This window comes from Hypanus sabinus, unplaced genomic scaffold (genome assembly GCF_030144855.1).
Source record: "Hypanus sabinus isolate sHypSab1 unplaced genomic scaffold, sHypSab1.hap1 scaffold_670, whole genome shotgun sequence".
Taxonomy (NCBI): Eukaryota; Metazoa; Chordata; class Chondrichthyes; order Myliobatiformes; family Dasyatidae; genus Hypanus; species Hypanus sabinus.
This window is the reverse complement of record NW_026781524.1, coordinates 1-272,822: the sequence shown is the minus strand read 5'-3', so window position 1 is coordinate 272,822 and position 272,822 is coordinate 1. Positions and strand designations below refer to the sequence as shown.

The 272,822-nt window shown below is 50.2% G+C and overlaps 4 protein-coding genes and 2 long non-coding RNA genes across 8 annotated transcripts; 3 read left to right on the top strand and 3 right to left on the bottom strand.

Annotated features, from left to right (window-relative positions):
- Positions 1-7,140: 7,140 nt before the first annotated feature.
- On the top strand, positions 7,141-11,315 carry LOC132389826 (cytochrome P450 2K1-like). Its single transcript, XM_059962389.1, has 4 exons — positions 7,141-7,510; positions 7,959-8,146; positions 9,140-9,281; positions 10,982-11,315. The coding sequence occupies exons 1-4, from the start codon at positions 7,156-7,158 to the stop codon at positions 11,155-11,157; spliced, it is 861 nt and encodes a 286-aa protein (XP_059818372.1). The 5' UTR covers positions 7,141-7,155; the 3' UTR covers positions 11,158-11,315.
- A 12,068-nt stretch (positions 11,316-23,383) lies between these two features.
- Positions 23,384-25,391, bottom strand: LOC132389827 (uncharacterized). Its single transcript, XR_009510701.1, has 3 exons — positions 25,306-25,391; positions 24,270-25,090; positions 23,384-24,051 (listed from the first exon to the last, which is right to left on the bottom strand). It is a non-coding gene; the product is annotated as an uncharacterized LOC132389827 (long non-coding RNA).
- Positions 25,392-25,879: 488 nt separating this feature from the next.
- LOC132389828 (uncharacterized) lies at positions 25,880-33,499 on the top strand. Its single transcript, XR_009510702.1, has 3 exons — positions 25,880-25,933; positions 27,144-27,186; positions 27,359-33,499. It is a non-coding gene; the product is annotated as an uncharacterized LOC132389828 (long non-coding RNA).
- A 24,353-nt stretch (positions 33,500-57,852) lies between these two features.
- LOC132389825 (uncharacterized) lies at positions 57,853-151,682 on the bottom strand. 2 transcript variants are annotated; one of them, XM_059962387.1, is made up of 21 exons: positions 151,547-151,661; positions 130,163-130,311; positions 123,067-123,135; positions 121,965-122,010; positions 118,637-118,757; positions 114,014-114,135; positions 112,843-112,991; positions 78,371-78,436; positions 77,896-77,937; positions 76,955-76,987; positions 75,593-75,658; positions 75,118-75,159; positions 74,158-74,190; positions 72,796-72,861; positions 72,319-72,360; positions 71,530-71,562; positions 70,168-70,233; positions 69,691-69,732; positions 68,911-68,943; positions 65,709-65,744; positions 57,853-58,991 (listed from the first exon to the last, which is right to left on the bottom strand). In XM_059962387.1, the coding sequence occupies exons 3-21, from the start codon at positions 123,126-123,128 to the stop codon at positions 58,940-58,942; spliced, it is 1,152 nt and encodes a 383-aa protein (XP_059818370.1). In that variant the 5' UTR covers positions 123,129-123,135; positions 130,163-130,311; positions 151,547-151,661; the 3' UTR covers positions 57,853-58,939. The 2 variants fall into 2 exon arrangements, with proteins under 2 accessions (XP_059818370.1, XP_059818371.1); XM_059962388.1 differs by lacking the exon at positions 68,911-68,943 and having other exon boundaries at positions 130,163-130,237; positions 151,547-151,682.
- On the top strand, positions 151,576-225,405 carry wdr46 (WD repeat domain 46). Of its 2 annotated transcripts, none has more exons than XM_059962385.1 (16): positions 151,576-152,223; positions 159,968-160,213; positions 160,929-161,009; positions 170,330-170,442; positions 171,581-171,668; positions 179,119-179,180; positions 183,462-183,566; positions 190,766-190,916; positions 196,369-196,504; positions 199,383-199,482; positions 200,039-200,192; positions 202,391-202,538; positions 216,031-216,125; positions 216,574-216,669; positions 222,761-222,874; positions 225,101-225,405. In XM_059962385.1, exons 1-16 carry the CDS (start codon positions 152,122-152,124, stop codon positions 225,209-225,211), a joined length of 1,902 nt encoding a protein of 633 aa, XP_059818368.1. In that variant the 5' UTR covers positions 151,576-152,121; the 3' UTR covers positions 225,212-225,405. The 2 variants fall into 2 exon arrangements, with proteins under 2 accessions (XP_059818368.1, XP_059818366.1); XM_059962383.1 differs by having other exon boundaries at positions 151,579-152,223; positions 159,965-160,213.
- A 1,986-nt stretch (positions 225,406-227,391) lies between these two features.
- On the bottom strand, positions 227,392-237,750 carry LOC132389824 (calmodulin-regulated spectrin-associated protein 3-like). Its single transcript, XM_059962386.1, has 5 exons — positions 236,228-237,750; positions 230,794-230,903; positions 230,395-230,480; positions 229,413-229,531; positions 227,392-228,258 (listed from the first exon to the last, which is right to left on the bottom strand). The coding sequence occupies exons 1-5, from the start codon at positions 237,296-237,298 to the stop codon at positions 227,962-227,964; spliced, it is 1,683 nt and encodes a 560-aa protein (XP_059818369.1). The 5' UTR covers positions 237,299-237,750; the 3' UTR covers positions 227,392-227,961.
- Positions 237,751-272,822: the final 35,072 nt, after the last annotated feature.

The window sequence follows — 272,822 nt, the reverse complement described above, 5'->3', positions numbered from 1 at the left end:
CTCTCCCCCCCTCTCTCTCCCCCCCCTCTCTCTCCCCTCTCTCTCTCCCCCTCTCTCTCTCCCCCCTCTCTCTCCCCCCTCTCTCTCCCCCCTCTCCCCCCCTCTCTCTCCCCCCCCTCTCTCTCCCCCCCCTCTCTCTCCCCCCCTCTCACTCCCCCCCTCTCTCTCCCCCCCTCTCTCTCCCCCCTCTCTCTCCCCCCTCTCTCTCCCCCCTCTCTCTCCCCCCTCTCTCTCCCCCCCTCTCTCCCCCCCTCTCTCCCCCGCTCTCTCTCCCCCCTCTCTCTCTCCCCCCCTCTCTCTCTCCCCCTCTCTCTCTCCCCCTCTCTCTCTCCCCCTCTCTCTCTCCCCCTCTCTCTCTCCCCCCTCTCTCTCTCCCCCCTCTCTCTCTCCCCCCCTCTGTCTCTCCCCCCCCTCTCTCTCTCCCCTCCCCTCTCTCTCTCTCCCATTTATTTATTTTTATTTTATCTGAGCGATACACGCGGAGTTGCCCTTCCATCCCTCGAGGCACGTGGTGGCCATTACGGAGACTTGGATGGCTCACGGACAGGAATAGTTACTTCAAGTGCTGGGCTTTAGATGTTTCAGAAAGGACGGGGGCGGGGGGAGACAAAGGAGGTGGGGGCGTGGCACTGTTGATCAGAGTTAGTGTCATGGCTGCAGAAAAAGTGGACGCCAAGAAGGAGTTGTCTACAGAGTCTCTGTGGGTGGAGATTAGGAACAAGAAGGGGTCAATAACTTTACTGGGTGTTTTTATAGGCCGCCCAATAGTAACAGGGATATCGAGGAGCAGATAGGGAAACAGATCCTGGAAATGTGTAATAATAACAGATTTGCGATGGGAGATTTTAATTTCCCAAATATCGATTGGCATTTCCCTAGAGAGAGGGGTTTAGATATTTTGTATTGGGAAATGAACCTGGTCAGGTGTCAGATCCCTCAGCGGGAGATCATTTTGGAGACAGTGATCAAAATTCTATCTCCTTTACAATAGCTTTGGAGAGAGATGGAAACAGACAAGTTAGAAAAGCGTTTAATTGGAGCAAGGGGAATTAAGAGGCTGTCCGGCAGGAACTTGGAAGCTTAAAATGGGAACAGTTGTTCTCTGAGAAAAGTACGGAAGAAATGTGGCAAATGTTCAGGGGATATTTGTGTGGCGTTCTGCATAGGTGCATTCCAATGAGACAGGGAAGTTATGGTAGGGTACAGGAACCGTGGTGTACAATGGTTATAAGAAATCCAGTCAAGAAGAAAAGAAAAGCTTACAAAAGGTTCAGGGAGCTAGGTAATGTTAGTGATCTAGAAGATTATAAGGAAGGAGCTTAAGAAGGAAATTAGGAGAGCCAGAAAGGGCCATGAGAAGGCATTGGCAAGCAGGATTAAAGAAAACCCCAAGGCATTCTACGTGAAAGCAAGAGGATAAGACGTGAAAGAATAGAATATATCAAGAGTGACAGTAGGAAAGTGTGTATGGAACCGGAATAATATGATTAGGAATAGTCAGCATGGCTTTGTCAAGGGCAGGCTGTGCCTTACGAGCCTGGTTGAACTTTTTGAGGATGTGACTAAACACATTGATGAAAGAAGAGCAGCAGATGTAGTGTATATGAATTTCATCAAGGCATTTGATAAGATACCCCATGCAAGGCTTATTGAGAAAGTAAGGAGGCATGGAATCCAAGGGGACATTGCTTTGTGGATCCAGAACTGGCTTGCCCACAGGAGGCAAAGTGTGGTTGTTGGCAGGTCGTATTCTGCATGGAGGTCCTCCACTAGTTGAGTGCCTTGGGTATCTGTTCTGGGACCCCTACTCTTCGTGATTTTTATAGATGGCCTGGATGAATAAGTGGAGGGATGGGTTAGTAACTTTTATATCCATCAGAGTGGATATAGGAGAGCTAGTAATGAGGCTGGGGAAATAATAACGGGAGACAATGAGATAGCAGATGAATTAACTGAGTATTTTACATCAGTCTACATTGTGGAAGACACTAGCCATGTGCCAGATACTGAAGGGTGTGAGGGAAGAGAACTGAGCGCAGTTACTATTACAAGGGAGGAAAAGCTCAAAAATCTGAAAGACCAAAGGGTACTTAAATCACCCGGACCAGATGAACTGCACCCTAAGGTTCTGAAAGAGGTAGTGGTAATGATTGTGGAGGCCTTAGTGATAATCATTCTAAAATCATTGGACTCTGGTATGGTGCTAACTTACTGGAAAATTTAAAATGGCACTCCAGTCTTTAAGGAAAAGGCAGTGGAAAGAAGATTGTAGACCAGTTAGCCTGACCTCAGTGGTTGGGAGGATGTTGAACTCAATTGTTAAAGAAGAGGTGATGGAGTACTTGGTGACACAGGACAAGATAGTACAAAGTCAGCAAGGTTTCCATAGAACCAAAGAACGTTACAGCACAGAAACAGGCCTTTTGGCTCTTCTTGGCTGTGCCAAACCATTTTTCTGCCTAGTCCCACTGACCTGCAGCTGGGCCATGTCCCTCCAAACCTCTCTCATCCATATATCTGTCCAAGCTTTTCCTTAAGTGTCAAAAGTGAGCCCGCATTCACCACTTCACCTGGCAACTCATTCCACACTCCCACCACGCTCTGTGCGTGAAGGGGCCACCCATATGTTCCCTTTAAACTTTTCTCCCTTCACCCTTAACCCATGACCTCTGGTTTTTTTCTCCCCTAGCCTCAGTGGAAAAAGCCTGCTTGCATTCACTCTATCTATACCCATCATAATTTTACACACCTCTATCAAATCACCCCTCATTCTTCTACGCTCCAGGGAATAAAGTCCTAACCTATTCAACCTTTCTCTGTAACTCAGTTTCTCAAGTCCCAGCAACATCCTTGTAAATCTTCTCTGCACTTTCAACCTTATTTATATCCTTCCTGTAATTAGGTGACCAAAACTGCACACAATACTCCAAATTCGGTCTCACCAATGTCTCATACAACCTCACCATTTCATTCCAACTCTTATACTCAATACTTTGATTTATAAAGGCCAATATCCCAAAAGCTCTCTTTACAACCCTATCTACCAGTCATGCCACTTTTAGGGAATTATGTATCTGTACTCCCAGATCCCTCTGTTCTACTACACTCCTGTGTCCTACCATTTACCTTGTATGTTCTACCTAGGTTTGACCTTCCAAAGTGCAATACCGCACACTTGTCCGCAATAATCTCCATCTGCCATTTTTCAGCCCATTGCTCCAACTGGTCCAAATCCCTCTGCAAGCTTTGAAAACCTTCCCCACTGTCCACTACACCTCCAATCTTTGTATCATCAGCAAATTTGATCATCCAATTTGTCACATTATCATCCAGATCATTGATATAGATGACAAATAACAATGGACCCAGCACTGATCCCTGCGACACACCACTAGACACAGGCCTCCACTCAGAGTAGCAATCCTCCACTACCACTCTCTGGCTTCTTGCATTGAGCCAATGTCTAATCCAATTTACTACCTCTCCATGTAAACCTAGCAACTGAATCTTCCTAACTAACCTCCCATGCGGGACCTTGTCAAAGGCCTTACTGAAGTCCATGTAGACAACATCCACTGTCTTCCCTTCATCCACTTTCCTGGTAGCTTCCTCAAAAAACTCTAATAGATTGGTTAAACATGATCCACCACGTACAAAGCCATGCTGACTTTTTCTAATAACTCCCTGTCTATCCAAATACTTGTAGATCCTATCTCTTAGTATTCCTTTCAATAATTTACCTACTACTGATGTCAAACTTACTGGCCTATAATTTCCTGGCTTACTTTTTGAGCCTGTTTTAAACAACAGAACTACATGAGCTATCCTCCAGTCCTCCGGCACCTGACCCGTGGATATCGACATTTTAAATATTTCTGCCAGGGCCCCTGCAATTTTAAAACTAGTCTCCTTCAAAGTCCAAGGGAATATGCTGTCAAGTCCTGGGGATTTATCTACTCTGATTTGCCTCAATACAGCAAGTACCTCCTCCGCTTTAATCTGTATAAGTTCCATGACCTTCCTACTTGTTTGTCTTGTTTCCATAGACTCCATTCCAGTTTCCTTAGTAAACACAAATGCAAAAAACCCATTTAATATCTCTCCCATTTCTTTTGGTTCCATGCATAGTTCCACTCTGATCTTCAAGAGGACCAATTTTGTCCCTTACTATCCTTTTGCTCTTAACATACCTGCAGAAGCTCTTAGGATTGTCCTTCACCCTGACTGCCAAACCAACTTCATGTCTTCTTTTAGCCCTCCTGATTTCTTTCTTAAGTATTTTCTTACTCTTTTTATACTCCTCAAGCATCGTATTTCCTTCTTGTTGCCTATACATGTTATACATCTCCAATATCCCTAGAGAACCAAGGTTCCTTATTCTTATTCATTTTGCCTTTAATCTTGACAGGAACATACAAACTCTGCACTCTCAAAATTTCTCCTTTGAAGGCCTCCCACTTACCAATCACATCCTTGCCAGAGAACAACCTGTCCCAATCTATGCTTTTTAGATCCTTTCTCATTTCTTCAAATTTGGCCTTTTTCCAGTTTAGAAATTCAACACAAGGACCAGATCTATCTTTATCCATGATCAAGTTGAAACTAATGACGTTATGATCACTGGAACCAAAGTGTTCCCCTACACACATTTTGTTACCTGCCCTAACTCATTTCCTAAGAGGAGATCTAATATTGCATCCTCCCTAGTTGGTCCATCTATATATTGATTTAGAAAACTTTCCTGAACACACTTCACAAACTCTAACCCGTCTAGACCTTTAACAGTATGGGAGTCCGAATCAATGTGTGGAAAATTAAAATCCCCTACAATCACAACTTTCTGTCTCCTGCAGTTGTCTGTTATCTCTCTGCAGATTTGCTCCTCCAATTCTCGTGACTATTGGGTGGTCTATAATACAACCCTATTAATGTGGTAAAACCTTTCCTGTTTCTCAGCTCCACCCAGATGGCCTCAGTAGACAAGCCCTCTAATCTGTCCTGCAGAAGCACTGCTGTAATATTTTCCCAGACTAGCAAAGCCACCCCCACCCCCACCCTTCATTCCTCTCCCTCTATCACGTCTGAAACATCAGAACCCTGGAACATTAAGCTGCCAGTCCTGCCCCTCCTGTAGCCAAGTTTCAGTAATGGCTACAATGTCATAATGCCACGTGTCAATCCAGGCCCTCAGCTCGTCAGCCTTTCCCACAACACTCCTCGCATTGAAATATACTCACCTCAGAAGATTATTACCACCACACACCACCTTACTATTTGTGACTTTGCATGAACTGCTAACATCATTTATTTTTACCCCCATTCCACTATCTACTCTGGCACTCTGGTTCCCATCCCCCTGCAAATCTAGTTTAACCCCTCCCTAATAACACTAGCAAACCTCCCTGCAAGTATATTGGTCCCCCTGTAGTTCAGGGTGTAACCCGTCTCTCTTGTACAGGTCCCACCTGCCCCAGAGGAGTTCCCAATGATCTGGAAATCTGAAACCCTGCCCCCCACACCAGTTCCTCAGCCACGTGTTCATCCTCCAGAGCATCCTACTCTTACCCTCACTGGCACGTGGCACAGGTAGCAATCCTGAGATTACCACCCTCGAGGTCCTGTTTTTCAACTTCCTACCAAGCTCTCTGTACTCACTCTTCAGGACCTCCTGACTCTTTCTACCTATGTCATTGGTACCGATGTGTACCACGACATCTGGCTGATCACCCTCCCACCTCAGAATGCTGTGCACATGATCAGAGACATCCCTGACCCTCGCACCTGGGAGGCAACAAACCATCCGGGAGTTTCTGTCACGACCATAGAATCTCCTGTCTGTACCCCTGACTATGGAGTCCCCTATCACTACCAATTTCCTCTTCTTTCTCCCTCCCTTCTGCACTGCAGACCAGACTCAGTGCCAGAGATCCAGCTGCCGCAGCTTGTCCCAGGTAAGCCATTCCCTCCCCAACAGCATCCAAATCGGTATACCTGTTTTGGAGGGGAATGACCACAGAGGAACCCTGCACTACCTGCCCTTTCCTCTCCCCTCACCTGACGGTAACCCAATTACCTGTGCCCTGTTCCTTAGGTGTAACTACCTCCCGGAAGCTACTATCTATAAACTGCTCAGTCTCCCGAATGATCCGGAGGTCATCCAGCTCCTGCTGCAGTTCCCTAACGCGGTCTGTTAGGAGCTGCAGCTGGATGCACTTCTTGCAGGTGTCGTTGTCAGGGACACCGGAGGTCTCCCTGACTTCCCACATCCTGGCATACCCTCTAGTCTGAGCAAAAAAAAAAGGATTCCTTCAGAGAAAATCCTGCCTGACAATTTGTTGGAATTCTTTGAGGAGGTTACAAGTAGGAGAGATAAAGGGGATGTAGTGGATGTTGTATATTTGGATTTTCGGAAGCCCTTTGACAAGGTGCCACATATGAGGCTGCTTATCAAGTTATGAGCCCATGGTATTCCAGGAAAGTTACTGGCATGATTAGAACATTGGCTGATTGGTAGGAGACAGTGCGTGGGGAAAAAATGATCCTTTTCTGGTCGGCTGCCAGTGACTAGTGGTGTTCCACAGGTGTTAGTGTTGGGATCGCTTCTTTTTATGCTGTATATAAATGATTTAGATGAAGAAGTAGACGGCTTTGTTGCTAAGCTTGCACATGATACGAAGATTGATATACCATGCTGAAAAAACGTAAGGTTTTGCAGCTTGCTAGTGGAAATAAAGGTGCAGAATATTTTCTAAACGGGGAGAAAATCAGGAATCTGAGATGCAAAAAAACTTAGCAGTCCTGATGCGGAACACCCCAAAGGTTAACCTGCAGGTAGAGTCGGTGGTGAGGAAGGCAAATGCAATGTTTGCATTCATTTCAAGTCTAGAATGCAAGAGCAGGGATGTGATGCTGAGGCTTTATAAGGCACTTGTGAACAATATTAGACTCCTCATCTTAGAAAAATGTCCTGGCTTTGGAGAGGGCCCAGAGGAGGTTCACAAAGGTGATACCAGAAATGAAAGGGTATCATAATATGAACGTTTGATGGAGCTGGGTCTGCACTCGCTGGAATTTAGAAGGATGAGGGAGGATCTCACTGAAATCTTTCGGATGTGGAAAGGTTGAGACGGAGTAGATGTGGAAAGGCTATTTCCCATGGCGGGAGAGTCTAGGACAAGAGGGCACAGCCTCAGGATAGAGGGGCGTCCATTTAAAACGGAGAAGCGGAGAAATTTCTTTAGCCAGAGCGCAGTGAACTTGTGGAATTCATTACCGCAGACAACTGTGGAGGCCGGGCTGTTGGGTATACTTGAGAAGCGGAGAAATTTCTTTAGCCAGAGCGCAGTGAACTTGTGGAATTCATTACCGCAGACAACTGTGGAGGCCGGGCTGTTGGGTATACTTGAGAAGCGGAGAAATTTCTTTAGCCAGAGCGCAGTGAACTTGTGGAATTCATTACCGCAGACAACTGTGGAGGCCGGGCTGTTGGGTATACTTGAGGCCGGACTTGGTAGGTTCGTGATGGGACACGGCATCAGAGGTTCCGGGGAAAAGTCAGGGGAGTAGGGCTGAGGAGGGAAAAAAGGGTCAGCCAAGATTGAATAGCGAATCAGACCTCATGGGCCAGCTTTCCTAATTCTGCTCCGATGTGTTGGGGCTTTATGGTCTTGTGGTTTGAGCTGAGAACTTTCCTTTTCCAAAACGAGTTGCCAACCACAGCAGACGAGCCACGCCTGCACGAACCGACTGGTTTAAAGCGCCAGTAACCGACCTTTGCCCCTTCTCCAGCTGCAGAAAGGGTTTCGCCGGGTAAGACACACGTGAGGGATAGGAGCTGTACCTGATTGCCAGAGGTTATTTTAAACGCAGATCGTTGAGAGCATTGAATAGGTTGTAAGTGCTTGCACCCTGCAATCCAAGCTCGGACTGAAACCCACTTCTCCTCCCTCGCCCTCCAGAGAAAGTCCAGGAGGAACTGGACACAGTGATCGGTAGGGAGCGGCCGCCGCGGCTGGACGATCGCCGGCAACTGCCCTACACGGACGCCGTGATCCACGAGACGCAGAGATTCGCCAACATCGTCCCTCTTAACCTTCCTCACCGGACCACTACCGACGTCAATTTCCGAGGGTACTTCATCCCCAAGGTGTGAGCGAGCAGCAGTGGCCCTGGCGGCTTGGGTCACAGTGGGTGGGGTGGGCAGGACGGGGGTTGGGGGAGCTCGCCGCAGATGGAGTATCTAAAACAGGGGAGGGGTGGGCAGGGTAACGGGAGAAAAGCCGAGAGAGATTTAAAAGCAATCACGGCCTCACTATGGAGGGAAGAACAGAGGAGAGGAGGAATTTATTTAGCCGAGACTGGTCAATCTGTGCAATACATTGCCACAGAGCCCAAGTTATTGATTTATTGAAAACGGCGTATGATAGGTTTATGATTAAACGGAGTATCAAAGGTTACTGAGAGAAGGCAGAGTAATGGGGCTTAGAGGGACATTAAATCAGCCAGCAGCAGACTCGATGGGCCAAAGAACCGAATTCTGCTCCTGTGTCTTATGGTCTGACCCGGAGTCTGCTGCGGGTGGAGGTGGGGCTGGATTTCCTCGGGGTGGGAGACCAGTTTTGGAAGGGGAAACGGACAGTGTGGGGGGATAGAGGGAAGTGGACCAAGACCCGGGTCAGAGTGGGCCCGATCACACTGAGAGGTCAGTAAGAGGGGCAATGTGGCCTGGGGCCCTATTTCAGTAAGCGTAGGGCCTGTATTGCGCTGTAGGTTTCCTATGTTTCTGTGTTTGAGGGTTCAGAAGTATGAGGGTGAAGCTGATTGAAACCTATCAAATTTATTGAGTCACGAGGTGGTGAATATGTGGAAAACATTGCCACAGATTAAAATTCGAGTTTGATAGGTTCATGATTAGTCAGAGCGTCAAAGGTTACTGAGGGAAGACCAGTTAATGGGGTTCAGATACAGAATAGATCAGTAATACCGGAGCAGACTCGTTGGGCCAAGGGTCCTAATTCTGGTCTGAACAGGAGCCCACTGTGGGTGGAAGTCGGCATGGATTCCGACACCGAGTGAGAGGTCAGTCAGAGGGGCAATGCGGCACGGGGCCCTGTTTCAGGAAACGTCTTGGCCCTTCCAGGGGACGCACATCATCCCGTCGCTGACGTCGGTGCTGCGGGATCAGTCGCAGTGGGAGAGACCGGAAGAGTTCCACCCGGCCCACTTCCTGGACGGAAAGGGCAAGTTTGTCAAGAGGGACGCCTTCATCCCTTTCTCTGCAGGTGAGGCCTGGGATGGGAAGGTGTTTGACGATCAACACTCCCTGGTGGACAGAGGACTGGACGTTGGGTTCAGACCCGGGGATGGCGCGGTGAACTTCCCCGGGGTTCGGACCTAAGGATGGTGGGGGAGGCGTCAACATGGGTCGGAACAGGTCAGTGGTGAGGGGTCGAACTCAAGAATTGTGGGGAGAGAAGGTACAGACTGGACTCATACCTAAACTGTTATAAACTTAAATATTTACTGATTTGACTTTTATTTAGAGGTACCGAGAGGAACAGGCCCTTCCGCCCCAATCTCTTGCAACCCATCTCCTTACCCTTAGCCTAATCACGGGAGAAATTCACAATGACTAGTTCACCTCGGAGGAACCAGAGCACCTGGAGGAAACCGACGGGGAGGGTGTGCAAACTTCCTTATTGAGGTCGGCAGAATTGAACACTCGACTCTGCTACCTCGAGTTCTAATAACACCCCGCTAACCGCTCCAGTCCAGTGGCTTAGAACCATCAATGGCGGAGTTATACAGTCAGATTCCTTTCCCCCGCGGTAGAACTGTCAAACAACAGAGGAAATCCCTTTGAAGTCGGGGGGCGGCGGAGTTTGGAGCTTCGGGACGATTTGAGAGACAGGCTTCACACACAGAGAGTGATAGGCCCCTGCAAGGGTTACCAGGAGTGGGAGCCGCCAGCTTAGCGGGGTCCCAGAGGATTTTAGATAGACACGTAAATAGGAAGGAAATGGAGGGACATGGATGTACGCAGAATGAGAGATTTTAGTGTAAATTGGCTTTGAAATGGGCTCGACCGCGTGGGCCGAATAGCCTGCAGCGCTGTAGTGCGCATGGTCTGTGTTTACACCTGTGGGTGGGGTGGGTGCTTTATTTCCCCCGTTGGAGCACCCGGATTCCATCACCACTTCTGACCTGTCTCCGTCACTTCTCACGGTGACTCTGGGTTTCCCATGGGTGCTCCAATTCTCTCCCACATCCCGAGGCAAGGGGATCGGGGATGAATAGGTCACTGTGAATTGACTCCCCTGTGGGTAGGTGAAGGATAGTTGGTGGGGAGAATGAATGGGATCAGTGTAGGATTGGTGTGGGTGGGTGGGCACGGACCCACTGGGCCGAAAGTCCTCCTACTTAGCATCTCTCTCTCTCTCTCTCTCTCTCTCTCTATCTTCATCTCTCTGTATCCGAATCAAGCTGTCTTCATCCCCCTCTCTCTCTCCCACTCTGTCACCTGCTCCGTCTCCCCTTCTCTCCCCCTCAATCTCCAATTCTCTCTCTAACTCCCCATAATGTTCTCCATCTGCCTCTCCGTTACCCGGACATCTCTCCTCTCACTTTTCCTCCCTTTCCCTCTCCTTCCCTCTCTCTCTCTCTCTCTCTCTCTCTCTCTTTCATTCGGCTCCCTCTGTCCTTCCTTCTCTCATTCTCTCTTCGTACATTGTTCTCTCTCTCTCTCGCTCCCCCTTTCTCCTTCTCCTACTTTCTCTCTCTTTCTATCTCTCTTCCCTCCCTCTCTCTCTTTCGCTCTCGTACAATTTCTCTCTTTCCTCTCACTCTCTCACCCCCTCTTTCGTTCCTCTAGCCCTCTCTCCCCTCCTCCCTCTCCCTCTCTTTGACTTTTTTTTCACTCTCCCTTTCGCTATCCGCCTGTAAGATTGCCTCAGTGTCTGACCACCCCATGTCTCTCCAACAGGTCGCAGATCCTGCGCGGGGGAGAGTCTGGCCAAGGCGGAGTTGTTCCTCTTCTTCTGCGCCCTCCTGCAGTCCTTCTCCTTCCGAGTGCCGGCGGGTGCGGCTCCGGACCTCACCGCCCGCGTGGGTATCACCCTCAGCCCACAACCCCACACGCTCTGCGCCGTCCTCCGCTAACCCACCATTCCGGGTGGGGGCAGGCGGTAAAGAGCAGCAGGCAACTCGAACTATAGCTTGTATATGGGTGGGGTGGCGTGGGTCTTGCTGGGGGAGTGAGAGGAGATCGGGGAGCGCGCGGAGATGGGGGACTGCAGTTGGGGGTGGATGAGGGGTCGGGGTTAGGAAGGATGTGGGGTGGAGTGGGAGCAGAGGGCGGGGTGGTGGTGCGGGGAAGTGGGCGGTTCTGGAGGCAAGGGGAGAGGACGAGGGGTGGTAGATATGGTAGAGGTGGGATGTTTGCGGGAAGAGTTGGGGAGTGAACGGAGACAGAATGGGGGCAGTGGCGATCGGGGAGAAAGGATGGGGAGCATAAAGGGTGGTGGTGAGGGTGTGAAAGGGGCGAGAGAGGGTGGGGAGCGGGCAAGACAGTGTGGGAGATGATCGGGTGAGTGGGGATAAACGGTGGGGAAGAGGGTGGGAAGAGCGAGAGGCGGATGGGAGCAGTGGGTCAGGGCGGGTGGTGTGGTGTGGTGACGGAGCGGCGTGCAGAGGATTAACAGTCCGGCTGAGTGTGACTGGGTGCGGAAAAAGCTAGAAATTTGGGGACTGGGGGCAAGGGTGAGGGCGGGTAAGGGTGGTGGGGACGTTTCCTTCTATTGATAACCCTCGATCACACATCAAATCCAAATAAAACAGAACAATGTAAAAAAAAACAGCGAGTCGAGAGGCGTCTGTGAGGAAAGAACCCGACAGGGGCGTGCCGCGTCACACACCGTGCGAGGGTATTAGTCTGAAGGAGAGGGGGAGGGAATACCTCCGATAGGGTGGGGCCAGGTTGCCATGGTGATGCTCGACTGAGGGGTTGGGTGGAGTTTGCCGACGGTTTAATGAGCGCAGGGTGAGGGGAGGCTCCCGGTTGTTCCAGCCGGGTGAGGTAGTGAGGAAAAGCTCCTATTAAATGCTCCCAATGACGTGCATCTCAAAAAGCCTCTGTCAGCCGTCGCCTTCACGGGTGCGTTGCTCCTAAACCCGGGGAATCGTTACTGCTGACAGGAGAAGGGGCCAAGGTGGGTTACCGGTGCCTAAAAACTAGTCCCTTTGGTCAAATGGGGCTCGTCTGGCGTTGTTGGCAACTCACCTCGGAGAAGGAGACCTCTGATCTCAAGCCTCCGCTGCCCTGCGTCTGTACCGACTCCAGGGGATCAGTGGGATCGGGGTAGGGGAGGTAATGATCGAAGTGAGTACCTAGCTGGGATCCGGTAGGGGAGGTAATGATCGGAGTGAGTACCTAGCTGGGATCGGGGTAGGGGAGGTAATGATCGGAGTGAGTACCTAGCTGGGATCGGGGAGGGGAGGTAATGATCGGAGTGAGTACCTAGCAGGGATCGGGGAGGGGAGGTAATGATCAGAGTGAGTACCTAGCTGGGATCGGGGTAGGGGAGGTAATGATCGGAGTGAGTACCTAGCAGGGATCGGGGAGGGGAGGTAATGATCAGAGTGAGTACCTAGCTGGGATCAGGGAGGGGAGGTAATGATCGGAGTGAGTACCTAGCTGGGATCGGGGAGGGGAGGTAATGATCGGAGTGAGTACCTAGCTGGGATCGGGGAGGGGAGGTAATGATTGGAGTGAGTACCTAGCTGGGATCGGGGAGGGGAGGTAATGATCGGAGTGACTACCTAGCTGGGATCGGGGTAGGGGAGGTAATGATCGGAGTGAGTACCTAGCTGGGATCGGGGAGGGAGGTAATGATCGGAGTGAGTACCTAGCAGGGATCGGGGAGGGGAGGTAATGATCGGAGTGAGTACCTAGCTGGGATCGGGTAGGGGAGGTAATGATCGGAGTGAGTACCTAGCTGGGATCGGGGAGGGAGGTAATGATCGGAGTGAGTACCTAGCTGGGATCGGGGTAGGGGAGGTAATGATCGGAGTGAGTACCTAGCTGGGATCGGGGTAGGGGAGGTAATGATCGGAGTGAGTACCTAGCTGGGATCGGGGAGGGGAGGTAATGATCGGAGTGAGTACCTAGCTGGGATCGGGGAGGGGAGGTAATGATCGGAGTGAGTACCTAGCTGGGAACGGGGTAGGGGAGGTAATGATCGGAGTGAGTACCTAGCTGGGATCGGGGTAGGGGAGGTAATGATCGGAGTGAGTACCTAGCTGGGATCGGGGTAGGGGAGGTAATGATCGGAGTGAGTACCTAGCTGGGATCGGGGTAGGGGAGGTAATGATCGGAGTGAGTACCTAGCAGAGATCGGGGAGGGGAGGTAATGATCGGAGTGAGTACCTAGCTGGGATCGGGGTAGGGGAGGTAATGATCGGAGTGAGTACCTAGCCGGGATCGGGGAGGGGAGGTAATGATCGGAGTGAGTACCTAGCTGGGATCTGGGTGGGACGGTAATGATCGGAATGAGTACCTAGCTGGGATCGGGGATGGGAGGTAATGATCGGAGTGAGTACCTAGCTGGGATCGGGGAGGGGTGGTAATGATCGGAGTGAGTACCTAGCTGGGATCGGGGTAGTGGAGGTAATGATCGGAGTGAGTACCTAGCTGGGATCGGGGAGGGGAGGTAATGATCGGAGTGAGTACCTAGCTGGGATCGGGGTAGGGGAGGTAATGATCGGAGTGAGTACCTAGCTGGGATCGGGGTAGGGGAGGTAATGATCGGAGTGAGTACCTAGCTGGGATCGGGGTAGGGGAGGTAATGATCGGAGTGAGTACCTAGCTGGGATCGGGGAGGGGAGGTAATGATCGGAGTGAGTACCTAGCTGGGATCGGGGTAGTGGAGGTAATGATCAGAGTGAGTACCTAGCTGGGATCGGGGTAGTGGAGGTAATGATCGGAGTGAGTACCTAGCAGGGATCGGGTAGGGGAGGTAATGATCGGAGTGAGTACCTAGCTGGGATCGGGGTAGTGGAGGTAATGATCAGAGTGAGTACCTAGCTGGGATCGGGGTAGGGGAGGTAATGATCGGAGTGAGTACCTAGCTGGGATAGGGGTAGTGGAGGTAACGATTGGAGTGAGTACCTAGCTGGGATCGGGGTAGGGGAGGTAATGATCGGAGTGAGTACCTAGCTGGGATCGGGGAGGGGAGGTAATGATCGGAGTGAGTACCTAGCTGGGATCGGGGTAGGGGAGGTAATGATCGGAGTGAGTACCTAGCTGGGATCGGGGAGGGGCGGTAATGATCGGAGTGAGTACCTAGCTGGGATCGGGGAGGGGAGGTAATGATCGGAGTGAGTACCTAGCTGGGATCGGGGAGGGAGGTAATGATCGGAGTGAGTACCTAGCTGGGATCGGGGAGGGGAGGTAATGATCGGAGTGAGTACCAAGCTGGGATCGGGGAGGGGAGGTAATAATCGGAGTGAGTACCTAGCTGGGATCGGGGAGGGGCGGTAATGATCGGAGTGAGTACCTAGCTGGGATCGGGGTAGGGGAGGTAATGATCGGAGTGAGTACCTAGCTGGGATCGGGGAGGGAGGTAATGATCGGAGTGAGTACCTAGCTGGGATCAGGGAGGGGAGGTAATGATCAGAGTGAGTACCTAGCTGGGATCGGGGTAGGGGAGGTAATGATCGGAGTGAGTACCTAGCTGGGATCAGGGTAGGGGAGGTAATGATTGGAGTGAGTACCTAGCTGGGATCGGGGTAGGGGAGGTAATGATCGGAGTGAGTACCTAGCTGGGATCGGGGAGGGGAGGTAATGATCGACGTGAGTACCTAGCTGGGATCGGGGTAGGGGAGGTAATGATCGGAGTGAGTACCTAGCTGGGATCGGGGTAGGGGAGGTAATGATCGGAGTGAGTACCTAGCTGGGATCGGGGTAGGGGAGGTAATGATCGGAGTGAGTACCTAGCTGGGATCGGGGAGGGGAGGTAATGATCGGAGTGAGTACCTAGCTGGGATCGGGGAGGGGAGGTAATGATCGGAGTGAGTACCTAGCTGGGATCGGGGTAGGGGAGGTAATGATCGGAGTGAGTACCTAGCTGGGATCGGGGTAGGGGAGGTAATGATCGGAGTGAGTACCTAGCTGGGATCGGGGTAGGGGAGGTAATGATCGGAGTGAGTACCTAGCTGGGATCGGGGTAGGGGAGGTAATGATCGGAGTGAGTACCTAGCAGGGATCGGGGAGGGGAGGTAATGATCGGAGTGAGTACCTAGCTGGGATCGGGGTAGGGGAGGTAATGATCGGAGTGAGTACCTAGCCGGGATCGGGGAGGGGAGGTAATGATCGGAGTGAGTACCTAGCTGGGATCTGGGTGGGACGGTAATGATCGGAGTGAGTACCTAGCTGGGATCGGGGATGGGAGGTAATGATCGGAGTGAGTACCTAGCTGGGATCGGGGAGGGGTGGTAATGATCGGAGTGAGTACCTAGCTGGGATCGGGGTAGTGGAGGTAATGATCCGAGTGAGTACCTAGCTGGGATTGGGGTAGTGGAGGTAATGATCAGAGTGAGTACCTAGCTGGGATCGGGGTAGTGGAGGTAATGATCGGAGTGAGTACCTAGCAGGGATCGGGTAGGGGAGGTAATGATCGGAGTGAGTACCTAGCTGGGATCGGGGTAGTGGAGGTAATGATCAGAGTGAGTACCTAGCTGGGATCGGGGTAGGGGAGGTAATGATCGGAGTGAGTACCTAGCTGGGATCGGGGTAGGGGAGGTAATGATCGGAGTGAGTACCTAGCTGGGATCGGGGAGGGGAGGTAATGATCGGAGTGAGTACCTAGCTGGGATCGGGGAGGGGAGGTAATGATCGGAGTGAGTACCTTGCTGGGATCGGGGTAGGGGAGGTAATGATCGGAGTGAGTACCTAGCTGAGATCGGGGTAGGGGAGGTAATGATCGGAGTGAGTTCCTAGCTGGGATCGGGTAGGGGAGGTAATGATCGGAGTGAGTACCTAGCTGGGATCAGGGTAGGGGAGGTAATGATTGGAGTGAGTACCTAGCTGGGATCGGGGTAGGGGAGGTAATGATCGGAGTGAGTACCTAGCTGGGATCGGGGAGGGGAGGTAATGATCGACGTGAGTACCTAGCTGGGATCGGGGTAGGGGAGGTAATGATCGGAGTGAGTACCTAGCTGGGATCGGGGTAGGGGAGGTAATGATCGGAGTGAGTACCTAGCTGGGATCGGGGTAGGGGAGGTAATGATCGGAGTGAGTACCTAGCTGGGATCGGGGAGGGGAGGTAATGATCGGAGTGAGTACCTAGCTGGGATCGGGGAGGGGAGGTAATGATCGGAGTGAGTACCTAGCTGGGATCGGGGTAGGGGAGGTAATGATCGGAGTGAGTACCTAGCTGGGATCGGGGTAGGGGAGGTAATGATCGGAGTGAGTACCTAGCTGGGATCGGGGTAGGGGAGGTAATGATCGGAGTGAGTACCTAGCTGGGATCGGGGTAGGGGAGGTAATGATCGGAGTGAGTACCTAGCAGGGATCGGGGAGGGGAGGTAATGATCGGAGTGAGTACCTAGCTGGGATCGGGGTAGGGGAGGTAATGATCGGAGTGAGTACCTAGCCGGGATCGGGGAGGGGAGGTAATGATCGGAGTGAGTACCTAGCTGGGATCTGGGTGGGACGGTAATGATCGGAGTGAGTACCTAGCTGGGATCGGGGATGGGAGGTAATGATCGGAGTGAGTACCTAGCTGGGATCGGGGAGGGGTGGTAATGATCGGAGTGAGTACCTAGCTGGGATCGGGGTAGTGGAGGTAATGATCGGAGTGAGTACCTAGCTGGGATCGGGGTAGTGGAGGTAATGATCCGAGTGAGTACCTAGCTGGGATCGGGGTAGTGGAGGTAATGATCGGAGTGAGTACCTAGCTGGGATCGGGGTAGGGGAGGTAATGATCCGAGTGAGTACCTAGCTGGGATCGGGGTAGGGGAGGTAATGATCGGAGTGAGTACCTAGCTGGGATCGGGGTAGGGGAGGTAATGATCGGAGTGAGTACCTAGCTGGGATCGGGGTAGGGGAGGTAATGATCAGAGTGAGTACCTAGCTGGGATCGGGGAGGGGAGGTAATGATCGGAGTGAGTACCTAGCTGGGATCAGGGTAGGGGAGGTAATGATCGGAGTGAGTACCTAGCTGGGATCGGGGAGGGGAGGTAATGATCGGAGTGAGTACCTAGCTGGGATCAGGGTAGGGGAGGTAATGATCGGAGTGAGTACCTAGCTGGGATCGGGGTAGTGGAGGTAATGATCGGAGTGAGTACCTAGCAGGGATCGGGTAGGGGAGGTAATGATCGGAGTGAGTACCTAGCTGGGATCGGGGTAGTGGAGGTAATGATCAGAGTGAGTACCTAGCTGGGATCGGGGTAGGGGAGGTAATGATCGGAGTGAGTACCTAGCTGGGATCGGGGTAGGGGAGGTAATGATCGGAGTGAGTACCTTGCTGGGATCGGGGTAGGGGAGGTAATGATCGGAATGAGTACCTAGCTGAGATCGGGGTAGGGGAGGTAATGATCGGAGTGAGTTCCTAGCTGGGATCGGGTAGGGGAGGTAATGATCGGAGTGAGTACCTAGCTGGGATCGGGGTAGGGGAGGTAATGATCGGAGTGAGTTCCTAGCTGGGATCGGGTAGGGGAGGTAATGATCAGAGTGAGTACCTAGCTGGGATCGGGGAGGGGAGGTAATGATCGGAGTGAGTTCCTAGCTGGGATCGGGGAGGGGAGGTAATGATCGGAGTGAGTACCTAGCTGGGATCGGGGAGGGGCGGTAATGATCGGAGTGAGTACCTAGCTGGGATCGGGGAGGGGAGGTAATGATCGGAGTGAGTACCTAGCTGGGAAAGGGGAGGGCAGGTAATGATCGGAGTGAGTACCTAGCTGGGATCGGGGAGAGGCGGTAATGATCGGAGTGAGTACCTAGCTGGGATCGGGGAGGGGAGGTAATGATCGAAGTGAGTACCTAGCTGGGATCGGGGAGGGGAGGTAATGATCGGAGTGAGTACCTAGCTGGGATCGGGTAGGGGAGGTAATGATCGGAGTGAGTACCTAGCTGGGATCGGGTAGGGGAGGTAATGATCGGAGTGAGTACCTAGCTGGGATCGGGGAGGGAGGTAATGATCGGAGTGAGTACCTAGCTGGGATCGGGGAGGGGAGGTAATGATCGGAGTGAGTACCTAGCTGGGATCGGGGTAGGGGAGGTAATGATCGACGTGAGTACCTAGCTGGGATCGGGGAGGGGAGGTAATGATCGACGTGAGTACCTAGCTGGGATCGGGGAGGGGAGGTAATGATCGGAGTGAGTGCCTAGCTGGGATCGGGGAGGGGAGGTAATGATCGACGTGAGTACCTAGCTGGGATCGGGGAGGGGAGGTAATGATCGACGTGAGTACCTAGCTGGGATCGGGGAGGGGAGGTAATGATCGGAGTGAGTACCTAGCTGGGATCGGGGTAGGGGAGGTAATGATCGGAGTGAGTACCTAGCTGGGATCGGGGTAGGGGAGGTAATGATCGGAGTGAGTACCTTGCTGGGATCGGGGTAGGGGAGGTAATGATCGGAGTGAGTACCTAGCTGGGATCGGGGAGGGGAGGTAATGATCGACGTGAGTACCTAGCTGGGATCGGGGTAGGGGAGGTAATGATCGGAGTGAGTACCTAGCTGGGATCGGGGAGGGGAGGTAATAATCGGAGTGAGTACCTAGCTGGGATCGGGGAGGGGAGGTAATGATCGGAGTGAGTACCTAGCTGGGATCGGGGAGGGGAGGTAATAATCGGATTGAGTACCTAGCTGGGATCGGGGAGGGGCGGTAATGATCGGAGTGAGTACCTTGCTGGGATCGGGGTAGGGGAGGTAATGATCGGAGTGAGTACCTAGCTGGGATCGGGGTAGGGGAGGTAATGATCGGAGTGAGTACCTAGCTGGGATCGGGGAGGGGAGGTAATGATCGGAGTGAGTACCTAGCTGGGATCGGGGAGGGGAGGTAATGATCGGAGTGAGTACCTAGCTGGGATCGGGGTAGGGGAGGTAATGATCGGAGTGAGTACCTAGCTGGGATCGGGGTAGGGGAGGTAATGATCGGAGTGAGTACCTAGCTGGGATCGGGGAGGGGAGGTAATGATCGGAGTGAGTACCTAGCTGGGATCGGGGAGGGGAGGTAATGATCGGAGTGAGTACCTAGCTGGGATCGGGGTAGGGGAGGTAATGATCGGAGTGAGTACCTAGCTGGGATCGGGGAGGGGAGGTAATGATCGGAGTGAGTACCTAGCTGGGATCGGGGAGGGGAGGTAATGATCGGAGTGAGTACCTAGCTGGGATCGGGGTAGGGGAGGTAATGATCGGAGTGAGTACCTAGCTGGGATCGGGGAGGGACGGTAATGATCGGAGTGAGTACCTAGCTGGGATCGGGGTAGGGGAGGTAATGATCGGAGTGAGTACCTAGCTGGGATCGGGGAGGGGAGGTAATGATCGACGTGAGTACCTAGCTGGGATCAGGGAGGGGAGGTAATGATCGGAGTGAGTACCTAGCTGGGATCCGGTAGGGGCGGTAATGATCGGAGTGTGTACCTAGCTGGGATCGGGGAGGGAGGTAATGATCGGAGTGAGTACCTAGCTGGGATCGGGGAGGGGAGGTAATGATCGGAGTGAGTACCTAGCTGGGATCGGGTAGGGGAGGTAATGATCGGAGTGAGTACCTAGCTGGGATCGGGGAGGGGAGGTAATGATCGGAGTGAGTACCTAGCTGGGATCGGGGAGGGGAGGTAATGATCGGAGTGAGTACCTAGCTGGGATCGGGGAGGGGAGGTAATGATCGACGTGAGTACCTAGCTGGGATCGGGGTAGGGGAGGTAATGATCGGAGTGAGTACCTAGCTGGGATCGGGGTAGGGGAGGTAATGATCGGAGTGAGTACCTAGCTGGGATCAGGGAGGGGAGGTAATGATCGGAGTGAGTACCTAGCTGGGATCGGGGAGGGGAGGTAATGATCGGAGTGAGTACCTAGCTGGGATCGGGTAGGGGAGGTAATGATCGGAGTGAGTACCTAGCTGGGATCGGGGTAGGGGAGGTAATGATCGGAGTGAGTACCTAGCTGGGATCGGGGAGGGGAGGTAATGATCGGAGTGAGTACCTAGCTGGGATCGGGGAGGGGTGGTAATGATCGGAGTGAGTACCTAGCTGGGATCGGGGTAGTGGAGGTAATGATCGGAGTGAGTACCTAGCTGGGATCGGGGTAGGGGAGGTAATGATCGGAGTGAGTACCTAGCTGGGATCGGGGAGGGGAGGTAATGATCGGAGTGAGTACCTAGCAGGGATCGGGGAGGGGAGGTAATGATCGGAGTGAGTACCTAGCTGGGATCGGGGTAGTGGAGGTAATGATCAGAGTGAGTACCTAGCTGGGATCGGGGTAGGGGAGGTAATGATCGGAGTGAGTACCTAGCTGGGATCGGGGTAGGGGAGGTAATGATCGGAGTGAGTACCTAGCTGGGATCGGGGAGGGGAGGTAATGATCGGAGTGAGTACCTAGCTGGGATTGGGGAGGGGAGGTAATGATCGGAGTGAGTACCTAGCTGGGATCGGGTAGGGGAGGTAATGATCGGAGTGAGTACCTAGCTGGGATTGGGGAGGGGAGGTAATGATCGGAGTGAGTACCTAGCTGGGATCGGGTAGGGGAGGTAATGATCGGAGTGAGTACCTAGCTGGGATCGGGGAGGGGAGGTAATGATCGACGTGAGTACCTAGCTGGGATCGGGGTAGGGGAGGTAATGATCGGAGTGAGTACCTAGCTGGGATCAGGGAGGGGAGGTAATGATCGGAGTGAGTACCTAGCTGGGATCGGGGAGGGGAGGTAATAATCGGAGTGAGTACCTAGCTGGGATCGGGGAGGGGCGGTAATGATCGACGTGAGTACCTAGCTGGGATCGGGGTAGGGGAGGTAATGATCGGAGTGAGTACCTAGCTGGGATCAGGGAGGGGAGGTAATGATCGGAGTGAGTACCTAGCTGGGATCGGGGAGGGGAGGTAATAATCGGAGTGAGTACCTAGCTGGGATCGGGGAGGGGCGGTAATGATCGGAGTGAGTACCTAGCTGGGATCGGGGAGGGGAGGTAATGATCGGAGTGAGTACCTAGCTGGGATCGGGGAGGGGCGGTAATGATCGGAGTGAGTACCTAGCTGGGATCGGGGAGGGGCGGTAATGATCGGAGTGAGTACCTAGCTGGGATCGGGGAGGCGAGGTAATGATCGGAGTGAGTACCTAGCTGGGATCGGGGAGGGGAGGTAATGATCGGAGTGAGTACCTAGCTGGGATCGGGGAGGGAGGTAATGATCGGAGTGAGTACCTAGCTGGGATCGGGGAGGGGAGGTAATGATCGGAGTGAGTACCTAGCTGGGATCGGGGAGGGGAGGTAATGATCGGAGTGAGTACCTAGATGGGATCGGGGTAGGGGAGGTAATGATCGGAGTGAGTACCTAGCTGGGATCGGGGAGGGGAGGTAATGATCGGAGTGAGTACCTAGCTGAGATCGGGGTAGGGGAGGTAATGATCGGAGTGAGTTCCTAGCTGGGATCGGGGAGGGGAGGTAATGATCGACGTGAGTACCTAGCTGGGATCGGGGAGGGGAGGTAATGATCGGAGTGAGTACCTAGCTGGGATCGGGTAGGGGAGGTAATGATCGGAGTGAGTACCTAGCTGGGATCGGGGTAGGGGAGGTAATGATCGGAGTGAGTACCTAGCTGGGATCGGGGAGGGGAGGTAATGATCGGAGTGAGTACCTAGCTGGGATCGGGGAGGGGATGTAATGATCGACGTGAGTACCTAGCTGGGATCGGGGTAGGGGAGGTAATGATCGGAGTGAGTACCTAGCTGGGATCGGGGAGGGGAGGTAATGATCGGAGTGAGTACCTAGCTGGGATCGGGTAGGGGAGGTAATGATCGGAGTGAGTACCTAGCTGGGATCGGGGAGGGGAGGTAATGATCGGAGTGAGTACCTAGCTGGGATTGGGGAGGGGAGGTAATGATCGGAGTGAGTACCTAGCTGGGATCGGGGAGGGGAGGTAATGATCGACGTGAGTACCTAGCTGGGATCGGGGTAGGGGAGGTAATGATCGGAGTGAGTACCTAGCTGGGATCGGGGTAGGGGAGGTAATGATCGGAGTGAGTACCTAGCTGGGATCAGGGAGGGGAGGTAATGATCGGAGTGAGTACCTAGCTGGGATCGGGGAGGGGAGGTAATAATCGGATTGAGTACCTAGCTGGGATCGGGGAGGGGCTGTAATGATCGGAGTGAGTACCTAGCTGGGATCGGGGAGGGGAGGTAATGATCGGAGTGAGTACCTAGCTGGGATCGGGGAGGGGAGGTAATGATCGGAGTGAGTACCTAGCTGGGATCGGGGAGGGGAGGTAATGATCGGAGTGAGTACCTAGCTGGGATCGGGGAGGGGAGGTAATGATTGGAGTGAGTACCTAGCTGGGATCGGGGTAGGGGAGGTAATGATCGGAGTGAGTACCTAGCTGGGATCGGGGAGGGGAGCTAATGATCGGAGTGAGTACCTAGCTGGGATCGGGGAGGGAGGTAATGATCGGAGTGAGTACCTAGCTGGGATCGGGGAGGGGAGGTAATGATCGGAGTGAGTACCTAGCTGGGATCGGGGAGGGGAGGTAATGATCGGAGTGAGTACCTAGCTGGGATCGGGGAGGGGAGGTAATGATTGGAGTGAGTACCTAGCTGGGATCGGGGTAGGGGAGGTAATGATCGGAGTGAGTTCCTAGCTGGGATCGGGGAGGGGAGCTAATGATCGGAGTGAGTACCTAGCTGGGATCGGGGAGGGAGGTAATGATCGGAGTGAGTACCTAGCTGGGATCGGGGAGGGGAGGTAATGATCGGAGTGAGTACCTAGCTGGGATCGGGGTAGTGGAGGTAATGATCAGAGTGAGTACCTAGCTGGGATCGGGGTAGTGGAGGTAATCATCGGAGTGAGTACCTAGCTGGGATCGGGGAGGGGAGGTAATGATCGGAGTGAGTACCTAGCTGGGATCGGGGAGGGGAGGTAATGATCGGAGTGAGTACCTAGCTGGGATTGGGGTAGTGGAGGTAATGATCGGAGTGAGTACCTAGCTGGGATCGGGGTAGTGGAGGTAATGATCAGAGTGAGTACCTAGCTGGGATCGGGGTAGTGGCGGTAATGATCGGAGTGAGTACCTAGCTGGGATCGGGGAGGGGAGGTAATGATCGGAGTGAGTACCTAGCTGGGATCGGGGAGGGAGGTAATGATCGGAGTGAGTACCTAGCTGGGATCGGGGAGGGAGGTAATGATCGGAGTGAGTACCTAGCTGGGATCGGGGAGGGGAGGTAATGATCGGAGTGAGTACCTAGCTGGGATCGGGGTAGTGGAGGTAATGATCGGAGTGAGTACCTAGCTGGGATCGGGGTAGTGGAGGTAATGATCGGAGTGAGTACCTAGCTGGGATCGGGGTAGTGGAGGTAATGATCGGAGTGAGTACCTAGCTGGGATCGGGGTAGGGGAGGTAATGATCGGAGTGAGTACCTAGCTGGGATCGGGGTAGGGGAGGTAATGATCGGAGTGAGTACCTAGCTGGGATCGGGGAGGGGAGGTAATGATCGGAGTGAGTACCTAGCTGGGATCGGGGAGGGGAGGTAATGATCGGAGTGAGTACCTAGCTGGGATCGGGGTAGGGGAGGTAATGATCGGAGTGAGTACCTAGCTGGGATCGGGGTAGGGGAGGTAATGATCGGAGTGAGTACCTTGCTGGGATCGGGGTAGGGGAGGTAATGATCGGAGTGTGTACCTAGCTGGGATCGGGGAGGGGAGGTAATGATCGACGTGAGTACCTAGCTGGGATCGGGGTAGGGGAGGTAATGATCGGAGTGAGTACCTAGCTGGGATCGGGGAGGGGAGGTAATAATCGGAGTGAGTACCTAGCTGGGATCGGGGAGGGGCGGTAATGATCGGAGTGAGTACCTAGCTGGGATCGGGGTAGGGGAGGTAATGATCGGAGTGAGTACCTAGCTGGGATCGGGGAGGGGAGGTAATGATCGGAGTGAGTACCTTGCTGGGATCGGGGTAGGGGAGGTAATGATCGGAGTGAGTACCTAGCTGAGATCGGGGTAGGGGAGGTAATGATCGGAGTGAGTTCCTAGCTGGGATCCGGTAGGGGAGGTAATGATCGGAGTGAGTACCTAGCTGGGATCGGGGAGGGAGGTAATGATCGGAGTGAGTACCTAGCTGGGATCGGGGAGGGGAGGTAATGATCGGAGTGAGTACCTAGCTGAGATCGGGGTAGGGGAGGTAATGATCGGAGTGAGTTCCTAGCTGGGATCGGGGAGGGGAGGTAATGATCGACGTGAGTACCTAGCTGGGATCGGGGAGGGGAGGTAATGATCGGAGTGAGTACCTAGCTGGGATCGGGTAGGGGAGGTAATGATCGGAGTGAGTACCTAGCTGGGATCGGGGTAGGGGAGGTAATGATCGGAGTGAGTACCTAGCTGGGATCGGGGAGGGGTTGTAATGATCGGAGTGAGTACCTAGCTGGGATCGGGGAGGGGAGGTAATGATCGGAGTGAGTACCTAGCTGGGATCGGGTAGGGGAGGTAATGATCGGAGTGAGTACCTAGCTGGGATCGGGGAGGGGAGGTAATGATCGGAGTGAGTACCTAGCTGGGATTGGGGAGGGGAGGTAATGATCGGAGTGAGTACCTAGCTGGGATCGGGGAGGGGAGGTAATGATCGACGTGAGTACCTAGCTGGGATCGGGGTAGGGGAGGTAATGATCGGAGTGAGTACCTAGCTGGGATCGGGGTAGGGGAGGTAATGATCGGAGTGAGTACCTAGCTGGGATCAGGGAGGGGAGGTAATAATCGGAGTGAGTACCTAGCTGGGATCGGGGTAGGGGAGGTAATGATCGGAGTGAGTACCTAGCTGGGATCGGGGAGGGGAGGTAATAATCGGAGTGAGTACCTAGCTGGGATCGGGGAGGGGCGGTAATGATCGGAGTGAGTACCTAGCTGGGATCGGGGAGGGGAGGTAATGATCGGAGTGAGTACCTAGCTGGGATCGGGGAGGGGCGGTAATGATCGGAGTGAGTACCTAGCTGGGATCGGGGAGGGGCGGTAATGATCGGAGTGAGTACCTAGCTGGGATCGGGGAGGCGAGGTAATGATCGGAGTGAGTACCTAGCTGGGATCGGGGAGGGGAGGTAATGATCGGAGTGAGTACCTAGCTGGGATCGGGGAGGGAGGTAATGATCGGAGTGAGTACCTAGCTGGGATCGGGGAGGGGAGGTAATGATCGGAGTGAGTACCTAGCTGGGATCGGGGTAGGGGAGGTAATGATCGGAGTGAGTACCTAGCTGGGATCGGGGAGGGGAGGTAATGATCGGAGTGAGTACCTAGCTGGGATCGGGGAGGGAGGTAATGATCGGAGTGAGTACCTAGCTGGGATCGGGGTAGGGGAGGTAATGATCGGACTGAGTACCTAGCTGGGATCGGGGTAGGGGAGGTAATGATCGGAGTGAGTACCTTGCTGGGATCAGGGTAGGGGAGGTAATGATCGGAGTGTGTACCTAGCTGGGATCGGGGAGGGGAGGTAATGATCGACGTGAGTACCTAGCTGGGATCGGGGTAGGGGAGGTAATGATCGGAGTGAGTACCTAGCTGGGATCGGGGAGGGGAGGTAATAATCGGAGTGAGTACCTAGCTGGGATCGGGGAGGGGCGGTAATGATCGGAGTGAGTACCTAGCTGGGATCGGGGAGGGAGGTAATGATCGGAGTGAGTACCTAGCTGGGATCGGGGAGGGGAGGTAATGATCGGAGTGAGTACCTAGCTGAGATCGGGGTAGGGGAGGTAATGATCGGAGTGAGTTCCTAGCTGGGATCGGGGAGGGGAGGTAATGATCGACGTGAGTACCTAGCTGGGATCGGGGAGGGGAGGTAATGATCGGAGTGAGTACCTAGCTGGGATCGGGTAGGGGAGGTAATGATCGGAGTGAGTACCTAGCTGGGATCGGGGTAGGGGAGGTAATGATCGGAGTGAGTACCTAGCTGGGATCGGGGAGGGGAGGTAATGATCGGAGTGAGTACCTAGCTGGGATCGGGGAGGGGATGTAATGATCGACGTGATTTCCTAGCTGGGATCGGGGTAGGGGAGGTAATGATCGGAGTGAGTACCTAGCTGGGATCGGGGAGGGGAGGTAATGATCGGAGTGAGTACCTAGCTGGGATCGGGTAGGGGAGGTAATGATCGGAGTGAGTACCTAGCTGGGATCGGGGAGGGGAGGTAATGATCGGAGTGAGTACCTAGCTGGGATTGGGGAGGGGAGGTAATGATCGGAGTGAGTACCTAGCTGGGATCGGGGAGGGGAGGTAATGATCGACGTGAGTACCTAGCTGGGATCGGGGTAGGGGAGGTAATGATCGGAGTGAGTACCTAGCTGGGATCGGGGTAGGGGAGGTAATGATCGGAGTGAGTACCTAGCTGGGATCAGGGAGGGGAGGTAATGATCGGAGTGAGTACCTAGCTGGGATCGGGGAGGGGAGGTAATAATCGGATTGAGTACCTAGCTGGGATCGGGGAGGGGCTGTAATGATCGGAGTGAGTACCTAGCTGGGATCGGGGAGGGGAGGTAATGATCGGAGTGAGTACCTAGCTGGGATCGGGGAGGGAGGTAATGATCGGAGTGAGTACCTAGCTGGGATCGGGGTAGGGGAGGTAATGATCGGAGTGAGTACTTAGCTGGGATCGGGGAGGGGAGGTAATGATCGGAGTGAGTACCTAGCTGGGATCGGGGTAGGGGAGGTAATGATTGTAGTGAGTACCTAGCTGGGATCGGGGTAGGGGAGGTAATGATCGGAGTGAGTACCTAGCTGGGATCGGGGAGGGGAGGTAATGATCGGAGTGAGTACCTAGCTGGGATCGGGGAGGGGAGGTAATGATCGGAGTGAGTTCCTAGCTGGGATCGGGGAGGGGAGGTAATGATCGGAGTGAGTACCTAGCTGGGATCGGGGAGGGGAGGTAATGATCGGAGTGAGTACCTAGCTGGGATCAGGGAGGGGAGGTAATGATCGGAGTGAGTTCCTAGCTGGGATCCGGTAGGGGAGGTAATGATCGGAGTGAGTACCTAGCTGGGATCGGGGAGGGGAGGTAATGATCGGAGTGAGTACCTAGCTGGGATCAGGGAGGGGAGGTAATGATCGGAGTGAGTACCTAGCTGGGATCGGGGAGGGGAGGTAATGATCGGAGTGAGTACCTAGCTGGGATCGGGGAGGGGAGGTAATGATCGGAGTGAGTTCCTAGCTGGGATCCGGTAGGGGAGGTAATGATCGGAGTGAGTACCTAGCTGGGATCGGGGTAGGGGAGGTAATAATCGGATTGAGTACCTAGCTGGGATCGGGGAGGGGAGGTAATGATCGGAGTGAGTACCTAGCTGGGATCGGGGAGGGGAGGTAATGATCGGAGGGAGTACCTAGCTGGGATCGGGGAGGGGAGGTAATGATCGGAGTGAGTACCTTGCTGGGATCGGGGTAGGGGAGGTAATGATCGGAGTGAGTACCTAGCTGAGATCGGGGTAGGGGAGGTAATGATCGGGGTGAGTTCCTAGCTGGGATCCGGTAGGGGAGGTAATGATCGGAGTGAGTACCTAGCTGGGATCGGGGTAGGGGAGGTAATGATCGGAGTGAGTACCTAGCTGGGATCGGGGTAGGGGAGGTAATGATCAGAGTGAGTACCTAGCTGGGATCGGGGTAGGGGAGGTAATGATCGGAGTGAGTACCTAGCTGGGATCGGGGAGGGGAGGTAATGATCGGAGTGAGTACCTAGCTGGGATCGGGGAGGGGAGGTAATGATCGGAGTGAGTACCTAGCTGGGATCGGGGTAGGGGAGGTAATGATCGGAGTGAGTACCTAGCTGGGATCGGGGTAGGGGAGGTAATGATCGGAGTGAGTACCTCGCTGGGATCAGGGTAGGGGAGGTAATGATTGGAGTGAGTACCTAGCTGGGATCGGGGATGAGAGGTAATGATCGGAGTGAGTACCTAGCTGGGATCGGGGTAGGGGAGGTAATGATCGGAGTGAGTACCTAGCTGGGATCGGGGATGAGAGGTAATGATCGGAGTGAGTACCTAGCTGGGATCGGGGTAGGGGAGGTAATGATCGGAGTGAGTACCTCACTGGGATCAGGGTAGGGGAGGTAACGATTGGAGTGAGTACCTAGCTGGGATCGGGGATGAGAGGTAATGATCGGAGTGAGTACCTAGCTGGGATCGGGGTAGGGGAGGTAATGATCGGAGTGAGTACCTAGCTGGGATCGGGGAGGGGTGGTAATGATCGGAGTGAGTACCTAGCTGGGATCGGGGTAGGGGAGGTAATGATCAGAGTGAGTACCTAGCTGGGATCGGGGTAGGGGAGGTAATGATCGGAGTGAGTACCTCGCTGGGATCAGGGTAGTCGGAGGTAATGATTGGAGTGAGTACCTAGCTGGGATCGGGGAGGGGAGGTAATGATCGGAGTGAGTACCTAGCTGGGATCGGGGAGGGGAGGTAATGATAGGAGTGAGTACCTAGCTGGGATCGGGGAGGGGAGGTAATGATCGGAGTGAGTACCTAGCTGGGATCGGGGAGGGGAGGTAATGATCGGAGTGAGTAGCTAGCTGGGATCGGGGAGGGGAGCTGGAGGTGTCAGGGCATTGGAGATGTGGTTACCGCGGCTTAGGAGGGGCGGAGTGCGATTTTGTCGAGATTTGGGCTCAGGACGGTCGGTAGGGAGTGTACCGAGCGAGGGTTCAGGATCGATCGGAGAGGGGGAGGGTTCGGTGCAGGGTCACTAGCGATTGTGGAGTGGGAGGGGCCGATAGAGGGACCTAGGAGGTATCGGGGATGGCTGGGAATCTGTGTTTGGCCTGGGAGCGACCTGGGGCGGGGGCTATAGTGATGGGGGGGGGGAGAATCCAGGAAGGATCAGGGAGGGTGAGGAATCAATGAAGTGACTCAAGGGGTGTCGGAGCAGGGAACCCAGGCGATCCGTGGTGCGGAAGGGAAAGAGTGAGAAGGCGGGAGCGGTAGTGCCTGGGGACTGAACAGTCATGGCAATAGACAGGAGTTTGTCTGGACACCCGAATGGTATGTTGGCTCCGTGGTGCCAGGGTCAGGGACCGTCCACCGTATTTTGGAGAGGTGCGTAGAGCCGCCAAATGTCTTGGTACAATATTGGTACCAATGACATACGAAGGAAAAGCAAAAGACGATCGGAATAGAGAATTTAGAGAGCAAGGCAGGAAGCTGAGAAGCAGGACGTCCCGGGTAGTGATTTCTGAATCGCTGCCTGGGCCACACACCTGTGAGAATAGAAGCAGGATGATTTCAAAGGTTTCAGAGGCACATTGAACGTCAGAGGAGTTTATACAATATACATCCTGAAATTCTTTTTCTTCACAACCATCCACGAACGGACCGTGAGACAATAGGGTATAGAAGCAGAAGTATGCCATTCGGCCCATCGAGTCTGCTTCGCCATTCAATCGTGGACTGATCCAATTCTTCCAGTCATCTCCACTCCTCTGATTTCACCCCTACCCTTTGATGCCCCGGCTAATCAAGAACCTATCCATCTCTGCCTTAAATACACCCAATGACTTGACCTCCACAGCTGCTCGTGACAACAAATTCCACAGATTTACCACCCTCTGACCAAAGTAATTTCTCCACATCTCAGTTCTAAATAGACGTCCTTGAAGTCGTGCCCTCTTGTCCTAGAATTCCCTACCATGGGAAATAATTGAGATCCCCCCTCATTCTCCTGAACTCCAGGGAACACAGCCCAAGAGCTGCCAGATGTTCCTCATACAGTAACCCTTTCATTTCTGCAGCCCTTCTCATGAATCTTCTCTGAACCCTCTCCAAAAACAGAGGGGCGCTCGAAGAATGAATGGCAGCTAAATGCTAGTACGCCTCCCTCCCGTGCATAAGCGGCAGTGACCACAATTCCCCCCTCCTCCCACCGACAAAAAAAAGCATCGACACCCATCACCAAGCACTCGAGAATGCAGCAAAGACACAGACTTGCAGGACTGCAAAGGCTTCTTTGTTCACCAAGCATTCGCCACACCGCCGGCTCTCTCTCCCTAATCAGAGAGCATAGAAAATCTACAGCCCTTTGGCCCACTATACTGTTCTGTCCTTACTTTAGAAATTACCGGTACATTGGGTTACCCATGGCCGTCTATCTTCCCAAGCTCCATGTACCTATCCAGGTGTCTCTCAAAAGACCCTATCGTATCGTCCTCCACAACTGTTGCCGGCAGCCCATTCCACACACTCACCACTCTCTGTGTAAAAAACTTACCCCTGATATCTCCTCAGTACCTTCTCCCCAGCACCTTCAACCTGTGTCCTCTTGTGGCAACCATTTCAGCCCTGGGAAAAAGCCTCTGACTATCCACATGATCAATGCCTCTCATCATCTTATACACCTCTATCAGGTCATCTCTCATCCTCTATCACTCCAAGGAGAAAAGCTGAGTTCACTCAAATTATTCTTGTAAAGCATGCTCCTCAATCCAGGCAACATAATTGTAAATCTCCTCTGCACCCTTTCTATGGTTTCCACATCCTTCCTGGATGAGGCGACCAGAACTGAGCACAGTACTTCAAGTGGGGTCTGACCAGGATCCTATATAGTTGCAACTTTACCTCTTGGCTCTCGAAATCAAACCCGCAGTTGATGAAGGCCAATGTACAGTATGACTTCTTAACCACAGAGTCAACCTGCACAGCAGCTTTGAGCGTCCTATAGACTCCCTCTGATCCCTCTGATCCTCCACACTGCTGGGAGTCTTACCATTAATACTATATTCTGCCATCATATTTGACCTATCAAAATGAACCACCGCTCACTTACCTGGGTTGAACTCCATCTGCCACTTCTCAGCCCAGTTTTGCGTCCTATCGATGTCCTGCTGTAATCTCTGACAGCCCTCCACACTATCCACAACACCCCCAACCTTTGTGTCATTAGCAGATTTACTAACCCATCCCTCCACTTGCATTTCTAAAAATTACAAATAGTAGGGGTCACAGAACAGATCCCTGAGGCACACCACTGGTCACCGACCTCCATGCAGAATATGACTCGTCTACAACCACTCTTTGCCTTCAGTGGGCAAGCCAATTCTGGAGCCACAAATTAAGATCCCCTTGGATCCCATGCCTCCTTACTTTCTCAATAAGCCTTGCATGGGGTACCTCATCAAATTCCTTGCTGAAATCCATATACACTACATCAATGGCTCTGCCTTCATCAATGTGTTTAGTCACATCCTCAAAAAAAAAACAGCCTCTTCTAGCTGCAGTTCCAGTTCCTTAATACGTTCTCTCAGGAGCTGCAACTCAGTGCTTCTGGTATAGATGTGTTTATATGGGGGACCGGGTACATCCCAGATGTCCCACATCCCACGCAAAGTATACAACACTGGCCCTGGAGCCATTCTCACTAATTTACAAGGCACTAACTGATGAGGAATGAACAAATATGGACAGAGAGGGAGTAACGTACGGACAAGGTACCTGACCCAAACCTGATCTCACACTCGAAATGAACGAATGCTGCAGCTGCAGATGCGCTGTTTTTATCGACCCTTTCTGATAAATCCCCCTGGCTGCTTGCTGCTTCCTGAATTCAGAAAAACTGCCACAAAACTGCCCTCAACATCACTGTCGCTGCTCTGATTAGAAGGTATCTCTTTTCATGCACACCAGGTGTGGTTTGTCCAACTCAGAGAAATCAGGCTGAAACATCAAACACGAATAAAAGGTGATATCCACGGATTTGCTGATCCAGTTAACCAGGTAGCTGGTAGGATTTGGAGGCATTAGCAATGGATCTCTAAAGAAATAGTAAAGAATCTCTTATTAAAGAGGGAGGTGGAAAAGGGGGATTATAGGCCGTAAGCCTAATCTCAGAGGTTGGGATGATGTTGGAGATGATTGTCCTTTATCTGGTTTTGGGGTATTTGGAGGCAGATGACAAAGTAGTCCAAATTGAACATAATTTTCTTAAGGAAGACAAATCTGACAAATCTGTTAAGAGTTCTTTGAAACAATAAGAAGAATAAACAAAGGAGATGTTCAAAGTGGATGTTGCGTACATGGATTTTCTGGCCTTTGACAATATGCCAGACGAGAGTGCTGAACTAGTTAAAAGCCCATGGAATTATAGGTATAGAGCTGTGGCTGATTGGCTTGAGGAAAGGATTGGGAATAAAAGAAACCTTTTCGGATTGGCTGCCAGCGAACAGTGGTGTTCCACAGGGATCTGTGTTGGGAATGCATCTTTCTAATGTTATACATCGACGATTTAGATGATGGAATCGATAGATCCTTGCATGGGGTATCTTATCAAATGCTGTGCAAGGTAGATGAATATGTGAATTCTCTGCTGTGGAAGTCAGGTCGCAGTGGTGTGCATTTAAGTTGGAGGTTGATAGGTTCTTGATCAATGAGGGTGTGAAAGGTTATGAGGAGAAGGTAGGGGAATGGGGTTGTAAAGGAAATGGATCATCCATGATATAATGGCAGAGCACACTTGATGGGCTGAATTGCCCAATTTTGCACCTATGTCTTGTGGTTATTCTGTTGTTACTGGTATGGGGGAAGACGAGCATATTTTATGTCAATAGTTATGAACGTTCTCACTGCCAGTACGTTTTCAGTTGATAACCATTTTCAACGCCAATTCTGGTATTTGGATGTCTTTAGTTGTGTGAGTGTGTTCTTTTTTCTCACAGATCCAGCTTGCTTCGTGATTGTGTGACACCCTGTTTGACCAGATATTAGACCATAAGTTCATTATCTCTGTACATGTTGTTAACTGTGTGCCGGGGAAGAGGGTGGGGTGGATGTCCATTTTGCTGAGTCGAATTTAGTTTCAATGTCCTGTATAAAACTTTCTCTTTGTTTCTGAACTGATAATTCTGTGCGTTGGTCAGGCACAGTTCATGCATCTATCCGGTTTTGCTTTGTGTGTGTAACATACTGTAGGTTTCACTGCTAATATAATGGCTTCTCTGTAGCAGCAATGTTAGGGTTCTGACTAGAGATAACTGGGGCTATGGAATGTGTGCCATCCAATGAGAGACCTGTTGTTTCTTTCTTGTGAGTCTGAGAGGAGGTATTCGTGGTCTTTTGTCGATGAGAGATGAAGAGAGATTTGAATGGAGAGACCGCCAGATGGAGTGGACTTGGAGTGAGGGTCCGAGTGTCGGTGATGCTTGGAGGAGGTCAACGGGGAATGATTGGACTAAACCGTGAGCTCCAACGTGTGTATTAGACTGTTTCATGAGAATGGGCCCTTTTCATTTTTGTGTTTCTTTACTAACCACATCGTCAAATTAAGAATTAAAGAGCTCAGTCATTTGATCGCATATCGTGTACTGTTTGTTATTTCATGGTACTAATTTAACCAAGCTAGATTTCTAAAATTTGGCCGGGCCAGGGGCAGTCTTCCACTAGATAAGACGCTAGCCGAACCTGGGGTTAAAATTGTGGGGGTCATCCGTGATTAATTTTTTTAATGCTGTTGATTTATACTTCGAAGTATACAGTATTACCTTGAGCATTGAACCAGTGGGGTAGATACTCATACTCCGGGGAATTATTAATTCACCCGTTAAGTACTGTTAAAGTTGCGATTACGTGGCAGAGGTTTAATAAAATGGTGGGCACAACTCTCAATAGACAATAGGTGCAGGAGTAGGTCATTCAGCCCTTCGAGCCAGCACCACCATTCAATGTGATCATGGCTGATCATACACAATCAGTACCCCGTTCCTGCCCTCTCTCCATATCCCTTTACTCCACTATCCTTAAGAGCTCTATCTAACTCTTTCTTGAAGGCATCCAGAGAATTGGCCTCCAGAGCCTTCTGAGACATAGATCCACAACTCACTGGGTGAAAAAGTTTTTCCTGAACTCCGTTCTAAATGGCCTACCCCTTATTTTTAAACTGTGGCCTCTAGTTCTGGACCCCCCCAACACCGGGAAGATGTTTCCTGCCTCTAGCGTGTCCAATCCCTTAATAATCTTATATGTTTCAATCAGATCCCCTCTCATCCTTCTAAATTCTAGTGTATACAAGCCCAGTAGCTCCAATCTTTCAACATATGACAGTTCCACCATTCCCGGGAATCAACCTCGTGAACCTACGCTGCACTCCCTCAATAGCAAAAATGTCCTTCCTCAGATTTGGAGACCAAAACTGAACACAATACTCCAGGTGTGGTCTCACCAGGGCCCTGTACAACTGCAGAAGGACCTCTTTGCTCCTATACTCAACTCCCCTTGTTATGAAGGCCAACATGCCATTAGCTTTCTTCACTGTCTGCTGTACCTGCATGTTTACTTTCAGCGACTGATGAACAAGGACCCCTAAATCTCGTTGTACTTCCCCTTTTCCTAACTTGACTAGCTTGTCTCCTTTTAATGCAGACCAGCGCTGAGGTAGCGGCAGCGGAGCGGGCCCCATCACAAGCTGAATTTTCTGGAGCTGGGGGTGGAGATTTCAAAGGGTTCTATCGTTTCTGAGGAGTGAGGGGAAGGAATGGTCAGATTTAGAATATCAGGAGAGAGTGAGAATTGTGAGTTAGTATCCACTCGTACCTCTCTAGAGAATAAATCGAAAAATACCCCGGTTCAAAGTCCCAGCTATGGTAGGCTCCACCCATTCTCAGGAATTACGCCCACCCCTAAAGGGGAAGAGGAGTTTGAGGCTCTGTTGTTCAATGAGTGACAGTGCTCTGATGACGTAAAGCGACAGAGACTGGTTGAGAGTTTGAGTGGGCGGGTTGTGAGAGCTGTCAGGCTGCGGTATCCCGTAGCGACAGCTGTCGATTACATGAAAGCAGCAGAAAGTACCTTTGGCCCGACAGGAAACCCAATGGAGCTTATGGCGGGGTTTCAGAACATGCGTCAGGAGAAGGGGGAGAAGTTTTCTGTTTACATTTTATTGTTACGTATTCAGGCAACAATAAATATATGAGATCGGCAAGGGTTTCTTATAACAAACAACACGTTTATTAAGCACAGAAAACAAACCCCCCAAAAGTAAACAAACACTACCGTAACCGGAAACAGCTGCTGAGCGGCAGCCCAAACAGTTCTTAAAGTGATATTCCAAAACAGTTCTTTAAAGTGGTATTGCCGGAAGTTCGATATGCTCACAGTCCATTTAAAAGGAGAGACTTTACAGGACGATTTAGGTTCTCTTTCACGTCGCTTGCTTCGATCCCCGACGTCGAACTTCCCACGAAGAATTCACGAAACAGAACGGCTTAAAGGCACTGACCTTTCCTTCTCCACTACCTTCAATCCTTTCTAGGTAAACCTAGGGATTAACATGAAGATAGTCAACGAAATCCTTCCAAATAAGGATCAAACAAAGGTCGCCCCCGTTTCAATGTAGAAAGCGATTCTCCTCGATCTTTAACTTCCAACTTCCAATCTTCACTCTCCTCTAATTTCCTCGAACTAACAGAATCATAAAGAACCTGCTGGCAATGACCTTTTAAACTTTAGGCATAAAATAAAAACTTCATCCTTCAACTAAACTGCGTCATCACTTCAAACACGCAGTGGCATGAAGTCAACTTGGCAAATCCAGCCACGAACTGCCCCCCCTCACAGGGTGGGGGTCTACCTTTTATAACCTGAAAAAAAAACCCGTCACATGATCTCTACTGGCGGGAAAATGACGTCACTCCACCGTCACAAGACCATTACCTCAAGTCCAGTACAGCTTCAACCCCAGTCACATGACAAGGGCTCCACTGTCATGTGTCACGAGTACGTAACACCTCCCTCCAAAAAAACATTTTTGGTCTGACAAGAACAAAAGTTTTTAGCAATTGCTTACAAGAAAAACAAAGGTATAAATTTTATAACATATACAATACACAACACCATCATATAACAGCTTATAACTCACAATACGGTAGGAGTGTTACAATTGAAAAAAAAACCACTCCATAAAAAAAATTACAGTGTACATTCAACATCGAGATAGACAATCAGCAACCACATTATCTTTACCTTTAGTATGAGTTATCACAATATTGTACTCTTGTAACATCAAACTCCAATTTAATAATCTTCTGTTTTTGTTTTTCATCTTACTCAGAAAAACTATCAGATTATGATCAGTGTAAACAATAAGTGGTTTTTGAGTTGTACCAACATATACCTCAAAATATTCCAAAGCTAAAACAAGAGATAACAATTCTTTCTCTATTGTCGAATAATTTCTTTGATGCTCATTAAATTTCTTAGAAAAGTAAGCTACTGGATGATCAACCTCATCACCCTCATTCCTTTGCATTAATACTGCTCCTGCAGCCTCATCACTAGCATCCACAGCCAATGAAAAAGGTTTTCCAAAGTCAGGTGCTTTAAGCACAGGTTGTTGACATATCATTGTTTTCAATTTTTCAAATGCTTCTTGACAAGGCACCGTCCATACAAACTTCTCATTCTTCCGCAGAAGGTTAGTTAATGGAAGGGCAACATTAGCAAAATTCTTACAAAATTTCCGATAATATCCTACCATTCCCAAAAACCTTCTGAGAGTTTTTTTCCCCGTTGGAGTGGGAATCTCTAAAATTGCCTGAACTTTTGCCTGAACAGGAGCTACCTTACCTTGACCCACAACATAACCAAGGTAAGTCACAGTGGCATGTCCAAATTCACTCTAAGCTAAATTAATAGTTAAGTTAGCTTTTGAAAGCCTTTCAAACAATTTCTCCATCGCAATAATGTGTGCTTCCCAAGTATCATTTCCTGTCACTAAATCATCAATATAAGCATCAGTATCTTTCAATCCCTGAATCACAGAGTTAATCATCCTCTGGAAAGTACCTGGGGCATTCTTCATCCCAAATGGAAGAACATTATACTCATATAACCCAGATGGAGTTACAAATGCAGAAATCTCTCTACCTCTGTCCGTTAATGGAACACACCAATACCCTTTCAATAAATCAATCTTTGTAAGGAACTTTGCCTTTCCAACTTTATCTACACAATCATCTACTCTAGGAATTGGATATGCATCTGTTTTCGTTACAGCATTCACCTTCCTATAATCTGTACAAAACCTAATACTACCATCTGGCTTTGGCACCATAACACATGGCGAACTCCAATTCGAGTTAGAATGTCTAATGATATTATTCTCTAACATATATTCAATTTCTTTCTCAGCAAGTTCACATTTTTCCATGTTCATCCTATATGGATGTTGTTTAATAGGTTTGGCATCCCCAACATCTACATCATGTGAAGCTATAGTAGTCCTTCTCGGAACATCTGGAAACAACTCCCTATATTTAAAAATCAACTCCTTCATCTGTTGTCTCTGCTCTAACTGTAAATGTGCTAATTTTTCATCAATATTTTCCAGAATGGTTGAATTTGGTAACCTAACAGAAACAATGTTGGACTTAGAATGAAAGTCAGATGAATCATCTATCATGTTCCTAGTTAAATCAAACTCACTCTCACTAACCACAACAGTCACAGTATCAGATTGTTTCTCAAAATATGGTTTCAACATATTTATATGGCAAAGTTGTGTTGACCTTCTACGATCTGGAGTTTTTACCACGTAATCCACATCATTGATTTTAGACACAATTTCATAAGGACCATGAAATCTAGCTTGTAAAGGATTTGTCTGCACTGGGAAAAGAACCAACACCTTATCTCCAGGCTTAAACATCCTCATCCTAGCGTCTTTATCATACCAAGTCTTCATTTTCTCCTGAGCCAACTTTAAATTTTCCTTAGCTAAGCTACAAGCTTTATGTAACCTGTCCTTAAATTTCAACACATAGTCCAACAAATTAGTGTGTACTTCCTTATTAATCCACTGTTCATTCAACAAAGCTAAAGGTCCTCTAACTCTATGCCCAAACACAAGTTCAAATGGACTAAAACCTAAAGATTCCTGTACCGACTCCCTTACTGCAAATAAAAGTAAGCTTATACCCTCATCCCAGACACTTTCATTTTCCACACAAAATGTCCTAATCATATTCTTGAGGGTAGAATGAAACCTCTCCAAGGCACCTTGCGACTCTGGATGGAATGCAGATGAAGTGATTTGCTTAGCTCCCAATTTATAAACTATCTGTTGAAACAATCCAGACATAAAATTACTGCCTTGATCAGTTTGTATCTCCTTAGGTAATCCAAAGTAAGTAAAAAAAATTCATAAGGGCCTTTGTCACAGTCTTAGCTTTTATATTCCTAAGTGGTACTCTGCCTCTGGAAACCTAGACGAAGTACACATGATAGTCAACAAATACTGATAACCAGTTTTTGTCTTTGGTAATGGACCAACACAATCTACAATAACTTTAGAAAATGGTTCACCAAATGCTGGGATAGGTTGTAATGGAGCTACTGGTGTAACCTGATTTGGTTTACCCACAATTTGACAAGTATGGCACGTTTTACAAAACATCGCCACATCTTTTCTTAGACCAGGCCAGTAAAAATGTTTTAAAATCTTGTCCACAGTTTTCCTTACCCCTTGATGTCCACCTAAAGGCACACTATGAGCTAAAGTCAAAATCTCATTTCGATAAGCTTTTGGAACAACTACCTGGTAAACAACATTCCAATCCTCACTTGCAGGAATTGTAGGCGATCTCCACTTCCTCATCAACACTCCTTTTTCCAAGTAATATCCTACTGGCACCTTCTCAATTTCACTACCTAGTAAAACCTGCTCTCTTAATTTTATAATCTCAGAGTCTCTATTCTGCTCTGCTATCATCTCCTTCCTAGACAAAGATAAATCTTTATAGTCAGACTTACTCCCAGAATCTTGTTCAAACAACGAAGATAAGAAAGTCTCTGACACATCCTCAAAACTCGAATCCTGAGTTGAACAGTCCTGAATAACAACCTCATTCTGCGCATCAATCTTTTTAGCCATAGCTCTAGTCACAACACAGGAAGAATCTGTGTTAGAATTCAACTCTGGTTCCTCTGACTCCATTGTCAAATGCACTTCAGGAAAAACTTGTCCACCTGCCAAGTCATTACCTAACAATAAAGAAATACCCTATGCTGTGCTGTAATCCTACTTTAACAAATCCAGTAACTAACCCTGACTTTAAATTTATTTAAATTTACAGGCATAAAATAACTTCCAACACCTCTTATGTAATTTACCTCACCAGTATCAGACTCTTCATCAAACTTCAACACACTGTCTAACATCAATGATTGAGAAGCACCAGTATCCCTAAGGATCTTTATTGGCACCAGAGTAGATCCTTCCTTCAAGGATACAAACCCTTCAGTTACAAAATGATCATATCCCTTTCTAACTTGGTCAGACTCTAACAAAGCCTCATTTGTGTTTATCAAACCCTGTAACTTTACAGGTGCTTCAGTATGTTGTACACAAGCATCTGGAACTGCTTCCTTCTCTTTCTTTTTCAATTTGAAACAGTTAGCTATTACATGGCCAGGCTTCTTACAATAGTTACAAGTAAGACCAAACTGTCTTTCCTTCACAGGCTTTCCTTTCTCATCAACTTTCTCATTAACCTCTGATTTAATTTCAAATTTACCTGGAGTCTCTGTGTTATTTTTCCTCTTAAAAATTCTGCCCTGAGGAAATTTGTTCTTATGGATCAAAACATACTCATCAGCTAATCTAGCACATCCTTCTCATTTATCAGTATCCTTCTCATTTAAGTAAGTCCTTACTTCAACAGGAATGCTTCTTTTAAATTCCTCCATTAAAATCAGCTCTCTCAATGTATCATAGTCCCCATTTACATTTTTAGAAGAAACCCATCTCTCAAAACACATAGCTTTATCATAGGCAAATTCCACATAAGTTTTTTCCACAGACTTTTTCAAACTTCTGAATCTTTCCCTATATGCTTCTGGGACTAACTCATATGCGTTTAAAATATGCCTCTTTACAATATCATAATCAAGTGCTTGCGCAGCTGTTAAAGCTGTGTAAACTTGTTGTGCTTTGCCTTTAATTACACTCTGTAACAACACTGACCATTTATCTTTCGGCCACTCTGACATCCGAGCAATAGTTTCAAAATGTTAAAAATACCTTTCCACTTCTGTTTCACTAAATGGAGGGACCAATTTAATTTCTTGACTAGCAACAAACGTTTTTTTAGAACCAGAAGACTGATTCCCAGACTTTAATTCCTCCATTGCATATGCAAATTCTCTCTGCTTTTGTTCCATCTCCAATTTACACCTCTCCAAATCAGCTTTACTTTGTTCCAATTTCATTTGTTCGATTTGCAACTGCATCTCCAGATTACTTATTTGAAACGACTCTAAAATCGATTCATCAAAAACACCCGAATCCACATAGTGTGACGCGATTTTCCTCTGTATTACAGCCTTAGATGTAGTCTGCAAAATACCTTTAAGTCGCAATCTACTAGCTATCTCAAACACCTCAGTTTTTTTCGCCTTCGCCAACACCTCCGCAGCTGGCGAAGCCAGAAACTCATCAATATTCATTGCTGCCGAATACCACAACAAGCCAAACAAAAGAACCGAGTAATCCCCGTTTCCAAAACACCGATTTAAAAGTTAGCAAGCATGTAAACTCAAAAAATTCAATCCCGGACGAGCCCCCATATTTATTGTTACGTATTCAGGCAACAATAAATATATGAGTTCGGCAAGGGTTTCTTATAACAAACAACACGATTATTAAACACAGAAAACAAACCCCCCAAAAGTAAACAAACACTACCGTAACTGGAAACAGCTGCTGAGCGGCAGCCCAAACAGTTCGTAAAGTGATATTCCAAAACAGTTCTTTAAAGTGGTATTGCCGGAAGTTCGATATGCTCACAGTCCATTTAAAAGGAGAGACTTTACAGGACCATTTAGGTTCTCTTTCAAGTCGCTTGCTTCGATCCCCGATATCGAACTTCCCACGAAGAATTCACGAAACAGAACGGCTTAAAGGCACTGACCTTTCTTTCTCCACTACCTTCAATCCTTTCTGGTTACCCAGGGATTAACACGAAGATAGTCAACGAAATCCTTCCGAATAAGGATCAAACAAAGGTCGGCCCCGTTTCACCGTAGAAAGCGATTCTCCTCGATCTTTAACTTCCAACTTCCAATCTTCACTCTCCTCTAATCTCCTCGAACTAACAGAATCATAAAGAACCTGCTGGCAATAACCTTTTAAACTTTAGGCATTAAATAAAAACTTCATCCTTCAACTAAACTGCGTCATCACTTCAAACACGCAGTGGCATGAAGTCAACTTGGCAAAGCCAGCCACGAACTGCCCCTCCTCACAGGGTGGGGTCTACCTTTTATAACCTGTAAAAAAAAACCTGTCACATGATCTCTACTGGCGGGAAAATGACGTCACCACCATCACAAGACCATCACCTCAAGTCCAGTATAGCTTCAACCCCAGTCACATGACAAGGGCTCCACTGTCATGTGTCACGAGTACATAACATTATGTAGGTACATAAGATGATGAGAGGCATCGATCATGTGGGTAGTCAGAGGCTTTTCTCCAGGGCTGAAATGGCTATCACGAGAGGGCACAGGTTTAAGGTGCTTGGAAGGAGATGTCAGGGGTATGTTTCTTACGCAGAGAGTGGTGAGTGCGTGGAATGGGCCGCCGGCGGTGGTGGTGCAAGCGGATATGACAGGGTCTTTTAAGAGACTCCTGGACAGATATATGGAGCTCAGGAAAATAGAGGGCTATAGGTAATTTCTAAAGTCAGGGCATGTTCGGCACAGCTTTATGGGAGTGCATCAATTAAGAGTGGACAGATAGCCAGGGGCGCCCAGTCCCAGGACCTGATTGCGTGGGGTACCCGACAGTCTCGTAAGACGCACGCCTCCCTCTTTTGTTGATCTGATCAGAGAGGTAGGGGAGGAGCGGATGGGCTCCGTCAGCAGGGTACAGTCCCCGGTTCTGGTCCCCTGCGGTGAAGTGACCACAGATGGCCTACCCCGGGGAGCGGTAGAGGAGATTGGGGCAGAGTCGAGAACAGCGATAGGTCGGCTGCTATCAGGGGGTGTGACCCATTTGATGGAGCTGATGGGGGGCGGATTCCCCAATGGGCCGAACAATGCGGAGGGCTGCTGGCAGCAGGTGTCACGCCAGAAGGGGAGCGAGCCCCCGGGTACCTCAGCAGGGAGAGTCATTGGGAAACCTAGAGACCCAGTGAGGGAAAGGCCTGGTGTCTCTGGGGAAACACGTCCCAGCGATGTACCAAGGAACTCCCAAAAGCAAAAGACCCAACTCCTGAAGGCACAGTGGGACCATGCTCCAGCTTTGAATAGAGGGTATTTATGCTAAAGCCATACTCGACACCAGGTCGCAGGTCACGCTGTTGTACCGTTCGGTTTACAACCAGTATCTGAAGCAGTTACCATTGACACCATTCAGTGTACTGGAGATCTGGGGACTCAGTGCTGGTGATTATCCACACGACAGTTATTTGTCAGTGAAGCTGGAGTTCCCGGAGGCCGATGTGGGAGTGTCTTTGACACATTGGTGCTGGTTTGTCCGGACCCCGTTGAGAAGGGCGGCATTTCCATTCTGGTGGGGACCAACACCCCTCTTGTGAGGAGGCTCATGGGGGCCTGCAAGGAGAAGGCTGGCGAGAGATTTCTGGGAACATTGTCCGGGCACCCGGTGTTTCGAGCTGCTTTTGAGGAAGTGCGTGGCTGCACTGGGTCGGATACCGAATTTAAACAAAGGACTGAGTGGTTCACCCCGTCCATAAGACCATAAGACAAAGGAGCAGAAGTCGACCATTCGGCCCATCGAGTCTGCTCCGCCATTTTATCATGAGCTGATTCATTCTCCCCTTTAGTCCCACTCCCCCGCCTTCTCACCATAACCTTTGATGCCCTGACTACTCAGATACCTATCAATCTCTGCTTTAATTACACCCAATGACTTTGCCTCCACTGCCGCCCGCAGCAAAAAGTTCACAGATTCACCACCCTCTGGTAAAAAAAAAATCTTCGCATCTCTTTTTGGAATGGGTGTCCTGCAATCCTCAAGTCACGCCCTCTCGTACTAGACTCCCCCACCATGGGAAACAACTTTGCCACATCCACTCTGTTCATGCCTTTCAACATTCGAAATGTTTCTATGAGGTCCCCCCCCCCCCATTCTTCTAATCTCCAAGGAGTACAGTCCAAAAGCTGTCAAACGTTCATCATATGTTAACCCTCTCATTCCCGGAGCCAGTGGTTGTTCGGCCCGGGGAAGTAGCGAGAGTGATGGGTTCCACTGAATTTCCCGGAGTACTGGTGAGGCTCTCTCAGCGGATGCTCCGGAAGACCCGTAGCGAGAGTGATGGGTTCCACTGAATTTCCCGGAGTGCCTGGGGTACTGGTGAGGCCCTCTCAGCGGATGCTCCGGAAGACCACGAGGGGGGTCGGGATTTCCTGCTGGGGTACTGGCGAGGCCCTCTCAGCGGATGCTCCGGAAGACCACGAGGGGGGTCGGGATTTCCTGCTGGGGTACTGGTGAGGCCCTCTCAGCGGATGCTCCGGAAGACCACGAGGGGGGTCGGGATTTCCTGCTGGGGTACTGGTGAGGCCCTCTCAGCGGATGCTCCGGAAGACCACGAGGGGGGGTCGGGATTTCCTGCTGGGGTACTGGCGAGGCTCTCTCAGCGGATGCTCCGGAAGACCACGAGGGGGGTCGGGATTTCCTGCTGGGGTACTGGTGAGGCTCTCTCAGCGGATGCTCCGGAAGACCACGAGGGGGGTCGGGATTTCCTGCTGGGGTACTGGCGAGGCTCTCTCAGCGGATGCTCCGGAAGACCACGAGGGGGGTCGGGATTTCCTGCTGGGGTACTGGCGAGGTCCTCTCAGCGGATGCTCCGGAAGACCACGAGGGGGGTCGGGATTTCCTGCTGGGGTACTGGCGAGGCTCTCTCAGCGGATGCTCCGGAAGACCACGAGGGGGGTCGGGATTTCCTGCTGGGGTACTGGCGAGGCCCGAACTGCAGAAGCCCTCGGCTGTACAGGTGAGCAGGATGGCGGTGATTGTCAGGAACACTGCGAAGAGGGGAGTCACGTTCAAGCGGGGGATGCCCCTGGTGCACCTGTTCCCGGTGACGGTAATGTCTACTGCCCCTCTGAGACAAGCCGGGGAGAAACTATCTCAAAAAGGGGGAAAGTTGACCGCTGAGTCATTCAACTCCGGGGTCTCCCCGGTTCCTGCGGGTGGGAAGAGGGAAAATCAGATTGGCAGTCTCACAGTAGTTTTGGGGGAAATCAGATTGCCAGTCTCACAGTAGTCATGGGGAAAATCAGATTTCCAGTCTCACAGTAGTCATGGTGAAAATCAGGTTGCCCGTCTCACAGTAGTCATGGGGAAAATCAGATTGGTAGTCTCACAGTAGTCATGGGGAAAATCAGATTTCCAGTCTCACAGTAGTCATGGGGAAAATCAGATTGCCAGTCTCACAGTAGTCATGGGGAAAATCAGATTGGTAGTCTCACAGTAGTCATGGGGAAAATCAGATTGGCAGTCTCACAGTAGTCATGGGGAAAATCAGATTGCCAGTCTCACAGTAGTCATGGGGAAAATCAGATTGGTAGTCTCACAGTAGTCATGGGGAAAATCAGATTCCAGTCTGACAGTAGTCATGGGGAAAATCAGATTGCCAGTCTCACAGTAGTCATGGGGAAAATCAGATTCCAGTCTGACAGTAGTCATGGGGTAAATCAGATTGCCAGTCTCACAGTAGTCATGGGGAAAATCAGATTGCCAGTCTCACAGTAGTCATGGGGTAAATCAGGTTGGCAGTCTCACAGTAGTCATGGGGAATATCAGGTTGCCAGTCTCACAGTAGTCATGGTGAAAATCAGATTGGTAGTCTCACAGTAGTCATGGGGTAAATCAGATTGGCAGTCTCACAGTAGTCATGGGGTAAATCAGATTGGCAGTCTCACAGTAGTCATGGGGAAAATCAGATTGGTAGTCTCACAGTAGTCATGGGGAAAATCAGATTGGTAGTCTCACAGTAGTCATGGGGAAAATCAGGTTGCCAGTCTCACAGTAGTCATGGGGAAAATCAGATTGGTAGTCTCACAGTAGTCATGGGGAAAATCAGATTGCCAGTCTCACAGTAGTCATGGGGAAAATCAGGTTGCCAGTCTCACAGTAGTCATGGGGAAAATCAGATTGCCAGTCTCACAGTAGTCATGGGGAAAATCAGATTCCAGTCTGACAGTAGTCATGGGGAATATCAGATTGGTAGTCTCACAGTAGTCATGGGGAATATCAGATTGGTAGTCTCACAGTAGTCATGGGGAAAGTCAGATTGCCAGTCTCACAGTAGTCATGGGGAAAATCAGATTGCCAGTCTCACAGTAGTCATGGGGAAAATCAGATTGCCAGTCTCACAGTAGTCATGGGGTAAATCAGATTGCCAGTCTCACAGTAGTCATGGGGAAAATCAGATTGGTAGTCTCACAGTAGTCATGGGGAAAATCAGATTGGTAGTCTCACAGTAGTCATGGGGAAAATCAGATTGGTAGTCTCACAGTAGTCATGGGGAAAATCAGATTGCCAGTCTCACAGTAGTCATGGTGAAAATCAGTTTGCCAGGCTCACAGTAGTCATGGGGAAAATCAGATTGGTAGTCTCACAGTAGTCATGGTGAAAATCAGATTGCCAGTCTCACAGTAGTCATGGTGAAAATCAGATTGCCAGGCTCACAGTAGTCATGGGGAATATCAGATTGGTAGTCTCACAGTAGTCATGGGGAAAATCAGATTGGCAGTCTCACGGTAGTCATGGGCAAAGTCAGGTTGCCAGTCTCACAGTTGTCATGGGGAAAATCAGAAATTCCAAGAGATTTCTAGAATGCCACGAAGGTAGCTGATTCTAGCAGCTTGAAGATGATCCCACTAGGGGATCAGCTATTCTGGTTTGGGTGTTGTGTAAATTAACCAGAATTGATCGGAGAACGTAAGTTAAAAGAACCTTTAGTGTAAAGACTTCATAATATGATCAAACTCACTGTATTTTGAGACAGAGAAGCTAAAGTCAGATGTATCAGTATCACAGTGGATAAAGGGAATTACCGAGACAGGAGAGAGTAGTTGTCCAGAATTGACTGGAAAAGAACACTGGCTGGGATCGCAGCAGAGCTTGAAATTTTGGTAGCAATTTGGAAGTCACAGAATATAAACATTGCAAAGCCGAGGAAGTAGTCTAAAGGAAAGATGATAGAACTGTGTCTAACAAGAGAAGTCAAAGGCAACATAAAGCCAAAGAGAGGGCATATAATAAAGCAAACATTAGTGGAAGTTAGAGGATTGAGAAGCTTTAAAAACCATCAGAATGCAACTAAAAAGTCATTAAGAATGTAAAGCTGGAATTCAGAAGTACGTTAGCCAATAATACTAAAGAGGATACCAAAAGTTTCTTCAGATGCATAAAATGTAAAAGAGAGACAAGAGTGGATATCGGACCGCAGGAAAACAATGCTGGAGAGGTTATAATGGCAGACAACAAAATGGTGGATGAAATGAATAAGAATTTTGCTTCAGTCTTCACGGTGGAAGAAACTAGCAGTGTGGTGGAACTTCCAGGTGTCAGGGGTTATGTAGTGTGTGACATAACTGTTACTAGAGAGAAGGTTCTTGAGAAACTGAAAGGTCTGAAGGTAGATAAGTCACCTGGACAAGATGGTGTACACTCCAGAGTTCACAAAGAGGTGGCTGAGAAATTGAGTAATGATCTTTCAAGAATCTGTAGATCCAGGAAGGTTTCAGAAAACTAGGAAATTGCAAGAAGGGAGAGAGACAGAAGAAAGGAAATTACAGGCCAGTTAGTCTGACCTCTGTGGTTGGGAAGATAAAATAGGCCGTTGCCAGCATGGTCTCCTCAAGGAAAAATCTTGCCTGACAAATCTGTTGGAATTCTTTGAAGAAATAACAAGCAACATAAACAATGGAAACTCAGTTAATGCTGGGTATAGGAATGTCCTTTGACAAGCTGCCACACATGAGGCTGCTTAACAAGCAATAAGCCCATGGCAAGGTTTGCAGATAATATGAAGATGGAGGGGCAGGTCATTTTGCAGAAGTAGAAAGTAATCTAATCACTTAGATTAGAAGAACAGGCAAAGGAGAAGCAGATGGAATACAGTGTTGGGAAGTGTATGGTCATGCACTTTGGTGGAAGAACTGAAAGGGTTGACTATTTTCTAAATGGAGCGGTGCGAAAGGACTTGAGAGTGCTTGTGCAGGATTCCCTAAAGGTTAATTTGCAGGTCAAGACTGTGGTGAGGAAGGCAAATGCAATATTTGCATTCATTTCAAGAAGATTAGAATATAAAAACAAGGAAGTAGTGTTGATACTTTATAAAACACTGGTGAGGGCATACTTGGAGTATTGTGAGCAAGTTTGGGCCTCTCATCTCAGGAAGGATGTGTTGAAACTGGAGAGGATTCAAAGGAGATCAGCAAAAATGATTCCAGGAGTGAACGTTCCTCATATGAAGAGCTTTTGATGTCTCTGGGCTTGTATGCACTGGAATTCAGAAGAATGAGGGATAATCTTATTGAAGCCTATTGAATGCTGAAAAGCCTTGAAAGAGTGAAATTTGAGAGGACGTTTCCTATGGAGGGGGAGTCTAAGACCAGAGGACACAGCCTCAGAATAGACGGGTGGCATTTTAGAACAGAGGTGAGGAGGAATTTCTTCAGCCAGAGAGAGGTGAATCTGTGGAATTATTTGCCACAGGCAGCAGTGGAGGCAAGACTTTATGTATATTTAAGGCAGAGGTTGATGGATTCTTGATTAGTCAGGGAATGAAGGGATGCAGGGAGAAGGCAGGAGATTGGGGCTGAGAGGAAAATCGGATCAGTCATGATGAAATGGTGGAGCAGACTTGATGGGCCAAATGGCCTAATTCTGCTCCTGTATCTTATGGTCTTATGGACTAAAGTTGCTGGTGTAGTGGATAGCGGAGGAAGGCTGTCAAGGCTTGAAGAGAGATCTGGATCAACTGTAAAATATGGGCTGAAAAATGGTGAATGGAGTAAATGCAGACAAGTTCAAAGTGTTGCACTTCAGTATGATCAACCAGGGCAGGTCTTACACAGTGAACGATCAGGCTCTGAGGAGTGTGGTAGAACAAATGGATCTGGGAATTCATTTACAGTCACAGAAAGATGGAATCATTGATGCACCATCAATAACTCACACTGAGACGTAAGGCGAGATATCGGCTTTTATTGACTGGAAGAAGGAACAAGCAGTGAGTGACCACCATACTACATCCTGGAGACTGAGCACAATCATAAAGAAAGTTTCTGGTGCATTGGCCTTCAGAAATCAAAGTATTGAGTGCAGAAGTGGGATATTAATTTGAAGTCAAATAAAACAATAATGATGTCTAATTTGAAGTCTTCTGTGTACTTTTAGTCTCCTACCCACAGGAAAGATGTAAATAAGGTTGAAAGAATTCAGAGAAAATTTGCAGGACCTTATCAGGTCCGGAGGATCTAAGCTAGAAGGAAAGGTTGACTTTATTCCCCGGAATGTATCCAGTTACTTTTTCTTTAATATGTTGTATTCATGCTGTGAAAATGATGATTTTACCTAGATTTTTATATTTTTTCCAACTAAAAAATTTTAACTAAAAAATGTTTCGATCAAATTGACTCTCTTCTTTCTTCTTTTATTTGGAACAATAAGAGATTTAGAATTAATAAGTATCATTTACAAAAATTTAAAAAAGATGGTGGACTTGCACTTCCTAATTTAAGACTGTATTCTTGGGCTGTGAATATTAGACAATTATGTTTTTGGTTGAATTGGCTTGATAAGAGTCAAAAACCATTATGGGTTGATTTAGAATTAAAAGCTGTTAAACAATTTCATTTAAATTGGACTGCGAGGACAGCGAGGCTTGAGAGGAAGTGCGGCGGCGGCCATTTTCAAATTGTCCAATTGCTTCTCAGATCGGAGTTCTGAGAGGCGGGACTGCGCAGGCGCGTGAAGGAGGCCCGGGAAGGAGGGAAGATATAAAAAGAACGCAGCCTTAAGCAGCGGGCAGCTTTGTTTGCGGGCAGTGGAGCGAGCCGGGCGCAGAGTGTAGGGCTTGGGCTCAGAGGGCTTAGGCGGAAGAGGGCACAGTAGGCTTATCTTTTAGTTCTTGTATTTTCAGTTATTTGGGAGGTATGAGTGTGAGGGCAGCTTGTTGTTCTCGGTGTCGGATGTGGGAGATCCTGGAGTCTCCGAGCCTCCCGGACATCCACATCTGCGCCAGGTGCGCCGAACTGCAGCTCCTGAGGGACCGAGTTAGGGAACTGGAGCTGCAGCTCGATTACCTTCGCCTGGTCAGGGAGAGTGAGGAGTTGATAGAGAGGAGTTACAGGCAGGTGGTTACTCCGGGACCACGGGAGGCAGATAGGTGGGTTACAGTCAGGAAGGGGAAGAAGCAGGTACTAGAGAGTACCCCAGTGGCTGTACCCCTTGACAATAAGTACTGTTTGAGTACTGTTGGGGGGGGACAGCCTACCGGCGGGAGTGACAGTGGCCGAGCCTCCGGCACAGAGGACGGCCCTGTAGCTCAGAAGGGTAGGGTTAGAAGAAAGAGGTCCATAGTAATAGGGGACTCAATAGTCAGGGGCTCAGACAGGCGGTTCTGTGGAGGTGACCGGGAGTCCCGGATGGTAATTTGCCTCCCTGGTGCCAGGGTTCGGGACGTTTCTGATCGCGTCCAAGATATCCTGAAGTGGGAGGGTGAGGAGCCAGAGGTCGTGGTACATGTAGGTACCAATGACATAGGAAGGAAAGGGGAAGAGGTCCTGAAACGAGAGTATAGAGAGTTAGGAAGGCAGTTAAGAAGAAGGACCGCAAAGGTAGTAATCTCGGGATTACTGCCTGTGCCACGCGACAGTGAGAGTAGGAATAGAATTAGGTGGAGGATGAATGCGTGGCTGTGGGATTGGAGCAGGGGGCAGGGATTCAAGTTTCTGGATCATTGGGACCTCTTCTGGGGCAGGCGTGACCTGTTCAAGAAGGACGGGTTACACTTGAATCCTGGGGGGACCAATATCCTAGCGGGGAGGTTTGCTAGGGCTACAGGGCGGACTTTAAACTAGTAAGATGGGGGGGCGGGAGACTATTTGAGGAGACTATGGGAGAGGAGGTTAGTTCACCAGTGGAGCAAGTAAATAGACAGTGTTTGAGGGAGGAAAGTCAGGTGATGGAGAAGGAATGCGCTCAGCCCGAAGATGTAGGGGAGAAGAAAGAAAAGGATAATAAATTTGAATGCATTGTTAGGGATGGAAAGAGAGGAGGAGATGTATCTATTTTAATGCTAGGAGCATTGTAAGAAAGGTGGATGAGCTTAAAGCGTGGATTGATACCTGGAATTATGATGTTGTAGCTATTAGTGAAACATGGTTGCAGGAAGGGTGTGGATTTAGTTGCTTCAGGTGTGATAGAGTAGGAGGGGCCAGAGGAGGAGGTGTTGCATTGCTTGTCCGAGAAAATCTTATGGCGGTGCTTTGGAAGGATAGATTAGAGAGCTCCTCTAGGGAGGCCATTTGGGTGGAATTGAAGAATGGGAAAGGTGCAGTAACACTGATAGGAGTGTATTATAGGCCACCTAATGGGGCGCATGTGTTGGAAGAGCAAATGTGTAAGGAGATAGCAGATATTTGTAGTAAACACAAGGTGGTGATTGTGGGAGATTTTAATTTTCCACACGTAGACTGGGAAGCTCATTCTGTAAAAGGGCTGGATGGTTTAGAGTTTGTGAAATATGTGCAGGATAGTTTTTTGCAACAATACATAGAAGTACCGACTAGAGATGGGGCAGTGTTGGATCTCCTGTTAGGGAATGCGATAGGTCAGCTGACAGATGTATGTATTGGGGAGCACTTCGGGTCCAGTGATCACAATAGCATTAGCTTCAATATAATTATGGAGAAGGACAGGACTGGACCTAGAGTTGAGATTTTTGATTGGAGAAAGGCTAACTTTGAGGGGATGCGAAGGGATTTAGAGAGAGTGGATTGGGTCAAGTTGTTTTATGGGAAGGATGTAATAGAGAAATGGAGGTCATTTAAGGGTGAAATTATGAGGGTACAGAATCTTTATGTTCCTGTTAGGGTGAAAGGAAAGGTTAAAGGTTTGAGAGCACCATGGTTTTCAAGGGATATTAGAAATTTGGTTCAGAAAAAGAGGGATGTCTACAATAGATATAGGCAGCATGGAGTAAAGGAATTGCTCGAGGAATATAAAGAATGTAAAAGGAATCTTAAGAAAGAGATTAAAGCTAAAAGAAGATACGAGGTTGGTTTGGCAAATAAGGTGAAAGTAAATCCGAAAGGTTTCTACAGTTATATTAAAAGCAAGAGGATAGTGAGGGATAAAATTGGCCCCTTAGAGAATCAGAATGGTCAGCTATGTGTGGAACCGAAGGAGATGGGAGAGATTTTGAATGATTTCTTCTCTTCGGTATTCACTAAGGACAAGGATATTGAATTGTCTAAGGTGTGGGAAACAAGTAAGGAAGTTATGGAACCTATGACAATTAAAGAGGTGGAGGTACTGGCGCTTTTAAGAAATTTAAAAGTGGATAAATCTCCGAGTCCTGACAGGATATTCCCCAGGACCTTGAGGGAAGTTTGTGTAGAAATAGCAGGAGCTCTGATGGAGATCTTTAATATGTCATTAGAAACGGGGATTGTGCCGGAGGATTGGCGTATTGCTCATGTGGTTCCATTGTTTAAAAAGGGTTCTAGAAGGAAGCCTAGCAATTATAGACCTGTCAGTTTGACATCAGTGGTGGGTAAATTAATGGAAAGTATTCTTAGAGATAGTATTTATAATTATCTGAATAGACGGGATCTGATTAGAAGTAGCCAGCATGGATTTGTGCGTGGAAGGTCATGTTTGACAAACCTTATTGAATTTTTTGAAGAAGTTACGAGGAATGTTGACGAGGGTAAGGCAGTGGATGTAGTCTATATGGACTTCAGCAAAGCCTTTGACAAAGTTCCACATGGAAGGTTAGTTAAGAAGGTTCAGTCGTTAGGTATTAATGCTGGAGTAATAAAATGGATTCAACAGTGGCTAGATGGGAGATGCCAGAGAGTAGTGGTGGATAATTGTTTATTGGGATGGAGGCCGGTGACTAGCGGTGTGTCTCAGGGATCTGTTTTGGGCCCAATGTTGTTTGTAATATACATAAAAGATCTGGATGATGGGGTGGTAAATTGGATTAGTAAGTATGCCGATGATACTAAGGTAGGAGGTGTTGTGGATAATGAGGTGGATTTTCAAAGCTTGCAGGGAGATTTATGCCGGTTAGAAGAATGGGCTGAACGTTGGCAGATGGAGTTTAATGCTGAGAAGTGTGAGGTTCTACATTTTGGCAGGAATAATCCAAATAGAACATACAGAGTAAATGGTAGGGCATTGAGGAATGCAGAGGAACAGAGAGATCTAGGACTAACTGTGCATAGTTCCCTGAAAGTGGAGTCTCATGTAGATAGGGTGGTGAAGAGGGCTTTTGGAACGCTGGCCTTTATAAATCAAAGCATTGAGTACAGAAGTTGGGATGTAATGCTAAAGTTGTACAAGGCATTGGTAAGGCCAAATTTGGAATATTGTGTGCAGTTCTGGTCACCGAATTATAGGAAAGTTATCAATAAATTAGAGAGAGTGCAGAGACGATTTACTAGGATGTTACCTGGGTTTCAGCAATTAAGTTACAGAGAAAGGTTGAACAAGTTAGGTCTCTATTCATTGGAGCGTAGAAGGTTGAGGGGGGATTTGATCGAGGTATTTAAAATTTTGAGAGGGATAGATAGAGTTGACGTGAACAGGCTGTTTCCATTGAGAGTAGGGGAGATTCAAACAAGAGGACATGATTTGAGAGTTAGGGGGCAAAAGTTTAAGGCAAACACGAGGGGGTATTTCTTTACTCAGAGAGTGATAGCTGTGTGGAATGAGCTTCCTGTAGAAGTAGTAGAGGCCAGTTCAGTTGTGTCATTTAAGGTAAAATTGGATAGGTATATGGACAGGAAAGGAGTGGAGGGTTATGGGCTGAGTGCGGGTAGGTGGGACTAGGTGAGATTAAGGGTTCAGCACGGACTAGGAGGGCCAAGATGGCCTGTTTCCGTGCTGTGATTGTTATATGGTTATATGGTTAACTTCAATTTTAGGAGCTCCATTACCTTTACAGCTCTCTAAAATTACAAATTTAAATCTCTATCTGATTATTAAACAATCCCAATGGATTTAGATTCAGTTTCGTAATTCTTTTAATCTTAAACATTTTAAGTTATCTAGGTTTTTATATCGAAATTTTTAATTTAAACCTTCAACAACTGCCCCCATTTTTCTTTTATGGAAAATTAAAGGGATTTATTCTTCTACAGGAATTTATTCTTTATTTTGTGATGGTCGATTGATGACTTTTGAGGAGTTAATTAAATTTTCTCTCACATACGCATTTTTTGCAATATGTTCAGGTTGGACATTTTTTACAACAATATTTACCTAAGTTTACATATTTACAAGCATCTGATTTGTTGGATACCATTTTGAAATTGAATCCCTTAGTGAAAAGTTCCATTAGCAGAATTTATAATTTACTTTTGTTACAAAAAGAGAACCTATCACTAAAGATTAAACAAGATTGGGAGAGAGAACTTAATATAATTTGTTAATGAAGATTGGCTTCGAGTTTTGAAAAACGCAAATTCTTCTTCTATATGTGCCAGCCATTGTTTAGTTCAATTTAAAATTGTACACCGTTATTACTTATCAAAGGAGAGACTATCTAAAATATTTCCTAGTATAGATAACTATTGTGATAGATGTAAAACTGAAGTAGCTACTTTGTCACATATGTTCTGGTCATGTTCTTCGTTAAAATCGTTTTGGAAATCTTTATTTTCTACAATTTCTAAAGCTTTGAAAATTAATTTACAACCTAGTAGACTGACTTCTATTTAGAATAGGTCCACATCATATTCATCTCATCTCATCTTCGGATCAACATGTAATTGCATTTGTTACATTATTGGCAAGAAGGGCTATTTTATTAAAATGGAAAGATATTTCTTCCCCTACATTAATTGAATGGTTTTCTCAAGTGATGTTATGTCTTAGTTTGGAAAAAATCAGAAGTAGAACTTTTGATCCTCGATTCAATTTTGAGAGAAGATGGTTTTTAATGATGGTTGATGACTCTTCTTTTATATATATTTAGATGATGGTCAAACGTATTGCTCCAGGGGGTTGATTCCTAATGGGTTTTTTCTCAGTTAGAAGGGTTTTTTTTTCTCCTTTTTTCTATATATAATTTTTTTTTTCCATTTTTATATTTCAAGATCAGTTTTTTTCTTCTCTTCAGCTTTATTAATTGTATACATATTAACCTGTTAAAGTTTTGTATCATTTTATAGCTGTTGATGATTACGTACCAATAAAACGATTCTAAAAATGAAAATATTCCCTGGAATGTAGAAGATTAAGAGGAGATACAATAGAGGTATACAAGATTATGAAGGGTAAGTGAAGCAAGCATTTTCCACTGAGGTTCAGTTGGACTACAACCAAAGGTCATGGGTTAAGAGTGAAAGGTGAAAAGTTGAAGGGGAACATGAAGGGAAACCTCTTCACTCAGAGAGTTGTGAGAGAGTGTGGGATGAGCTGCCAGCACACGGTGCACGCGAGCTCGATTTCAACAGTTGAGAGAGTCTGGATAGGTACATGGATCGCAGTGGTATGAAGGGTTATGGTCCCAGTGCAGAGCGATGGGAGTTGGCAGTTTAAATGTTTTCAGTACTGACTAGATGGACTGAATTGCCTGTTTATGGGTTGTACTTTTCTATGTCTGAACCTCTGTTTCAAACCCTGGTGACTTCAAACCTTTCAGCTGCCCAAGCACCATTCCCTTGGAATAGCAACTGCACTCACCTCTGCCCCCTGGCACCCTCAGCATGGTACTACAGCCTCACCATGCAGCAATCCAGAGCTCATCCTTCCTCGCACTTCTTGCTACTCTGGTAATTTGGGGAATAGAGTCGGAGGTGCGTGATCTGTGTCCAGCACAGATCCAGGCCTAGGTCGGGAGCCTCCCAACCGGCTGTTTGTCCCTGCCACTGTGCTCCTCAGAGTCTTCGAGTGGGGTCACTCTTCCCGCCTGCTTGGCCATCCAGGAATTCAACGGACTCGGGAAATTATCTAGAGACAATTTTGGTGGCCATCTCTCTCCCAGGACGTCCACGACTTCGTCTCTGCCTGTGCCACTTGCGCCCAGTACAAGACGTCACACCAGCTCCCTGCGGGTTGTGTTTGTTGTCTGTGCCTCTGGTCACTCACTGGTCTGAGGAAAACGCTACCAAGCTGGCCGTTGCTCTCCCTAGGCTCCCGTCTGCTCCTGAGGCTGTCACCCTTATTGTTCAATGTTCCCTCAGTTCCTAGTCTCATCGAGGACCACAGTTCACACCCGTTTCTGAAAGGTTTGTTTTCTGTGGAAGCCACAGAAAACCCTCCGTCTGGTTTTCACCCCGACCTAACGGCCAGACATCAGGACGTGGAGATAGCCCTGCGCTGCCTAGTCTATTCCAGGTCCTGGCGCTCACAGGTGGTTTGGACAGAAATTATCGACAACAACCCCACCGGTGATGTACCCCCTTTGAAAGCCAGATGAGACTCCAGCCACCGCTCTTGCCTGGCCAGGATGGGAAGGGTTTAGATCATACATCGGGAAATGGGACTAGCTTGGAGGATGGTACCTGGTGTTCAGCCACCACCCCCCCCCCCCCACCAGTGGGACTTTGTAGTTGTGAGAATGCCTCAGTTTTGCTGGTGGGAGGTTTCAATTTCCCGGCATCGAAATCAGGAGGGCAGAAAGAGTATGTGAAGAATTTCGTGGCAAAGTTGAAGAGATGGGCAGTTACATTAACAGTAAAAGGGTGCTAAGGGAGAGTAGTTCCTCTTTGAGACCATCAGGGCCGCCTATGTGTGGAGCCACAGGAGATGGTGATAATACAGAGGGAGTTCTTGAATCATAAGAGTATCATAAGCAAGGGGATATTTGCATCATTGAAGGTGGGCAGATGAGCAAGCACAGCCCTGGATCTTATGGAAAGAAATGACCATGGCTCTCGTACAGATTGTTCCTTCGCAGTTATCTACTGGTTCCAGAAGACGAGAAGGCGGTTAATGTCGTTCTGTTGTTCGAAAAGTGTAACAAACTCAGGCCAGGGAACTCCTGCCGGTGAGCTGGATTTAGTTGCCAGAAAGGTCTGAGACACACGACCTGGATAGTCAATACCTGATCAGAAAGAGTCAGTGTGAGGTCCTGTCTGATGTATCTTTCGGTAACTAAAATTAAAGTGGGCAGTGGATGTTGTTACGTACTCGTGACACATGACAGTGGAGCCCTTGTCATGTGACTGGGGTTGAAGCTGTACTGGACTTGAGGTGATGGTCTTGTGACGGTGGAGTGACGTCATTTTCCCGCCAGTAGGGATCATGTGACGGTTTTTTTTTACAGGTTATAAAAGGTAGACCCCACCCTGTGAGGGGGGGCAGTTTGTGGCTGGATTTGCCAAGTTGACTTCATGCGTGTTTGAAGTGATGACGCAGTTTAGTTGAAGGATGAAGTTTTTATTTAATGCCTAAAGTTTAAAAGGTTATTGCCAGCAGGTTCTTTATGATTCTGTTAGTTCGAGGAAATTAGTGGAGAGTGAAGATTGGAAGTTGGAAGTTAAAGATCGAGGAGAATCGCTTTCTACGGTGAAACGGGGGCGACCTTTGTTTGATCCTTATTTGGAAGGATTTCGTTGACTATCTTCGTGTTAATCCCTAGGTTTACCTAGAAAGGATTGAAGGTAGTGGAGAAGGAAAGGTCAGTGCCTTTAAGCCGTTCTGTTTCGTGAATTCTTCGTGGGAAGTTCGATGTCGGGGATCGAAGCAAGCGACGTGAAAGAGAACCTAAATGGTCCTGTAAAGTCTCTCCTTTTAAATGGACTGTGAGCATATCGAACTTTTGGCAATACCACTTTAAAGAACTGTTTTGGAATATCACTTTACGAACTGTTTGGGCTGCCGCACAGCAGCTGTTTCCGGTTACGGTAGTGTTTGTTTACTTTTGGGGGGTTTGTTTTCTGTGTTTAATAAACGTGTTGTTTGTTATAAGAAACCCTTGCCGAACTCATGTATTTATTGTTGCCTGAATACGTAACAATGTTTTGTATGTGAACTTTAGCCCCAGGTGGCAGGCTGCTCGGGAAGGTTCTGCTGCATGGAATTCGGGCGGATTCACAGCTGACTTGTTGGTAGGAAGCAGAGAGGCTTTCTCCGACCGGAGCCTGGGGTGCCCCTGGGGTACCCCAGGGCCTCTGTAATTCATTACATTAAAACGGTCTGGATATGAATGCACGTGACTTGATTAGCAAGTTTACTAATTATGCTTGATAGTAAACCAGATTACAGGGAATTGCAAAGAGATTTTGATCAGATCGGGGGATGAGCTGCGGAATAGCAAATGGATTTCGATGGCGATACGTGTCACGTGATCAGTTTGCCCATTCATACCAGTGCAGGGCGCTGACCAGTGTTGTGGAACAGTGCGACCTGGGAGCACAAGTCCGAGGTTCACTGAAAGTCGTCACACGGGGGGTAGACCAGGCGAGTAACTTGCTTACCTTCATCCGTCAGCGCATCGTCTACATTTCAGTTCTACTTGGGGTACCGTGTAAAGCTGAAGACAGTGAAGGGCATCGATGGGGTGAATGCACTGTCTTTTTCTGGGGGCTGGGAAATCGAGACCTAGAGGGCACAGGTTTCAGGTGAGGGGGTGACGAACCGGACGGGCACCTTTCTACAGACTGGCTGCCACAGGAAGTGTTTGAGGCAGATGCAACAAACATTTTAAAACGCTGTTAGACGGCTGCGGGGTTTGGACCATTAATCGGTAAGTGGACGAGCTTGGTCAACATGGCGCAGCTGCTGTACCTGCTGTGCGACTGTGCTACTATGAGACACCCCGGGTCGGGGGAGGAAACCTGAGCTGAGCTTGGAATGGGACAGGCCCGTTTACGTTTTTCCAAGTCTGTTTACTCCAGTTTTTAAAGAGATACAAGAACAGGAGCTGTCGGACGGAGGGGAACCACGGTTCTGACGTCACTAGATGGAGACCCGGATACTGTAAGGAGAGTTAGCTTTATTGGAAAAGTTGTACAGTTGGATAAAGCGGCGGGACAGCAGTCGGAAAGAGGGTGCGGACAGTACCGAGCCCAGATCGGGAGCCGTGGCCAATGAGAACAGGAACGCCTTCCCATCACCAGAGCCCAGGAGGGGCGCCGATTCCAGCATCCGCTGGTTCTGCCCGGTGTGTGCAGCGCGCCTGGTAAGAACCGGTGTCTTCGGGTACAAGTACAATCCGAGGATCCGCGTCACCGTGGCTGGCCGGTGCTTGCTGACGGGTTTCCCAATCGCACTGCTACACCAGGACGTACAAGGGTCGTGTAGAAGGGCACCGTGTCCAGGAGCCCTAGGCCCACATGCAATGTGTCATCTCAAGATCACTTCTGTCGACAACGCCGTTGGACCACAGTCGGCGGAGATCCCAGGACCCTGTTGTGGCAGTGCGGTCACGATAAGATTCTGGAGGGCCGATGCCAGGTTGGGTGAGCAGGCCGGTGCTGTGATTACTGAGAGCTGGTGACGGGAGGGCAGTAATAGCGGAGAGAGTGCAGAAAGCGATGATTAACGTGAAGCAAGGCGGGGAATCAGCGCGCTTTGGTCGGCCTCACGGGATGGGGCAGCTGAACCCGTCAGTGACAACGAACCAGATCTCCTTCCTGGAAGGTATAACAGAGAAAGATGAGGAAGAGCAGTCCCTGTACTGGAGGGGCCGTTCAGATGAGCAGGGATGCGCCCTGAGGTTCTGCAGTGAAACCGGCTGCGTTTGACCGGGAGAGCGTGGAGATGCGCTGGGTTACGCGTTCCCGGAGTTAGAGAGGACAGGGACATGGACGAGAGGGGTACACAGTACTGCGGTGCAGCTGCAGGTCGAAGGCACTAGGTGGAGTAATATTTCGGCGTGGCCGACCTGGGCGAGGGGCCTGTTTCTGGGCTGTAGTATTCAGTGTCTCTAAGGCACTCCCGTGTGGGTTACTAGGGAAGATCAAGCAACACGCACAAAATGCTGGAGGAACTCAGCAGGCCAGGCAGCATCTATGGGAAAGAGCACAGTCGACGTGTCAGGCCGAGACCCTTCGGCAAGACTGGAGATAAAAAAAGATGAGCTAGAATTAAGAAGGGGAGGGGAGAGAAACACAAGGTGATAGGTGAAACTGGGAGGGGACAAGGTGAAGTGAAGAGCTGGTAAGTTGATTCATGAAATACATACAGGCTTGGAGAATGGGAATCAGGCCGCGAAGAAAGAAAAAAGAGGAGGAGCAGCAGAGGGAGGTGATGGGCAGGTAAGGTGAGAGAGGGAAATGGTGAGGGGGGGCACTTCCGGAAGCTTGAGACGTCAATGTTCAAGCACCAGGATGGAGATCCCCAGACGGAACACAAAGTGTTGCTCCTCCGGCCTGAGAGTGCAGGAGGCCATGGATGGACATAGCGGAATGGGAGTGGGAAGAGACCGTGGATGGACATAGCGGAATGGGAGTGGGTAGAGACCGTGGATGGACATAACGGAATGGGAGTGGGAAGTGACCGTGGATGGACATAGCGGAATGGGAGTGGGAAGAGACCGTGGATGAACATAACGGAATGGGAGTGGGAAGAGACCGTGGATGGACATAACGGAACGGGAGTGGGAAGAGACCGTGGATGGACATAGCGGAATGGGAGTGGGAAGTGACCGTGGATGGACATAGCGGAATGGGAGTGGGTAGAGACCGTGGATGGACATAACGGAATGGGAGTGGGAAGAGACCGTGGATGGACATAACGGAATGGGAGTGGGAAGAGACCGTGGATGGACATAGCGGAATGGGAGTGGTAAGAGATTGTGGATGGACATAGCGGAATGGGAGTGGGAAGAGACCGTGGATGGACATAGCGGAATGGGAGTGGGAAGAGACCGTGGATGGACATAGCGGAATGGGAGTGGTAAGAGATTGTGGATGGACATAGCGGAATGGGAGTGGGAAGAGACCGTGGATGGACATAGCGGAATGGGAGTGGGAAGAGACCGTGGATGGACATAGGGGAATGGGAGTGGGAAGTGACCGTGGATGGACATAACGCAATGGGAGTGGGAAGAGACCGTGGATGGACATAGGGGAATGGGAGTGGGAAGTGACCGTGGATGGACATAACGCAATGGGAGTGGGAAGAGACCGTGGATGGACATAGGGGAATGGGAGTGGGAAGAGACCGTGGATGGACATAACGGAATGGGAGTGGGAAGAGACCGTGGATGGACATAACGCAATGGGAGTGGGAAGAGACCGTGGATGGACATAGGGGAATGGGAGTGGGAAGTGACCGTGGATGGACATAACGCAATGGGAGTGGGAAGAGACCGTGGATGGACATAGGGGAATGGGAGTGGGAAGTGACCGTGGATGGACATAACGGAATGGGAGTGGGTAGTGACCGTGGATGGACATAATGGAATGGGAGTGGGAAGAGACCGTGGATGGACATAACGGAATGGGAGTGCGAAGAGACCGTGGATGGACATAACGGAATGGGAGTGGGTAGTGACCGTGGATGGACATAACGGAATGGGAGTGGGAAGAGACCGTGGATGGACATAGGGGAATGGGAGTGGGAAGTGACCGTGGATGGACATAGCGGAATGGGAGTGTGAAGAGACCGTGGATGGACATAACGGAATGGGAGTGGGAAGAGACCGTGGATGGACATAGCGGAATGGGAGTGGGAAGAGACCGTGGATGGACATAGGGGAATGGGAGTGGGAAGTGACCGTGGATGGACATAACGGAATGGGAGTGGGAAGAGACCGTGGATGGACATAACGGAATGGGAGTGGGAAGAGACCGTGGATGGACATAACGGAATGGGAGTGGGAAGTGACCGTGGATGGACATAACGGAATGGGAGTGGGAAGAGACCGTGGATGGACATAACGGAATGGGAGTGGGAAGAGACCGTGGATGGACATAGCGGAACGGGAGTGGGAAGAGACCATGGATGGACATAGGGGAATGGGAGTGGGAAGTGACCGTGGATGGACATAACGGAATGGGAGTGGGAAGAGACCGTGGATGGACATAGGGGAATGGGAGTGGGAAGAGACCGTGGATGGACATAGCGGAATGGGAGTGAGAAGAGATTGTGGATGGACATAGCGGAATGGGAGTGGGAAGAGACCGTGGATGGACATAACGGAATGGGAGTGGGAAGTGACCGTGGATGGACATAATGGAATGGGAGTGGGAAGAGATTGTGGATGGACATAGCGGAATGGGAGTGGGAAGAGACCGTGGATGGACATAACGGAATGGGAGTGGGAAGTGACCGTGGATGGACATAACGGAATGGGAGTGGGAAGAGACCGTGGATGGACATAACGGAATGGGAGTGGGAAGTGACCGTGGATGGACATAACGGAATGGGAGTGGGTAGTGACCGTGGATGGACATAGCGGAATGGGAGTGGGAAGTGACCGTGGATGGACATAGCGGAATGGGCGTGGTAAGAGACCGTGGATGGACATAACGGAATGGGAGTGGGAAGAGACCGTGGATGGACATAGCGGAATGGGAGTGGTAAGAGATTGTGGATGGACATAGCGGAATGGGAGTGGGAAGAGACCGTGGATGGACATAGCGGAATGGGAGTGGGAAGAGACCGTGGATGGACATAGCGGAATGGGAGTGGTAAGAGATTGTGGATGGACATAGCGGAATGGGAGTGGGAAGAGACCGTGGATGGACATAGGGGAATGGGAGTGGGAAGTGACCGTGGATGGACATAACGCAATGGGAGTGGGAAGAGACCGTGGATGGACATAGGGGAATGGGAGTGGGAAGTGACCGTGGATGGACATAACGCAATGGGAGTGGGAAGAGACCGTGGATGGACATAGGGGAATGGGAGTGGGAAGAGACCGTGGATGGACATAACGGAATGGGAGTGGGAAGAGACCGTGGATGGACATAACGCAATGGGAGTGGGAAGAGACCGTGGATGGACATAGGGGAATGGGAGTGGGAAGTGACCGTGGATGGACATAACGCAATGGGAGTGGGAAGAGACCGTGGATGGACATAGGGGAATGGGAGTGGGAAGTGACCGTGGATGGACATAACGGAATGGGAGTGGGTAGTGACCGTGGATGGACATAATGGAATGGGAGTGGGAAGAGACCGTGGATGGACATAACGGAATGGGAGTGGGAAGAGACCGTGGATGGACATAACGGAATGGGAGTGGGTAGTGACCGTGGATGGACATAACGGAATGGGAGTGGGAAGAGACCGTGGATGGACATAGGGGAATGGGAGTGGGAAGTGACCGTGGATGGACATAGCGGAATGGGAGTGTGAAGAGACCGTGGATGGACATAACGGAATGGGAGTGGGAAGAGACCGTGGATGGACATAGCGGAATGGGAGTGGGAAGAGACCGTGGATGGACATAGGGGAATGGGAGTGGGAAGTGACCGTGGATGGACATAACGGAATGGGAGTGGGAAGAGACCGTGGATGGACATAACGGAATGGGAGTGGGAAGAGACCGTGGATGGACATAACGGAATGGGAGTGGGAAGTGACCGTGGATGGACATAACGGAATGGGAGTGGGAAGAGACCGTGGATGGACATAACGGAATGGGAGTGGGAAGAGACCGTGGATGGACATAGCGGAACGGGAGTGGGAAGAGACCGTGGATGGACATAGGGGAATGGGAGTGGGAAGTGACCGTGGATGGACATAACGGAATGGGAGTGGGAAGAGACCGTGGATGGACATAGGGGAATGGGAGTGGGAAGAGACCGTGGATGGACATAGCGGAATGGGAGTGAGAAGAGATTGTGGATGGACATAGCGGAATGGGAGTGGGAAGAGACCGTGGATGGACATAACGGAATGGGAGTGGGAAGTGACCGTGGATGGACATAATGGAATGGGAGTGGGAAGAGATTGTGGATGGACATAGCGGAATGGGAGTGGGAAGAGACCGTGGATGGACATAACGGAATGGGAGTGGGAAGTGACCGTGGATGGACATAACGGAATGGGAGTGGGAAGAGACCGTGGATGGACATAACGGAATGGGAGTGGGAAGAGACCGTGGATGGACATAATGGAATGGGAGTGAGAAGAGATTGTGGATGGACATAGCGGAATGGGAGTGGGAAAAGCCCGTGAATGGACATAGCGGAATGGGAGTGGGAAGTGGATTATAATGGGTGACTACTGGGAGATCCTGCTTTTTCTCGTGGATGGAGCGTGAATGCTTGGCGAAGTGGTCTCCCAGTCTACATCGGGTCTCATCGATATACACGAGGCCACACAGAGAGCATTGGACACATTGTATGAGCCCAACAGACTCATAGGTAAAGTATTGCAAGGACTGTTTGGGGCCCTGAATGGTATTGAGGGAGGAGGTGTAGGGGCAGGTGTAGCACATGTTCCACTTGCAGGGACATGCCAGGAGGGAAATCAGTGGTGAGGGACGAATGGACGAGGGAGTTGTGAAGAGAGCGATCTCTGTGGAAAGCAGAAAGTGTGTGTGTGGGGGGGGGGGCGGTGGATGTGCTTGGTGGTGGGATCCTGATGGAGTTGGTTGAAGTTATGGAGAATTATGTCCTGACGAAGGGTCTCGGCCCGAAACGTCGGGAGAACTTCTTCCTATAGATGCTGCCTAGCCTGCTGCGTTCCACCAGCATTTTGTGTGTTGTTGTTTGAATTTCCAACATCTGCAGATTTTCTCGTGTTTACGTGGAGAATTGTGTACTGGACGTGGAAGCTGCTGGGGTGGTAGGTGAGGACAAGGTGAGGACAAGGTAGGATGCTGGGAGAATAGGGTGAGGGCAGACTCGTGTGAAATGGAAGAGATGCGGTTGAGGGCAGTGTTGATGGTGGAGGGAAGGAAGTCCCTTTCTTTGAAGGAAGACATCTCCTTAGTCCTGGAATGGAAAGCCTCATCCTGAGAGCAGATGTGGCAGAGACAGAGGAATTAGATGGATGACAAGTAGCAGGGTGGGTCGAGGTATAGTCCAGGTAGCTGTAAGAGTCAATGGGTTTGTGTCGACATTGGTGGATAAGCTGTCCCTGGTGCTAGATATAGTGAGATCGAGAAAGGGGAGAGAGGTATCGGAATTGCCCAGGTAAATTTGAGGGCAGGGTGGAAGTTAGAGGCAAAGTTGGTTAAGTCGAGCTCTGCATGGATGCAGGAAGCAGCAACAATGCAGTTATCGATGAAGTGTAGGAAAAGTGGGGGAGTGACACCAGTGTAGGCTTGGTAAGTAGACTATTCAATGTAGCAAGCATAGCTGGGACGCATGTGAGTGCCCCTGGCTACACCTTTTGTTTGAAGGAAGTGGGAGGACCCTAAGGAGAATTTATTGAGAGCGAGGGCTAGTTCGGCCCAGTGGAGGAGAGTGGTGATGGAAGGGAACTGAGTGGGTCTGGTATACAGAAAGAACCAGCGAGCTTTAAGGCCGTCCTGGATAGAGTTGTATAGGTCCATGGTGAAAATTAGATGATCGGGGCCAGGGAACATGAAATGATTGTAGAGATGAAGAGCGTGTGGTGTAGGAATGGATTGAGCCAGGGATAAAACAGTTGAGGTACGCAGATATGAGTTCAGTGGGGCAGGAACAAGCAGAAACAATGGGTCTTTCTGGACAAGCATGTTTGTGGGTCTTGGGTAGGAGGTAGAAACAGGAGGTGTGGGTGAGGGAATTATGAGATTGGTGGAGAGTGGATGGGGGATCCCCAGAGTTAATTAGGTCAGTGATGGAGTGGGAGACAATGTCCTGGTGTTCCTTAGTGGGATCCTCTTCAAAGGGTAAGTAAGAGGAGGTGTCTGACAGTTGTTCCCTCAGTGAGGTAGTTCACCAGACTACTACAGCAACCTCCTTCTGTGGGAGACCGGACTCTGACAGTCGGTACCTCAGACAGAACCCGTAATGCCCCTGATTTTGTTAGTGAATGGTTCTGCTCTGCATATTCCGATAGTTACTGAGGTAATCAACTCACATAGCAGGGTAATCGATCCCCAGTTGTACCATTGTTCTGGGCAACCACATCTGCCTGCACACTGACCCAAGAAAGCAATGCGGGTCGACGCTAACTCTGTCGCTCTGGCTTGGACACAACAGCATCCCCAGCCTCCAATTCATTTCCCTGTGCTGGGGATTACCTTACTTCAGCAAAAGCACAGGGGTCCACTCCCGTCACACGCAGGAGTAACCTCTTCACTTGTACAACAGAACCTTGTTCCCCACAGAGAAGCAGAGGGGCTTTTGTCCCTCACCGAAGGATCTCTCAATCCTCCATCAACATGAGCACTGAAGCAATACTGCAGATCCTCTGCTTCATACACCGGCCCGCTCACAGATGCAGAGTTCTACAGCCACTTACCAGCCAATTCTGTCCTTTATTCCCTCAAATGGATTCCTGTTGAAAAACGCGGAGAAGGTAAAGAATTAGAGCATCTCTGCTGCAGGGAGGGAGACAGGGTGCAGTGTTGGTGTCGCAATACATGTACATAATGCCCCCTCCCACAGTATCTGTGGGTGAAGTGTTGCCTGGATGGGACGGTGGAGAGTCCACGTTACTCACCAGTGAACTGAGTCTGGGTGGCTGCCGGATGGGAGAGAACAAGAGGGCTCTGAGGAGAGAGTGCAGTGCAGAGGATACAAATAAGTATGTTCCATTGGTCTCCACAGCGTAAGAGACCAGTGATATGAAGAGAGTCAGAGGGCAGATGTGAGTGTCATGTGCTGGGGAAACATAACTGTCGGGAGGTGAATAAATCTCCTGGATCTGAAAGAGGCAGATGAAGACACTATGGAGGCGTTAGAAGTGACCTTCCAAAAGTCACTTGGTTCAGGGTACTTGCACAGGTACAGTCATGGGGAACAGTTCCACAAACCAGCCGAGGTGCATGGGATTTGGGCAGAGAGGAATATTTCACAGGTACAGTCATGGGGAACAGTTCCACAAACCAGCCGAGGTGCATGGGATTTGGGCAGAGAGGAATATTTCACAGGTACAGTCATGGGGAACAGTTCCACAAACCAGCCGAGGTGCATGGGATTTGGGCAGAGAGGAATATTTCACAGGTACAGTCTTGGGGAACAGTTCCACAAACCAGCCGAGGTGCATAGAAATTGGGCAGAGAGGAATATTTCACAGGTACAGTCGTGTGGAACAGTTCCACAAACCAGCCGAGGTGCATAGAAATTGGGCAGAGAGGAATATTTCACAGGTACAGTCGTGTGGAACAGTTCCACAAACCAGCCGAGGTGAATGGGATTTGGGCAGAGAGGAATATTTCACAGGTACAGTCGTGGGGAACAGTTCCACAAACCAGCCGAGGTGCATGGGATTTGGGCAGAGAGGAATATTTCACAGGTACAGTCGTGGGGAACAGTTCCACAAACCAGCCGAGGTGCATGGGATTTGGGCAGAGAGGAATATTTCACAGGTACAGTCGTGTGGAACAGTTCCACAAACCAGCCGAGGTGCATGGGATTTGGGCAGAGAGGAATATTTGCACAGGTACAGTCGTGGAGAACAGTTCCACAAACAAGCCGAGGTGAATGGGATTTGGGCAGAGAGGAATATTTCACAGTTACAGTCGTGGAGAACAGTTCCACAAACAAGCCGAGGTGAATGGGATTTGGGCAGAGAGGAATATTTCACAGGTACAGTCGTGGGGAACAGTTCCACAAAGCAGCCGAGGTGCATGGGATTTGGGCAGAGAGGAATATTTCACAGGTACAGTCGTGGGGAACAGTTCCACAAACCAGCCGAGGTGAATGGGATTTGGGCAGAGAGGAATATTTCACAGGTACAGTCGAGGGGAACAGTTCCACAAACCAGCCCAGGTGCATAGAAATTGGGCAGAGAGGAATATTTCACAGGTACAGTCTTGGGGAACAGTTCCACAAACCAGCTGAGGTGCATAGAAATTGGGCAGAGAGGAATATTTCACAGGTACAGTACTTGGGGAACAGTTCCACAAACCAGCCCAGGTGCATAGAAATTGGGCAGAGAGGAATATTTCACAGGTACAGTACTTGGGGAACAGTTCCACAAACCAGCCCAGGTGCATAGAAATTGGGCAGACGGGAATATTTCACAGGTATAGTACTTGGGGAACAGTTCCACAAACCAGCCCAGGTGCATGGGATTTGGGCAGAGAGGAATATTTCACAGGTACAGTCGTGTGGAACAGTTCCACAAACCAGCCGAGGTGCATGGGATTTGGGCAGAGAGGAATATTTCACAGGTACAGTCTTGGGAACAGTTCCACAAACCAGCCGAGGTGCATGGGATTTGGGCAGAGAGGAATATTTCACAGGTACAGTCGTGGGAAACAGTTCCACAAACCAGCCGAGGTGCATGGGATTTGGGCAGAGATCTCTGATCTGAAACCTCGGCTCTTCCCACTCACGGGGATGGCTTTGGGAGTAAACCCTGAGGAAAACTCCAGAGCTGGAGCGCCTGAGGCAGTTCTACGTTGAGTTCAACGCTGACTGGCAACTCCTGCAAAACTTCTGGTACCGAACCGTATCGGGTTCTACTGTTCCTGTAGGTTCATCGGATGCGTGTGGAGGGGGAGCCTGCACCATGGGCAGCAGCTCGCTCTCCATATCGTACTGCCCAGGCTTGCGTATCTAAAAGCTAGGACACAATATCCATGGTCAATTCTGAATGACGGAGTCCCTCGCCAGATAAGGTAAGTGTAAGGCAGCTTTTCCACTGAAAAGACTACAGTTAGAGGTCACATTTTTGTTTCACACTTCCAGCTCTTCACACTTTCTCCAAACTCGAGGCGTAGCCATGGGCACTCCTGTAGCCTACCTGTTTGTTGGCTATGTGAAGAGCCTGTGTTTGAAGACTACTTTGGTTTCACTCCCTAACTCTTCCTCCACTACACTGATGACTGTATTGCTGCAGCTTCATTCACTCATGCTGAGCTCATCAATTTTATCAGCTTGGCCTCCAATTTCCACCCTGCCCTTAAATTCACTTGGCCCATCTCTTTCCCATTTCTAATTCTCTCTGTTTGCATCTCTGGAGACAAACTGTGCATCAACATAAACCTACCGATTCTCACAGTCATATCGATAAGTCCTCCTCCCACCCTGTCCCCTGTCCCACCCTGTCCCACCTACCAATTCCCAGTCATCTCGATAAGTCCTCCCACCCTGTCCCCAGAGGAAATACAGTCTCTCTCACCTTCATGGCTGTTGAGATTTTACAATTATTGTGCAGGGTGAAATTTCAAACTATTATTCTATTAGTAACAGGATAGGGTGAAATCAGAACAGTTTGTATACGGGGAGACCATGACTGAAAACTCCGTTGGGTTCTCTGAGCAACCCCATGATAGATCCCAGAGCTCCATAATCACACCAGGCTCGGGAATTTACTACAAAAGAAGAGAGCACTCCGTTCCTTCCCCTTGGACGAGCGGTGCGGTGGGGGGCTTGTGTCCCTCACACCCAGAACGTTCCCCACACATCTGTCACAAGAGCACCCAACCGATACCGCAGTGTCTCCGGTTCAGACACCGCCCGTCTCGCTGACACAGAGTTCCACATCTATTTACCCTGGCGACATCCCACTCATATCATCTGAGGCCCTGTTTGGGATTGTGGAGAAAATAAAGAATTAGGGACCCCTCATCCTCCGATGACCCATCACTCTCAGCCCAAACACCACAATCTCACTCCCACCCAACTTCTGAACTCTTCCAGAGCTGCTCACTGGAAACCCAAGGAACACCAGCCCACCTTCCGTCTGGGCACCTTGCAGCCTTACAGACTCAATGCCAAACTCCACACTTCCAGTTTCCATTGTCCCGGGCAGAACTTGACAGTCCATATGTAGAGTTCCCCGAGACACTGACCCGTTTCTCTGTGACCGAAGCTCACTGCCTGACCCGCTCAATATGTCCACATCCCTCAATTTTTGTTGGGTCTCTGGAAACTTTACTCCAGCATTTCACAAACTTTTCATCCACCATTCCTTTTCTAATACTCTCTCTCTACATTTCTCTCAACCTCTGACTCCTCCTCTCCCACTCCCTCCCTATCTCCAACTTCATCTCCCTCTCTCCCTCCATCTCCCTCTATCTCGCCTTGTCCCTCTCCATGCCCCCTTTCTCATCTTCTCTCCCTCTCTCACTCACACTCTCACTTCCTCTCTCTCTCCCACACTCTCAGTTCCTCTCACTCTCTCTCACACTCTCACTCTCCCTCTCACTCTCTCTTTCTCTCTCTGTCTCTAAGTGCCCTCATTAACCATTAACCAGACTCTCCTTCCGCAGGCGATGCCTTTGGTTCATTTTCCGAGCCGGTCACAGACACGTCTTCCCAAAGTCACTTACTCGCTGTCAGAGCGTCTTTCCCTGCCGCCTCCGATTGCGCCCCTATGTCAGAATGTGAAGGGAAAGAATTAGAGTATGTGTGCTGTGGGGGGGGGGGCGGTCAGAGACATGGTCAGTGTAGGTACACACCGCCCCCCCCACAACTCTGAGATTCACCGTGTGTGGGAGTGACGTGCCGTCTTCAGATGGGAACGTCGAGAGACTCCGTATGTGACAGACACTCAGCTCCACACGGAACGATGTGTAAGAACACATGTGTTGTTGGGAGTCAACGTGGCGACAATCAAACCCACTAGACACCCAATGCCCACGGGTTATAGGCAGAGAGGAATATTCACAGGCAGGTCTCGGGGGGACCGGCCGGTGCTGGGATTCACACTGATCTGGGGCGCTCGATCGCACGGTGCTTGACGTAACCCTGCAGGGAAATGGGACGAGGAGGGGACAAGGCACAACACAGTCACATTTCACACTTACCAGTGATCGTTTATCTTCCATTCGGCAGATCGACGGTCTCGGCTACTGTCAGCTGAGCTCGAGTTCCTGTGTGGGACAGAATAGAGAATTAGATCTCCGTCATCAGGGACCTGACACTGCCCTGCTCGTCCACCCTGAGACCAAAAACATCGCCAGCAATGTCAGCCCAACATCGGGGACACCAGCACAGAGACAAAGGGCCCATCAGCACTCCCCACACAAAAGAAAAACCAGTCAGGGAGAGGACATGAAATACAAGGGTGAGCACGCCAATAATATCAATGAAAATTCCAAGAGATTGAACAGTAATTTCGGACTATTACTAAATTAGTTCACACTATGATGACAAGACTCTTCGCAGTGTGGAGGATCACAGAGACATTGGGGTCCATCTCCCCAGGACACTCAAAGCTGCTGTGCAGGTGGAGAGTCCTGTAATGAAGCCGAAAGCTCTGTTGACCTTTATCAACTGTGGGGTTGAGTTCAAGAGCCGTGAGGTAATATTACAGCTACATATGACCCTGACAGACCCCATTTGGAATAACTTGTTCATTTCTGATCACCTCACTACAGGAAGAATATGGATACTTTCAAGAGAGTGCAGAGGACATTTGCAAGCATGTTCCCTGGATTGGGGAACATGCCTTATGAGAATTGAGTGAAATTGGTCTTGTCTCCAGGGAGCAACCGAGGATGAGAGGTGACCTGACAGAAGTGTACAAGATGCTGACAGGCATTGATCATGTGGATAGTCAGAGGCTTTGTCCCAGGCCTGAAGTGGCTTACATGAGGCGGCACAGTTTTCAGCTGCTTGGTACCCGGTACAGGAAGGATGTCAGACGTAAGTTTTCACCCAGAGACTGGTGTGTGTGTGGAATACACTGCCAGTGAGGGGGCTAGTGGTGGATAGAATAGACCTTTTAAGAGCCTCTTAAATAGGTATATGAAACTTAGCAAAATAGGGGGCCACGTGGTAAGGAAATTCTGGGCGTTTTCTAGAGTCCGTTACATGGTTAGCACAACATTGTGTCTGAAGAACCTGTAGTGTGCTGTAGATTTCCATGTTCAATGTTCAGAACAGTTTGTATACGGGGAGACCGTGACTGAAAACTCCGTTGGGATCTCTGAGCAACCCCATGATAGATCCCAGAGCTCCATAATCACACCAGGCTCAGGAATTTACTACAAAAGAAGAGAGCACTCCGTTCCTTCCCCTTGGACGAGCGGTGTGGTGGGGGGCTTGTGTCCCTCACACCCAGAGCATTCCCCACACATCTGTCACAAGAGCACCCAACCGATACTGCAGTGTCTCCGGTTCAGACACCGCCCGTCTCGCTGACACAGAGTTCCACATCTACTTACCCTGGCGACATCCCACTCATATCATCTGAGGCCCTGTTTGGGATTGTGGAGAAAATAAAGAATTAGGGACCCCTCATCCTCTGAGGACCCATCACTCTCAGCCCAAACACCACAATCTCACTCCCACCCAACTTCTGAACTCTTCCAGAGCTGCTCACTGGAAACCCAAGGAACACCAGCCCACCTTCCGTCTGGGCACCTTGCAGCCTTCCAGACTCAATGCCAAACTCCACAATTCCAGTTTCCATTGTCCCGGGCAGAACTTGACAGTCCATATGTAGAGTTCCCCGAGACACTGACCCGTTTCTCTGTGACCGACGCTCACTGCCTGACCCGCTCAATATGTCCACATCCCTCAATTTTTGTTGGGTCTCTGGAAACTTTACTCCAGCATTTCACAAACTTTTCATCCCCCCATTCCTTTTCTAATACTCTCTCTCTACATTTCACTCTCCATCTCGTTCACCCTCTCCCTTTCCTTCTCCCTCACCCTCTGCCACCTCCTCTCCCACTCCCTCCCTATCTCCAACTTCACCTCCCTCTCTCCCTCCATCTCCCTCTATCTCGCCTTGTCCCTCTCCATGCCCCCTTTCTCTTCTTCTCTCCCTCTCTCCCCCTCTCTGCCTCTCTCTCTCTCTCTCAGTTCCTCTCACTCTCACTCTCACTCTCTCTTGCTCTCTCTGTCTCTAAGTGCCCTCAATAACCATTAACCAGACTCTCCTTCCGCAGGCGATGCCTTTGGTTCATTTTCCGAGCCGGTCACAGACACGTCTTCCCAAAGTCACTTACTCGCTGTCAGAGCGTCTTTCCCTGCCGCCTCCGATTGCGCCCCTATGTCAGAATGTGAAGGGAAAGAATTAGAGTATGTGTGCTGTGGGGGGGGGGGCGGTCAGAGACATGGTCAGTGTAGGTACACACCGCCCCCCCCACAACTCTGAGATTCACCGTGTGTGGGAGTGACGTGCCGTCTTCAGATGGGAACGTCGAGAGACTCCGTATGTGACAGACACTCAGCTCCACACGGAACGATGTGTAAGAACACATGTGTTGTTGGGAGTCAACGTGGCGACAATCAAACCCACTAGACACCCAATGCCCACGGGTTATAGGCAGAGAGGAATATTCACAGGCAGGTCTCGGGGGGACCGGCCGGTGCTGGGATTCACACTGATCTGGGGCGCTCGATCGCACGGTGCTTGACGTAACCCTGCAGGGAAATGGGACGAGGAGGGGACAAGGCACAACACAGTCACATTTCACACTTACCAGTGATCGTTTATCTTCCATTCGGCAGATCGACGGTCTCGGCTACTGTCAGCTGAGCTCGAGTTCCTGTGTGGGACAGAATAGAGAATTAGATCTCCGTCATCAGGGACCTGACACTGCCCTGCTCGTCCACCCTGAGACCAAAAACATCACCAGCAATGTCAGCCCAACATCGGGGACACCAGCACAGAGACAAAGGGCCCATCAGCACTCCCCACACAAAAGAAAAACCAGTCAGGGAGGGGTCATGAAATACAAGGGTGAGCACGCCAATAATATCAATGAAAATTCCAAGAGATTGAACAGTAATTTCGGACTATTACTAAATTAGTTCACACTATGATGACAAGACTCTTCACAGTGTGGAGGATCACAGAGACATTGGGGTCCGTCTCCCCAGGACACTCAAAGCTGCTGTGCAGGTGGAGAGTCCTGTAATGAAGCCGAAAGCTCTGTTGACCTTTATCAACTGTGGGGTTGAGTTCAAGAGCCGTGAGGTAATATTACAGCTACATATGACCCTGACAGACCCCATTTGGAATAACGTGTTCATTTCTGATCACCTCACTACAGGAAGAATATAGATACTTTCAAGAGAGTGCAGAGGACATTTGCAAGCATGTTTCCTGGATTGGGGAACATGCCTTATGAGAATTGAGTGAAATTGGTCTTGTCTCCAGGGAGCAACCGAGGATGAGAGGTGACCTGACAGAAGTGTACAAGATGCTGACAGGCATTGATCGTGTGGATAGTCAGAGGCTTTGTCCCAGGCCTGAAGTGGCTTACATGAGGCGGCACAGTTTTCAGCTGCTTGGTACCCGGTACAGGAAGGATGTCAGACGTAAGTTTTCACCCAGAGACTGGTGTGTGTGTGGAATACACTGCCAGTGAAGGGGCTAGTGGTGGATAGAATAGACCTTTTAAGAGCCTCTTAAATAGGTATATGAAACTTAGCAAAATAGGGGGCCACGTGGTAGGGAAATTCCGGGCGTTTTCTAGAGTCCGTTACATGGTTTGCACAACATTGTGTCTGAAGAACCTGTAGTGTGCTGTTGTTTTCCATGTTCAATGTTCAGAACAGTTTGTATACGGGGAGACCGTGACTGAAAACTCCGTTGGGTTCTCTGAGCAACCCCATGATAGATCCCAGAGCTGCATAATCACACCAGGCTCGGGAATTTACTACAAAAGAAGAGAGCACTCCGTTCCTTCCCCTTGGACGAGCGGTGCGGTGGGGGGCTTGTGTCCCTCACACCCAGAACGTTCCCCACACATCTGTCACAAGAGCACCCAACCGATACCGCAGTGTCTCCGGTTCAGACACCGCCCGTCTCGCTGACACAGAGTTCCACATCTACTTACCCTGACGACATCCCACTCATATCATCTGAGGCCCTGTTTGGGATTGTGGAGAAAATAAAGAATTAGGGACCCCTTATTCTCCGATGACCCATCACTCTCAGCCCAAATACCACAATCTCACTCCCACCCAACTTCTGAACTCTTCCAGAGCTGCTCACTGGAAACCCAAGGAACACCAGCCCACCTTCCGTCTGGGCACCTTGCAGCCTTCCAGACTCAATGCCAAACTCCACACTTCCAGTTTCCATTGTCCCGGGCAGAACTTGACAGTCCATATGTTGAGTTCCCCGAGACACTGACCCGTTTCTCTGTGACCGAAGCTCACTGCCTAACCCGCTCAATATGTCCACATCCCTCAATTTTTGTTGGGTCTCTGGAAACTTTACTCCAGCATTTCACAAACTTTTCATCCCCCATTCCTTTTCTAATACTCTCTCTCTACATTTCACTCTCCATCTCGTTCGCCCTCTCCCTTTCCTTCTCCCTCACCCTCTGCCTCCGCCTCTCCCACTCCCTCCCTATCTCCAACTTCATCTCGCTCTCTCCCTCCATCTCCCTCTATCTCGCCTTGTCCCTCTCCATGCCCGCTTTCTCGTCTTCTCTCCCTCTCTCACTCACACTTCCTCTCTCTTCCTCTCTCCCTCTCTCACTCTCACACTCTCTTCCTCTCTCCCTCTCTCACTCTCACTCTCACTTCCTCTCTCTCCCTCTCTCCCTCTCACTCTCACTTCCTTTCACTCTCTCTCACACTCTCACTCTCACTTCCTCTCTCTCCCTCTCTCCCTTTTACTCTCTCTGACACTCTCACTCTCAGTTCCTCTCACTCTCACTCTCACTCTCTCTTGCTCTCTCTGTCTCTAAGTGCCCTCATTAACCATTAACCAGACTCTCCTTCCGCAGGCGATGCCTTTGGTTCATTTTCCGAGCCGGTCACAGACACGTCTTCCCAAAGTCACTTACTCGCTGTCAGAGCGTCTTTCCCTGCCGCCTCCGATTGCGCCCCTATGTCAGAATGTGAAGGGAAAGAATTAGAGTATGTGTGCTGTGGGGGGGGGGCGGTCAGAGACATGGTCAGTGTAGGTACACACCGCCCCCCCCCACAACTCTGAGATTCACCGTGTGTGGGAGTGAAGTGCCGTCTTCAGATGGGAACGTCGAGAGACTCCGTATGTGACAGACACTCAGCTCCACACGGAACGATGTGTAAGAACACGTGTTGTTGGGAGTCAACGTGGCGACAATCAAACCCACTAGACACCCAATGCCCACGGGTTATAGGCAGAGAGGAATATTCACAGGCAGGTCTCGGGGGGACCGGCCGGTGCTGGGATTCACACTGATCTGGGGCGCTCGATCGCACGGTGCTTGACGTAACCCTGCAGGGAAATGGGACGAGGAGGGGACAAGGCACAACACAGTCACATTTCACACTTACCAGTGATCGTTTATCTTCCATTCGGCAGATCGACGGTCTCGGCTACTGTCAGCTGAGCTCGAGTTCCTGTGTGGGACAGAATAGAGAATTAGATCTCCGTCATCAGGGACCTGACACTGCCCTGCTCGTCCACCCTGAGACCAAAAACATCACCAGCAATGTCAGCCCAACATCGGGGACACCAGCACAGAGACAAAGGGCCCATCAGCACTCCCCACACAAAAGAAAAACCAGTCAGGGAGAGGACATGAAATACAAGGGTGAGCACGCCAATAATATCAATGAAAACTCCAAGAGATTGAACAGTAATTTCGGACTATTACTAAATTAGTTCACACTATGATGACAAGACTCTTCGCAGTGTGGAGGATCACAGAGACATTGGGGTCCGTCTCCCCAGGACACTCAAAGCTGCTGTGCAGGTGGAGAGTCCTGTAATGAAGCCGAACGCTCTGTTGACCTTTATCAACTGTGGGATTCAGTTCAAGAGCCGTGAGGTAATATTACAGCTACATATGACCCTGACAGACCCCATTTGGAATAACGTGTTCATTTCTGATCACCTCACTACAGGAAGAATATGGATACTTTCAAGAGAGTGCAGAGGACATTTGCAAGCATGTTTCCTGGATTGGGGAACATGCCTTATGAGAATTGAGTGAAATTGGTCTTGTCTCCAGGGAGCAACCGAGGATGAGAGGTGACCTGACAGAAGTGTACAAGATGCTGACAGGCATTGATCGTGTGGATAGTCAGAGGCTTTGTCCCAGGCCTGAAGTGGCTTACATGAGGCGGCACAGTTTTCAGCTGCTTGGTACCCGGTACAGGAAGGATGTCAGACGTAAGTTTTCACCCAGAGACTGGTGTGTGTGTGGAATACACTGCCAGTGAAGGGGCTAGTGGTGGATAGAATAGACCTTTTAAGAGCCTCTTAAATAGGTATATGAAACTTAGCAAAATAGGGGGCCACGTGGTAGGGAAATTCTGGGCATTTTCTAGAGTCCGTTACATGGTTTGCACAACATTGTGTCTGAAGAACCTGTAGTGTGCTGTAGATTTCCATGTTCAATGTTCAGAACAGTTTGTATACGGGGAGACCCTGACTGAAAACTCCGTTGGGTTCTCTGAGCAACCCCATGATAGATCCCAGAGCTCCATAATCACACCAGGCTCGGGAATTTACTACAAAAGAAGAGAGCACTCCGTTCCTTCCCCTTGGACGAGCGGTGTGGTGGGGGGCTTGTGTCCCTCACACCCAGAACATTCCCCACACATCTGTCACAAGAGCACCCAACCGATACCGCAGTGTCTCCGGTTCAGACACCGCCCGTCTCGCTGACACAGAGTTCCACATCTACTTACCCTGACGACATCCCACTCATATCATCTGAGGCCCTGTTTGGGATTGTGGAGAAAATAAAGAATTAGGGACCCCTCATCCTCCGATGACCCATCACTCTCAGCCCAAACACCACAATCTCACTCCCACCCAACTTCTGAACTCTTCCAGAGCTGCTCACTGGAAACCCAAGGAACACCAGCCCACCTTCCGTCTGGGCACCTTGCAGCCTTCCAGACTCAATGCCAAACTCCACAATTCCAGTTTCCATTGTCCCGGGCAGAACTTGACAGTCCATATGTAGAGTTCCCCGAGACACTGACCCGTTTCTCTGTGACCGACGCTCACTGCCTGACCCGCTCAATATGTCCACATCCCTCAATTTTTGTTGGGTCTCTGGAAACTTTACTCCAGCATTTCACAAACTTTTCATCCCCCCATTCCTTTTCTAATACTCTCTCTCTACATTTCACTCTCCATCTCGTTCACCCTCTCCCTTTCCTTCTCCCTCACCCTCTGCCACCTCCTCTCCCACTCCCTCCCTATCTCCAACTTCATCTCCCTCTCTCCCTCCATCTCCCTCTATCTCGCCTTGTCCCTCTCCATGCCCCCTTTCTCGTCTTCTCTCCCTCTCTCTCTCACACTTCCTCTCTCTTCCTCTCTCCCTCTCTCACTCTCACACTCTCTTCCTCTCTCCCTCTCTCACTCTCACTTCCTTTCACTCTCTCTCACACTCTCACTCTCACTTCCTCTCTCTCCCTCTCTCCCTCTTACTCTCTCTGACACTCTCACTCTCAGTTCCTCTCACTCTCTCTCACACTCTCACTCTCACCCTCTCACTCTCTCTTTCTCTCTCTGTCTCTAAGTGCCCTCATTAACCATTAACCAGACTCTCCTTCCGCAGGCGATGCCTTTGGTTCATTTTCCGAGCCGGTCACAGACACGTCTTCCCAAAGTCACTTACTCGCTGTCAGACCGTCTTTCCCTGCCGCCTCCGATTGCGCCCCTATGTCAGAATGTGAAGGGAAAGAATTAGAGTATGTGTGCTGTGGGGGGGGGGCGGTCAGAGACATGGTCAGTGTAGGTACACACCGCCCCCCCACAACTCTGAGATTCACCGTGTGTGGGAGTGAAGTGCCGTCTTCAGATGGGAACGTCGAGAGACTCCGTATGTGACAGACACTCAGCTCCACACGGAACGATGTGTAAGAACACATGTGTTGTTGGGAGTCAACGTGGCGACAATCAAACCCACTAGACACCCAATGCCCACGGGTTATAGGCAGAGAGGAATATTCACAGGCAGGTCTCGGGGGGACCGGCCGGTGCTGGGATTCACACTGATCTGGGGCGCTCGATCGCACGGTGCTTGACGTAACCCTGCAGGGAAATGGGACGAGGAGGGGACAAGGCACAACACAGTCACATTTCACACTTACCAGTGATCGTTTATCTTCCATTCGGCAGATCGACGGTCTCGGCTACTGTCAGCTGAGCTAGAGTTCCTGTGTGGGACAGAATAGAGAATTAGATCTCCGTCATCAGGGACCTGACACTGCCCTGCTCGTCCACCCTGAGACCAAAAACATCGCCAGCAATGTCAGCCCAACATCGGGGACACCAGCACAGAGACAAGGGGCCCATCAGCACTCCCCACACAAAAGAAAAACCAGTCAGGGAGGGGACATGAAATACAAGGGTGAGCACGCCAATAATATCAATGAAAATTCCAACAGACTTTAGGATACAGATGGATAAGAGAGAGGCCGGAGAGGACATTGGAGCATGATGCTGGAGATGTAATAATAGAGAATGGGGAAATGGTTCAATACACTACATTCCCTGCAATTTAGTGAAATCAGGAGATATTTAATCTGCATTATGAAGCATATAGCAAGATTAAATAGAGCTTTGGCCAGCTGCCAATCCATACACCAGAAGGCTGAGAGGAGTGCAGTTCACTCAGGTCCATTGTCCAAGCAGAAAAAAGACTGCAGCAGATCACAGCAGTGTAACTGATCTGTGATCCACATTCAGGATTGATTAGCAAGAGCAAGCTGAAGGAAGGCTGGGGCAAATGTAGTGGCCATCATCAGAGTGAACAGTGGCCATCCTCAGAGAGGGCAGAGTCTGAATGGACAGAGTGTGATTGGCCATCGTCAGAGTGGGCAGATTCTGAATGGACAGTGTGATTGGCCATCGTCAGAGTGGACAGAGACTGATTGGCCATGTGTCAGAGTGGACAGAGTCTGACTGGCCATGTGTCAGAGTGGACAGAGTGTGATTGGCCATCGTCAGAATGGACAGAGTCTGACTGGCCATGTGTCAGAGTGGGCAGAGTCTGACTGGCCATTGTCAGAGTGGGCAGGGTCTGAATGGACAGATTGTGATTGGCCATCGTCAGAGTGGACAGAGTCTGACTGGCCATGTGTCAGAGTGAGCAGAGTCTGATTGGCCATCGTCAGAGTGGACAGAGTGTGATTGGCCATCGTCAGAGTGGACAGAGTCTGACTGGCCATGTGTCAGAGTGAGCAGAGTCTGATTGGCCATCGTCAGAGTGGACAGAGTCTGACTGGCCATGTGTCAGAGTGGGCAGAGTCTGACTGGCCATTGTCAGAGTGGGCAGGGTCTGAATGGACAGATTGTGATTGGCCATCGTCAGAGTGGACAGAGACTGATTGGCCATGTGTCAGAGTGGACAGAGTCTGACTGGCCATGTGTCAGAGTGGACAGAGTGTGATTGGCCATCGTCAGAATGGACAGAGTCTGACTGGCCATGTGTCAGAGTGGGCAGAGTCTGACTGGCCATTGTCAGAGTGGGCAGGGTCTGAATGGACAGATTGTGATTGGCCATCGTCAGAGTGGACAGAGTCTGACTGGCCATGTGTCAGAGTGAGCAGAGTCTGATTGGCCATCGTCAGAGTGGACAGAGTGTGATTGGCCATCGTCAGAGTGGACAGAGTCTGACTGGCCATGTGTCAGAGTGAGCAGAGTCTGATTGGCCATCGTCAGAGTGGACAGAGTCTGACTGGCCATGTGTCAGAGTGGGCAGAGTCTGACTGGCCATTGTCAGAGTGGGCAGGGTCTGAATGGACAGATTGTGATTGGCCATCGTCAGAGTGGCAGGGTCTGAATGGACAGAGTGTGATTGGCCATCGTCAGAGTGGACAGAGTCTGACTGGCCATGTGTCAGAGTGGGCAGAGTCTGATTGGCCATGTGTCAGAGTGGACAGAGTCTGACTGGCCATGTGTCAGAGTGAGCAGAGTCTGATTGGCCATCGTCAGAGTGGACAGAGTCTGACTGGCCATGTGTCAGAGTGGGCAGAGTCTGATTGGCCATGTGTCAGAGTGAGCAGAGTCTGATTGGCCATCGTCAGAGTGGACAGAGTGTGATTGGCCATCGTCAGAGTGGACAGAGTCTGACTGGCCATGTGTCAGAGTGAGCAGAGTCTGATTGGCCATCGTCAGAGTGGACAGAGTCTGACTGGCCATGTGTCAGAGTGGGCAGAGTCTGACTGGCCATTGTCAGAGTGGGCAGGGTCTGAATGGACAGATTGTGATTGGCCATCGTCAGAGTGGACAGAGTCTGACTGGCCATGTGTCAGAGTGGGCAGAGTCTGATTGGCCATGTGTCAGAGTGGACAGAGTCTGACTGGCCATGTGTCAGAGTGGGCAGAGTCTGATTGGCCATGTGTCAGAGTGGGCAGAGTCTGATTGGCCATCGTCAGAGTGGGCAGGGTCTGAATGGACAGATTGTGATTGGCCATCATCAGAGTGGACAGAGTCTGACTGGCCATGTGTCAGAGTGGACAGAGTCTGACTGGCCATGTGTCAGAGTGGACAGAGTCTGATTGGCCATGTGTCAGAGTGGACAGAGTCTGACTGGCCATGTGTCAGTGGGCAGAGTCTGATTGGCCATGTGTCAGAGTGGGCAGAGTCTGATTGGCCATGTGTCAGAGTGGGCAGAGTCTGATTGGCCATCGTCAGAGTGGGCAGGGTCTGAATGGACAGATTGTGATTGGCCATCATCAGAGTGGACAGAGTCTGACTGGCCATGTGTCAGAGTGGACAGAGTCTGATTGGCCATGTGTCAGAGTGGACAGAGTCTAAGTGGCCATGTGTCAGAGTGGACAGAGTCTGACTGGCCATGTGTCAGTGGGCAGAGTCTGATTGGCCATGTGTCAGAGTGGACAGAGTCTAAGTGGCCATGTGTCAGAGTGGGCAGAGTCTGACTGGCCATGTGTCAGTGGGCAGAGTCTGATTGGCCATGTGTCAGAGTGGACAGAGTCTAAGTGGCCATGTGTCAGAGTGGGCAGAGTCTGATTGGCCATGTGTCAGAGTGCTGATCTTGAGGCTTTAATTCTTTGAGGCTTCAGTCAAGGAATGCAATGAAAAGAAAAGCAGCAGGTCAGTTTTTTCCTTCCCTTCTTTATATCTGCCCAGAGATACCAGACAGGAGAGCTGGATGCGCCTCTAGTGGGATGTGGGAAGGTAAGGAGACCTCCAGCGTCTCTGATGAAATCAACTGTGAGACGTACATCCAGCTGAAACTTCTAACAATCTGCGTTAAGGAAATGGAGCTGGAATGGCTGAACTCCGGATCATTTGGGAGGCTGAGGGGGTGATAGAGAGGTGGTTACACCCAATGGGCAGGACACAGGAAACTAGGTGACAGTAGGGAAGGGGAATGGGGTTAAGGGGCCAGTGTGGGGTGTGGCCCTCCCCCTCAACAACACGTATATCACTGAGGGACTCTTCGGGGGAGAGGGCGTTGACCTAACAGAGGAAAGCCACAGTGGTCGGGTTTCTGGCACTGAGTCTGTCTCTGAGACTCTGAAAGGAAGGGAGGAAGAAGAAGCACACTGTGCTAATAAGGGATTCATCAGTGAGGGGACAGACTGGACATTCTGATAAGGGATAGGGGATTCATTAGTTAGGGGACAGACTGGACATTTTGATAGGTGATAGGGGATTCATTAGTGAGGGGACAGACTGGACATTCTGATAAGGGATAGGGGATTCATTAGTTAGGGGACAGACTGGACATTTTGATCAGGGATAGGGGATTCATTACTCAGGGGACAGACTGGACATTTTGATTGGGGATAGGGGATTCATTAGTTAGGGGACAGATTGGACATTTTGATAGGGGATATTGGATTCATTAGTGAGGGGACAGACTGGACATTTTGATAGGGGATAGGGGATTCATTAGTGAGGGGACAGACTGGACATTCTGATAAAGGATAGGGGATTCATTAGTTAGGGGACAGAATGGACATTTTGATAAGGGATAGGGGATTCATTAGTCAGGGGACAGACTGGACATTTTGATCAGGGATAAAGGAATTCATTAGTTAGGGGACAGAATGGACATTTTGATAGGCGATAGGGGATTCATTAGTTAGGGGACAGACTGGACATTTTGATAAGGGATAGGGGATTCATTAGTCAGGGGACAGACTGGACATTTTGATCAGGGATAAAGGAATTCATTAGTTAGGGGACAGAATGGACATTTTGATAGTGGATAGGGGATTCATTAGTTAGGGGACAGACTGGACATTTTGATAAGGGATAGGGGATTCATTAGTTACGGGACAGACTGGACATTTTGATAAGGGATAGGGGATTCATTAGTTAGGGGACAGACTGGACATTTTGATAAGGGATAGGGGATTCATTAGTGAGGGGACAGACTGGACATTTTGATCAGGGATAAAGGAATTCATTAGTTAGGGGACAGAATGGACATTTTGATAAGGGATAGGGGATTCATTAGTTAGGGGACAGACTGGACATTTTGATAAGGGATAGGGGATTCATTAGTGAGGGGACAGACTGGACATTTTGATAAGGGATAGGGGATTCATTAGTTAGGGGACAGACTGGACATTTTGATAAGGGATAGGGGATTCATTAGTAAGGGGACAGACTGGATATTTTGATAGGGGATAGGGTATTCATCAGTTCGGGGACAGACTGGACATTTTGATAAGGGATAGTGGATTTATCAGTAAGGGGACAGACTGGACATTTTGATAGGGGATAGGGGATTCATTAGTTAGGGGACAGACTGAACATTTTGATAGGGGATAGGGTATTCATCAGTTCAGGGACAGACTGGACATTTTGATAAGGGATAGTGGATTTATCAGTAAGGGGACAGACTGGACATTTTGATAGTGGATAGGGGATTCATTAGTTTGGGGACAGACTGGACATTTTGATAGGCGATAGGGGATTCATTAGTAAGGGGACAGACTGGACATTTTGATAGGCGATAGGGGATTCATTAGTTAGTGGACAGACTGGACATTTTGATAGGCGATAGGGGATTCATTAGTTAGGGGACAGACTGGACATTTTGATAAGGGATAGGGGATTCATTAGTCAGGGGACAGACTGGACATTTTGATCAGGGATAAAGGAATTCATTAGTTAGGGGACAGAATGGACATTTTGATAGGGGATAGGGGATTCATTAGTTAGGGGACAGACTGGACATTTTGATAAGGGATAGGGGATTCATTAGTTAGGGGACAGACAGGACATTTTGATAGGCGATAGGGGATTCATTAGTAAGGGGACAGACTGGACATTTTGATAGGGGATAGGGGATTCATTAGTGAGGGGACAGACTGGATATTTTGATAAGGGATAGGGGATTCATTAGTTAGGGGACAGACAGGACATTTTGATAGGCGATAGGGGATTCATTAGTAAGGGGACAGACTGGACATTTTGATAGGGGATAGGGGATTCATCAGTTCGGGGACAGACTGGTCATTTTGATAAGGGATAGTGGATTTATCAGTAAGGGGACAGACTGGACATTTTGATAGGGGATAGGGGATTCATTAGTTAGGGGACAGACTGAACATTTTGATAGGGGATAGGGTATTCATCAGTTCGGGGACAGACTGGACATTTTGATAAGGGATAGTGGATTTATCAGTAAGGGGACAGACTGGACATTTTGATAGGGGATAGGGGATTCATTAGTTCGGGGACAGACTGGACATTTTGATAAGGGATAGTGGATTTATCAGTAAGGGGACAGACTGGACATTTTGATAGTGGATAGGGGATTCATTAGTTAGGGGACAGACTGGACATTTTGATAGGCGATAGGGGATTCATTAGTAAGGGGACAGACTGGACATTTCGATAGGGGATAGGGGATTCATTAGTGAGGGGACAGACTGGATATTTTGATAAGGGATAGGGGATTCATTAGTTAGGGGACAGACTGGACATTTTGATAGGGGATAGGGGATTCATTAGTTAGGGGACAGAATGGACATTTTGATAGGGGATAGGGGATTCATTAGTTAGGGGACAGAATGGACATTTTGATAGGGGATAGGGGATTCATTAGTTAGGGGACAGACGGGACATTTTGATAGGGGATAGGGGATTCATTAGTTAGGGGACAGACTGGACATTTTGACAGGGGATAGGGGATTCATTAGTTCGGGGACAGACTGGACATTTTGACAGGGGATAGGGGATTCATTAGTTCGGGGACAGACTGGACATTTTGATAGTTGATTCATTAGTGAGGGGACAGACTGGACATTCTGATAAGGGATAGGGGATTCATTAGTTAGTGGACAGACTGGACATTTTGATAGGGGATAGGGGATTCATTAGTGAGGGGACAGACTGGACATTTTGATAAGGGATAGGGGATTCATTAGTTAGTGGACAGACTGGAAATTTTGATAAGGGATAGGGGATTCATTAGTTAGTGGACAGACTGGACATTTTGATAGGGGATAGGGGATTCATTAGTGAGGGGACAGACTGGATATTTTGATAAGGGATAGGGGATTCATTAGTGAGGGGACAGACTGGACATTCTGATAAGGGATAGGGGATTCATTAGTTAGGGGACAGACTGGACATTTTGATAGGGGATAGGGGATTCATTAGTTAGGGGACAGACTGGACATTTTGATAAGGGATAGGGGATTCATTAGTTAGGGGACAGACTGGATATTTTGATAAGGGATAGGGGATTCATTAGTGAGGGGACAGACTGGACATTCTGATAAGGGATAGGGGATTCATTAGTTAGTGGACAGACTGGACATTTTGATAGGGGATAGGGTATTCATCAGTTCGGGGACAGACTGGACATTTTGATAAGGGATAGTGGATTTATCAGTAAGGGGACAGACTGGACATTTTGATAGGGGATAGGGGATTCATTAGTTAGGGGACAGACTGAACATTTTGATAGGCGATAGGGGATTCATTAGTAAGGGGACAGACTGGACATTTTGATAGGGGATAGGGGATTCATTAGTCAGGGGACAGACTGGACATTTTGATCAGGGATAAAGGAATTCATTAGTTAGGGGACAGAATGGACATTTTGATAGGGGATAGGGGATTCATTAGTAAGCGGACAGACTGGACATTTCGATAGGGGATAGGGGATTCATTAGTGAGGGGACAGACTGGATATTTTCAAAAGAGATAGGGGATTCATTAGTTAGGGGACAGAATGGACATTTTGATAGTTGATAGGGGATTCATTAGTGAGGGGACAGGCTGGACATTCTGATAAGGGATAGTGGATTTATCAGTAAGGGGACAGACTGGACATTTTGATAGGGGATAGGGGATTCATTAGTTAGGGGACAGACAGGACATTTTGATAGGGGATAGGGGATTCATTAGTTAGGGGACAGAATGGACATTTTGATACGGGATAGGGGATTCATTAGTTAGGGGACAGACTGGACATTTTGATAGGGGATAGGGGATTCATTAGTCAGGGGACAGACTGGACATTTTGATCAGGGATAAAGGAATTCATTAGTTAGGGGACAGAATGGACATTTTGATAGGGGATAGGGGATTCATTAGTAAGCGGACAGACTGGACATTTCGATAGGGGATAGGGGATTCATTAGTGAGGGGACAGACTGGATATTTTCAAAAGAGATAGGGGATTCATTAGTTAGGGGACAGAATGGACATTTTGATAGTTGATAGGGGATTCATTAGTGAGGGGACAGACTGGACATTTTGATAGGCGATAGGGGATTCATTAGTAAGGGGACAGACTGGACATTTTGATAGGGGATAGGGGATTCATTAGTTAGGGGACAGACAGGACATTTTGATAGGCGATAGGGGATTCATTAGTTAGGGGACAGTGGACATTCTGATAAGGGATAGGGGATTCATTAGTCAGGGGACAGACTGGACATTTTGATCAGGGATAAAGGAATTCATTAGTTAGGGGACAGAATGGACATTTTGATAGGGGATAGGGGATTCATTAGTTAGGGGACAGACAGGACATTTTGATAGGCGATAGGGGATTCATTAGTAAGGGGAGAGACTGGACATTTCGATAGGGTATAGGGGATTCATTAGTGCGGGGACAGACTGGACATTTCGATAGGGGATAGGGGATTCATTAGTGAGGGGACAGACTGGACATTTTGACAGGGGATAGGGGATTCATTAGTTAGGGGACAGACTGGACATTTTGATTGGGGATAGGGGATTCATTAGTTCAGGGACAGACTGGACATTTTGATAGTTGATTCATTAGTGAGGGGACAGACTGGACATTCTGATAAGGGATAGGGGATTCATTAGTTAGTGGACAGACTGGACATTTTGATAGGGCATAGGGGATTCATTAGTAAGGGGACAGACTGGATATTTTGATAGGGGATAGGGTATTCATCAGTTCGGGGACAGACTGGACATTTTGATAAGGGATAGTGGATTTATCAGTAAGGGGACAGACTGGACATTTTGATAGGGGATAGGGGATTCATTAGTTAGGGGACAGACAGGACATTTTGATAGGCGATAGGGGATTCATTAGTTAGGGGACAGTGGACATTCTGATAAGGGATAGGGGATTCATTAGTCAGGGGACAGACTGGACATTTTGATCAGGGATAAAGGAATTCATTAGTTAGGGGACAGAATGGACATTTTGATAGGGGATAGGGGATTCATTAGTTAGGGGACAGACAGGACATTTTGATAGGCGATAGGGGATTCATTAGTAAGGGGAGAGACTGGACATTTCGATAGGGTATAGGGGATTCATTAGTGCGGGGACAGACTGGACATTTCGATAGGGGATAGGGGATTCATTAGTGAGGGGACAGACTGGACATTTTGACAGGGGATAGGGGATTCATTAGTTAGGGGACAGACTGGACATTTTGATTGGGGATAGGGGATTCATTAGTTAGGGGACAGACTGGATATTTTGATAAGGGATAGGGGATTCATTAGTGAGGGGACAGACTGGACATTCTGATAAGGGATAGGGGATTCATTAGTTAGTGGACAGACTGGACATTTTGATAGGGGATAGGGTATTCATCAGTTCGGGGACAGACTGGACATTTTGATAAGGGATAGTGGATTTATCAGTAAGGGGACAGACTGGACATTTTGATAGGGGATAGGGGATTCATTAGTTAGGGGACAGACTGAACATTTTGATAGGCGATAGGGGATTCATTAGTAAGGGGACAGACTGGACATTTTGATAGGGGATAGGGGATTCATTAGTCAGGGGACAGACTGGACATTTTGATCAGGGATAAAGGAATTCATTAGTTAGGGGACAGAATGGACATTTTGATAGGGGATAGGGGATTCATTAGTAAGCGGACAGACTGGACATTTCGATAGGGGATAGGGGATTCATTAGTGAGGGGACAGACTGGATATTTTCAAAAGAGATAGGGGATTCATTAGTTAGGGGACAGAATGGACATTTTGATAGTTGATAGGGGATTCATTAGTGAGGGGACAGGCTGGACATTCTGATAAGGGATAGTGGATTTATCAGTAAGGGGACAGACTGGACATTTTGATAGGGGATAGGGGATTCATTAGTTAGGGGACAGACAGGACATTTTGATAGGGGATAGGGGATTCATTAGTTAGGGGACAGAATGGACATTTTGATACGGGATAGGGGATTCATTAGTTAGGGGACAGACTGGACATTTTGATAGGGGATAGGGGATTCATTAGTCAGGGGACAGACTGGACATTTTGATCAGGGATAAAGGAATTCATTAGTTAGGGGACAGAATGGACATTTTGATAGGGGATAGGGGATTCATTAGTAAGCGGACAGACTGGACATTTCGATAGGGGATAGGGGATTCATTAGTGAGGGGACAGACTGGATATTTTCAAAAGAGATAGGGGATTCATTAGTTAGGGGACAGAATGGACATTTTGATAGTTGATAGGGGATTCATTAGTGAGGGGACAGACTGGACATTTTGATAGGCGATAGGGGATTCATTAGTAAGGGGACAGACTGGACATTTTGATAGGGGATAGGGGATTCATTAGTTAGGGGACAGACAGGACATTTTGATAGGCGATAGGGGATTCATTAGTTAGGGGACAGTGGACATTCTGATAAGGGATAGGGGATTCATTAGTCAGGGGACAGACTGGACATTTTGATCAGGGATAAAGGAATTCATTAGTTAGGGGACAGAATGGACATTTTGATAGGGGATAGGGGATTCATTAGTTAGGGGACAGACAGGACATTTTGATAGGCGATAGGGGATTCATTAGTAAGGGGAGAGACTGGACATTTCGATAGGGTATAGGGGATTCATTAGTGCGGGGACAGACTGGACATTTCGATAGGGGATAGGGGATTCATTAGTGAGGGGACAGACTGGACATTTTGACAGGGGATAGGGGATTCATTAGTTAGGGGACAGACTGGACATTTTGATTGGGGATAGGGGATTCATTAGTTCAGGGACAGACTGGACATTTTGATAGTTGATTCATTAGTGAGGGGACAGACTGGACATTCTGATAAGGGATAGGGGATTCATTAGTTAGTGGACAGACTGGACATTTTGATAGGGCATAGGGGATTCATTAGTAAGGGGACAGACTGGATATTTTGATAGGGGATAGGGTATTCATCAGTTCGGGGACAGACTGGACATTTTGATAAGGGATAGTGGATTTATCAGTAAGGGGACAGACTGGACATTTTGATAGGGGATAGGGGATTCATTAGTTAGGGGACAGACAGGACATTTTGATAGGCGATAGGGGATTCATTAGTTAGGGGACAGTGGACATTCTGATAAGGGATAGGGGATTCATTAGTCAGGGGACAGACTGGACATTTTGATCAGGGATAAAGGAATTCATTAGTTAGGGGACAGAATGGACATTTTGATAGGGGATAGGGGATTCATTAGTTAGGGGACAGACAGGACATTTTGATAGGCGATAGGGGATTCATTAGTAAGGGGAGAGACTGGACATTTCGATAGGGTATAGGGGATTCATTAGTGCGGGGACAGACTGGACATTTCGATAGGGGATAGGGGATTCATTAGTGAGGGGACAGACTGGACATTTTGACAGGGGATAGGGGATTCATTAGTTAGGGGACAGACTGGACATTTTGATAGGGGATAGGGGATTCATTAGTCAGGGGACAGACTGGACATTTTGATCAGGGATAAAGGAATTCATTAGTTAGGGGACAGAATGGACATTTTGATAGGGGATAGGGGATTCATTAGTAAGCGGACAGACTGGACATTTCGATAGGGGATAGGGGATTCATTAGTGAGGGGACAGACTGGATATTTTCAAAAGAGATAGGGGATTCATTAGTTAGGGGACAGAATGGACATTTTGATAGTTGATAGGGGATTCATTAGTGAGGGGACAGACTGGACATTTTGATAGGCGATAGGGGATTCATTAGTAAGGGGACAGACTGGACATTTTGATAGGGGATAGGGGATTCATTAGTTAGGGGACAGACAGGACATTTTGATAGGCGATAGGGGATTCATTAGTTAGGGGACAGTGGACATTCTGATAAGGGATAGGGGATTCATTAGTCAGGGGACAGACTGGACATTTTGATCAGGGATAAAGGAATTCATTAGTTAGGGGACAGAATGGACATTTTGATAGGGGATAGGGGATTCATTAGTTAGGGGACAGACAGGACATTTTGATAGGCGATAGGGGATTCATTAGTAAGGGGAGAGACTGGACATTTCGATAGGGTATAGGGGATTCATTAGTGCGGGGACAGACTGGACATTTCGATAGGGGATAGGGGATTCATTAGTGAGGGGACAGACTGGACATTTTGACAGGGGATAGGGGATTCATTAGTTAGGGGACAGACTGGACATTTTGATTGGGGATAGGGGATTCATTAGTTCAGGGACAGACTGGACATTTTGATAGTTGATTCATTAGTGAGGGGACAGACTGGACATTCTGATAAGGGATAGGGGATTCATTAGTTAGTGGACAGACTGGACATTTTGATAGGGCATAGGGGATTCATTAGTAAGGGGACAGACTGGATATTTTGATAGGGGATAGGGTATTCATCAGTTCGGGGACAGACTGGACATTTTGATAAGGGATAGTGGATTTATCAGTAAGGGGACAGACTGGACATTTTGATAGGGGATAGGGGATTCATTAGTTAGGGGACAGACAGGACATTTTGATAGGCGATAGGGGATTCATTAGTTAGGGGACAGTGGACATTCTGATAAGGGATAGGGGATTCATTAGTCAGGGGACAGACTGGACATTTTGATCAGGGATAAAGGAATTCATTAGTTAGGGGACAGAATGGACATTTTGATAGGGGATAGGGGATTCATTAGTTAGGGGACAGACAGGACATTTTGATAGGCGATAGGGGATTCATTAGTAAGGGGAGAGACTGGACATTTCGATAGGGTATAGGGGATTCATTAGTGCGGGGACAGACTGGACATTTCGATAGGGGATAGGGGATTCATTAGTGAGGGGACAGACTGGACATTTTGACAGGGGATAGGGGATTCATTAGTTAGGGGACAGACTGGACATTTTGATTGGGGATAGGGGATTCATTAGTTCAGGGACAGACTGGACATTTTGATAGTTGATTCATTAGTGAGGGGACAGACTGGACATTCTGATAAGGGATAGGGGATTCATTAGTTAGTGGACAGACTGGACATTTTGATAGGGCATAGGGGATTCATTAGTAAGGGGACAGACTGGATATTTTGATAGGGGATAGGGTATTCATCAGTTCGGGGACAGACTGGACATTTTGATAAGGGATAGTGGATTTATCAGTAAGGGGACAGACTGGACATTTTGATAGGGGATAGGGGATTCATTAGTTAGGGGACAGACTGAACATTTTGATAGGGGATAGGGTATTCATCAGTTCAGGGACAGACTGGACATTTTGATAAGGGATAGTGGATTTATCAGTAAGGGGACAGACTGGACATTTTGATAGTGGATAGGGGATTCATTAGTTAGGGGACAGACTGGACATTTTGATAGGCGATAGGGGATTCATTAGTAAGGGGACAGACTGGACATTTTGATAGGCGATAGGGGATTCATTAGTAAGGGGACAGACTGGACATTTCGATAGGGGATAGGGGATTCATTAGTGAGGGGACAGACTGGATATTTTGATAAGGGATAGGGGATTCATTAGTTAGGGGACAGACTGGACATTTTGATAGGGGATAGGGGATTCATTAGTTAGGGGACAGAATGGACATTTTGATAGGGGATAGGGGATTCATTAGTTAGGGGACAGAATGGACATTTTGATAGGGGATAGGGGATTCATTAGTTAGGGGACAGACGGGACATTTTGATAGGGGATAGGGGATTCATTAGTTAGGGGACAGACTGGACATTTTGACAGGGGATAGGGGATTCATTAGTTCGGGGACAGACTGGACATTTTGACAGGGGATAGGGGATTCATTAGTTCGGGGACAGACTGGACATTTTGACAGTTGATTCATTAGTGAGGGGACAGACTGGACATTCTGATAAGGGATAGGGGATTCATTAGTTAGTGGACAGACTGGACATTTTGATAGGGGATAGGGGATTCATTAGTGAGGGGACAGACTGGACATTTTGATAAGGGATAGGGGATTCATTAGTTAGTGGACAGACTGGAAATTTTGATAAGGGATAGGGGATTCATTAGTTAGTGGACAGACTGGACATTTTGATAGGGGATAGGGGATTCATTAGTGAGGGGACAGACTGGATATTTTGATAAGGGATAGGGGATTCATTAGTGAGGGGACAGACTGGATATTTTGATAAGGGATAGGGGATTCATTAGTGAGGGGACAGACTGGACATTCTGATAAGGGATAGGGGATTCATTAGTTAGGGGACAGACTGGACATTTTGATAGGGGATAGGGAATTCATTAGTTAGGGGACAGACTGGACATTTTGATAAGGGATAGGGGATTCATTAGTTAGGGGACAGACTGGATATTTTGATAAGGGATAGGGGATTCATTAGTGAGGGGACAGACTGGACATTCTGATAAGGGATAGGGGATTCATTAGTTAGGGGACAGACTGGACATTTTGATAGGTGATAGAGGATTCATTAGTTAGTGGACAGACTGGACATTTTGATAGGGGATAGGGTATTCATCAGTTCGGGGACAGACTGGACATTTTGATAAGGGATAGTGGATTTATCAGTAAGGGGACAGACTGGACATTTTGATAGGGGATAGGGGATTCATTAGTTAGGGGACAGACTGAACATTTTGATAGGCGATAGGGGATTCATTAGTAAGGGGACAGACTGGACATTTCGATAGGGGATAGGGGATTCATTAGTGAGGGGACAGACTGGATATTTTCAAAAGGGATAGGGGATTCATTAGTCAGGGGACAGACTGGACATTTTGATCAGGGATAAAGGAATTCATTAGTTAGGGGACAGAATGGACATTTTGATAGGGGATAGGGGATTCATTAGTAAGCGGACAGACTGGACATTTCGATAGGGGATAGGGGATTCATTAGTGAGGGGACAGACTGGATATTTTCAAAAGGGATAGGGGATTCATTAGTTAGGGGACAGAATGGACATTTTGACAGTTGATAGGGGATTCATTAGTGAGGGGACAGGCTGGACATTCTGATAAGGGATAGTGGATTTATCAGTAAGGGGACAGACTGGACATTTTGATAGGGGATAGGGGATTCATTAGTTAGGGGACAGACAGGACATTTTGATAGGGGATAGGGGATTCATTAGTTAGGGGACAGAATGGACATTTTGATACGGGATAGGGGATTCATTAGTTAGGGGACAGACTGGACATTTTGATAGGGGATAGGGGATTCATTAGTCAGGGGACAGACTGGACATTTTGATCAGGGATAAAGGAATTCATTAGTTAGGGGACAGAATGGACATTTTGATAGGGGATAGGGGATTCATTAGTAAGCGGACAGACTGGACATTTCGATAGGGGATAGGGGATTCATTAGTGAGGGGACAGACTGGATATTTTCAAAAGAGATAGGGGATTCATTAGTTAGGGGACAGAATGGACATTTTGATAGTTGATAGGGGATTCATTAGTGAGGGGACAGACTGGACATTTTGATAGGCGATAGGGGATTCATTAGTAAGGGGACAGACTGGACATTTTGATAGGGGATAGGGGATTCATTAGTTAGGGGACAGACAGGACATTTTGATAGGCGATAGGGGATTCATTAGTTAGGGGACAGTGGACATTCTGATAAGGGATAGGGGATTCATTAGTCAGGGGACAGACTGGACATTTTGATCAGGGATAAAGGAATTCATTAGTTAGGGGACAGAATGGACATTTTGATAGGGGATAGGGGATTCATTAGTTAGGGGACAGACAGGACATTTTGATAGGCGATAGGGGATTCATTAGTAAGGGGAGAGACTGGACATTTCGATAGGGTATAGGGGATTCATTAGTGCGGGGACAGACTGGACATTTCGATAGGGGATAGGGGATTCATTAGTGAGGGGACAGACTGGACATTTTGACAGGGGATAGGGGATTCATTAGTTAGGGGACAGACTGGACATTTTGATTGGGGATAGGGGATTCATTAGTTCAGGGACAGACTGGACATTTTGATAGTTGATTCATTAGTGAGGGGACAGACTGGACATTCTGATAAGGGATAGGGGATTCATTAGTTAGTGGACAGACTGGACATTTTGATAGGGCATAGGGGATTCATTAGTAAGGGGACAGACTGGATATTTTGATAGGGGATAGGGTATTCATCAGTTCGGGGACAGACTGGACATTTTGATAAGGGATAGTGGATTTATCAGTAAGGGGACAGACTGGACATTTTGATAGGGGATAGGGGATTCATTAGTTAGGGGACAGACAGGACATTTTGATAGGCGATAGGGGATTCATTAGTTAGGGGACAGTGGACATTCTGATAAGGGATAGGGGATTCATTAGTCAGGGGACAGACTGGACATTTTGATCAGGGATAAAGGAATTCATTAGTTAGGGGACAGAATGGACATTTTGATAGGGGATAGGGGATTCATTAGTTAGGGGACAGACAGGACATTTTGATAGGCGATAGGGGATTCATTAGTAAGGGGAGAGACTGGACATTTCGATAGGGTATAGGGGATTCATTAGTGCGGGGACAGACTGGACATTTCGATAGGGGATAGGGGATTCATTAGTGAGGGGACAGACTGGACATTTTGACAGGGGATAGGGGATTCATTAGTTAGGGGACAGACTGGACATTTTGATTGGGGATAGGGGATTCATTAGTTCAGGGACAGACTGGACATTTTGATAGTTGATTCATTAGTGAGGGGACAGACTGGACATTCTGATAAGGGATAGGGGATTCATTAGTTAGTGGACAGACTGGACATTTTGATAGGGCATAGGGGATTCATTAGTAAGGGGACAGACTGGATATTTTGATAGGGGATAGGGTATTCATCAGTTCGGGGACAGACTGGACATTTTGATAAGGGATAGTGGATTTATCAGTAAGGGGACAGACTGGACATTTTGATAGGGGATAGGGGATTCATTAGTTAGGGGACAGACTGAACATTTTGATAGGGGATAGGGTATTCATCAGTTCAGGGACAGACTGGACATTTTGATAAGGGATAGTGGATTTATCAGTAAGGGGACAGACTGGACATTTTGATAGTGGATAGGGGATTCATTAGTTAGGGGACAGACTGGACATTTTGATAGGCGATAGGGGATTCATTAGTAAGGGGACAGACTGGACATTTTGATAGGCGATAGGGGATTCATTAGTAAGGGGACAGACTGGACATTTCGATAGGGGATAGGGGATTCATTAGTGAGGGGACAGACTGGATATTTTGATAAGGGATAGGGGATTCATTAGTTAGGGGACAGACTGGACATTTTGATAGGGGATAGGGGATTCATTAGTTAGGGGACAGAATGGACATTTTGATAGGGGATAGGGGATTCATTAGTTAGGGGACAGAATGGACATTTTGATAGGGGATAGGGGATTCATTAGTTAGGGGACAGACGGGACATTTTGATAGGGGATAGGGGATTCATTAGTTAGGGGACAGACTGGACATTTTGACAGGGGATAGGGGATTCATTAGTTCGGGGACAGACTGGACATTTTGACAGGGGATAGGGGATTCATTAGTTCGGGGACAGACTGGACATTTTGACAGTTGATTCATTAGTGAGGGGACAGACTGGACATTCTGATAAGGGATAGGGGATTCATTAGTTAGTGGACAGACTGGACATTTTGATAGGGGATAGGGGATTCATTAGTGAGGGGACAGACTGGACATTTTGATAAGGGATAGGGGATTCATTAGTTAGTGGACAGACTGGAAATTTTGATAAGGGATAGGGGATTCATTAGTTAGTGGACAGACTGGACATTTTGATAGGGGATAGGGGATTCATTAGTGAGGGGACAGACTGGATATTTTGATAAGGGATAGGGGATTCATTAGTGAGGGGACAGACTGGATATTTTGATAAGGGATAGGGGATTCATTAGTGAGGGGACAGACTGGACATTCTGATAAGGGATAGGGGATTCATTAGTTAGGGGACAGACTGGACATTTTGATAGGGGATAGGGAATTCATTAGTTAGGGGACAGACTGGACATTTTGATAAGGGATAGGGGATTCATTAGTTAGGGGACAGACTGGATATTTTGATAAGGGATAGGGGATTCATTAGTGAGGGGACAGACTGGACATTCTGATAAGGGATAGGGGATTCATTAGTTAGGGGACAGACTGGACATTTTGATAGGTGATAGAGGATTCATTAGTTAGTGGACAGACTGGACATTTTGATAGGGGATAGGGTATTCATCAGTTCGGGGACAGACTGGACATTTTGATAAGGGATAGTGGATTTATCAGTAAGGGGACAGACTGGACATTTTGATAGGGGATAGGGGATTCATTAGTTAGGGGACAGACTGAACATTTTGATAGGCGATAGGGGATTCATTAGTAAGGGGACAGACTGGACATTTCGATAGGGGATAGGGGATTCATTAGTGAGGGGACAGACTGGATATTTTCAAAAGGGATAGGGGATTCATTAGTCAGGGGACAGACTGGACATTTCGATAGGGTATAGGGGATTCATTAGTGCGGGGACAGACTGGACATTTCGATAGGGGATAGGGGATTCATTAGTGAGGGGACAGACTGGACATTTTGACAGGGGATAGGGGATTCATTAGTTAGGGGACAGACTGGACATTTTGATTGGGGATAGGGGATTCATTAGTTCAGGGACAGACTGGACATTTTGATAGTTGATTCATTAGTGAGGGGACAGACTGGACATTCTGATAAGGGATAGGGGATTCATTAGTTAGTGGACAGACTGGACATTTTGATAGGGCATAGGGGATTCATTAGTAAGGGGACAGACTGGATATTTTGATAGGGGATAGGGTATTCATCAGTTCGGGGACAGACTGGACATTTTGATAAGGGATAGTGGATTCATCAGTTCGGGGACAGACTGGACATTTTGATAAGGGATAGTGGATTTATCAGTAAGGGGACAGACTGGACATTTTGATAGGGGATAGGGGATTCATTAGTTAGGGGACAGACAGGACATTTTGATAGGCGATAGGGGATTCATTAGTTAGGGGACAGTGGACATTCTGATAAGGGATAGGGGATTCATTAGTCAGGGGACAGACTGGACATTTTGATCAGGGATAAAGGAATTCATTAGTTAGGGGACAGAATGGACATTTTGATAGGGGATAGGGGATTCATTAGTTAGGGGACAGACAGGACATTTTGATAGGCGATAGGGGATTCATTAGTAAGGGGAGAGACTGGACATTTCGATAGGGTATAGGGGATTCATTAGTGCGGGGACAGACTGGACATTTCGATAGGGGATAGGGGATTCATTAGTGAGGGGACAGACTGGACATTTTGACAGGGGATAGGGGATTCATTAGTTAGGGGACAGACTGGACATTTTGATTGGGGATAGGGGATTCATTAGTTCAGGGACAGACTGGACATTTTGATAGTTGATTCATTAGTGAGGGGACAGACTGGACATTCTATAGGGCATAGGGGATTCATTAGTAAGGGGACAGACTGGATATTTTGATAGGGGATAGGGTATTCATCAGTTCGGGGACAGACTGGACATTTTGATAAGGGATAGTGGATTTATCAGTAAGGGGACAGACTGGACATTTTGATAGGGGATAGGGGATTCATTAGTTAGGGGACAGACTGAACATTTTGATAGGGGATAGGGTATTCATCAGTTCAGGGACAGACTGGACATTTTGATAAGGGATAGTGGATTTATCAGTAAGGGGACAGACTGGACATTTTGATAGTGGATAGGGGATTCATTAGTTAGGGGACAGACTGGACATTTTGATAGGCGATAGGGGATTCATTAGTAAGGGGACAGACTGGACATTTTGATAGGCGATAGGGGATTCATTAGTAAGGGGACAGACTGGACATTTCGATAGGGGATAGGGGATTCATTAGTGAGGGGACAGACTGGATATTTTGATAAGGGATAGGGGATTCATTAGTTAGGGGACAGACTGGACATTTTGATAGGGGATAGGGGATTCATTAGTTAGGGGACAGAATGGACATTTTGATAGGGGATAGGGGATTCATTAGTTAGGGGACAGAATGGACATTTTGATAGGGGATAGGGGATTCATTAGTTAGGGGACAGACGGGACATTTTGATAGGGGATAGGGGATTCATTAGTTAGGGGACAGACTGGACATTTTGACAGGGGATAGGGGATTCATTAGTTCGGGGACAGACTGGACATTTTGACAGGGGATAGGGGATTCATTAGTTCGGGGACAGACTGGACATTTTGACAGTTGATTCATTAGTGAGGGGACAGACTGGACATTCTGATAAGGGATAGGGGATTCATTAGTTAGTGGACAGACTGGACATTTTGATAGGGGATAGGGGATTCATTAGTGAGGGGACAGACTGGACATTTTGATAAGGGATAGGGGATTCATTAGTTAGTGGACAGACTGGAAATTTTGATAAGGGATAGGGGATTCATTAGTTAGTGGACAGACTGGACATTTTGATAGGGGATAGGGGATTCATTAGTGAGGGGACAGACTGGATATTTTGATAAGGGATAGGGGATTCATTAGTGAGGGGACAGACTGGATATTTTGATAAGGGATAGGGGATTCATTAGTGAGGGGACAGACTGGACATTCTGATAAGGGATAGGGGATTCATTAGTTAGGGGACAGACTGGACATTTTGATAGGGGATAGGGAATTCATTAGTTAGGGGACAGACTGGACATTTTGATAAGGGATAGGGGATTCATTAGTTAGGGGACAGACTGGATATTTTGATAAGGGATAGGGGATTCATTAGTGAGGGGACAGACTGGACATTCTGATAAGGGATAGGGGATTCATTAGTTAGGGGACAGACTGGACATTTTGATAGGTGATAGAGGATTCATTAGTTAGTGGACAGACTGGACATTTTGATAGGGGATAGGGTATTCATCAGTTCGGGGACAGACTGGACATTTTGATAAGGGATAGTGGATTTATCAGTAAGGGGACAGACTGGACATTTTGATAGGGGATAGGGGATTCATTAGTTAGGGGACAGACTGAACATTTTGATAGGCGATAGGGGATTCATTAGTAAGGGGACAGACTGGACATTTCGATAGGGGATAGGGGATTCATTAGTGAGGGGACAGACTGGATATTTTCAAAAGGGATAGGGGATTCATTAGTCAGGGGACAGACTGGACATTTTGATCAGGGATAAAGGAATTCATTAGTTAGGGGACAGAATGGACATTTTGATAGGGGATAGGGGATTCATTAGTAAGCGGACAGACTGGACATTTCGATAGGGGATAGGGGATTCATTAGTGAGGGGACAGACTGGATATTTTCAAAAGGGATAGGGGATTCATTAGTTAGGGGACAGAATGGACATTTTGACAGTTGATAGGGGATTCATTAGTGAGGGGACAGGCTGGACATTCTGATAAGGGATAGTGGATTTATCAGTAAGGGGACAGACTGGACATTTTGATAGGGGATAGGGGATTCATTAGTTAGGGGACAGACTGAACATTTTGATAGGGGATAGGGGATTCATTAGTCAGGGGACAGACTGGACATTTTGATAAGGGATAGTGGATTTATCAGTAAGGGGACAGACTGGACATTTTGATAGGGGATAGGGGATTCATTAGTCAGGGGACAGACTGGACATTTTGATCAGGGATAAAGGAATTCATTAGTTAGGGGACAGAATGGACATTTTGATAGGGGATAGGGGATTCATTAGTTAGGGGACAGACAGGACATTTTGATAGGCGATAGGGGATTCATTAGTTAGGGGACAGTGGACATTCTGATAAGGGATAGGGGATTCATTAGTCAGGGGACAGACTGGACATTTTGATCAGGGATAAAGGAATTCATTAGTTAGGGGACAGAATGGACATTTTGATAGGGGATAGGGGATTCATGAGTTAGGGGACAGACAGGACATTTTGATAGGCGATAGGGGATTCATTAGTAAGGGGAGAGACTGGACATTTCGATAGGGTATAGGGGATTCATTAGTGAGGGGACAGACTGGACATTTCGATAGGGGATAGGGGATTCATTAGTGAGGGGACAGACTGGACATTTTGACAGGGGATAGGGGATACATTAGTTAGGGGACAGACTGGACATTTTGATTGGGGATAGGGGATTCATTAGTTCGGGGACAGACTGGACATTTTGATAGTTGATTCATTAGTGAGGGGACAGACTGGACATTCTGATAAGGGATAGGGGATTCATTAGTTAGTGGACAGACTGGACATTTTGATAGGGGATAGGGGATTCATTAGTAAGGGGACAGACTGGATATTTTGATAGGGGATAGGGGATTCATTAGTGAGGGGACAGACTGGACATTTTGATAGGGGATAGGGTATTCATCAGCTCGGGGACAGACTGGACATTTTGATAAGGGATAGTGGATTTATCAGTAAGGGGACAGACTGGACATTTTGATAGGGGATAGGGGATTCATTAGTTAGGGGACAGACTGAACATTTTGATAGGGGATATGGGATTCATTAGTCAGGGGACAGACTGGACATTTTGATCAGGGATAAAGGAATTCATTAGTTAGGGGACAGAATGGACATTTTGATAGGGGATAGGGGATTCATTAGTTAGGGGACAGACAGGACATTTTGATAGGCGATAGGGGATTCATTAGTAAGGGGACAGACTGGACATTTCGATAGGGGATAGGGGATTCATTAGTGAGGGGACAGACTGGATATTTTCATAAGGGATACGGGATTCATTAGTTAGGGGACAGAATGGACATTTTGATAAGGGATAGGGGATTCATTAGTGAGGGGACAGGCTGGACATTCTGATAAGGGATAGTGGATTTATCAGTAAGGGGACAGACTGGACATTTTGATAGGGGATAGGGGATTCATTAGTTAGGGGACAGACTGAACATTTTGATAGGGGATAGGGTATTCATTAGTTCGGGGACAGACTGGACATTTTGATAAGGGATAGTGGATTTATCAGTAAGGGGACAGACTGGACATTTTGATAGGGGATAGGGGATTCATTAGTCAGGGGACAGACTGGACATTTTGATCAGGGATAAAGGAATTCATTAGTTAGGGGACAGAATGGACATTTTGATAGGGGATAGGGGATTCATTAGTTAGGGGACAGACAGGACATTTTGATAGGCGATAGGGGATTCATTAGTAAGGAGAGAGACTGGATATTTTGATAAGGGATAGGGGATTCATTAGTTAGGGGACAGACTGGACATTCTGATAAGGGATAGGGGATTCATTAGTTAGGGGACAGACTGGACATTTTGATAGGGGATAGGGGATTCATTAGTGAGGGGACAGACTGGACATTTTGATAGTTGATAGGGGATTCATTAGTTAGGGGTCAGACTGGACATTTTGATAGGTGATAGGGGATTCATTAGTTAGGGGACAGACAGGACATTTTGATAGGGGATAGGGGATTCATTAGTTAGGGGACAGACTGGACATTTTGATCAGGGATAAAGGAATTCATTAGTTAGGGGACAGAATGGACATTTTGATAGGGGATAGGGGATTCATTAGTTAGGGGACAGACTGGACATTTTGATAGGCGATAGGGGATTCATTAGTTAGGGGACAGACTGGACATTTTGATAGGGGATAGGGGATTCATTAGTCAGGGGACCGACTGGACATTTTGATCAGGAATAGGGGATTCATTAGTTAGCAGACAGTCTGGAAATTTTGATAGGGGATAGGGGATTCATTAGTTAGGGGACAGACTGGACATTTTGATACGGGATAGGGGATTCATTAGTCAGGGGACAGACTGGACATTTTGATAGTGGATAGGGGATTCATTAGTTAGGGGACAGACTGGACATTTTGATAGGGGATAGGGGATTCACTAGTTAGGGTACAGACTGGACATTTTGATAGGGGATAGGGGTTTCATTAGTTAGGGGACAGACTGGACATTTTGATAGGGGATAGGGGATTCATTAGTTAGGGGACAGACTGGACATTTTGATAGGGGATAGGGGATTCATTAGTGAGGGGACAGACCGAACAGTTTGATAGGGGATAGGGTATTCTTTAGTTAGGGGACAGACTGGCCATTTTGATAGGGGATAGGGGATTCATTAGTTAGGGGACAGACCGAACAGTTTGATAGGGGATAGGGTATTCTTTAGTTAGGGGACAGACTGGCCATTTTGATAGGGGATAGGGGATTCATTAGTTGGGGGGCAGACTGGATATTTTGTGGTCAGGCACGAGATTCCTAGGTGGTATGTTGCCTCTGGGTCTGGGTATCTTGGGTTGACTCCTCAGCATTCTTAGGTGGGAAGGTGTACAGCAAGAGGTTGTGTTCCATGTGGGTACCAATGACATGGATAGCAAGAGTGACAAGATTCTGCAAAGGGAGTTCAGGGAGTGAGATGCTAAGTTAAAGGCTGAATCTCCAGGGTTGTGATCTCAGGACAGCAATCCACACCAGGTGCTAGTGAGGCTAGAAATATAGAAAACCTACAGCACAATACAGGCCATTCAGCCCACAAAGTTGTGCCGAACATGTTCCTGTCTTAGAAATTTCTAGACTTCCCCATAGCACTCTATTTTTCTAAGCTGCATGTACCTATCCAAAAGTCTCTTAAAAGACTCTAACATATCCACCTCCACCACCGTTGCCGCAGCCCATTCCACACACTCACCACTCTCTGAGTAAAAAACCTATCCCTTATATCTCTTCTGTACCTATTCTCCAGCACCTTAAACCTGTGTCCTCTTGTGGCAACCCTTTCTGCCTTGTGAAAAAGTCTCTGACTATCCACACGATCAATGCCTCTCAACATCTTATACACCTCTATCAGGTCACCTCTCATCTTCCTTCACTCCAAGGAGAAAAGGCCGAGTTCACTCAACCTATTCTCATGAGGCATGCTCCCCAATCCAGGCAACATCCTTGTAAATCTCCTCTGCACCCTTTCTTTGGTTTCCACATCCTTCCTGTAGTGAGGCGACCAGAACTGAGCACAGTACTCCAAGTGGGGTCTGACCTGGCTTCTATACAGCTGCAACATTACCACTTGGGTCCTAAATGCAATGCCATGGTTAATAAAGGACAATACACTGTATGCCTTGATAACCACAGAGTCAACCTTTGCAGCTGTTTTGAGCGTCCAATGGGCTTGGATCCCAAGATCTCTCTGATCCTCCACGTTGCCAAGAGTCTTACCATTAATACTATATTCTGTCATCATATTTGACCTATGAAAATGAACCACCTCACACTTATCTGGGTTGAACTCCATCTGCCACTTCTCAGCCCACTTTTGCATCCTATCAATGTCCTGCTGTAACCTCTGACAGCCCTCCACACTATCCACAACACCTCCAACCTTAGTGTCATCAGCAAACTTACTAACCCATCCCTCCACTTCCTCATCCAGGTCATTTATAAATATCACAAAGAGTAAGGGTCCCAGAACAGATCCCTGAGGCACACGACCTCCATGCAGAATATGACCCGTTGACAACCACTCTTTGCCTTCTGTGGGCAAGTCAGTTCTGGATCCACAAAGCAATGTCCCCTTGGATCCCATGCCTCCTTACTTTCTCAGTAAGCCTTGTATGGGGTACCTTATCAAATGCCTTGTGGAAATCCATATACACTATTGCTCTTCCTTCATCAATGTGTTTAGTCACATCCTCAAAAAATTCAGTCAGTCTTGTAAGGCTTGACCTGCCCTTCACAAAGTCATGCTGACTATTCCTAATCATATTATACCTCTCCAAATGTTCATAAATCCTGCCTCTCAGGATCTTCTCCATCAACTTACCAATCACTGAAGTCAGACTCACTGGTCTATAATTTCCTGGGCTATCTCTTGAATAAAGAAACAACATCTGCAACCCTCCAATCCTCCGGAACCTCCCCCATCCCCATTGATGATTGAATGATCATTGCCAGAGGCTCAGTAATCTCCTCCCTTGCCTCCTACAGTAGCTTGGGGTACATCTCATCCTGTCCCAGCAACTTATCCAACGATGTTTTCCAAAAGCTCCAGCACATCCTCTTTCTTAATTTATCTATATGCTCAAGTTTTTCAGTGTGTTGCAAGTCATCACTACAATCACCAGGATCCTTTTCCATAGTGAATACTGAAGTGAAGTATTCATTAAGTACCCCTGCTATTTCCTCTGGTTCCATACACACTTTCCCGCTGTCACACCAGATAGATCCTATTCTCTCTTGTCTTATCCGCTTGCTGTTCACATATTTGTAGAATGCCTTAGGGTTTTCCTTAATCCTGCCCACCAAGGCCTTCTCATGGCCCTTTTTGGCTCACCTAATTTCCTTCTTAAACTCCTTCCTGCTAGCCTTATAGTCTTCTAGATCCCTAACATTACCTAACTCTCTGAACCTTTTGTAAGCTTTTCTTTTCTTCTTGACTAGAAATAGGAAGATTATACAGATTAGTAAAGGATTTGGTGTTAGGAGGGCAGCAGATTTTTGGATCATTGTGCTCTCTTCCAGGGAAGACAGGACCTGTGCAGAAGGGGTGGGCTGATATACCGGTGGGAAGATTTGTTAGTGCTGCACGATGGGTTGACAGGTGGATGGATACCAGAGTGCCAGTACAGTTAGTGGAGAGGTTGAGGTGGTGGATGTTGCTGAGACCTCAGAGAAAATGAGGAATCAAAGACAGTAAAATGTAGGGCAGAATCAGGCCATTTGGCCCGTTGAGTCTGCTCCACCATTTCACCATGGCTGATCTAATTTTCCTCTCAGCCCCAATTTCCTGCCTTCTCCCCGTATCCCTTCATGCCCTCACCAATTAAGAATCTGTCAACCTCTGCCTTAAATATACAGAAAGACTTGGCCTCCACAGCTGCCTGAGGCAAAGAATTCCACAGATTCACCTCTCTCTGGGTAAAGAAATTCTACAAGGACATCCCTCGGATCTGATGCTGCGTCCTCTGGTCTTGACTCTCCCACCAGACTAAACATCCTCTCCTCATCTACTCAGTCAAGGCCCTTTCACCATTCGACAGGTTTCAATTAGGTCACCCTTCACTCTTCTGAATTCTACTGAAATAGACCCAAAGCCTTCAAACACTCTTCATATTTCAAACCATTCAACCCTGAAATGATTCTTGTGAACTTTCTTTGAACCCTCTCCAGTTTCAGCACATCCTTTCTAAGATAAGAGGCCAAAACTTGCCCACAATACTCCTGGTAAGGCCACACCAGTGATTCTAAAGTTTCTACATTACTTCCTTGCTTTTATATTCTAGTCCTCTTGTCTTCCTCACCATGGACTCAACCTGTAAATTAACCTTTAGGGAATCCTGCACAAGGACTCGCAATACACACAACACAAAATGCTGGAGGAACTCAGCAAGCCAGGCAGCACCTAAAGAGTACAGTCGACATTTTGGGCCAAAACCCTTCAGCAGGACTGAAGGGTTGCCGAAAGGTTTTGGTCTGAAACATCGATTGTACTCTTCTCCATAGATGCTGTCTGGCCTGCTGAGCTCCTCCAGCATTTTGTGTGTGTTGCCTGGATTTCCAACATCTGCAGATTTTCTCTTGTTTGCAAGGACTCCCAGGTCCCTTTGTGCCTCAGATTTTTGTATTTTTTCCCCATTTACAAAATAGTCAACTCTTTACCAAAGTACATGACCATACACTTCCCAACACTCCATTCCATCTGCCACTTCTTTGCCTATTAATCTCTTCAAGTCCTTCTTTGGCTCCTGTCAATCAGCCACTGCTTCATCCCTGCTAGAATGTTCCCTATAATACCATGGGCTTGTTAAGCAGCCTCATGTGTGGCGCCTTGTCAAAAACCTTCTGTAAATCCAAGTACACAACATCAACTGATTCTCCTTTGTCTGTCCTGCTTGTTACTTCCTTAAAGAATTCCAACAAGTTCATCAGGCAAGATTTTCCCTTAAGAAAATCATGCTGATTACAGCACATATTATCATGTGCCTACAAGTATCCTGAGACCTCATCCTTAATATACGACTCTAACATCTTCCCAACCAATATCCATTCTTGAAGAGTGGAGTGACATTTGCAATTTTTCAGCCCTCTGGAACAATTCCAGAATCTAGTGATTCTTGGAAGATCACAATCTGTCCACAATCTCCTCAGCTACCTCTTTCAGAACTCTGGGGTGTACACCATCTGGCCCAGGTGACTTATCTATCTTCAGACCTTCCAGTTTCCAAAGAACCTTCTCTCTAGTAATGGTAACTGCATACACTTCATGCCCCTGACATTTGGAATTTCCACCATACAGTGAAGACTGATGCAGAATATTTATCGAGTTCATCTGCTATTTCATTGTCCCCCATTACTACCTCTCCAGCATCATTTTTCAGTGATCTGATAGCCACCCTCATCTCTCTTTTGCACTTTATGTATCTAAAGACACTTCTGGAATCTTCTTTAATATTATTGGTTAGCTTACAATTGTATTCCATATTTACCTTCCTAATTATTTTTTTAGTTGCCTTCTGTTGGTATTTAAAAGCTTCCCAGTCCACTAACTTTCCACTGATTTTTGCTCTATTCTATGCCCTCTCTTTGGCTTTTATGTTGGCTTTGACTTCTCTTGTTAGATATAACCATATAACCAGATAACAATCACAGCATGGAAACAGGCCATCTCGGCCCTCCTAGTCCATGCCAAACTCTTAATCTCACCTAGTCCCACCTACCCGCACTCAGCCCATAACCCTCCACTCCTTTCCTGTCCATATACCTATCCAATTTTACCTTAAATGACACAACTGAACTGGCCTCTACTACTTCTACAGGAAGCTCACTCCACACAGCTATCACTCTCTGAGTAAAGAAATACCCCCTCGTGTTTCCCTTAAACTTCTGCCCCCAACTCTCAAATCATGTCCTCTCATTTGAATCTCCACTACTCTCAATGGAAACAGCCTATTCACGTCAACTCTATCTATCCCTCTCAAAATTTCAAATACCTCGATCAAATCCCCCCTCAACCTTCTACACTCCAATGAATAGAGACCTAACTTGTTCAACCTTTCTCTGTAACTTAAGTGCTGAAACCCAGGTAACATCCTAGTAAATCGTCTCTGCACTCTCTCTAATTTATTGATATCTTTCCTATAATTCGGTGACCAGAACTGTACACAATATTCCAAATTTGGCCTTACCAATGCCTTGTACAATTTTAACATTACATCCCAACTTCTGTACTCAATGCTCTGATTTATAAAGGCCAGCATTCCAAAAGCCTTCTTCATCATCCTACCTACATGAGACTCCACTTTCAGGGAACTATGCACTGTTATTCCTAGATCTCTCTGTTCCACTGCATTCTTCAATGCCCTACCATTTACACTGTATGTTCTATTTGGATTATTCCTGCCAAAATGTGGAACCTCACACTTCTCAGCATTAAACTCCATCTGCCAACGTTCAGCCCATTCTTCTAACTGGCATAAATCTCCCTGCAAGCTTTGAAAATCCACCTCACCATCCACAACACCTCCCACCTTAGTATCATCGGCGTACTTACTAATCCAATTTACCACCCCATCATTCAGATCATTTATGTATATTACAAACAACATTGGGCCCAAAACAGATCCCTGAGGCACCCCGCTAGTCACCGGCCTCCATCCCGATAAACAATTATCCACCACTACTCTCTGGCATCTCCCATCTAGCCACTGTTGAATCCATTTTATTACTCCAGCATTAATACCTAACGACTGAACCTTCTTAACTAACCTTCCATGTGGAACTTTGTCAAAGGCTTTGCTGAAGTCCATATAGACTACATCCACTGCCTTACCCTCGTCAACATTCCTCGTAACTTCTTCATAAAATTCAATAAGGTTTGTCAAACATGACCTTCCACGCACAAATCCATGCTGGCTACTTCTAATCAGATCCCGTCTATCCAGATAATTATAAATACTATCTCTAAGAATACTTTCCATTAATTTACCCACCACTGATGTCAAACTGACAGGTCTATAATTGCTAGGCTTCCTTCTAGAACCCTTTTTAAACAATGGAACCACATGAGCAATACGCCAATCCTCTGGCACAATCCTCGTTTCTAATGATATCTGAAAGATCTTCGTCAGAGCTCCTGCTATCTCCACACAAACTTCCCTCAAGGTCCTGGGGAAAATCCTGTCAGGACTCGAAGACTTATCCACTTTTAAATTTCTTAAAAGCGCCAGTACTTCCACCTCTTTAATTGTCATAGGTTCCATAACTTCCTTACTTGTTTCCCACACCTTACACAATTTAATATCCTTCTCCTTAGTGAATACCAAAGAGAAGAAATCATTCAAAATCTCTCCCACCTCCCTCGGCTCCACACATAGCTGACCACCCTGATTCTCTAAGGGACCAATTTTATCCCTCACTATCCTCTTGCTTTTAATATAACTGTAGAAACCTTTCAGATTTACTTTCACCTTATTTGCCAAACCAACCTCGTATCTTCTTTTAGCTTTTCTAATCTCTTTCTTAAGATTCCTTTTACATTCTTTATACTCCTCGAGCAATTCCTTTACTCCATGCTGCCTATATCTATTGTAGACATCCCTCTTTTTCCAAACCAAGTTTCTAATATCCCTTGAAAACCATGGTGCTTTCAAACCTTTTAACCTTTCCTTTCAACCTAACAGGAACATAAAGATTCTGTACCCTCATAATTTCACCCTTAAATGACCTCCATTTCTCTATTACATCCTTCCCATAAAACAACTTGACCCAATCCACTCTCTCTAAATCCCTTCGCATCTCCTCAAAGTTAGCCTTTCTCCAATCAAAAATCTAATGCTATTGTGATCACTGGACCCGAAGTACTCCCCAACACATACATCTGTCAGCTGACCTATCGCATTCCCTAACAGGAGGTCCAACACTGCCCCATCTCTAGTCGGTACTTCTATGTATTGTTGCAAAAAACTATCCTGCACACATTTCACAAACTCTAAACCATCCAGCCCTTTTACAGAACGAGCTTCCCAATCTACGTGTGGAAAATTAAAATCTCCCACAATCACCACCTTGTGTTTACTACAAATATCTGCTATCTCCTTACACATTTGCTCTTCCAACTCACGCTCCCTATTAGATGGCCTATAATACACTCCTATCAGTGTTACTACACCTTTCCATTCCTCAATTCCACCCAAATAGCCTCCCTAGAGGCTTCCAAAGCACCGCCATAAGATTTTCTCGGACAAGCAATGCAACACCTCCTCCTCTGGCCCCTCCTACTCTATCACACCTGAAGCAACTAAATCCAGGAATATTTAGTTGCCAATCACACCCTTCCTGCAACCATGTTTCACTAATAGCTACAACATCATAATTTCAGGTAGCAATCCACGCTTTAAGCTCATCCATCTTTCTTTCAATGCTCCTAGCATTAAAATAGATACATTTAAGATACTCTCCACCTCCTCCTCTCTTTTCATCCCTAACAATGCATTCAAATTTATTATCCTTTTCTTTCTTCTCCCCTACATCTTCGGGCTGAGCGCATCCCTTCTCCATCACCTGCCTTTCCTCCCTCACACACAGTTTACTTACTTGCTCTACTGGTGAACTAACCTCCTCTCCCATAGTTTCCTCAAATTGATTCCCACCCCCCCCCCATCTTACTAGTTTAAAGTCTGCCCTGTAGCCCTAGCAAACCTCCCCACTAGGATATTGGTCCCCCCAGGATTCAAGTGTAACCCTTCCTTCTTGAACAGGTCCCAATGACCCAGAAACTTGAATCCCTGCCCCCTGCACCAATCCCACAGCCACGCATTCATCCTCCACCTAATTCTATTCCTACTCTCACTGTCGCGTGGCACAGGCAGTAATCCCGAGATTACTACCTTTGCGGTCCTTCTTCTTAACTGCCTTCTTAACTCCCTGTACTCTCGTTTCAGGACCTCTTCCCCTTTCCTACATATGTCATTGGTACCTACATGTACCACGACCTCTGGCTCCTCACCCTCCCACTTCAGGATATCTTGGATGCGATCAGAAACGTCCCGAACCCTGGCACCAGGGAGGCAAACTACCATCCGGGACTCCCGATCACCTCCACAGAACTGCCTGTCTGAGCCCCTGACTATCGAGTCCCCTATTACTATGGTCCTCTTTCTTCTATCCCTACCCTTCTGAGCTACAGGGCCGTCCTCTGTGCCAGAGGCCCGGCCACTGTCACTTCCACCAGGTAGGCTGTCCCACCCAACAGTACTCAAACATGAGTACTTATTGTCAAGGGGTACTGCCACTGGGGTACTCTCTAGTACCTGCCTCTTCCCCTTCCTGACAGTGACCCACCTATCTGCCTCCCGTGGCCCCGGAGTGACCACCTGCCTGTAACTCCTCTCTATCACCTCCTCACTCTCCCTGACCAGGCGAAGGTCATCGAGCTGCAGCTCCAGTTCCCTAACCCGGTCCCTCAGGAGCTGCAGTTAGATACTTTATTGATTCCAAATGAAATTACAGTGACAGAGTAGCATTATAATTCACAGATATTAGAAGAGAAGAAGAAAGAATAAAAAATAAATCAATAATATAGCCACAATCAGTCTAACAGGAGAGGATCATCACTTCCCCAGCTATAGGTTGACTCATCATAGAGCCTAATGGCCAAGGGTTAGAATGACCTCCTGTAGCGCTCTGTCTTAGTCTAATACTAAAAGTACTCCTCTGTTCAGCCAAGGTGGCATGCAGAGGGTAAGAATCATTGTCCAGAATTTCCAGGATTTTCCGTAGGGTCCTTTGTCCTACCGCAGTCTCCAGTGTGTCTGGTTTGACTCCTATATGCCCTTCTAATCAGTTTATTAGCCATGATTGTGGCATCTTTCCTTTAGAACACTTCTTCTTCTTTGGGGTGTATATATCCTGTGCCTTCTGAATTGCTTCCAGAAATTCCAGCCACTGCTGCTCTGCCGTCATCCCTGCCAGTGTTCTTTTCCAATCAATTCTGGCCAGCTCCTCTCTCGTGCCTCAGTAATTCCCTCTACTCCACTGTAATACTGATACATCTGATTTTAGCTTCTCCTTCTCAAATTTCAGGGTGAATTCATATTAAGATCACTTTCCTAAGGGTTCTTTTACCCGAATCTCTCTAATCAATTCCAGTTCCCAGAGTCGAGAATAACTGACCCCTGAGCTGCTCTAAAAGCCATCTTGAGGGCCCTCTAGCAATCCCCCTCCTGGAATCCAGCACCAATCTGATTTTCCCAACCTACCTGCAAATTGAAATCCTCCATAACTATTGTAAAATTGCCCTTGTGCCACGCATTTTCTATCTCCCTTTTAAAGGTGTTCATCCTTTCTACTGTTTCGGGGTCTGTGTAGAATTCCCATCAGGATCTCTTTATCCTTGCAGTTCCTTAGCTCTATCCACAATGATTCAACACCTTCTGGCCCTGTGTCAGCTCTTCCTAATCACTTGATTTCATTTTTATCAACAGAACTCTGCCGCCCCCCTGCCTTCCTGCCTGTCCTTAATGTTCATATGCAATGTGTATCCTTGGACATTACGCTCCCAGCTAGAATCTTCTTTCAGTCGTGATTCAGTGATGCCAGTACCCGCCAGTCTGTAACTGTGCTGCAAGTTCATCTACCGCATTCCACATACTGCACACATGCATTTGTAACACCTTCAGTCCTGTCGATTTTCTCTGCCTCTTACATTGTAACTTGTCCTGTTGACTGCAATTTTTCCCTATCAGCAGCCCCTCCTCACTACACATTGCCTCTGTTTGTAAACCAGCCACCTCAACTTCAGCACTGCCATCCGCCTTTCCTACGATACTTCGCACATTGAAATAGATGCATCTTAGGACACTAGTTGCAACGCATTCAACTTATTGATTCCTAACTTTGTCTGAAGTTTCAGCAACATCTGCCTCCACTATCTGTTCTGGCACTCGTTCCCGTCCCCCTGCAACTCCAGTTTAAACCCCACCGTGCAGCATTAACAATCCCTGGTCTCCAGCCGAGCCCGGATTGGGAAGTGGTCTCTGCCTCAGCTCTCTGGTGTTATGCCGACCCTGCATCAGAACGTGGACTCTGGGTTTGGTACCCTGGCATCTCGGTCTCTGACTGACCCCGGATCAGGAAAATGCCCCAGATCGGTTACCCCTCTCTGGCTGACCCTGGATCAGGAAAATGCCCCAGATCAGTTACCCCAGTCTCTGACTGACCCCAGATCAGGAAAATGCCCCAGATTGGTTACCCCAGTCTCTGACTGACCCCGGATCAGGAAAATGCCCCAGATCGGTTACCCCTGTCTCTGACTGACCCCGGATCAGGAAAATGCCCCAGATCGGTTACCCCGGTCTCTGACTGACCCCGGATCAGGAAAATGCCCCAGATCAGTTACCCCGGTCTCTGACTGACCCCGGATCAGGAAAATGCCCCAGATCAGTTACCCCTGTCTCTGACTGACCCCAGATCAGGAAAAGGCCCCAGACCAGTTACCCCGGTCTCTGGCTGACCCTGGAACAGGAAATGGCCCCAGATCGGTAACCCCGGTCTCTGACTGACCCTGGATCAGGAAAATGCCCCAGATCGGTTACCCCGGTCTCTGGCTGACCCTGGATCAGGAAATTGCCCCAGATTGGTTACCCTGGTCTCTGACTGACCCCAGATCATGAAAATGCCCCAGATCGGTTACCCCGGTCTCTGACTGACCCCAGATCAGGAGAATGCCCCAGACCAGTTACCCCGGTCTCTGACTGACCCCAGATCATGAAAATGCCCCAGATCGGTTACCCCTGTCTCTGACTGACCCCAGATCAGGAAAATGCCCCAGATCAGTTACCCTGGTCTCTGGCTGACTCTGGATCAGGAGAAGGCATCTCAGTGTGTGACCTACCCTGTGCAGGCAACTATGAAGAAGATGGATTTGTTGAAGTGGGCATTCTGCTCAGTCAGCGTGCGGTTGAAGTCATTTGCCCAGATCGTGACATTCCTACGAATCTTTCTGGCAAACACATCCATCCTCGGGAAACGAGTTATGAACACCTAGAAGTTTGAAAAACCATAGAATTGGGAACAGGGACAGTCCAATCCCCACTTCTACCCACCCCTCAACAGCAGTACTCTCATCTCTGACTACCCCAGGATTCTCCAGTTATGGGGATTTGACCTTCAGACCCGAACTCCAGGAACCCCCTCCGGACAGGACGACTGTTTGGAGACCCGACTCCACTGAACAGCCATCCTGAGATTCCAGTTGCATTTTAGCCCCTTCCTAATTCCCACACTGACTTGGCCGTCCTCCACCTTCACTGACGTAGTGAGACCAAGAGGAGATCTGAAGTCTGTTGCCTCACGTTCCAGTACTGTGAACATCGAATGTCCAGCTAGGAGTTTCCGAAGATTTGCAGTATCACCAAAGACTGCAGCAAATTTCTCCAGGAGGACCATGGAGAACATTCTGACTGGTTTGATCACCGTCTGTTCGGGAGGCACCAAATCAGAGGGCTGGGAGACAGACTGCTCCATTATGGGCACCAGCCTCCCCTGCATCTAGGGCATTTTGAAAACGTGGTGCCTGAAGAAAGTGGCATTTACCATAAAGAACCCTCACCATCCAGGGTGTGGCCTCTTCTAATTACTCCCATCAATAAGGAGGCACAGGGGCTCATTGTACCAGGGACAGCAACTTGCCCACTGCCGTCAGATTTCCGATTGGTCCTTGAATCCGTGGATGCTGTCTCAAAGCATCAATCTTTTTCCATCCATCACCTATCAACGATTGTCTGGCTGCCCTTTATATCAGCCAGCTCTGCTCTCCACTCTCATCCCTGACCGGGGAGGGGTTGTGAACACCGTCCCTCCCCCCCAGCGAATACCCGACCCACCGAGCCTCCCTGGAGAAATGACTTTGTCTGCAGGTTCCAACATCTGTACCTCCGTTCCATACCCGACACCCCCTTGTTCGCTCAGTGGGTTAAAACTCTACACCCCTGCCTGAATTCTGAATTCAGCAGCCACTGAGGACAGAGGCAACACCTGGCCCATCCGGTCCAGCTGGTACTTACTTCTGGGTGTGTTGGTGTTGGAGGGTTTTCCCAAAGCTGTTTGGGAAGCATCAGGTACATTGTCGCCTCTCCATCCGTGGTGACTGAGGTTAGAAATTGTCCAGTGCTCTGGATCCGCACACCTGAGGGTGTTAAATATAATAGCTGTAATTATTCACTGGCAACACTAATCTACCCAACATGGAAGTTCTGTTATATCATCAGCTTAAGCTGTACAATCAAGTAAATGCTACAAACGGGTCTAAATCATGAAATGCCTACAGTGTACTCAGGGGATGGGAGAAGTAGGTTTGATACAGATAGTGAGGGGTCTGAGGAATGTGCTTCAAGGCTGCTGCTCGAGACAGATGCATTAGGGACATAACATGGATAGGCAGGCAGAAAGATGAAAGAAAGAAAATGTCAGGACTTTGTAGGAGGGAAGGGTTCGATGATCTTTTAATGTTCTATTAATGTTCTGTTTTCTATCGTCTGACCCACCACATGATGCTACACCATATAAACCTTCCCCTCACATCAGTGCTGCGTCAGACTGAGTTCATCGCAGACAGCAGATCTGTACCCGTTCTGTTCAATCTGGAAGGTACCCTTAGATATCTGACTCTGTATCTCAACTGATTGATCCCTCCACAGACCCAGGAGTGGGAGGTAATAAAGGAGGATGGGTGGCATCGCCCTCCACAGAGACACGAGTGGGAGGTAATAAAGGACGATAGGTGGCATCGCCCTCCACAGAGACACGAGTGGGAGGTAATAAAGGATGATGGGTGGCATCGCCCTCCACAGAGACACGAGTGGGAGGTAATAAAGGACGATGGGTGGCATCGCCCTCCACAGAGACACGAGTGGGAGGTAATAAAGGACGATGGGTGGCATCGCCCTCCACAGAGACACGAGTGGGAGGTAATAAAGGATGATGGGTGGCATCGCCCTCCACAGAGACACGAGTGGGAGGGAATAAAGGACGATGGGTGGCATTGCCCTCCACAGAGACACGAGAGGGAGGTAATAAAGGATGAAGGGTGGCATCGCCCTCCACAGAGACACGAGTGGGAGGTAATAAAGGATGATGGGTGGCATCACCCTCCACAGAGACATGAGTGGGAGGGAATAAAGGACGATGGGTGGCATTGCCCTCCACAGAGACACGAGTGGGAGGTAATAAAGGACGATGGGTGGCATCGCCCTCCACAGAGACACGAGTGGGAGGGAATAAAGGACTATGGGTGGCATTGCCCTCCACAGAGACACGAGTGGGAGGGAATAAAGGACGATGGGTGGCATCGCCCTCCACAGAGACACGAGTGGGAGGTAATAAAGGACGATGGGTGGCATAGCCCTCCACAGAGACACGAGTGGGAGGTAATAAAGGACGATGGGTGGCATCGCCCTCCACAGAGACACGAGTGGGAGGGAATAAAGGAGGATGGATGGCATCGCCCTCCACAGAGACACGAGTGGGAGGTAATAAAGGACGATGGGTGGCATCGCCCTCCACAGAGACACGAGTGGGAGGGAATAAAGGACGATGGGTGGCATCGCCCTCCACAGAGACACGAGTGGGAGGGAATAAAGGATGATGGGTGGCATCGCCCTCCACAGAGACACGAGTGGGAGGTAATAAAGGAGGATGGGTGGCATCGCCCTCCACAGAGACACGAGTGGGAGGTAATAAAGGACGATGGGTGGCATCGCCCTCCACAGAGACACGAGTGGGAGGTAATAAAGGAGGATGGGTGGCATCGCCCTCCACAGAGACACGAGTGGGAGGGAATAAAGGAGGATGGGTGGCATCGCCCTCCACAGAGACATGAGTGGGAGGGAATAAAGGAGGATGGGTGGCATCGCCCTCCACAGAGACACGAGTGGGAGGTAATAAAGGATGATAGGTGGCATCGCCCTCCACAGAGACACGAGTGGGAGGTAATAAAGGATGATAGGTGGCATCGCCCTCCACAGAGACACGAGTGGGAGGTAATAAAGGATGATAGGTGGCATCGCCCTCCACAGAGACACGAGTGGGAGGGAATAAAGGACGATGGGTGGCATCGCCCTCCACAGAGACACGAGTGGGAGGGAATAAAGGACGATGGGTGGCATCGCCCTCCACAGAGACACGAGTGGGAGGTAATAAAGGACTATGGGTGGCATTGCCCTCCACAGAGACACGAGTGGGAGGTAATAAAGGACGATAGGTGGCATCGCCCTCCACAGAGACACGAGTGGGAGGTAATAAAGGACGATGGGTGGCATAGCCCTCCACAGAGACACGAGTGGGAGGTAATAAAGGACGATGGGTGGCATCGCCCTCCACAGAGACACGAGTGGGAGGTAATAAAGGAGGATGGGTGGCATCGCCCTCCACAGAGACACGAGTGGGAGGTAATAAAGGAGGATGGGTGGCATCGCCCTCCACAGAGACACGAGTGGGAGGTAATAAAGGAGGATGGGTGGCATCGCCCTCCACAGAGACACAAGTGGGAGGGAATAAAGGACGATGGGTGGCATCACCCTCCACAGAGACACGAGTGGGAGGGAATAAAGGAGGATGGGTGGCATCGCCCTCCACAGAGACACGAGTGGGAGGGAATAAAGGACAATGGGTGGCATCGCCCTCCACAGAGCCACGAGTGGGAGGTAATAAAGGACGATGGGTGGCATCGCCCTCCACAGAGACACGAGTGGGAGGTAATAAAGGACGATGGGTGGCATCGCCCTCCACAGAGACATGAGTGGGAGGTAATAAAGGAGGATGGGTGGCATCGCCCTCCACAGAGACACGAGTGGGAGGTAATAAAGGACGATGGGTGGCATCGCCCTCCACCGAGACACGAGTGGGAGGGAATAAAGGACGATGGGTGGCATCGCCCTCCACAGAGACACGTGTGGGAGGTAATAAAGGACGATGGGTGGCATCGCCCTCCACAGAGACACGAGTGGGAGGGAATAAAGGACGATGGGTGGCATCGCCCTCCACAGAGACACGTGTGGGAGGTAATAAAGGACGATGGGTGGCATCGCCCTCCACAGAGACACGAGTGGGAGGTAATAAAGGAGGATGGGTGGCATCGCCCTCCACAGAGACACGAGTGGGAGGGAATAAAGGACGATGGGTGGCATCGCCCTCCACAGAGACACGAGTGGGAGGGAATAAAGGAGGATGGGTGGCATCGCCCTCCACAGAGACACGAGTGGGAGGTAATAAAGGACGATGGGTGGCATCGCCCTCCACAGAGACACGAGTGGGAGGGATGGTATCACCGTCTGTCAGGATAGACTGTAGAACTTGCCTACTCAGGCATTACAGGTGGAACTAACAAAGGTATGACCATGATAATAGTGTTATGTTACAGACAGCCCAACGGTCCAAGGGATTTAGAGGAACAAATTTGTAGAGAGATCGCAGACTGTTGCAAGGTTGTGACGGTAGGTGATTTTAACTTTCCACATATAGGATGGGAATCCCAAACTGTAAAAGGACTGGATGGGATAGTTTTTGTCAAATGTGTTCAGGAAAGTTTCCTTAATGAGTACATAATGTCAGTGTGAGATACTAAATCTGCTATTAGGGAATGAGACAGGGTAGGTGACAGAAATTTGTGTAGAACACTTTGTATCTAGTGACCACAATGCCATTAGTTTCAAAGTAACCATGCAAAGAGATGGGTCTTATCCATGGGTTGAGGTGCTAAATTGGAGAAAGGGCAGTTCTGCTGGTATCAGAAAGGACCTGGCAAGCTTGGATTGGGACCGGCTGCTTCCCAGCAAAGGTGTTTTCGGTAAGTGAGAGGCCATCATTATTACAATTTTGAGAGTACAAGGTTTGTATGTGACAAGCTCCCACACAGGAAGTTGGTCCAGATGGTGCAGTCACTTCACGTACAAGATGAGGTAGGAAATTGGATTAAACACTGGCTTTGTGGGAGAAGCCAGCGAGTGATGGTAGATGCTTCCTCTCTGACTGGGGGCCTGTGCCGCAGGGATCAGTGCTGGGTCCGTTGCTGTTTGTCATCTACATCAATGATCTGGATGATAATGTGATTAACTGAATTGGCAGATTTCCATATGACATTAAGATTGGGAGTGTAGTCGGCAGCGAGGAAAACTATCATGGTTTGCAGGGGGATCTGGTCAAGCTGCACAAATGGGCAGATGGAATTTAATGCAGACAAGCATGGGTAGGACCACCCAGAGAAGCTCTTACACAGCGAGTGGTCGGACACTGAGCTGTGCGGCCATGGCAGCACAGGTAGGCAGGGTTGTAAAGACAGCTTTCGGCACTTTGCCCTTCATAGATTGAAGTTCTGAGTACTGGAGATGAGATGTTACGTTGAAGTTGGTGAGGCCTAATTTGGAGTATTGCGTGCAGTTTTGGTCACCTACTTACAGGAAAGAAGGTTGAAAGAGAACAGAGAGAGTTTACAAGGATGCTGCTGGGTCAGACGGATCTGAGTGACAAGGAAGGATTGAATAGGTTTGTAGATCTTCTGGTAGACTGGGCTGGCCTGCAATAGTGAAGTTACAGTTCATGTTCGAGCATCCAGCAGTTCTTCACTGTCCATTCAGACTAACAGGTCTGCTCTGCCGCCTGCCAGCCATCTCAGTTTCTCTCACGTCCCCTACCTGCAGAGTTTGCCCCTCTGGTGTAGCGGTACAGGAGCTTCCTGTATACTTTACGTCGGAAAACGGTGCTCCACGCGTTCACACGCGTTCCAACCCAGACCGATTCTCTTACACTGCGAATCTGTTGACAAAGGATTTCATTATTATACACGTGGAACAGGTCTTCCAAGTTGCATCGCCCAGTGGTCTGCAATTTAATCAAATCCTAATCACAGGTCAATATACAAGGACCAATTAACTCACTAACTGGTACGAGTTTGGACTGAAGGTGGAAACCTACGTGCATATGAACTTGCTTTCAGAGGATGGTGGAATCAAATTCCAACACCCTGAACTGTAGTTGTGTTGTGCTAACTGTGGCATCTATTTCTTCTGGGGAAGGTGGGACCTGTACAGATTGGATGGGTTGCACCTGAACTCGAGGGGGAGCAATGTCCTTGCTGGTAGGTTTGCTAGCATGGTTCAGGAGGGTTTAAACTAATTTGCAAGGGGGATGGGACCCAGGGCAATAGAGCAGTGAAGGAAGTGCATGGAGTAAAGCCAGGTCTAACATATAGAGAGGCTTTGAGGAAAGAGAAGCAGAATAAAGGGTGTAAAGGTAGTAAGGTAGAAGGGCTAAAGTGCGTGTACTTCAATGCAAGAAGCATCAGGAACAAAGGTGATGAACTGAGAGCTTGGATACATACATGGAATTATGATGTAGTGGCCATTACAGAGACTTGGCTGGCACCAGGGCAGGAATGGATTCTCAATATTCCTGGATTTCAGTGCTTTAAAAGGGATGGGGGGGGGGAAAGGGGAGGAGGGGTGGCATTACTGGTCAGGGATACTGTTACAGCTACAGAGAGGGAGGGTAATGTAGCAGGATCCTCTTTTGAGTCAGTATGGGTGGAAGTCAGGAACAGGAAGGGAGCAGTTACTCTACTGGGGGTATTCCATAGGGCCCCCTAGTAGCAGCAGAGTTACCGAGGAGCAGACTGGGAGGCAGATTTTGGAAAGGTGCAAAAATAACAGGGTTGTTATCATGGGTGACTTTAACTTCCCTAATATTGATTGGCACCTGATTAGTTCCAAGGGTTTAGATGGGGCAGAGTTTGTTAAGTGTGTCCAGGATGGATTCCTGTCACAGTATGTTGACAGGCCGACTAGGGGGAATGCCATACTAGATCTAGTATTAGGTAACGAACCAGGTCAGGTCTCAGATCTGTCGGTGGGTGAGCATCTGGGGGACAGTGATCACCGCTCCCTGACCTTTAGCATTATCATGGAAAAGGATAGAATCAGAGAGGACAGGAACATTTTTAATTGGGGAAGGGCAAATTATGAGGTTATAAGACTAGAACTTGTGGGTGTGAATTGGGATGATGATTTTGCAGGGAAATGTACTATGGACATGTGGTCGATGTTTAAGGATCTCTTGCAGGATGTTCGGGATAAATTTGTCCCAGTGAGGAAGATAAAGAATGGTAGGGTGAAGGAACCATGGGTGACAAGTGAGGTGGAAAATCTAGTCAGGTAGAAGAAGGCAGCATACATGAGGTTTAGGAAGCAAGGACAGATAAGTCCCCGGGGCCTGATGGAATATTCCCCAGTCTGCTGCACGAGGCTAGGGAAGAGATTGCTGAGCCTCTGGCTAGGATCTTTATGTCCTCGTTGTCCATGAGAATGGTACCGGAGGATTGGAGGGAGGTGAATGTTGTCCCCTTGTTCAAAAAAGTTAGTAGGGATAGTCTGGGTAATTATAGACCAGTGAGCCTTACATCTGTGGTGGGAAAGCTGTTGGAAAAGATTCGTAGAGATAGAATCTATGGGCATTTAGAAAATCATGCTGTGATCAGGGACAGTCAGCATGGCTTTGTGAAGGACAGATCGTGTCTAACAAGCCTGATAGAGTTCTTTGAGGAGGTGACCAGACATATAGATGAGGGTAGTGCAGTGGATGTGATCTACATGGATTTTAGTAAGGCATTTGACAAGGTTCTACACGGTAGGCTTATTCAGAAAGTCAGAAGGCATGGGTTCCAGGGAAGTTTGGCCAGGTGGATTCAGAATTGGCTTGCCTGCAGAAGGCAGAGGGTCATGGTGGAGGGAGTACATTCAGATTGGAGGGTTGTGACTAGTGGTGTCCCACAGGGATCTGTTCTGGGACCTCTATTTTTTGTGACTTTTATTAACAGCCTGGATGTGGGGATAGAAGGGTGGGTTGGCAAGTTTACAGATGACACAAAGGTTAGTGATGTTGTAGATAGTGTAGAGGATTGTCAAAGATTGCAGAGAGACATTGATAGGATGCAGAAGTGGGCTGAGAAGTGGCAGATGGAGTTCAACCTGGAGAAGTGTGAGATGGTACACTTTGGAAGGACAAACTCCAGGGCAGAGTACAAAGTAAATGACAGGATACTTGGTGGTGTGGAGGAGCAGAGGGATCTGGGGGTACATGTCCACAGATCCCTGAAAGTTGCCTCACAGGTAGATAGGATAGTTAAGAAAGCTTATGGAGTGTTAGCTTTCATAAGTCGAGGGATAGAGTTTAAGAGACACGATGTAATGATGCAGCTCTATAAAACTCTGGCTAGGCCACAATTGGAGTACTGAGTCCAGTTCTGGTCGCCTCACTATAGGAAGGATGTGGAAGCATTGGAAAGGGTACAGAGGAGATTTACCAGGATGCTGCCTGGTTTAGAGAGAATGGATTATGATCAGAAATTAAGGGAGCTAGGGCTTTACTCTTTGGAGAGAAGGAGGATGAGAGGAGACATGATAGAGGTGTACAAGATATTGAGAGGAATAGACAGAATGGACAGCCAGCGCCTCTTCCCCAGGGCACCACTGCTCAGTACAAGAGGACATGGCTTTAAGGTAAGGGGAGGGAAGTTCAAGGGGGATATTAGAGGAAGGTTTTTCACTCAGAGAGTGGTTGGTGCGTGGAATGCACTGCCTGAGTCAGTGGTGGAGGCAGACACACTAGTGAAGTTTAAGAGACTGCTAGACAGGAATATGGAGGAATTTAAGGTGGGGGGGGGGTTATATGGGAGGCAGAGTTTAAGGTTCGGTACAACATTGTGGGCCGAAGGGCCTGTACTGTGCTGTATTGTTCTATGTTCTATGAGAAGGGGAGAGAGCTGAGCTGTGACTCCTGGGGCAAGGACTGGAGGTGAAGGAGTAGGGTATTTCTTTTACTGTGGGTGGTGTGTGCACAGTCTCCCTCTCAGCAAATGGCGGAAAGGCTCAAAGTGTCACAGGGTATCAGTTTGACGAGTCTGTCCCAGGACCGACAGTGCCAAAGGAAGGAAGGAGGGAGGCAGCAGTGATTCCACCATCAATTTACCTGATAATCCGCAGTGGTACACAAGACATCGGATCTCAGAGAGCAGCTAAAGGCAGAAACAGAGAGAGAAAAATTAACAGCTCAGTCCCAACACTGGAACCGGGCATCCCACACATTCCATTGAGCTGTTTGAATTGAACCATCCCAGAACAGACTCTGGGAGAGCGAGGTGGGGCTGGGGACAGCAGAGGTGGGAAGGGAGTCAGAGGTCTGTCAGATAGGCAGTGCTGCCTGGGAGAAAGGCAGAGTTCCTGGTTGGCAGGGCTGGGGAAGGGAGACGGGATGGGAAGGAGGCGTGGTGGGGCTGGGGAAGGGAGGTTGGATTGGGAAGGAGGTGTGGCGGGGCTGGGGAAGGGAGGTAGGATAGTAAGGAGGCGTGGCGGGGCTGGGGAAGGGAGACGGGATGGGAAGGAGGCGTGGCGGGGCTGGGGAAGGGAGGCGGGGTGGGAAGGAGGCGTGGCGGGGCTGGGGAAGGGAGACGGGGTGGGAAGGAGGCATGGCGGGGCTGGGGAAGGGATGTAGGATTGAGAAGGAGGCATGGCGGGGCGGGGCTGGGGGAGACGGGATGGGAAGGAGGCGTGGCGGGGCTGGGGAAGGGAGACGGGATGGGAAGGAGGCGTGGCGGGGCTGGGGAAGGAGGCGTGGCGGGGCTGGGGAAGGGAGACGGGATGGGAAGGAGGCGTGGCGGGGCTGGGGAAGGGAGACGGGATGGGAAGGAGGCGTGGCGGGGCTGGGGAAGGGAGACGGGGTGGGAAGGAGGCGTGGCGGGGCTGGGGAAGGGAGACGGGATGGGAAGGAGGCGTGGCGGGGCTGGGGAAGGGAGACGGGATGGGAAGGAGGCGTGGCGGGGCTGGGGAAGGGAGGGGATGGGAAGGAGGCGTGGCGGGGCTGGGGAAGGGAGACGGGGTGGGAAGGAGGCGTGGCGGGGCTGGGGAAGGAGGCGTGGCGGGGCTGGGGAAGGGAGACGGGATGGGAAGCAGGTGTGGCTTGAGTCAGGAGGCAGGAGTGGGGAGTGAGACGGGATGGGGAAGGAGATGAGGCCAGACGAGGAGCAGAAAGAACACGGAAGAATCATCCCTCAGACCATGCAGGCCTATCTTACCTTTGGCTCTGGCTGCCCTCGATGACCAGTGAAGAAACCAACAGAAACAACACAGGCACCATGGTCACCCTGTGGGAGACGGGATTGGTCATCACTCAGTATCCATCATGGGCACAGGGTCAATCACACAGTGTAGCAGCATAGCAGCCATTTGGCCCACCGAGCTCATGCTAGCCACCAATACCCATCACAATTTCTTGCTGCCGTTTCAGTGTGGAAGGACTGCAAGAGTCTCTTCACCCCCTCCCACCAAATTCTAGCACCCCCCAGATAAACCTCTTATCCCACCCCTTAAACGGATCCAGTCACCCAACAGAGAAAACACGAGGATATCTGCAGATGCTGGAAATTCAAACAACAACACACACAAAATGCTGGTGGAACACAGCAGGCCAGGCAGCATCTACAGGGAGAAGCACTGTCGACGTTTCCAGCCGAGACCCTTCGTCAGGACTGACTGAAAGGAAAGATAGTAAGAGATTTGAAAGTAGTGGGGGGAGGGGGAAATCTGAAATGATAGGAGAAGTCAGGAGGGAGTGGGTGAAGCTAAGAGCTGGAAAGGTGATTGGCGAAAGTGATACAGAGCTGGAGAAGGGAAAAGATCATGGGACGGGAGGCCTCAGGGGAAAGAAAGGAGGTGGGGGGGGAGCACCAGAGGGAGATGGAGAACAGGCAAACAACTAAATATATCAGGGATGGAGTAAGAAATTGCACCATCTCGGATCTCAAGACCCTGCAGCGGATAGTGAGGTCAGCTGAGAAAATCATCAGGGTCTCTCTTTCCGCCATCATGGACATTTACACTACATGCTGCATCTGCAAAGGAAACAGCATTATGAAGGACCCCATGCACCCCTCATACAATCTCTTCTCCCTCCTGCCATCTGGGAAAAGGCTCCAAAGCATTCGGGCTCTCTCGACCAGACTATGTAACAGTTTCTTCCCCCAAGCTATCAGACTCCTCAATACCCAGAGCCTGGACTGACACCTTGCCCTATTGTCCTGTTTATTATTTATTGTAATGCCTGTACTGTTTTTGTGCATTTTATGCAGTCCTGTGTAGGTCTGTAGTCTAGTATAGCTTTCTCTGTGATTTTTTAATTACGTAGTTCAGTCTAGTTTTTGTACTGTGTCATGTAACACCATGGTCCTGAAAAACGCTGTCTCATTTTTACTATGTACTGTACCAGCAGTTATGGTCGATATGAGAATAAAAGTTGACTTGACTTGACTTGAAGAAGGGGAGGAGAGGCATTAACGGAAGTTAGAGAAGTCAATGTTCATGCCATCAGGTTGGAGGCTACTCAGCCGGTATATAAGGTGTTGTTCCTCCAACCTGAGTTTGGATTCATTTTGACAATAGAGGAGGTCATGGATAGACATATCAGAATGGGAATGGGACGTGGAATTAAAATGTGTGGCCACTGGGAGATCCTGCTTTTTCTGGCAGACCGAGCGTAGGTGTTCAGCGAAATGGTCTCCCAGCCTGTGTCGGGTCTCACCAATATATAAAAGGCCACACCGGGAGCACCGGACGCAGTATACCACACCAGCCGACTCACAGGTGAAGTGTCGCCTCACCTGGAAGGACTGTCTGGGGCCCTGAATGGTGGTGAGGGAGGAAGTGTAAGGGCAGGTGTAGCACTTGTTTCGTTTACAAGGATAAGTGTCAGGAGGGAGATCGGTGGGAAGGGATGGGGGGGACGAGTAGACAAGGGAGTTGCGTAGGGAGTGATCCTGCGGAAAGCAGAAAGAGGCGGGGAGGGAAAGATGTGCTTGGTAGTGGGATCCCGTTGGAGGTGGCGGAAGTTACGGAGAATTATACATTGGACCTGGAGGCTGGTGGGGTGGTAGGTAAGGACAAGGGGAACCCTATCCCGAGAGGGGTAGCGGGTGGATGGTGTGAGGGCAGATGTGTGGGAAATGGGAGAGATGCGTTTGAGAGCAGAGTTGATGGTGAAAGAAGGGAAGCCCCTTTGTTTAAAAAAGGAAGACATCTCCTTCGTCCTGGAATGAAAAGCCTCATCCTGAGAGCAGATGCAGTGGAGACGGAGGAATTGTGAGAAGGGGATGGTATTTTTGCAAGAGACAGAGTGGGAAGAGGAATAGTCCAGGTAGCTGTGAGAGTCTGTAGGCTTCAAGTAGATATCAATAGATAAGCCATCTCCAGAGATGGAGACAGAAAGATCAAGAAAGGGGAGGGAGGTGTCGGAAATGGGCCAGGTAAATTTGAGGGCAGGATGAAAGTTAATGAAGTCAACGAGCTCAGCATGCGTACAAGAGGCAGCGCCAAAGCAGTCGTCGATGTAGCGAAGGAAAAGAGGGGGATGGATACCGGTATAGACTTGGAACATGGACTGTTCCACAAAGCCAACAAAAAGGCAAGGTCCTTTTGTTCCTCCACCTATGTACATTATGCAAAACAACCTTTTCACCGTATCTCCCTGTGAGTTACCAGCCAATTCACCTGCTCCGTCAGGTGATCCAGTTTCATCACGATGGAGAAATCCCTTTCCTTCCAGATTCTCTGCTGCCCAGACCAACTCTCTCTCCTCAGTTCCAGTGAAGATTACTGGACATAAAATGTCACCCCTTCCTCTCCCCACGGATGCTGCCTGGCCTGCTGAGTATTTCCAGGATCTTTATTTATTTCAGATTCCCAACAATGTCATCTCAATGATTCTGAGCCTAGACACCTGAGACAGGGAGCTCATCCTCCCTGTCGAGAGCCGTTCGATGAAATCTCCTCCCATCGTTCCACAGCCCTTCAACCCATCGACGGTATCTGATTATAAACACGAGCGATTCTGCAGATCTGGAAAGCCAGAGGAACACAACGCAAGATGCTGGAGCAACTCAGCATCTACAGAAATGATAAACCTTTTGGGCTGAGACCCTTCATCAAGACTGGAAAGGAAAGGGAAGGAAAAAATTAAGGGAGGGAAGTTTAGGGGAGACATCGGGGGTAAGTTTTTTATACAGAGGGTTGTGGGTGCCTGGAATGACTTGCCAGGGATGGTGGTGGAGGCTAAAACATTAGGGGTATTTAAGAGCTTCTTGGACAAAATGGAGGGTTATGGGGTAGTGTGGGTTTAGTACTTTTTTTAAGGATTATATGGGTCGGTACAACATGGAGTTCTGAAGGGCCTGTACTGTGCCGTAGTGTTCTATGGTTCTATGAAAGAGGGAGATGCCAGAATAAAAAAGTTGAGGGTGGAGTGGGGGGGGGTAGGGAAGGGTAAGGAGGACTAGCTAGAAGGTGACAGGTGAGTAGGAAAGGTAAAGGGCTGGAGATGAAGGAATGTAATAGCGGAGGAGAGTGGACTATAGGAGAAAGGGAAGGAGGAGGGGACCAACGAGGAGGTGATAGGCAGGAGAGGAGAAGTAAGAGGCCATAGTGGAAAATTGAAGAGGGAAGGGGAGAGAAAATAGAATCACCAAAAGAAGAAGTTGGTATTCATGCCATGAGCTTGGAAGGTAGCAATACGGTTATGTCGCTCCCCCACCCTGACAGTGGGCTCATCGTGGCAGACAAGGAGGCTGTGGTCTGACATGTCGAAACGGGAATGGTGCACCATTCTGCTTTCGGTGGGTGGAGCAGAGGTGCTTAATAAAGTTCTTTATTGTTTTGCTTTGCACTGATTGTTTATTTAAGAAATTTGTTCATTTTCCTATCTTGCACTCTCCTGCTGCCACAAAATCATAAATTTCACCTGTCCGAGATAATAAACCTGATTCTCATTCTGACTGTCAACGGCTCCTCCAGAGGACAGACTCGTGTTCGTCCACAGGGAAACTTCCCCACACTCTCGGAAACCGAAGTTGTCCGTAATACCCCGGGTCCATCAGCACAAATGCCACTCACAACTGGAATGACCTTTCCCACTTCTGTAGTGTCAGGGAATAAAGACCCAGCTCTGTCTGTGTGGTGAGTCAGCGACAGCTCCCTCAGGGTACTATTGACATGTCTATAGTCTACTGTAGTCTTCAGTCACCAGCGTTCTGGTACAGCCTAGCTCTCTGGACAACAGCACCAGCCGGTCTCTCTTCATTTAATCATGACTCTGCCTTCTGTACCAATGCGGATACACTTGTGTTTTTCCAGACGATATTCCATCTTCCACCATGTCACCCACTCATTCAACTGCTCCACAGCTTCCCAAACCCCAAACCCTGCTCCACAGCTTCCCGAACCCCAAACCCTGCTCCACAGCTTCCCGAACCCCAAACCCTGCTCCACAGCTTCCCGAACCCCAAACCCCGCTCCACAGCTTCCCGAACCCCAAACCCCGCTCCACAGCTTCCCGAACCCCAAACCCTGCTCCACAGCTTCCCGAACCCCAAACCCCGCTCCACAGCTTCCCGAACCCCAAACCCTGCTCCACAGCTTCCCGAACCCCAAACCCCGCTCCACAGCTTCCCGAACCCCAAACCCTGCTCCACAGCTTCCCAAACCCCAAACCCCACTCCACAGCTTCCCGAAACCCAAACCCCGCTCCACAGCTTCCCGAAATCCAAACCCCACTCCACAGCTTCCCGAACCCCAAACCCCACTCCACAGTTTCCTGAACCCCAAACACCACTCCACGGCTTCCCAAACCCCAAACCCTGCTCCACAGCTTCCCAAACCCCAAACCCCGCTCCACAGCTTCCCGAAACCCAAACCCTGCTCCACAGCTTCCCGAAATCCAAACCCCACTCCACAGCTTCCCGAACCCCAAACCCCACTCCACAGTTTCCTGAACCCCAAACACCACTCCACGGCTTCCCAAACCCCAAACCCTGCTCCACAGCTTCCCGAACCCCAAACACCACTCCACGGCTTCCCAAACCCCAAACCCTGCTCCACAGCTTCCCGAACCCCAAACCCTGCTCCACAGCTTCCTAAACCCCAAACCCCGTTCCACAGCTTCCCAAACCCCAAACCCTGCTCCACAGCTTCCCGAACCCTGCTCCACAGCTTCCTGAACCCCAAACCCCACTCCACAGCTTCCCGAACCCCAGACCCTGCTCCACAGCTTCCCGAACCCCAAACCCTGCTGCACAGCTTCCCAAACCCCAAAACCTGTTCCACAGCTTCCCAAACCCCAAACCCTGCTCCACAGCTTCCCGAACCCCAAACCCTGCTCCACAGCTTCCCAAACCCCAAACCCCACTCCACAGCTTCCCGAACTCCAAACCCTGCTCCACAGCTTCCCAATCCCCAAACCCCACTCCACAGCTTCCCAAACCCCAAACCCTGCTCCACAGCTTCCCGAACCCCAAACCCTGTTCCACAGCTTCCCAAACCCCAAACCCTGCTCCACAGCTTCCCGAACCCCAAACCCCACTCCACAGCTTCCCAAACCCCAAACCCCGCTCCACAGCTTCCCGAACCCCAAACCCTGTTCCACAGCTTCCCAAACCCCAAACCCTGCTCCACAGCTTCCCAAACCCCAAACCCCACTCCACAGCTTCCCGAACCCCAAACCCTGCTCCACAGCTTCCCAATCCCCAAACCCCACTCCACAGCTTCCCAAACCCCAAACCCCGCTCCACAGCTTCCCGAACCCCAAACCCTGTTCCACAGCTTCCCAAACCCCAAACCCTGCTCCACAGCTTCCCGAACCCCAAACCCCACTCCACAGCTTCCCGAACCCCAAACCCTGTTCCACAGCTTCCCAAACCCCAAACCCTGCTCCACAGCTTCCCGAACCCCAAACCCTGCTCCACAGCTTCCCAATCCCCAAACCCTGCTCCACAGCTTCCCGAACCCCAAACCCTGCTCCACAGCTTCCCGAACCCCAAACCCTGTTCCACAGCTTCCCGAACCCCAAACCCTGTTCCACAGCTTCTTAAACCCCAAACCCTGTTCCACAGCTTTCCAAACCCCAAACCCTGCTCCACAGCTTCCCGAACCCTGCTCCACAGCTTCCCGAACCCCAAACCCTGCTCCACAGCTTCCCAAACCCCAAACCCTGTTCCACAGCTTCCCAAACCCCAAACCCCGCTCCACAGCTTCCCAAACCCCAAACCCCGCTCCACAGCTTCCCGAAACCCAAATCCCGCTCCACAGCTTCCCGAACCCCAAACCCTGTTCCACAGCTTCCCGAACCCCAAACCCTGCTCCACAGCTTCCCAAACCCCAAACCCTGCTCCACAGCTTCCCGAACCCCAAACCCTGTTCCACAGCTTCCCAAACCCCAAACCCCGCTCCACAGCTTCCCGAAACCTAAACCCCGCTCCACAGCTTCCCGAAATCCAAACCCCACTCCACAGCTTCCCGAACCCCAAACCCTGCTCCACAGCTTCCCAATCCCCAAACCCCACTCCACAGCTTCCCAAACCCCAAACCCCGCTCCACAGCTTCCCGAACCCCAAACCCTGTTCCACAGCTTCCCAAACCCCAAACCCTGCTCCACAGCTTCCCGAACCCCAAACCCCACTCCACAGCTTCCCGAACCCCAAACCCTGTTCCACAGCTTCCCAAACCCCAAACCCTGCTCCACAGCTTCCCGAACCCCAAACCCTGCTCCACAGCTTCCCAATCCCCAAACCCTGCTCCACAGCTTCCCGAACCCCAAACCCTGCTCCACAGCTTCCCGAACCCCAAACCCTGTTCCACAGCTTCCCGAACCCCAAACCCTGCTCTCCATATCCCCCCCGTATCTCCCCTCCCACCTGGACTTACCTCACCCGAAGGAGAGAGAGAAAAGGGTGGGATGGATAGAGTGATGGGGAGAGTGGGGGAGAGAAAGAGAGAAGGACAGGGAGGGGGAAGAGTGTGGGACAGAGGCAGGGAGAGATATTGGGAGAGAGAAATGGTCTGAGGAGGAGAGAAGGAAGGAAGAGAGGGAGAGACAGTAGATCTGAGATAGTGAGATAGGGACTGGGGAAGAATGGGAGAGAGAAAAGCAAGAGAAAGATGGTAACACAGATGGAGGGGTAGGATGAAGTGAGAGAGTGTGAGTTAGAGAGAAAAAGCACGAGTGTGTGACAGAGAGAGAGAGAGAGCGAGAGAGAGACAAAGAAAGAGAATGAATGATACATGCTGCATTACCCCTTGCCTCTAATGTCCCGCAGTTCAACTGCTAAGGCAATGAGCGATACACCTTACCTTAGTGTTGACTTGCTGGTCTGTGCGTGTGCTTGTCCGGAGACCTTTTATACGGACAGATGTCACCAGCTGGTGCTGTCCAAAGCCAATGGATGAGAAGAAAAACAACACAAGGTTGTTAATGACTCCAACCACAAGTGTTGCACCATCTATGTTGTGCAAACAAAAGCACTTTAATTCATTGCAAAACTCCCCATCGATAACTAGACCATGAGTGGCTCCAGAAAGCAACTGAAACCACCACTTGCTTTGCCTACAACAGCAGGTTCTAAGGCACCTCACCATTCTCCACAAAACATCCAGCAGAAACTCCAGCACACAGCAAAGGTGAGAAGGCACCTGCTCCATCACCTTTCTGAGATTTCTGATCTGCTGTTCATGGAATGACCCTGACTGAGTGTCCGATACAATAATTTATAACTGCACCCCTGTCTGGGACAGCAGGTCAAGTGCACAGCAACATAAGAAGTTCTACTCACATCCTTCCCCACCGTTCTCACTCCAGGTCCACGGACATTTATTTCCCTTCAACCATTTGGCTCAACAATACCTGATCACTACAGTTCAGCAATGCTGCGACCACTTTGATCACTGCGTACGAAAATAGATTTTGATTTGTTCCAAGTATGTTCTTTCTTGTAAACACTGACAGTGATCTATCTTTAATTTGTGTTTGTTAACATTGCTTGCCTGGTGCTGTGTGCCTGTGATGTTGCTGCAAGTTAGTTTTTCACAAGTCCATAAAGGTACTTGAGCAGATGACAATAGACTTGACTTTGACATTGACGGTCAGCTCTGAAATCCTCAGAACTGTTAAACACCCCGTAACTGGGTGTCTTACCAGCAAAGATAGAAGTATCCGTTGGAGTCTGGTACTATTTTCAAAACAGTGTTTATTAGTAAAGTATACAAATCAATATTAACAATGCAAATATATAGATAATACACGCTAGCAATACTAAACCTAAAAGTGTGAGTATAATAATAATCAATAATAAACAAGCTCTATTGTTGTCTAGGGGAATTATCATGAGAAAGTATAAAGTTCAGTTCAGTTCATGTAGGCTGAGGTAGTTGTTGGTTCTTTTGTTGTAACCGTTGGAGGGAGGGAGAGAGAGAGGGTGAGCAAACAGTGACAGCTACGGTCAGTCAAACTTTCCTTTACGTTCTTGATCCGTCGATGTGTTGAGGCCATTCAGGTATGACCCCTCTGTCCTCCAGCTAACCTTTGTTCTATGGTGGACCCGTCACCCAGGCAAGGGTGGACACACACACAAGCTCCCACTGGCCTCGCTAGAAACACTGTGAGCTAAAGTTGACCAATCCTTCATTCTGTCTCCGATGCCCCACACCTTCTCGTGGGTTCCAACACTTAAACAGTGCTCACTAGTGTCTCCTGGTGTATCTGAGGGGTGTCTCCCCAGACCTCACTTTTATCCCCACTCACAGGTGTCAATCAGTTTTGAATGGCTTAGCCCATCAAACCAGCCCACTCCGGCTGTCCACGGAGGAATTTTAATGAACAGAATAGTACCAAGTAAACAGCCCTCTCCGGAGCCGTGAGTCTTACAGGAGTCATAATATGGTGGGTCAACAAGTCTCTCTTCCCCCCCCCCGGTGTTATCTCTCCCTTATCTGAAGCAGATGTTCCAGTCCCAGTATGTTTTCCCTTTGTCTCTCTTTCTCTCTCATTAGCAGCGTGGTAACAGTAGCAGTTTGTGATTCTCCCGGGTGGGGGGGGGGGAATATGGGCAACTCTGTACCCTTCTGCCCATCCGAGCTGTTCATCCTTCGTAACACTCCCAACAGTAGGTGGAATCCATCATGAAAGATCCTCTCCACCCTCTTCTCATTGTTGCCATCTGGGAGGAGGCAGAGCATCCTGAAGACACACACTCAGTTTCTTCTCCACCAGCATCAGATTTCCAAATGGTTAGAAACATAGAAAACCTACAGCATAATACAGGTCCTGTGCCAAACATGTCCCTACCCTAGAAATTACCTAGGGTTACCCATAGCCCTCTATTTTCTAACATGGAGGTTACCGGCAGCCCATTCTATGCATTCACCATTCTCTGCGTAAAAAGCTTACCCCTGACATCTCCTCTGTACCTATTTCCAAGCACCTTAAAACTATGCTTCTCGTGCTAGCCATTTCAGCCCTGGGAAAAAGCCTCTGACTATCCACACGATCAAAGCCTCTCATCATCTTATACACCTCTATCAGGTCACCTCTCATCCTCCGTCACTCCAAGGAGAAAAGGCCAAGTTCACTTAACCTATTCTCATACGACATGCTCCCAAATCTAGGCAACATCCTTCTAAATCTCCTCTGCACCATTTCTATGGTTTCCACATCCTTCCTGTAGTGAGGCGACCAGAACTGAGCACAGTACTCCAAGTGGGGTCTGACCAGGGTCCTATATAGCTGCAACATTACCTCTCGGCTCCTAAATTCAATACCACGATTAATGAAGGCAAATACACCATACACCTTCTTAACCACAGAGTCAACCTGAGCAACTGCTTTGAGCGTCCTGTGGACTTAGACCTCAAGATCCCTCTGATCCTCCAAACTGCCAAGAGTCTTACCATTAATATTATATTCTGCCATCATATTTGACCTACCAAAATGAACCACCTGCCTTCTCTCCTTAAACCTTGATGCTGTGACTAATCAATAAAATATCCAGCTTAGCCTTAACTGTACCCAATGGCTTGGCGGCCTCAGCTGCCTATGGCAGTGAATCTCACAGATTCACCACCCTCTGGCTGATGAAATTCCTCCTCATCTCTGTTCTAAGAGGATGTCCCTCTGCCCTGAGGCTGAGCCCTCTGGTCCCAGACTCTCCCACTACTGGAAACATCCTCTCCACATCCACTCTATCTGAGCCCTCTGGTCCTAGACTCCCCCACTATAGGAAACATCCTCTCCACATCCACTCTATCTGTGTCCTCTGGTCCCAGACTCCCCCACTATAGGAAACATCCTCTCCACATCCACTCTATCTGAGCCCTCTGGTCCCAGACTCTCCCACTACTGGAAACATCCTCTCCACATCCACTCTATCTGAGCCCTCTGGTCCCAGACTCTCCCACTACTGGAAACATCCTCTCCACATCCACTCTATCTGAGCCCTCTGGTCCCAGACTCTCCCACTACTGGAAACATCCTCTCCACATCCACTCTATCTGAGCCCTCTGGTCCCAGACTCTCCCACTATAGGAAACATCCTCTCCACATCCACTCTATTTGAGCCCTCTGGTCCCAGACTCTCCCACTACAAGAAACATCCTCTCCACATCCACTCTATCTGAGCCCTCTGGTCCCAGACTCTCCCACTACTGGAAACATCCTCTGCACATCCACTCTATCTGTGTCCTCTGGTCCCAGACTCCCCCACTATAGGAAACATCCTCTCCACATCCACTCTATCTGAGCCCTCTGGTCCCAGACTCTCCCACTACTGGAAACATCCTCCCCACATCCACTCTATCTGTGTCCTCTGGTCCTAGACTCCCCCACTACTGGAAACATCTTCTCCACATCCACTCTATCTGAGCCCTCTGGTCCTAGACTCTCCCACTATAGGAAACATCCTCTCCACATCCACTCTATCTGAGCCCTCTGGTCCCAGACTCTTCCACTATAGGAAACATCCTCTCCACATCCACTCTATTTGAGCCCTCTGGTCCCAGACTCTCCCACTACAGGAAACATCCTCTCCACATCCACTCTATCTGAGCCCTCTGGTCCCAGACTCTCCCACTACTGGAAACATCCTCTCCACATCCACTCTATCTGTGTCCTCTGATCCTAGACTCTCCCACTACTGGAAACATCCTCTCCACATCCACTCTATCTGTGTCCTCTGGTCTTAGACTCCCCCACTATAGGAAACATTCTCTCCACATCCACTCTATTTGAGCCCTCTGGTCCCAGACTCTCCCACTACTGGAAACATCCTCTGCACGTCCATGCGATCTCAGCCTTTCAGTATCCGTTAGGTCTCAATGAGAACCACTCTCCCCCCATCTGTCTTCTAAACTCCAGAGAGCCATCAAACAATCATCATATGTTAACCCTTTCATTCTGGAATCATTCTCTTTAAATTCCTCCGGACCTTCTCCAATGCCAAAACATCTTTTCTTAGATAAGGGGCCCAAAACTGCTCACAATACTCCAAGTGGAAGCTGGAGGCAAAGTTGATGAAGTCGACAAGCTCCACATGGGTGCAGGAAGCAGCACCAATGCAGTCATTGATTCGTAGGAAAACTGTGGGATGGTTTTATGTTGTATAGCAATGATTTGGATGATGAAATTAGTACGAAGATAGGTGGAGGGGCAGGAGTGATGAGGAAGCAGAAAAGCCACTGAAGGACTGAGAGGTTAGAACATTGGACTAAGAAATGGCAGATGAGAAACAGTATTGGGAAGTGTATGGCACTTTGGTAGAAGAACTAAAACTGTAGACTGTTTTCTAAATGAAGAGAAATTCAGAAATCTGAGGTGCAGAGACCTGGGAGTCCTTGTGGAACACAGCAGGCCAGGCAGCATCTACAAGGAGAAGCACTGTCGACGTTTCGGGCTGAGCCCCTTCGTCAGGACTGAGGGCTCACCGGGAGTATTGTGAGCAGGTTTGAGCCCCCTGCCTTAGAGAGGATGTGCAGCCATTGGAGAGGGTCCAGAGGGAGGCTCACGAAAATGATTCCAGGATTGAAAGGCTTTTCATATGAGGAGCGTTTGGTGGCTCTTAGTCTCCACTCACTGGAATTCATAAGAATGAGGGTGGAACTCATTGAAAACTATCATTTTGAAAGGCCTTGACAGAGTGAATGTGGAGAGGATGTTTGCTATGGTGAGTGAGTCTAAGACCAGAAGTCACAGCCTCAGAATAAAGGAATGGCCATTTCGAATGGAGATGAGGAAGAATTTAATTATCCAGAGAGTGGTAAAGCTGTGGAATTCATTGCCACAGACAGCTGTGATTGAGTATATTTAAGTCAGGGGTTTATAGATTCTTGATTAGTCAGGGCATGAAGGGATATGAGGAGAAGGCAGAAGATTGGGACTGAAAAGGAAATGGATCAGCCATAAGCAAATGGCAGAGCAGACTCAATGGGTAAAATGGCCTCATTCTCTCCTGTATCTTATGTTGTTATAGTCTTACGGTTTCAATGAGGTGGCCTCTTGCTCTGATAACCTCCAGAGAACAGAGGCCAAGCCATTTCGACCCCTCAATCTCCACATTATTCCCAGACTTCCCTTCATAAGGCATTGGTCAGACCACATCTGGAAATGGAGCGAAATTGTGTGCCCCAAAGGATGTGCTGGCATTGGAGAGGGTCCAGAGGAGGTTCACAAGGATGCTTCCAGGAATGAAAGGGTTAACATCTGAGGAGCATGTGACGGCTCTGGGCCTGTTCTTGCTCAAGTTTAGAAAAAAGAGAGGGGTTCACATTGAAACCTATCGAATATTGAAACAGCAAGACAGAGTGCAAGTGGACAGGATGTGGGTGAGTCTAGGACCAGAGGGCACAGATCAGAATAGAGGGATGTCTATTTAGCACAGAGATGGGTTGGAATTCCTTCAGCCAAAAGATGGTGACTCTGTGGAATTCATTGCCATGGACAGATGTGGAAGCCAAGTCATCGGGAACATTTAAAGTAGAGGGTGACAGGTTCTTGATTAGTCAGGGTATCAAAGGTTACAGGGAGAAGGCAGGAGAATGGGAGTCAGAGGGATAATAATTCAGCCACGATTGAAGTGTGGAGTCTAATTCTGTTCCAAAAGTATTCCTTATGGTCTTCACCTCTCCCGCTATTCACCTGCAGTGAAATTTAACTTTCCAAGGCCAGTTCACAGCTTGGTGTGGGAGGCATGTGGACGTCAGCGAGTTAGACCGGCAGGAAGAATTTAAAAAGAAGACAGTTTTATAGAATGGGTGACATAGAGGGAGTCAGAGTAGGAGGGCTTCGCTGATAATGGGTTGAGGCGAGGTAAGTTACTTGTGAAGAATAGGAATAGGAAGTATGTCCGTGAGGCTGGTGTTCTGTACTGGGTGTCGGATGTGGGATGTCTGGGAGACTCCCAGCCTCCCAGACTACCACATCTGCACCCGGTGTGTCGAGCTGCAGCTCCTTAGGGACCGAGTTAGGGAACTGGAGATGACTTCCGTCTGGTCAGGGGACTTGGGAGATAAGTGGGGAGCAGTCATGAGAGGGAAGGGGAAGAGTCAGATACTAGTGAGTAGCCCTGTGGCTGTCCCCCTTAACAACATATTCCTGTTTTAGTACTGTTGGGGGGGATCAATCTCGTTGGGGGAAGCAGCAGTGGCCGTGCCTCTGGCACAGAGTCTGGCCCTGTGGATCAGAAGGGTAGGGAAAGGAAGAGGATGGCAGCAGTGATAGGGGACTCTATAGTCAGGGGGTCAGACAGGTGAGTCTGTGGACACAGGAAAGAAGTGCAGATGGTAGTTTGCCTCCCAGATGCCAGGGTCTGGGATGTTTCTGATCGAGTCCACGATACCCTTCAGTGTGGGGGAGAACAGCCAGAGGTCGGGGTACATATAGGTACCAATGACATAGGGGGGAAAAGGGAAGAGGTCCTGAAAAAAAGAAAACAGGGAGCTAGGAAGGAAGTTGAGAAGCAGGACTGCAAAGGTAGTAATCTCGGGATTACTGCCTGTACCACGTGACAGTGAGAATAGGAATAGAATGAAGTGGAGGATAAATGCGCGGCTGAGGGATTGGAGCAGGGGGCAGGGACTCATATTTCTGGATCATTGGGACATCTTTTGGGGCAGGTGTAACCCGTACAAAAAGGACAGGTTGCACTTGAATGTGAGGAGGACAAATATTCTGGTGGGGAGGTTTGCTAAGGCTACTGGGGAGAATTTAAACTAGAATTGTTGGGGAGTGGGAACAGAACTGAAGAGACTGGGGAAGGGGCGGTTGTCTCACAAATAGAGAAAACGAAGGCAGTGTGAGGGAGAGGATAGGCAGGTGATAGAGAAGGGATACACTCAGACTGATGGTTTGAGGTGTGTCTATTTTAACACAAGGACTATCATGAACAAAGCAGATGAGCTTAGAGCATGGATCAGCACTTGGAGATATGATGTGGTGGCCATTGCAGAGACTTGGATGGCTCAGGGGCAGGAATGTTTACTTAGAGTGCTGGGTTTTTGATGTTTCTGAAAGGACAGGGAGGGAGGCAAAAGAGGTGGAGACGTGGCACTGCTGATCAGAGATAGAGTCACAGCTGCAGTAAAGGAGAAAGTCATGGAGGGATTGTCTACAAAGTCTCTGTGGGTGGAAGTTAGGAACAGGAAGGGGTCAATAACTCTACTGGGTGTTTTGTATAGGTCGCACAATACAGACAGGGACATCAAGGGGCAGATAGGGTGACAGATTCTGGAACGGTGCAATAATAACAGGGTTGTCATGAAGGGGCATCTTAATTTCCCCAATATTGATTGGCATCTCCCTAGAGCAAGGGATTTAGATGGGGTGGAGTTTGTTAGGTGTGTTCAGGAAGGTTTCCTGACTCAATTTGTAGATAAGCCTACAAGAGGAGAGGCTGTACTTAATCTAGAAACATAGAAAAACATACAAAAACCCACAGCACAATGCAGACCTTTCAGCCCACAAAGCTGTGCCAAACATGCCCTTTCTTTAGAAATTACCTAGCATTACCCACAGCACTCCATTTTTCTAAGCTCCATGTACCAATCCAAGAGTCTCTTAAAAGACCCTATCGTATCCCATCCACGCCTCACCATTCTGCATAAAAAACTTACCCCTGACATCTCCTCTGTACCTACTTCCAAGCACCTTAAAACTGTGTCCTCTCATGTTAGCCATTTCAGCCCTGGGAAAAAGCCTCTGACTATCCACATGATCAATGCCTCTCATCATCTTATACACCTCTATCAGGTTACCTCTCATCCTATGTCACTCCAAGAAGAAAAGGCCAAGTTCACTCAACGTAAATGTGGCAAATGATCAGGGGATATTTGTGTAATGTGGCAAATGTTCAGGAGATATTTGTGTAATGTGGTAAATCTTCAGGGGATATTTGTGTAATGTGGCAAATGTTCAGGGGATATTTGTGTAATGTGGCAAATGTTCAGGGGATATTTGTGTGGAGTTCTGCAAAGGTACATTCCAATGAGACAGGGAAGTTATAGCAGGGTACAGGAACAGTGGTGTTGTAATAGATCTGTAATAAGGCTGTAATAAATCTAGTCAAGAAGAAAAGAAAAGCTTACAAAAGGTTCAGAGAATTAGGTAATGTTAGGGATCTAGAAAATTATAAGGCTAACAGAAAGGAGCTTAAAAAGGAAATTAGGAGAGTCAGAAGGGGCTATGAGAAGGTGGGCGGGATTAAGGAAAACCACAAAGCATTCTACAAATATGTGAAGAGCAAGAGGTTAAGATGTGAAAGAATAGGACCTATAAAGTGTGACAGTGGGAAAGTGGGTATGGAACAGGAGGAAATAGCAGGGGTACTTAATGAATACTTTACTTCAGTATTTACTATGGAAAAGGATCTTGGTGATTGTAGTGCAGACTTGCAGCAGACTGAAAAGCTTGAGAATGTAGATATTAAGAAAGAGGGTGTGCTGGAGCTTTTGAAAAGCATCAAGTTGGGTAAGTCACCGGGACCAGATGAGATGCACCCCTGGCTACTGTGGGAGGCGAGGGAGGAGATTGCTGAGCCTCTGGCAATCATCTTTGCATCATCAATGGGGACGGGAGAGGTTCCAGAGGATTGGAGGGTTGCGGATGTTGTTCCTTTATTCAAGAAAGGGAGTAGAGCTAGCCCAGGAAATTACAGACCAGTGAGCCTTACTTCAGTGGTTGGTAAGTTGATGGAGAAGATCCTGAGAGGCAAGATTTATGAACATCCAGAGAGGTATAATATGATTAGGAATAGTTAACATGACTTTGTCAAGGTCAGGCCGTGCCTTACGAGACTGATAGAATTTTTTGAGGATGTGACTAAACACATTGATGAAGGAAGTGTATAGTGGATATGGATTTCAGCAAGGCATTTGATAAGGTAGCCCATGAAAAGCTTATTGAGAAAGTAAGGAGGCATGGGACCCAAGGGAACATTGCTTTGTGGATCCAGAACTGGCTTGCCCACAGAAGGCAAAGAGTGGTTGTAGACAGGTCATATTCTGTATGGAGGTCGGTGACCAGTGGTGTGCCTCAGATCTGTTCTGGGACCCTTACTCTTCGTGATTTTTATAAATAACCTGGATGAGGAAGTGGAGGGATGAGTTAGTAAGTTTGCTGATGACACAAAGGTTGGAGGTGTTGTGGATAGTGTGGAGGGCTGTCAGAGATTACAGCGGGACATTGATAGGATGCAAAACTGGGCTGAGAAGTGGCAGATGGAGTTCAACCCATATGTGTGAGGTAGTTCATTTTGGTAGGTCAAATATGATAGCAGAATATAGTATTAATGGTAAGACTCTTGGCAGTGTGGAGGATCAGAGGGATCTTGGGGTCTGAGTCCATAGGACACTAGGAGCTGGTGTGCAGGTTGACTGTGTGGTTAAGAAGGCAGCTCCGGGACATAACCTGGGTCATGAGGCAGCACCACTAACTACTGCTGGTACTGAGACGGATCACCTTACTGGATAGTGGAATGAGCTAGTGGGATGAATGGCCACATATTGCCCTTACCTGTTGTGTTATTGTCCTCTGAGATTCACTCTCAGTGTCCTCGCAGACACCGTGTGCCTTGTTTTGTTAGGACGTTGATCATACATTCACACCATGCCACACTGTTGCTCAGGAAGCTGGGTATCCAATCAATGACTCAAAGCTGCAGTGAAGTGTCTGCAGAGCTGGGTAATGCCACAAATATTCTCAGTAGGTGTTGCCCGATTTCCCAAACTGCATTCCATTTTGTTCACGGTTTCAACACTGCATGTCACAGAGCTGACACCCAACTCCTTCGCAATACCTGGCACCTTGACAATCACCCGGAATTGATGATGGGATTAAGGACAGTGAATTGTTCCAAAAACCTATTGGCTTCACTGATGGGAAAGAGGTGAAGTTGTCCTGTGTGCATTCCACTGCCTTCTACAACAAACCATTGGGAGCTGAGGTTCAGGGACACATCGATCTGTGTATAACACATACAAGATGCTGGAGGAACCCAGAAGATCATCCAGTCCTGATAAAGGTCCTCAGCCCAAAATATTGACCGTTTATTCACCTCCGTACGTGCTATCTGACCTGCTGTTTCTCCAGCATCTTGTACATCTTACCCCAGATTTCCAGCATCTGCAGAATCTTAAACACAATAGATTCTTGTGTTTATCACCCTGTCATTGAGCCACCACAACTGAGAAACTTCAGCCCTCTAGACCATGCTGAACTGTTAATCTGTCTCGTCCATTCGACCCACGCCTAAACCATAGCCCCTCCCATCCATGAACTCCAAATGTTTCTTCAACGCTGCCCTCGAACCTGCATCCACCACTGTCAATGGCAGCTCGTTCCACAGTCATACCACCCTCTGAGTGAAGAAGCTCCCTCCTCAGGCTCACTTAAATATTTCACCTTTTACCCTTAAACTATGACCTCTAGTCTAGTTTCACCAAACTCAGTGGAAAAAGCGTGTTTGCATTTACCGTATCTGTACTCCTCAAAATTTTGTATACCTCTATCAAATCTCCCCTCACTCTTCTATGCTCCAGGGAATAACCTCCTCACATATTCAACCTTTCCCTCTAACTTGGGTCCTCAAGTCCTGGGACAATCCTTGTACAGCACAGGATTGAGTTAAGCTGCACAGCATTGCTCAATTAGTCAGCTCCATCGTGGGCATTGAACTCCATAGTATCCAAGACATCTTCAAGGAGCGGTGCCTCAAAAAGGTGGTTCCCATTCTAAAGGACCCCCACCACCCAGGACAAGCCACTTCCTCGTTGCTACAATCAGGAAGGGGATACAGGAGCCAGACGGGACACACTCAGTGGTTCAAGAACAGATTCTTCTCCTCTGCACCTCTGATTTCTGGGTGGACATTGAACCCATGAACACCACCTCATCATTCTGTTTCCGATTCTGAAGAGAGTCAAGGTGGTTCAGGGAGTTTAAAAATGCAGTGGATCTGTTCAAAGACGTGTTTATTGTTAGCAATGAGAAACAACTCAACTGCTCACTGATGGCAGCTGATTTACAAAGCTCATTTTTATACAAGTTTTGAGTCCATTCTTTAGCTATTATCTGTTCTGCAAGATCACTGGGGTACAGCTGCAGTACTCAAGGCTAATATTTATCAATCTCCCCTTGAGTTATTCAGTGAACAATGATCAGGATATTACAAGCCTTTTGATGCGTACACACTTAGCTTATAGCAAAACACTCTCGGATTGTACAGGTTCCATTTTGTTACATTGCAAGATTAAACACATAAAGTAGGGCAGCACGGTAGCATAGTGGTTAGTACAACACTGTACAGTACCAGCGACAATTACTGCCACTGCATGTAAGGAGTTTGTATGTTCTCCCCGTGACCATGTGGGTTTCATCTGCGTGCTCTGTTTTCCTCAGACAGTCCAAAGACATACTGGTTGGTTGGTCAATTGGCCTTCGTAAATTGATTAGGTTGGGATTAAATCAAAGGGTTGCGGACAGCTGGCCCAAAGGGCTTGAAGAGCCTACTCTACGCTGTATCTCAATCAGTAAATAAATAATCTCAAAGTTCTGAATACTACTTTTTTTTGATTTCTACATTTTTTCCTGATCCTGTGCGGTGGCTCCTCCATACCACTACACCTTCATCGCCAAGAGCTATGGAGGTGGAGACACTGAATAGGACCTACACATTAAGAAAGAGAATGTGTTGGAACTTCTGAAAACCCACAGGATCAAATGAGATATAGCCCAGATTACCACGGGAAGGGTGGGAGGAGATTGCCTTCCTCAATAGTGGAAAAACAGGACTTGTGATCATTTGGAGAAGCATAGTCTGATCAGAGGCAGTCAGCATAGCTTTGTGAGGGGTAGATCATGCCAGATGAGCCTAATTGAATTCTGTAGATATGACAAAGCACATTGATGAAGGTAGAGCAGTGAATGTGATGTTTTAAATTTTAGTAAGGTGTTTGACAAAGTTCCCCATGGTAGGCTCACTGAGAAAGTGGAAGACATGGGACCTAAGGAAACTTGGCTAAATGGATTCAGAATTAGCTTGTCCATAGAAGGCAGAGGGTGGTAGAAAATGGAGTGTATTCTGTCTGGAGGCCAGGTCGGTGACCAGTGGTAAACCACAGGGTTCTGTTCTGGGACTCCTGTCTTGGATAAAGAAGTGTGAGGCTGGGTTAGTAAGTTTCCAGGTGATACAAAAGTTGGTGGAGTTGTGGATAGTGCAGAAGATTGTTGTAAGTTACAGCAGGACATTGACAGGATGCATAGCTGGGTTGAGAAGTGGCATATGGAGCTGAATCTGAAAAAGTGTGATGTGATTCACTTTGGAAGGTTGCAACTGAAGGCAGAATATAGGGTTAATGGGAAGACTCTTAACAGTGTGAAGGAACAGAGGGATCTTAGGTTCCACATCCATACATCTTTCAACATTGCTGAGAAAGTTGATAGGGTAGTTAAGAAGACATACGGTGTGTTGGCCTTCTTTAGTCAGGAATTGAGTTCCAGAGCTGTGAGGTAATGTTGCAGCTTTATAAAACCAGAGGAGATCATTATGGGATCATCTCATTATGGGAAGGATGTAGGATCTCAGCCCAAAATATTGACCATACTTCTTTCCATAGATGCTGCCTGACTTTCTGAGTTCCTCCAGTGTTTTGTGTGTGGTGCTTGGATTTCCAACATCTGCAGATTTTCTCTTATTTGTGATCGGAAGGATGTGGAAGATTTAGATAGTGCAGAAGAGGTTTACCAAAGATGATGCCTGAATTGGGGAGCATGTCTTATGAAGGTAGGTTGAGCGAGTTTAAGGTGTTCTTTTTGGAGGGAAGGAGGATGAGACTTGATAGAGATGACAAGATGATAAGCGGCATAGGTTGAGTGAACAGCCAGAGACTTTCCCAGGATGGAAATTTCTAAGACATGAGGACATAATTTTAAGGTTATTGGAGGTGGGATTTTTGGAGCACTAAGAGACTTCTAGAAAAGCAGCATGACTGATAGAAAAATGGACTATGTGGCAGGGAAGGATTAGTGTGATCTTGAGGTCGGTTAGAAGTTTGGCACAACAACGTGGGGCCAAAGGGTCTGTACTGTTCCAGGTTCTGTAATACAAGCTGTAACAGCCACCATGTCCCTGCCAATCATCAAGCAGCCATTTACACCCATCCTTCACAAACCGTATCAAGTTCAGCTTATTGTCATTCAACAGTACACATGCATACCACCAAACGAAACAATGTTCCTCCAGACCAAGGTGCACAACACAGTACATGTAACTCACACACATAACATGTAAACCAGTATTACCACATGTAAATGAACAAATATTAAGATGCATCAACAATGGAGAAGATGGTGCCAGCAAACACTACCAAGGGCAACATCCTCCAGATGGTCCATGAAACTATTTCTTTCACTCCTTTTACATCTTAGACCATAAGACATAGGAGCAGAATTAGGCCATTCAGACCATCAAGTCCACTCTGCCATTTCATCATGCCTGATCCTGGATCCCATTCAAACCCATACACCTGTCCACTCACCATATCCCTTGATGTCCCAGTCAGTCAGGGACCTATCTACTTCCATTTTAAAGTCTGTGGCAGAGTATTCCACAGTTTCACCACTCTTCAGCTAAAAAAATTCCTCCTTACTTCTGTAGTAAAAGGTTACCCTTCATTTTCAGAATCATCCTCATGAACCTCCTCTTGACTCTCTCCAATGACAACACATCCTTTCTGAGATATGGGGTCCAAAACTGTTGACAATACTCAGTACAGCCTGACTAGTGTCTTATAAAGTCTCAGCATTATCTCCTTGTATTTATATTCTATTCCCCTTGAAATAAATGCCAACATTGCATTTGAAACCTCTTTTTCCTTTCAAGTGTGGTTCTGCAATTGTTGGAGCCTGTGATCTAGTTTGATTGTGTGTTTTTGGGCTAGCAATCTAGCGCCTTGCTGTCTCTGAGAGGATTCCAGAAGGCCAGTGGCCTCCACTTCTTGCCAATCTCACCAATTAAAGCTTCAAGGAAGATTGAATACATCAAGGCGGGTGCAGAAGATGAGTGGGTTCCACGCCATCGACCAGCCTCTCGCTTGCTGCTCCTGAAGGAAGTCCCTGTGTATGAATGGTCTCTCTCTGTCCCTCAATACTGTCGACACAGTTCACATTGTGATTTCCCTGAAGGAAGGTCCCTGTGTATGAATGGTCTCTCTCTCTCTCTCTCTCTCCCTCTCCCTCAATACTGTCGACACAGTTCACATTGTGATTTCCCTGAAGGAAGGTCCCTGTGTATGAATGGTCTCTCTCTCTCTCCCTCAATACTGTCGACACAGTTCACATTGTGATTTCCCTGAAGGAAGGTCCCTGTGTATTAATGCTCTCTCTCTCCCTCCCTCCCTCAATGCTGTCAACACAGTTCGCGTTATGATGTTCTTCTCTGCTTTTTGTTCGCTCCTTTTTTTGGCTATTTCAATTGGGGCAGCCTGTAAATAATGAACACTGAGCTAAATTAACTTTCACCTGGTCTGTTTTGATTTTGTGTTTTCACTTTTTTATGTGGGGAATGATGTTTTTCTTTGAGTGGGTTCCATGATTTTCTTTGTTTCATGGCTGTCTGTGGGAAGACGAGCCTCAGGGTTGTACACTGCATACATGCTTTAATAATCAACATACTTTAAATCTTCGAATGCATTTATGATACGTTAAACATGTAAACTGTATCCACTACTGGCACTTTATGCGTGACGAGACCTGGGTGGTGGCAGAGAGTCTCACGGCCTGGAGGAGGAAGCTGTTTCCCCATCTGAACAGCTCTTGTCCTATTGCTATGGTACTTCCTGCCTGATAATAAGGGGTCAAAGAGATTGTTAGATAAATGGGAGGGATTGTGGACAATGCTAAGGGTCCTGAGGATGCAGCACCCTGATAACACACACAATCAACCCATCAGGAACAGATACTACCCCTCAACCAGCAAGGTCTTGAACCAGAAGGGATAACCTCATTCAACTTCACTCACCCCGTCACGGAAATGTTCCCACCAAGGACTCAAGGACTCTTCATATCATGTTCTTGATATTTATTGCTTACTTATTTACTATTATTATTATCATTTCTTTTTTGTACAGTTTGTTGTCTTCTGCACTCCAGTTGAATGCTCAAGTGTTGTGGACTTTGACTGATTCTGTGATGGATATTATTCCATAGATTTATTGAGTGTGTCTGCAAGAAAATGAATCTCAGGATTGTATATGGTGACAATTATGTACTTTGATAACAAAAATTACTTTGTACTTTCAAATATTTTTGATGGGTGGAAGAGAGACACAAAGATCCTCTCAGCAGTCTGAAAGCCCTTGTGATGCTCTCCACAGACACAGCACTGAGAGCCACTCATTACAGGATGAAACACTGCATTAAACTTCCAGCCTGTAATTAAGCGCTAATCGTTAAACCCCTTCCTTGTGAATTTCCCAATGATGAATTCCAAAGATAGTTGTACAACAAAGGCAAACGTTATTGCTTCAGATAATTGACTGTATTTATTGTTACACTATCCAAGGTGCATACTGAGTATGAAGGAAGTTAATTATAAAAACAGCTCCTTCAAGTTCCCATAGCCTGGGTGGAGGTGGTGAGGGATGGAGTAAGGACACTCCAGTAAATGCTTCTAATGACTTGCGTCACAAACAGCCTCTGATCACGAGGTCCAGCTCCTGGCCTTCTCGTGTGGCTTTGCTTCTGAGCCTGGCATTGCTGTTTCTACTGACGGAAGGAGAGAAGGTGGGTACAAGTGCCTTTGTTACATTGGGTTACCAGTTGCTTTGGGCAGATGGGGCTTAGCAGCAGTGGTGGGCAGCTCATCTGAAAGGAAAATTTTTTATGTCAAACCTCCTCTGCCTTGGGGCCACACCCACTCATGGGGAAAGCCGGAGAGAAAAATCTGCAGCCGAGTCCCTAAGGCAGTCTGTTGCTGAGTTCAACGCTGAATGGCAACTCCTGCCACGCCGCTGGTGCTGAAATGTACGTTTGTTCGGATTCGTCAGCTACGTGGAGAGGAGTAACAGTTTGCTGTCCACATTGTACTGCCCTGGTTTGTGTAAACCACATGCAAGCAACGTCCATGGTGCACCCAGCCAAAAGATGGCAATAAAAATTAGAAACATCACAGTTCCGGAAAATATTTTGATTCATCCTCCAAGAGGAGCACAACTTCTCTTGCACGCTGTTTACACAAGCCAGGCTTACACAATGACATGGTTCCAGGGGAAAGGCTGACAATGGAGATGAGTCCATGGCCAGAACAGCCATGATCTTAATGAATGATGGAGCAGGCTCGATGGGCCAGATGGCCGACTCCTGCTCCTATTTCTTAAGTTCTTATGTCCTTACCTACCACGATGAGCTGCAGAGTTATGCCCCCTTGCATCAGGGCTTCATACTTTGGCTCTGGGAAGAATAACCCATGCCAAACAGGTCAAAGGACAGAGGCCAGAGTAAAACTGTTGATTCTGTACCCAGCTTACGCCAGACCCTTCTGTACCCAGATCACCCTGTACCCCTCTGTACCCAGATCACCCCGTACCCCTCTGTACCCAGCTTACGCCAGACCCTTCTGTACCCAGATCATCCCGTACCCCTCTGTACCCAGATCACCCCCTACCCCTCTGTACCCAGCTTACGCCAGACCCTTCTGTACCCAGATCACCCCGTACCCCTCTATACCCAGGTCACCCCGTACCCCTCTGTACCCAGTTCTCTCTGTACCCAGTTCACCCCGTACCCCTCTGTACCCAGTTCACGCCATACCCGTCTGTACCCCATTCACCCCGTACACCTCTGTACCCAGTTCACCCCGTACTCCTCTGTACCCCGTTCACCCCGTACACCTCTGTACCCAGTTCACCCCGTACACCTCTGTACCCAGTTCACCCCGTACACCTCTGTACCCAGTTCACCCCGTACTCCTCTGTAACCCATTCACCCCGTACCCCTCTGTACCCAGTTCACCCCGTACACCTCTGTACCCAGTTCACCCCGTACTCCTCTGTAACCCATTCACCCCGTACCCCTCTGTACCCAGTTCACCCCGTACCCCTCTGTACCCAGATCACCCAGTACCCCTCTGTACCCAGCTTACGCCAGACCCTTCAGTACCCAGATCATCCCGTACCCCTCTGTACCCAGATCACCCCCTACCCCTCTGTACCCAGCTTACGCCAGACCCTTCTGTACCCAGATCACCCCGTACCCCTCTATACCCAGGTCACCCCGTACCCCTCTGTACCCAGTTCACCCCGTACCCCTCTGTACCCAGTTCACGCCATACCCGTCTGTACCCCATTCACCCCGTACACCTCTGTACCCAGTTCACCCCGTACACCTCTGTACCCAGATCACCCCGTACACCTCTGTACCCAGTTCACCCCGTACACCTCTGTACCCAGTTCACCCCGTACTCCTCTGTAACCCGTTCACCCCGTACCCCACTGTACCCAGTTCACCCCGTACCCCTCTGTACCCAGTTCACCCCGTACACCTCTGTACCCAGTTCACCCCGTACACCTCTGTACCCAGGTCACCCCGTACCCCTCTGTACCCAGTTCTCTCTGTACCCCTCTGTACCCAGTTCACCCCGTACCCTCTGTACCCAGTTCACCCCGTACCCTCTGAACCCAGTTCACCCCGTACCCTCTGAACCCAGTTCACCCCGTACCCTCTGTAACCCGTTCACCCCGTACCCCTCTGTACCCAGGTCACCCCGTACCCCTCTGTACCCAGATCACCCCGTACACCTCTGTACCCAGTTCACCCCGTACACCTCTGTACCCAGTTCACCCCGTACTCCTCTGTAACCCGTTCACCCCGTACCCCACTGTACCCAGTTCACCCCGTACCCCTCTGTACCCAGTTCACCCCGTACACCTCTGTACCCAGTTCACCCCGTACACCTCTGTACCCAGTTCACCCCGTACACCTCTGTACCCAGGTCACCCCGTACACCTCTGTACCCAGTTCTCTCTGTACCCCTCTGTACCCAGTTCACCCCGTACCCTCTGTACCCAGTTCACCCCGTACCCTCTGAACCCAGTTCACCCCGTACCCTCTGAACCCAGTTCACCCCGTACCCTCTGTAACCCGTTCACCCCGTACCCCTCTGTACCCAGGTCACCCCGTACCCCTCTGTACCCAGATCACCCCGTACCCCTCTGTACCCAGATCACCCCGTACCCCTCTGTACCCAGTTCACCCCGTACCCCTCTGTACCCAGTTCACCCCGTACCCTCTGTACCCAGTTCACCCCGTACCCTCTGAATCCAGTTCACCCCGTACTCCTCTGTACCCCGTTCACCCCGTACCCCTCTGTACCCAGTTCACCCCGTACCCCTCTGTACCCAGATCACCCCGTACACCTCTGTACCCAGTTCACCCCGTACCCCTCTGTACCCAGTTCACCCCGTACCCCTCTGTACCCAGATCACCCCGTACACCTCTGTACCCAGTTCACCCCGTACACCTCTGTACCCCGTTCACCCCGTACACCTCTGTACCCAGTTCACCCCGTACCCCACTGTACCCAGTTCACCCCGTACCCCTCTGTACCCAGATCACCCCGTACACCTCTGTACCCAGTTCACCCCGTACACCTCTGTACCCAGTTCACCCCGTACCCCTCAGTACCCAGTTCACCCCGTACACCTCTGTACCCAGTTCACCCCGTACCCCTCTGTACCCAGTTCACCCCGTACCCCTCTGTACCCAGATCACCCCGTACACCTCTGTACCCAGATCACCCCGTACACCTCTGTACCCAGTTCACCCTGTACCCCTCTGTACCCAGTTCACCCCGTACCCAGTTCACCCCGTACACCTCTGTACCCAGGTCACCCCGTACCCCTCTGTACCCAGGTCACCCCGTACCCCTCTGTACCCAGATCACCCCGTACCCCTCTGTACCCAGTTCACCCCGTACACCTCTGTACCCAGTTCACCCCGTACACCTCTGTACCCAGTTCTCTCGGTACCCCTCTGTACCCAGTTCACCCCATACCCCTCTGTACCCAGTTCACCCCGTACCCTCTGAACCCAGTTCACACCGTACACCTCTGAACCCAGTTCACACCGTACACCTCTGTACCCAGTTCACCCCGTACACCTCTGTACCCAGTTCACCCCGTACCCCTCTGTACCCAGTTCACCCCGTACACCTCTGTACCCAGTTCACCCCGTACCCCTCTGTAACCCATTCACTCCGTACCCCTCTGTACCCAGTTCACCCTGTATCTCTGTAACCAGTTCACACCGTACCCCTCTGTACACAGATCACCCCGTACCCCTCTGTACCCAGTTCACCCCATACACCTCTGTACCCAGTTCACCCCGTACCCCATTCACCCTGTATCTCTGTACCCAGTTCACCCCGTACCCCTCTGTACCCAGTTCACCCCGTACACCTCTGTACCCAGTTCACCCCGTACCCCTCTGTAACCCATTTACTCCGTACCCCTCTGTACCCAGATCACCCCGTACTCCTCTGTACCCCGTTCACCCCTTACTCCTCTGTACCCCGTTCACCCCGTACCCCATTCACCCTGTATCTCTGTACCCAGTTCACCCGGTATCTCTGTAACCAGTTCACCCCGTACCCCTCTGTGCCCAGTTCACTCCGTACCCCTCTGTACCCAGTTCACCCCTTACTCCTCTGTACCCCGTTCACCCCGTACCCCTTTGTACCCAGTTCACCCCGTACTTCTCTGTACCCAGTTCACCCCGTACCCCTCTGTACCCAGTTCACCCCGTACCCCTCTGTACCCAGTTCACCCCGTACCCCTCTGTACCCAGATCACCCCGTACTCCTCTGTACCCCATTCACCCCTTACTCCTCTGTACCCCGTTCACCCCGTACCCCTCTGTACCCAGTTCACCCCGTACCTCTCTGTACCCAGTTCACCCTGTATCTCTGTAACCAGTTCACCCCATACCCCTCTGTACCCAGATCACCCCGTACCCCTCTGTACCCAGTTCACCCCGTACCCCTCTGTACCCAGATCACCCCGTACCCCTCTGTACCCAGTTCACCCCATACACCTCTGTACCCAGTTCACCCCTTACTCCTCTGTACCCCGTTCACCCCTTACTCCTCTGTACCCCGTTCACCCCGTACCCCATTCACCCTGTATCTCTGTACCCAGTTCACCCGGTATCTCTGTAACCAGTTCACCCCGTACCCCTCTGTGCCCAGTTCACTCCGTACCCCTCTGTACCCAGTTCACCCCTTACTCCTCTGTACCCCGTTCACCCCGTACCCCTTTGTACCCAGTTCACCCCGTACTTCTCTGTACCCAGTTCACCCCGTACCCCTCTGTACCCAGTTCACCCCGTACCCCTCTGTACCCAGTTCACCCCGTACCCCTCTGTACCCAGATCACCCCGTACTCCTCTGTACCCCATTCACCCCTTACTCCTCTGTACCCCGTTCACCCCGTACCCCTCTGTACCCAGTTCACCCCGTACCTCTCTGTACCCAGTTCACCCTGTATCTCTGTAACCAGTTCACCCCATACCCCTCTGTACCCAGATCACCCCGTACCCCTCTGTACCCAGTTCACCCCGTACCCCTCTGTACCCAGATCACCCCGTACCCCTCTGTACCCAGTTCACCCCATACACCTCTGTACCCAGTTCACCCCTTACTCCTCTGTACCCCGTTCACCCCGTACCCCACTGTACCCCATAACCCTCTATACCCAATTCACACCGTACTGCTCTGTACACAGTTCACCCGGTATCTCTGTACCCAGTTCACCCCGTACCCCTCTGTACCCAGTTCACCCCGTACCCCACTGTACCCCATAACCCTCTATACCCAATTCACACCGTACTGCTCTGTACACAGTTCACCCCGTACCCCTCTGAACCCAGTTCACCCTGTACCCCTCTGTACCCAGTTCACCCCGTACCCCACTGTACCCCATAACCCTCTATACCGAATTCACACCGTACTGCTCTGTACACAGTTCACCTCGTGTCTTATAAAGGTTCAGCATTATATCCTTGTTTTTATATTCTTTTCCCCTTGAAATGTTTGCCTTCTTTACCACAGACTCGACCTGTGTAAAAATCTTTACGTTTCCTCTCCATCTAAATGTGCAATCATAGTAATTTATAATAAGTAGAACAGTCAATGTAATATCCAGTACACTCAAACCAGTCTGATGGCCTGGTGCAGAAGCTGTCCCGGAGCCTGTTGGTCCTGGCCTTTACGCTGCGCTACCGTTTCCCGGATGGTAGCAGCTGGAGTAGATTGTGGTTGGGGTGACCCTTCGGGCCCTTCTTTCGCTCCTGTCTCTGTAAACGTCCTGAATCATGGGAGGTTCACAATTACAGATGCGCCGGGCTGCCCGCACCACTCTCTGCAGAGTCCTCGATTGAGGGAGGTTCAGTTCCCGTACCAGGCAGTGATCCAGCCAGTCAGTTGTGGCCCTGTCGAGTCCATACCAAACTTCCTCAACTGTCTGAGCTGCCTTTTTCACCACACAGCCGGTGTGTACAGACCACGCGAGGTCCTCAGCCCCAGATCCACTGATGTCAATGGGGGAGAGCCTGTTTCCATTCCTCCCGCAGTCCACAACCAGCTCCTTCGTTTCTGCGACATCGAGGGACAGGCCACCTCCTTATCGTTCTCCCCATAGTCCGCACTCCAAAAATTATTATCTTACGTAGGTTAGTGAGGGAGTCGAATTGAGCAGCAGGCCGCAGAGTCCGCGCTGTTACCATGGAGACGCGGCTGAACAAACTTTATTGTTCCTGTTCGCCGCGCGGGGCAGGTCGGGACAAGATGGCGGTGCGGGAAACGGCGAGGAGCGGAGGCAATGTGGTAAGTGAGGAAGGAAGGGATAGGAAAGAGACAGGGGAAGATGTAGGGCCGTCAAGGGAGAACAGGGTGAGGGAGGGAGGTGATGGAAGGGGAGTACGAAAGGGCGGAGGGGAGCCGAGCGAGAACGGGGTTAGAGAAGTTTTGTAGGGAGGGGGCGAAGGAAGAAAGATGGGAGAGGGAGGTGGGATAGTGAGGTAGGGCAGTGGAGTAGAGGAATCGAAGGAGGTAGGACAATGGAGAGAGCTGAAGTGGGGCAATTGAATGAGAGAGGGTACGGAGATAGGACAGTGAAGGAACGTGGGGTAGTGGAGTCGAAAGAGTGGATGGGGAGGTGGGGTAGTGAGGTAGGGTAGGGAGAGGTGAGTAGGGTGTCTAAGGAGAGAGTGGGTAGGGAGGTGGGGTAGTGAGGTAGGGGAGTGGGGTGGAGAGAGAGGAAGGGGGTATGGAGTTGAAGGAGGAGAGGTAGGACAGTGGGGAGGGGAGGTTAGGGTGGACCCAGGGAGAGTTATGTGGTGGTGAGGAGGGAGCAGGAGTAGAGGATGGATTTAAGGGGTTGGAGAGGTGGTGGAGGGAAAGAAACAATGATAGTCTTGTGGCTCATCACCAGCAACAATGAGATGGCCTGCAGGGTGGAGGAACTCCAGACCTTGTGCCAGACAAATAACTTCTTCCTCAATGGTTATCGACTTCAGGAGAGCTCTCACCACTCACACTCCTCTACATCGTCAGCACAGAAGTGGAAACTGCAAGCTGTTTCAAACTTCTGGAAGTGCACAAACATGCATTCCCTCATGTGCCTAGACCTCATCCTACACAATCAGGAAAGCTCACCAATGCCTCTTTCTGAAGAGAGCTGGTCTTTGCACATTCATACTCATGCAACAGAGGGCATGTTGAGAAGCTGCACCACTGCAGGTACTGTGCTGCACTGTGGCAGACAGGAAGGCTCTAGTTAAAAACTGTTTAACACATCTTTGTCTTGTAACAGCCTACTTGCCATTAAGGACATAACAGAATCAGGTTTGTTATCTGTGTCGTGAAATTTGATAACTTAGCAGCAACACATAGAAGAGGAATCGTAAGTAAATCAATGACAGTACACTGAATAGATTAATGTCGTGCCAAAACAAATAATATGGATTGTAAAACTGAGGTAGTGTTCAAGGGTTCAATGTCCATTTAGGAATCAGATGGCAGAGGGGAAGAAGCTGTTCCTGAATCACTGAGTTTGTGCCTTCAGGCTTCTGTACCTCCTAACAGTGAGAAAAGGGCATGCCCTGGGTGCTGGAGGTCCTTAATAGTGAATGCTGCCTTTCTGAGACACCGCTCCTTAAAGATGTCCTGGGAACTTTGTAGGCAAGGACCCAAGATGGAGCCAACTAGATTTACAACCCTCAGCAGCTTCTTTCGGTCCTGTGCCCCCCCCCTCCCCCAAATCCAAGACAGTGATGCAGTCTGTCAGAATGCTCTCCACGATACATCTGTAGAAGTTTTTGAGTGGATTTGTTGACGTGCCAAATCTCTTCAATCTCCTAATGAAGTGTAGTCGCTGTCTTGCCTTCTTTATTACTGCATCAATATGTTGTGACCAGGTTAGATCCTCAGAGATCTTGACACCCAGGAACTTGAAACTGCTCACTCTCTCCACTTCTGATCCCTCAAAGAGGATTGGTATGTGTTCCTTGTCTTTGTCCACAATCAGCTCTTTCATCTTACTGATGTTGAGTGCCAGGTTGTTGCTGTGACATCATTCCACTAGTTGGCATATCTCACTCCTGTATGCCCTCTCATCTCCATCTGAGATTCTACCAACAATGGTTGTATCATCAGCAAATTTATAGATGTTACTTGAGCTATGCCTAGCCACACAGTCATGTGTATATAGAGAGTAGAGTAGTGGGCTAAGCACACACCCCTGAGGTGCGCCTGTGTTGATTGTCAGCGAGGAGGATATGTTATCACCAGTCTGCACAGATTGTGGTCTTCTGGTTAGGAAGTCGAGGATCCAATTGCAGAGGGAGGTACAAAGGCCCAGGTTCTATAACTTATTGGTCAGGATTGTGGGAATGATGGCATTAAATGCTGAGCTATAGTCGATGAACAGCATCATGACGTAGGTGTTTGTGTTGTCCAGGTGGTCTAAAGCCATTGGGATTGTGTCTGCCGCTGACCTATTGTGGAGATAGGCAAATTGCAGTGGGTGCAGGTCCTTGCTGAGGCAGGAGTTCAGTCTAATCACGACCAACCTCTCAAAGCATTTCATCAATGTAGATGTGAGTGCTACTGGGTAAAAGAAAGGCAGCTCACATTATTCTTCTTAGGCACTGGTATAATTGTTGCCAAGTGGGAACTTCTGCCCGTAGCAGTGAGAGGTTGAAGATGTCCTCAGATACTCCCGCCAGTCAGTTGGCACAAGTTTTCAGAGCCCTCCACCTTGCGAGGGTTCACCCACTTTAAAGACAGCCTAACATCGGCCTCCGAGACAGAGATCACAGGGTCACCGGATGCAGCAGGGATCTTCACAGCCGTAGTTATATTCTCCCTTTCAAAGAGTCCATAGAAGGCGTTGAGTTCACCTGGTAGTGAAGCATCGCTGCCATTTATGCTACTGTGTTTCACTTTATAGGAACTAATGTTCCTAACCCTAATCCTGCCAGAGTTGTACATCCGATGTCGTCTCCAACTTCATTTGAAATTGTCTCTTTGCCCTTGAAATAGCTCTCCGCAAGACAAAGCTGGTTTTTTTTTGGTAAAGACCTGGGTATATACAGACTCGATATACATCAAGGTGCCAGTGAAAAACCAGCAACATCATGAAATATCCCACCCACCCTGCTCATAGCTGTTTGTCCCTCTACCATCAGGGAGGAGGCTACGTAGCATCCACACCAGGACCACCAGACCCAAGCAGTAAGTCTGATCAACACCTTCACACACCCAACCACCACTTTACTGAGTATTGGAATGATAGGTTAGTAGGCAGAGGGGGTGGTGTGGCCCTGTGTATAAGAAATAATATTAAATCATTAGAAAGAGATGACATAGGATTGGAAGGTGTAGAGTATGGGTTGAGTTAAGAAATGGCATGGGTAAAAGGACCCTAATGGCAGTTGTATACAGGCCTCCAATCAGCAGCTGGGATGTGGATTACAAATTACAGCAGGAGATAGAAAAGGTGTGTCAGAAGGGCAATGTCATGATAATCATTGGGGATTTTAACGTGAAAGTGGATTGGGAAAACCAGGTCAGTATTGAACCTCGAGAGAGAATTTGTAGAATGTCTAAAGGATGGCTTTTTAGAACAGATTGTTGAGCCCACTAAAGGTGTGCTGGATTAGGTATTGATCACAATATGATCGAGTTCACTTTGAAATTTGAGAAGGAGAAACTAAATTCCAATTTATCGGTATTACAGTGGAATAAAGGATACAATGGCATGTGAGAGGAACTTCCAGCCAAAGTTGACTGGAAAGGGACACTAGCAGAAAGGACAGCAGAGCAGCTGGAGTTTCTGTGAAAAATGAGGGATGTGCAAGACAAATATATTCCAAATTAGAAGAAATTTTCAAAGGGAAAAAGGACACTACCGTGACTGACAAGTGAAGTCAGAGCCAATGTAAAAGCAAAGGAGAGGGCATACAAGGAAGCCAGAGCTCGTGGGAAGATAAAGGATTGGGAAGCTTTTAAAAATTTGCAGAACAAAACTAAGAAGGTCATTAGGAAGGAAAAGATGAATTATGAGAGGAAGCTGGCGACTAATATCAAAGACGATACTAAAAGCTTTTTTAAGTATATAAAGGATAAAAGAAAGTTGAGGGTAGATATAGGACCAATAGAAAATGACACTGGAGATATTGTAATGAGAGACACAGAAATGGCAGAGGAACTGAATGTGTACTTTGTATCAGTCTTCACAGTGGAAGATGTCTGCAGTATACCAGACATTCAAGAGTGTCAGGGAATTGAAGTATGTGCAGTGAAAATTACAACTGAGAAGGTGTTCAGGAAGCTTAATGGTCTCCTGGACCTGATGGAATGCACCCTCGGGTGCTGAAGGAAGTAGCTGGAGAGATTGCGGAGGCGTTAACAATGAATTTTCAAGAATCGATAGAGTCTGGCATTGTACCGGATGACTGGAAAATTGCAAATATTACTCAACTATTTAAGAAGGGTAGGAGGCAGCAGAAAGGAGACTATAGATCCGTTAGCCTGACATCAGTGGTCGGAATCAATTGTTAGGGATGAGATTATTGAGTGCAGGCAGTCCCTGGGTTACATTCGAGTTCTGTTCCTGAATCCGTCTTTAAGTCGGATTTATACGGAAGTTGGAACAAGTACATCCGGTATTATTTAGCGTCAGTTAGTCAAACGCTTGTCTTAGTAAATAGTATATATTTTACCTTTCTATGCATATAAAACACTTAAGAAACGTATGTATTCCAATAATTAAACCATTGCTTTGCTTAGTAATAATTGTAGCTTTCCATGCTCCATTATTCTCACTTTATCCTTGAAAATTGTTCCAATGGTTGACCAAATGTAGCCTAACACTTTTCCAATGACCGATGGCGTTTCACCTCTTTCAAAACGCTTTATTTCCACTTTATTTTCAATCGTGATTGCTTCCCGTCAATGGAACAGAAACACTGCGGGTGGTGGGTTCCAACCTCCACCGGCTCCCGAGGTCTGCTGGGTCCTAAGGACCACCGCATTGAGACAAGCTAAATGGGACAAGTGGGGGCTGTGCTGGGTTTGGGTATTTGGATCCTCCATAATATTCCGCGTGGGGATTTAAACTGGAGGTGGCAGTGTGTTTTTTACGAGGTCGAGTTGCAAGCTCGACATCAGCCCGGCACGGGAGTGGTCTGTCACTGGATCGGACTCGGGAATCTCAGCCCGGCGCTGATCTCAGCTGACTGGACCGAGGGGGGATGGCGGGGTCAAGGTGATTTAAGAAAAATTTAAGCCAAATACAAAGCTAAACACTCAACACAGTGTCAGCGGCAACGACTGTGGATAACTGTGAGGTTATCCACTTCGGTGGCAAGAACAGGAAGGCAGATTACTATCTAAATAGAGTCAAGTTAGGAAAAGGGGAAGTACAACGAGATCTAGGTGTTCTTGTACGTCAGTCAATGAAAGCATGCATGCAGGTACAGCAGGCAGTGAAGAAAGCTAATGGCATGCTGGCCTTTATAACGAGGAATTGAGTATAGGAGTAAAGAGGTCCTTCTGCGGCTGTACAGGGCCCTGGTGAGACTACACCTGGAGTATTGTATGCAGTTTTGGTCTCCAAATTTGAGGAAGGACATTCTTGCTATTGAGGGAGTGCAGCGTAGGTTCACAAGTTTAATTCCCAGAATGGAGGGACTGTCATATGTTGAAAAATTGGAGCAACTGGGCTTGTATACACTGGAATTTAGAAGAATGAGATTGAAACATATAAGATTATTAAAGGATTAGACACGCTGGAGGCAGGAAGCATGTTCCTGCTGATGGGTGAGTCCAGAACTAGAGGCCACAGTTTAAGAATAAGGGGTAGGCCATGTAGAAGAGAGATGCGGAAAAACTTTTTCACCCAGAGAGTGGTGGATATGTGGAATGCTCTGCCCCAGAAGGCAGTGGAGGCCAAGTCTCTGGATGCTTTCAAGAGAGAGTTAAATAGAGCTCTTATAGATAGCGGGGTCAAGGGATATGGGGAGAGGGCAGGAACGGGGTACTGATTGTGTATGATCAGCCATGATCACAGTGAATGGCGGTGCTGGCTAGAAGGGCCGAATGGCCTACTCCTGCACCTATTGTCTATTGACTTAAAATGGCGGACAGCGTTCTCCTTCCTCGGTTCATGAGTATGAGTTGTCCGTAAGTCGGACGTTGGTAACTCAGGGATTACCTGTACCTGGAAGCACATGACAAGATAGGCCAAAGCCAGCATGGTTTTCTGAAAGGAAAATCCTGCCTGACAAGCCTACTGCAATTTTTTGAGGAAATTACAAGCAGGGTAGACAAAGGAGATGCAGTAGATGTGGTGTACTTGGTTTTCAGAAGGCCTTTGCAAGGTGCCGCACATGAGGCTGCTTAGCAAAATAAGAGCCCATGGAATTACAGAGGAGTTACTAGCCTGGGTGGAGCATTGACTGATTGGCAGAAAGCAGAGAGTGGGAATAAAGCGGTCCTATTCTGGCTGGCTGCCCGTTACCAGTGGAGTTCCTCCGCTGTCGGTGCTGGGACTGCTTTTTATGGTTTAGACTTTGTGGCTAAGTATGCTGATAATGCAAAGATAGGTTGAGCAGCGGGTAGTGTTGAGCAAACAGACAGATAGTTTAGGGGAATGGGCAAGAAGTAGCAAATGAAATACAATGTTGGAAAGTGTATGGTCATGCACTTTGGTGAAAGAAAGAAATGGACAGACTATTACTTAGATGGGGAGAGAATTCAAAATGCAAAGATGCAAGGGGACTTGGGAGTCCTTGTGCAGGATACCCTAAAGGTTAACCTCCAGGTTGAGTCGGTGGTGAAGAAGGCAAATGCAATGTTGGCATTCGTTTCTAGAGGTATAGGATATAAGAGCCAGGATGTGAGGTTGAGGCTGTATAAGGCACTCATGAAACTACACAGAGTGTTGTGTGCAGTCTTGGGCTCCTTATTTTAGAAAGGATATACTGACATTGAAGAGGGTTCAGAGAAGATTCACGAGAATGATTCCAGGAATGAAAGGGTTACTGTATGAGGAATGTCTGGCAGCTCTTGGGCTGTATTCCCTGGAGTTCAGGAGAATGAGGGGGGATCTCATAGAAACACTCCAAATGTTAAAAGGCCTGAATAGATTAGATATGGCAAAGTTATTTCCCATGGTAGGGGATTCTAGGACAAGAGGGCACGACTTCAGGATTGAAGGATGTCCATATAGAACAGAGATGCAGAGAAATTACTTTAGCCAGAGGGTGGTAAATCTGTGGAAGTTTTTGCCACGAGCAGCTGTGGAGGCCAAGTCATTGGGTGTGTTTAAGGCAGAGATAGATAGGTTCTTGATTAGCCAGGGTGTCAAAGGGTATGGGGAGAAGGCAGGGGAGTGGGGTTTACTGGAAGAATTGGATCAGCCCATGATACAATGAGCAGACTGGATGGGCCGAATGGCCTACTTTGCTCCCATATCTTATGGTCTTACTTTATCGTTTCCTGTCAGTCACCTTGTGTCCTCCTGAGCCTAATGTCTCTTATGGGCGTACAATCAATGTGTATTGGCTATCTGATGTAGTTATAGTGTTTTGTAAATTATTGTTGTCTCTATCTTATCATATTTTGTTTGGAGTAACAATGGTTTCGTTCTCCCTCACTCTTGGAATTGGAAATGACATGAAACCATCTTGAATTTTGAGTGTGTGATTGCAGTAGTTGGTAGAGAAGAGCTGGAGATCGGAGTGTGTTTGGGGTAGGGGGTGTCGTGGTCACAGACGTCTGCACCCCAACCCTTTTGTCCACCTCACCCCCCCCATTCTCACCATCTGTTCCGCTCATCATTCTTTCTGTCCCTGTCCCTCTACCCCCCCCCACCCACCGGCTGCAGTGTGTGACACCACACAACCCCACCTGCCACTTTTACCCCCTCTTGTACTGAAAGACTTCACTCAGTAGGTTCTTGGTGCACAAGGCTCCCCACTGGGGGGGGGGTATAGACCTGGGGGTATTTCCCCTCACCACTGCAGGGGTGCACTGTTGACGCTGTCCTGTTATGTTCCAGCAGAGGAAGCGGTACTGGGAGGCCGAGGGGGATGCAGGAACACAGGTCTCCCCCGCCAAGAGAGTCCGAGGAAAAGCAGCTGCCAACAACAAGCCACACAAACCCTGGAGAAGACCAGCCCACGGCCCGTCAGCTATGTCAGGAACACAGGTCTCCCCCGCCAAGAGAGTCCGAGGAAAAGCAGCTGCCAACAACAAGCCACACAAACCCTGGAGAAGACCAGCCCACGGCCCGTCAGCTATGTCAGGGGTGAGTGTTCGCTGGGCTCGGGTGAGGGAGAACCAGTGTGCCTGGCATGACACCCATGTGGTCTTTCTGATCTCGGGTGGCTCCAGGGCTGTGTGTGCCCTCCCAAGTGACGAGGAGGAGAGGGAGTTTGCATGCTCAGGGCATCAGAACTCAGTTCTGACACCATCTTGAAGGTCCTTTTTGTGACCACCTGAGTTTCCTGTGGTGTTCCAGTTCCCTCCCACGGTCCATCATAAATTGTCCCGTGGTTAGGCTACGGCTAAATTGGGTTGTTGGGTGGCAGGCTCAAAGGGTGAGAAGAGCTTGCTACACGATGCATCTCAAATAAATAAAAATATCAGGGTGGACAGGGAGGGGAAATGCAGGGAGGGAGGGGCTATGAATGGAAGGAGGGGGTGATGGAGGTACCGGGATGGGGAGGGAAGGGGATATCTGGGTGTCCCTACATATATGATTGGAGAGAGGGAGGGAGTGGGGCTGGACAGGGAATGGATATGGAGGGAGGGAGGGGCTATGAATGGAGGGAGGGAGTGATGGAGGTAGCGGGACGGGGAGGGAAGTGGGTATCTGGGTGTCCCTACATATATGAGATTTTCTCCACGTTTCCCCCCCCCCCCGCCGGTCTCTGGGTTTCTCGACGTCCCAGAGTTTGGGTGTCAGTGTGGCTGCTCCATTGACAAGGCTGTCTGTGCTGACCATATACCCTCCTCTGCAGCGGAAGGACCCTTTCCCAGGGCCAGCTCCCCTCCCTGATGAAGCACTGGAGAAGTACAAGCGAGGAAAAGACGTCCAAATGGTGAGTGGTTCTGTCCTGCAGGGAGGTATCACTGCAATTTACAACCCCCTCTGTGTCCCCACACCTTCTCTCAACACAGGGACAGGAGGAGAGCACACGACCCAGCAAAACTGCCCCCTCTTCATTGCGAGCATGGCTGATCTCTGCAGGCACCAGTCTCCTTGTCTTTGACATCTCTCAGTTGTTTGATCTCGTCAAGTCAAGTCACGTTTATTGTCATTTCGACCACAACTGCTGGTACAGTACATAGTAAAAACGAGACAGCGTTTTTCAGGACCATGGTGTTACATGACACAGTACAAAAACTAGAATGAACTACATTAAAAAACAACACAGAAAGCTGCACTAGACTACAGACCTACACAGGACTGCGTAAAGTGCACAAAAACAGTGCAGGCATTACAACAAAATAATAGGACAAGATGTCAGTCCAGGCTTCGGGTATTGAGGAGTCTGATAGCCTAGGGGAAGAAACTGTTACATAGTCTGGTTGTGAGAGCCCGAATGCTTCAGTGCCTTTTCCCAGACGGCAGCAGGGAGAAGAGGGGTGCATGGGGTCCTTCATAATGCTGTTTGCTTTGCGGATGCAGCGTGTAGTGTAAATGTCCGTGATGGCGGGAAGAGAGACCCTGATGATCTTCTCAGCTGACCTCACTATCAGCTGCAGGGTCTTGCGATCCGAGATGGTGCAATTTCCGAACCCAGCAGTGATGCAGCTGCTCAGGACGCTCTCAATACAACCCCTGTAGAATGTGATGAGAATGAGGATGGGGGGGGCGGAGATGGACTTTCCCCAGCCTTCGCAGAAAGTAGAGACGCTGCTGGGCTTTCTTTGCTATGGAGCTGGTGTTGAGGGGCCAGGTGAGATTCTCCGCCAGGTGAAACCAAGAAATTTGGGGCTCTTAACGATCTCTACCGAGGAGCTGTCGATGTTCAGCGAGGAGTGGTTGCTCCATGCCCTCCGGAAGTCAACAACCATCTCTTTTGTTTTGTTCACATTCAGAGACAGGTTGTTGGCTCTGCACCAATCTGTTAGTCGCTCCACCTCCGCTCTGTAAGCTGACTCGTCGTTCTTGCCGATGAGACCCACCACGGTCGTGTCATCAGTGAACTTGATGATGTGGTTCAAGTTGTGTGTTGCAGCACAGTCATGGGTCAGCAGAGTGAACAGCAATGGACTGAGCACACAGCCCTGGGGAGGCCCCCGTGCTCAGTGTCATGGTGTTGGAGATGCTGCTCCTGATCCGGACTGACTGAGGTCTCCCAGTCAGGAAGTCTAGGATCCAGTTGCAGAGGGAGGTGTTCAGGCCCAGTAGGCTCAGCTTTCCAATCAGTTTCTGAGGGATGAATGTGTTGAATGCTGAACTGAAGTCTTTGAACAGCATCTGTGAAATGTCTCCACTTTAAATACTATAGATTCAGGTTAATTAGACCATCAGTTAATCTGGACAGCTGTTTATTTGGGACAACTCTTAAAGAACAAAATCTAATTGAGAGAACAGCCAGAATTCCCTTTGTTTATTTGGGATACGATGCCGCAAGAGACTGCTGCTCAACAGATGCTGACTGTTAGTATTAGCTGTGTGCACTTGTTCAGCCATTAAACACACCGTGCTTAGAGTGATCAGTTTTTGGTTAGAGTCGTGTGTTTGTGTTCAAAAAGCAGAAATGTTTGTCACCGCTAGTCGGTCAGAAGTAAGCAGAAAGACAACTCGGAACTGTTTTGCTCACCACGGTTTCAGGCTTGAAAACACCAGGAACAGCCGGGAGTGAAAATGAAACAATTTCAGCGCTTCAGCAAGTTAGGAGCTATGAAGAATTAGAAGGCATTGACAATGAAAATGAAGATTTGGAGGTTGAAAGCATTGTATGAAGGCAGTAGATATCTGAGCTGATTGTGTTCATTTACAGTCAGTCAGAAGAACACAGCAGCATACGCTGGATGAATTCCTCTGTCGGTAGCTATCAGGAAATAATTCACAGTTTTATAGTTATAGTACCACTGACACTTCTGTATTTGATTTACCGTAGATTCCGGACTACAGAGCGCACCTGATTAAAAGCCGCACGCTCTAATTTTAGAAAGAAAATCAATTTTGTACTTGTACAAGCCGCACCGGATTTTAAGCCGCGGGTGTCCCACGTTGTAATATGAGATATTTACACAGAAAGATATTACACGTGAGGATTTTTTAACTTTTAATTAAATCCGTATGGTAACATAAACAAATACATATTGCAAATGCTTTTTTTTCGAACAGTGCCTGTAACACAGCTACTTTTAAATATACATACGTATCGGTAACACACAAATTACGTTGCGTTTACTTTTTTACTGAACAGTGCATGAACAACATTCCAATATCTCCTAACGACTGGTAAAAAAAATATATATACTGCAGCCTACCAGGAAAAGTTATTGATCGCCTTCTTCATCTTCCTCCTGCGCACTAAAACCATCAAAGTCCTTCAGTGTCCGAATTGAACAACCTCAGGATCTCATCACTCACTTCAGTCTCTTCGTTGTCGCTCTCACTTGAGCGCACGCGGTCCTCTTCATCACGCAGCAGTCCAGCCTTTCGAAACCCGCTGGTGATGGTGGATGTTGTGACACGGCTCCATGCATTTAGGATCCGCTGGCAGACTTGAGTTGAAGATGCTCTTCGCGTGCGTCCTGTTTTGATAAAGGATTTCTCGCCGCTCGTCATCCAAGCCTCCCCACTCAACGCGCAGCGCCACTTTAAATGCCTGGTTCACGCTGATGTCCAGTGGCTGCAAATACTTCGTGGTGCCCCCAGGAATCACAGCTGGAATTGAGTTTGTACTCTTGATGGCAGCTTTCACTGAACTTTCATTGTCAGCGGCTTAAAAAATCACCATCAGTGGAAGCTTTAGTCCGGATGCTGTGCAGCTCAGAACACAAGTAAAATGCGTTCTCTCATGGCCACTTGTTTTCAGTGTGATGGACGAGTCACCTTTTTTATTAACAGTCCGAGTGAGAGGCAGGTCAAACGTCAAAGGTACTTCATCCATATTTATGATATCATCTGGCCCGATGGAATTCTCCGCTATCTTTGTTTGAGTGAATGTGCGGAAGTTAGCAAGTTGTTCCTCGTGGTCGGGAGGGAGCTGCTGACACAGAGTCGTGCGTACCCTGACGGACAGGCCTTTTCGTCTCATAAATCTAAAACACCACGATGGCCCACCTCTAAAATCTTCGATTTTCATTTTGGTGGCGATTGCTTTAGCCTTCAGTCTGATCTGCACGGTGGAAACACCGCAGCCGCCTGCTCTCTGCGTGTTAACCCAGTCTTCAAGAAAGTTTTCAAGTTCGGGCCATCTGCTATGATTACCTCTGAAAGCTTTTGTCATCTTTTTGCATTGACTCAGTTCTTCACGCTGGCGTCTCCACCGTCTCAACATCGATTCATTTATGCCAAGATTATGTGCAGCAGCTCGATTTCCTTCTTCAACCGCCAGATCGATCGCCTTTAACTTAAAAGCTGCATCATATGCTTTTCTTCGAGTGTTTTCCATGTTGATGAGGGCGAGTACAAATGGCTGATTTACAATAATTTAATTGTGAAAGTGCGCTTGATTTATCGTACAATTTCATTGGACCTCTGTGAACTACTCATCAATTTTATTGGTCTACTGTTACGAGGCAAAATGTTTTTGGCGGCATGAAAAAAAACATGCATTAGCCGCACCGTAGTATAGGCCGCAGTGTTCAAAGCGTGGGAAAAAAGTAGCGGCTTATAGTCCGGAATTTATGGTAAGTACATAATTTGTTACTCAGTTAAATGATAGTTTTGTCTTTTTTAATATTTTTTTAACTGCTTTCGTGAAGTGGAAGCTAACTGGGCCAAAATGTACTGGTACCGAGGTCCACAGAATGAGTAGTGGTTCGGCCCTCTCGGGGAGGTGTGTTCCAGAGATTCACCACGCTGAAGTTGTACTGCACTGTATTCCATCTGAGCCAAGACGTACTGCAGCTAGTCACCGCATCACATTGCACAGCAGCAGGCCCTTTGGCCCATCTTATCCATGTTGGGCATCAGGTACCATCTTCACCGACAAGGGTCTGAGCCCACAATGTTGACTCTGCGTGGGCGCTGCTGCATCTGCACGATGTCCTGTGTCCATCTTCATCAGTCCTGTTAGCATCCCCTCACATTGCCTATTCGCGTACTGTGAGGAAAGCGCTGGCTGTCTACTCCGTCACTAACTGGGTGCCATGGAAACGCAGTGGTTGGCGTGATGCTCTTACAGCTTGGAGTTCAACTTCAGCATCATCTGTAAGCAAGGTTGTACATTTCTCCCTGTGTGTGCTCGGGTTTCCTCCCACAGTCCAAAGATATACCGGTTAGTAGGTTAATCAGTTGTCGTAAATTGTCCTGTGATTAGACTGGAGCTAATAAGTTGCTGGGACGGCATGGCTCGGTGGCCCGAGAGGCCTGCTCTGTGCTGTATCCCTAAATAAATAAACGGTGGAGTTGAGATTCAAAATTCAGGTCGACTCATCACATGTACATGAAACCCCTTTTTACTGGGTGTCATTAGAGATGTGGCCCGTTAGCCCCTCGCTAACAGCTACAGACTCAACGGTACGAAAACCTTTCTCAGACTCCATGCATCTTGGGTTGGTATGACTTGGGTCCCACTGAAACTGGGAAGTTGAGATGTATTGATCACCCGAACCCCTAACTGTGCAAATACTGTATAAATACTGCCCCCATGCAATTAGCTGTTGGCAAGAAATAACATCGTACACTGCCTACAATCATAAAGGAAGTATATTTACAAATGCCAGCTTTATCCAACACTTAGTAGGAAGAAGAAAAGGAAAGAAGTGAAAAGGGCCCATTATAGTTAAACCACCCCAAGTTGGAGCTCATCTTGAAGTGGTCTTTAACTCGTGCGCTGGACCCGGAGTCTGCAGGAAAGCACACGTGTGTCGCTTCCATGTGTCGCTTGAAATCTACCTCAAACAAATGGGCTCCTCCATGAGAGTAGCAGCGGACCAACCGATTCAAAAAGAGAGAGAGCTTTGCACGCGTCGGGGAGAAGAGTTTTGAAAAAGGAGCGTTTTGTGGGGCTGAGTGCATTAGCGGCAGAAGCAATTAAAAGCAAAGTGGGTCAAAGCAGAGCAGCCATGTGTGAGTGGACCAGTGTAGGAGTGGGAACTTGGGAACTTGAGACTTGGGCTCAAGAGGCTTCAACGAGGGGGCACAGGCAAGTAGCAAGGAAGGCTTTTGTAGTTGTAGAGTAAGAAGTCACCAAACTACAACTAATTAAATAAAGTAGGGATGATGCAGGATCGGGCGATGTGCTGTAGCTGCATGATGTGGGAGCTGGTGGGCCCCATTGTGGGTCCTGGTGACCACATCTGCAGCGAGTGTCGGCGGCTCGAGGAACTCAGGCTCAAAGTTGATGACCTGGAATCTGAGCTTCAAACACTGCGGCACATCAGGGAGGGGAGGGTTCCCTGGATTCTCTGTTTCAGGAGGTACATCAGGGAGGGGAGGGTTCCCTGGATTCTCTGTTTCAGGAGGTACATCAGGGAGGGGAGGGTTCCCGGATTCTCTGTGCCGGAGGTACATCAGGGAGGGGAGGGTTCCCTGGATTCTCTGTTTCAGGAGGTACATCAGGGAGGGGAGGGTTCCCTGGATTCTCTGTGCCGGAGGTACATCAGGGAGGGGAGGGTTCCCTGGATTCTCTGTTTCAGGAGGTACATCAGGGAGGGGAGGGTTCCCTGGATTCTCTGTTTCAGGAGGTACATCAGAGAGGGGAGGGTTCCCTGGATTCTCTGTGCCGGAGGTACATCAGGGAGGGGAGGGTTCCCTGGATTCTCTGTGCCGGAGGTAGGCACACCTTTGTGCCACAAGTTGACTGATCTTGTTTCAAATACTACAGGCATTCAAATTAAGTGCCCTTACACTCGTTGTACTTTTAAAATCTTGCAATCTTTTACTCTTTTGCACTTGACTTTTCTTCACTTCACTCTTTTTTCTTTTTTATCTTTTGCTTTTTCTTTATCCACACTTTCTTTATTACTTTATTTCTCCGATCCGTTGAACCCAGTCTCTCTCCCACCCCCACCCCCCGCCCGGTTAACTTGGGGGACTATAACTTGCATCTAGATTGGGTGAATCAAGTTGGTTGAGGCAGTCTTGAGGAGAACTTCACAGAAGGCATCCGTGTTGGCTTTCTTGAACAGCACGTTACTCAACCTACAAGGCAATGTGCTATTTTAGATCTGGTCCTGTGCAACGAGACAGGTAAAATTAGTGATCTTGTGGTTGGGGAAAGAGGGATCATGGTATCATTGAGTTTCTCATACAAATGGAGGGTGCAACAGATCAATCTAAAGCCAGTCTGTTATGTCTAAACAATGGCGACTACAATGGGATGAGGGAGGATTTGGAACACAGGCTGTATGGTGGGTCAGTTGAGGAACAGTAGAAGACTTTGAAAGATTTTTCACAGTGCTCAACAAAAGTATATTCCAGTTAAAAGCAAGGACAGTAAGGTTGGGAACAGCCAGTCATGGATAACTAAGGAAATAAAAGAAGGCATCAAATTAAAAGCTCGTGCACGCGAAGTCGCCAAGAGTAGTGGGAAATTGGAAGATTAGGGATAACTTTAAAAGCAATAAAGAAAGAGAAGATAGATTTTGAAAATAGACTAGCACAAAATATAAAATTGGATAGTAAAAGTTTTTATAGTTAAGCAGAAAAGGGTGGCCAAATTGAATGTAGGTTCCTTGTAGAATGAGAAGGGGGAATTGATATTGGGTAATGAGGAAATGGCCGAGGCTTTGAATGACTTTTTAGGAATGTTGTGTCTGTCTGCCAATCAAGATGGTGGAACCTTTAGCTGAAACGCAAACATACTAGAAGCAGGACAGACTGCCCTTTTGCCGAAGTGAAATACCTACAGCACAGCAGCAAAACTCTTAACCAGGACGTTACACAGTGAAATACATTGTTTGCAACAATAACCAACACTGATGTGGGGGGCAGCCCACAAGTGTTACCACACATTCCAGCACCAAAATAGCATGCTCAGGGTGGTAGATATTTCAGAAGTCAGTCCTTTTAACCTTCTGTGAGCCACTCCGGATACATTGCATCCTCCAAATTTTCATTTTCATTGTAGCAGTCAAGATTATTGTTGATACCTTCAATTTCTTTATTACATTTTCACTCCCAGCTGCTTCTGTCAATTCCAAGCCTAAATGCTTGAAACCGCAGTGAGCAATATAGTTCTAAATTGTCGTCTTCCTTATTTTTTGCGAATTATCAGTGACAAAAATCACTGCTTTTTGAACTCAAATGCATACAACTGGCACTAATCACAATCAGATCGCTCCAGGCACATGCAGTGTCTAACAGCCACATAACTACGTGTGACTGACACTAGTTAGAAACTGTTCAGCTTTTATACTGTACAGGCAGTCCCTGAGTTATGAACGTCCGACTTACGGACAACTCGTACTTATGAACCGAGGAAGGAGAACGCTGTCCGCCATTTTAAGTCCTTGATGTTGACACAGTGTTGAGTGTTTAACTTTGTATTTGGCTTAAATTTTTCTTAGCTAGATTCACCCTGACCGCCCCCCCCGCCCCCCGGTTCCGGTCGGTTGGTGGCGCAGTGAGCTCAATGCCCGACTGGGGAACGGAGGTTCCCAAATTCGATCACTCCCGTGCCAGATTGATGCCGATCCAGTGCCTCCCGTACCATCCGTGCCAGGTTGATGCCGATCCAGTGCCTCCCGTACCATCCGTGCCAGGTTGATGCCGATCCAGTGCCTCCCGTACCATCCGTGCCAGGTTGATGCCGATCCAGTGCCTCCCGTACCATCCGTGCCAGGTTGATGCCGATCCAGTGCCTCCCGTACCATCCGTGCCAGGTTGATGCCGATCCAGTGCCTCCCGTACCATCCGTGCCAGGTTGAGGTCGAGCTCACAACCCGACCTTGTAAAAACAAAAACACTGCCATCTCCAGTTCAAATACCCACGTGGAATATTGTGGAGGATCAAATACCCAAACCCTGCACATTCCCCACTTGTCCCATTTAACCTGTCTCAGTGCGATGGACTTTCGGACCAGGGGAATTCAGTGCAGTAGACCTTAGGACCCAGCGGACCTCGGGAGCCGGCGGAGGTTTGAACCCGCCGCCCACAGTGTTTCTGTTCTGTTGACGGGAAGCGATTGCGATTGAAAATAAAGCGGAAATAATAAAGCGATCGGAAAGAGGTGAAACGCCATCGGTCATTGGAAAAGTGTTAGGCTACAGTTGGTCAACGATCGGAACAATTTTAAAGGATAAAGTGAGAATAATGGAGCATGTGAAAGGCCCTGCCCCGATGAAAGCTACAATTATTACTAAGCAATGCAGTAGTTTAATTATTGGAATACATATTTTTCTTAACTGTTTTATATGCATAGAAAGGTAAAATATATACTATATACTAAGACAAACGTTTGACTAACTGACGCTAAATAATACCAGATGTACTTGTACGTACAAATCTGACTTAAAGACGGACTCAGGAACGGAACTCGTACGTAACCTGGGGACTGCTTGTAGATGTGAGGTGGAGAGTGGATTGACTGGCCTGGTATAGAAACAGCAATGCCTTTGAATGGAAAGTCCTACAAAAGATAGTGGACTCAACCCAGTACGTCGCAAGTAAAGCCCTCCCAACCATTGAGCACATCCATCTGAAATGCTGTCGTAGGAAATCATCAGAGATCCTCACCGCCCAGGTCATGCTCTTTTCTTGCTGCTGCCATCAGGTAGAAGGTACAAGAGGTTCAGGGCTCACAGCATCAGGTTCAAGAGCAGTTACTAGCCCTCAGACATCAAGCTCTTGAATAAAAGCGGATAACTAGATTCACCTGCACTTGCCCCATCATTGAGATGTTCCCACAGTTATCTCACTTCATCTCATTATCTCATCTTCCGGTTACATATCGCTATTTATTTATATTTGCATTTGCACAGTTTGTTGTCATCTGCACTCTGGTTGATCTTTCATTGATCCTGTTATCGTTCCCAGTCTATAGGTTTGCTGACTATGCCGGCAGGAGAGAGAATCTCACGGTTGTAAATGGTGATCAATGCAGTCGCACAGCATCCCAAGCAAACAAACCGAATCCGGACTATCTTCTCGATGAGTTTTTGTACTTTAACGGCTGTCCCAAATACGCGCCTCCCCCACAGTAGCAGTTAACAAAACCCACTGAACCGAAACACTGTGTCGCCCACCGATTCGGCAGCATACTGACCTGCCGTTGGTTCACCCCGCAGGGCGAACTGGCTGCCGGGAGGGCGAAAGGAGACCTCCAGAGTCTGCACAAGAAGTCCAAGTACGCTCAGAGACTGGCAGCACGCTTTGACCAGCTGCTGCCCGCCGAAGCAGGGTGAGAAGGGGCAGCGAGGAGGAAGTACCCTCTGATGGCTGAGGAGGGGGGCAAGAGGGATGGGGTGGTCTCAATCGAACAGTGATAGATGGTGAGGAGCGGGTGGGCTCTGACAGTGAGAGGGGGTGAGGAGGGGGTGGTCTCTGACAGTGAGAGGTGGTGAGGGGGGGTGGTCTCTGACAGTGAGAGCTGGTGAGGAGGGGGTGGTCTCTGACAGTGAGAGATGGTGAGGGGGGGTGGTCTCTGACAGTGAGAGATGGTGAGGGGGGGTGGTCTCTGACAGTGAGAGCTGGTGAGGAGGGGGTGGTCTCTGGCAGTGAGAGATGGTGAGGAGGGGGTGGTCTCTGACAGTGAGAGGTGGTGAGGAGGGGGTGGTCTTGGACAATGAGAGGTGGTGAGGAGGGAGTGGTCTCTGACAGTGAGAGGTGGTGAGGAGGGGGTGGTCTCTGACAGTGAGAGGTGGTGAGGAGGGAGTGGTCTCTGACAGTGAGAGGTGGTGAGGAGGGGGTGGTCTCTGACAGTGAGGGGGTGAGGAGGGGGTGGTCTCTGACAGTGAGAAGTGGTGAAGAGGGGGTGGTCTCTGACAGTGAGAGGAGGGGGTGGTCTCTGACAGTGAGAGGTGGTGAGGAGGGGGTGGTCTCTGACAGTGAGAGTTGGGGAGGAGGGGGTGGTCTCTGACAGTGAGAGGAGGGGAGGAGGGTGTGGTCTCTGACAGTGAGAGGAGGGACTTCTCCCTGACAGTGAGAAGTGGTGAGGAGGGGGTTGTCTCTGCTCTACAGGAGGGAGCTTTGCGTCGTTGTGGAGATGTGGCAAAGGGAGAGTGCCGTGCTGCAGGAGACATCATGTTCAGAGATTGCTGTGCTCTGTGAGAGGTGGTGACGAGGCAGACCAGCAGTGTGGGAGGGTCGTTTGTTATAAAATATCAGAATTGAGGTGTGAGGGTCCGGATATGTTCCTGTAACTCCAGACAAGCCACCTCCTCTGTTTACCCTCCGTGGTGCAGTACGGTGAGAACAGCAACTTAGCTGGCAGCCTCTGCTACTCCTAATGCTGCTGGATGGTCACGAAAACACTTAGAAAAACTCCGTACAATACTCCTTCCCCGTACTCACTTCTCACACTCTGTGGTCGTCCGCAGTTTCCTGGAGGCCGATGAGGGAGAGGACACATGCTTGATCCGACAAGAGGATATCGCAGGTGCCGTGGATATCGCAAGCAGCTCAAAGGTCAGTTCTCTCACACCCCCTTGGGCCATGGGTTCCGATGCCCATGAACCAGAAACGATCTGCTCCCTCACATTCTGGAATGACAGATATATACCGTGTTGTCTCGCCTACATAGTTCTTTGACTGTCAATGCTGGTAGTTTAGCAGAATGTTTTGTAAAGCATCATTTGTTTCATCGTTTCATATGACATGCCAGAGAGGTGGGCTTCACAGCTGTGTCTGTGTGTATGCTCGCGTACACTGTCTAATACAGTGAAAAACATGCATGCAGCAAAGTCACACACATCCCCTCACAAATCCCAGGAGACATCCACAGCTCAACCCTCACAAACACCCATAGACAGCATCCACAACTCGACCTTCCCAAACCAAGAGACAGCATCCACAGCTCAACCTTCACAAACCCATAGACAGCATCCACAGCTCAACCTTCACAAAACCCATAGATAACATCCACAGCTCAACCTTCACAAACCCCATAGACTACATCCACAGCTCAACCTTCACAAACCCCATAGACAACATCCACAGCTCAACCTTCACAAACCCAGAGACAACATCCACAGCTCAACCTTCCCAAACCCCTTAGACAACATCCACAGCTCAACCTTCACAAACCCAGAGACAACATCCACAGCTCAACCTTCCCAAACCCATAGACAACATCCACAGCTCAACCTTCACAAACCCAGAGACAACATCCACAGCTCAACCTTCCCAAACCCATAGACAGCATCCACAGCTCAACCTTCACAAACCCAGAGACAACATCCACAGCTCAACCTTCACAAACCCCATAGACAACATCCACAGCTCAACCTTCACAAACCCATAGACAACATCCACAGCTCAACCTTCACAAACCCCATAGACAACATCCACAGCTCAACCTTCCCAAACCCATAGACAACATCCACAGCTCAACCTTCACAAACCCATAGACAACATCCACAGCTCAACCTTCCCAAACCCAGAGACAACATCCACAGTTCAACCTTCACAAAACCCATAGACAACATCCACAGCTCGACCTTCACAAACCTCCAGAGACATCCACAGCTCAGCCTTCACAAACCCATAGACTACATCCACAGCTCGACCTTCACAAAACCCCATAGACAACATCCACAGCTCAACCTTCCCAAATCCCATAGACAACATCCACAGCTCAACCTTCCCAAACCCAGAGACAACATCCACAGCTCAACCTTCCCAAACCCAGATTCAACATCCACAGCTCGACCTTCACAAACCCAGAGACAACATCCACAGCTCAACCTTCACAAACCCCTTAGACAACATCCACAGCTCAACCTTCCCAAAACCCCATAGACAACATCCACAGCTCAACCTTCCCAAAACCCCATAGACAACATCCACAGCTCAACCTTCCCAAAACCCCAGAGACAACATCCACAGCTCGACCTTCACAAAACCCCATAGACAACATCCACAGCTCAACCTTCACAAACCCATAGACAACATCCACAGCTCGACCTTCACAAAACCCCATAGACAACATCCACAGCTCAACCTTCCCAAACCCAGAGACATCTACAGCTCAACCTTCACAAACCCAGAGACAACATCCCCAGCTCGACCTTCACAAACCTCCAGAGACATCCACAGCTCAACCTTCACAAACCCATAGACTACATCCACAGCTCGACCTTCACAAACCCATAGACAACATCCACAGCTCAACCTTCCCAAACCCCATAGACAACATCCACAGCTCAACCTTCACAAACCCAGAGACAACATCCACAGCTCGACCTTCACAAACCCAGAGACAACATCTACAGCTCAACCTTCACAAACCCATAGACTACATCCACAGCTCGACCTTCACAAAACCCCATAGACAACATCCACAGCTCAACCTTCACAAACCCCATAGACAACATCCACAGCTCAACCTTCCCAAACCCCATAGACAACATCCACAGCTCAACCTTCCCAAACCCCATAGACAACATCCACAGCTCAACCTTCACAAACCCCATAGACAACATCCACAGCTCAACCTTCCCAAACCCATAGACAGCATCCACAGCTCAACCTTCACAAACCCCATAGACAACATCCACAGCTCAACCTTCACAAACCCCATAGACAACATCCACAGCTCAACCTTCACAAACCCATAGACAACATCCACAGCTCAACCTTCCCAAACCCAGAGACAACATCCACAGCTCAACCTTCACAAACCCAGAGACATCCACAGCTCAACCTTCACAAACCCATAGACAACATCCACAGCTCAACCTTCCCAAACCCATAGACAACATCCACAGCTCGACCTTCACAAACCCATAGACAACATCCACAGCTCAACCTTCACAAACCCATAGACAACATCCACAGCTCAACCTTCACAAACCCATAGACAACATCCACAGCTCAACCTTCACAAACCCCATAGACAACATCCACAGCTCAACCTTCCCAAACCCAGAGACAACATCCACAGCTCAACCTTCACAAACCCCCATAGACAACATCCACAGCTCAACCTTCCCAAACCCATAGACAACATCCACAGCTCAACCTTCACAAACCCATAGACAACATCCACAGCTCAACCTTCCCAAACCCAGAGACAACATCCACAGCTCAACCTTCACAAACCCCATAGACAACATCCACAGCTCAACCTTCACAAACCCAGAGACAACATCCACAGCTCAACCTTCACAAACCCATAGACAGCATCCACAGCTCAACCTTCCCAAACCCATAGACAACATCCACAGCTCAACCTTCACAAACCCATAGACAGCATCCACAGCTCAACCTTCCCAAACCCATAGACAACATCCACAGCTCAACCTTCACAAACCTGTAGACAACATCCACAGCTCAACCTTCACAAACCCCATAGACAACATCTACAGCTCAACCTTCACAAATCCATAGACAACATCCACAGCTCAACCTTCACAAACCCAGAGACAACATCCACAGCTCAACCTTCACAAACCCCATAGACAACATCCACAGCTCAACCTTCACAAACCCAGAGACAACATCCACAGCTCAACCTTCCCAAAACCCCATAGACAACATCCACAGCTCAACCTTCACAAACCCAGAGACAACATCCACAGCTCAACCTTCACAAACCCATAGACAACATCCACAGCTCAACCTTCACAAACCCCATAGACAACATCCACAGCTCAACCTTCACAAACGCAGAGACAGCATCCACAGCTCAACCTTCACAAACCCCATAGACAACATCCACAGCTCAACCTTCACAAACCCAGAGACAACATCCACAGCTCAACCTTCACAAACCCAGAGACAACTTCCACAGCTCAACCTTCACAAACCCCTTAGACAACATCCACAGCTCAACCTTCACAAACCCAGAGACAACATCCACAGCTCAACCTTCACAAACCCCATAGACAACATCCACAGCTCAACCTTCACAAACCCCATAGACAACATCCACAGCTCAACCTTCCCATACCCAGAGACAACATCCACAGCTCAACCTTCACAAACCTCCAGAGACATCCACAGCTCAACCTTCACAAACCCATAGACTACATCCACAGCTCGACCTTCACAAAACCCCATAGACAACATCCACAGCTCAACCTTCCCAAACCCCATAGACAACATCCACAGCTCAACCTTCACAAACCCCATAGACAACATCCACAGCTCAACCTTCACAAACCCCATAGACAACATCCACAGCTCAACCTTCACAAACCCATAGACAACATCCACAGCTCAACCTTCACATACCCATAGACAACATCCACAGCTCAACCTTCCCAAACCCATAGACAACATCCGCAGCTCAACCTTCACAAACCCATAGACAACATCCACAGCTCAACCTTCACAAACCCATAGACAACATCCACAGCTCAACCTTCACAAACCCCATAGACAACATCCACAGCTCAACCTTCCCAAACCCAGAGACAACATCCACAGCTCGACCTTCACAAAACCCCATAGACAACATCCACAGCTCAACCTTCACAAACCCAGAGACAACATCCACAGCTCAACCTTCACAAACCCAGAGACAACATCCACAGCTCAACCTTCCCAAACCCCATAGACAACATCCACAGCTCAACCTTCACAAACCTATAGACAACATCCACAGCTCAACCTTCACAAACCGATAGACAACATCCACAGCTCAACCTTCCCAAACCCCATAGACAACATCCACAGCTCAAACTTCACAAACCCCATAGACAACATCCACAGCTCAACCTTCACAAACCCATAGACAACATCCACAGCTCAACCTTCCCAAACCCAGAGACAACATCCACAGCTCAACCTTCCCAAACCCTTAGACAACATCCACAGCTCAACCTTCACAAACCGATAGACAACATCCACAGCTCAACCTTCACAAACCTATAGACAACATCCACAGCTCGACCTTCACAAACCCAGAGACAACATCTACAGCTCAACCTTCACAAACCCAGAGACAACATCCACAGCTCAACCTTCACAAACCCAGAGACAGCATCCACAGCTCAACCTTCACAAACCCATAGACAGCATCCACAGCTCAACCTTCACAAACCCAGAGACAACATCCACAGCTCAACCTTCACAAACCCAGAGACAACATCCACAGCTCGACCTTCACAAACCCCATAGATAACATCCACAGCTCAACCTTCACAAACCCCATAGATAACATCCACAGCTCAACCTTCACAAACCCCATAGACAACATCCACAGCTCAACCTTCACAAACCCCATAGACAACATCCACAGCTCAACCTTCACAAACCCATAGACAACATCCACAGCTCAACCTTCCCAAACCCAGAGACAACATCCACAGTTCAACCTTCACAAAACCCATAGACAACATCCACAGCTCGACCTTCACAAACCTCCAGAGACATCCACAGCTCAGCCTTCACAAACCCATAGACTACATCCACAGCTCGACCTTCACAAAACCCCATAGACAACATCCACAGCTCAACCTTCCCAAATCCCATAGACAACATCCACAGCTCAACCTTCCCAAACCCAGAGACAACATCCACAGCTCAACCTTCCCAAACCCAGATTCAACATCCACAGCTCGACCTTCACAAACCCAGAGACAACATCCACAGCTCAACCTTCACAAACCCCTTAGACAACATCCACAGCTCAACCTTCCCAAAACCCCATAGACAACATCCACAGCTCAACCTTCCCAAAACCCCATAGACAACATCCACAGCTCAACCTTCCCAAAACCCCAGAGACAACATCCACAGCTCGACCTTCACAAAACCCCATAGACAACATCCACAGCTCAACCTTCACAAACCCATAGACAACATCCACAGCTCGACCTTCACAAAACCCCATAGACAACATCCACAGCTCGACCTTCACAAAACCCCATAGACAACATCCACAGCTCAACCTTCACAAACCCATAGACAACATCCACAGCTCGACCTTCACAAACCCAGAGACAACATCCACAGCTCAACCTTCACAAACCCATAGACAACATCCACAGCTCGACCTTCACAAACCCAGAGACAACATCTACAGCTCAACCTTCACAAACCCAGAGACAACATCCCCAGCTCGACCTTCACAAACCTCCAGAGACATCCACAGCTCAACCTTCACAAACCCATAGACTACATCCACAGCTCGACCTTCACAAACCCATAGACAACATCCACAGCTCAACCTTCCCAAACCCCATAGACAACATCCACAGCTCAACCTTCACAAACCCAGAGACAACATCCACAGCTCGACCTTCACAAACCCAGAGACAACATCTACAGCTCAACCTTCACAAACCCATAGACAACATCCACAGCTCAACCTTCACAAAACCCCATAGACAACATCCACAGCTCAACCTTCACAAACCCCATAGACAACATCCACAGCTCAACCTTCCCAAACCCATAGACAGCATCCACAGCTCAACCTTCACAAACCCCATAGACAACATCCACAGCTCAACCTTCACAAACCCAGAGACAACATCCACAGCTCAACCTTCACAAACCCAGAGACAACATCCACAGCTCAACCTTCACAAAACCCAGAGACAACATCCACAGCTCAACCTTCACAAACCTCCAGAGACATCCACAGCTCAACCTTCACAAACCCATAGACTACATCCACAGCTCGACCTTCACAAACCCATAGACAACATCCACAGCTCAACCTTCCCAAACCCCATAGACAACATCCACAGCTCAACCTTCACAAACCCAGAGACAACATCCACAGCTCGACCTTCACAAACCCAGAGACAACATCTACAGCTCAACCTTCACAAACCCATAGACAACATCCACAGCTCAACCTTCACAAAACCCCATAGACAACATCCACAGCTCAACCTTCACAAACCCCATAGACAACATCCACAGCTCAACCTTCCCAAACCCATAGACAGCATCCACAGCTCAACCTTCACAAACCCCATAGACAACATCCACAGCTCAACCTTCACAAACCCAGAGACAACATCCACAGCTCAACCTTCACAAACCCAGAGACAACATCCACAGCTCAACCTTCACAAAACCCAGAGACAACATCCACAGCTCAACCTTCACAAACCCAGAGACAACATCCACAGCTCAACCTTCACAAAACCCATAGACAACATCCACAGCTCAACCTTCCCGAAACCCCATAGACAACATCCACAGCTCAACCTTCCCAAACCCCATAGACAACATCCACAGCTCAACCTTCCCAAAACCCATAGACAACATCCACAGCTCAACCTTCCCATGTAAACTTAAATTCACTGAAGCAATAATCACATCACACAGTTCGTTATCCTTTTCAACAGTTTATTTTTTTCGAGCTCAGTCAACAAGAAGCTCGGAGCCAAACATCAGAGAGACAGAATTCCTCTCACTCTCTGGCGGCTCATGTCAAGCTTCTGGCTAACATGCAGAATCGTTACAATTTATCGAATTTGTGCTGTCCTTGACTTCGCACATACTGCATATGGAGCACTCGACTGCCCTAACTGTTGCCTACTCCTAAATTAATTAAAGGAACTTACCTGGCCTTACCTCACTGGTTGCAAGCTCGTCCTCAGCCTCTGCTCGCCAAAGCCTCAAATCTTCACTCCTACCCTGAGCCACTCACACACTGGCCACTCCTCTTCAGTTACCCTTCCTTTTATTTGTCCCTGACAATTATCTCAAGCACTAGCTCCCTCTAATCAACTAATCAACACTCTGTTTAACCCTTCAGTTGCCCTCCACGCTCCTTTTAAAGCAGACTCACCTCAGCTCCTCAGCGCTCTCCTGAGCCCCTCCTCCTCCTCCTGCCACGGTCCCGAGTCCCCGCTCCGTGCTCCTGTAAATCGTGTCTCTGTAAACCTCTGTTGCCATCTGTCTAAGTGTTTTCATCCTTCAGACTTTAATAATATTGAACATTTGTCCACAGCACTTCAATCTCGACCTCACACAGTTTGGACCATACAGAATAAACTACACACGGAATGGCAGGTAAGGGGGCAGGGTAGGGGAGGTATTGGGCACAGTGTGCAGATTCCCAAACCAGACTGAGCAGGGGCTGGTTTCAGTGTCGGGTGATAATGTGAGGGAGAGTCTGGAATAGTGCTGGTTCACACAACATGCTGCAGGAACTCTGCAGCTCAGGGAGCATCTGTGGAAATCAATCAACCGCCGACTTCTCTGGCCGAGACCCGCATCAGGACAGAAGAAGAAGGTAGGGGAGGGGGAAGGGAAGGAGGACTAGCAAGATGATGATAGGTGGGTGGGGAAAATAAAGGGCTGGAATGGAACGAATCAGATAGACGAGGTGAGTGGACCGTGGGAGAGAGAGGGAAGGGTGGGGGGGGCACCAGGGGAAGGTGATAGGCATGTGAGGAAAAGAAATAAAAGGGCAGAGTTGGGAATTGAAGAAGAGGGAAGGCAGAAAGGAAAGGATTACTGGAAATTGGAGAAATCAATGTTCATGCCATCAGGTTGGAGGCTGCCTAACCAGATATTGCTTTTCCACCCTGAGTTATTCCTCACTGGGGAAGAAGGGGAGTCTGGACTGACATGTCGGAACAGCGTGTCATTGTGGGACAGTCTTCGGGTATTCACTGGTGAGCAGGGCTACAACTGTCTTCGTGTTCCTCTACATTTTGTACCATATGGTTTGTCAGCTCTGACATTGTTGTTTTGGAGTAATGCAAAGCATAAAAAGCACGATAAATTACAAGTGTAGAAAAAAGGTAAAGTGAGGTTGTAAAAACACAAAATGCTGGCAGAACTCAGCAGACCAGACAGCATCTATGGGAGGAGGTAGTGACGACGTTTGGGGCCGAAACCCTTCATCAGGAGTGAAGTAGCATGGGATGGTCGAGGGGGGATAAGAAGTAGGGGGGAGGGATAAAGTAGAGACCTGGGAAGTGATAGGTTGGAGGGAAATGGGCTAGGGGGAAGGTAGAGAATTATGGGAAATAAAAGAGAAGGAAAGGTAGGGCTGGGGGGAGATTATAGTGATGGGGGAAAATGAGAGAGAAAGAGAACCAGACTGAAATAATAGATAGGGATGGGGGGTAAGGGGGGGGGGGGGACAGGGGTATCAACGGAGGTCAGTGAGTTGGATGTTCATGCCGGCAGGAAGGAGGCTACCTAGGCAGGAGATAAGGTATTGCTCCATCGACCTGCGTGTGGCCTCATCTTGACGGTAGAGGAGGCCATGGACAGACATATCGGAGTGGGGGTGGTCTGTGGAATTGAAGTGTGTGGCCACAGGGAGATCCCACCACTGCTGGAGGACCGAGCGCCGGTGTTCGGCGAAACGGTCTCCCAGTCTGCGGCGGGTCTCCCCAGTGTGTAAATGGCCACATCGGGAGCACCGGATACAGTATATCACCCCAGTTGACTCGCAGGTGAAGTGGTGCCTCACCTGAAAGGACTGTCTGGGATGGTGGTGAGGGAAGAAGTGTGGGGGGCAGGTGTAGCACTTCTTCTGTTTGCAGGGATGAGTAGCTGGAGGGAGGTCGGTGGGGAGGGATGGGGGGGATGAATGGACAAGGGAGTTGCGTAGGGAGCGGTCCCTGGGGAGGGGAAGATGTGGCTGGTGGTGGCGGAAGTTACGGAGGGTTATACGTTGGGTTCATGGACCATCCAAACACCTGACAAAGGGAAGAAGCCGTTGAGTGAGTGTCTGGCTCTTGGGCCTCTTCCTGGATGCTAGAAATGAGGGGAGGTCGTGCCCTCGATGTTTTATCATGGATGCCAAATTCTTGAGGCATCACCTTTTGGTGTCCTCGATGCTGGGGAGGCGAGTGCCCGGGATGGAGCTGGCTGAGTTTCAAACTTCCTGCAGCTTTTTCTGATCTTGTGCAGTGGCCCGTCCATTGCAACCAGTCAGGATGCTTTCCACGGTACATCTGTGGAAATTTGCGAGACTTTGATGAAGTGTCCTCAAACTCCTCATGAAATATGGCCACTGCCGTGCCTTCAGAGACGGTGACACCCAGTGACCTGAAACTTCTCACCGTTTTCACTGCAGACCCCTCGAGGAATACTGGTGTGTGTTCCCTTGACTTTCCTTTCCTGAATTCCTTGGTCCTTCTGACGCTGATAAAGCTGTTCAGTAATACACCAAAGAAATAGGCCCTCCAGTCCAACTTAGCTGTCCCACGCTTGGCCCAAATCCCTCTGAATATTCTTGCCCACATTCCCATCCCTTTGAATCATTGTAAACAATTGCAGACCTGCTGGTGTCACATGCTCCCTCATTTGTGGATGAACTGTACACAGTCCAAACCCCTTCTGGCTCATCCTTGCCCCGATATTCCGGCTCAGCTTCCACCTCACCTCCTCCCCACCCCTTCTCTCTGACCCCCCTCCCCGACCTTGCTGACCCTCCCCACAGCCAAGTGTCGGCAGCTGTGTCAGGGTGGCCTGCCTGCTGGGTGTTCATGCTCGTGAAGCAGTCCCAATGGGGGGGTTTAAACATGTGAGACAGCTCTGTGACTGGACTGACTGTGTGTGTGGGCTGCAGAGGCAGTGCACGTGTCCCTGTGTCTGTCTGTCTGTCCCTTTCTGTGTGTGTCCACAGGGATGGGAACCAGAGTGGAGTGGTTGTGGAGACTGGAAATTCAGGAATCAAAAGGCAAATGTGCAGATAATGTTCTGAGCTGTGTATATTATCCTCGGAAAGGCAGATGAGCTCAGGACATGGAGTATGATATTGGAGCCGTTACTGTGACATCGTTGCAGGAGGAACAGGACTGGCAGTTCAGTCCTAAGGGGTCTACAGCTATGTTGAGAGCAAAAGAATTGAAAGGGACAAAATTGGTCCTCTGGAAGATCAGAACAGTAATCTATACATGGAGCAAAGAGAGATGGGGAAGATCTTAAATGGGTTTTTTGCCTCTGTATTTACGGAGGAGATGCACAAAAGGTCTATAGAAGTGAGGGAAATCAGCATCAACTTCATGGACAGATTACAGAGAAGGTGGTGTCACTATCCTGAGGCAAATCAGGGTAGATAATTTCCCAGGGGCTGACAAGGCATTCCTCTGGACCCTATGGGAGGCAAGTGCAGAAACTCCACAGGCCCTAGCAGAGATATTTAAATCGTCCTTAGTGCCAGAGGATCGTAGGATATCTAATGTTTAAGAAAGGCTCTAAGAATAAACCTGGAAATTACAGGCCTGTGGGCCTGACAACAGTACTGGAAAAGTTATTGGAAGGTATTCTGGGGGACTGGGTATGAGTATTTGGGTAGACATGACCGTATTAAGGATGGTCGGTACGGCTTTGTGCATGGTAGGTCGTGTCTACCCAATCAAAAACCAGTTTTTCGAGGGAATTGCCAGGTAAGTGGATGAAGGCAAGGCAGTGGATGGTGTCTATTTGACAAGGGCTCGGGTGGGGGGGCTGGTCAAGAAGGTTGAGTCGCTTGGCATTCAGGATGAGCTAGTAAATCGGAGCAGACATTGACTTTTTGGGAGAAGCCAGAGAGTGGTAGCAGATGGTTGCCTCTGACTGGAGGCCTGCGACTGGCAGAATGCCGCCAGGATGGGTGTTGTTGTCAATGATGTGGATGGTTACGTGATTTAACTAGATCAGCAAATTTGTGGATGGGGCGTGTACTGGACAGCGAGGGAGGCTGTCGTGGCTTGTAGCTGGAGACAACAGGCTGAAAAACAGCAGAGAATTTAATAAGTGTGAGGTGCTGCACTTTGGTAGAACCAACCAGACCTTACACAGTGGACAGTGGGGCACTGAGGAGCGCGGTAGAACAGAGGGGGATAGGAATGCAGGTCCATCGTTCAAGAAAGTGGCAGCGCAGGTATGGAAAGCCTTTGGCAGATTAACCTTCATAAATCATTGTACTGAGTAGAGGAGGTGGGATGCTGTCTTGAAGCTGTATAAGACAGTGGTGAGGCCTAATTTGGAGTACAACATTATGATGGGTATAGATGGGGTAAATGCAAGCAGGCTTTTTCCACTGAGGTTGGGTGGGATGATAACTAGAGGTCATGGGTTAAGGGTGAAAGGTGAGAAGTTTAAGGGGAACATGAAGGGAAACTCCTTCAGTCAGAGGGTCATGAGAGTGTGGAATGAGCACCAATGGTGCACGCGAGCTTGATTTCAACGTGTGGATAGCAGGGTATGGTCCTGGGAGTCAGCATTTTAAATGGTTTGGCACGGACTAGATGAGCCGAACAGGTTGTTTGTTGCTGTACATTTCTATGATACTATGACTGTGTGTGCGCAGGGACTGCACTGACCCTGATCTCTCCCTGTCCTCAGGCACCTCGTGCTGGCTGGGCGCAGAGGACACGTGGCCGCGATGGATTGGCACAGCAAGCGGCTGCTGTGTGAGATAAATGTCATGGAGCGTGTCAACGACATCCGGTACGCACCCATGTCTCCCCTCCCTTCCCTTCTGGGGCTGTTAACGTATGCACATCCATCCACACCTCCCGTGCCGACAGGCTTATCCACGTACCAGTTTCTGTGGTATATACCACCGTGTACCCCACAGATTGTCTGTACACCCACACCCCTGTCTGGTGACCACAGTACCCATCTGTCTGTCAGACGTCAGACCCTCTGTGATCCACGCTGCCCCCCCCACCCCGGCAACCCTGTTACCAGCTGCACCCCCCCCCCCCCGGCGACCCCGTGACCAGCTGCTCTCCCCCCCCCCCCTCCCACCCCGGCAACCCTGTTACCAGCTGCACCCCCCCCCCCCCCCGGCGACCCCGTGACCAGCTGCTCTCCCCCCCCCCCCCACCACGGCGACCCCGTGACCAGCTTCTCCCCCCCCCACCCCGGCGACCCCGTGACCAGCTGCTCCCCCCCCACCCCGGCGACCCCGTGATCAGCTGCTCCCCCCACCCCGGCGACCCCGTGACCAGCTTCTCCCCCCCAACCCCGGCGACCCCGTGACCAGCTGCTCTCCCCCCCCCCCCACCCCGGCGACCCCGTGACCAGCTTCTCCCCCCCACCCCCGCCGACCCCGTGACCAGCTGCTCCCCCCCCCCCCATCCCGGTGACCCCGTGACCAGCTTCTCCCCCCCACCCCGGCGACCCCGTGACCAGCTGCTCCCCCCACCCCGGCCACCCCGTGACCAGCTTCTCCCCCCCACCCCGGCGACCCTGTACCAGCTTCTCCCCCCCACCCCGGCGACCCTGTACCAGCTTCTCTCCCCCACCCTGGCGACCCCGTGACCAGCTTCTCCCCCCCACCCCGGCGATCCCATGACCAGCTGCTCCCCCCACCCCGGCAACCCCGTGACCAGCTTCTCCCCCCCCCACCCCGGCAACCCCGTGACCAGCTTCTCCCCCCCCCCCCAACCCCGGCGACCCCGTGACCAGCTGCTCCCCCCCCCCCACCCCGGCGACCCCGTGACCAGCCCCCCACCCCGGCGACCCCGTGACCAGCTTCTCCCCCCACCCCGGCGACCCCGTGACCAGCTTCTCCCCCCACCCCGGCGACCCCGTGACCAGCTGCTCCCCCCACCCCTGCGACCCCGTGACCAGCTTCTCCCCCCGGCGACCCCGTGATCAGCTTCTCCCCTCCCCCCCACCCCGGCAACCCCGTGACCAGCTGCTCTCCCCCCCCGCCCCGGCCCCGTGACCAGCTGCTCTCCCCCCCCCCCCATCCCGGCGACCCCGTGACCAGCTGCTCCCCCCCACCCCGGCGACCCCGTGACCAGCTTCTCCCCCCCACCCCGGCGACCCCGTGACCAGCTTCTCCCCCCCACCCCGGCGACCCCGTGATCAGCTGCTCCCCCCCCACCCCGGCGACCTCGTGACCAGCTGCCCCCCCCCACCCCGGCGACCCAGTGACCAGCTGCTCCCCCCACCCCGGCAACCCCGTAACCAGCTTCTCCCCCCCCCACAACCCCGGCGACCCCGTGACCAGCTGCCCCCCCCATCCCGGCGACCTCGTGACCAGCTGTCCCCCCCATCCCGGCGACCCCGTGACCAGCTGCTCCCCCCACCCCGGCGACCCCATGACCAGCTTCTCCCCCCCACCCCGGCGACCCCATGACCAGCTGTCCCCCCCATCCCGGCAACCCCGTGACCAGCCCCCCACCCCGGCGATCCCGTGACCAGCTGCTCCCCCCCACCCCGGCGACCCCGTGACCAGCTTCTCCCCCCCACCCCGGCGACCCCGTGACCAGCTTCTCCGGCGACCCCGTGACCAGCTTCTCCCCCCCCCCACCCCGGTGACCCCGTGATCAGCTTCTCCCCCCCCCACCCCGGCAACCCCGTGACCAGCTTCTCTCCCCCCCCACCCCGGCGACCCCGTGATCAGCTGCTCCCCCCCCCCCACCCCGGTGACCCCATGACCAGCTTCTCCCCCCCCCCCCCCCCCCCCGGCAACCCTGTGACCAGCTGCTCTCCCCCCCCACCCTGGCAACCCCGTGACCAGCTGCTCCCCCCACCCCGGCAACCCCGTGATCAGCTTCTCCCCCCCCCCCACTCCGGCGACCCCGTGACCAGCTTCTCCCCCCCCTCCACCCCGGCAACCCCGTGACCAGCTGCTCCCCCCACCCCGGCGACCCCGTGACCAGCTTCTCCCCCCCACCCTGGCGACCCCGTGACCAGCTTCTCTCCCCCACCCCGGCGACCCCGTGACCAGCTTCTCCCCCCCCTCCACCCCGGCGACCCCGTGACCAGCTTCTCCCCCCCCACCCCGGCGATCCCGTGACCAGCTTCTCCCCCCCCACCCCGGCGACCCTGTACCAGCTTCTCCCCCCCCCACCCCGGCGACCCCGTGACCAGCTGCTCTCCCCCCCCCCCCCCACCCCGGCGACCCTGTACCAGCTTCTCCCCCCCCACCCTGGCGACCCCGTGACCAGCTTCTCCCCCCCACCCTGGCGACCCCGTGACCAGCTTCTCCCCCCCACCCCGGCGACCCTGTACCAGCTTCTCCCCCCCACCCTGGCGACCCCGTGACCAGCTTCTCCCCCCCACCCCGGCGACCCCGTGACCAGCTGCTCCCCCCCCACCCCGGCGACCCCGTGACCAGCCCCCCACCCCGGCGACCCCGTGACCAGCTGCTCCCCCCCCTCACCCCGGTGACCCCGTGACCAGCTTCTCCCCCCCACCCTGGCGACCCCGTGACCAGCTTCTCCCCCCCCCACCCCGGCGACCCCGTGACCAGCTGCTCCCCCCCCCCACCCCGGCGACCCCGTGATCAGCTTCTCCCCCCCCCCCCACCCCGGCAACCCCGTGACCAGCTGCTCCCCCCACCCCGGCGACCCCGTGACCAGCTGCTCCCCCCCCCCACCCCGGCGACCCCGTGACCAGCTTCTCCCCCCCCACCCCGGCGACCCCGTGACCAGCTGCTCCCCCCCCCCACCCCGGCGACCCCGTGATCAGCATCTCCCCCCCCCACCCCGGCGACCCCGTGACCAGCTGCTCCCCCCACCCCGGCAACCCCGTGATCAGCTTCTCCCCCCCCCCCCACTCCGGCGACCCCGTGACCAGCTTCTCCCCCCCTCCACCCCGGCAACCCCGTGACCAGCTTCTCCCCCCCCCCCAACCCCGGCGACCCCGTGACCAGCTGCTCCCCCCCCCCCCACCCCGGCGACCCCGTGACCAGCCCCCCACCCCGGCGACCCCGTGACCAGCTTCTCCCCCCACCCCGGCGACCCCGTGACCAGCTTCTCCCCCCACCCCGGCGACCCCGTGACCAGCTGCTCCCCCCACCCCTGCGACCCCGTGACCAGCTTCTCCCCCCGGCGACCCCGTGATCAGCTTCTCCCCTCCCCCCCACCCCGGCAACCCCGTGACCAGCTGCTCTCCCCCCCCGCCCCGGCCCCGTGACCAGCTGCTCTCCCCCCCCCCCCCCATCCCGGCGACCCCGTGACCAGCTGCTCCCCCCACCCCGGCGACCCCGTGACCAGCTTCTCCCCCCCACCCCGGCGACCCCGTGACCAGCTTCTCCCCCCCACCCCGGCGACCCCGTGATCAGCTGCTCCCCCCCCACCCCGGCGACCTCGTGACCAGCTGCCCCCCCCCACCCCGGCGACCCAGTGACCAGCTGCTCCCCCCACCCCGGCAACCCCGTAACCAGCTTCTCCCCCCCACCCCGGCGACCCCGTGACCAGCTGCCCCCCCCATCCCGGCGACCTCGTGACCAGCTGTCCCCCCCATCCCGGCGACCCCGTGACCAGCTGCTCCCCCCACCCCGGCGACCCCATGACCAGCTTCTCCCCCCCACCCCGGCGACCCCGTGACCAGCTGTCCCCCCCATCCCGGCAACCCCGTGACCAGCCCCCCACCCCGGCGATCCCGTGACCAGCTGCTCCCCCCCACCCCGGCGACCCTGTGACCAGCTTCTCCCCCCCACCCCGGCGACCCCGTGACCAGCTTCTCCCCCCACCCCGGCGACCCCGTGACCAGCTTCTCCCCCCCCCCACCCCGGTGACCCCGTGATCAGCTTCTCCCCCCCCCACCCCGGCGACCCCGTGACCAGCTTCTCTCCCCCCCCACCCCGGCGACCCCGTGATCAGCTGCTCCCCCCCCCCCACCCCGGTGACCCCATGACCAGCTTCTCCCCCCCCCCCCCCCGGCAACCCTGTGACCAGCTGCTCTCCCCCCCCACCCTGGCAACCCCGTGACCAGCTGCTCCCCCCACCCCGGCAACCCCGTGATCAGCTTCTCCCCCCCCCCCCACTCCGGCGACCCCGTGATCAGCTTCTCCCCCCCCCCCCACCCCGGCAACCCCGTGACCAGCTGCTCCCCCCACCCCGGCGACCCCGTGACCAGCTGCTCCCCCCCCCCCACCCCGGCGACCCCGTGACCAGCTTCTCCCCCCCCACCCCGGCGACCCCGTGACCAGCTGCTCCCCCCCCCCACCCCGGCGACCCCGTGATCAGCATCTCCCCCCCCCACCCCGGCGACCCCGTGACCAGCTGCTCCCCCCACCCCGGCAACCCCGTGATCAGCTTCTCCCCCCCCCCCACTCCGGCGACCCCGTGACCAGCTTCTCCCCCCCTCCACCCCGGCAACCCCGTGACCAGCTTCTCCCCCCCCCCCCAACCCCGGCGACCCCGTGACCAGCTGCTCCCCCCCCCCCCACCCCGGCGACCCCGTGACCAGCCCCCCACCCCGGCGACCCCGTGACCAGCTTCTCCCCCCACCCCGGCGACCCCGTGACCAGCTTCTCCCCCCACCCCGGCGACCCCGTGACCAGCTGCTCCCCCCACCCCTGCGACCCCGTGACCAGCTTCTCCCCCCGGCGACCCCGTGATCAGCTTCTCCCCTCCCCCCCACCCCGGCAACCCCGTGACCAGCTGCTCTCCCCCCCCGCCCCGGCCCCGTGACCAGCTGCTCTCCCCCCCCCCCCCCATCCCGGCGACCCCGTGACCAGCTGCTCCCCCCACCCCGGCGACCCCGTGACCAGCTTCTCCCCCCCCACCCCGGCGACCCCGTGACCAGCTTCTCCCCCCCACCCCGGCGACCCCGTGATCAGCTGCTCCCCCCCCACCCCGGCGACCTCGTGACCAGCTGCCCCCCCCCACCCCGGCGACCCAGTGACCAGCTGCTCCCCCCACCCCGGCAACCCCGTAACCAGCTTCTCCCCCCCACCCCGGCGACCCCGTGACCAGCTGCCCCCCCCATCCCGGCGACCTCGTGACCAGCTGTCCCCCCCCATCCCGGCGACCCCGTGACCAGCTGCTCCCCCCACCCCCGGCGACCCCATGACCAGCTTCTCCCCCCCCACCCCGGCGACCCCGTGACCAGCTGTCCCCCCCATCCCGGCAACCCCGTGACCAGCCCCCCACCCCGGCGATCCCGTGACCAGCTGCTCCCCCCCACCCCCGGCGACCCTGTGACCAGCTTCTCCCCCCCACCCCCGGCGACCCCGTGACCAGCTTCTCCCCCCCACCCCGGCGACCCCGTGACCAGCTTCTCCCCCCCCCCACCCCGGTGACCCCGTGATCAGCTTCTCCCCCCCCCACCCCGGCGACCCCGTGACCAGCTTCTCTCCCCCCCCACCCCGGCGACCCCGTGATCAGCTGCTCCCCCCCCCCCACCCCGGTGACCCCATGACCAGCTTCTCCCCCCCCCCCCCCCCGGCAACCCTGTGACCAGCTGCTCTCCCCCCCCCACCCTGGCAAACCCCGTGACCAGCTGCTCCCCCCCACCCCGGCAACCCCGTGATCAGCTTCTCCCCCCCCCCCCACTCCGGCGACCCGTGACCAGCTTCTCCCCCCCTCCACCCCGGCAACCCCGTGACCAGCTGCTCCCCCCCACCCCGGCGACCCCGTGACCAGCTTCTCCCCCCCACCCTGGCGACCCCGTGACCAGCTTCTCTCCCCCACCCCGGCGACCCCGTGACCAGCTTCTCCCCCCCCTCCACCCCGGCGACCCCGTGACCAGCTTCTCCCCCCCCACCCCGGCGATCCCGTGACCAGCTTCTCCCCCCCACCCCGGCGACCCTGTACCAGCTTCTCCCCCCCCCACCCCGGCGACCCCGTGACCAGCTGCTCTCCCCCCCCCCCCCCCACCCCGGCGACCCTGTACCAGCTTCTCCCCCCCACCCTGGCGACCCCGTGACCAGCTTCTCCCCCCCACCCTGGCGACCCCGTGACCAGCTTCTCCCCCCCACCCCGGCGACCCTGTACCAGCTTCTCCCCCCCACCCTGGCGACCCCGTGACCAGCTTCTCCCCCCCACCCCGGCGACCCCGTGACCAGCTGCTCCCCCCCCACCCCGGCGACCCCGTGACCAGCCCCCCACCCCGGCGACCCCGTGACCAGCTGCTCCCCCCCCTCACCCCGGTGACCCCGTGACCAGCTTCTCCCCCCCACCCTGGCGACCCCGTGACCAGCTTCTCCCCCCCCCCCACCCCCGGCGACCCCGTGACCAGCTGCTCCCCCCCCCCCCACCCCGGCGACCCCGTGATCAGCTTCTCCCCCCCCCCCCCACCCCGGCAACCCCGTGACCAGCTGCTCCCCCCACCCCGGCGACCCCGTGACCAGCTGCTCCCCCCCCCCACCCCGGCGACCCCGTGACCAGCTTCTCCCCCCCCCACCCCGGCGACCCCGTGACCAGCTGCTCCCCCCCCCCCACCCCGGCGACCCCGTGATCAGCATCTCCCCCCCCCCACCCCGGCGACCCCGTGATCAGCTGCTCCCCCTCCCCACCCCGGCGACCCCATGACCAGCTGCTCCCCCCTCCCTGGCAACCCCGTGACCAGCTTCTCCCCCCACCCCGGCGACCCCGTGACCAGCTTCTTCCCCCCCCCCACCCCGGCGACCCCGTGATCAGCTTCTCCTTCCCCCCCCCCCGGCGACCCCGTGACCAGCTTCTCCCCCCCCCCCCCACCCCGGCGACCCCGTGATCAGCTTCTCCCCCCACCACCCCGGCGACCCCGTGACCAGCTTCTCCCCCCACCCACCCCGGCGACCCCGTGATCAGCTGCTGCCCCCCCACCCCGGCAACCCCGTGACCAGCTTCTCCACCCCCCACCCCGGCGACCCCGTGACCAGCTGCTGCCCCCCCCCGCCCCCGGCGACCCCGTGACCAGCTGCTCCCCCCACTCCCAACCCAGTGGTGTGACCCATATCCTGTGCTCTTTCCCCCCAGGTGGCTGCACACAGAGACGATGTATGCGGTGGCCCAGAAGAAGTGGCTGTACATTTACGATAACCAGGGTGTGGAGCTGCACTGTGTGAAGAAGTTCAACGACGTGCTGAGGATGGAATTTCTGCCCTATCACTTCCTGCTGGCCACCTGTGTGAGTGTCTCTCTCTTCCTCTCTCTCTCCAGGGACCCGGAGCAGAGCTACCTTTCCACCCGCTGTGATCTACTGTCTGTTTTAAACAAAACTACTCTTCTCCAAATCATGAGCATTAGCTGCTGTAAACCGTTCCCATCACCAGAGGGTGATGCATTTTTACCCAGTGGATGGACCATTTCCACTACCCAACCGGGTAGTTTTACAAAAATGTTTGTTGTAACTTTGCAATTCTACAAGTGAACAATAATAACGTGAACAAATTTAAAATCTTTCCATCACTACCTGGGATGACATTTACAACACCTCCAGTTCTCTGCATTATCAGACAATCAGCCTGGGTGGCACCCTCTCTGTCCGTCTCCAGCACCACAAATAACCATACTTACTAGAGTTAACTATCTTATGGTCTTATAGCAGCAGAATTAGGCCATTTCGTCCATTGAGTCTGCTCCATAATTTCATCATGGTTGATTCTTTTCATCTCTCAGCCGTAATCTCCTACCTTCTCCCAGTTATCCTCTAATTCCTTAACTAATTAACGACCTGCTAACTTCTGCCTTAAATATACCCAATGACTTGGCCTTCACAGCCACCTATGGCAATGAATTCCAGATCTGCCACCTATAATTCCTCCTACTCTGAGGCTGTGTTCTCTGGTCTTATACTCCCCTCACCATAGGAAACATCCACTCTATTGAGGCCTTTGAACATTTGATAGGTTTCAATGAGATTTCTTCCCCCCCCCACCCCCCAGTCTCTGAATTCCGCTGAGTACAGGCCCACAGTCATCACACACTCCTTTCAATCCGGAATTAGTTTTTGTGAAACTCCTTTGAACCCTCTCCAATGTCATTATATCTTTTCTTAGATAAGAAGCCCAGGACTGTTCTCAGTTTAAAGTGAGGCCACACCAGTGCTTTATAAATTGCACCTTTGCTTTTATTTTCTGGTCTTCTCAAAATAAATATTAACATTTCATTTGCTTTCCTCACCACAGACTTGGCCTGCAAATTAACCTTTGGAGAATCCTGCAGAAGGACTCCCAACTCTCTGTGCCCTTTTATTTCTTCTCCCAAAGTTCATGACCATTCACTTCCAGACATGGTGTACCATCTGCCACTTCTTTGCCCGATCTCCTAATCTGTCTTAAGTCCTCCTGTAGCCTTCTTGCTTCCTCAACACTACCTGCCCCTCCACCCATCTTCATATTATCCACAAACTTGGCCACAAAGCCATCAATTCCATCATCCAAGTCATTGACATATCATGTAAAAAGGATTGGTCTCAACCCAGCCCTTTGTGGAACTCCACTAGTCACTGGCAGCCAACCAGAAAAGGCTCCCTCTATCCCCACTCTTTGCCTCTTGCCAATCAGCCATTGCTCCTATCTTTCTTGTAATAACAGGGTTCATAACTGGGTAAGCAGCCTCATGTATGTCACCTTGTCAAAGGCCTTCTAAAAATCCAAGTACATAACTTCAACTGATTCTCCTTTGTCTATCCTGCTTGTTAACTCTTCAAAAATTCTAACAAATGTCTCAGGCAAGATTTTCTTTTAAGGAAGCGGTGCTGAATTTAGCCTATTTAATCATTCATCTCCAAGTACCCTGAAAACACATTCTTAACAGTTGACTCCAACATCTCCCCAGCACGGGGTCAGACCAGCTGGCCTGTCATTTCCTTTCTTCTGCGTCTATCCCTTCTTGGAGTGGACTGACATTTGCAATTTCCCAGTCTCCCGGAACTATTCCAGAATTTAGTAATTTTTGGAATATCCATTACTAATGTCTCTACAATCTTTTCTGCCACTTCTTTCAGAACTCTGGTGTGTAGTCCATCAAGCCCAGGTGTTTTTCTCCTACCTCAGATCTTCCAGTATCCCAAGATTTGGCAGCTTCTGCCCCTGACACCTGGAACTTGTTGCACACTGCTAGTGTCTTCCACGGAGAAGACTGATGCAAAGTACTTCATCAGCCTGTCTGTCACTTCCTTGCCCCCCCCCAGTACTACATCTCCAGCATCATCTTCCAGCAGTCTAATATCTACTGTAACATCTCTTTTACACTTTATCTGAAAAAGCTTTTGGAATCCTCTTTAATATTATTGACTAGCTTACCTTTGTATTCCATCTTCTCCTTCTTTGACCTTTCTCATTGTCTTCTGTTGGTTTTTAAAAGCTTCCCAATTTTCTAACTTTTCAGTGATTTTTGCTCTATTATCTGCCCTCTCTTTGGCTTTGTCAACCACGATTTCGTTATCCTGCCTTGGGAATACTTCTTCGAGGTGTATCTATCCTGCGCTTTTCGAATTGCTCCCTGAAGCTCCAGCCTTTGTTGCTGTGCTGTCATCCCTGTTGGGTTTCCTTCCAATTCCCTTTACTCCACTTTATCTCCTCCTCTCAAATCTGATCATATCATGATCACACTTCCCTAAGGCTCTCTAATCAATTCCGGTTTATAGGTAGGCCTCCGTTAGTCTCGATAGATCACGGATTTGCACCTTGGGAAGTTTCCAGGGCGCAAGCCTGGGCAAGTTTTTTTTTAATGGAAGACTGGCAGTTGCCCAAGCTTCAAATCTCCCCTCTCCACTCCACCAATGTTGTCCAAGGGAAGGGAATTAGTCCGGTTTATATGCAGTACCCAAACCAGATTAGCTGATCCCCTGGTGGGCTCAACCATGAGGTGCTCTGAAAAGCCAACTCGTAGGCATTTGACAGGGCCCCTCTTTTTCCCAATCTACCTCATGCCTACCTAAACATCTCTTAAAAGCCGCCTACGTATTTGCGTCCGCCACCATAGCAGGCAGCGCATTCCAGGCATCTGCGTCTCTGAGTGAAAAAACCCTTACCCTCGCGTCGCCCTTCAACCTGTCCCGTCTCAGCTCTCGGGTGTTAGACATTTCATCCCCGAGAAACAGGTGCTGTCTGCCAACTCTATCTATGCCTCTCTAAATCTCTCTCAGAGAAAGCACCGAAAGTTTATCCAGCCTCTGGTGACAGCACGTGCCCTCTAAACCAGGCAGCATCCTGGTAAACCTCTTCTGCACCTTCTCCAAAGCCTCAACATCTGTTCTGCGCTGACCAGAACGCCTAACCAGACTTTTATAAAGTTGCACGTGACCTCCTGACTTTTGAACTCACTGCCTGGACTAATAAAAGCAAGCGTTCCATAAGCAGCCTTAACCACTCTATCGATCGCTGTAGCCACTTTCAAGGCGCTGTGAACTCGGATCCCAAAATCCCTCTGCTCCACAACACTACTAAGGACTGACTCCTTGCTTTTTTCCCACCTCACGTTTCTGTGTTGCTCCTGACCAAGTATAAATAGGCAAGGAGCAGCCGCAATGTGAAAATGGACTGCAGCCTCACACACTCTGTGTACACATAGTAAATTGTCTCTTTCAGCCCACGGAAGCAGCAGGTCATCAGAAGACCTGTGCAGAACAGGAGACTCGGAGCAGAATTAGGCTACTGCCATTCCATCGTGGCTGACTTATTAATCCTGTCAATCCCATTCTCCTGGTTAACCTTCCATGCCCTGACTAATCAAGAACCGATCAGCCTCTGCGTTAAATACACCCAGACGACTCGGCCGCCACAGCTGTCCAGGGCAGTGAATTCCACAGATTCACCACCCTCTGGCTAAAGAAATTCCTCCTCATCTGCCTTCTATTTTGAGGCTGTGCTCTCTAGTCCTTGACTCTCCCACCACAGGAAACATCCTCTCCACATCCACTCTGTCTTGGTCCTTCAATATTCGAACATTGAAGACAGAAGGACAGTGCACACAAACTATTCCCGGGGTAGAAGTCAGGCAGCCCCTGTAAGACATAGTAGAATTAGGCCATTTGGCCCGTTGAGTCTGCTCCGCAATTCAATCGTGGCTGATCCTTATTCTCCTCCTCAGACCCATGCCCCAGCCTTCTCCCCGTAACCTTTTGATCCCGTGTCCAATCAAGAACCTACCAAGCTCTGGCTTAAATACACCCAACCTCCTGGCCTCCACAGCTGCATGTGGCATCAAATTCACCACCCTATGTCTAATGAAATTTCTCCACATCTTTGTTTTAGATTGTCCCTGTACTCTGAGGCTGTGCCCTCTTGTCCTTGACTCCCTCACCACTGGAAACGTCCTTTCCGCATCTACTCTGTGTAGACCTTTCAACATTTGGAAGATTTCAATGAGATCTCCCCTCCCCTCATCCTTCTGAATTCCAGACCAGAGCCATCAAACGTTCCTCGTATGATAACCCTTTCATTCCTGGAATCATCCTCGTGAACCTCCTCTGAACCCTCTCCAATGCCAGCACAACTTTTCTTAGATGAAAGGCCCAAAACTGTTCACAATACTCAAGGTGAGGCCTCACATCCCTGCTCTTGTATTCTAGACCTTTGACATGAATGCTAACATTTTAACTTTTAGGGTGTTCTACACAAGTACTCCCAAGTACTTTTGCATCTCAGTGTTTTGGATTTTCTCCCTGTTTAGAAAATAGTTTACACATTAATTTTACTACCAAAGTGCATGACCATGCATTTTCCAACATTGTATTTCACTTGCCACTCTCTTGCTCAGTCTCCTAATCTAAGTCCTTCTGCAGCCTGCCTGTTTCCCCTCCACCAATCTTCGTATCATCTGCAAACTTGGCAACAAAGCCATCTATTTCATCATCTATGAGGAAATCTGCAGATGCTGGAAATTCAAGCAACACACACAAAATGCTGGTGGAACACAGCAGGCCAGGCAGCATCTGTAGAAGGGTCTCGGCCCGAAACGTTGACTGCTCAATTCCACGGATGCTGCCCGACCTGCTGAGATCATCCAATGTGTTTGTACGTGTTGATTTGACCACAGCACCTGCAGTGTACTTTGTGTTTAGCATCTAAAGGAAGAAGCACTATAGATGTTTCGGGCTGAGACCCTTCGTCAGGAGTAACTGAAAGAAAAGATAGGAGATTTGAAAGTAGTTGGGGGAGGGGGAAATGCGAAATGATAGGAGAAGACCGGAGGGGGTGGGGTGAAGCTGAGAGCTGGAAAGGTGATTGGTGAAAGTGATACAGAGCTGGAGAAGGGAAAGGATCATGGGACGGGAGGCCTCGGGAGAAAGAAAGGGGGAAGGGAGCATCAGAGGGAGATAGACAGAGTGATGGGCAGAGAGAGAACAAAAAGGGGAGGGGGAACCCATGGGTGCTGCCGTCCTTGGATCCCTGAGCACCCCTACTCTGGGAGCCTGGTGGGTGTGATTGCTACATGCAGGGAACCCCACCATGTGGTCAGGTTATCGTCGGGTGTCAGAGATGGAGGGACGGTGGATCACTGTTTGGTTGCCTGTAACGCTCTGACGTGCTTCCTACCTCATCTGCCTGTGTCTCCACGTATTCTGTTAACCACATTCTGTGCCGTATGTCCCTTCTCCTCTTATCTGTGTGGGTGTCTCTCCCTGCATACAGAGTGCCCGTGGGTTCCTGCAGTATCTGGACATTTCGGTGGGGAAGGAAGTGGTGGCTACCTGTACCAAGGCCGGACGGTTGGACGTTATGGCTCAGAACCCTCACAACGCTATCATCCATCTGGGACACCCGCAGGGTAAGGACCAACCTCGAGCAACACCCTCTATCGCTCTCCGTCCCTCGCCCCCTCACACAGCCCTGGTTGTCTCCCTGGGCTGGTGGGTGATGGGAAAGACTCAGAGATCTCAACAGCTGTCTCATCGTCCCTCCAGCACCAACATGAGGATACAGGAGCCAGGTGTAACACTAACCGTCTGCCTCAGCACTGGACCCCGCCACTCCAATCCTCAGTATTCCCTATCCATCAGGAACTCCTTGCTGCAGTCGTACCATTATCAAGAACAGCAGCAAGGAACTCCTTGTGTTGGTGCTGGACTGACGATGAGGCAGCTGTTGAGACTTGTGTACAAAGACTGGAGGACTACTTTGTCGAGCGCCTTCACTCCATCCACCACAAAATAGAGGATCTCCCAAACGTTTCAATTCTGCTTCCCATTCCTGTCCAGGCATGCCGGGCCGTGGCCGTCTCTCCTCTCCTGACGTGTCTGCCCATGGCCGTCTCTCCTGTCCTGACGTGTCTGCCCGTGGCCGTCTCTCCTGTCCTGACACGTCTGCCCGTGGCCGTCTCTCCTGTCCTGACGTGTCTGCCCGTGGCCGTTTCTCCTGTCAGGACGTGTCTGCCCGTGACCGTCTCTCCTGTCCTGACGTGTCTGCCCGTGGCCGTCTCTCCTCTCCTGACGTGTCTGCCCGTGACCGTCTCTCCTGTCCTGACGTGTCTGCCCGTGGCCGTCTCTCCTGTCAGGACGTGTCTGCCCGTGACCGTCTCTCCTGTCCTGACGTGTCTGCCCGTGGCCGTCTCTCCTCTCCTGACGTGTCTGCCCGTGACCGTCTCTCCTGTCTGGACGTGTCTGCCCGTGACCGTCTCTCCTGTCTGGACGTGTCTGCCCGTGGCCGTCTCTCCTGTCCTGACGTGTCTGCCCATGGCCGTCTCTCCTCTCCTGACGTGTCTGCCCATGGCCGTTTCTCCTGTCAGGACGTGTCTGCCCGTGGCCGTCTCTCCTGTCCTGACGTGCCTGCCCGTGACCGTCTCTCCTCTCCTGACGTGTCTGCCCGTGACCGTCTCTCCTCTCCTGACTTGTCTGCCCGTGGCCGTCTCTCCTGTCTGGACGTGTCTGTCCGTGGCCGTCTCTCCTCTCCTGACGTGTCTGTCCGTGACCGTCTCTACTCTCCAGACGTGTCTGTCCGTGGCCGTCTCTCCTCTCCGGACGTGTCTGTCCGTGGCCGTCTCTCCTCTTCTCTCCTCTCCTGACGTGTCTGTCCGTGACCGTCTCTACTCTCCGGACGTGTCTGCCCGTGGTCGTCTCTCCTCTCCTGACGTGTCTGCCCGTGGCCGTCTCTCCTCTCCTGACGTGTCTGCCCATGGCCGTCTCTCCTCTCCTGACGTGTCTGCCCGTGGCCGTCTCTCCTGTCTGGACGTGTCTGCCCGTGGCCGTCTCTCCTCTCCGGACGTGTCTGCCAGTGGCCGTCTCTCCTCTCCTGACGTGTCTGCCCGTGGCCGTCTCTCCTCTCCTGACGTGTCTGCCCGTGGCCGTCTCTCCTGTCTGTCCGTGGCCGTCTCTCCTCTCCTGACGTGTCTGCCCGTGGCCGTCTCTCCTCTCCTGACGTGTCTGCCTGTGGCCGTCTCTCCTCTCCTGACGTGTCTGCCCGTGGCCGTCTCTCCTCTCCTGACGTGTCTGCCTGTGGCCGTCTCTCCTCTCCTGACGTGTCTGCCTGTGGCCGTCTCTCCTCTCCTGACGTGTCTGCCCGTGGCCGTCTCTCCTGTCTGTCCGTGGCCGTCTCTCCTCTCCTGACGTGTCTGCCTGTGGCTGTCTCTCCTCTCCTGACGTGTCTGCCTGTGGCCGTCTCTCCTCTCCTGACGTGTCTGCCCGTGGCCGTCTCTCCTGTCTGGACGTGTCTGCCCGTGGCCGTCTCTCCTCTCCTGACGTGTCTGCCCGTGGCCGTCTCTCCTCTCCTGACGTGTCTGCCCATGGCCGTCTCTCCTCTCCTGACGTGTCTGCCCGTGGCCGTCTCTCCTCTCCTGACGTGTCTGCCTGTGGCCGTCTCTCCTCTCCTGACGTGTCTGCCTGTGGCCGTCTCTCCTCTCCTGACGTGTCTGCCCGTGGCCGTCTCTCCTGTCTGGACGTGTCTGCCCGTGGCCGTCTCTCCTCTCCTGACGTGTCTGCCCGTGGCCGTCTCTCCTGTCTGGACGTTTCTGCCCGTGGCCATCTCTCCTCTCCTGACGTGTCTGCCTGTGGCCGTCTCTCCTCTCCTGACGTGTCTGCCCGTGGCCGTCTCTCCTCTCCTGACGTGTCTGCCCGTGGCCGTCTCTCCTGTCTGGACGTTTCTGCCCGTGGCCGTCTCTCCTCTCCTGACGTGTCTGCCCGTGGCCGTCTCTCCTGTCTGGACGTGTCTGCCCGTGGCCGTCTCTCCTGCCACGATGAAGCTCAGGCTGGAGGAGCAGCACTTCATCTGGGTCGTGTCCAACCTGATGCCGTGAACATCAATTTCTACCCCTACTCCCGATCCCATCCATTCCCACCTGACTCCCCTCCTGCTTCCCTTTCTCCACTGTCCTATCCTCTCAGCTTCCTTCTTCAGCCCCTGTCCCACCCCCACCACCTTCTGGTTTCTGCTGCTCACCCTCCTTCCCTCCACCACGTTATTCTGGCTTTTCCCCGTTTCTTCCCAGTCCCGAAGAGTCTCGTCCCCTGATGTCGACTGTTTATTCCCCCTGCCTGGCCTGCTGAGTTTCTCCAGCATTTTGTGTGTTGCTGTTACGGGGGTTCGGACTGGCTGAGGGAACAGGTTTAACGGTGAGTGGGAGGAGGGATTCTGACACGCGTGCCGTGGAAAATCATGATGTGGGCCCAGGGTCCTCCTACCTCCAACTCTGACTGTATCGTCGTCTCCTGCAGGTACAGTGACGCTGTGGAGCCCGAGTGTGAAGGAGCCGCTGGTGAAGGTGCTGTGTCACCGAGGCGCTGTGCGAGCCATCGCTGTCGACAAGACTGGCACGTAAGCAGAAATGGCACTGGGTGCCTGGCGACGGTGGGTGGGGGCAGTTAATGGGCGCTCTGGTAGTGTAGTGTTACAGCTGGCGCATTGCAGTTCAGAGTTCCTTTCAGAGTCTTCTCCACGGTCCAGTGCCAGTGTGTAGGTTAATTGTGAATTGTGCTGCGATTAGGCTAAGTTTAACTGCGATTGTTGGGAGGGTGCGATGGTGTGTGGGTCGAGGGGCGTATTCCGCACTGTAATAGGCATTGAAGGCAAGGCAGAGCTGCTTGGTGTGCAGTGAGGCCCGTAGCTGTGAGTGTTAACGGGCACGCGGGTGCCAGGCTAGATCGCTTTCAGAACTGGGTGTAGGCACCAGCAATGACCTGGTCTTCTTTGGGCACGTTCCTCTGGGTATTATACTGGGCACTGTAGATTCCACAGGGTGTTACACTGGGAACAGTGGCTGTGGGATGTTGCACGGGAAATTCCCTGCCTGGTAAACCTGGCGCTGGATGTTACTCTGGGTCCTGTGTGTTGTTGTGGGCATTTGCTGACCCCTTCCCTCACTCTCTGTCAGGTACATGGCCACTTCGGGGCTGGACCAAAAGCTCAACATCTTCGACCTCCGCACCTACCAAGCACTTCACTCGTACCTGCTGCCGACAGGGGCCAGTCACCTCACCTTCAGTCAGCGCAGCCTGCTGGGCCTTGCCTGCGGCAACACCGTGCACGTGAGTTGCCTTTGGACAGGGTGGGAAGGGAACGAATCGAATCTGTCTCCGTCAATTCGACTTTCTGCTGTTGAAAATGGAGCTGGTCCCGGTGGGATCCAGAGATCCCCTCCCATACCATAGGGCTCCCTGCCCCTCGCCGTGGGCCCACTCTTCCCATGCTCCTCACCACATCGCCGCGTCCCTGATGTACCAGGACAGTGCTGTTGGAGCTCCCCCCTCCCCCTCAGCAGCCCAATGGTGTGGCAACCAGGGTGGGATTCAGGGACGTCTGAGGGATCTCTCACTGTGTCCCCCCTCTTGTGCCACTCAACCCGAGGGCTGCCCAAAGATATGATCAGAGTTCTTTGTCACAGATACATCGAAACACACTGTGAATCGTTTCGTTTGCACAGTTCGAGGATGTTGTGGGGGTAGCCCATAGTGTTACCACGATTCTGGTGCCAACATTGCATCGTCGCCCGCAGCTTGCTAACCCGTGGCATGGCACATGGGAGGAAACTGGAGCACCAGGAGGAAACACACATGGTCACAGATAACATACACATTATAGACAGGGGGAGAGGGGGTATTGAACACAGACCAGTGTCTCTGTAGAACACACGGTCACAGATAACATACACATTATAGACAGGGGGAGAGGGGGTATTGAACACAGACCAGTGTCTCTGTAGAACACATGGTCACAGATAACATACACATTATAGACAGGGGGAGAGGGGGTATTGAACACAGACCAGTGTCTCTGTAGAACACACGGTCACAGATAACATACACATTATAGACGGGGAGAGGGGGTATTAAACACAGACCTGCTGCTCTGTAGAACACATGGTCACAGATAACATACACATTATAGACAGGGGGAGAGGGGGTATTGAACACAGACCAGTGTCTCTGTAGAACACACGGTCACAGATAACATACACATTATAGACAGGGGGAGAGGGGGTATTAAACCCAGACCAGTGTCTCTGTAGAACACATGGTCACAGATAACATACACATTATAGACAGGGGGAGAGGGGGTATTGAACCCAGACCAGTGTCTCTGTAGAACACACGGTCACACGGATAACATACACACACATTATCGACAGGGGAGAGAGTGTATTGAACCCAGACCAGTGTCTCTGTAAAACATTACACTAACTGTAACATTACAATGATTCCCCATGAATCTGTCTCCTTTAGTTTAGACGCAGCTGCATGGGGGAAAAGACTGTGTCCCTGCACCTTATCCACAAACCCTGCACACATGGGCACCACAGTGACGTAGCATTTAGCGAGATGCTACTACAGCTCTGAATATTGGTGTTCAGAGTTCAGTTCCAAAGGATACTGTACGTTCTGCCCATGATCACGTGGATTTCTCTGGAGTCTGTACGTTCTCCCCATGATCACGTGGGTTTCTCTGGAGTCTGTAGTTCTCCCCATGATCACGTGGGTTTCTCGGGGTGCTCTGGGCATTGATGTTCAGAGTTCAATTCCAAAGGATACTGTACGTTCTCCTCATGGTTTCCTCTGGGTGCTCTGGTTTTCTCACACAGTCCAGAGACGTACAGTTAGTAGGCTGATTGGTCATTGTAAATTGTTCTGTTCCACACTAACAAAAATGATGTCCTGTATACCTCTGCTGATGGGATTACAAGCATCACTGTTGCCTTCCTCCTTTCCCGCACTGTGACTTCCCAGTCCCTGAGGGGCAGGTGATTCGTCATACCTGCGTGCTACCTGGAGCCTTTCCCCTGCCCGGTCTGCTCTTTACTCTGAGTGAGAGACTACACACATTCTCCTGCTCCTTTATCTCTTCTCCTTGCCCCCACGAGTCACACCTCAGCCCAATCTCTCTTTCCCCCCCCGCCCAAATAGCGGTCAGCGGCACACTATTACAGCTCGGTCCGTGTGAGTTCAGAGCTCTATCCCAGTGCCGTATGTGAGGAATTTGTACGATCATTCCTGTGACCATGTGGTTTTCCTCTCACAGTCCAAAGATGTACCAGTTAGTTGGTCAACGTAAATTGTCCTGTGATAGACTTGGGTTAAACCGGGGGGGGGAGGTATCAGGGGTTGCTGGGCAACACAACTCGGAAGAGCTTGTTCTGCACTGTGTCGAGTCCAAGCCGTGTAAAGTAAGCACACAGTGTGGTGGGTTATCTGCACGTCACGGTGCCTCTCTGAGCCCCTGTCGCCCACAGGTTTACAAAGACATTCAGAACGTGGCCGTGCGGAGCCCCTACCTGAGCCACTCGGTCCGGCAGGCAGTGCACGGGCTGCAGTTCTGCCCCTACGAGGACGTGCTGGGCGTGGGCCACGGGCTCGGTTTCACCAGTGTGTTGGTACCAGGTGAGTGGAGTCCATCCTGGGGCAGTGCTGACGTCCGTTGGCTGGGTGGGGGTGGGGGCACTGAGAAACTCCATATCCAGCACCTCAGTTTCTGTGTCTTCCAACAGGATCCTCCCACAGGGCCCTCCACTTTTCCATGCGTCTGCATATCGGAGAGCTTTTTAAATGCACCCAATGTATCGACCCGTGCTGTTGTGTACACCCAGCACAAAACCTCCCTCTGACATCCCCTCTGTACTTCCTCACAATCACCTTAAAACTGTGCCCCCACTTACTGGCCGTTTCAGCCCTGGCTGTCCATTCTATTGCAGCCTGTCAGTCACCTCTCAGCCAAGAGAAAATCAGAGTCATGCTGGCAGATCTTGTGAGATCTGTTGTCATATGGTAATAGTACATTGCAATACATTATAAAAAAAACCTAACTTGCAGTAAATATAGATAAGAATGAATTCAGTAAGCATTCAAAAAGAGAAAAAAGTAATAAGGTAGTGTTAATGAATTCATTGTCCATTCAGAAATGTGATGGCGGAGGGGAAGAAGCTGTTCCTGAATCATTGAGTCTTCAACCTGAGTTAGCAGTGAGATGAGGGCATGTCCTTGCAGATGGAGGACCCCCGTCACTCCACGAAGATGACCTCGTGGCTAGTGCCCAGCTCTATCTCGAGATCACTCAATCTAACCTCATGAGACATGCCCTCAAATCCAGGCAGTGTCCTGGGAAATCTCCAAAGCTTCCACACCCTGCCTGTAATGAACTCATCAAGTGTGGTCCAACTAGGGTGTTACACAGGTGCCCCATTATCTCATGGCCAGTGGTCCCAAGTTCAAATCCGGCCGGGTCCCAACCTGGGCAGCAGCAGGAAGAAAGGCTTGCAAATCTACTTCCGTATCTGGCCACAAAAACTATCCAGAGAAACACAGAAAACCTACAGAACAATACAGGCCCATCGGCCCACAATGCTGTGCAGAACGTATACTTACTTTAGAAATTACCTAGCATTACCCATAGCCCTCTATTTTTCTAAGCTTCATGTACCAATCTAAGAATCTCTTAAAAGACCCTGTCGTATCCATCTCTGCCACAAATGCCGGCAGCCCGTTCCACACACTCACCACTCTCTGCATAAAAAAACGTACCCCCGACATCTCCTCTGTAGCTACTCCCCAGCGTCTTAAAACTGCCCTCTCATGTTAGCCATTTCAGCCCTGGGGAAAAGCCTCTTGACTATCCACATGATCAATGCCTCTTATCAGCTTATTCACCTCCAACAGGTCACATCTCATAGTCTTGTCACTCTAAGGAGAAAAGGCCGAGTTCACTCAACCTATTCTCATAAGGCATGATCCCCAATCCAGGCAACATCCTAGTAGATCCCCTCTGCACCCTTTCTATGATTTCCACGTCCTTCCTGTAGTGAGGTGACCAGGACTAAGCACAGTACTCCAAGTGGGGTCTGACCAGGGTCCTATAGCTGTAACATTACCTCTCGGCTCCTAAATTCAATTTCACGATTAATGAAGGCCAATACATCATATGCCTTCTGAACCACAGAGTCAATCTGTGCAGCAGCTTTAAGTGTCCTATGGACTCAGACCCCAAGATCCCTCTGATCCTCCACACTGCCAAGAGTCTTACTATTAATATTATTTTCATCATATTTGACCTACCAAAATGAACCACTTCACACTTATCTGGGTTGAACTCCATCTGCCACTTCTCAGCGCATCCTATCAATGTCCCACTGTAACCTCTGACAACCCTCCAGACTACCCACAACACCTCCAACCTTTGTGTCATCAGCAAACTTACTAACGCATCCCTCCACTTCCTCATCCAGGTCACTTATAAAAATACAAAGAGTAGGGGTCCCAGAACGGATCCCTGAGGCACTCCACTGGTCACCGACCTCCATGCAGAATATTACTCGTCTACAACCACTCTTTACCTTCTGTGGACAAGCCAATTCTGGATCCACAAAGCAATGTCTCCTTGGATCCCATGCCTCCTTACTTTCTCAGTAAGAGAGAGACTTGGACCATAGACCTCCACCTAGTACCTATCCAAACTTGTCTTGTACTCTTTCTGTTTGTCTGTGTGAGAGAGAGACCCGGACCATAGACCTTCACCTACTACCTGTCCAAACTTGTCTTGTACTCTTTGTGTTTGTCTGTGTGAGAGAGAGAGAGAGAGACCCGGACCATAGACCTTCACCTAGTACCTATCCAACCTTGTCTTGTACTCTTTGTGTTTGTCTGTGTGAGAGAGAGACCTGGACCATAGACCTTCACCTAATACCTATCCAAACTTGTCTTGTACTCTTTCTGTTTGTCTGTGTGTGTGAGGAAGACCTGGACCATAGACCTCCAACTAGTACCTATCCAAACTTGTCTTGTACTCTTTGTGTTTGTCTGTGTGAGAGAGAGAGAGAGAGAGACCTGGACCATAGACCTTCACCTAGTACCTATCCAAACTGGTCTTGTACTCTTTGTGTTTGTCTGTCTGTGTGAGAGAGAGAGAGAGAGAGACCTGGACCGTAGACCTTCACCTAGTACCTATCCAAACTTGTCTTGTACTCTTTGTGTTTGTCTGTGTTTGTGAGAGAGACCTGGACCATAGACCTTCACCTAGTACCTATCCAAACTTGTCTTGTACTCTTTGTGTTTGTCTGTGTGAGAGAGAGACCCGGACCATAGACCTCCACCTAGTACCTATCCAAACTTGTCTTGTACTCTTTGTGTTTGTGTGTGCGAGAGAGACCCGGACCATAGACCTCCAACTAGTACCTATCCAAACTTGTCTTGTACTCTTTGTGTTTGTCTGTGTGTGTGAGAGAGAGAGAGAGAGAGAGAGAGAGAGAGAGACAGACATGGACCATAGACCTCCACCTAGTACCTATCCAAGCTTGTCTTGTACTCTTTGTGTTTGTCTGTGTGTGAGAGAGACCTGGACCATAGACCTCCAACTAGTACCTATCCAAACTTGTCTTGTACTCTTTGTGTTTGTCTGTGTGTGAGAGAGACCTGGACCATAGACCTCCACCTAGTACCTATCCAAGCTTGTCTTGTACTCTTTGTGTTTGTCTGTGTGTGTGAGAGAGACCTGGACCATAGACCTCCACCTAGTACCTATCCAAACTTGTCTTGTACTCTTTGTGTTTGTCTCTGTGTGCGAGGGAGAGACCTGGACCATAGACCTTCACCTAGTACCTATCCAAACTTGTCTTGTACTCTTTGTGTTTGTCTGTGTGAGAGAGAGACCCGGACCATAGACCTTCACCTAGTACCTATCCAAACTTGTCTTGTACTCTTTGTGTTTGTCTGTGTGAGAGAGAGACCTGGACTATAGACCTCCACCTAGTACCTATCCAAACCTGTCTTGTACTCTTTGTGTTTGTCTGTGTGTATGAGAGAGAGACCCGGACCATAGACCTTCACCTAGTACCTATCCAAAATTGTCTTGTACTCTTTGTGTTTGTCTGTGTGAGAGAGAGACCCGGACCAGAGACCTTCACCTAGTACCTATCCAAACTTGTCTTGTACTCTTTGTGTTTGTCTGTCTGTGTGAGAGAGAGACCCGGACCATAGACCTCCACCTAGTACCTATCCAAACTTGTCTTGTACTCTTTGTGTTTGTCTGTCTGTGTGAGAGAGAGACCCGGACCATAGACCTCCAACTAGTACCTATCCAAACTTGTCTTGTACTCTTTGTGTTTGTCTGTGTGTGTGAGAGAGAGACCCGGACCATAGACCTCCAACTAGTACCTATCCAAACTTGTCTTGTACTCTTTGTGTTTGTCTGTGTGAGAGAGACCTGGACCATAGACCTCCACCTAGTACCTATCCAAACTTGTCTTGTACTCTTTGTGTTTGTCTGTGTGAGAGAGAGAGAGACCTGGACCATAGACCTCCAACTAGTACCTATCCAAACTTGTCTTGTACTCTTTGTGTTTGTCTGTGTGTGAGAGAGACCTGGACCATAGACCTCCACCTAGTACCTATCCAAACTTGTCTTGTACTCTTTGTGTTTGTCTGTCTGTGTGAGAGAGACCTGGACCATAGACCTTCACCTAGTACCTATCCAAGCTTGTCTTGTATTCTTTGTGTTTGTCTGTGTGTGAGAGAGACCTGGACCATAGACCTCCAACTAGTACCTATCCAAACTTGTCTTGTACTCTTTGTGTTTGTCTGTGTGAGAGAGAGAGAGACCTGGACCATAGACCTTCATCTAGTACCTATCCAAACTTGTCTTGTACTCTTTGTGTTTGTGTGTGCGAGAGAGACCCGGACCATAGACCTCCACCTAGTACCTATCCAAACTTATCTTGTACTCTTTGTGTTTGTCTGTGTGTGAGAGAGACCTGGACCATAGACCTCCACCTAGTACCTATCCAAACTTGTCTTGTACTCTTTGTGTTTGTCTGTGTGTGTGAGAGAGAGACCCGGACCATAGACCTCCAACTAGTACCTATCCAAACTTGTCTTGTACTCTTTGTGTTTGTGTGTGCGAGAGAGACCCGGACCATAGACCTCCAACTAGTACCTATCCAAACTTGTCTTGTACTCTTTGTGTTTGTCTGTGTGTGTGAGAGAGAGACCCGGACCATAGACCTCCAACTAGCACCTATCCAAACTTGTCTTCTACTCTTTGTGTTTGTGTGTGTCTGTGTGAGAGAGAGACCTGGACCATAGACCTCCAACTAGTACCAATCCAAACTTGTCTTGTACTCTTTGTGTTTGTCTGTGTGAGAGAGAGACCCGGACCATAGACCTCCACCTAGTACCTATCCAAACTTGTCTTGTACTCTTTGTGTTTGTCTGTGTGAGAGAGAGACCCGGACCATAGACCTCCACCTAGTACCTATCCAAACTTGTCTTGTACTCTTTGTGTTTGTCTGTGTGAGAGAGAGACCCGGACCATAGACCTCCACCTAGTACCTATCCAAACTTGTCTTGTACTCTTTGTGTTTGTCTGTGTGAGAGAGAGACCTGGACCATAGACCTCCACCTAGTACCTATCCAAACTTGTCTTGTACTCTTTGTGTTTGTCTGTAGGTGTGAGAGAGACCTGGACCATAGACCTTCACCTAGTACCTATCCAAACTTGTCTTGTACTCTTTGTGTTTGTCTGTGTGTGTGAGAGAGACCTGGACCATAGACCTTCACCTAGTACCTATCCAAACTTGTCTTGTACTCTTTGTGTTTGTCTGTGTGTGTGAGAGAGACCTGGACCATAGACCTCCACCTAGTACCTATCCAAACTTGTCTTGTACTCTTTGTGTTTGTCTGTGTGTGTGAGAGAGACCTGGACCATAGACCTTCACCTAGTACCTTTCCAAACTTGTCTTGTACTCTTTGTGTTTGTCTGTGTGAGAGAGAGACCCGGACCATAGACCTTCACCTGGTACCTATCCAAACTTGTCTTGTACTCTTTGTGTTTGTCTGTGTGAGAGAGAGACCCGGACCATAGACCTTCACCTAGTACCTATCCAAAATTGTCTTGTACTCTTTGTGTTTGTCTGTCTGTGTGAGAGAGAGACCCGGACCATAGCCCTTCACCTAGTACCTATCCAAACTTGTCTTGTACTCTTTGTGTTTGTCTGTCTGTGTGAGAGAGAGACCCGGACCATAGTCCTCCACCTAGTACCTATCCAAACTTGTCTTGTACTCTTTGTGTTTGTCTGTGTCTGTGTGAGAGAGATACCTGGACCATAGACCTTCACCTAGTACCTATCCAAACTTGTCTTGTACTCTTTGTGTTTGTCTGTGTGTGTGAGAGAGAGACCCGGACCATAGACCTCCAACTAGTACCTATCCAAACTTGTCTTGTAGTCTTTGTGTTTGTGTGTGTCTGTGTGAGAGAGAGACCTGGACCATAGACATCCACCTAGTACCTATCCAAACTTGTCTTGTACTCTTTGTGTTTGTCTGTGTGAGAGAGAGACCCGGACCATAGACCTCCACCTAGTACCTATCCAAACTTGTCTTGTACTCTTTGTGTTTGTGTGTGTGAGAGAGACCTGGACCATAGACCTTCACCTAGTACCTATCCAAACTTGTCTTGTACTCTTTGTGTTTGTCTGTGTGTGTGAGAGAGACCTGGACCATAGACCTCCACCTAGTACCTATCCAAACTTGTCTTGTACTCTTTGTGTTTGTCTGTGTGTGTGAGAGAGACCTGGACCATAGACCTTCACCTAGTTCCTATCCAAACTTGTCTTGTACTCTTTGTGTTTGTCTGTGTCTGTGTGAGAGAGAGACCCGGACCATAGACCTTCACCTGGTACCTATCCAAACTTGTCTTGTACTCTTTGTGTTTGTCTGTGTGAGAGAGAGACCCGGACCATAGCCCTTCACCTAGTACCTATCCAAACTTGTCTTGTACTCTTTGTGTTTGTCTGTCTGTGTGAGAGAGAGACCCGGACCATAGCCCTTCACCTAGTACCTATCCAAACTTGTCTTGTACTCTTTGTGTTTGTCTGTCTGTGTGAGAGAGAGACCCGGACCATAGACCTCCACCTAGTACCTATCCAAACTTGTCTTGTACTCTTTGTGTTTGTCTGTGTCTGTGTGAGAGAGATACCTGGACCATAGACCTTCACCTAGTACCTATCCAAACTTGTCTTGTACTCTTTGTGTTTGTCTGTGTGTGTGAGAGAGAGACCCGGACCATAGACCTCCAACTAGTACCTATCCAAACTTGTCTTGTACTCTTTGTGTTTGTCTGTGTGTGTGAGAGAGAGACCCGAACCATAGACCTCCAACTAGTACCTATCCAAACTTGTCTTGTACTCTTTGTGTTTGTGTGTGCGAGAGAGACCCGGACCATAGACCTCCAACTAGTACCTATCCAAACTTGTCTTGTACTCTTTGTGTTTGTGTGTGTCTGTGTGAGAGAGAGACCCGGACCATAGACCTCCAACTAGTACCTATCCAAACTTGTCTTGTACTCTTTGTGTTTGTGTGTGTCTGTGTGAGAGAGAGACCTGGACCATAGACCTCCACCTAGTACCTATCCAAACTTGTCTTGTACTCTTTGTGTTTGTGTGTGCGAGAGAGACCCGGACCATAGACCTCCACCTAGTACCTATCCAAACTTGTCTTGTACTCTTTGTGTTTGTCTGTGTGAGAGAGAGACCCGGACCATAGACCTCCACCTAGTACCTATCCAAACTTGTCTTGTACTCTTTGTGTTTGTCTGTGTGAGAGAGAGACCCGGACCATAGACCTCCACCTAGTACCTATCCAAACTTGTCTTGTACTCTTTGTGTTTGTCTGTGTGAGAGAGAGACCTGGACCATAGACCTCCACCTAGTACCTATCCAAACTTGTCCTGTACTCTTTGTGTTTGTCTGTGTGTGTGAGAGAGACCTGGACCATAGACCTTCACCTAGTACCTATCCAAACTTGTCTTGTACTCTTTGTGTTTGTCTGTGTGAGAGAGAGACCCGGACCATAGACCTCCACCTAGTACCTATCCAAACTTGTCTTGTACTCTTTGTGTTTGTCTGTGTCTGTGTGAGAGAGATACCTGGACCATAGACCTTCACCTAGTACCTATCCAAACTTGTCTTGTACTCTTTGTGTTTGTCTGTGTGTGTGAGAGAGAGACCCGGACCATAGACCTCCAACTAGTACCTATCCAAACTTGTCTTGTACTCTTTGTGTTTGTCTGTGTGTGTGAGACAGAGACCCGAACCATAGACCTCCAACTAGTACCTATCCAAACTTGTCTTGTACTCTTTGTGTTTGTCTGTGTGTGTGAGAGAGAGAGACCCGGACCATAGACCTCCAACTAGTACCTATCCAAACTTGTCTTGTAGTCTTTGTGTTTGTGTGTGTCTGTGTGAGAGAGAGACCTGGACCATAGACCTCCACCTAGTACCTATCCAAACTTGTCTTGTACTCTTTCTGTTTGTCTGTGTGAGAGAGAGACCCGGACCATAGACCTCCACCTAGTACCTATCCAAACTTGTCTTGTACTCTTTGTGTTTGTGTGTGCGAGAGAGACCCGGACCATAGACCTCCAACTAGTACCTATCCAAACTTGTCTTGTACTCTTTGTGTTTGTCTGTCTGTGTGAGAGAGAGAGAGAGAGAGACCTGGACCGTAGACCTTCACCTAGTACCTATCCAAACTTGTCTTGTACTCTTTGTGTTTGTCTGTGTGAGAGAGAGACCCGGACCATAGACCTCCACCTAGTACCTATCCAAACTTGTCTTGTACTCTTTGTGTTTGTGTGTGCGAGAGAGACCCGGACCATAGACTTCCAACTAGTACCTATCCAAACTTGTCTTATACTCTTTGTGTTTGTCTGTGTGTGTGAGAGAGAGAGAGAGAGAGAGACCTGGACCATAGACCTCCACCTAGTACCTATCCAAACTTGTCTTGTACTCTTTGTGTTTGTCGTGCGAGGGAGAGACCTGGACCATAGACCTCCACCTAGTACCTATCCAAGCTTGTCTTGTACTCTTTGTGTTTGTCTGTGTGTCAGGGAGACCTGGACCATAGACCTCCAACTAGTACCTATCAAACTTGTCTTGTACTCTTTGTGTTTGTCTGTGTGTGAGAGAGACCTGGACCATAGACCTCCACCTAGTACCTATCCAAACTTGTCTTGTACTCTTTGTGTTTGTCTGTGTGAGAGAGAGAGAGACCTGGACCATAGACCTTCACCTAGTACCTATCCAAACTTGTCTTGTACTCTTTGTGTTTGTCTGTGTCTGTGTGAGAGAGATACCTGGACCATAGACCTTCACCTAGTACCTATCCAAACTTGTCTTGTACTCTTTGTGTTTGTCTGTGTGTGTGAGAGAGAGACCCGGACCATAGACCTCCACCTAGTACCTATCCAAACTTGTCTTGTACTCTTTGTGTTTGTCTGTGTGAGAGAGAGACCCGGACCATAGACCTCCACCTAGTACCTATCCAAACTTGTCTTGTACTCTTTGTGTTTGTCTGTGTGAGAGAGAGACCCGGACCATAGACCTCCACCTAGTACCTATCCAAACTTGTCTTGTACTCTTTGTGTTTGTCTGTGTGAGAGAGAGACCCGGACCATAGACCTCCACCTAGTACCTATCCAAACTTGTCTTGTACTCTTTGTGTTTGTCTGTGTGAGAGAGAGACCTGGACCATAGACCTCCACCTAGTACCTATCCAAACTTGTCCTGTACTCTTTGTGTTTGTCTGTGTGTGTGAGAGAGACCTGGACCATAGACCTTCACCTAGTACCTATCCAAACTTGTCTTGTACTCTTTGTGTTTGTCTGTGTGAGAGAGAGACCCGGACCATAGACCTCCACCTAGTACCTATCCAAACTTGTCTTGTACTCTTTGTGTTTGTCTGTGTCTGTGTGAGAGAGATACCTGGACCATAGACCTTCACCTAGTACCTATCCAAACTTGTCTTGTACTCTTTGTGTTTGTGTGTGTCTGTGTGAGAGAGAGACCTGGACCATAGACCTCCACCTAGTACCTATCCAAACTTGTCTTGTACTCTTTGTGTTTGTCTGTGTGAGAGAGAGACCCGGACCATAGACCTCCACCTAGTACCTATCCAAACTTGTCTTGTACTCTTTGTGTTTGTCTGTGTGAGAGAGAGACCCGGACCATAGACCTCCACCTAGTACCTATCCAAACTTGTCTTGTACTCTTTGTGTTTGTCTGTGTGAGAGAGAGACCCGGACCATAGACCTCCACCTAGTACCTATCCAAACTTGTCTTGTACTCTTTGTGTTTGTCTGTGTGAGAGAGAGACCTGGACCATAGACCTCCACCTAGTACCTATCCAAACTTGTCCTGTACTCTTTGTGTTTGTCTGTGTGTGTGAGAGAGACCTGGACCATAGACCTTCACCTAGTACCTATCCAAACTTGTCTTGTACTCTTTGTGTTTGTCTGTGTGAGAGAGAGACCCGGACCATAGACCTCCACCTAGTACCTATCCAAACTTGTCTTGTACTCTTTGTGTTTGTCTGTGTCTGTGTGAGAGAGATACCTGGACCATAGACCTTCACCTAGTACCTATCCAAACTTGTCTTGTACTCTTTGTGTTTGTCTGTGTGTGTGAGAGAGAGACCCGGACCATAGACCTCCAACTAGTACCTATCCAAACTTGTCTTGTACTCTTTGTGTTTGTCTGTGTGAGAGAGAGACCCGGACCATAGACCTCCACCTAGTACCTATCCAAACTTGTCTTGTACTCTTTGTGTTTGTCTGTGTGAGAGAGAGACCCGGACCATAGACCTCCACCTAGTACCTATCCAAACTTGTCTTGTACTCTTTGTGTTTGTCTGTGTGAGAGAGAGACCCGGACCATAGACCTCCACCTAGTACCTATCCAAACTTGTCTTGTACTCTTTGTGTTTGTCTGTGTGAGAGAGAGACCCGGACCATAGACCTCCACCTAGTACCTATCCAAACTTGTCTTGTACTCTTTGTGTTTGTCTGTGTGAGAGAGAGACCCGGACCATAGACCTCCACCTAGTACCTATCCAAACTTGTCTTGTACTCTTTGTGTTTGTCTGTGTGAGAGAGAGACCTGGACCATAGACCTCCACCTAGTACCTATCCAAACTTGTCCTGTACTCTTTGTGTTTGTCTGTGTGTGTGAGAGAGACCTGGACCATAGACCTTCACCTAGTACCTATCCAAACTTGTCTTGTACTCTTTGTGTTTGTCTGTGTGAGAGAGAGACCCGGACCATAGACCTCCACCTAGTACCTATCCAAACTTGTCTTGTACTCTTTGTGTTTGTCTGTGTCTGTGTGAGAGAGATACCTGGACCATAGACCTTCACCTAGTACCTATCCAAACTTGTCTTGTACTCTTTGTGTTTGTCTGTGTGTGTGAGAGAGAGACCCGGACCATAGACCTCCAACTAGTACCTATCCAAACTTGTCTTGTACTCTTTGTGTTTGTCTGTGTGTGTGAGACAGAGACCCGAACCATAGACCTCCAACTAGTACCTATCCAAACTTGTCTTGTACTCTTTGTGTTTGTCTGTGTGTGTGAGAGAGAGAGACCCGGACCATAGACCTCCAACTAGTACCTATCCAAACTTGTCTTGTAGTCTTTGTGTTTGTGTGTGTCTGTGTGAGAGAGAGACCTGGACCATAGACCTCCACCTAGTACCTATCCAAACTTGTCTTGTACTCTTTCTGTTTGTCTGTGTGAGAGAGAGACCCGGACCATAGACCTCCACCTAGTACCTATCCAAACTTGTCTTGTACTCTTTGTGTTTGTGTGTGCGAGAGAGACCCGGACCATAGACCTCCAACTAGTACCTATCCAAACTTGTCTTGTACTCTTTGTGTTTGTCTGTCTGTGTGAGAGAGAGAGAGAGAGAGACCTGGACCGTAGACCTTCACCTAGTACCTATCCAAACTTGTCTTGTACTCTTTGTGTTTGTCTGTGTGAGAGAGAGACCCGGACCATAGACCTCCACCTAGTACCTATCCAAACTTGTCTTGTACTCTTTGTGTTTGTGTGTGCGAGAGAGACCCGGACCATAGACTTCCAACTAGTACCTATCCAAACTTGTCTTATACTCTTTGTGTTTGTCTGTGTGTGTGAGAGAGAGAGAGAGAGAGAGACCTGGACCATAGACCTCCACCTAGTACCTATCCAAACTTGTCTTGTACTCTTTGTGTTTGTCGTGCGAGGGAGAGACCTGGACCATAGACCTCCACCTAGTACCTATCCAAGCTTGTCTTGTACTCTTTGTGTTTGTCTGTGTGTCAGGGAGACCTGGACCATAGACCTCCAACTAGTACCTATCAAACTTGTCTTGTACTCTTTGTGTTTGTCTGTGTGTGAGAGAGACCTGGACCATAGACCTCCACCTAGTACCTATCCAAACTTGTCTTGTACTCTTTGTGTTTGTCTGTGTGAGAGAGAGAGAGACCTGGACCATAGACCTTCACCTAGTACCTATCCAAACTTGTCTTGTACTCTTTGTGTTTGTCTGTGTGTGAGAGAGACCTGGACCATAGACCTCCAACTAGTACCTATCCAAACTTGTCTTGTACTCTTTGTGTTTGTCTGTGTGTGAGAGAGACCTGGACCATAGACCTCCACCTAGTACCTATCCAAACTTGTCTTGTACTCTTTGTGTTTGTCTGTGTGTGCGAGGGAGAGACCTGGACCATAGACCTTCACCTAGTACCTATCCAAACTTGTCTTGTACTCTTTGTGTTTGTCTGTGTGAGAGAGAGACCCGGACCATAGACCTTCACCTAGTACCTATCCAAACTTGTCTTGTACTCTTTGTGTTTGTCTGTGTGAGAGAGAGACCTGGACCATAGACCTCCACCTAGTACCTATCCAAACTTGTCTTGTACTCTTTGTGTTTGTCTGTGTGTGTGAGAGAGACCTGGACCATAGACCTTCACCTAGTACCTATCCAAACTTGTCTTGTACCCTTTGTGTTTGTCTGTGTGTGTGAGAGAGACCTGGACTATAGACCTTCACCTAGTACCTATCCAAACTTGTCTTGTACTCTTTGTGTTTGTCTGTGTTTGTGAGAGAGACCTGGACCATAGACCTTCACCTAGTACCTATCCAAACTTGTCTTGTACTCTTTGTGTTTGTCTGTGCCTGTGTGAGAGAGACCTGGACCATAGACCTTCACCTAGTACCTATCCAAACTTGTCTTGTACTCTTTGTGTTTGTCTGTCTGTGTGAGAGAGACCCGGACCATAGACCTCCACCTAGTACCTATCCAAACTTGTCTTGTACTCTTTGTGTTTGTCTGTGCCTGTGTGAGAGAGACCTGGACCATAGACCTTCACCTAGTACCTATCCAAACTTGTCTTGTACTCTTTGTGTTTGTCTGTGCCTGTGTGAGAGAGACCTGGACCATAGACCTTCACCTAGTACCTATCCAAACTTGTCTTGTACTCTTTGTGTTTGTCTGTCTGTGTGAGAGAGAGACCCGGACCATAGACCTTCACCTAGTACCTATCCAAACTTGTCTTGTACTCTTTGTGTTTGTCTGTCTGTGAGAGAGAGACCTGGACCATAGACCTTCACCTAGTACCTATCCAAACTTGTCTTGTACTCTTTGTGTTTGTCTGTCTGTGTGAGAGAGACCCGGACCATAGACCTTCACCTAGTACCTATCCAAACTTGTCTTGTACTCTTTGTGTTTGTCTGTGTGTGTGAGAGAGACCTGGACTATAGACCTTCACCTAGTACCTATCCAAACTTGTCTTGTACTCTTTGTGTTTGTCTGTGTGTGTGAGAGAGACCTGGACTATAGACCTTCACCTAGTACCTATCCGAACGTGTCTTTTACTCTCTTTGTGTTTGTGTGTGTCTTTGTGTCCATGTGTGCACGCATCTCTGTGATGCAGCACTGGACTGTGCAATAGGTGGGCAAGAGAAGAGCAGAGAGGAAGGTGTGGAACAGAGGGGTCCAGGGGAGGGGGGGTGTAGGGTTTGGATTTACTTCATACCCACAGACAGGTGAGCCCCTCTCTCTGAACTCCACAGGTGCCGGGGAGGCAAACTTCGACGGGCTGGAGTGTAACCCCTACCAGAGCAAGAAGCAGCGGCAGGAGTGGGAGGTGAAGGCCCTGCTTGAGAAGGTAAGACCTGTTCCCATCGCTGAGAGTGGGGTGGAAACATGTGCCCCCTCACCCTGAGAGACGGAAGGGTGGAGTGGGAGGTGTCCTGTTTGAAAAGATATGATCTACGGGAGGAGCGGGAGATGGGGGCCATACTCGAGGAGGTATGGGGGTGGGGGGGGCAATGCCCCACCCTGAGAGCACAGAGGAGGGATAGGGAAGGTACCACAGCCGGGGGGAGGTGGTGGTGGGATGGGAAAATGCAGAGCAGGAGTGTGTTGTTGTGGGGGTCTAAAGGGGGTGAAGAGGGAGGGTGGGGTACTAGGGAAGGCAGAGGTTAGTGTGGCGAGGAAAAGCAGAGCATGGCAGGAGGGAGTGGAAAGGGGGTGAAGAGGGAGGTGTAGGAGGCTGGAGCCTCCCCCCACAGGCACTGGGACATTACCTGCCCCCTTCTCATTGCTGCCCACAGATCCAACCGGAACTGATCACCCTCGACCCCACGAAACTGGGGCAGGTCGATGCTGTCTCCCTGGAGCAGAAACACCAGGACCGGGTGGAGCGGCTGGTGAGTGTCCGACACACCCACTCACCCCTCGCGAGGTTCACCGTTCCAACTACAGCCCAATGTCCCTCTCCACAAGCCTTTTCTAACCCCCGTGGGTCTGTCCTCTCATGCATCGTCAGTTCTCAGGATTGTTCAACATCATTCCCAGTACAAAGTGCAAAGCAGAATGAAATAATTGTTCCCTCAGATCCAATACAGCACAAAAGACACAATCAGTATCAGTACAGGGATAGCTTGGATTGCAGATCCACAGGCACAGGAGTGTCTGGACAGAGGTGCCTGACACAAAATGATAAAGTCGTGATGGTTGGCTTGCTGGGTGGATCAGCCTTAATGCTTGAGAAAAGTAACTGTGTTTGAGTCTGGTGGTCCTGGTGTGGATGCTACGTAATGATCTATAGTTCACCTTCCAGCCACGTTGGGAGGCCTGTGTAACTGCAATCAGAGTCCTTGGACCCTTGTAATTTCTTAACTCAACACACGAGTATTCAATATCTTCTGACTGTATGTCGCATCTTTCTTCTGATTTGCTGCCATTCTTAACCAGTAGAGCCACACCTCCCCCTCTGCCTACCTTCCTATCCCTCTGATATAACATGTAACCTTGGACATTCAGCTCCCAACTACAACCATCCTTCAGCCACAGTTCAGTGATGGCCACAATATCATACCTGGCAATCTGTAAAAGTGCAACAAGATCATCCACCTTATTTCTCCTACTCCGTGCATTGAGATATCACACTTTCAGAGCTGTATTTGCTACCCTTTTTGATTCTGCATCCCTAATGCACCGATACTCACCCTGCTGGCTGCAATTTTGTCCTGTCACCTGCCTGCCCTTCCTGACAGTCTGACTGCAGGCTATCTTAGCTTTTTTCCCATCTGTCCTATCCTGAGTCCCTTCACTCCAGTTCCCATCCCCGGCCAAATTAGTTTAAACCCTCCCCAACAGCTCTAGCAAACTTGCCCGCAAGAATATTGGTTCTCCTCGGGTTCAGGTGCAACCTGTCCCTTTTGTACAGGTCATACCTCCCCCAGAATAGATTCCAATCATCCAAGAACCTGAAGCCCTGCCCCCTGCGCCAGCTTCTCAGCCGCACATTTACCTGCCAAATCATCGTGTTTCTACCCTCACCGATACGTGGCACAGGCAGCGATCCAGAAATCACCACCCGGGACGTCTCAGCTTCCTGCCTCGCTCTCTAAATTCTCTCCTCAGCACATCACTGCTTTTCCTTCCTAAGTCATTGGCACCGATACGTACCAAGACATCTGGCTGCTCCCCCTCCCTCTCCAAAATGTTGTGGACACGATCCGAGATTTCCCTGACCCTGGCACGTGGGAGGCAACACACCATCCGGGTGTCATGTTGACGTCCGCAGAATCTCCTGTCTCTTCCTCTGACCGTTGACTCCCCTATCACTGCTGCTCTGCTCTTCTCCCTCTTTTCATTCTGCACCACAGATTTACGCTCAACGCCAGTAACCTGGTTGCAGTGGCATTCCACTGGGAAATCATTCCCCACAGCTGTATCCAAAACAGCATTAGCATTACTGAGGGGAATGGCCACAGGGGTGCTCTGTGCTAACTGCCTATTCCTTCTCCTGACAGTCACCCAGGTACCTGCCTTCGGGGTGACTGCTTCTCTGTAACTCTGATCGATTATCTCCTCACTCTCCCGTACAAGCCAAAGGTCATCCAGCTGCTGCTCCAGATCCCAAACACCGTCTTCAGGGGACTGCACCACGCTGATGTAGTTCCTGGAGAGATGCTGGGTCTCCCAGGACACCAGCATCTAGCATGAAGAACAAACAAAGGCCATTTTAACTACAGTAAGATGCAGTAAGAACAAAGGGAAACTTCTGTGGCTCACAAGGGTAGGGAAAGGAAGAGGAGGGAAGTAGTGATAGGGGACTCTATATATAGTCAGGGGTCAGACAGGTGATTCTGTGGACGCAGGAAAGAATCTCGGATGGTAGTTTGCCTCCCAGGTGCCAGGGTCTGGGATGTTTCAGATCGTGTCCAAGATATCCTGCAGTGGGAGGGAAAACAGCCAGAGGTCGTGGTACATATTGGTACCAATGACATTGGTAGGAAAAGGGAAGAGGTCCTGAAAACAGACTACAGGGAGTTGGGAAGGAAGTTGAGAAGCAAGACTGCAAAGGTAGTAATCTCGGGATTACTGCCTGTACCACGCGACAGTGAGAATAGGAATAGACTGAGGTGGAGGATAAATGCCTGGCTGAGGGTCTGGAGCATGGGGCAGGGATTCAGATTTCTAGATCACTGGGACCTCTTCTGCAGGCGTAACCTGTCCAAAAAGGACGGGTTGTACTTGAATCTCAGGCGGCCAATATCCTGGCGGGGAGGTTTGCTAAGGCTACTGGGGAGAGTTTAAACTAGAATTGTTGGGGGGGTTGGAACAGAATTGAAGAGACTGGAGAAGAGGAGGTTGGCTCACAAATAGAGAAAGCTTTGAGACAGTGTGAGAGGGAGGATAGGCAGGTGATAGAGAAGGGACGAGCTCAGACCGATGGTTTGAGATGTGTCTATTTTAATGCAAGGAATGTTGTGAACAAAGCGGATGAGCTTAGAGTGTGGATCAGTACTTGGAGATATGATGTGGTGGCCATTGCAGAGACTTGGATGGCTCAGGGGCAGGAATGGTTACTTTGAGTGCCCGGTTTTAGATGTTTCAGAAAGGACGGGGAGGGAGGCAAAAGAGTTGGGGGCATGGTACTGTCGATCTGAGATAGTGTCACGGCTGCAGAAAAGGAGGAAGTCATGGAGGGATTGTCTATGGAGTCTCTGTGGGTGGAGGTTAGGAACAGGAAGGGGTCAATGACTCTACTGTGTCCTTTTTATAGACCACCCAATAGTAACAGGGACATCGAGGAGCAGACAGGGAGACAGATTCTGGAATAATGCAGTAATAACAAGGTTGTCGTAATGGGGGTCTTAATCTCCCGGTGCTGAGGGTGTTCTATGAGGCTGTGGTGGCCAGTGTTATCATGTTTGCTGTTGTGTGCTGGGGCAGCAGGCTGAGGGTAGCAGACACCAACAGAATCAACAAACTCATTCGTCAGGCCAGTGATGTTGTGGGTTGGAACTGTACTCTCTGACGGTGGTGTCTGAAAAGAGGATGCTGTCCAAATTGCATGCCATCTTCGACAATGACTCCCATCCACTCCATAATGTACTGGTTAGGCACAGGAGTACATTCAGCCAGAGACTCATTCCACCGAGATGCAACACTGAGCGTCATAGGAAGTCATTCCTACCTGTGGCCATCAAACTTTACAACTCCTCCCTCGGAGTGTCAGACACCCTGAGCCATGAGGCGGGTCCTGGACTTTTCCACTTGGCATAATTTACTTATTATTTAATTATTTATGGTTTTATATTGATATATTTCTACTCTACTCTTGGTTGGTGCGACTGTAACGAAACCCAATTTCCCTCGGGATCAATAAAGCATGTCTGTCATGGTGGGAGATTTTAATTTCCTAAATATCGATTGGCATGTCAATTGGGAACAGATGTTCTGAGGGAAATATACAGAAGAAATGTGGCAAATGTCCAGGGGATATTTGTGTGGCGTTCTGCATTGGTACATTCCAATGAGACGGGAAAGATGGTAGGGTACAGGAACCGTGGTGTACAAAAGCTGTTGAAAATCTAGTCAAGAAGAAAAGCTTACGAAAGGTTCAAAAAACTAGGTAATGATCTAGAAGATTATAAGGCTAGCAGGAAGGAGCTTAAGAAGGAAATTAGGAGAGCCAGACGGGGCCATGAGAAGACCTTGGTGGACAGAATTCAGGAAAACCGCAAGGCATTCTACAAGTATGTGAAGAGCAAGACGATAAAAGACGTGAGAGAATAGGACCAATCAAGTGTGACAGTGGAAAAGTGTGTATGGAACTGGAAAAGATAGCAAAGGTACTTAATAAATACTTTGCTTCCGTATTCACTACGGAAAAGGATCTTGGCGATTATAGGGATGACTTACAGTGGACTGAAAAGCTTGAGCATGTAGATATTAAGGAAGAGCATGTGCTGGAGCTTTTGAAAAGCATCAAGTTGGATAAGACGCCAGGACTGGATGAAATGTACCCCAGGCTACTGTGGGAGGCGAGGGAGGAGATTGCTGAGCCTCTGGCGATGATCTTTGCATCATCAATGGGGACGGGAGAGGTTCCAGAGGATTGGAGGGTTGCATATGTTGTTCCTTTATTCAAGAAAAGGAGTAAAGATAGCCCAGGAAATTATAGACCAGAGTGGTTGGTAAGTTGATGGAGAAGATTCTGAGAGGCAGGATTTATGAACATTTGGAGAGGTATAATATGATTAGGAATAGTCAGCATGGCTTTGTCAAGGGCAGGTCATGCCTTACCAGCCTGATTGAATTTTTTGAGGATGAAGGAAGAGCAGTAGATGTAGTGTATATGGATTTCAGCAAGGCATTTGATAAGGTACCCCATGCAAGGCTTATTGAGAAAGTAAGGAGACATGGGATCCAAGGGGACATTGCTTTGTGGATCAGAGGTTACAGTGGGACATTGACAGGATGCAAAACTGGACTGAGAAGTAGCAGATGGAATTCAACCCAGATAAGTGTGAAGTGGTTCAGTTGGTAGGTCAATTGTGATGGAAGAATATAGTATTAATAGTAAGACTCTTGGCAGTGTGGAGGGTCAGAGGGATCTTAGGGTCTGAGTCCATAGGACGCTCAAAGCAGCTGCGCAGGTTGACTCTGTGGTTAAGAAGGCGTACAGTGTATTGGCCTTCATTAATCGTGGTATTGAATTTAGGAGCCGAGAGGTAATGTTGCAGCTATATAGGACCCTAGTCAGACCCCACTTGGAGCACTGTGCTCAGTTCTGGTCGCCTCACTACAGGAAGGATGTGGAAACCATAGAAAGGGCGCAGAGGAGACTGACAAGGATGTTGCCTGGATTGGGGTGCATACCTTATGAGAATAGGTTGAGTGAAGTCTGCCTTTTCTCCTTGGAGTGACAGAGGATGAGAGATGACCTGATAGAGGTGTATAAGATGTTGAGAGGCATTGATCATGTGGATAGTCAGAGGCTTTTTCCCAGGGCTGAAATGGTTGACGCAAGAGGACACAGGTTTAAGGTACTGGGGAGTAGGTACAGAGGCGATGCCAGGGGTAAGTTTTTTACTCAGAGAATTGGGGAGTGCGTGGAATGGGCTGCCGGCAGAGTTTTAAGGTGCTGGGGGGTAGGTACAGAGGCGATGCCAGGGGTAAGTTTTTTTACGCAGAGGGTGGTGAGTGCGTGGAATGGGCTGCCGGCAGAGTTTTAAGGTGCTGGGGAGTAGGTACAGAGGCGATGCCAGGGGTAAGTTTTTTACGCAGAGGGTGCTGGGTCCGGCATCTGGTGGAGGCAGATATAGTGGGGTCTTTTAAGAGACTCCTGATCTTAGAAAAATAGAGGGCTATGGGTAACTTCTAAGGTAAGGACATGTTCAGCAGAGCTTTGTGGGCCGAAGGGCCTGTATTTTGCTGCAGGTTTTCTGCGTTTTAACAGAAATGTACCGAGAGCCAATGCCTCTTCCGAGCCAAAGCTTGACACTCCCACTCCCAACAACGGCCGCTCCGCTTGTCCCCCCCTTGTTGTTTACTCCTCTCTCGCCACTGACTGGGCCGTTGGAATGATACCGAACACTCGCGAAGCTCACCTTTTAAACGACCTGTGAGAAACCTGCTCACTGTGTGCTGCTCCCGTCGGTGATGTGGCCGCCAGAATGAGTGGGACAGGCGGTCCGTGAGCAGGGTGTGGAATCCTTCGTGATGTTTCTGGCCCTTCCTCCGTGCACCAGTCTGTCCCCACTGACAGCCCCTCCGCTGTGTTTCCCCACCCTCCCCTCGGTGTGTTCACCTCCGGCCCAGTGAACCCTGGCCTAATCACGGGCCAATCCGGTACGGCTTCGGGCTGTGCGAGGGAACCCGTGCGCACGCAGGAAAGAATGTACGAACTGGCAGAAGATGCCGGATTTGAACCACGAACCCCAGCTCAGATACACGGCCACTCCCCGTCCCCCCTCTCTAACTGTGCTGTGTCCGCCGCAGGGCTTCGACCCAACGGAGAAAGTGAAGTTCGAGCCACGCCGGAGAGCAAAGGGCCGGAGTTCCAGCGGGCACGTGGAGCGAAGGAAGAAACTGGTGGCCCAGAGCCAGCAGCGGGTGAGATTGTGGGGTGGGAGGGGGTACGTGGAACTGTGGGGTGAAGGGCAGGAGGATAATTGTGGTCCAGGGCCAGCAGCGGGTGAGATTGTGGGGTGGGAGGGGGTACGTGGAACTGTGGGGTGAAGGGCAGGAGGATAATTGTGGTCCAGGGCCAGCAGCGGGTGAGATTGTGGGGTGGGAGGGGGTACGTGGAACTGTGGGGTGAAGGGCAGGAGGATAATTGTGGTCCAGGGCCAGCAGCGGGTGAGATTGTGGGGTGGGAGGGGGTACGTGGAACTGTGGGGTGAAGGGCAGGAGGATAATTGTGGTCCAGGGCCAGCAGCGGGTGAGATTGTGGGGTGGGAGGGGGTACGTGGAACTGTGGGGTGAAGGGCAGGAGGATAATTGTGGTCCAGGGCCAGCAGCGGGTGAGATTGTGGGGTGGGAGGGGGTACGTGGAACTGTGGGGTGAAGGGCAGGAGGATAATTGTGGTCCAGGGCCAGCAGCGGGTGAGATTGTGGGGTGGGAGGGGGTGCATGGAAGTGTGGGGTAAAGGGCAGGAGGATAATTGTGGTCCAGGGCCACAGGGTAGGTACAGTCAGTCCAGGCAGGGTGGGGATACCGCAGTTCCCCTTCTGTTTGGGAGAGGAAGAGGGATCATTACTGGGGCGGGGTGGGACCACATCCAGTGCCACTGATTCACTGGGACAGCAGGCTCGAAGGGCCGAACAGTCGACCTATTGCTGATGCATCTCCCTACCTCACTGACCTCCTCGCACCTCATGAGGCCAGCCTTCAGGAGCACGATCCTGCTGCCGATGGCCATTCTTCCCTTCTACCTGTCCTGTCCCACATTCATTCACCTCCACCTGCCTCCAGGTGAAACATCACAGCACAACACAGACCCTTCTGCCCACAATGTTCTGCTGACCTTTTAACTTTAAAATCAATCTACCCCTCCCCTCCTACACAGCCCTCCATTTTCTATCATCCCTTTGGCGATATGAAACGATATGCACCTTTCCTCATTCCCTGTCACGCCCCCTACTGAACTTGAACACACGCGAGGTCGTCAGTCACCTAAACGCAGAGATACCCTCGTGCCAGGGACCACTGGTTGGCCTCGCCGATGTGAGAAGTGCCGTTGCTACCGGCTTGGGGCGCGCGGACAGATGGGCGCCGCCTCTGAACCTGTTTAGCACACCGAATGTTCGCGGGGAACCCGGTGCTAAAATATTCTCAGACGACCAATTCAGGCTCAGGGTTTGGTAAGTAGCAGAGCAGCTACCTCGCTGCGATCCCTCATCCCTCCAGCCAAACTTTTGTCCGCTGATAGATCCTACAAGGGGAGCGGGCGCGCCCTGTCGCGCTCCTCGCTTGGTCACTCTCTCCAGACTGCGAACACCGCGGCCCTGGCACAGACACCTCCAGCCCTGACCTTGTCCTCTCACCCCACCCACGACCAACTGCACCTGGCCAAGGCGTCTGGCGATGGGCGGGCAGGAGGCTGGAGTTCAGGCCCGGAGGCTGTCTAATGAGGCAATGAAGCCCTCAAAACTGCCTCGGCACCCTGAGTCCAAGCACCCTGCACTTAGAGACAAACCCGTTGAGTTTTTTAAGCGGAAAAAACGAGAGCAAGTGGGACAGAAGCAAGTGCTGAGAGCCACGAAAACTAAATTGCAAAATAGACTGGACATAAGGAAACCCCATTGAATATCGCTGTATTCCGGTCGTGATTAACACCACCCCACCCATCCCTCACGTCGGCCGGTCCGCAAGAATATTGTCAATATTAAACCAGTCCGCAGTGCAAAAAAAAGTTGGTGGCCCCTGCCCTAAGGTATCAGCCACCCCGGCAGTGTGTTCGACACGCATCACTCTGGATAAAAAAACTACCCCTGCCTCACGTCTTGTACACCTCTCAGCCTCCTTCATTCCAAACAGAAAAGCCCCTTCCCACTCCTTTCCTCATAATAACTATCTCTAATACAGGCAGCATTCAGGTACATCTCCTTTGCCCACTCCCAAAAGACTCTGCATCCTTCCTGAAAAGGATTGACCAAGAGTAATCTGAGCAAGTTCTACTGAACATTCCTCTCTACCTCCCTACCCTACGATTCAAGCTTCACGTGGGCGGCAGATACTGGACATAGTGACGTTCCCCACCCCGCCACCCCATGTGTCACTGACTGCCAGAGTCTGGTGCTGGCTTCCTGACATTCCCCATCTCTCTCCTTTTTCAGGAAGTGATCCGGGAGAGCGTGGAACAGAAACAGAAGGCCCAGAGGGATCGACAAGCGAGCGCTCGGAGAGAATCTCGCCCGACTACAGCTCTGGACCGCTTCCGGAAATAACCCCCTTGGAGAGCTCCCAGTGGAGCTGAGTGGGATCTCCCCCGGGCGCAGCTGATGGACTCATTCCCACAGTCGCAGTGGCATTGGTCAGCAATAAACTTTTCTGTAAGGAATGTTAGTTGTCTGACGTATCAAACTGTGACAGGAGATATTCTGGATTGAGTGGCGTGTAATAAACTGGATTTGATTTTGGAGCTTTGGGAGACAGCTTCTCTCTCAAACTGCATGGTGAAGTCGAAGTCTCACTATCAGTATTCAGTGAGGAAGGGGAATTGTGGAGGCGAGAGAGAGAAGCTGACCAGCGTTGATCAGAAGGAGACACAGTGGGGCGGGATGGCAGAATAGAAGTGGCTGGAGTTTCCGGGGCAGTTAGTAGGTTGCAGGGCAGCTACGTCCCGATGAGCTGACAAGGGAAGTCAAAGCCAATGTAAAAACAAAAGAGAGGGCAAAAGGCTGCTTAACAAGAAAATCCTATGGCATTACAGGAAAAATACTGGCATGGACAGAGGAATGGCTGACAGGCAGGAGGCACCTGTCAACAGTTTTGGACTCCTTAACTCAGAAAGGGTGTGTGGACATTGGAGAGAGTCCAGAGGAAATTCATGAGGATGATTCTGGGAATGAAGGGGTTAATGTATGAGGAGCGTTTGGCAGCTTTAGGCCTGTACTCACTGGAATTCAGAAGAATGAGGGGAGGGAATCTAGTTGAAAGGACTAGATAGGGTGGATGTGGAGAGGATGTTTCCTGTGGTGGGTATCCAGAACTAGAGGGCACAGCCTCAAAATTGACGGCAACTTTTCAGAACAGAGGAAAGGAGCTTTTTTAGCCAGAGACTAGTGGATATATTTAAAGCGAAAATTGATAGTTTCCTGATCAGTTGGGGCATCAAAGGATACAGTGAGAAATCAGAGGTTGTATGGAATCTGGGATCAGCCAAGTATATTCAAAGTGGAGGTTGATAGGTTCTTGATTAGTCAGGGCATCAAAGGTTACGGTGAGAAGACAGAACAGGGTGGATAGGGATAATAAATCAGTCATGATGGAAAGGCAGAATGTGCTCGATGGGCCAAGTGGCCCATTTCTACACCTGTATCTTACGGAGTCGTGCAGGAGAGTTAGGGAAAAACTACTGCACCGGGGCAGTTCTTCTCCCTCACCTTGAAAGTCCAGTGCCAGTGGTACGAGTAATCGTCACAACCGGGGTTTGCCTGTGGGTGACCATGACTTCTATGCCCAGTCCTGCCCTTTGCTCCACATCTTCCCAGCTGTGGATCTCATTGTTGCCCCCCCCCCCCCACTCCATAGTAGCCATTTCCACCCTGGAAAAGGTCTTGGACACCTTTACAAGTCTCCACTCGTGTTCCTCCATTCCAAAGAGAAAAGCCCTGGCTCGCTCAATAAGCCTTATCGTCATCAGCCATGCTCTCTAATCCGGCAGCGTCCTGGGATGTTCCTCTGCACCCGTTCAAAAGCGTCCACATCCTTCTGTAACGGGGACCAGAAGTGAACTGCAGAGTTTCATAGAGTCACCTTGTGGCTCTGGAACTCAGTCCCTCAACTGACAAACCCCAACACTGCACTCAGCACTATCGGGCAGGAAGGGCAGGAGTGAAGCTGGGAAGAGGTGAAGAAGGGCATAAGGATGAATCTGACTGGAGCATGGGAGACAGGGAAGGTGGATGGCCTCCAACGGGAGGCGATGGTGAGCGGAGAACCAGAATTGGGAATAGAAAAAGCAAGGGAACGGATGAGAAATTAATGGAGGTTGGAGAAATGTATGTTTTGCTGTCAGACAGAACACGAGTTGTCGCTGCAGCATGGAAACGAGACACAGCTCGGGGTTCACTGACACCACTCCAGTGTAGAGGAAACGAGACACAGCTCGGGGTTCACTGACACCACTCCAGTGTAGAGGAAACGAGACACAGCTCGGGGTTCACTGACACCACTCCAGTGTAGAGGAAACGAGACACAGCTCGGGGTTCACTGACACCACTCCAGTGTAGAGGAAACGAGACACAGCTCGGGGTTCACTGACACCACTCCAGTGTAGAGGAAACGAGACACAGCTCGGGGTTCACTGACACCACTCCAGTGTAGAGGAAACGATGTGTTACACACCACGTCCTTGCAACCGGCAGCGACTCTGCAACATGAGGAAATAAAACGTAGCCAAGTCTCAACATTCAGGAATTTATTAAATGTTTAAAAGAAACCTTGCACAGTTGGAACAAGACAATTGCCGGCAGTACCAGAGCTACATGGAGTGGAGTTTGCAGTGCGTCCCCTCACTGGCGGTTCAGGCAGGAAGAGTGCTCAACTCCCACGGCAGGGCAGCAGGCTCCCAGCCCACTGGGAGAGCTGGTAAACGTGGGGAGTGTTGTGTTACCTGCTAGAGAATCATTCATGGGGAGGGGGCAGAGGAACAAGACAAGAGCTGTAAGTGAACAGGAGGTGATGGGAGTACGAGGCTCCGGAGGCCAGTCCGGGATCCACGCACTCCGGAGCGCTGTGGGTAAAAGTGGAGTCTGTGGTTAGTGGTTGGGTCTGTTGTCTGGCCTCTCCTTTCCGCGGCACAGCAGAGGTTAATCTCCCTCTTCAAGCTAACGAGTGCAATGTCTTCCCAGTTTTTAGATGTCATGCTGTATTTCTTCAGGCTGATTTTGATGTTAAAATAAATAAGGTGAGTCTCTGACACCCACAAGTTAAAGGCACGTTGGCTGGACAAAGCTGCCAGTCTGGGCAGTGCTCACCTGCGCTCGCTGCCCAGGGCAGATTTCTTCCTGGCTGACCACAGGTGACCGTGAATGGTGAGCGCATCGACATTGGGCGAGATGATCCTGGAGGGGATGGGATGGAACTGCTTCCGATCGGAGTTGTACTTGTAGAGACGGTCAATCATGTCAGTGTGGATGTGCCGGGGTCCGATGCCCCACAGCCGCTGGATGTGCAGGGAATCGCTGCTCAGCGAGTAGAGGGCGCGGAACTGACAGTGCTGGTCCCGGAACAGAATCAAGCATTGGGCATGCTCGCAGCTCGCCAGCTCCTGTGGGGGGGAGGCAGTGAGGCAGTGGTCAGAGACTGCGATGCCCAGGACCCGAAATCCGTCAGGCAGACAGTGACAACTCCCCCGGACCCCCAACACTGCGGGGTGACCCACCAAACCCTCCCCAGACCCCCGACACTGCGGTGGTCAGAGACTGCGATGCCCAGGACCCGAAATCCTTCAGGTAGACAGTGACAACTCCCCCAAACCCTCCCCAGACCCCCGACACTGTGGTGGTCAGAGACTGTGATGCCCAGGACCCGAAATCCCTCAGGCAGACAGTGACAACTCCCCCGGACCCCCGACACTGCGGGGTGACCCACCAAACCCTCCCCAGACCCCCGACACTGCGGTGGTCAGAGACTGCGATGCCCAGGACCCGAAATCCGTCAGGCAGACAGTGACAACTCCCCCAAACCCACCCCGGACCCCCGACACTGCGGGGGGGGGCCTACAATCAGAGGTATGTGACCCACCAAACCCACCCCGGACCCCCGACTGCGGGGGGGGGCCTACAATCATAGGTATATGACCCACCAAACCCACCCCGGACCCCCGACACTGCGGGGGGGGGGGGGCCTACAATCAGAGGTATGTGACCCACCAAGCCCACCCCGGACCCTCGACACTGCGGGGGGGGCCTACAATCAGAGGTATGTGACCCACCAAACCCACCCCGGACCCCCGACTGCGGGGGGGGGGCCTACAATCATAGGTATATGACCCACCAAACCCACCCCGGACCCCCGACACTGCGGGGGGGGGGGCCTACAATCAGAGGTATGTGACCCACCAAACCCACCCCGGACCCTCGACACTGCGGGGGGGGCCTACAATCAGAGGTATGTGACCCACCAAACCCACCCCGGACCCCCAACACTGCGGGGGGGGCCTACAATCAGAGGAATGTGACCCACCAAACCCACCCCGGACCCCTGACACTGCGGGGTGGGGGGGTAGTTTACAATCAGAGGTATGTGACCCACCCCGGACCCCCGACACTCAGGAAGACCCAAGGGGCATGCTGGCCCTCAGCTGGATGGTGCGGGTCCGAGGAGGAAGTTTGGGAGAAAGGGGATTCGGGATTGGTTTGAGGGACTGGGTGCTGGGTCGGAGCAAAAGGGGAGGGGTATCTATCTCTGCTTGCCCCTTACCTGGATTACGCGGGTCCGCTGCACCTCGTTGACCCTTCCAGCCAGGCAACAGTGGGTCAACGCATTGTGTAGGATCAGTCGGTTCGACTTGGAGCTTGGCTCCTTGTACAGCCGCAGACCTGGGGGGGATTGAGAACAGAGATCAAATCCACCATTCACTGGCACAGACACCCCCTTCCCCCCCGCCCCCCCCCGAGACAAAGACCACCCCCTCAACCTGAACATACCCTCTTCTCAATGCCACCAAGGCACTCTCAACAATTCAGGAACAGCTTCTTCCCCTCTGCCGTCAGCTTGCTGAACGGACAGTGAACCCGTAATCACTTTTTATATTAGCGATTGTTTTTTTTACATATTCTTATTGTAATATAGGCTGTGCTACTCCACAACCACAGACTTCACTGGTGACTCTGGTTCATTTTGCCAGCTCTTCCGCTCACGATATTGCTGAACTTTTAACCATCGAACCCTTTCTCCATCATCCACATGCCAAGAGTCTCTTAAACACTCTCTGAGACACCGTTGGCCATGAGTCAACCCATAGCTGGGGAAGTGATGACCCCCCCCCCCCCCCCCGTTAGACTGTGGTAACTTATTTCTTATTCTTTCTACTTTCCGTCTAATATTAGTATCTCTGCACTTGTAATGCTACTGTAACTCTCTTTGGGATAATAAGTATCTGTCTTAAACGACTTGGCCTCCACGGCGATAAATTCCACCCTCTGGCTAAAGAAATTCCTCGCCATCTGCAAACTCTTCCGGAAACCAGGATAATCCGTTGCCCCTGTTGAACAGCAGGGCGCCACACCGCCAGTCTCACGCCAATCGTCAGGACTCTGCCCGCAGTCATGGCCCCAAAATCAGGCCCTCCACACCCTTGGGTGAGGGTGTCCACACTCACCTGGGCAGTGCTCAGGGCGGGTGAGGAGTGGGGTTCACTTGGGTGCAGGAATCCGGTGAGCGAGGTGTGGGGGCCTCTTACCTGTCGGCTCAGCAGGGGGCAGCACCGAGCCACCGCTGCGATCACCATCCCCGTCCGCTCTGGGCCGAGTCAGCAGACGCTCCCGTCTAGACAGCAGGGGGAAGACGTCTATCAGAGAGGGACACCAGACCGTGGTCCCACCCCACCTCCCTCTCCCACCCCTCTCTTCCACGCCCACCTTTGCCCACCAAACATGAACCCTCCCCTTCCTCTCCTCACCCTTTAATTCCATCCCAACCTTCTCCACTCCTCACCATCCTGTCCCCCACCCTCTGCCCTCCAATATCCCATCTCATCCACTTTTTGTCCCCAACACCTACCCTCCCCTCTGCCTCCATGTCCTCTAATTCCACCCTCCCCCCACCTTGCCACCAGCTGCAGAGGGGACAGAAGACCCACCGGCTCTCCCCGCGTCTCTGCCTCGGCGTTGCCTCCTGCTGGCCAGTCGGGAGACTACGGTCACCGCTGGGGTCAAGGGACGAGGGTCGCAGCCGGTCCGGAGGATCCACCTGGAGAGGGAGACAGTGGAGGGTAAGTCACACCCTCCAACCTCGAGACGCCACCCCTCCCATATCGACGACTCCCTACCCAACCACGAGGATAACACACGGGGACAGCCCGAGAAAGGCAGAAGTATTGAAGGGTTTGTTTTTCTGGCAGGCATGGGTTAGACCGGCAGTTTCTGGCCCTTTATCTCAAGGGAAAGGTGTGCTGGCATTGGGGAGTCTGCACAAGAATGAGAGGGTTAATGTACAAGGAGTGTCTGAGGACTCTGGGCCTGTACTCACTGGGGCTCAGAAGAGTGAGGGGGATCTCATTGAACACGGATAGAGCGGATAGGGAGAGGATGTTTCCAATAGTGGGGGAGTTCAGGATAGAGAATAGAGGGGCGTCAACTTAGAACAGAGATGAGGAGGAATTTCGTTAGCCAGAGGGTGGTGAATCTGTGGAATTCATTGCCTCAGACGGCTGTGGAGGCCGAGTTATTGTTGTTCTTGTCCGCGCAGTGTGACACATCGGGCTACAGCTTTGCCAATTCTTTAGCATTCATCGGTCTTTTTGAGGCTGAGTGGTTAGTGCAACCCAGCATGGGTGGGAAGTGTGTAAGGAGCCAGGACCACCCGTCTTGAAGTCTGGTGCAGGTACTGTCATACCAGTGGCCGGCAAGGTCAAGGTTACGGGGACGCCGGGGAGTGGGGGTGAGAAGTGTGTAAGGAGCCAGCGGGATTCGAACCCAGGACCACCCGTCTCAAAGTCTACCTAAAGCAGAGGTTGATAGGTTTTTGATTAGTCAGGCCGTCAAAGGTTACGGGGAGAGGGCCGGGGAGTGGGGTTGAGAGGGACAATGAATCAGACATAATGGTGGGGCAGAGCAGACTTAATGGCTGAATGGCCTAATTAGGCTCGTATGACTTGTTACTTTGTGCAGGGGACGTCCCATCTACTGAATATTTTCAATAATTAGGCTCGTATGACTTGTTACTTTGTGCAGGGGACGTCCCATCTACTGAATATTTTCAGCAGGCAACTAAGTAAGTTGCAAATGCAAAGAGGGAGATAGGAACAGCAGATGATGTGGGAAATTCAGAGCAACACACAGAAAATGCAGGAGAATTCAGCAGGTCGGGCAGGGTCTATAAACCATCAATGTTTCATATAACATAGTCCATTACACCACAATCACTAACGGTAACCACAAACATCAAAAGACCACAAAAAATTTCTGGTGTCCTTGATCTGGTCAACTCACTGTCATTTAACTCTATACATGTATATAACGTATAGAAACACATCATGTACACAGAAATGAGACGATGTTTCTCCAAACCAGGGTGCAACACACAGTGGTACACATAACAGACGACAACTTGTGAAGGTACGGATAAAATCTACACACAAACTAAAGGGCATTAATATTAATTACTGTTAGGTACGGAACAGATTACGCAGTGACACGTTGAATACAATGCGCAGAAACCTAACGGCCTGAGAGAAGAAACTGTTTGCCATCGTGACCGTTCTTGTTTTGCTGCATCGGAGTCTCCTGCCTGATGGTAGAAAGTCAAGGAGGAAGCTGGATGGATGAGCGGGTTCATTAATGATACCAAGGGCTCTGCGTACGCAGATAAATGTGCCCAAGGGAGACCCCTACGATCCTCTCAGCTGCTCAGGAGGGGGAGGCTGTCTCCTCGTTCAGGGAGGTGATGCTGAGGACCAGGTGAGGTCACCAGTCATGTGAACTCCCAGGAACTTAACTCTCTCCACGGAGGAGCCATGTACTCGCAGAGGCGGACGGTTCATCTGCAGTGATTTCCCGTGTCTTCTCCACATTCGCACACTGATCCACCAGCCGCTCCGCTTCCTCTCTGTACTCCGCCTTGTCATCGTGCTGTGTCATCCAGTTTGAGCTGGATCCTGTGACGTGGTCCTGGGGAATGGGACCAGAGACATTGACTGACTGTGGAGAAGGCCAGTGTCCAGTTGCAGAGGGAGGTGTTGAGACCCAGCGAGGACACTCCCCCCACCAGGTTCTGGGTATGATGCTCTTGAATGCCAAACTGAAAGCGATAAACAGCAGCCTGGCGTAAGAGACCCCGTATTCCATGTGGGGCAGGGCAGAGGCTCTGCATCATCCCAGGACCGATTTGAGTGATAAGTCTGGTGTAGCCAGGAGAAACTCTTAATGTGCTCCAAGACAGGTTGTCAAAGCATTTCATAATGGCTGACCAGCGGACGAGTCACCTCTGGCAGTGGAATGATGGTCGCCGCCTGAGGGGGCACGGACAGTTCCGGAGAGATGTTGAATCAGTTGGGCTGTGCAGACTTTCAGAACCTGGCATGGTGTATTATTGAGCCCCTGAGCAGCTTTGAGAATGCTCCCTTTTCACCTTCCTGGGGAGTGGGGAAACACAGCTCCTGCTTTCCTGACAACTATCGCATCTCCCGATCTGAAAGCAGCATCACAATCCCGCAGCCTGGCACGAACATGGCTTCTGATTTGCCCTCAGTTCCCATCACAATCCCGCAGCCTGGCACGAACATGGCTTCTGATTTGCCCTCAGTTCCCATCACAATCCCGCAGCCTGGCACGAACATGGCTTCTGATTTGCCCTCAGTTCCCATCACAATCCCGCAGCCTGGCACGAACATGGCTTCTGATTTGCCCTCAGTTCCCATCACAATCCCGCAGCCTGGCACGAACATGGCTTCTGATTTGCCCTCAGTTCCCATCACAATCCCGCAGCCTGGCACGAACATGGCTTCTGATTTGCCCTCAGTTCCCATCACAATCCCGCAGCCTGGCACGAACATGGCTTCTGATTTGCCCTCGGTCGCTGAATCCACGTACCCCTCCCATGGGCAGCAGCCTGCTGAACGATGAAAGCAGTCCTGTTCTGCAGGGGTTGCTTCCTCAGACCAGGTTGTCACCTTGTTTACCACTGGTTTGCACGCTGGGATTAACAGTACAGATGAGTGGTCTGAGGTGGTGTGTCAGTGTAAACCAGGTCTCCTCCAGAAGCTGGCGGAATCAAGTCTTTGGGTTAAATCACCTGCAGTAAAGAAGACAGCATCGGGCTGTTTTGTTTGAAAGTCACAGATGGTGCTGTGGAACAATAGCAGAGGGGTAGGGGGCACGTACAACCACCAGTAAACTCCCTCGGTAGATAAAACGGTCTGCACTTTGCCAAACATAAACTCAGTGAACAACTGCTAAAGCTCTCAATTATGTGGATAGATACCGCCATTGCCTGAGATCGCCAACTCCTGTCAGCCCGAAGTGGCCGTGTCCGAGAGTGAGGGCACAGACGTTCTCTCACTGGCTCAGGCGCAGGCAAGTACAGATCATCTTCATGCCGGCGGACATTTGCCAGCAAGAGCAAGGGGACAGCCCAGCTTCGAGCTAAGTCGTCCCACATTCCCTGCGTTTTCCCCTTTCTCACATCCCGCTCACGGAGGTCTGAAGCGGGCAGTGGCCCCAGCTGCAGGGTTAGTTCACTGACGTGGCGGAATCACCGCGCACACTGTATTTAACAGCCGGCAGCGTTTTCCAGCGACGGACGGACTATTACACGCAGAGAAGGAGGTTCTCCCAGGTGCCCTGGCTTCCCCACAAGACGGACCGGTTAGTAGAGAGGCGCGTTGCTGGCCAGGGCAGCTCTTTGGGCCAGAAGGGCGAGTTCCACACTACCTGTACATAAATGCTGAATACCCTGGGGGTAGGATGAGGTGGGGACTTTGAAAGGAGGGTCAGCTGGTTACCTGGAACAAGCTGCCAGAGGTGGTGGTAGACACTGGTACGATGGACACTCGAACAGGTAGACAGATGGGGACAGTTTGGAGGGAGATGGACGCTGAATCGCTGGGAGGAAAGGTAAATGCAACATTAGCATTCACCTTGAGAGGACTGACATAAGCAGGATGTAAGACCTCACTGGCAGGACTGTGTGCAGCTCTGTGTAGTAAAAGGAGAGATGGCACTGGAGAGGGTCAGAGGAGATTCAGGAATGAAACGGTTAATGCTCTGTACTCACTGGAGTGCAAGCGGGGATCTCACTGGAACCTGTTGAATATTGAAAGATCTGGATAGAGTGGATGTGGAGAGGATGTTTCCTGTAGTGGGGGAGTCTAGGACCAGAGGACACAGACAGAGTGGATGTGGAGAGGATGTTTCCTACAGTGGGGGAGTCTAGGACCAGAGGACACAGATAGAGTGGATGTGGAGAGGATGTTTCCTATAGTGGGGGAGTCTCGGACCAGAGGACACAGATAGAGTGGATGTGGAGAGGATGTTTCCTATAGTGGGGGAGTCTAGGACCAGAGGACACAGATAGAGTGGATGTGGAGAGGATGTTTCCTGTAGTGGGGGAGTCTAGGACCAGAGGACACAGATAGAGTGGATGTGGAGAGGATGTTTCCTATAGTGGGGGAGTCTAGAACCAGAGGACACAGATAGAGTGGATGTGGAGAGGATGTTTCCTATAGTGGGGGAGTCTAGAACCAGAGGACACAGATAGAGTGGATGTGGAGAGGATGTTTCCTATAGTGGGGGAGTCTAGGACCGGAGGACACAGATAGAGTGGATGTGGAGAAGATGTTTCCTATAGTGGGGGAGTCTAGGACCAGAGGACACAGATAGAGTGGATGAGGAGAGGATGTTTCCAGTAGTGGGGGAGTCTAGGACCAGAGGACACAGCTTCAGAATAGAGGAACGTCCATTTGGAACAGAGATGAGGAGGAATTTCTTTAGCCAGAGGGTGGTGAATCTGTGGAATTCATTGCCTCAGATGGCTGTCGAGGCCGAGGCGTTGGGGATAATTAAAGTGGAGGTTGGTAGGTCCTTGATTAGTCAGGGTGTCACAGGTAACGAGGAGCAGGCAGGAGACAGGGGGTTGAGAGGGACAATAAACCGGCCATGATGGCGTGAGAGAGCAGGCTCGATGGGCAGAATGAGCTCACTCAGCTCCTATGTTTATGGACTAGCATGGGTAAATGAGAGGACTTTAGGAGGGCACCAGGGTTCGCAATGTTAAGGTGTTTTGAAGGGGCTCTTTGTGCTCCACTCCGAGGGCACAGAGTCAGAACAGGCGTCCCCGACTTTAACTGGTGTCCACAGACCCCTCAGCTGATCTAGAATAAACCGCTCTCTGAGGTAAACCTCTCCGGGATAGGCCAACCCACTCCCCACCAGGAGGGTCTCGATCTGGAACAGACAAATCCACCCTCAGCCCACTCCCCACACACCAGGAATACCTCACCTGTCTACCTCTGGACACCCCCAACCAATTCAAAGACAGCAGCCCTATTCCCCACCCACCCACCCGCCAGCCCTCACCTTTGGCCTCCCGCTCTCCTGTCCACTGCTCCGCAGAAGTTTCCATGCTGCAGTGCTGAGATTCTTCACCGCCCCGGAGGGGCTTGCTGTTGCTGCTTCCTGTGGGGCCCAGTCCCCGCTCACCCTCCCTGCCTCTGGCACTGCTTCCACCCCCAGGATCCTCCCCGTCCCTGCCCACTCACTGCGGCCGTCCTGCAGCCCCAGTTCCTGCAGCTGGGCCTGGGCGGCTGCCAGGGAATTATCCCAGGCTTCAGGCCTGGCCTGGGCCTCGGCCTCAGTACCGCGTCCCGCCAGCTTCAGCAGGCGGCAGTAGGCCCTGCGGCCCAGGCTTTGCCAGCGACGGCCCAGCCGGGCCTCACGGGCCTCCAGTCGGGCCCGGATCTCCTCCTGCTTCAGCTCCAGCCCCCGCCGCACCTGGGCCCATTCTGGGCACGGCCGGGAGCCTGCTGACCGCCGCGGAACCGCCTGCGGCCCCCACCTCGGCCTCCGTTCCCTCAACTGCTTCTGCTCTGCAAAGCTGGTCAACTTGGGACTGTCAGCCTGGGGAGAGACCTCCGCTTCCCCCTCTCCTCGAGGCACCACCTCCTCAGCTTTGGCCTCTGCCTCCTCTAGGGGCCAGGGCTGCTTCTCCTCACCCTGGGACTCTCCCTCCCTCAAGGACTGGCTCTCTTTCTCTTCCCCACGTGACTTTATAACATACGTCAGTCGCCGGCAGACCGGCCTCCCCTGACCAGAATCATTGCCGCTGCAGGGATCTTCCTGTGCATCTGTGGGGTCTCCCTCGGGCTCCCAGCCAGCTTGTGACTCCGTGAGATCTCCTCCAGCCTCTGCTCCGTTAGTGGGATGTTGACTTGCCTCTTCTCCCAGCCCCTCCTCACCAGACTCATCCCCAAGGATGGGATCCCCCTGTGCTCCCTGACCAGGCCCTGCCCAGTCAGTGGGATCCCCATAAGCACCCCCACCCCAGTCGATGACGGGCAGGCCCCTGCTCTCTGAGCAGGCCAAAGCCTGGGACCTCTCAAGAATGGTGAAGCTGTTGCGCAGGCCCCTTCCCCTCCTACGGGGGCCCATGATCTGCGGTGCCGGAATACCGGGACCCCCATCAAAGAGGCCAAAGCCAGGAGGAGGCGGGTGGGCAACCTCCACCAGGATCAGCTGTGTGGGACCCAGCCCAGGTCCAGAGCCAGCCAGGATTCCTGATGTGGAACTGGAGCCAGTCACAACACCAGGCCCATTAGCAGGGCTGACCCCATCCTCAGCTGGGGGGCCGACCCCAGACTCAGGCTTAGGCTCGACACCCTCCTCCACTGTGCGTCTAATCACAGGACTAGCCGGGGTCCCTGGTGTGGGGCCAGAAACAACCCCAGCCCCTTGCCCCACAAGAGACCCAGGAGTGGGCCTGATCCCAGAAGCAGCAGCTTCGACTCCATCTCTCAGCAACGGACAGGACGTGTGAAGCAGTTCCGGACAGTCCGTCCCCCCACTGTACGGTCCGTCTGCCTCGGCCGGGCTGCAGGCGAGAGAGAGAGACAGAGACAGAGAGACTCACTCAGCCTGGTCACCTATCACCCAACTTCAGATTTCCAGCATGGCCGCGCACCCCCCCCCCCCCCGCCCCAACACCATTCCAGCAGCAGAGGCCCCACACCCCTTTCCAGTAACAGGCCCTAGGAGAGAGCGAGTGGTGGTGAGTGATAGGAATCAGGGAGAAAGACCCTCAGGGGAGGAGTGAGGAATGTGGGCATCTGAGAGGTTACGGGGAGGGGCGTAAGGGCCAAAGGGGGTCACAGACAGAGACCCTCCCTCTCACACCAACCTGTCTAACAGTCAAAAGCACAAAAACAAGCCCCTTGGCCCATCTATTCCAAGCTGAACCATTTAATCTGCCAGCTCCTGTTGATCTGCAACGATACCACAACCCTCCATGCCCCTCCCGTCCTTGTACTTACCCAAATTTCTCTTCAGTGTTGAAATCAAGCTCGCATGCACCATGTTCCATGACCCTCAGAGTGAACCTTCCCCTCATGGTCCCTTTCACCCGAACCCCATGACCCTCTGAGTGAAGCTTCCCCTCGTGGTCCCTTTCACCCGTACCCCATGACCCTCAGAGTGAAGCTTCCCCTCGTGGTCCCTTTCACCCGTACCCCATGACCCTCAGAGTGAAGCTTCCCCTCGTGGTCCCTTTCACCCGTACCCCATGACCCTCTGAGTGAACCTTCCCCTCGTGGTCCCTTTCACCCGTACCCCATGACCCTCAGAGTGAAGCTTCCCCTCGTGGTCCCTTTCACCCGTACCCCATGACCCTCTGAGTGAAGCTTCCCCTCGTGGTCCCTTTCACCCGTACCCCATGACCCTCAGAGTGAAGCTTCCCCTCGTGGTCCCTTTCACCCGTACCCCATGACCCTCAGAGTGAACCTTCCCCTCATGGTCCCTTTCACCCGTACCCCATGACCCTCAGAGTGAAGCTTCCCCTCGTGGTCCCTTTCACCCGTACCCCATGACCCTCTGAGTGAAGCTTCCCCTCGTGGTCCCTTTCACCCGTACCCCATGACCCTCTGAGTGAAGCTTCCCCTCGTGGTCCCTTTCACCCGTACCCCATGACCCTCAGAGTGAACCTTCCCCTCGTGGTCCCTTTCACCCGTACCCCATGACCCTCAGAGTGAACCTTCCCCTCGTGGTCCCTTTCACCCGTACCCCATGACCCTCAGAGTGAAGCTTCCCCTCATGGTCCCTTTCACCCGTACCCCATGACCCTCAGAGTGAAGCTTCCCCTCATGGTCCCTTTCACCCGTACCCCATGACCCTCAGAGTGAAGCTTCCCCTCGTGGTCCCTTTCACCCGTACCCCATGACCCTCAGAGTGAAGCTTCCCCTCGTGGTCCCTTTCACCCGTACCCCATGACCCTCAGAGTGAAGCTTCCCCTCATGGTCCCTTTCACCCGTACCCCATGACCCTCAGAGTGAAGCTTCCCCTCATGGTCCCTTTCACCCGTACCCCATGACCCTCAGAGTGAAGCTTCCCCTCGTGGTCCCTTTCACCCGTACCCCATGACCCTCAGAGTGAAGCTTCCCCTCGTGGTCCCTTTCACCCGTACCCCATGACCCTCAGAGTGAACCTTCCCCTCGTGGTCCCTTTCACCCGTACCCCATGACCCTCAGACAGCCCAGCCTGCTGGCACTTAACCTGTTTTTGAGAAGTAGAGAGGCTGCAGAAAGTCTTAGACAGACTTGTAGAACGAGCAAAGAAACGGCAGATGGAATACAGTGTTGGGAAATTTATGGTCGTGCACTTTGGTAGAAGAAATAAAATGGCTGATTATTAAGTGAAGGAGCCCTTAGGAGGCAGTGATCACAACATGACTGAGTTCACTGTGAAATTTGAGAATCAGAAGCCGATGTGTCGGTATTTCAGCGGAGTAAAGGAAATTCCAGTAGCATGAGAGAGGAACTGTCCAAGGTTCTCTGGAGAGGGACACTAGCGGGAAGGATGGCAGTGCAGCAGTGGCTGGAGTTTATGTGAGAAGTGAGGAAGGTGCAAGACAGATATATTCCAAAGAGGAAGAAATTTTCAAATGGAAAAAGGTTGCAACCGTGGCTGACAAGAGAAGTCAAAGCCAAAGTAAAAGCAAAGCAGAGGGCATACAAGGAAGCAAAAATTAGTGGGAAGACAGAGGATTGGGAAGTTTTTAAAAGTTTACAAAAGGAAAATAAGAAGGTCATTAAGAGGGAAAAGATGAACTATGAAAGGAAGCTAGCAAATAATATCAAAGAGGATACTGAAAGCTTTCTCAAGTATATAAAGAGTAAAAGACGGGAGAGTAGATATAGGACCGATAGAAAATGATGCTGGAGAAATTGTAATGGGAGATAAGGAGATGGTGGAGGAACTGAATGAGTATTTTGCATCAGTCTTCACTGAGGAAGACATCAGCAATATACCAGACACTCAAGAGTGTCAGGGAAGAGAAAGACACGCAGTCACAATTACCACAGAGAAAGTACTCAGGAAGCTGAATAGTCTAAGGGTAGATAAATCTCCTGGACCAGATGGAATGCACCCTCGTGTTCTGAAGGAAGTAGCAGTGGAGATTGTGGAGGCATTAGCAATGATCTTTCAAAAGTCGATAGATTCTGGCCTGGTGCCGGAGGACTGGAAGATAGCAAATGTCACTCCACTATTTAAGAAGGGGGCAAGGAAGCGAAAAGGAAATTATAAACTTGTTAGCTTGACATCGGTGGTTGGGAAGTTGTTGGAGTCGATTGTCAAGGATGAGGTTACGGTGTACCTGGAGGCATATGACAAGATAGGCCAAACTCAGCATGGTTTCCTTAAAGGAAAATCCTGCCTGACAAACCTAGTGCAATTTTTTGAGGAAATTACAAATAGACCAGACGAGGGAGATGCAGTGGATGTTGTATATTTGGATTTTCAGAAGGCCTTTGACAAGGTGCCGCACATGAGGCTGCTAAACAAGATAAGAGCCCATGGAATTACGGGAAGGTTACATACGTGGATAGAGCGTTGGTTGATTGGCAGGAAGCAGAGAGTGGGAATAAAGGGATCCCATTCTGGTTGGCTGCCGGTTACCAGTGATGTTCCACAGGGGTCCGTGTTGGGGCCGCTTCTTTTTACTTTGCATATCAACGATTTGATTTATGGAATAGATGTCTTTGTGGCTAAGTTTGCTGATGATACAAAGATAGGTGGAGGGGCCAGTAGTGCTGAGGAAACAGAGAGTCTGCACAGAGACTTGGATAGATTGGGGGAATTGGAAAAGAAGAGGCAAATGAATTACAATGTTGGAAAGTGTACGGTCATGCACTTTGGTCGAAGAAATAAACGGGCAGACTATTATTTAAATAGGGAGAGAATTCAAAGTTCTGAGATGCAACGGGACTTGGGAGTCCTCGCGCAGAATACCCTTAAGGTTAACCTCCAGGTTATAGACAATAGGTGTAGGAGTAGGCCATTCGGCCCTTCTAGCCAGCACCGCCATTCACTGTGATCATGGCTGATCATACACAATCAGTACCCCGTTCCTGCCCTCTCCCCATATCCCTTGACCCCGATATCTGTAAGAGCTCTATCTAACTCTCTCTAGAATGCATCTAGAGACTTGGCCTCCACTGCCTTCTGGGGCAGAGCTTTCCACATATCCACCACTCTCTGGGTGAAAAAGTTTTTCCGCATCTCTGTTCTAAATGGCCTACCCCTTATTCTTAAACTGTGGCCTCTAGTTCTGGACTCACCTATCAGTGGGAACATGCTTCCTGCCTCCAGCGTGTCCAATCCCTTAATAATCTTATATGTCTCAATCAGATCCCCTCTCATCCTTCTAAATTCCAGTGTATACAAGCCCAGTCGCTCCAATCTTTCAACATATGACAGTTCCGCTATTCCAGGAAATAACCTTGTGAACCTACGCTGCATTCCCTCAATAACAAGAATGTCCTTTCTCAAATTTGGAGACCAAAACTGCACACTATACTCCAGGTGGGGTCTCACCAGGGCCCTGTACAGCTGCAGAAGGACCTCTTTGCTCCTATACTCAATTCCTCTTGTTACAAAAGCCAGCATGCCATTAGCTTTCTTCACTGCCTGCTGTACCTGCATGCATGCTTTCATTGACTGATGTACAAGAACACATAGATCTTGTTGTACTTCCCCTTTTCCTAACTTGACTCCATTTAGATAGTAATCTGCCTTCCTGTTCTTGCCACCAAAGTGGATAACCTTACATTTATCCACATTAAACTGCATCTGCCATACATTTGCCCACTCCCCCAACCTGTCCAAGTCACCCTGCATTCTCATAACATCCTCCTGACATTTCACATTGCCAGTGTCATTGGCAAACTTGCTAATGTTGCTTTTAATCCTTCATCTAAATCATTAATGTATATTGTAAACAGCTGTGGTCCCAGCACTGAACCTTGCGGTACCCCACTGGTCACAGCCTGCCATTCCGAAAGGGACCCGTTAATCGCTACTGTTTCCTGTCAGCCAGCCAATTTTCAATCCATGTCAGTGCTCTGCCCCCAATACCATGTGCCCTAATTTTGCCCACTAATCTCCTATGTGGGACTTTATCAAAAGCTTTCTGGAAGTCCAGGTACACTACATCCACTGGCTCTCCCTTGTCCATTTTCATAGTTACATCATCAAAAAACTCCAGAAGATTAGTCAAGCATGATTTTTCCTTCATGAATCCATGCTGACTCAGACTGATCCTTCTACTCCTATCCAAATGTGTTGTAATTTCCTCTTTTATAATTGACTCCAGCATCTTTCCCACCACTGACGTCAGGCTAACCGGTCTATAATTCCCTGTTTTCTCTCTCCCTCCTTTCTTGAAAAGTGGGACAACATTAGCCACCCTCCAGTCAGCAGGAACTGTTCCTGAATCTATAGAACATTGGAAAATGATTACCAATGCGTCCACGATTTCTAGAGCCACCTCTTTAAGTACCCTGGGATGCAGACCATCAGGTCCCGGGGACTTATCAGCCTTCAGACTCAACAGTCTATCCAACACCGTTTCTTGCCTAATATAAATTTCCTTCAGTTCATCCTTTAACCATTATTACATTTGAGAGACTGTTTGTGTCTTCCCTAGTGAAGACAGATCCAAAGTACTTGTTCAACTCATCTGCCAATTTCCTTGTTCCCCACAATAAATTCACCCGTTTCTGTCTTCAATGGTCCAGTTTTGGTCTTAACTATTTTTTTTTTTGCTATTCGCATCCCTAAAGAAGCTTTTACTATCCTCCTTTATATTCTTGGCTACTTTACCAAGATTGAGTCTAGGTTGAGTTGGTGGTGAAGAAGACGAATGCAATGTTGGCATTCATTTCTAGAGGAATAGAATATAGGAGCAGGGATGTGATGTTGAGTCTCTATAAGGCACTGGTAAGACCTCACTTGGAGTACTGTGTGCAGTTCTGGACTCCTTATTTATGAAAGGATGTGCTGACATTGGAGAGGGTTCAGAGAGGATTCACTAGAATGATTCTGGGAATGAGAGGGTTAACATATGTTCAACGTTTGACAGCTTTTGGACTGCACTCCTTGGAGATTAGAAGAATGGGGGGGGGGGGACCTCATAGAAACATTTCGAATGTTGAAAGGCATGGACAGAGTGGATGTGGCAAAGTTGTTTCCCATGGTGGGGGAGTCTAGTACGAGAGGACATGACTTGAGGATTGCAGGACGCCCATTCAGAACAGAGATGCTGTTACAAATGTGCCACAACTCTGAGGGGCCGAAGGGTACAAAGTCGCCCCCTCCTTTTTGAGAATTGCAGGATTGCTATTAATTCGGGTCTGAGACCCAGGAAATGAGAGAGAGACACATCATGAGGGAGAGAGACGCAGAATACACAAGGTTTGGAATGTCTCCTGACATCCGTGGAACGGAACCACTGACTACTGCTATTGTCTCTTGGAGAAGGAATTGTGTATTGAGCACTGTACTATTCATTGAAACCCTCAGGGGACGACCAGAAGGGGTTGGTTGAGGGATTGCATCAGCCCAAACTGATTGACATCTGAGACCCCGTGAGTAAGGATAAAAGAGGGTCTGGGGAACAACCCCTTTAGATGCACCAGGAGAAACACTAGAAATCCCGTGACAGCATTTTATAGCAAAAGCCGGTGGGGGCTCGCGTTCGTCCTTCCCTTGCCAGGGTGACAGGCTCATCACAGAAGAACGGTTTAGCTAAAGGAGAGGTTACACTTGAACGGCCACGACAACGAGACACCTGACGGATCAAAATCATAAAGGAAAGCCGGCAAGTTTTTCTCTCTCTCACTCTCTCCAACAACTGCAACACAGCGACAACCAAAAGACGGCAGCTTGTGGAACTGCAGTGAACTTTATATTTCCATCGGACAATACATTATCCCCTAGACAACGATAGAGCTTATTTCTTATTATTATTTTACCCGCACTTTTAGGTTTAGTATTGACGACGTATATTATCTGTATATTTGCATAGATATTATTTTTGTGTATTTTTACTAATAAATACTATTAAAAATAGTATCATCAGACTTCAGCGGACGTCTCTATCTTTGCTGGTAAGACACCCAGTTATGGGGTTCGTAACAACGTGGGGCCTTGTCTCGAGATTTGATACCAAATTGGAGGGCCAGTGAATCCCGCTTTTAAGTCCAGACTTGGATCTCGTTGCGCAGATAACCAGATGGGAAACCAACAAAGATGGATGTAGATGAATTTATAGAAAACCCGACTCTGGAGGCGCTAGAGGCTGCCACAAAGTCAGACTTGATAAATATTGCGAAAGGACTAAATCTCGCAGAGGTGAGGTTGTCAATGAAAAAGCGGCAGGAGCGGAGGGCCATAACTCAGTATTATATTGGGAAGAATGTGTTTTCAGCTGAGGTATTGGAAAATATCCCTGAAAAGGTATCAGCTAGTGGGACGGCTCAGTTAGAGTTGGAAAAATTAAGGTTGGAACATGAAATTAAGTTAAAACAGCTGGAAGCAGCTGAAAAGGAGAAGGAAAGAGCCAAAAAGGAGCAGGAGTATGAGGAGAAGGAGAAACAGAGGCAACATGAGCTGGACCTGGAGAAGTTAAGGAAAGAGCGAAGAGCTCAAGGGTCAGACCGAGAGGAGAGATTTAGTGTTAGTCGGGAGTTTAGGTTAGTACCTCCGTTCGAGGAGACGGATGTTGATAGTTATTTCTTGCATTTTGAAAAGGTGGCAGTGAGTCAGAAGTGGCCCAAAGAGCAGTGGGTGGTGTTGTTACAAAGTGTGTTAAAAGGGAAAGCACAACGAGCATATGCGGCGTTGTCTGTGGAGGAGGAGGAGTCTGAGAATTATGAGAAAGTAAAAGAGGCCATTCTTCGGGCCTAAGAATTGGTACCTGAGGCCTATAGACAAAAGTTCAGAAATTTAAAGAAAGTGTGGAATCAGACATATGCAGAGTTTGCCTATGAGAAGGGTGTGCTCTTGGATCGTTGGTGTGCAGCAGAAATGGTGGAAGAGGATTTTCGGCGTCTCAGGGAGTTAATTCTGATTGAGGAATTTACAGGTTGTGTTTCGGAGGATATCCGGACGTATCTGAATGAGAAGCCATATAAGTCCATCTCGGAATTTGCCAGGTTTGCAGATGAATATGCCCTAACCCACAAGACAAAGTTTTCCTCGAATAAGAGTTACCAGAAAGACCGTGGGAACGGTAGAGAAAGCCCTCCGGCTGAGGCAGAGGTCCCGCCGGGAGCTAGTGGTAAAATTAATGAGGAGGAAAGGTAAGACAGCAGGAGAGGTCCTGGCTTGACCTGTTTTAATTGTGGAAAGGTGGGTCATATTGCATCTAAATGCTTTGCTCCGACGAAGGAGACAGGAAAAGGGAAAGCAGCAGTCCCTACAGGATGTATTGTGTCAATCAGTAAATCAACGAGAGAGCCCCAGGTAGATAGGAATACAAGAGGGGTGTGAGGAATTTATTTCAGAAGGAACTGTGTCTGTGAAAGAGGGAGACACACCAGTTCCAGTGCGGATCTGGAGAGACACTGGGGCTGATCAGTCATTGATTCGCAGTAAGGTACTAGATTTTGGTTCTGAGACTGGAGAGGTAGCTTTGAGAGGCATAGGAAAAGGGACAGAAGCTGTGCCTTTGCATTGGATCATTGTAAATTGTGAGCTGGTATCTGGACCCGTTGAAATAGGGGTGCAATCAGAATCTCCGAGAACTGACGTAGACATCCTTCTGGGTAACGGTTTAGCTGGTGGTGAAGTTTGGTTGGCCATGGAGCTGCCGAGCCAGCCTGTGAGTGTTGAGGACCCGCCCCTAGATTCCAAGATCTACCCCGCATGCGCGACCACTCGCAGCATGTCGGAAAAGGCAGCTGAGAACGAGACCAGTTTAAATGAGTCCTGTGTGGATTTGGCTGAGACGTTTTTGCCGACCCTGTACCAAGAGGGGTTAGAGGGTGGTAAAACGGAGAATATGAAAGTGAAAGAGAGTAAGGGAGAGGAGGTAGTCCTGCCCTTAGCCAGGAGGAAATTTATAGAGGCCCGGAGTAAAAATGAGAAACAGATAAGGCTGTTAAAAGGTCCAGGGTTGGACATGGATGATCTGTCTGGTTTGACAGAACTGTTCGAAGAAGTTTAAAATTCTACAGGTGTTCCCGATAATGAAATGAGGGCAGTCCTAGATGAAAAGGATGCCATTACCTTGAAGAAGTCTGCTGGGTTGGCAGATGAGGTTGCTTCAGCCCGCGGAGTTGAGTTTACTCCAGAAGGGAGTAGACCAGAGAGTTACTGGGAGGATCAGGGGAACTTAGAATTTGAAAAGGGGACGGGTATTGAAAGCCTGGAAGAGGCAGATGTCCCGTCTGAGTGTGTTCAAGATGTAGATGCACGTGGTACTAAACCTAGTAATGAAACTCAGGAAAATTCTGAGGTATCTGATTCAGTTAAAAAGGAATGCAGTCCTTGTGGGTCAGGTGGACTTGGTTCAGTGAAGAAAGGGTTAACCTTGGTACTAGTGGGAAGTGAGAATTCCCAGTTGTTTGTGTTAAAAGGTGTGTTAAAAGTTAGTGAGGAGATAAAAGGTGGTGATGTGAATCTTATTATTGAAGGAGAAGGGAAAAGTATAGTTCCTAAATTGAATGAAGAAAATTTAAAGTCTGGATTGGTGTCAGAAGCAGTAACCAGGCTGAAGGAACAATGGCTTGGTAACAGGGTGCCTGCGAATCAATAACAGTTTGATTTGGAATGTAAAGGTGTCCCACCCGCTATTGTTATTCAAGGGTGTGCTGCGAAGAGGCAGAGTTTGAAATGTTGTTTGGACAAAGAGGGATCGCTTGCAGATATTAAATGGAAAACTAATAGAATGAAGGGTCCTGAAGATAAAACTAACGACTTGCTTAAAAATAAAGAATTGTGTGGAAGTTCAGCCAATGGTCTAAGTTTGGAACACATTGTTGATGAAATAACTCCTATGAAAGGAGCATGTAACAGCCTATTCCACACTGGTGCACAAGCTAACCACGTGGGAGTTAACTGGAAAAGGGGCGAGGGTTGACGGGATGCCATTTTCAATAACAGGATCCGGTTTTAAGGGATTTAGACAAAACATGTGAATAATAAAGACAACCTCATGGAAGATTGACTGTTAAGTTTGAAAGTAAAATAAAGATTAGTATTTGCATGAACTTTTGTAATATACACGTAAGCTAAGATCACAACTCTTTAGTTTTGTTTGCTGAAGAAAAGGAATAAAAACAAGTAGTTATTAAATTGGAGTCTGATGCTACAAGAACTTATTAAGGTACCAGATGTTAAGGTATTAAAGGAAGTGACAATGTAATCACTAACTGTTTAGATGCTGAATTGAATGTATAACTGTATTACTCTGCAGTGAAAAAAAACTCTTGTATTGTGTTAGATTCTGAAATCCTGTAAGACTCTGTATTAATTAATTTTTACCTGTGGCAAAAATCCTTAGAAGGAAGGGGGTGTTACGAAGGTGAAGCAACTCTGAGGGGCCGAAGGGTACAAAGTTGCCCCTCCTTTTTGAGAATCGCAGGATTGCTATTATTTTGGGTCTGAGACCCAGGAAATGAGAGAGATACACATCACGAGAGAGAGAGAGACGCAGAATACACAAGGTTTGGAATGTCTCCTGACATCCGCGGAACGGAACCACTGACTACTGCTATTGTCTCTTGGAGAAGGAATTGTGTATTGAGTACTGTACTATTCATTGAAACCCCTCAGGACAACCAGCGTGGTCTGGTTGAGGGATTGCATCGGCCCAAACTGATTGACATCTGAGACCCCGTGAGTAAGGATAACCATATAACCATACAACCATATAACAATCACAGCACGGAAACAGGCCATCTTGGCCCTCCTACTCCGTGCCAAACCCTTAATCTCACCTAGTCCCACCTACCCGCACTCAGCCCATAACCCTCCACTCCTTTCCTGTCCATATACCTATCCAATTTTACCTTAAATGACACAACTGAACTGGCCTCTACTACTTCTACAGGAAGCTCATTCCACACAGCTATCACTCTTTGTGTAAAGAAACACCCCCTCGTGTTTCCCTTAAACTTCTGCCCCCTAACTCTCAAATCATGTCCTCAAGTTTGAATCTCCCCTACTCTCAATGGAAACAGCCTGTTCAATTCAACTCTATCTATCCCTCTCAAAATTTTAAATACCTCGATCAAATCCCCCCTCAACCTTCTACGCTCCAATGAATAGAGACCTAACTTGTTCAACCTTTCTCTGTAACTTAATTGCTGAAACCCAGGTAACATCCTAGTAAATCGTCTCTGCACTCCCTCTAATTTATTGATACCTTTCCTATAATTCGGTGACCAGAACTGCACACAATATTCCAAATTTGGCCTTACCAATGCCTTGTACAACTTTAGCATTACATCCCAACTTCTGTACTCAATGCTTTGATTTATAAAGGCCAGCGTTCCAAAAGCCCTCTTCACTACCCTGTCTACATGAGACTCCACTTTCAGGGAACTATGCACAGTTATTCCTAGATCTCTCTGTTCCTCTGCATTCCTCAATGCCCTACCATTTACTGTGTATGTTCTATTTGGATTATTCCTGCCAAAATGTAGAACCTCACACTTCTCAGCATTAAACTCCATCTGCCAACGTTCAGCCCATTCTTCTAACCGGCATAAATCTCCCTGCAAGCTTTGAAAATCCACCTCATTATCCACAACACCTCCTACCTTAGTATCATCGGCATACTTACTAATCCAATTTACCACCCCATCATCCAGATCATTTATGTATATTACAAACAACATTGGGCCCAAAACAGATCCCTGAGGCACCCCGCTAGTCACCGGCCTCCATCCCGATAAACAATTATCCACCACTACTCTCTGGCATCTCCCATCTAGCCACTGTTGAATCCATTTTATTACTCCAGCATTAATACCTAACGACTGAACCTTCTTATCTAACCTTCCATGTGGAACTTTGTCAAAGGCTTTGCTGAAGTCCATATAGACTACATCCACTGCCTTACCCTCATCAACATTCCTCGTAACTTCTTCAAAAAATTCAATAAGGTTTGTACATTCCTCGTAACTTCTTCAAAAAAAAAAAGAGGGGTCTGGGAAACAACCCCTTTAGATGCACCAGGAGAAACACTAGAAATCCCGTGACAGCGTTTTATAGCAAAAGCTGGCGGGGGCTCGTGTGCGTCCTCCCTTGCCAGGGTGACAGGCTCATCACAGAAGAACGGTTTAGCTAAAGGAGAGGTCACACTTGAACGGCCACGACAACGAGACACCTGACGGATCAAAATCATAAAGGAAAGCTGGCAAGTTTCTCTCTCTCTCTCTCTCTCCAACCATTGCAACACAGCGGTCCCCAACGGCTGTAGCCTGTAGGAACTGAACGAACTTTATATTTCCATCGGACAATACATTATCCCCTAGACAACGATAGAGCTTATTTCTTATTGATTATTATTATACCCGCACTTTTAGGTTTAGTATTGACAACGTATATTATCTGTACATTTGCATTGATATTATTTTTGTGTATTTTTACTAATAAATACTATTAAAATTAGTATCATCAGACTTCAGCGGACGTCTCTATCTTTGCTGGAAAGTCACCCAGTTACGGGGTTCGTAACAATGCGTAAAAACATTTTTAGCCAGAGGGTGGTGAATCTGTGGAATTTGTTGCCACGGGCGACAGTGGAGGCCAAGTCATTGGGTGTATTTAAGGCAGAGATTGATAGGTATCTGAGTAGTCAGGGCATCAATGATTATGAGAAGGCTGGGAATGGGACTAAAGGGGAGATTGGATCAGCTCATGATGAAATGGTGGAGCAGACTCGATGGGCCGAATGGCCGACTTCTGCTCCTTTGTCTTATGGTCTTATTATTTTCTAAATGGAGAGAAAATACAAAAAACTGAGATGCAAAGGGAATTGGAGGATTCTCGGTGCAGGATTCTCTGAAGGTTAATTTGCAGGTTGAGTCGGTGGTGAGGAAGGCAAATGCAATGTTAGCTTTCGTTTCAATAGGACTGGAATATAAAAACTTATAAAGCACTGGTGAAGCCTCACTTGGAGTATTGTGAGCAGTTGTACGCCCCTCATCTTAGAAAGCATGTGCTGAAACTGGAGAGGGGTCAAAGGAGGCTCATAAAAGTATTCCCAGGACTTAACGGTTTGTTGTATGAAGAGCGTTTGATGACTAGGCCTTTACTCACTGGCCTAGTCAGAAGAATGAGAGGTGACCTCATTGAATACTGAAAGGCCTTGATCGAGTGGCTGCGGAAAGGATGATTCCTATAGTGGGGAGTCTAGGACCAGAGGACACAGATAGAGTGGATGTGGGGAGGATGTTTCCTATAGTGGGGAGTCTAGGACCAGAGGACACAGATAGAGTGGATGTGCAGAGGACGTTTCCTATAGTGGGAGAGTCTAGGACCAGAGGACACAGATAGGGTGGATGTGGAGAGGATGTTTCCTATAGTGGGGGAGTCTAGGACCAGAGGATACAGATAGAGTGGATGTGCAGAGGATGTTTCCTATAGTGGGAGAGTCTAGGACCAGAGGACACAGCCTCAGAATAGAGGGGCATCCATTTAGAACCGAGATCAGGAGGAATTTCTTTAACCAGAACGGTGAAACTGGAATTCTTTGCCACTAGCAGCTGTGGAGGCCACTTTTAAATGTATATTTAAGGCAGAGGTTGATAGATTCCTGATTGGTCAGGGAATGAAGTGATATGGGGAGGGGAGAAGGCAGGAGACTGGGGCTGAGAGGGAAATTGCGTCAGCCATCTTGAAATGGTGGAGCAGACTCGATGGGCCAAATGGCCAAATTCTGCTCCTATACCTTATGATTATTATAATCTTATGATTCTCCTTCACCTTGTCTGCGAGAGCAATTTCACGCCTTTCAGCCCTCCTGATTTCTGTCCTCCTCCTTTCTCGTACTCACTGGTCCCTATCTGCCTGTACCTGCTATGCACCTCCTCTGTTTTTCCTAACCAGGGCCTCAATGTCTCTTGAAAACCCGAGGTTCCCTACACTCATTATATTCTGACAAGAACATACAAACTTTGTTCTTTGAAATTTTGTTTCTGAAGGCCCTTTGCCAGAAAGCAGCCCGTCTCAGTCCACACCTGCCAGATCCTTTCTGATCGTCAGCTCCGAATCTCTACTGATGCACCAGACCGAACATTCTGCATATTTACTTTGAAAGTAATGGCATTGTCATTGCCAGATGCCAAGTCTTCCCTGTGCAGCCTCATTCTCAAATAGCAGAACACGGGACGAGAATTAGGCCATTCGGCCCATTGAGACTGCTCCGCCATTTGACCATTCCTGATTTATTATCCCTCTCAACCATTCTCTCTTCTCTCCATAACCTCTGACTGATCAGCCACCGCTTTAACTGTACCTAATAACTTGGCCTCACAACCATCTGTGACAACAGGTTCACCACATTTGACCCAAGGAACTTCCTCTGGTATTGAAGGATGCCCCTCTATTCTGAGGCTGTTCCCCACTCTACACATCCACTCTATTACGGCCTTTCAATATTTGATAGGTTTCAAAGAGATAACTCCCCCATTCTTCTAAACTCCCGGGAGTAAAGGCCCCAAGTCAAACACTCCTCAAACATTAACCCTTTTGTTCCGAGAATCATTCTTGCATACCCCCACAGCACTCTCCCCAGTGCCCTATAAAGCCTCAGTCAGCATCACATTTTAGTCTTTTCAAAATGAATGCTAACAGAGATTCCCCCCCCCCCACCACTCCCCAGGGCAGATGGGGATTAAGTGAGGGGCTACAGGAATCACTTTCCCTCCCCTGGGTTGGAGATGTCAATGGTTAAATTCGGTAAACTTCTCCCCCTCCACTAAGCATGGGCATTCTCCCGCACGAGTCCCGGCTCGTAACCTGATCAGAGCAACAGGACTCTCCCCACAGAATAATCCCCTCCCCATCAGCGAATTCAGAGCAACAGGACTCTCCCCACAGAGTAGTCCCCTCCCCATCAGCGATTTCAGAGCAACAGGACTCTCCCCACAGAGTAGTCCCCTCCCCATCAGCGAATTCAGAGCAACAGGACTCTCCCCACAGAGTAGTCCCCTCCCCATCAGCGAATTCAGAGCAACAGGACTCTCCCCACAGAGTAGTCCCATCCCCATCAGCGAATTCAGAGCAACAGGACTCTCCCCACAGAGTAGTCCCCTCCCCATCGGCGAATTCAGAGCAACAGGACTCTCCCCACAGAGTAGTCCCCTCCCCATCAGCGAATTCAGAGCAACAGGACTCTCCCCACAGAGTAGTCCCCTCCCCATCAGCGAATTCAGAGCAACAGGACTCTCCCCACAGAGTAAAACCCTCCCCATCAGCAAATTCAGAGCAACAGGACTCTCCCCACAGAGTAGTCCCCTCCCCATCAGCGAATTCAGAGCAACAGGACTCTCCCCACAGAGTAGTCCCCTCCCCATCGGCGAATTCAGAGCAACAGGACTCTCCCCACAGAGTAGTCCCCACCCCATCAGTGAATTCAGAGCAACAGGACTCTCCCCACAGAGTAGTCCCCTCCCCATCGGCGAATTCAGAGCAATCGGACTCTCCCCACAGAGTAGTCCCCTCCCCATCGGCGAATTCAGAGTAACAGGCCTCTCCCCACAGAGTAGTCCCCTCCCCATCAGCGAATTCAGAGCAATGGGACTCTCCCCATCGGCGAATTCAGAGCAATCGGACTCTCCCCACAGAGTAGTCCCCTCCCCATCAGCGAATTCAGAGCAATGGGACTCTCCCCATCAGCGAATTCAGAGCAATGGGACTCTCCCCACAGAGTAGTCCCCTCCCCATCAGCGAATTCAGAGCAACAGGACTCTCCCCACAGAGTAGTCCCCTCCCCATCAGCGAATACAGAGCAACAGGACTCTCCGCACAGAGTAGTCCCCTCCCCATCAGCGAATTCAGAGCAACAGGACTCTCCCCACAGAGTAGTTCCCTCCCCATCAGCGAATTCAGAGCAACAGGACTCACCGCACAGAGTAGTCCCCTCCCCATCAGCGAATTCAGAGCAACAGGACTCTCCGCACAGAGTAGTCCCCTCCCCATCAGCGAATTCAGAGCAATGGGACTCTCCGCACAGAGTAGTCCCCTCCCCATCAGCGAATTCAGAGCAACAGGACTCTCCCCATCAGCGAATTCAGAGGAACAGGTCTCTCCCCACAGAGTAGTTCCCTCCCCATCAGCGATTTCAGAGCAACAGGACTCTCCCCATCAGCGAATTCAGAGCAACAGGACTCTCCGCACAGAGTAGTCCCCTCCCCATCAGCGAATTCAGAGCAACAGGACTCTCCCCACAGAGTAGTCCCCTCCCCATCAGCGAATTCAGAGCAACAGGACTCTCCCCACAGAGTAGTCCCCTCCCCATCAGCGAATTCAGAGCAACAGGACTCTCCGCACAGAGTAGTCCCCTCCCCATCAGCGAATTCTCCCGCACGAGTCCCGGCTCGTAACCTGATCAGAGCAACTTGACTCTCCCCAAAGAGTAAAACCCTCCCCATCAGCGAATTCAGAGCAACAGGACTCTCCACACAGAGTAGTCCCCTCCCCATCAGCGAATTCTCCCGCACGAGTCCCGGCTCGTAACCTGATCAGAGCAACAGGACTCTCAGCACAGAGTAGTCCCCTCCCCATCAGCGAATTCAGAGCAATGGGACTCTCCCCACAGAGTAGTCCACTCCCCATCAGCGAATTCAGAGCAACAGGACTCTCCCCACAGAGTAGTCCCCTCCCCATCAGCGAATTCAGAGCAATGGGACTCTCCCCATCAGCGAATTCAGAGCAACAGGACTCTCCCCACAGAGTAGTCCCCTCCCCATCAGCGAATTCAGAGCAACAGGACTCTCCGCACAGAGTAGTTCCCTCCCCATCAGCGAATTCAGAGCAACAGGACTATCCCCACAGAGTAGTCCCCTCCCCATCAGCAAATTCAGAGCAACAGGACTCTCCGCACAGAGTAGTCCCCTCCCCATCAGCGAATTCAGAGCAACAGGACTCTCCCCAAAGAGTAGTCCCCTCCCCATTAGTGAATTCAGAGCAACAGTACTCTCCGCACAGAGTAGTCCCCTCCCCATCAGTGAATTCAGAGCAATGGGACTCTCCCCACAGAGTAGTCCCCTCCCCATCAGCGAATTCAGAGCAACAGGACTCTCCGCACAGAGTAGTCCCCTCTCCATCAGCGAATTCTCCTGCACGAGTCCCGGCTCGTAACCTGATCAGAGCAACAGGACTCTCCGCACAGAGTAGTCCCCTCCCCATCAGCGAATTCAGAGCAATGGGACTCTCCCCACAGAGTAGTTCCCTCCCCATCAGCGAATTCAGAGCAATGGGACTCTCCCCACAGAGTAGTTCGCTCCCCATCAGCGAATTCAGAGCAACAGGACTCTCCCCACAGAGTAGTCCCCTCCCCATCAGCGAATTCAGAGCAATGGGACTCTCCCCATCAGCGAATTCAGAGCAACAGGACTCTCCACACAGAGTAGTCCCCTCCCCATCAGCGAATTCAGAGCAACAGGACTCTCCCCACAGAGTAGTCCCCTCCCCATCAGCGAATTCAGAGCAACAGGACTCTCCCCACAGAGTAAAACCCCTCCCCATCAGCGAATTCAGAGCAACTGGACTCTCCCCAAAGAGTAGTCCCCTCCCCATCAGCGAATTCAGAGCAACAGGACTCTCCCCACAGAGTAAAACCCCTCCCCATCAGCGAATTCAGAGCAACAGGACTCTCCCCACTGAGTGAAACACCTCCCCATCAGCGAATTCAGAGCAACAGGATTCTCCCCACAGAGTAGTCCCCTCCCCATCAGCGAATTCAGAGCAACAGGATTCTCCCCACAGAGTAGTCCCCTCCCCATCAGCGAATTCAGAGCAACAGGACTCTCCCCAAAGAGTAGTCCCCTCCCCATCAGCGAAATCAGAGCAACAGGACTCTCCCCACAGAGTAAAACCCTCCCCATCAGCAAATTCAGAGCAACAGGACTCTCCCCACAGAGTAGCTCCCTCCCCATCAGCGAATTCAGAGCAACAAGACTCTTCCCATCAGCGAATTCAGAGCAACAGGACTCTCCCCATCAGCGAATTCAGAGCAACAGGACTCTCCCCACAGAGTGAAACACCTCCCCATCAGCGAATTCAGAGCAACAGGACTCTCCCCACAGAGTAGTCCCCTCCCCATCAGCGAATTCAGAGCAACAGGACTCTCCCCACAGAGTAGTTCCCTCCCCATCAGCGAATTCAGAGCAACGGGACTCTCCCCACAGAGTAGTCCCCTCCCCATCAGCGAATTCAGAGCAACAGGACTCTCCCCACAGAGTAAAACCCCTCCCCATCAGCGAATTCAGAGCAACAGGACTCTCCCCACTGAGTGAAACACCTCCCCATCAGCGAATTCAGAGCAACAGGACTCTCCCCACAGAGTAGTCCACTCCCCATCAGCGAATTCAGAGCAACAGGACTCTCCCCACAGAGTAGTTCCCTCCCCATCAGCGAATTCAGAGCAACGGAACTCTCCCCACAGAGTAGTCCCCTCCCCATCAGCGAATTCAGAGCAACAGGACTCTCCCCACAGAGTAGTCCCATCCCCATCAGCGAATTCAGAGCAACAGGACTCTCCCCACAGAGTAGTCCCCTCCCCATCGGCGAATTCAGAGCAACAGGACTCTCCCCACAGAGTAGTCCCCTCCCCATCAGCGAATTCAGAGCAACAGGACTCTCCCCACAGAGTAGTCCCCTCCCCATCAGCGAATTCAGAGCAACAGGACTCTCCCCACAGAGTAAAACCCTCCCCATCAGCAAATTCAGAGCAACAGGACTCTCCCCACAGAGTAGTCCCATCCCCATCAGCGAATTCAGAGCAACAGGACTCTCCCCACACAGTAGTCCCCTCCCCATCAGCGAATTCAGAGCAACAGGACTCTCCCCACAGAGTAGTCCCCTCCCCATCAGCGAATTCAGAGCAACAGGACTCTCCCCACAGAGTAGTCCCCTCCCCATCGGCGAATTCAGAGCAACAGGACTCTCCCCACAGAGTAGTCCCCACCCCATCAGTGAATTCAGAGCAACAGGACTCTCCCGACAGAGTAGTCCCCTCCCCATCGGCGAATTCAGAGCAATCGGACTCTCCCCACAGAGTAGTCCCCTCCCCATCAGCGAATTCAGAGCAATGGGACTCTCCCCATCGGCGAATTCAGAGCAATCGGACTCTCCCCACAGAGTAGTCCCCTCCCCATCAGCGAATTCAGAGCAATGGGACTCTCCCCATCAGCGAATTCAGAGCAATGGGACTCTCCCCACAGAGTAGTCCCCTCCCCATCAGCGAATTCAGAGCAACAGGACTCTCCCCACAGAGTAGTCCCCTCCCCATCAGCGAATACAGAGCAACAGGACTCTCCGCACAGAGTAGTCCCCTCCCCATCAGCGAATTCAGAGCAACAGGACTCTCCCCACAGAGTAGTTCCCTCCCCATCAGCGAATTCAGAGCAACAGGACTCACCGCACAGAGTAGTCCCCTCCCCATCAGCGAATTCAGAGCAACAGGACTCTCCGCACAGAGTAGTCCCCTCCCCATCAGCGAATTCAGAGCAATGGGACTCTCCCCACAGAGTAAAACCCCTCCCCATCAGCGAATTCAGAGCAACAGGACTCTCCCCACAGAGTAGTCCCCTCCCCATCGGCGAATTCAGAGCAATCGGACTTTCCCCACAGAGTAGTCCCCTCCCCATCAGCAAATTCAGAGCAACAGGACTCTCCCCACAGAGTAGTCCCCTCCCCATCAGCGAATTCAGAGCAACAGGACTCTCCCCAAAGAGTAGTTCCCTCCCCATCAGCGAATTCAGAGCAATGGGACTCTCCCCATCAGCGAATTCAGAGCAACAGGACTCTCCCCACAGAGTAGTCCCCTCCCCATCAGCGAATTCAGAGCAACAGGACTCTCCCCACAGAGTAGTCCCCTCCCCATCAGCGAATTCAGAGCAACAGGACTCTCCGCACAGAGTAGTCCCCTCCCCATCAGCGAATTCAGAGCAACAGGACTCTCCCCACAGAGTAGTCCCCTCCCCATCAGCGAATTCAGAGCAACAGGACACTCCCCACAGAGTAGTCCCCTCCCCATCAGCGAATTCAGAGCAACAGGACTCTCCCCATCAGCGAATTCAGAGGAACAGGTCTCTCCCCACAGAGTAGTTCCCTCCCCATCAGCGATTTCAGAGCAACAGGACTCTCCCCATCAGCGAATTCAGAGCAACAGGACTCTCCGCACAGAGTAGTCCCCTCCCCATCAGCGAATTCAGAGCAACAGGACTCTCCGCACAGAGTAGTCCCCTCCCCATCAGCGAATTCAGAGCAACAGGACTCTCCCCACAGAGTAGTCCCCTCCCCATCAGCGAATTCAGAGCAACAGGACTCTCCCCACAGAGTAGTCCCCTCCCCATCAGCGAATTCAGAGCAACAGGACTCTCCGCACAGAGTAGTCCCCTCCCCATCAGCGAATTCTCCCGCACGAGTCCCGGCTCGTAACCTGATCAGAGCAACTTGACTCTCCCCAAAGAGTAAAACCCTCCCCATCAGCGAATTCAGAGCAACAGGACTCTCCGCACAGAGTAGTCCCCTCCCCATCAGCGAATTCTCCCGCACGAGTCCCGGCTCGTAACCTGATCAGAGCAACAGGACTCTCCGCACAGAGTAGTCCCCTCCCCATCAGCGAATTCAGAGCAATGGGACTCTCCCCACAGAGTAGTCCCCTCCCCATCAGCGAATTCAGAGCAACAGGACTCTCCCCACAGAGTAGTCCCCTCCCCATCAGCAAATTCAGAGCAATGGGACTCTCCCCATCAGCGAATTCAGAGCAACAGGACTCTCCCCACAGAGTAGTCCCCTCCCCATCAGCGAATTCAGAGCAACAGGACTCTCCGCACAGAGTAGTTCCCTCCCCATCAGCGAATTCAGAGCAACAGGACTCTCCCCACAGAGTAGTCCCCTCCCCATCAGCAAATTCAGAGCAACAGGACTCTCCGCACAGAGTAGTCCCCTCCCCATCAGCGAATTCAGAGCAACAGGACTCTCCCCAAAGAGTAGTCCCCTCCCCATTAGTGAATTCAGAGCAACAGTACTCTCCGCACAGAGTAGTCCCCTCCCCATCAGTGAATTCAGAGCAATGGGACTCTCCCCACAGAGTAGTCCCCTCCCCATCAGCGAATTCAGAGCAACAGGACTCTCCGCACAGAGTAGTCCCCTCCCCATTAGCAAATTCTCCTGCACGAGTCCCGGCTCGTAACCTGATCAGAGCAACAGGACTCTCCGCACAGAGTAGTCCCCTCCCCATCAGCGAATTCAGAGCAATGGGACTCTCCCCACAGAGTAGTTCCCTCCCCATCAGCGAATTCAGAGCAATGGGACTCTCCCCACAGAGTAGTTCGCTCCCCATCAGCGAATTCAGAGCAACAGGACTCTCCCCACAGAGTAGTCCCCTCCCCATCAGCGAATTCAGAGCAATGGGACTCTCCCCATCAGCGAATTCAGAGCAACAGGACTCTCCACACAGAGTAGTCCCCTCCCCATCAGCGAATTCAGAGCAACAGGACTCTCCCCACAGAGTAGTCCCCTCCCCATCAGCGAATTCAGAGCAACAGGACTCTCCCCACAGAGTAAAACCCCTCCCCATCAGCGAATTCAGAGCAACTGGACTCTCCCCACAGAGTAGTCCCCTCCCCATCAGCGAATTCAGAGCAACAGGACTCTCCCCACAGAGTAAAACCCCTCCCCATCAGCGAATTCAGAGCAACAGGACTCTCCCCACTGAGTGAAACACCTCCCCATCAGCGAATTCAGAGCAACAGGATTCTCCCCACAGAGTAGTCCCCTCCCCATCAGCGAATTCAGAGCAACAGGATTCTCCCCACAGAGTAGTCCCCTCCCCATCAGCGAATTCAGAGCAACAGGACTCTCCCCAAAGAGTAGTCCCCTCCCCATCAGCGAAATCAGAGCAACAGGACTCTCCCCACAGAGTAAAACCCTCCCCATCAGCAAATTCAGAGCAACAGGACTCTCCCCACAGAGTAGCTCCCTCCCCATCAGCGAATTCAGAGCAACAAGACTCTCCCCATCAGCGAATTCAGAGCAACAGGACTCTCCCCACAGAGTGAAACACCTCCCCATCAGCGAATTCAGAGCAACAGGACTCTCCCCACAGAGTAGTCCCCTCCCCATCAGCGAATTCAGAGCAACAGGACTCTCCCCACAGAGTAGTTCCCTCCCCATCAGCGAATTCAGAGCAACGGGACACTCCCCACAGAGTAGTCCCCTCCCCATCAGCGAATTCAGAGCAACAGGACTCTCCCCACAGAGTAAAACCCCTCCCCATCAGCGAATTCAGAGCAACAGGACTCTCCCCACTGAGTGAAACACCTCCCCATCAGCGAATTCAGAGCAACAGGACTCTCCCCACAGAGTAGTCCACTCCCCATCAGCGAATTCAGAGCAACAGGACTCTCCCCACAGAGTAGTTCCCTCCCCATCAGCGAATTCAGAGCAACGGAACTCTCCCCACAGAGTAGTCCCCTCCCCATCAGCGAATTCAGAGCAACAGGACTCTCCCCACAGAGTAAAACCCCTCCCCATCAGCGAATTCAGAGCAACAGGACTCTCCCCAAAGAGTAGTCCCCTCCCCATCAGCGAATTCAGAGCAACAGGACTCTCCCCAAAGAGTAGTCCCCTCCCCATCAGCGAATTCAGAGCAACAGGACTCTCTCCACAGAGTAGTCCCCTCCCCATCAGCGAATTCAGAGCAACAGGACTCTCTCCACAGAGTAGTCCCCTCCCCATCAGCGAATTCAGAGCAACAGGACTCTCCCCACAGAGTAGTCCCCTCCGCATCAGCGAATTCAGAGCAACAGGACTCTCCCCACAGAGTAGTCCCCTCCCCATCAGCGAATTCAGAGCAACAGGACTCTCCCCACAGAGTAGTCCCCTCCCCATCAGCGAATTCAGAGCAACAGGACTCTCCCCACAGAGTAGTTCCCACCCCATCAGCGAATTCAGAGCAATGGGACACTCCCCACAGAGTAGTCCCCTCCCCATCAGCGAATTCAGAGCAACAGGACTCTCCCCACAGAGTAAAACCCCTCCCCATCAGCGAATTCAGAGCAACAGGACTCTCCCCACTGAGTGAAACACCTCCCCATCAGCGAATTCAGAGCAACAGGATTCTCCCCACAGAGTAGTCCCCTCCCCATCAGCGAATTCAGAGCAACAGGATTCTCCCCACAGAGTAGTCCCCTCCCCATCAGCGAATTCAGAGCAACAGGACTCTCCCCAAAGAGTAGTCCCCTCCCCATCAGCGAAATCAGAGCAACAGGACTCTCCCCACAGAGTAAAACCCTCCCCATCAGCAAATTCAGAGCAACAGGACTCTCCCCACAGAGTAGCTCCCTCCCCATCAGCGAATTCAGAGCAACAAGACTCTCCCCATCAGCGAATTCAGAGCAACAGGACTCTCCCCACAGAGTGAAACACCTCCCCATCAGCGAATTCAGAGCAACAGGACTCTCCCCACAGAGTAGTCCCCTCCCCATCAGCGAATTCAGAGCAACAGGACTCTCCCCACAGAGTAGTTCCCTCCCCATCAGCGAATTCAGAGCAACGGGACACTCCCCACAGAGTAGTCCCCTCCCCATCAGCGAATTCAGAGCAACAGGACTCTCCGCACAGAGTAGTTCCCTCCCCATCAGCGAATTCAGAGCAACAGGACTCTCCGCACAGAGTAGTTCCCTCCCCATCAGCGAATTCAGAGCAACAGGACTCTCCCCACAGAGTAAAACCCCTCCCCATCAGCGAATTCAGAGCAACAGGACTCTCCCCACAGAGTAGTCCCCTCCCCATCAGCGAATTCAGAGCAACAGGACTCTCCCCACAGAGTAGTCCCATCCCCATCAGCGAATTCAGAGCAACAGGACTCTCCCCACAGAGTAGTCCCCTCCCCATCGGCGAATTCAGAGCAACAGGACTCTCCCCACAGAGTAGTCCCCTCCCCATCAGCGAATTCAGAGCAACAGGACTCTCCCCACAGAGTAGTCCCCTCCCCATCAGCGAATTCAGAGCAACAGGACTCTCCCCACAGAGTAAAACCCTCCCCATCAGCAAATTCAGAGCAACAGGACTCTCCCCACAGAGTAGTCCCCTCCCCATCAGCGAATTCAGAGCAACAGGACTCTCCCCACAGAGTAGTCCCCTCCCCATCGGCGAATTCAGAGCAACAGGACTCTCCCCACAGAGTAGTCCCCACCCCATCAGTGAATTCAGAGCAACAGGACTCTCCCCACAGAGTAGTCCCCTCCCCATCGGCGAATTCAGAGCAATGGGACTCTCCCCACAGAGTAGTCCCCTCCCCATCAGCGAATTCAGAGCAACAGGACTCTCCCCACAGAGTAGTCCCCTCCCCATCAGCGAATTCTCCCGCACGAGTCCCGGCTCGTAACCTGATCAGAGCAACAGGACTCTCCCCAAAGAGTAAAACCCTCCCCATCAGCGAATTCTCCCGCACGAGTCCCGGCTCGTAACCTGATCAGAGCAACAGGACTCTCCCCACAGAATAATCCCCTCCCCATCAGCGAATTCAGAGCAATGGGACTCTCCCCACAGAGTAGTCCCCTCCCCATCAGCGAATTCAGAGCAATGGGACTCTCCCCACAGAGTAGTCCCCTCCCCATTAGCGAATTCAGAGCAACTGGACTCTCCCCACAGAGTAGTCCCCTCCCCATCAGCGAATTCAGAGCAACAGGGCTCTCCCCACAGAGTAGTCCCCTCCCCATCAGCGAATTCAGAGCAACAGGACTCTCCCCACAGAGTAGTCCCCTCCCCATCAGCGAATTCAGAGCAACAGGACTCTCCCCAAAGAGTAGTCCCCTCCCCATCGGCGAATTCAGAGCAACAGGACTCTCCCCACAGAGTAGTCCCCTCCCCATCAGCGAATTCAGAGCAACAGGACTCTCCCCATCAGCAAATTCAGAGCAACAGGACTCTCCCCACAGAGTAGTCCCCTCCCCATCAGCAAATTCAGAGCAACAGGACTCTCCCCACAGAGTAGTCCCCTCCCCATCAGCGAATTCAGAGCAATGGGACTCTCCCCACAGAGTAGTCCCCTCCCCATCAGCGAATTCAGAGCAACTGGACTCTCCCCACAGAGTAGTCCCCTCCCCATCAGCGAATTCAGAGCAACTGGACTCTCCCCACAGAGTAGTCCCCTCCCCATCAGCGAATTCAGAGCAACAGGACTCTCCCCACAGAGTAGTCCCCTCCCCATCAGCGAATTCAGAGCAACAGGACTCTCCCCACAGAGTAGTCCCCTCCCCATCAGCGAATTCAGAGCAACAGGACTCTCCCCACAGAGTAATCCCCTCCCCATCAGCGAATTCAGAGCAACAGGACTCTCTCCACAGAGTAGTCCCCTCCCCATCAGCGAATTCAGAGCAACAGGACTCTCTCCACAGAGTAGTCCCCTCCCCATCAGCGAATTCAGAGCAATGGGACTCTCCCCACAGAGTAGTCCCCTCCCCATCAGCAAATTCAGAGCAAAGGGACTCTCCGCACAGAGTAGTCCCCTCCCCATCAGCGAATTCTCCCGCACGAGTCCCGGCTCGTAACCTGATCAGACCAACAGGACTCTCCCCAAAGAGTAAAACCCTCCCCATCAGCGAATTCTCCTGCACGATTCCGGGCTCGTAACCTGATCAGAGCAACAGGACTCTCCCCACAGAATAATCCCCTCCCCATCAGCGAATTCAGAGCAATGGGACTCTCCCCACAGAGTAGTCCCCTCCCCATCAGCGAATTCAGAGCAATGGGACTCTCCCCACAGAGTAGTCCCCTCCCCATCAGCGAATTCAGAGCAACTGGACTCTCCCCACAGAGTAGTCCCCTCCCCATCAGCGAATTCAGAGCAACAGGGCTCTCCCCACAGAGTAGTCCCCTCCCCATCAGCGAATTCAGAGCAATGGGACTCTCCCCACAGAGTAGTCCCCTCCCCATCAGCGAATTCAGAGCAACAGGACTCTCCCCAAAGAGTAGTCCCCTCCCCATCGGCGAATTCAGAGCAACAGGACTCTCCCCACAGAGTAGTCCCCTCCCCATCAGCGAATTCAGAGCAGCAGGACTCTCCCCATCAGCAAATTCAGAGCAACAGGACTCTCCCCATCAGCGAATTCAGAGCAACAGGACTCTCCCCACAGAGTAAAACCCTCCCCATCAGCAAATTCAGAGCAACAGGGCTCTCCCCACAGAGTAGCTCCCTCCCCATCAGCGAATTCAGAGCAACAAGACTCTCCCCATCAGCGAATTCAGAGCAACAGGACTCTCCCCATCAGCGAATTCAGAGCAACAGGACTCTCCCCACAGAGTAGTCCCCTCCCCATCAGCGAATTCAGAGCAACAGGACTCTCCCCACAGAGTAGTCCCCTCCCCATCAGCGAATTCAGAGCAACAGGACTCTCCCCACATAGTAGTCCCCTCCCCATCAGCGAATTCAGAGCAACAGGACTCTCCCCACAGAGTAGTCCCCTCCCCATCAGCGAATTCAGAGCAACAGGACTCTCCCCACAGAGTAGTCCCCTCCCCATCAGCGAATTCAGAGCAACAGGACTCTCCGCACAGAGTAGTCCCCTCCCCATCAGCGAATTCAGAGCAACAGGACTCTCCCCACAGAGTGAAACACCTCCCCATCAGCGAATTCAGAGCAACAGGACTCTCCCCACAGAGTAGTCCCCTCCCCATCGGCGAATTCAGAGCAACAGGACTCTCCCCACAGAGTAGTCCCCTCCCCATCAGCGAATTCAGAGCAACAGGACTCTCCGCACAGAGTAGTCCCCTCCCCATCAGCGAATTCAGAGCAACAGGACTCTCCCCACAGAGTAGTCCCCTCCCCATCAGCGAATTCAGAGCAACAGGAATCTCCCCACAGAGTAGTCCCCTCCCCATCAGCGAATTCAGAGCAACAGGACTCTCCCCACAGAGTAGTCCCCTCCCCATCAGCGAAATAAGAGCAACAGCACTCTCCCCACAGAGTAGTCCCCTCCCCATCAGCGAATTCAGAGCAACAGGACTCTCCCCACAGAGTAGTCCCCTCCCCATCAGCGAATTCAGAGCAACAGTACTCTCCGCACAGAGTAGTCCCCTCCCCATCAGTGAATTCAGAGCAATGGGACTCTCCCCACAGAGTAGTCCCCTCCCCATCAGCAAATTCAGAGCAAAGGGACTCTCCGCACAGAGTAGTCCCCTCCCCATCAGCGAATTCTCCCGCACGAGTCCCGGCTCGTAACCTGATCAGAGCAACAGGACTCTCCGCACAGAGTAGTCCCCTCCCCATCAGCGAATTCAGAGCAATGGGACTCTCCCCACAGAGTAGTTCCCTCCCCATCAGCGAATTCAGAGCAATGGGACTCTCCCCATCAGCGAATTCAGAGCAACAGGACTCTCCACACAGAGTAGTCCCCTCCCCATCAGCGAATTCAGAGCAACAGGACTCTCCCCACAGAGTAGTCCCCTCCCCATCAGCGAATTCAGAGCAACTGGACTCTCCCCACAGAGTAGTCCCCTCCACATCAGCGAATTCAGAGCAACAGGGCTCTCCCCACAGAGTAGTCCCCTCCCCATCAGCGAACTCAGAGCAATGGGACTCTCCCCACAGAGTAGTCCCCTCCCCATCAGCGAATTCAGAGCAACAGGACTGTCCCCAAAGAGTAGTCCCCTCCCCATCGGCGAATTCAGAGCAACAGGACTCTCCCCACAGAGTAGTCCCCTCCCCATCAGCGAATTCAGAGCAACAGGACTCTCCCCATCAGCAAATTCAGAGCAACAGGACTCTCCCCATCAGCGAATTCAGAGCAACAGGACTCTCCCCACAGAGTAAAACCCTCCCCATCAGCAAATTCAGAGCAACAGGACTCTCCCCACAGAGTAGCTCCCTCCCCATCAGCGAATTCAGAGCAACAAGACTCTCCCCATCAGCGAATTCAGAGCAACAGGACTCTCCCCATCAGCGAATTCAGAGCATCAGGACTCTCCCCACAGAGTAGTCCCCTCCCCATCAGCGAATTCAGAGCAACAGGACTCTCCTCACAGAGTAGTCCCCTCCACATCAGCGAATTCAGAGCAACAGGACTCTCCCCACAGAGTAGTTCCCTCCCCATCAGCGAATTCAGAGCAACAGGACTCTCCCCACAGAGTAGTCCCCTCCCCATCAGCGAATTCAGAGCAACAGGACTCTACGCACAGAGTAGTCCCCTCCCCATCAGCGAATTCAGAGCAACAGGACTCTCCCCACAGAGTAGTCCCCTCCCCATCGGCGAATTCAGAGCAACAGGACTCTCCCCACAGAGTAGTCCCCTCCCCATCGGCGAATTCAGAGCAACAGGACTCTCCCCACAGAGTAGTCCCCTCCCCATCAGCGAATTCAGAGCAACGGGACACTCCGCACAGAGTAGTCCCCTCCCCATCAGCGAATTCAGAGCAACAGGACTCTCCCCATCAGCGAATTCAGAGCAACGGGACTCTCCACACAGAGTAGTCCCCTCCCCATCAGCGAATTCAGAGCAACAGGACTCTCCCCATCAGCGAATTCAGAGCAACAGGACTCTCACCACAGAGTACTCCCCTCCCCATCAGCGAATTCAGAGCAACAGGACTCTCCGCACAGACTAGTCCCCTCCCCATCAGCGAATTCAGAGCAACAGGACTCTCCCCACACAGTAGTCCCCTCCCCATCAGCGAATTCAGAGCAATGGGACTCTCCCCACAGAGTAGTCCCCTCCCCATCAGCGAATTCAGAGCAACAGGACTCTCAGCACAGAGTAGCCCCCTCCCCATCAGCGAATTCAGAGCAACAGGACTCTCCCCATCAGAGAATTCAGAGCAACAGGACTCTCACCACAGAGTAGTCCCCTCCCCATCGGCGAATTCAGAGCAACAGGACTCTCCCCACAGAGTAGTCCCCTCCCCATCAGCGAAATAAGAGCAACAGGACTCTCCCCACAGAGTAGTCCCCTCCCCATCAGCGAATTCAGAGCAACAGGACTCTCCCCACAGAGTAGTCCCCTCCCCATCAGCGAATTCAGAGCAACAGGACTCTCCCCACAGAGTAGTCCCCTCCCCATCAGCGAATACAGAGCAACAGGACTCTCCCCACAGAATAGTCCCCTCCCCATCAGCGAATTCAGAGCAATGGGACTCTCCCCACAGAGTAAAACCCCTCCCCATCAGCGAATTCAGAGCAACAGGACTCTCCCCACAGAGTAAAACCCCTCCCCATCAGCGAATTCAGAGCAACAGGACTCTCCCCACAGAGTAAAACCCCTCCCCATCAGCGAATTCACAGCAACAGGACTCTCCCCACAGAGTAAAACCCCTCCCCATCAGCGAATTCAGAGCAACAGGACTCTCCCCACAGAGTAGTCCCCTCCCCATCAGCGAATTCAGAGCAACAGGACTCTCCCCACAGAGTAGTCCCCTCCCCATCAGCGAATTCAGAGCAACAGGACTCTCCCCACAGAGTAGTCCCCTCCCCATCAGCGAATTCAGAGCAACAGGACTCTCCCCACAGAGTAGTCCCCTCCCCATCAGCGAATTCAGAGCAACAGGACTCTCCCCACAGAGTAGTCCCCTCCCCATCAGCGAATTCAGAGCAACAGGACTCTCCCCACAGAGTAGTCCCCTCCCCATCAGCGAATTCAGAGCAACAGGACTCTCCGCACAGAGTAGTCCCCTCCCCATCAGCGAATTCAGAGCAACAGGACTCTCCCCACAGAGTAATCCCCTCCCCATCAGCGAATTCAGAGCAACAGGACTCTCTCCACAGAGTAGTCCCCTCCCCATCAGCGAATTCAGAGCAACAGGACTCTCTCCACAGAGTAGTCCCCTCCCCATCAGCGAATTCAGAGCAATGGGACTCTCCCCACAGAGTAGTCCCCTCCCCATCAGCAAATTCAGAGCAAAGGGACTCTCCGCACAGAGTAGTCCCCTCCCCATCAGCGAATTCTCCCGCACGAGTCCCGGCTCGTAACCTGATCAGACCAACAGGACTCTCCCCAAAGAGTAAAACCCTCCCCATCAGCGAATTCTCCTGCACGATTCCGGGCTCGTAACCTGATCAGAGCAACAGGACTCTCCCCACAGAATAATCCCCTCCCCATCAGCGAATTCAGAGCAATGGGACTCTCCCCACAGAGTAGTCCCCTCCCCATCAGCGAATTCAGAGCAATGGGACTCTCCCCACAGAGTAGTCCCCTCCCCATCAGCGAATTCAGAGCAACTGGACTCTCCCCACAGAGTAGTCCCCTCCCCATCAGCGAATTCAGAGCAACAGGGCTCTCCCCACAGAGTAGTCCCCTCCCCATCAGCGAATTCAGAGCAATGGGACTCTCCCCACAGAGTAGTCCCCTCCCCATCAGCGAATTCAGAGCAACAGGACTCTCCCCAACGAGTAGTCCCCTCCCCATCGGCGAATTCAGAGCAGCAGGACTCTCCCCATCAGCAAATTCAGAGCAACAGGACTCTCCCCATCAGCGAATTCAGAGCAACAGGACTCTCCCCACAGAGTAAAACCCTCCCCATCAGCAAATTCAGAGCAACAGGACTCTCCCCACAGAGTAGCTCCCTCCCCATCAGCGAATTCAGAGCAACAAGACTCTCCCCATCAGTGAATTCAGAGCAACAGGACTCTCCCCATCAGCGAATTCAGAGCAACAGGACTCTCCCCACAGAGTAGTCCCCTCCCCATCAGCGAATTCAGAGCAACAGGACTCTCACCACAGAGTAGTCCCCTCCCCATCAGCGAATTCAGAGCAACAGGACTCTCCCCACATAGTAGTCCCCTCCCCATCAGCGAATTCAGAGCAACAGGACTCTCCCCACAGAGTAGTCCCCTCCCCATCAGCGAATTCAGAGCAACAGGACTCTCCCCACAGAGTAGTCCCCTCCCCATCAGCGAATTCAGAGCAACAGGACTCTCCGCACAGAGTAGTCCCCACCCCATCAGCGAATTCAGAGCAACAGGACTCTCCCCACAGAGTGAAACACCTCCCCATCAGCGAATTCAGAGCAACAGGACTCTCCCCACAGAGTAGTCCCCTCCCCATCGGCGAATTCAGAGCAACAGGACTCTCCCCACAGAGTAGTCCCCTCCCCATCAGCGAATTCAGAGCAACAGGACTCTCCGCACAGAGTAGTCCCCTCCCCATCAGCGAATTCAGAGCAACAGGACTCTCCCCACAGAGTAGTCCCCTCCCCATCAGCGAATTCAGAGCAACAGGAATCTCCCCACAGAGTAGTCCCCTCCCCATCAGCGAATTCAGAGCAACAGGACTCTCCCCACAGAGTAGTCCCCTCCCCATCAGCGAAATAAGAGCAACAGCACTCTCCCCACAGAGTAGTCCCCTCCCCATCAGCGAATTCAGAGCAACAGGACTCTCCCCACAGAGTAGTCCCCTCCCATCAGCGAATTCAGAGCAACAGGACTCTCCCCACAGAGTAGTCCCCTCCCCATCAGCGAATTCAGAGCAACAGGACACTCCCCACAGAATAGTCCCCTCCCCATCAGCGAATTCAGAGCAATGGGACTCTCCCCACAGAGTAAAACCCCTCCCCATCAGCGAATTCAGAGCAACAGGACTCTCCCCACAGAGTAAAACCCCTCCCCATCAGCGAATTCAGAGCAACAGGACTCTCCCCACAGAGTAAAACCCCTCCCCATCAGCGAATTCACAGCAACAGGACTCTCCCCACAGAGTAAAACCCCTCCCCATCAGCGAATTCAGAGCAACAGGACTCTCCCCACAGAGTAGTCCCCTCCCCATCAGCGAATTCAGAGCAACAGGACTCTCCCACAGAGTAGTCCCCTCCCCATCAGCGAATTCAGAGCAACAGGACTATCCCCACAGAGTAGTCCCCTCCCCATCAGCGAATTCAGAGCAACAGGACTCTCCCCACAGAGTAGTCCCCTCCCCATCAGCGAATTCAGAGCAACAGGACTCTCCCCACAGAGTAGTCCCCTCCCCATCAGCGAATTCAGAGCAACAGCACTCTCCCCACAGAGTAGTCCCCTCCCCATCAGCGAATTCAGAGCAACAGGACTCTCCCCACAGAGTAGTCCCCTCCCCATCAGCGAATTCAGAGCAACAGGACTCTCCCCACAGAGTAATCCCCTCCCCATCTGCGAATTCAGAGCAACAGGACTCTCCCCACAGAGTAGTCCCCTCCCCATCAGCGAATTCAGAGCAACAGGACTCTCTCCACAGAGTAGTCCCTTCCCCATCAGCGAATTCAGAGCAACAGGACTCTCCCCACAGAGTAGTCCCCTCCCCATCAGCGAATTCTCCCGCACGAGTCCCGGCTCGTAACCTGATCAGAGCAACAGGACTCTCCCCAAAGAGTAAAACCCTCCCCATCAGCGAATTCTCCCGCACGAGTCCCGGCTCGTAACCTGATCAGAGCAACAGAACTCTCCCCACAGAATAATCCCCTCCCCATCAGCGAATTCAGAGCAATGGGACTCTCCCCACAGAGTAGTCCCCTCCCCATCAGCGAATTCAGAGCAATGGGACTCTCCCCACAGAGTAGTCCCCTCCCCATCAGCGAATTCAGAGCAACTGGACTCTCCCCACAGAGTAGTCCCCTCCCCATCAGCGAATTCAGAGCAACAGGACTCTCCCCAAAGAGTAGTCCCCTCCCCATCGGCGAATTCAGAGCAACAGGACTCTCCCCACAGAGTAGTCCCCTCCCCATCAGCGAATTCAGAGCAACAGGACTCTCCCCATCAGCAAATTCAGAGCAACAGGACTCTCCCCACAGAGTAGTCCCCTCCCCATCAGCAAATTCAGAGCAACAGGTCTCTCCCCACAGAGTAGTCCCCTCCCCATCAGCGAATTCAGAGCAATGGGACTCTCCCCACAGAGTAGTCCCCTCCCCATCAGCGAATTCAGAGCAACAGGACTCTCCCCACAGAGTAGTCCCCTCCCCATCAGCGAATTCAGAGCAACAGGATTCTCCCCACAGAGTAGTCCCCTCCCCATCAGCGAATTCAGAGCAACAGGATTCTCCCGACAGAGTAGTCCCCTCCCCATCAGCGAATTCAGAGCAACAGGACTCTCCCCACAGAGTAGTCCCCTCCCCATCAGCGAATTCAGAGCAACAGGACTCTCCCCAATGAGTAGTCCCCTCCCCATCAGTGAATTCAGAGCAACAGGACTCTCCCCACAGAGTAAAACCCTCCCCATCAGCGAATTCAGAGCAACAGTACTCTCCGCACAGAGTAGTCCCCTCCCCATCAGTGAATTCAGAGCAATGGGACCTCTCCCCACAGAGTAGTCCCCTCCCCATCAGCGAATTCAGAGCAACAGGACTCTCCGCACAGAGTAGTCCCCTCCCCATCAGCGAATTCTCCCGCACGAGTCCCGGCTCGTAACCTGATCAGAGCAACAGGACTCTCCCCACAGAATAGTCCCCTCCCCATCAACGAATTCAGAGCAATGGGACTCTCCCCACAGAGTAAAACCCCTCCCCATCAGCGAATTCAGAGCAACAGGACTCTCCCCACAGAGTAAAACACCTCCCCATCAGCGAATTCAGAGCAACAGGACTCTCCCCACAGAGTAAAACCCCTCCCCATCAGCGAATTCACAGCAACAGGACTCTCCCCACAGAGTAAAACCCCTCCCCATCAGCGAATTCAGAGCAACAGGACTCTCCCCACAGAGTAGTCCCCTCCCCATCAGCGAATTCAGAGCAACAGGACTCTCCCCACAGAGTAGTCCCCTCCCCATCAGCGAATTCAGAGCAACAGGACTCTCTCCACAGAGTAGTCCCCTCCCCATCAGCGAATTCTCCCGCACGAGTCCCGGCTCGTAACCTGATCAGAGCAACAGGACTCTCCCCAAAGAGTAAAACCCTCCCCATCAGCGAATTCTCCTGCACGAGTCCCGGCTCGTAACCTGATCAGAGCAACAGGACTCTCCCCACAGAATAATCCCCTCCCCATCAGCGAATTCAGAGCAATGGGACTCTCCCCACAGAGTAGTCCCCTCCCCATCAGCGAATTCAGAGCAACTGGACTCTCCCCACAGAGTAGTCCCCTCCCCATCAGCGAATTCAGAGCAACAGGACTCTCCCCACAGAGTAGTCCCCACCCCATCAGCGAATTCAGAGCAACAGGGACTCTCCCCACAGAGTAGTCCCCCTTCCCACCATCAGCGAATTCAGAGCAACAGGACTCTCCCCACAGAGTAATCCCCTCCCCATCTGCGAATTCAGAGCAACAGGACTCTCCCCACAGAGTAGTCCCCTCCCCATCAGCGAATTCAGAGCAACAGGACTCTCTCCACAGAGTAGTCCCCTCCCCATCAGCGAATTCAGAGCAACAGGACTCTCTCCACAGAGTAGTCCCCTCCCCATCAGCGAATTCAGAGCAACAGGACTCTCTCCACAGAGTAGTCCCCTCCCCATCAGCGAATTCAGAGCAACAGGACTCTCCCCACAGAGTAGTCCCCTCCCCATCAGCGAATTCAGAGCAACAGGACTCTCCCCACAGAGTAGTCCCCTCCCCATCAGCGAATTCAGAGCAACAGGACTCTCTCCACAGAGTAGTCCCCTCCCCATCAGCGAATTCTCCCGCACGAGTCCCGGCTCGTAACCTGATCAGAGCAACAGGACTCTCCCCAAAGAGTAAAACCCTCCCCATCAGCGAATTCTCCTGCACGAGTCCCGGCTCGTAACCTGATCAGAGCAACAGGACTCTCCCCACAGAATAATCCCCTCCCCATCAGCGAATTCAGAGCAATGGGACTCTCCCCACAGAGTAGTCCCCTCCCCATCAGCGAATTCAGAGCAACTGGACTCTCCCCACAGAGTAGTCCCCTCCCCATCAGCGAATTCAGAGCAACAGGGCTCTCCCCACAGAGTAGTCCCCTCCCCATCAGCGAATTCAGAGCAACAAGGACTCTCCCCACAGAGTAGTCCCCTCCCCATTAGCGAATTCAGAGCAACAGGACTCTCCCCAAAGAGTAGTCCCCTCCCCATCGGCGAATTCAGAGCAACAGGACTCTCCCCACAGAGTAGTCCCCTCCCCATCAGCGAATTCAGAGCAACAGGACTCTCCCCATCAGCAAATCAGAGCAACAGGACTCTCCCCACAGAGTAGTCCCCTCCCCATCAGCAAATTCAGAGCAACAGGACTCTCCCCACAGAGTAGTCCCCTCCCCATCAGCGAATTCAGAGCAATGGGACTCTCCCCACAGAGTAGTCCCCTCCCCATCAGCGAATTCAGAGCAACAGGACTCTCCCCACAGAGTAGTCCCCTCCCCATCAGCGAATTCAGAGCAACAGGATTCTCCCCACAGAGTAGTCCCCTCCCCATCAGCGAATTCAGAGCAACAGGATTCTCCGACAGAGTAGTCCCCTCCCCATCAGCGAATTCAGAGCAACAGGACTCTCCCCACAGAGTAGTCCCCTCCCCATCAGCGAATTCAGAGCAACAGGACTCTCCCCA

What these genes read in the sequence shown, in the direction of transcription:
- LOC132389826 (XM_059962389.1), top strand. Translation starts at nt 7,156, where the DNA reads ATGGCGGGAGAGTCTAGGACAAGAGGGCACAGCCTCAGGATAGAGGGG. An exon ending in TATACTTGAGGCCGGACTTG is followed by an intron (nt 7,511 to 7,958) that starts GTAGGTTCGTGA and finishes CTCGCCCTCCAG; the next exon opens with AGAAAGTCCAGGAGGAACTG. An exon ending in GAGGGTACTTCATCCCCAAG is followed by an intron (nt 8,147 to 9,139) that starts GTGTGAGCGAGC and finishes TGGCCCTTCCAG; the next exon opens with GGGACGCACATCATCCCGTC.
- LOC132389825 (XM_059962387.1), bottom strand. Translation starts at nt 123,128, where the DNA reads ATGGTGCCTGTGTTGTTTCTGTTGGTTTCTTCACTGGTCATCGAGGGC. An exon ending in GTACCACTGCGGATTATCAG is followed by an intron (nt 118,758 to 121,964) that starts GTAAATTGATGG and finishes CTTTGTCAACAG; the next exon opens with ATTCGCAGTGTAAGAGAATC. An exon ending in TGGAAGATAAACGATCACTG is followed by an intron (nt 77,938 to 78,370) that starts GTAAGTGTGAAA and finishes ATTCTGACATAG; the next exon opens with GGGCGCAATCGGAGGCGGCA.
- wdr46 (XM_059962383.1), top strand. Translation starts at nt 152,122, where the DNA reads ATGGAGACGCGGCTGAACAAACTTTATTGTTCCTGTTCGCCGCGCGGG. An exon ending in CGAGGAGCGGAGGCAATGTG is followed by an intron (nt 152,224 to 159,964) that starts GTAAGTGAGGAA and finishes GTTATGTTCCAG; the next exon opens with CAGAGGAAGCGGTACTGGGA. An exon ending in AGGACCGGGTGGAGCGGCTG is followed by an intron (nt 216,670 to 222,760) that starts GTGAGTGTCCGA and finishes TGTCCGCCGCAG; the next exon opens with GGCTTCGACCCAACGGAGAA.
- LOC132389824 (XM_059962386.1), bottom strand. Translation starts at nt 237,298, where the DNA reads ATGGGCCCCCGTAGGAGGGGAAGGGGCCTGCGCAACAGCTTCACCATT. An exon ending in AGGAGAGCGGGAGGCCAAAG is followed by an intron (nt 230,904 to 236,227) that starts GTGAGGGCTGGC and finishes CTCCCTCTCCAG; the next exon opens with GTGGATCCTCCGGACCGGCT. An exon ending in AGCGGACCCGCGTAATCCAG is followed by an intron (nt 228,259 to 229,412) that starts GTAAGGGGCAAG and finishes TCCCCCCCACAG; the next exon opens with GAGCTGGCGAGCTGCGAGCA.